Below are 283846 nucleotides of genomic sequence, written 5' to 3'. Positions count from 1 at the left end.
TGAGGTAAAAGCTGAACCTCTGTCTGTTATTATTCTCGTCGGATTTCCAAAAGTAGATTGTTGAAGCTTAAGTTTAGTTATTGCATCTTGAGTAGATGTTGATTTAACCGGATACAACCAGACAAATTTTGTAAAAGCGTCGACTATTGAAAAAATATGCTGATAGTTCTTATTTGTAGAAGGCACAGGGCCAATGAAATCTATGTGATATGTACTTAAAGGCAAATTTTCTTTTGTGATGGGGTTAAGGAAACCTTCACCTTTCCCACGTTTCTTATTACAAAGAATACACTCCACGCAATTGGCAATCACACTTTCTATTTTTGACCTCAACTTTGGTATGGCTGTATTGTTTATGGGTTCTGCACGCAAATTTGTCTTACGGAAACTTGACACGGTTCATCATTCAGCTTTAAGAATATGCTCTGGAGCTTTCAGGACATCCCCCATTGAGAGCCTTTATGCTGAATGTAACCAAATGCCACTAATTTTGAGGCGTCAGAAATTGTCACTTATTTATTATTTTAAAGTAATGTCGAACTCGAACCATCCTTTGAGACAACCGCTTTCCCATTGTTCAATCAGCAGGCTTTATAATGCTCGACCATCATGTATCCGTCCTTTCTTTGACCGCACGAAACTTTTGATTAAAGATATGAAACTGGAGGAATTGCAAGTCCTGTCGACAGGTGTTTTTCATCAAGCCCCTTGGGAAATGCTGTCAGTGGAACATATAAACCCCTTCATAAATTTTAATAAAACTGAAACCTCTCCGGTCATTTTTCAAAGTATTTTCCACTCCCATCGAAGTCAGTATTCTGATTATATTGCCGTCTTTACAGATGGTTCTAAAACTGAAGGGCACACAGGTTTTGGTGTTATATTTGATAATACCTCATACAGCCATAGTCTTTCTTCTTCATTTTCCGTCTATAGTGCCGAAGCAATGGCAATATTTTATGCCTTGCAACGAATTTCTAGAAGTCAGTTTCGAAAATTCTGTATTTATAGTGATAGCAGGAGTGTTCTAACACAACTGGGACATCTTTCTTTCCACTACCACCCAATTGTTTTGGATATTTTATACAGCTACCATTCCCTCGAAAAGAACGGGTTTGACATAATCTTTTGCTGGATCCCAAGTCACGTTGGAATTGATGGCAACGAGAAGGCAGATAGCATAGCTCGACTGGCCTCAACTCCTTTAAATTATGAAACACCATATGATGATATCCGCCGATGTGTGCAAAGACATATTTATACTCAGTGGCAGGAATCCTGGAGCTGCCAAATAGGCAACAAACTTTACAGCATCAAACCCATTATTAATACATGGCCGACTATACCTTTTCGTCAGGCTGATGTGAGGCTGACTCGCCTTCGAATCGGTCATACTCGTTACACTCATAAGCATTTGTTATTTAGAGACCCGGCACCGTTATGTTCCTCATGCAGAATACCAGACTCGATAGATCATATTTTAACAAAATGTCCTGATTTCAATCCCTTTCGTTTATATTTTTTTGGCACTACTGAGGTAGACCTGAAAGATCTGTTGGGGGAAAGACCCCACCTACAGTTGTTTGCTTTCCTTAAACGTATTGGATTGTTATCAAAAATTTAGAAAATTTTCTTCATATTTTAGCCGTTTTTGTATTTTAGATGTTTATATGAACTTTAGATTTCATTTGAAATTTTAATATTTTGCTATTTTTTATTTCTTCTTCGCTGTTTAACATTTGTTTCATGTTTATCTTGTATCGTAGCGCGTATGTTTAAACATTTTACATACATAGTTTTACGTTTTTAATCAATGTTTGGCGCAGCTTAGCCAGATTTGGCTCTTGTGCCACTAAAATTCAAACTGAAAATTGGTATGTAAAATTCCTGTTTTAAAATTTCTTCCGTCTTAGCCACAGCGTAATGTCCTTTATTGTGAATTTCTCGAATAATTTCTCTTTGTAATACTTCTGGGACTATGAGCAATTCTCTACCATCATCGTATTTGTATAAAACTCCATTTCTCACAATGTGTTCACCGTCTTCTTGCTTATCTATCAAAGCTCTTAATTTCTTAAGGAATTCGTCCTGATTTTGAGCATTGGCTATTTTAGTGGTCACTTCACTATATGAACGAGTAACAACAAGTACTGCGTTTCGACTAAGAGAATCTACGTGTGCCATTTGTTTTCCTGATCTGTGAAGAATTTGGTAATCAAATTCCTCTAACTGTAAAGCCCATCTTACAACTTTTGGTGTAAGATCTCTTTTACTCATAGTTTGTTGAAAAGCGGAACAATCAGTCACAATTTTAAATTTAGAACCCAGTAAATAATGTCTAAATTTTTTTAACGCTTCGATTACAGCCAAAACTTCTAATTCATAGCAACTATATTTTTCTTGTTGTGGGACTGTTTTTCGACTAAAATAATGAATAGGATAAAACTTATTGTCGGTTCCCTGTTGCAGCAGCACTGCTCCGAATCCCTGACTGCTAGCATCTGTATGGAGTTCTAAAACTGATCCCTGTTGATAGAGATGCAAAATTGGCTCTTGAGTTAAAATATCTTTGAATTTTTGAAAAGCTTCCTTTTGTTCAGATTCAAACTTAAATGCAATGTCTTTTCTTAGTAGATCACTAAGCGGTTTTGCGATTTTTGAATAGTGGGGTATGAATTTCCGAAAATAACTAGTAAGGCCTAAAAAGATTTGTACTTGTTTAACAGTTTGTGGTTGTGGAAATTTTTGTACAGCTACCGTTTTAGATACAGAGGGCTGTATAGTTCCGTTTTGGATTCTATAGCCTAAAAATTCTATTTGTGGTTTTAAAAACTGACACTTCTTAAAATTAAACTCCAAACCGTACTCTGACGCAACCTGTAGAACACGTTGTAATTTTTCTAGCCCTTCTTCCTCGGTTTTGGATGGTATAATAATGTCGTCCATATAAATCAATACAGTTCCATCTAGCATCAAATTCCTGAATATCACATTAATGTAACGCTGAAATACACTCGGACTATTGGAAAGTCCAAATGGTACTTCCCACTGGCCATGATGTGTTACAAAAGACGTAAATTTTGTGCTATCTTTCTCTACGTCTACATGAAAAAATCCGTTTTTCAAGTCCAAAGTAGTAAATATTTTTGATTGCTCAAGTTTGTCTAGCAAATCTTCTATGAGGGGTAAAGGGTACCGATCTTTAATCATCTTTTTATTTAGCTTACGAAAATCAATGCATAACCTATAACTGTCATCCTTCTTCTTGCTTAAAACTACGGGGAAAGAGTAATTTGAACAAATGGGTTTTATTATCCCTTCCTGTAACCATTTATCAATCTGAATTTCAACGAATTTTTGTTCTTTAAAAGGCAGCCTTCGAGGGTTATGACTAATCGGAATATCATCGCTCAATATTATTTTCATTTGCAACTACGTACTTTTTGTTTTGTTTGGCGAATACTTATTTAAAAGACGATTTATTTCCTGTCTCAAGGGTTTTTTTACATGACTCATGTCGATCTCATCATAGTTTATCGAACCGCTAAATGAATGAAGTATGGGAGAGGATGTGTATTTATTTTATTGCAAGTCTCAGCAAAAATAGGTGCCTGACTGTCTCTTTTCAGCTCCGAGGAACGTAGTGATGCGACCTTGACCTCGCTTCTCACCAACCGGGTGTAATTTATTTGGGCTCTTTTTTCATGAATGATAATTTGATTTTCTTGGAATGAAAAGCTTAGATTATTTAATACGTCCATGCCAATGATTATTTCGTTCGGCATTATTTCTAACACATACACATTAGTTGATATTACATATTCATCAATTAATATATCACAATAAAAAAAACCTAGAGGAGTAATGCTATTTCCACTTATACCAGCTAATTTCACATTATCAGTCGTTAAATTAGGTTTACCAATTTTCAAATAAAATTCATAATTAATCATAGTAATATCACTTCCAGTATCAATTAATGCATCACAATTTACACCATTTATTTCAACATTTTTACTAAGCTTATTTACAGTTTTTGGAGAATTACGAATATACACTTTATTAGAGAGAGACACTTTAAAATCTCTTTGAGGGCAGTTACTGGCTTTGTGGCCAAAGTTACCACATTGGAAACATTTCAATCCTTTGTTTTTAAACTTGCAATTAATTGATTTATGGCCAGTCTCCTTACAATTAAAACATTTATTATTACTCATGTTATAGTAATTATCATCAGCATAATTCTTTTGAGCACGAACGAACGGCAATGGTGAATTTTTAGCTTCTTTCGCGATATCAAATTTACTTCTGTTTTCGGAAACACGCCAATTTCTGTTTGTTTCCTTTTTAAGGTGACTTCGTGCAACTTCATATTCGTCCAGTTTATTAAAAAAATCTTCTACTTTCTTTATTTTGGGCAAATCATCGAGAAAATGATCGCGTACTTCATTTGGTATTTTACTCTTTAACTGGTCAACGACCATTAGCTGCTTTAAATCTTCAAAATCGGTTATTTATAAACAATTTATCCATTCCTCAAAAAAGTTATTCAGTTCAAAACCGAAATCCCGCCATGATGAAGAAGAATCTCGTTTGTGAGTAAAGAACTTCTGTCTGAGTTGTTCGGAAGTTAATTTAAATCTTTTAAGCAAGAGTTTTTTTATGTAATCATAGTCATTAGCTGATGGATCAGGTTCGCGAGCAATTAAATTGACTATATCCAATGGTAATAACCCGAGTAAATAAGAAATCCAGTTTTCTTTTGCAATGTTAGCCCTACTTATTTGTTTCTCAAATAACGAAAGGTAAACACTTATGTCTCCGCTATTATCATAATTCTTTAGCAATTTTAATATATCAGTCTTAGGCATATCTGATACATTTAAAGTATTTTCTCTACTTTTTAACTCAAGTTCTAACTTTTTCAAAGTATATTCGCGCTCATTCTTTTCGGCTTCGGCCTTGGCCTTTTCGGCTTCGGCTTTGGCCTTTTCGGCTTCGGCTTTTTCAGCATCTAACCTTTCGCGCTCCTGAGTGATAGTTAAAAGTAAGTTTTTAACGAACTCTTCGTCATAGTCTTTCGACTCTGTTATCATTGTAACTAACTGTCGCACTTTGGCATCCTGTGGTGCCGTTAGTTCTAGTTCGTCTACTAAAGTTAGTAAGTCGCTCTTTCGTGCTCGCGTAAGAAATGCCATACTTGAGAATAAATCAAAATTGTACTCACAATTTCTTCAACGTCGATCCACACTGCGTCAGTCCACAAGGAGTTGGTATCCAAAAGGTTTATTGTAGCACGTCAAATTGCTCTACTTCAAATTTCACTCCTGTTTGGCTCTTCTTTCGTCTATGTGCCGGTCTTCATTAATATCTCGGCCGAACACCCATATTTGTAGGACTCAGAAATCACTACTATTTTAGAACGCACATTTAATTACATTTAGGACATTTAGGATATATATACATTAACATAAAAGAATTGAACATTCAGTAGATTTCGTCGAATACGTCGCGTCTCGTCTCGTCTTTACTTTCGTCCAGATCCGTCTGATCTGACACGTCTTTACTCTCGTCCAGATCCGTCTGATCTCACACGTCTTTACTTTCTTCCAGATCCGTCTGATCTGCCCTTCGTCTAACCAGCGTCAACTCCGTCTAACAACCAGCAGATGGCGCTCGTCACTACATATATATATATATATATATATATATATATATATATATATGTGTGTGTGTGTGTGTGTGTGTGTGTGTGTGTGCAAAACACATATTTTTGATACACAGTTAGGGCAGAAGAGGGAGAAAGCACTTTTGTATTTTTAAAACTTTCAATTTTTATTCCATCCCGAGTGGCATAATTTATGTACAACCAAGAAGCGATGTGGCAGGTCAAACTACAGCGCTACACAAGAGCGAATGAGGAATGAGAGTGATATATTTTTCGACGGTGATTATATACTATGATTCTGATTGGGATTTCTTTACACGTGCCGATTTGGGCAAGGGAAATTTAGACATCTTTTAAAAGATTTTTCTTAGCTTGACGGACTTTTCTCCCTTTAGTTGGAGTGTGTGAAAGTGCAGTTTTTCAGAGCTCATGTAGAATTAATTACATTAAAAAGATGGAATTGGGTCTAGGAATATGAGAACATTTTAGAATAAAGTTAATTCCTGCTAAATTAAGTAAAAGTTAGGAAATTAATTAGCATTTAATTTAGATTTAGAGATATCATTACTCACAAATACACACACACACTGAGGCATAATTTTTTTTTTTCTTTTTTGGGAATGTGTAACTGGATAATATAAATAGATTGAAGTGAAATAAATTTTAATACATTTAAGAAGATGATATCTTAACTATTAATACTATAATAAGCATTTAGAGAGAAATTTTAAATCTCAATGAAGTGCAGTCAATTTTCAATATTTTTTTCGACATTTATGTTTTAATCAGAAGTTTGTATTTTTTATTGTTTCACAAGGTATCTGCGGTACCCAGACATTAAAACTTTCTTCCATTTTTATTGGGCATCTTAATATATATAATGTTTGTCATTAGCGTTCAATCATTAGAGACATAATTCTTGTATAGCCACAAGAGAAAAAACTGGATTGATCATCAATGGGATCGACTTAAGGCGAATGGGTATGAACGAGGATCTTGTGGTTCGCAGTCCAGTAACATGACCACAATACAAAAGCAATTGCTCGGGTAACGTAGCTGTTAACTGTCTTATAAGCTTTCACCACAGACTGCTGTTTACAGAAGAGAGCCAGTTTTCTCTGCTCACTGTTTCTGGATGTATTGTCGGAGGAGAGTGTGTGTGAGTGTGTGTATGTGTGTGTGTTGGGGGGGGGGTTCATACAATGATTGAAAAGGGTCAGCCTGGAGGTGCTGGAGTTCTCGTTTCGGGAAGTATACTATTTGGGATACTATTGCCTTCAGTAATTTCAAGACATTTCAGTGACGTCATTTATCGTTTGCCAAACTTATGCTTCATCGCATACTGTATGACGTAGAACTATTTGAAGAAAAAAAATATTCCACTCATGGATTTGTCTTCAAAGTACCTAGAAATAAAATCCACGATATACATGTGGAACATTCTCCAAATCTTTTGACAGTACACCTAGCAGCTTCCAACAATGATTCAGCATTGTGATCCGCGGTAGAAAAGGAATGATTCATGACGCGGCAGAAACTTATTGAAGACTTCATTCACAAGAAAGATAGATTGGGAAAATTAATAAATTTTTCAACCTGTGTACCATTTCGTGTAACAAAACTTTACAAAAAAAAAAAAAAAATTACGGAATGATGAGGACAAAAAAATTTGATCAATATCGACTCAAAATTATGAAAACAAAATGGCATCCCTATCAAAATGATTTTGCCAGATTTACCAAAGAATTCTCAATAATTTATTTGTAATGTTGTTAGTTAAAGCCTAAAGGTGCGCTATTTTAACTGAAATCTTTCATTTTCTAAAATATAAAATTGTCTTTCTCAAAACTTCTTTTCATTACGTGGATTGGAGGAATAACTAAATAAACAGAAGATGGCTGTCAAAATCTAGAATATGATATATGTCGCCAATACGGCATATTATAATGTTAAAAATTATTCTTTTTCCAAAGAGATTTAACGTTTTAGTACGACAGCATATGATATGTAAAAAATATCGCTTTATTTTCGCGTAAAGTCGGATCTTTCATTTTAATGCATGACTAACGGAATACGAATAAAAGTTGATAGTTGTGTTTTAAAATGTACCACTTTCTTTGGAAAAAGGTTTTCCTTAAAAAAATAACATTCGCGCTAACCAGTATAGGCTGTGTTGCTCACTCATCTGTTTTTTTTAGAAGGCACTGCTGGTTCAGCAAGTGTTTGTATGTTAATGTGTATGTTATTTTACTAATCATTGCAGTATTTTAACCTTTCACGTGTGACGCCTGCCATTAAAACTCCTTCATTGCTTTCTCGGCCGGCGTCCTGGACTAGAGGTAGCGCATCTTCCCCGTGGTCTAGGCGTTCCGGGTTCGAGTCCTGGTTCGGACATGGTTGGTCTCTTCCTTGTGTTCTTTCTGTGACGTGCGTGAATGAGTCCCCCCCCCCTGTAAAAAGGGGTTGTGCAAGCGAGTGTGCGTGTGCTATCTTCATTTGAGCTGGAAGTCAGACTTCTGCCCTCGGGTGATCAGGGGTCTTTATCCTCAGAAGCTACTGCGCAAAAATTTTGGTTTAAATTGTCACACGACAAAAAAAAAAATTGTTTTCTCGTGAACAACTAAAAATTTTTATAATGAACCAAAAAAAAAAAAAAACGAAATTGTCACCCTGAAACTTTTTCGTATACTTTGGAAGAAAGGTATTTTGTCCTATCCTCGCTGTAAGTGTGGACTTTGGATAAGGTGTTGCATTTATTACTTGACATTGGTGAACGATAGTTACGAAATAGAGATGTTTGGCTTGAATCTAGCATTTTTACTGAATCCGTCGCGAGAATATACATTTTGGACGTCTTTTTTGCCGGCCAATTGACACCAAAATGTGATACAAAACTGTAGTTGTAATTACAAGAAACCGAAATGCATTGATTTAAGTCATTGAATTTTGAGTTATTGCATTTAGAAGCATTCGAAAATGCACACCGACAAATGGTCGAGTTTTTGACAAAATAATAATAATAAAACATCACGATATGGAAATTTTCTACGTTTTAGATGCTAAACCTGCATTTAATCTACCTAGCTAGTTTTGTAGTCATTGAGTTCACTTGTACTCGTAAAGTCAGACAGTCAGAATTCATGTGAATGAAGGTCTTTCAAAATTGGATAAAAATTCATAGATTTAGTCGTAATATCATATATCAAATTTCAGCCGTATATTTCAAAGTTTTTTTTGAATGATCGTGTTCAGAGACATCGATACATTGCCAAAAAATTCTATTTTTTCGGACTCAAAGATGTCTGAAACATGGAGATTTATCAAAATCTCGAGTTCGGAATTTTTGACGATTATATATAATCGATTATATAAGAAAAAATTATATCGATTATATAAGAGATATATAATCGATTACATAAGATATAAGATTATATCGATTATATAAGATGATATATGATTGATTATATAAGATAAAAAATTATACCGATTATATAAGATTATATAGGATATATAATCGATTACATAAGATATAAGATTATATCGATTATATAAGATTATATAAGATATATAATCGATTATATAAGATAAAAAATTATACCGATTATATAAGATTATATAGGATATATAATCGATTACATAAGATATATAATCGATTATATAAGATAAAAAATTATATCGATTATATAAGATAAAAAATTATATCGATTATATAAGATTACATAAGATACAAGATTATATCGATTATATAAGATTACATAAGATATAAGATTATATCGATTATATAAGATTACATAAGATATAAGATTATATAAGATATAAGATTATATCGATTATATAAGATTACATAAGATATAAGATTATATAAGATATAAGATTACATAAGATATAAGATTATATAAGATATAAGATTATATAAGATATAAGATTATATAAGATATAAGATTACATAAGATATAAGATTATATAAGATATAAGATTATATAAGATATATGATTATATAAGATTATATCGATTATATAAGATATATAATCGATTATAAAAGATATAAGATTATATAAGATATAAGATTATATAAGATATAAGATTATATAAGATATAAGATTATATAAGAATAAGATTATATAAGATATATAATTGATAAGATTAGATAAGATAACGTGTAAATTATTCATTAGATTTTAAGGAAATTCCAATATTAGAAACCTAGCCTGAAAAAATAATCGTTTTTGAAATAATTATCTATCATGTGGGTTCTGGAACCAATCAATCAACAAATGCCTGAAACCGTACAGAAATTTAATATGCGGTTTTTATACAAAAACTTTAGATTTTTGTGAAGTTTTAGGCTCCCAGGATGCTTTTCTTCTCTGTTTTTGTGTACATGATAGCTCAAAAATGCTTTGAGGTAGAACGAATTTCATCTGTAGAATGGTTTCACTATTTGGCTTATTTTTCCCTCTTAAATTTTGAATCAAATTCCTGAAAGGGCCGGCTGGCATTCGTTTCCTCTGTCCGCTCATATGGAAAAACAACATTTCGCAAAAACAATGCGTCATTTAAACGACATTCTATATTAGACGATGAAAAATTTTAATGACAGAATTCTTAATAACAAAGAATTGTTAAACTTGAAAATTCTGACACTCACCTTATGTTTTCCTCATAATTTTTGTCCTCTAGTTATGGTAACATTTAAATGCCAGATTAGAAGAAGAAATGCTTTTTTTTATCGTCAGTTTAATACACTTCTTTTCCTTGTAAAAAACCCAGTGGAAGTCATCCTTTGTAAACATTTCGATATGCAAAATATAGATAGAAGATGGAGGCGGTAGAAAGCCAAAGAAATCATCATTTACCCTTCTTCTTTTTGTGTACAGCCGACCACTTCGTCACCACTGAACGAAACAGTATCGATAGGATTTGTTGTGGGTGTTTGCTTATCATAATACATCCATATTACTGACAAATTTTCCGAACTGGCATTCTCTTCGAAGCGATTGGCCCTTAGCCACAGGTAATCAATCTCTAGCCTACCTCGTCATCTTCACCTACCCTTGTCATCCTGTCTTACTAGCAACGTGTCAATACATTGTGAAAAACTTCTCAAAATTCTCTGTATTCCTCCAAATGTGCGTCCCACAACAGTAGAAAAGCAAACATTTCAAAACTTTTAAATAGTTGGCGGTCTGGTGGCAAGGTTTCGACTTCGGAACCAGATTATTTCATTTTCATGACCCGACTCCCCCGTCGCGTAAGAGGGGCTGGTGCACGTTAAATGCGTAGGAGCCAAACATCCGCTGGTGTGGTGTGAAAGATTGGAGAGAGGGTGGCAATTCAGGTATCTTCCTCATCATCTGCCTGCAGTACAAAATTACGAGGTCCGTGCCAAAATAGCCCTAGTGTTGCTTTAAAACGAGATGTTAATATTGTTATAATTCTGTAATGTTGCTTTCCAGCACAGTTAGTTCAATCACTGGAAAGACCGTTTTATGATCAGCTCTATTGAAAGCTGATCGGATGCCGAATCAGTAATCTCAGGGATTAACGACAAACTTGGCGACGAATTTGGCTACTTTGGCCACAAAATAGATAATACTGGAAACTTCTAGAATTTTAGTGATTGAGCCAAGATATGCCCGATTGTTCCAGAACCTTCTCCGTCCACCTCCCGGGAACTATAAAAGGCCAGCAGTTTCATGCTGAAGTCAATCGTGTATAGAGTCGTCAAAAGGATAGCGAAACACCGGCGAATAGTTGAATCAGTCTAGCGAAGAGCAAGTGTTGTGTGGAGCTCTTGCTGAATTGAACTGTGTGCCGAGTCCTAGTGTTTATTGTAGAAACAGCATCGAGTCGTGTGAGGTTACCCAGTCGTGTAATAGTGAATAGGCAGTTGGATATAGCTAAAGCGAGGAGACAGTGGAGAATTGCAGGCGTTTGGAGAGACCGTAGAGTGAAGCTACGAAGATTCTCTCCTCAAATTCAAAAATCATTTTTTTTTTTTTTTTGTATTATGTCACTCTGCACATCTACCTGAAAACATGATAGCACAAAAACGCTTCAAGGTAGACGGATGAAATTTGGTATATGGATATAATACCAAATTTGTACATGTTTGTCAAATTTTGAGAAAGTCATGTCTGGTTGGTCGAGTATAAGTAGACTCGATGACTGCGAAACATAAAGCTAGATTTGTAAAATTTAACACATGTTTAGCATTTAAAGTGTAGATTCTTATCCAGTTTTGAACTAAATGTTTCAAAGAAATTATCATATGTCCGTCTATACCTTCAGATTCATATAACACTAAACACCAATAATGAAAATGCTGCACATCAATGAAATTAGGCTTATAATCTTGTTACTCCATCTATAGTTAGTTCCATGACGAATTTTGGTTTCAATCAGACGGAAAGAAAGGCTCCCCAAATATATATTAGCTCTATGGATTCAATAAAACTGCTATTTTCGTGCCGATCGAAAAATATTTTACCGACGGCTTTTGTTAAATCATCTTTTTATCAAAGCGTAATTCTTAAGTTATAAGAAAAGCATTTGGAATTATGTAGTTTTGCCATGAAGTAATTAGCAGAAGAAAAAAAAATCATCATTCCGATTTCATTCTTATAATACTGGATATAGAATCTGAATAATTTAGATACGCATTTGTTTGAATTTAGGCAGAAGAAAAAATAAAATCTAAATTCCGATTTCCTTCTTATGATACTGATTACGGAAGATAAATAATTTAGACAAGTGAAGTAATTGGCTGAAGAAAATAAATCTACATTCCGATTTCATTCTTATGATACTGAATATGGAATTCGAATAATTTACGTGAAGTAATTGGCTGAAGAAAATAAATCTACATTCCGATTTCATTCTTATGATACTGAATATGGAATCAAAATAATTTAGGCACGGATTTATTCAACGAGTACATTTGTAGATAAATTTTTGAACTATGATTAAGAATCTACTATATATATATATATATATATATATATATATATATATATATATATATATATATATATATATATATATATATATATATATATATATAATGATATTTTAAACTTTTAATTTCAATTTAATTAATTTCCAAGATTTTATCTTAATTTAACCCATAGTAACTTCATTCTAAAATATTCTCTTATTTCGTGATCCAATTCCACTTTCTCTATTTAATTAATTCAAGATAAGCTTTATAAAATTGCTTAATCAGCTAAACGCCAATACTTTCACACGCTCGGCGTGAAGGGGTAAAAATGTCCAGTAAGCACATTCTTTCTTAAAAGATCCCTGTGTTTCCCTTACATGTGATTGACATACGTCAGAAATCCCTATCAGAATCTTATTAATATAGCACTGTGAAGAAATATTTTCCCTATCAAAATCTAAGGTTATATAAGGCGAGGGATAATTCATTTCGCCCTTATTCCCCACTTCCGCTTTTCTGCTGCGCTGTGGCGGACGTGAATTGTCCGCGTCTTTGCTTGTAAATAATTATGCTTTCCCGATGGATTAAAAAGAATTTAAAAAAATGAAAGGTCTCTTCACTGTCATCAAACTGCATCATGCTTCACAACAAATAATGATATATATATATATATATTTCATTTATGCATTCTATTTATACCATTCATGCCATTAAAGTGAACGCAATATTTTTCCCATTACGGTACAGTCCGTGCACTTTTCACGAAGGAGATGTGATCCGCTATCGGTATGGAGGCAATTTAGAACCACATCATTTCTATGCCCACCAGAAAAGAGACAATCTGCTTACTTATATGGCAACTGCTCGTTCCCGCATTTGAGATGCCTCCCAGTGTGATATGCGTAACATAAAGAAAAATAGCCGATTTTATTAACTTAATTCACTGTTCCACTGCGCAACATCACAGTTCTATTACCAATGAAGTCCGGTTGAAATATCGTTTTTATTCACGTTTAATTAATTATTTTTTTGGCGAGTTTAAAGATTTTTATTGCAGGTTCAAGTCACCAAACGTGCGAAATTTGCTTTCTTTGTTGATTCTTAGACACACTGTATATCATATATCTTTTCAATCTGGATTTGGCTAGGAGCCAAATAAGAGTTAATGCTCCAAAAATAATATATTTTTTTAAAATTTATATTTTTTTTTCGCAAAGTTTGAATTATGATAACATTTACAGAAAATTTCCGAATTTCTCTTTCTTCTTCTTTTTTAAGACGTATTATTTATATTTTTAATTATTTTTTCCGATTTTTATTATTTGCAGTTCAGTGCACAATATCATTACCATGATAAAAAATAAACAAGCAAAAGGTTTTTTTTTTTATTTCGGTTTTTCTTTTATTATTTTATTTTAATTCAACCTGTCGTGATATTCATTCCTTCGTCATTTTTCATGTCATGGTGCTAGTATTGCTATATTTTTATATTTTAATATTTATTTCAATGTCGTTTCAATACTTTTATTTATTTCCTGGTGCCTTCAAAAAAATTTCAAAATTTCTATAAAGACGCACGTGGGAATACACGAATTTCAATAGTATTTTTAGATTATTTTAACGATTAACCTTCGGGAAATCCATCATAATTAGAATTTTAATTACTGTTTGTTATCAAAGCACCATTTGATAGAATGCAATCTCACGATGACAGGCTTGTCTTGATTCGTTAAAATCAAAAATTATCTTCGAAAAGTTTCAACTATTTATTTTAATTACTGTCATATTTTCTTTGTAGATGCGATTGTCCCATTTGAAATTCTTCTTTTTTTCTCATTTACGTAGTATTTAAATCGTAAAGTACGTGTATAAAAAGTCATCGTTTTCCGACTCGCATCGTTCTTTTCAAGGTCGGAACAAAATGGGGAAAAAGCATGTCTGTGTATTTAATTATTGCCCCCACGATAAATCGCCGAAATGTGCAAACCATCGCTTACTTAGCGATTGAAAATTTGGTAATGGTGCTCTTGGCTTAAGTTGAAAATGGGCAAGTAAACCCATTGTCTTGGCATTATCAGAAAATCATCCAGTGAACCAGTAAAACAATTATCTTGACAAAATTTAGCGTCTTATGTATAATGGTGTTTGGTGATCTTGGCGTAATGTAAAAATTGTCAAATAAAACGACAGCCGTATAACTAAACAACTATTATCATTATTGTCAATTCTCAATACTGTAACCGGCTGTGAATTTACACATGCGTCAAATGATGTTTTTTTCACCAAAATAGGATGAGATGGAAGAGATTTATACATTTAGCAATAAGTTTAATTTAAAATGATGGTGATCTCGTGTCGGCATTACCACGGAAAGGGGGTGCAGTTGTTTCTGAGGTTAAGTGCCTGAACACCCGAGGGCAGAAGTCTGACTTCTAGCTCATATGAAGATGAAACTCACACATTCGCTTGCACAACCCCTTTTTACAGGGGTTGCACATTCACACATCTCACAGATAGAATACAGATGAAGAACAACCATGCCCGAACCGAGATTCGAACGTCGTTAATTTAAAATTATTTTTAATATAGAAGTTTCAAATAGTGAAAACCCACACACACACACAATGCGGAAATGTGCCCATTTTACAGCGCCTCATCTGTTTGCGAAGTAAAAACGTCCAAATGTGCCAACACTGATACGAACAGTATTCATTATTTTCCTTTCATTTTGAGTGCCTTTGGATAATTATACAGTACACTCCCGATTATCCGCGGAATTGGGTGGCGCGGCAGCTGCGGATAATCCGAAAAAAGCTAAAAACGGGTATAGCAAAAAAGAAAACAGTCATTCCAACTTTGAAAAATCGTTTTATGTACAATGAAACGTAAAATAAACAGCAGGATGTTTAACTAACGCTTAATATTTTAGTATATCACTCAAAACTAACCTAAAATGCATTTTGTTAATGAAAACAGAAAAGTGCTTTGTATTTACGAGAGGCGTCAAGGATACACAGAAAAATGAATACATATGTACTGTTTTAATACTGTAATGTATTATGTAATTACAAAAGCAAAATTGTAAAACTGCACCTTTTTAAAAAAATCAGTCAAAAAAAAAAAAAAAAAAAAAAAAAAAACTTTGTGCGGCAGGCGCGGATAACCCGCCCGCGGATAATCAGGAGTCTACTGTATTTGTAATATATGCGATTTAAAAAGCGCTACGCACTATAAAGAACGTTGGACTGAATCTGTCAAAATTATGTTTCTCCCCCTTCCATAGCATACGAGGGAGAAAATATTCAACCCCGACAAATTTAGTTCACATGGCTGTTCTTTAAAGAAATCGGGTTTCAAATCAGAAACACTCCAGCCTCGAAGCTAAGACATTACAAACAGGCCACCGCATCTTGCAATTACGTTGAAAGAGAATGGTAACAATGCTTGGTTTGCAAAACGTAGTTATGCAAATGTGTGCGATAGGAACATTATCATTTTCTTGTGTTAAATGCAATTTTGGTCCAGAATGACTTTTATGTTGATCGATTAAGTAATTTTACCTCTATTTTACTGTATATCATTCGATAACATTTACTATGATTATATTAAGTGAAGATAATTGCCAAATGTATTTTAGTTGATAAAAAAAAATGGTAACAGAATATAATTTTTTTTTTTTTTTTTTTTTACTTTTATTGTTACAACTTGCTTTATGTCTGAGGCAAGTTGCAACAGCTAAATAGTGAAAAAGTATTTCTGGTGCTAAAATTAACAAAATTGTTGAATGTTTTTTTATGCATGTAATGATTGAATAGCTCAGCTATAAAATATACAGTCAGGATCAGTGAATCGCAAGTGTGTTTGAAAATATAAATATTTTTCCAAAAATTGTTACAACTTACACCGGTCACATACTAAACTGAATTAGAATATTTTAATAGAAAACAACTATGCAAATAATTTATTTCAACATATACTGAAAATAATGTATTGTTTTTTTTCATCATTTTTACCAGCTAGAAAGGTTTTGTCACGTTGATAATCGTTCTTTAAAACCAAATAAAATATTGCGGTATCATATTTAAAAGTGCCTTACAAAGTTTTAGAATAATTTGAAACATCTAAATGATTCATGCAATGTTTCAGCGCATTATAAAAACGTAAAAAAAAAACAATAAAATATTGTTACAAATCTGAAATTTTGCTACCCGGCATGAATAGTGTCATCGGGGGAAAAAAGTTGTAAGATCTGTCCTGTGCATGCTGAGCGGGTGCTGCGCCAATGACCTCAGAGCTTGGCGACAAATTTGGCGAGCGTTTGGCGATTTTGGCGACAAAATGGATCATACTGGAAAGTTCGAGAAGTTTCACGATCTATCCAGTAGGAACCAAGATACACTCTGCTACGCTCTGATTGGTCTGAATATTCTAGCCCCGCCTCCCGGAACTATAAAAGACGGGCACTCTGAAGTCGTGTGTATCGTCAGAAGTTATGTGGATCGTCAGAAGTTGTGTGTGTGTGTGTGTGTGTGTGAGAGTGGTCGAAGTCGCCGACGAGTAAAAAGACTAGAGGATTAGACAGCAAGCAAGCTGCTGAACTATAGCGATTAAATGCGTTACGTTATTATAATTGATCGACGGTATTTTGTTGTAGAAAAAATTTTGTAACAATATTTATAATAACATTTGAACAATACGATAATGGAAACAATAAGTAAAATGGAATGATTTAAAATGCATAAATACTTCATGCAAACATAATTCGAGTTCGATGGAAAATAAACTAAAATTAATTAAACTAACTTTGATATTCAAAGAAAAGCTGAGGATGGATTCATTTTATTGTTTCATATAGACAGTGCAAATAAAATAGTTTTTACTGTGCCAAATAATGCAAATGCATTCTAAATTTAACAACATTTGAATGTACAATGAACAGACTTTATCATCGTTCAAAAGCACCTAAAACCATTATTACATTGTGCCGTATATAGTGGTTCCTAAAATTGAGTATACACTATACTCTTTCTTCTTTAATTTTATTCTTTTTGATCTTAACATTCCTATTTATGGCTAATATTTATAAGGACGACAAAATATACATTAACAAAAGTATTAGGTTAAAAAACAAAAAGGAGGAATCAATAATATTTTTATTGCAGTAATTTTTATGTCAAAGTTACAAATTCCAAAGTTACAAAATTGAGTATACACCTTATAAAATATGCGACTTGACTACCACTATTTATTTTCAAATGAATAAGCAAAATAGTTTTATTACTTTAATTAGCAATCATTGATTTCCAAGCGAAAACAAACGTTTTGATTATCATAATAATCCCCAGAAATGAAACAAATGTTGAAATTCGGAAACTTGTAATTGGATTGTTTGAAGATGGTAAATCTCTACCAGAAATTGCAAGGGAAATTCAACGCAGTTACGGATGCGTTAAAAATATTACCTAGAAGTATAAAATGTATGGACAAATTGCTAATAAACTGAAAGAGGAAGAAAAGAAATCCTCAGTGCCACGACCGAGATAAGAGTTATTCGAGAGGTAGCAAACATTTCTAAAGTGAGTGCTACAAAAATTGCTACATCTACTTCAAGAACAATTGGGAAGTGTGTTTCTGCAGAAACAATTCGAAGAGTAATCCGAAAAGCAAATTATAATGGTCGCGTAGCCAGAACAAAATCATTCATTTCCAAAGTAAATCGAGAGAAAAGAATTTCATTTGCTAAAAGTCATATTTCAAAGCCTCCTGACTTCTGGAATAAGTAATAGTCAGTGACGAAAGTAAGTTCAATGTTTTTTCTAGTGACTTTGTTGAGTTTTCAAGTTGTTCGATGTTATGTTTGGAGAAAGCCAAATTCTTAACTTCTTCTTAAAAACACCAATCCTTCTGTCAAGCATGGAGGTGGTTCACTTCTTATATGGGGCTGTATGTCTACAAAAGGAGTGGGGAATTTAGTTTTCCTTGATGGAATCATGAACAAAATCAAATATTTGGATATATTGATAAGTGCCCAGAATTTGGGTTTCGAGTCAAGTTTTCTGTTTCAACAAGATAATGACCCGAAACATAAAGCTAAAATAGTTAAGTTATGGTTGTTGTATAATTGTAAAATGCAATTGCACACCCCTCCTCAATCTCCAGATCTCAATGTGATTGAAAATTTGTGGGCACAATTAGGAAAATCAGTTCAGAACACGATATTAGGGGCAAGGAACACTTAAAAAAAGTATAAAAAGAAGAATGGTCGAAAATATCCGGCGAAACAACACAAACTCTTGTCAACTCAATGCCACACCGCTTACAAGCTGTTCTAAGTGCAAAAGGATATGCAACAAAATATTAATTTATCCTTTTCTCTTTTTGTTTGATTTTGCTAGATGTATACTCAATTTTGCGACTTTGAAATTTGTAACATTGGCATAAAAATTACTGTAATAAAAATATTATTGATTCCTCCGTTTTGTTTTTTAGCCTAATACTTTTGTTAATGCATATTTTGTCGTTCTTATAAATATTAGCCATAAATAAGAATGTTAAGATCAAAAAGAATAAAATTAAAGAAGAGGATAGTGTATACTCAATTTTGAGAGCCACTGTAAGTAAATATGAATAACATCTAACTAATCGCTACATTTTCATCAAAAGAATTTCTTCATTGTTTATACTATTTATATTATAATATGAAAAGAGCCTGTTTTTCATTTGTAATATTAAGGGCACATAAGTCACTACAGCAACATAATTCATGTAACAATCAATTATGAAATACAAAATGAACTATTTACGAATCATCACAAAATTACAATGTTGATTCTGAGAATGCTTGTTGTATAGATAAGACTACATCAAGACAACAAAAAGCCTTGTTAAGTATTTTCTCTTAAAACTAAACTTTGAATTCTTACCGGGGAGGTTTCGTACGAAAATGCATGTTTGGTTTCTAAGAATGAAATTCCTTTTTAATTATATTTTTATTTTATTTTGTTGTGGTCCACTGTTCGAAATGAAGCTAACACCCTACAAGAACATCAGTACTGTGATTTTCTATATAATTATTTGTTTGTTTAATGTTTTAATAATATCATCTCAGATTTTAATAGCACCATCTGTATGGGTTCAAATGAAGACATTTATATTTTTGACACTACCTGTAATATTAATGAATATTCTGTCAGTAGCCTATCGGTGCGTTCTTATAGTCAAACTAGGCTTAATGAAAAGAATAATTCAAAATCTCAATCAGTTTCATCACAAGCCAGAAAAAAATCAGTAGGGGATGGTTGAACATTTTTCTGATAATCGCTGTTTTTTCTCAAATTCTTCTCTTGTTTTACAAATTATTTATTAGAAAAGAGTTTTATGAAATGTCACTTTTCCTGTTCGGTTACAAATTTGATTATAAGTTGTATAATAATTTCGCTTCAATGGTTTATGAATTCTCTTTAGTATTCGGCACCAATTTACCAATTATGAATTTTTCATTTTTGTACATAGCTGTATGATGCGATTTATGTTCGATCATACAGAATTTTATTATATATCTCTCAAGAGGAGGTGAATACGATTACGAATCTCTTCTCTACAACTATTCGACCATCAAATCAACTGCAAATAGAATCAATGACAAACTTGGAGATCTGGTTTTCATAATTACTTTATACAACACTCTAGGCATATCTGGTTCTCTGTTTCTTATATTCAATCCAGAACTGATTGAAAATTCTTTTACACAACTGATTGTGTATTGTCTTTTCTTTACCACTTTCTGCATATTTTTGACTCTGACAACAGTAGCGAGTATGGTCGCAGACTCGTCTTCGGCAGTCGGTGCTAAGACTTTGGTCATGCGAGAAAACAGAAAAGTGTCGACCATTATGCAGCAAAAATTCCTGATGTGGGCCAAAAAAGAAATCACGATGACAGTATGGAAAATTATTCCTATAAAAAGAAATTTTTCATTCAGCATCATGGGTATAATTTTAACCTATGCTATGATATTTTATTCACTTTCTGGTACGCAATGTTAAATTGCTTGCTTCGTAAAAAAAGAAAATGACTATAGCTATAAAGTAATTCGCAGATTTTTTGCAAACTTAACACTTTTAGATGTATTAGGATGTCCCATAAAATTCTTTCCTATTTTTAATATGAAAAGAATACACAATATTTGCTGTTCAATATATTATTTATTTTGTTATAATCCTTTTGCTTTACTATCTTCTTCCATCTCTCATGAAGCCTCATTATGCCTTTTTTCCAAAATTGTTGTGTTTTGGACAAGAAATAATCCGAGAGGTGCGCTTTTATTTCACAGAGGGATTTAAAGCGCTTATCGCGAAGATAATTTTTTAAGGACAGAAAGAAGTAATAATAGATGCAGCGAGATCTGGAGAGTATGCAGGATGCGGTAAAACATCCCAATCAAACTGTAAGAGCTTCTCTCTTACGACTAATGTAACATGTGGTCTCGCGTTGTCATGATGAGAAGCAACGCCTCGTCGGTTCATTAATTTTGGTAGTTTTTTTGCTATGACAGTTTTCAATTGATCCAGTTGGTGACAGTATTTCATAGAATTTATTGTTTCAACTTTAGGAAGGCCCACGCCTTTCTAATCCCACCAAATGGACGAAAGAATTTTTGGAGATGTAGTCCCGTCTTTGCGATAGTTGGTCTATTGTCCTTACACCAAGTGCGTTTTCTATACACATTTTCATGTGAAATCCAAGTTTCGTCTCCAGTGACAAACCTCTTTAAAAACGGATCCTTTTTAGCGATGAGAAAGAAACTTTTGGGACACCTTAATACTTGGATATTTGCTTTTATATTATAAAGAAGAAATTATTGCAACACTTCTGTTCTAAATATGTACAAGAATCTCTCAAAAAGTTATCTTTACAATGTAACAAAAATTAGTAATCTCTTTCACATTCAGCGAGAATATATTTGCTGTTTGATTGCACATAGAAGAAAAAAGTGCTGCGATCACTGAAGGACCAGCCGTTAATAAAGCAAATGAAGCCATTTCTGAATGAACCAAACGAAGATTTAACAGATAGTAGTATCCTGGATTTTTGTGATCTTCTAAAAACCTAGCACTCCAAAAATGGAAGAATAGTATACAATTAATATAGCATGCAAAACCTTTCCATGTTCAACTTTCTCTTTCCAACCCATGGAAGAAACGATTCTGTTTTTTATTAGGCTATTGAACTTAAATATTCGGCATAGCGTTTAAAAAAAATAGCAAAGACAACTTATTGATATAATTGGACTTGTGATTTTATACCTCTTTGTATACAATAATAAGAAATAATGCAAGGTGATTCGTAAAGAAGTATACACGTTCAGACGCTGTAAAACAATAACAGTCAAAGACACGCACCACCTTAGTGAATCGTAAGGTAAATGTACACTAAAAGCTTCTGTTCCGCCTTGACAGAAGCCACATAGGTAGTAAGTAGCATGAATACGTTACTAGTCAGTGTAATGTGACTAGTCAGTCGAAATGGCGCCGTCTGCAGTGTAGAAGGCCTTTTGTGTTCTTCAATTTAGTAAGATGGAATCCGCAACAGTTGTGCAATGGCATTTTTGATCACAATTCGGAAAAGAAGTACTAATTTGAAAATCTATCTATCAGTGGCACAAAAAATTTAAAACTACAGGATGTTTGCGGAAAGGTTTAAGGACTGACTCTATCGCAAGAAGTCATGCAAAGAAGTCCGGAAAAAACAACGTAAAGGGTCAGACGTGAAATGCAGATTTCACAGCCCACTGTGAGAGAATTTATAAGAAAGAAGCTGAAAATGATTCCATATGAAGTGCAGGCGTTGAAAAATCCGAATGACTTTCTTTGACAAACAAAAGTATATCCAGTTTCGTTTTGAAAATGAAGATTTTGCTGATCACTTGTTTCTCACTGATGAAGCAACATTTCAAGTCAGTAGGATGGTACACAAGCACAATGTTCCTTTTTGGGAAAGAGAGAATCACAAATCCATAATGCAACACATGCGAAATTCTCCTAAGGTAAATGTGTTCTATGCAGTGTCCGGTCTCTACCAAGGGGTTACACATAGAACATCGACAATTGTCTCTAACCAAACTTAAAATGATCCCATGCAATTCTGTTACAGGTGACATATAATATCTTACATTGTTCTTGATTTATAGTGCATTGGAACTGTATACTTCTTTATAAATCTCCCTATGTATTTGTATATCGCACCATTTATAAGATAGATGAACCGGATATATAAGTGTTTGATAGAGCTATGATGTCATGTAATGGTCTTCATTAGAAAGATTCATTCACACGATGAACGATGCATATGTGAGGCAATTATAGTAACATAAGTTTTATATCTGGGAAATTTATGGTATCAAGGATATAAAAGTTATATCTAAACGATTGAAATAAAACAAAATATAACCAATATTCCCGGGGAATCAGCTGGTCGACAAAGACGATTGGTATACTAATAATAAAGATGAATGTATGAATGTTTGTGTGTATGTTGGTGCTTTACAGACCAGACTGTTTCACCTTAAAGTTATTAAACTAGCAATACGAAAAAATACCATACTATTCCCAGTTAGTCAATACCATTGACCTTAACGTAAGCCGAATATCCATGGTTCATAGGTCCTGCTGTGTATTTGGTGGGACCAAAAGGGTGTTTTGTATTACGAACTGCTACAATTCGTTTATTTTATTACGGGTAATTGGTATAGGCTACAACTGATTCGTTTGAGCCGTGTATTATAAGAAAAATGGTCAAAATACAAGCAAAGACATTTATTTATCTATGTATACTTCGTATTCGACTAAAGGCAAGGGGAAAAAAAGAACAGAAACATAAGCCAATGAGCAATTATATTACCTTTTTTCTACGTGATATGGAAGACATGAGATTTACTCCCAAAGCTATTTTATACCTAAAAAATAAATAAATAAAATTCGAATCTCTAGTCCGAAACATCGCAGCATGAAGAGGTTTTAGGTTTGATTTGTCTGCGCTTGTATTTATTTTGCTCGTGAGCCACGGTGTCAAGATCGGAGTTAAAGGTCTGGAGGTGTTTTAGCTTCGAGATTCTATTCCACTATAGATTCGTTACATGTGGATCTCGAAATCTGACGTCATGGGTCAAACATTCCACTGGTATGAAGATGAAATTTGGAGAGAAATTGCCATTTCAGGTATCTTTCTCGTCATCTGTCTTGGGTGAAAATTACATTTCAGTGGTGAGGAGCGAATGTTTGAGGAACAGAGCACAGGTTTTCAGGTGTCGTTCACATCATCTGACCTAGTTCAAAAGGATAAGTTCCGTTTTTAAAAACAACTTCGTGGTACGTAAAAATGGAATGTGAATATAACTTTATTAATCTTCAGTTTCAATTGCCTTAGGTACTGAGTTTTGTGCGTAACGACTATTACATCGTGTAACTCACACAGAAAAAAAATGTCAGATAACATTATCATGTTTTTGAAAGGGAGCGTGAAAATTCCGTCACGAAATTAATGTTCAAAGAAAGCAATTTCGAATATGAACATATATTTTTTTATATGAAATATTTGACAAAATAACATTGGTTTTGTATTTCTCTAAAATACAAATAAAAACGATGTTACAAATTGTGTTGGAAATCAGTTATGTAAAAGTTGTTTAACCCTTTCTAGGACCGTGGGAAGTATGCTTCCCACCAAATTTATCAATCTTTGTATGAAATTATGTAGGTTGGCATAAGTTCTGACAAATTTTTTTAGTAAGTCAGAAACTTAGATGCTTCAGTTTTTTATGTCAGACAAAATGATGTGCCTTGATTTGTTACTTAATTATTAATTAACCAAATTAATTAATCAATCAAATTAAATTTATCTAATGAGCTAAATAAATCCCTTTCCTTATTCTAATTTCAAACCTAATAATATTTTAACATACTATACTAGAAAAAAATGGCCCTTTAAAGGGTTAAAACTAGAGGGAAAAAAATTGTACAGAAATAGCACTGGTATAATTAAAACTAACTTTTTAAAATAGGTTAAAACATTTTATTTGCGATAATACTCACCACAGTTGTCGAGAAAAATGTACAAATTTCTTTTAATTAATTTAATTTAAAAAAACACTACAAATTGTGTTGCAAATCAATTATGGAAAAGTTGTTAAAACTGGAGGGAAAAAAATGCATAGAAATAAAACAGATATAATTATAAGTAATTTTTTAAAATAGGTGAATAAATTTTCTTTGCAATAATACGCACCAAAATTATCAAGAAAAATGTACAAATTTCTTTTAATCAATTTAATTGTTTAAAAAAATATTAATTAAAGCATTGTTACAAATTGTGTTGCAAATCAGTTATGGAAAAGTTGTTAAAACTAGAGGAAAAAATGGCATAGAAATAAAACAGATATAATTATAAGTAATTTTTAAAAATAGGTGAATAAATTTTCTTTGCAATAATACGCACCAAAATTATCAAGAAAAATGTACAAATTTCGTTAATTTTTAATTAAGTGAAAAATAAATTAATTAGCCTGAAAACAAAATTTTGAAGAGATTCTTCTTAATAAGGATCTATTAACCAAGAAATAACTACATGCTTTGTACGCTGCAATATTCGAAATACAACGTTTTTCACTCGACACAATTTACGAAAAGAGAGCCAATCTTAAAATATTATTTTGTTGAAATTTGTCCTTGAAAACATTTGCTACCTTTATCATAATGGCCTTCGATTATTTTTTTTCTTTTACACAAAATACCAGGTTTCAAGTATCTTTCGTATGAAAACGGATATCTTAGTCACAAGGCTGAAACTCTGCACTTAATGCATAATGAATTAACTGCACTGCAGAGCCGTTTTCTGTTGATCGTTTACTTCATTTTACAGGAAATCCGTTCCACGAAATTCATCGAAAGGAATTCATCACGGAAATGGAAGGGGAATCTTTTGCGTAAGCATATGTCATGCCTTATTGAGGTCTATCGGTGTTTACTTAAAAACAAGAAGGAATGCAAAGTCAGAGGAATTTCGTTGCACAGTTCATTCAGGGTTACTTTGCATCGATTTTCATGACTTCAAAATGAGATTCGAAATTTATTGCAAACGATTGCGGATTTAGGCAGTGCATATTATGAGACTCCTCTTTAAATAAAGATGACAGTTTTGTTTTACATTTCAGCAATAATTTATTTCAGATATAGTTTTTTAATTAATTCTGTGAATATGTAAATAAACATATTTTAACAGTTGCGTGGCCGAAGAAAAGAAACTTTTGATATTTTAAACTTCGATATATTTCATTCCGGAGGCAGAATTTATACAGATAAAAAGCGGTAAGAGATATGTCAATCTACATCGCGACACAAGAGCAAAATTCTTCCCTTCAGTGGTTTTAATATTAATTTTTGATAGGGATTTCTCTGCCACGTGTCGTCTTAGGAAAGGGAAATTTAGGTATCTTTAAAAAAAATGTTGTAAGCATTAGGAATTTTTATCCCTTCACTCGTAGTGAGAGAAAATGTTGATGTAAGCGTTTTTACAGAGAACACGTGGAGAATTAATTAAATAAAAAATGGGAACTGGATCAGGAAGAACATTTCAGATGGAAGTTAATAAGGGTTAAATTAAGATAAAAATTAGGAGATCAATTAGAATTTAAATTAAATTAAGATATATCATTACATGTATATGTGTTTATTTATCTACTATGACTCGAAATGGTTCGGGCGTCCGAGTTTGAATATTATTGGACGTATGCATAATACATTGGATATTGTTCGGTAAATATCATAATCTAAATCTGTTAATAGACATTTAGCAGACGATTCCTTTCCAGACATTTTATAACTGCTACTATTTTTATTTTGTAAAAATATTAATAAAAAGTAAAAAAAAAACGATTTTTTCTTTGATAAACATATTTTTTCAAATATTATTTCGTTTATTTTTTGTATAATAGCTGACGATCCATTGTCAACCTTCTGGAATCTGGCAATGTTTGTAAGATACGCTGTTAAGTTGAAAGAATAAACAAGCCGATGGAATTCTAAATTGCTTGGAGTATTATTTTAGTTTTAAGAATTTAAGATGCTCTGCAAGCTATATTTTGAAGCTTAAGAAAACGGGTAGTTTTCTAGAAAGCACGCAAAAGATATGTTGTAAATATCTTGAATATACAATATATCGAGTTTGAATATTATTAAAAAAAATATATCATTTTATAAATATTCTAATAATTAAGTGATTGTTATGAAACATAAAATAAGAGAGTGACCGGGGCTAATAATAACAATACTTGGAAATATACTTCTATTTTTAAATAAATTTGAAATTCCTTGGTTATAACTCCAACTTTTTATACATTAACTATTCATTAATTAATCAAATATATAAATCTTAAGTAATTTTGTTGATTTTAGCATCAGAAATATTTTTTTCAAAACTAGTCGGCTATTGCAACTTGCCTGGATTTAGAACAACTTATAATAAAACAAACATATTTAAAATATTTAAACAAAAATATTAATAATTTAATAATATAGTTAAATTATATATTATTTAATTATTAATTAAATTATATAATTTAATTAAAATTATCCCCCTTACTATTCTTTGATTAAATTACATAAGCATCTGGCAATTATTATCACTTGGTATATTGATAAAAAATTATGTCAAGCGATTTACAGTAAAGTAAAGACAAAATTATTTAACCAATAAACATAAAAGTAAGTTTGATATTAAAATAGCAGTTAACTTATGCAAATGATAAACTGCTTTCTATTGCACATGTACATATTTTGTACTTATATTTTCCAGATAGGTACTGAACCCATTCTTTTTTTATGAGAATTGGGAGGGGGGTGGGGCGGTATTGTTAAATTTGTTATAATGTCATCGTTTCTGAGCTGGAGTTTTGTTTCGAACCTTATTTCGCTAAGGGATGTCAAGTAAGCTAATTTTTTTTTTTGATTCTCCCCCCCCCCCCCGGTGTTGCGCAGAAGGGGGGTGGTGTCAACTCTGGGGTTATCCTTATCACCTGACATCAATTCAAAATTATATGAACTGTCCCAAAGTAACCTTAACCCTCTGGCTGCGCCATTCTTTAAAATCACTATTTAGAGGCGATGTTTGCAAATAAGTCCAAATATTTTTCAACGAAAGTGAATTTATACTAAATGTACACGATAATAATATAATATAATAAAAATCTGTAATCGTAAAAATAAACACTCTAAACTGCGAAAACGCGGGATGCAACAGAAAATGGACTGATTGCCAACCCGCGGAAATAGCGGGATACGCAGCTGGAGGGTTAACGTTGCTTCATAAAGGGATGTTAATGTAATATGTTATAATATATTGCCGGAGCTGCTTCCGCAGAGTAGAGGAAAACCATTCTTCTTTTTTAAAATCGTATGTTAGTTCAAAATAATTCTTTTTTCCTTCCTTTCCTCTTTTGGATTTCTTTTTAATTATTTCCTCACATTCTTTTACCTTCATTGATTAATGGGTGAGTTAAGATTAAAAAAAACTTTTAATTACTATGTGAATTACTGTTCAACTCTTTCAGAAATAAATCCTTAAAAAGAGATCTGATCTTTAGAGCACAGGTTATTATTTAAAGCAATTTCTATGAATCAAATACAACTGATGATAAATTTTTCTAGTTGTTACATGTCCCGATTGCATAGTTTCGGAATTTTCTTATTATAAAAAATATATTGCGATTACGAAAAAAATTAAATCATCTCTTTAATACATACATCTCTTTAATACATAGAGGAAGTAAATAACAGAAAAGATTCTTAATATTAAATCAATTAATTTAATGTAAATTAAAATTTAAGAAATATTTTTCTCTCCATTCATTAGCTAAAATATACTATCTACTAATAAGTATTTGGACACCCATGCAGATGAGGATATATGCGGTTCTGGTGTACGTCACGCCTTCTGTACTTAAATATCGCGTAGAAAACAATATTGGCATTAGTTGCATGTAAAATCCTACGAAATTCAGAACTGTCCGATTTCGAGAAAGGAGCAATTGTTGGATATCATAGAGATGGCCGATCCTTAAGGGACATATCTAGTGAGTTAAACAACCCAAAAATGGCAGTGGCTTTTGTGATTAAGAAGTGGATGGTGAGTGGTGATTTTCGGAATATGCTTTGATCTTGCAGACCCACGAAAGTAAGCCAACCGCAATGAAACACATGGTCGTGCTGCCTCCCTTAACCCTTTGATTACAAAATCCAACAGCACCACTCGGGTGGGGTGGTACAAGGCACGTCGAAATTGGACCATAGATGAGTTAAAACAGGTTCTCTGGAGTAATGAATCAAGACTCAAACTCTATCAGTTGGATGGCAGAGTTTGGGTTTGGCATTGAGAATGCTTTTTGCCAGAATGCATTGTGCCTACAATAAAGTTTGGCGGAGGTGAAATAATGATCTGGGAATATTTATCGTGGTATGGACTGGGACCCTTGATCCCACTTCATGGTAAGCTGAACGCCGACTCCTACTCTACAATTCTAAACAATAATATGCTGTCCTATGTTATGGCAATTTTATGGGTTGGATCATTGTTATTTCCAGGATGAGAAAGCCACGTCATTTTGCGAGGTCCACCATGGATTGGCAATGAGATGAATGTACTGGCCTGTCCAGAGTCCAGACATGAATCCTATGGAAAACCACTGGGGCGAGTGAGATTACCGAATCAAGAGAGGCAGGAAACATTCAAAATCGGCGAAAGAACTTGCATGTCTTCTCTAAGCCGAGTGAGAAAAAATACCACTGTCTATCATCCGAACACTTGTGGAAAGTATGCCTCAGAGGATTAAGCCTCCAATTGCTACAGTTGGAGACTGTACCAACTACTGAATATGAATAAATTGTGTTTATATCTTTTATCACAGGTGTCCAATTACTTATTAGTAGATAGTTTAGATGTGTTCACAAATTTTTACTACCTGTTTCGGCTAGCCTCTGATTATATTAACGTAATAGCGCTCGTCATAAGAATTATGTTTATCGAAAATTCTGATAAAATTTTTTTTAAACAACCGCATAACCTACGCGTTAAAACATGCTCCTGGTTTCTCTAACTGATCAAATATCCTAAAAAAAATGTTGCAACATTTATAGAATTTGTATTTTTTTACAACTATTTTATTTGATAACCAGAAAAATAAAGTTTTCTGATTGGTCAGCTTGCGATTTAGGCAGCTGCCTAGTTAAAAATGCGCCAACGATTGCAAGCATTTCGCTGAAAAAAAAATAATACAAAAATTTTTTTTGGGGGTAATTATTAGAGAAACGTTTTGCAACAAAATTTGAATCATGTAGCAGTCTCTACTAATAATAAAAATGAACGTATATGTTGACGCTCTAGAGGTCAGACCGTTTGCTCTAGTTACCAAATTTTTCACATATGTACCTTGGAGGATGGGAATGTGCACTTCGGAGTGATATCTTTGAAATTTTAATTAATTAAAAATTAAGCTGAATCTTGGCGTTTCCCGTAATAACTTTCAAAAATATAATAGCACAAAAATTTTTTACACCATTATTTAAAAACTTTTTTTTTTTTCCCGATTTCCACCAATAGATCACATTGTTTCTCAAAGCCCTTTATTCAAATTTTAAGATTTTTTTTAATGTAAAAAATTACTTTAGTGTAAAAATAATGTTTTCATGGAATACAACAAATTTTTAATTTGTATGCAAAAGGGAGTTATTTTAGAATAAATTCTTAAACCTAAAATAGTTACTTTTTATTATTTATTTACTTTGGCAGTTGACTGCTTAATTCACCAATCATTAGCTCTGACAAATTTAGTAATAAAGTTTGTAATAATAATTTCAAACATTTTGTTTAAGATTATTCTTAAATTTGATTTTTATACATGTGTTATAAAAAAGTGTGTTAAAATTTGTGCTTTTTATACATGTGTTATTGAAAGAGAATCAAAATCAAATGTTTTGTTACTTTAGTTTGTCACAACGTTTTTAATTAAAAGGTGATAAATAAGAATTAAATTAAAATCAACAACAAAAAATGTCTGATCACCCTGCATTAAATACTTTTAAGGCAGGTAAAGCAAGTGAAGATCCTGAAAGTTGTCATTGCTTAAAGACGCCTAAAAATTTTAATCGAACCCTTAACAATATATAAATATATTTGTTATTTCGAATCCTGTCGGCTAAATATGTAACATTATTTTGGTTGAAGAGGAGTGCAGTTTAAAGACATAGACGAGACGTTGTATTTTTAATTTTCTTTTATACCCATCTCGGGAAAGCAACTTATTTACAAGCAAACGCATAGCGGCGCAAAAGCAGAAGTAAGAAAGAAGGGGAAAAGGGGACGAAACAAATGATCACGAGTCTTATATAACATAGGATTTCCGGCCACGCGCCGATGGAATATATGTTTTGACCTCTGATAAGGGCAAAGAAAGTATCACTTTCATTTAATATGTAGTTAAAGATGGCGCATTAGTTTTACAGAGAAATTAATTATACCGAAAGTGGAATTGGATCACGAAATAAGAGAATATTTTTAGAATGAAGTTACTATGGGCTAAATTAAGATAAAATCTTGGAAATTAATTAAATTGAAATTAGAATTAAAATATCATTACATATATATATTATCAAAGTTGATATTTAATATTAATAATTTTAGCATTCATGATACGTTTGTTCTTAAATTAAATATAAAGTGAAAAAAAAAAGCTACTAGCAGCGGTATTTGATCTACAGACTTCGTACTTAATCACTAAGACATAGGCTACAAAAGAAAAAAAAAAGTAACATATCGTCAATTGGTTTCAAAACTTTGTAAATTGTGAAATAGGAAATTTTCCAGAAAGTATGTAAAAGTTCACCAGGAGCACTTATTCGGTGAATTCACTTACGAGTATATATAATCTCCCTCTCTCTCTTTTTTCCCGTTTAGAATCCAAATGAACAATATGCAATGCATACAAAAACTCTACCTTTTCAGCCTCTTTTTCTCGGGATTGTTTTGTAAATATGAGCTTCATAAATAAACTTGTTGCAATATCTGTCATAATTAATACGGACGGAAAAAAAAAAAAAAAAAGGGAGATCGAATCGGGGGAAAAAAAAACACGAAGAGATCTTTTTTTTTTTTTTTTTTTTAAAGTTAAATTTCTCATTCAAATGTTAATTTTCGTTTAGCCTAAGTTTTACAGAATAAAGAAACAAACTCTTAATTTATTTAAAAAATTTATAATAAAAAATAATTATTACATTTTCACAGCAGCACTTCCTTACTTGCTATTTTTGTTATCAAATAATTAAAAATGGCTTCTTCGTCTTCGATTTCATCAGATATCTTATATACTTTCTTAATTTTACTAATATTTCTTAAGGCCATTATGTTATCCATTTTTGCAAGGCAACCTTTGATACAATTTCTTAAACTGTCCGCAAGTTCACTATCTTCTTTGCCAAAAATAACAAATATCGCAGTTGTGCCATCATCCTGGGCGCCGAACATTGTCAAGGAATCCCTTATACTCCTGGTGGGCGATAAGTTGTACAAAAGCTCTGTGAATATTGTTTTCGTTTTCAAGTGACTGAATTTTAAGCTGTACAGAGATTTGTGAGAAGCAAACAGCAGTACATCTGTGCTGTACACGAGTTCGGGATTCACGACGGCAGCTTTCAATTCTCCTTTCATCAAAAGTTGCTTGATTTCTTTCATGTTTTGTATTTTTTCGTACAGAAAAAATGAGACATCAGCCTCTGTTTCCATTTTACCTGTTTCCTTCTTTCAAATCAACCTAAAAAAAAAAAAGTAAAATCCAAATGAGAAAAGGGGAAAAAAAAAAGTGAAATTATATATATTAACTGATTAACGATTTTAATCAATAAAAGCTACGGAAGTATTGCTACACACAGATAAGATTGTCTTGAATATAATTTCTTAGTTACAAAACTAAAAAAATGTGATTTTTTTTTAGGAAATACTGATTTTTTAAAAAATTAATACTTTTAATGTTTGAATAGATTTCTTCATAAAACCATTAGAATTTTGTTTCAAAGTCTACGTTTTGAGATTTTTCTATTTGCATTTATACGTTTTAATGCTATTTTACATCTTTAGATGTCATTTTCTCAGATATAGAATATAATAGAATTTTCTTACAAAGAAAAAAAAAAACTTCATAAATTAAAATCTAATGCATATTTTTTGTTCAAATTTAATATAATAATTTTTCAATATGCTCTGGAGAATAAGTAATCTATTCATTTAGAAATATTTTACCGTTGTTTTAGTGCTTCACAAAGTGAAAAAAATAATAATCGTGTTATTTATCAGTTGAACGCCAATATTTAAAGAAAGGATGGAAATACATCTTATTTTTTAGTTCAGGAACTAGATAATATATTCCTTAAGCTTCCTGCAAAATTTTAAGCAAATCATTTTATAAACCTCTAAATTATAACTTTATACTTCTTTTTAGCAAAAAAAAAAAAAAAAAAAAAAAAAAAAAACAGCACTTTTTCCCAATTTTTAAAAATTTTTGGCACTGATCTATGAAAGTTCTTTTTTCAAACTTTCTTAATACAAATATTAAAAAAATATTTTTTTAATACCTCCTGAACATAGTCACATTTCGTAAAAAGTCCAGTAGAAGAACTAATTTGATGAACAGATATTTATATGGATTTTAAAATAATACTTCATGAATTTTTCTATTAGAATCCAAATAAATCGCATTTTTATAAAGATCAGGACTTAGGTTTTTGAAACTAAGACACTGATACAATCCTGATGCATATAAAATTTTTGATACATTTGTCATAAGAAATCAGTTCTAATATTCTGTAGTATCCGTTTAAGATGTCAGTAATATTCTGTAAAATGAAGATTGAAGCGAGAAATTTTATTAATTAGAAGCAGAAGGACCATCAATAAATTAATAATACATGTAAAGAAAAAAAAAATCGCGTCTAAAAATAAGCATAACAAGAGAGAATGGAAATTTTGAAAACTAACAATAGGTACCCCGAAGCTTTCACAATTAATCATCAATAAAAGTCCTCCCCCCCAATAAATTTTAAACTTGAGTAAGATCGTGAATGCTGTGCAGGTATTGGCGAACAATCGTTACGAAATATTAATGCTTGTCGTGAATTTAGCATTTCCACTGAATCAATAGCATGAATACGCATTTTGATGCCTTTTTTTAAAACTAAAATTTGACGCGGTATTAAAATTGCAGCTTTTTTTTTTTTTAGTTATTGCATTTAATAGTACTTGAATGGCAGACAGACAGATTTCAAATGGATTTCGTTCAAAATTTGGTATCAATCCACAAAATTGGTTTGAAGCTCATATATCGAATTTCATCCATTGAATTCCAGGTACTTTTCCGTTAGTCGGGCGCAAATTGTGAACCAAACGCGAATTTGGCAGAATTCTACATTATTTGGCGATTTTTTGCTTGAGCCCGACTAACGAATTATGAACCAAACGCGAATTTGGCGAAATTCTACATTTTTTGGCGATTTTTTGCTTGCGCCCGGCTAACAGATTGTGAACCAAACGCGAATTTGGTGTAAGAAATTTGGCGGAATTCTACATTATTTCGCGATTTTTCGTCTGCGCCCAGCTAACGTGAAAGTACCGAATTCCAAAACGTTTTCGAGTTATTGCGTTCATACGGAGACATAATTTCAAAAATGTATTTTTCAAACTCAAGGAGGTCTGAAACGTGGAAATTTGTCATTTTTGTTGTTGATATTTTTGATGACTATAATATTTCTCATACGAGGATTAACAAATATTTCATAATTAACGTCAAGTAATTTTAATAAACAAAAAATTATTATTATTATTTTTAAAAAATCCATACTTTACTACTTAAATCCATTTCAATAAATAATCAAGCAAATTTCAATTAAGTGACTGTATATAGTATTTTGAACACAAATAAGGAAAATAACACACATACACACATACAAAGGGGGGGGAGGAGGGAGGGATTTTTTTTTTTTAATGTACGATCAAATCCTACAGTAATTAAGAATCCTAAAATATTATTAAGATAGGAATATTAAGGACACAATAAACGAGCGTATTTAACTACTGAAAAAAAAAATTCAAAATTTAAAAATTTTTGACTTAGAATTCATCGAAATAAATTTGAATGACAAATGATATTCGATCATGTTATAAGGAATTAAAAAGAAAAAAAAATTAAAATTTTTGGATGAGCCAAATTTCTCTGCATTTAAAAGTAGCTGACGAATTTACACAGAATTCAGGTTTCAATATAAATAAAAGATATTGTGATCATTGAGATTGTTACTATTAGCGATAGGCGAGGATCGAACTCGCAACCTTTGGGTTCGTAGCCGAGTAACAAGACCACTAGACAAAAGAAATTTCTCATGTCTCGTAGCTGTTATCTGGCTTATAAAGCGTCACCACATTACTCCCCCTTCAGTGCGTCGGAGGTGAGACGAACGATTTTTTTGTCCTGTTTTTTGCTGTTATTAGTGGTGATATATTGGCTGTTGCGCCTTATCCATTTTTTTTTTTTTTATTGGCTGATTATTTATCAGCTTTCTTTATTTATTGGCTGATTATTTATCAGCTGCATTTTTTTCCCCTCTTATTGGCCGATTATTTATCAGCTTCATTTTTTTTTTATTGGCCGATTGTTTATCAGCTTCATTTTTTTTTCATTTTTTATTGGCTGTTTTATATTTGCTATGATAAAAGGCCATTGGAATTCACGACGTAATCCCAAATCAAGGGTTAACACTTTCGTTCCATATGTTTCAATTTCAGTTCCATTTGCAGCATATAATTTATAGTCACTAGTTGAAACTTGTTTTGCGGTATTGGGAATAATGCTAACATCAGCTCCACTGTCCACAAGAAAACGCAAACCCGTTGTTTTGTCAAAGACAAATAGACGGTATTTACGGCAATCCTGATTTACTTCCGCAGCAGAACTCGCCGTTAAGTCTGCTGCTGATGCTAGTTTTCCGAATTTGCATTTTTCCATTCACAAGGTTGTTTACATTTATCAGGGTAGCATTTTGCTCCAAATTTATAATGAAAAAAACAGTACTTGCCAGCAGGATTAAATCGTTTACGAGACGCGCTGCGCCCCCTATTGTTTTGATTAGCAGCTCTGCTCCTTGAACGACTGCGTTCAAGTTGTAAGCGGTTGATTTTACGCTCTAAAGAAACAATCTGCGAACGTAAACTATTTATTTCACTATCCTGCTGTATATCATCTCTAGATGTAGCATATATTTCCCGATTCGGATGCATTTCTACAATACGGTCAGCCATTTCGGCAAGTTTCCGGATATCTTCATTGCTGACGATTAGGATATTTCGGATGGAATCCGGCATTTTTTGAAGAAATAGAGTTTTCAACACATCACGTCCGGGTCACCAATGTTACTATTAGCGATAGGCGAGGATCGAACTCGCAACCTTTGGGTTCGTAGCCGAGTAACAAGACCACTAGACAAAAGAAATTTCTCATGTCTCGTAGCTGTTATCTGGCTTATAAAGCGTCACCACAAGATTTATATTAAAAGTGAAATGTGTTTAATTTCATGGAATAAATATGCATATTCTCCTAGGTTTACAAAGACGAAAAACAAAATTTAATATGAAAATAATTTGAGATTATAGTTTTATATAATTTTTACACATTGTGGTATTGTTCATTTCAGAATCCCGAGATTCCTGGAGGATTTTACTCCTCAGATAAGTGGTACGAAGTAAGATGAGTGCATTTCCAGAATCCTCTTTTCCTTAACTTAGGTCTGTCAGATGCAATTCTTTTTTTTTTTTATCACCTCACCCCTATTTTGGAAAAATAAATGCGGGTATCCAAATAAGAAAAAAAAAAAAAAAAAAAAAAGGCAGATAATGAATTTCTCTTGTACCTGAACAAACTGGGGGAAAAAAAAAATAAATAAATAAAAAATAACAACTGACAGTTTGTTTCAGGATGCAACTTTGATGTTGACATAAGAACTGAAACAATAACACACTTTGAGATTTCAACTGAAATATATTTCACTTTCATATTTCAGGTTTGAAAAGAGACAATGAATTTAAAACATTTGATATATATGAATTGAAAATGGAAATAGATTTTTTTAAATATTTTTTTAGCAACACCAAAAAAAGCAATGTATACAAAAATTATTTCGTTAAAATCTAATTTAGAGTGTCCTTTATTTTGCTAATTAAAATGAATCATTAGATAAACAATATCTAATCTAAAAAAGTTATTGATAATTATTATGATGATTTCTGACTTTGGTAACCTGGCAAAGAGAAAGAGATTTCAACTGAATATTTAAAGATAAGTTTTCTTACAGTACATTGGTGATTTAATTTATTCTATAATCTGAGAGCATTCTTTGAATCCAACTGAAACCGATTCATTGCTTTAAAAAAAACTTTCCAATGCTTAATTAGTAGTTTAGTTTCAGCATATCTGCAAATAAGTAAATAAATTATTATTTTAAATCACAAGTTCAAGCATGCAAATTCAAGAAAATAAAAGCCTTTTTGATTTTGATATTAAGACTGGAAAATATTAACTCATTTCTAAACTGTTTCAGTTCAAATCAAAGAAACTTTTTTTCTCAATTACCATGCTATCTAACTCATGCTTAGTTTTAAAGTAAATTTTTGTTTAATTAAAATTTAAATACTTAAACTTAATACAATGCATTATTAATATGCAAATAATAATCCAGGAAATGAAAAAATATGTAGATGCCACCACAAAAAGGCTAAGTGATAAAAAACATCAGATTATACAGTTTTAAAAATGTAGCAAGCTCATTATAATATCCAATTAGACATCCCAATGACAGAAGAAAAAAAATACTTAGTTGAAATCCAGTTTAGGGCATCCCTACACTTTGTTAAGGATGCCAAGTCGTGAATCAAGATGGCTGTTTTATACAATATTGTGAAACAGCATTGTATAAAACAGTTACTGAGTAACAGTTAGCCATCTGTACTTTGGCGATTTGATATTGTTGGCATCCTTGGTGAGGTGAAGGGACACCCTAAACTAGATTTCAACCACATATTATAAACTTCCAAATTTTATTAATACTAGCATGAAAGCAATATATAATCAAAACAATAAAATACAACTAAAAGTGAGTAAGTCAATAAACAAAATATGCTCTTATTTTAAAAGCCCATTTACATAACAGAAAAAATTATACATATCAACAAATATGCAGTATATACTGCATACTGATGATATATTAATATATGATTTTTCCTGTAACAGAAATGGCACTAATTTTTATCTTGACTTTGTCACTATCAGATGTATATTGAAGATATGACAATTCTATACATTTTCCAAATGAAAATAGTATCCCATATTTCAGTATGTTTTTTAAATTTTTATATTCATAGAATGCCCATTTTTCACAGGAAGTTAACACAAAATATGATTAAATTATAAATGATAATTTTTATGAATTTCTATCAGAAATTATGTATATTTTCCCCTATAGAGTCATTTAACATATATATATTTAATGTAAAGGCATCAGTGTCAAACTAAAAATATAATAGAATGCATATCCTACGACATACTCAAATGTAATATCTGCAAATCCTTTTACAAACATTTTTAGCAAAACCTTGATCAAATAATTTGTTATGAAAAATGTTATTAACTTGTTAAAAACATAATCAGGCCATACTTTATCAAAACTTTAAAAACATTTAATGCTTTGAACAAGAAGAAAATTAGAAAGGTACAGGAGGACAACTATTGCAAAAAGTTGCACCTATCACTTTTTGAGAATGTCAGTTAATGGACTGATGTGTGGAAGACTAACTTTTTCAAAATTAAAAGAACTTATGGTATCTTTATCTCTATAAGTAATAAAGTAAGAAAAAAAAAAAAAAAACATCAATATATTAGCAATAAAATTAATAAATCAATTACTGTTTTAAAATATATTACATTTGAAATAAATAAAAGTTTTATGTTAATACTGTTTAAGATTGGAGAATGCAGCCTGCATTCAATGCCAAATCAAATAACAATTAATAGTTAATTTATTAAAATTATGAATAATTTCTAAAAATATTTTGTTGATCACAGAACCCATTCAGTGTATGGTAAAATCCAAATAATTTATAATGCATTTGCTAATGACAATAATACTAAACCATTTCTAAATCTAAAATGTCAATGTGAAAAAAAGAATTGAATACTGTCTGAATCTCTGAAATAGTTTCATTTGTCTCGTCATATTTTAATGGTTCCCAAAACAGAATTCTAGGATTTTACTGTTTATTAAACACTTCCAAAATAATATTAACACTTCTCAGATGCATGGTTTTAGAATTAAATTAAAAATATTTGATATTTTATGACAAAGTAGATTATGCTCCAAGAAAACATAAGAGAACACTTCATATGCCAGAGAGCTAATACCAGACACTAAAAATTTGAATTATAATTTTTTATATATTAAAATTACACAATTTCCTCTATTTTCCTTAAGGCAAATATTAACAAACCAATTTTTGAAAACAAAGGGATTATATAGCACCAAAACTTTATTAAAAATGGATTAAATTGAATACATGCATCATGACTTTTGACCTGCTTCAACAAATCAATAATTTTTTTTAAAAACTGCAAATAATTGATTGCCATATCTGGAAATAAATGAGTAGATATTAATTTCTGCACAAGATATTGATTATAATTAAAAACAAGTGACTGTTAAATATTTCTTTTTGTAAAGTAATTGAAAATTATGTTACATAATTCTATATATTTCTTCGAAAAAGAAAAAAAAAAACGCATTACCAATGATTTAATAGATAAAAACACAAAACAAGATAATTAGAAATATTCCATGACTGAATGCTCCAAAAATACATCAATGTTTTCAATCAAATAAGCAATAATTGTATAGAACCAAAGATTAATTTGCAATATTCAATAACAATTATTTCACTTATCTATCATAATTTAGTATTTATCCGTAAAAAGTAAGTTTTGTAAATTTTATTGCTATTAGTTCAAAAAACAAGTTCAAACAGGATTTGATCATATACATATTAAAAGCATTTAATATGATGCTCTGAGATTTTAAGTTTATATTTGACATAGAGTGCAACCATTCTTTTCAACTGTGAGTCCAAGTTAGAACAAGAAACCAATTAATTATGCAAACAAACATTGCCATTTTTTTTTACAATTTCAAATAAATGAAAATTTTCTATTTTATTTTGGAATATTTGTGTACAGTTAACTTCTTAATCCCATTTTCTACTTTCTCTATAATTTAAATATGATTATTTCCTTTTAACACAAGATATCGTATGATATCTCCATGATGCTGTTCGATATTCTGAATCCTAGCCAATATTATGAAGATAACGTAACAATATTATTGTTCATTTTGTGTTAAAAGAGTAAGCATTTAGTTCAAACTATTATCTATTCTGAAACAATCTCAGAATAAAACTAATCAATCATCAAAAAAAAAAAAAAAAAAAAAATTAAAAGAATCTTTGGAAAAGAATTTTATTTTTAAAATAACTGTTCGGATTATTAATTTTAAATTTTTTTTTCTGGAATCCTCCTTCACCTAAATATGTTTGAAAATACAAGACAAAGAAGCAGTCAAATTGTTTCATGCAGACTTAAAAGCAATAAAATGAGCCAAATTAGATTTATCACATTTTTTTAAATGAATTAAAATTAAATTAAAATGCATTCACATACCAGCAATAGCACATTGTAGCACCAGAACTGTAATGCATCACCGGATGGGACGACAGATCTCTGCCTTAAGCGAACATTTCGGCAACCTCGACACCAAAAACAGAGTATTTTCGGAGTTTTTCTTCAGTCTGTGTCCGGTTCCCTTGCTTGCATGTGAGAAACACATGTATACTTAAAGAATGTTATTTTTATAGAATTGGTTGGCCCAATGTGGGGGGCCAATTTAAAGGTATTAGTCAAGTAATAATTTAAAAGAAATTTTAATTAACCAATATAGAATAGTTTATAGAATTGGTTGGCCCAATGTGGCAGGGCCAATTTATAGGTGTTAGTCAAGTAATAATTTAAAAGAAATTTTAATTAGCCAATTCTATAAGAATTACATTCTTTAAGTAAACATGGGTTCCTCACATGCAAGCAAGGGAACCACACACAGACTGAAGAAAAACTCCGGAAATACTCTGTTTCCGGTATCAGGAGGTTGTCAGAATGTTCGCTTAAAGCAGAGATCTGTCATCCCATCCGGTGATGCATTACAGTTCTGATGCTACCACATATAATAAAAAGCCAGTTTATTTATCCAAAATGGAGAGTGACTTTTCTGGTTATTTAACTATTAAAATTGAGTACATATTTATTCAAATTTTATTCCTTATTGCATAAAGAAACTAACAAATATGAAAAACGAAATTCATATGAAAACAGTTTACTTATTATTAAGAATGCTTTCAAAACAATGTAGGTAATTGCAATAAAGTAAATATTTAGGATGGTAAATATATATATATACTATTATATAAAAAAATAGAGTAAATAGCAAAATTCTTTAAAAATAAAAATTTGCAAAGAAATATTTTGTTTCAGCACCTCTTGATTATAAAATTTTAAATATGTCAAAAAGAGAAAATATCTACTCACATTTTTTAAAATATTATTTTGAATATTTTAAAAATATTCAAATATATTTCGAAGTAAAAATATTTTTTTTTCTCGCAATTTTAATAAAACTTTTTTTATTGTTACAACAATGAAAGAAAAAAAAAATGAAGCTGTCCAAATTTTCTATTTTTTTAAACAAGTTTGCATAGTAATTAATTTAAGTTTACAACCACGTATTTCTATTAAAGGACACTTCAAAAATAAAATTTTATTTTAGTCAAACAATTCAAATATTCACTATTACAAACAATTCATAATTTAATAAATGTATTTAAAGAAACAAAATTATAATCTACATTTTACTAACAATACTTTAACAAATTGACAAATAATAATTTGTTAAGCAGTTTTCAACCATTTTTCATCAACAATTCAATTCTAAAAGAACAACATCGAACAATACAAATAAACTCACAATTTATAAGATTCAAATAATACTGCAGATGATAAGATTTCCTTTGACAAAATATTTCTCACTACACTAATAAATACAAGTAATATACTAAAATAAAATAAGTATTTGCAGAAAATTAATAATCTGGTTTGTTGAGACAAAAACAAAAGAAATCTTAGTACACAGAATATCTGGTATGTTTATAATACTAATGGTTTGTCTGAGATTCTAATTTTCATATTCTTTTTGGCTTTTCATATATTCAAATAAATTCCAAACTAAATATGTATAAGAAGTATAAATATGTTTAAGTAGAAAATACAAGAATATGTAGTTGGACATGTAAGAATCAACTTCTTGGAATACTTGGAAAATGAATTTGTTGACAATTATTCTTATTCACATAAACTTGAAGCTCAGATTTAAGCCTTCCATGTATGTGTGCTTACTTGGTTTTACTTATAACAATAATATATAGATACATTTTTTTTTTCAGAAATGTCAATATATTATTGTTATCTGCAACATGGTTTAATAATGTTTATAACAATTCTTAATATTATTAACTTTTTCTTGTTATTATCATACATCTGGAATTTTGATTTAATTGCAATAATGTTCTTAGCACCTAAAATGATTTCTGAAACCAGAAATATATAGATACTATATCTGAAAAGAGTTCTTCAAAATTCTATAATCAAGTAACTTTTAAACACATTATAATTAAAGCTGGAACATTGTAGAAAATAAATCATGTTAAATACTATAAAGAGGAAAATATTTATAATAAAGAACTGAAATATGAAATTTCTTTATCAGATTCCTTGAATAAAAGTCTACACGAGTTTCTGATGATGATAAATTACTCAAAAATGTAATTTATTTTGATTAAAAAAAATCAAGCACTTATTTAATACATAAACAATAAATAAAACAATACTGTAAAGTAATCAATATATTTAAACTAGAATAATATAGGTATCAGATCATAAGTAACATAGCTAACATCACTAATAAATAATAAAACCACAACATCATTGAATTATCAACCTGAACAAAATATACACATGTATGATTATTTGAGAATTTTTTTGAAATTAATATAATTTTAATTTAAAAAAAGCATGAAATTCCAGTAATTAGACAAAAAATTTCCTCTATAACTTTTAAAATCACCAATTCCATCATTTCCAAAGGATATATATATCTTTAGAAAATATCAATAAGGAAACTATTTATGTTATAAAGATTCAATAACAATTTATGCTGAATATATATGTATATAGAAGTAAGCTTAAAAGCCTGTCGATAAGAATTGAATATTGCCAGAAAATTAACTATTATTTGAAATACAAATTTCTACGTCTAATACATTTAACATAATTTCATTTTCAAAAAATTTTATTTTACTTTATATGGCTTGTAGTTAAAATATAAAATCTCAGTGACAAATATATCAAAACTAATTTGATCATTGTATAAAAATACGAGATGAATTTCATAATAATATTTGGCACAAGTGGAAAATTTATGAAGAAACAAAATACTACAGACCAACTACAAAGATTAATCCTCAATGTTTTGGTTGATTTGCATATAAAACAGTTCTGATTAATGAAATTTACTATACACTATGTTTCTGAAACCATATATGAAGTAATAAAAACTTTACCTAAAATAGGTTACATAATCAAAATACTGAAAATATATTTAAGATACTTAGAACACAATATCTTATAAATAACTATTTCTTGAATTATATTTCTAATCCAGGATATCACAATTTAATATTCATCAAGGGAAATTTGTAATGTCTCAAAAATAGATCAGACACAATATAATCCTTTTAAGAACTTTTTTACTACCAATCAGAAAATATTACCACATGAATACAAAAAAATATAAAAGTAATCAAACAAAGCATTTAAACAAATTACACATACAGGCAAGGAAAAAATAAACAAACAGTAAAAATAAAAAGGATTATACTGTATCTATACTATAGAATAATTGAGAAAAGAAAATACTGAATTCTAAAGATATTAAAATGCATTATAAAAGAAATAAAAAAAATTACAATAAAGAATTTCTAAATAAGTATTTTAAATATAAGCAGCCTGACTAGATCCAACTACCAAATAGAACATTTTCTTTCTGGATTCATTAGAGTATGACTGGAACAATTAAATACAAAGGGGAATGATTTAGAATTTGAAACTACTAGGTTGACTCTCAAAAAAGGAGCACTGTGTCTTGTGTCAAATTGATGCTGTTCATGTTCTGGATTCTCTTTAGTACACCAGACAGATCCAAAAGACAGAAAAAACATTTGTTCAGAAGTGTAATTTTTAAAGGTTGATTTTTCTGGACCATTATCTTTCTCCCACTGCTTATAAGCCAAATAAGCAATCTTTAATCCTTCATTATCTGCTATGTCTTCATCTATAGTATTAGCAACTTGCTTAAAATAATTGTTAAGCGAGTGCCGATGTGCAGCATATTGCACAGCAAAACAATTGGAACGTTGTTTATACTCCACAGATGTAGAATTTGACCACCAACTTCGCAAATTTCCTTTTGGTCCACGTTGACAACCTAAATTGTCAAATCCATGCATGATTTCGTGTCCTATAATAGCTCCAATTGCTCCAAAATTAAGACACCAAGGTCCATCATAATGATAGAATGGAGGATTGTATATTGACAAAGGAAGAGTAAAAACATTTCTCTGCATATCATAATAGGCACTGACATGAGTGATGGATCGTGCAGATATATAAAATTTTTTTCTCCGTTGTACTTTTAAATCTTTAACTAATTCTGAAGTATAATAGCTTGATATTTTAAAATATGATTCTAGAAGACTTGAAGTCAGTTTTGGAAAACCTTTATACATTTCACTATATTCTGCTTTATTTTGAAGATAAGAAGGAAAACCAATAATAGATTGCATTGAAGACAATTTATCAAGGGCAGCAGTTTTAGTTGATTCGTCCATCCAATCAGAATTCTCCAGTAAATCTTTGAAAGCCTTTTTTATATAATGCACAATAACTTCTCCATCAGATACTCCTGCGTGGGAAGAGTTTTTCACATATAAATAATCAATGCTGCATTCATACCATTTGTAAACAACATCAAAACATTTGCTCTTTTCAACCTCCTTGAAATCTTCTGCAGAATATTGAGATATAATAATATATTGCCATAACAATCCTGGTATAAAGTACCATATTTTTTGCATAACAAACCATCCAAACAAGTTAGCCAATTGTAAGTTCGAAAAAGTATCATTGTGAATTCCAGAGATTGACTTTTTCAACACTTCTAAATTTTCTACAACAACTTGATCTCCATCACTTACATGTTCGCCAATTTCATTTAATGTATCATTCATTATTAGCTGAATAAAACTCAGCCAATCAAAATCTGGAATATGTTCTTTCAGTTCTTTAATAGACATTGTAGTTCTATTTGTTTCATTTGGTGATGGAGTTGGTAAAAAATGTCCCACCCATTTCTTCTCAGTTTCCTGCATCCCAACAATTGTATCAGCAGCATTAGTCACATCAATACTCGAGTGCTTTACTGATAACATAGCAAACATCATATTGAAAGAAAATACTGAATCTAAAGTATAATATTCTGCATATGTTGGAGATTTTATGTAGATCATTTTACGACTTGAATCATTATCATCTATGCTAATTCCCACAGTGACAACAGTATCAATATGGAGAGTTTTAGCTAAAAATGCACTGACTTTAAACCAGTCAAAGTCTCTGTCATCCCACATTTTTAGATTCCAAACTGGCCAACCATTCATCAACTGGTCAAAGTAATTCAACAAAAATTCTATATCATTAACTGGATCAGTATCATTTATTGATAAGCACATTTTATAAAAGGTGATTGCATCGTTGACAACTCGAGGATGTTTTTTGTTTACTTTAGCATTTTCAAGAATAGATTTCTTTTTAGCATTAACATAATTCTGTAAAATAGTAAATGTTGAAATTCGTCCATCGTTATCTTTGGGCACCAATTCATTATTCGACCATCGTCCGCAAGTGAAATTATAAAAATTCGTACAAGGATCAACGGAAGTATTCAATGAATCCACTAGAGGTATATAAGGTGCAAATGATGTTTTTAGATTCTTGCTAGAATGTTTCCCATATTTGCTAAACATTAACGCACACACGAAAATTAAAATTAATATGAAAACAGTAAGAACAGCTATAATTACTCTTTTACGGACAGGTACACCTAATACATTTCGGTAATAAGTAGATAAATTGCACTGATTAGTATCAGGAACGTAATCTGCTAGAGGCATTATTAATTTGCACAGGCACAACAAACCGCTTATATGAGGTTATGAAGCAAATTTTGCATTGCATAAATATACATAAAATTCAAATACACCTCTTGCATGAGGTAGAGGACACAAGCAGCACGAATGGCACGTAAAGAGAAAACCATTGAGGAATTTAGCAATCATGAAACAATACTTACACAATAGAGTGTCGCTTGTTTATTTTGCTTTGACAAATTTAACCGCACCGCCGGAACTGCATGCTCTTGCATTTATTTTTGGGCTTGACTCAAACTACAGCTACAAGGACATATATTCTCGACAAATAAAAAAAAAAAAAGTCGTAAGAAACTCTGATTGTTACTAATATCTACTTACTTAACTATTATAATTCAGAAATAATAATTTCCATTTTCTAAACCTCTGATTACTGATTAATTATCATATTTATACAATTGATAGAATCGCCTAAATAGCAAAGTTGTCAATGCTTTATCATAATATCTTTACTGGGATCGATCCGACTCGATATTTAAGGGGCGGGAATTCTGCAAAGTTAGATTATTATTTTAAGTCAAATAAAACTCAGTTCTTAGTAAGTTTTTTTAAAAATTGAAATTTAGTTGGAAAGAAGAAATATTTTCTGACGAATAATGAAAAACGGGATAAGTTTTTAATTGGGATTTGCAATCCAATTCCCAATCCAAGAAATGTGCTTCTGATGAATTATCTAATTACATAATACCAATTGAAGAACTGAAATTCCCGTAAAATCCAATACAATCCAATTTTCTTGGATCTTTTTGAGCCAATTTTGTTATTTACTTTTAAAGAGCAAAATAATTTCTAACTGAGTTATATTATATCCTAACTTTCAATTATTCTTGACAATTCCACTGCATATTATGCAGGAAGGAAAAAATAGTAAAATTTTAAATGGTTTTCTAATTTCCATAATTGTGTTCGCATTTGTAATGCGAAGGGATTATATAATTTTTGGAGCGTTATTTTGATGTTATCTAATTTTCGAACCTCTATATTATTTCATTTCTACTACTAATAAAGGAAACTATACATATGTCTCTAGAATTTTGTATGTTCAGCCGGTCTACTTAAAAAAACCATTTGATGGTTTCTTAAAATGAGACAGATATGCTTGGAAAAGTGCTGAACCTGTGGAAGATATTTTTTAACATTTAAAAATCAAGCGAGATTTTAACGTCTTTCCGTGGTAACAACCGAAAATATTATTACACAAGACTGATTTTAATATCATTTTAAAATTTAAAAATTGTCTTTTGGTGTGGGAAGTCATATCACTGATTCTCCTTGCTGCCCGAAGGCACACGGAAAAAAAAAATAAAAAAAATAGAGGCTTCGGAATGACCGAAGCGCCGCAACAGCAACACTGGCGAGAACTGTCATCAGCCACGTGGCCACGTCCAACCCTTCCCTAAGGAAGTACGTCCCGTAATCGATGGGAGGAGTCAGACCCCACCTTTTCGTGCACCTTTGGTGTGAGAAGAAAAAGTAAGCTGTTCATAAAGATTTCATTGAAATTCAAGCGCAATCATTATTCCCAGATACCAACTGGTCGCAAAGATGGGCGGCAATAGTTATAAATGTTGGATTTCTGAGTTTTATTTGTTTTGTTGCTCTGTATTAGACGCATGTTTAGTTTTGGAGTTGGCAAAGTCTTAAACCAATCGAAAAGATTTTATCGATCAAAATAAAGAAACTGTTTCCCCTCCCCGGTTTATACTTCTTTATTTTCGAGAATAATTTATAAACTGTAAAACAATAGACACAATAATTCAACAAATATCGAACTAGAGGGCTGCAGCATTATTTAAAAAGTCCGAGTAAGAGAAGTCCTTTTAAAATATAGTATCTTAATAACAAAATCTTTGCTTATTATACAAACTAATACAAATAAACCGATTTATTCAGAAAATTCCATTATATGTGATAAATATTACAAAACTGGCCGTCTTTGAATATTAGTTGGTTTGCCAGGAATATCGGTTGCATTTGAATTCAATTAAATCTATTAAAGATTTCTTGATGATCCCTTTCCCCCTTAGATAAGCACTTTTAAGCTTTAGATTGGTATTGAATACTACACTTGTTAAATTTATGCGTTAAATAAGCTCTCTTATATGGAGTCAAGTCTCTTGACACCACAGTGCCATTAAAAATGCATCTGTTCGGGGACTTAATTTCCCTTTATTTTTTATTTAAACGTCTTAAAGTGGTATAAAAATTATATCTATGTAATAATATTTTCGGAATTTGCAGAGAAGAAACGCTAAAATCTCATTTATTTTCCGATGAATTAAATTATAATTGAAATTTCAAAAATGATTGCTCATAAGAGCCTCATTTTCATTCACTGTGCTTATTTTGGTAATTTATTCATAGAGATTCATCACATCTTAGTGATAATTTTATATAGGGAATTAGATACTTGAAAAATCAATTTTTCAACTGTGTTGGAGAAATTTGGTAATTTTTTTCTGGAACATGTGTGAAAAAAAATGAGGTGTTTGTATATTAACCGCATGCCGCCTATCAATCGCCAAATGTATCACGTTTATTGTTGGTAATCCAGGTGGGTTTACATTCAGCCAGCTATAAGATCCCAGTAAGTCACACATGCACAGAAGAAAGTATCTTGAATGCAGTAGCAAGCTTTTATTTCGATGGGACAAGTACTTGCTACTGTACAGTTTCTGTGCATGCGTGGATGGTTTGTAACTGGCTAAATGTAAGCCCTACTGCTGACATGTTGTTAAATTTAAGGTTCGACAGAGACATACAATTGAGCCAAAAATTGGCATCTAATACACAGAAATCGAAAATACACCGAATTTGCCGGTTTCTTCATAGTTTGGCATATAATTGCGACAGTACTCAAGTACCCGGAAATTACATTCACTAGCATATTTTCCTATGGCGAATACTGAATCTACTAATTTATAATGGGCCGCTGCAGTTCTCAATAACAGTTCTCAAATTATGTTAGCCTAAAAATGAAATGAATCAAAGTAGTATAAAATAAAAGTGAACATTTTTTATTTAGCAAGCAAAATTTGGAACCCAAATCAGTACCATAGAATGGATATTTAATTATAAAGGATAATGATGGAACTATGTACAGGTAAAAGTATTGAATTATCTTGCTTTGGGGATTGTGCGCTTGGAAACATCTCCTTTTTAGAGCTGTAATTGAGAACAGGGTACAGTTGGAAGATATTTGTCAGATGTAATTTTTTCTTCCCAGAAAATAACTCACAAATTCGTCCTTATATTTAACAGATCAAGAGTGTTAAAGTGGAAGGAAAAGAGTCACTAGTTTGCCTCTACAATACTGTATTTTAGGACCCCTTTACAATCCGAAATATAATTCGAACAGCTTCGTTTGCTAAGTTGTTGTGAATATAGATATCTATAGTATTTCCAAACTATCATGGAACAAACTCCGTACTTCTTCCTTTCTGTCCCATAACCCATAGAGAAATCTGAAAATTTTATTCAAGAATCTTTAAATGTATTCAAGTCCATTAAGTTCTTTTTCCTTAGGATCGGAATCCAGGTTTCTATTAACTCTGATTTATTGGATTTCTCAATAGGTTGTTCTAGATGTGGCTTGTGATCAAAAACGCACAGAGAAACAATTATCACAATCAGAATAATATCTAAGGTGGCGATACCGACGAGCAACTTCCATAGAGGGTAGCCCCAGATGTATCTGTCACATAGTGGTCGAACAGGTTGATCATCTTGTGATTGCCGGTTTTGTGAACCATGATCAATCACATTTTGAACAAAAGCTCCTTCAGTTCTGTGCATAATCATGTTGATTTTTTTTATTTGTATGCGACTGGTATTGCCTCAAGATCTTTAAAATATGCGCGCTTTTGCCAGAGTTACCAAATTAGCAATATGTGGAAAAACACATAATAATTTTTTTAAAAATTTTTTCGCGTGATATATTGTTTTGGTAAGAAAATATACTGTCGTAATATTTTACTATTAATACATCTATTGGATACCTCTACTGTTATTTAGCATGTTAATTTGTTTTTATCAAACTGTTGTTTAGTATTACTTTCTTGTATGCGTAGTATAGAGAAAGTACAATAATCTTCAAAAAATTCGTCCTCGAGATTTTGACGTATCCTCACATTTTAGATCTCTCTTAGTTAAAAAAACACATTTTTGGAAAATGTCTATCTGTCTGTCTGTGACAAAGATAATTCAAAAATGATTTGAGCTAGACGGTTGAAATTTGGTACACCGTCTTTATATTAAATTAGAAGTCTATCAGATTTTGAGTAAAATCTGTTCAAAGGAAGTTCGTCTGTCCGGTATTCGAATATAGCGTGATAGTTACAAAACGAAGAGAGCTAGATATATAAGATTAAGCAAAAGTTTTAACCTTTATAGTACAGACACCTGTCAAATTTTGAGCCAAATTCAAATATGGGTTGACTGTCTGTCGGTCTGAATTTTCAGAAACATGTGAAAATGATAATTCAAAAACGTCATGCCTTAAATATATCAAATTTGGTATTGGATTTTTTGACTACAAGTGTAGTTTTATGTCAAATCTTTGTTTCAATCGTTGAGAAAAGCATATCTAATACACACATTCGATTTAGGATACTATTGATGGTATGCCAGAGATTTATCACCAAATAATTCGCCAACGATGAAGTGACAGATTCAGTGTAAATGCTAAATTCACGCCAAAAAATATTTCGTAACTATTGCTCGCCAATGCCATGCGAGGCTGCTCAGGTATGACAAGTTTATTAGAGCGAGTTCGCAAATTGTACAGACTAAGTCTATGTCAAAGGATACCGACGTGCTCTGATTGGTTTAAGCCTTGGTAATGCTTTGCCAAAAAGATGCCAAGATGCTGTATATGTTTTGCCAAAAAAATGCCATACCGAAATATATTTTTATAAAAATAAATAAAATTTGTGAATTTATCCTCTTTCCTATTATTTACGGTTTACATGTAAAATTAATCTGGAACACATATACAGCAGAAAAGATCAAATCCTGAAACGTAAATTCAGGAAATATAAAAATTACAATTTATTAAAAATATTTTTTGTGTGTGTTTCTTCTTAATATTATTTTGATATAGTCTGTACAATTTGCGAACTTGCGTTTTTAAGCAATGGTTTTAATCAATCGAGTTCTAAAATTTTTTTTTTCGTGAAAGACTAGTTTAAACCGTTTTTACGAGACTATCAGATTACGCATGCGTCGATATATAAAAAAAAAACGCAATGTTTCTCTTTTCCATCACAAAATCGGTCGAGCTGAAAACTTTTTCAGGAATATTTTTAACGTAAATCCGGTTTAAACTGGTATGAAAGAATCACGTGACTATTGTATTGCATAATCGTTAATTTTTAGAAAGTGATTGTTTTCTTTCATCTCAAAATCTTCCGAGTACCAAAACTTTTTTGCCAGCTAAAAAAATTAAAAATTAAATTTTAAGAAAAATTATATATATACATATATAACTTTCGACACCTCCCCTCGCCTTGACCTGACATACGACCCTGCCCTTTATTGGCCAGACGGGAGGACATGGCAGAATTTCATACAAAGTTGTAACTTTTTTGTTGTCGATAAAGCGCCTTGCAACTATGACAACTTTATCATTTTCTAATAACGCTAAAAGCGGAAAATTGATACCTGAAAGGCAATAAATCGCCTACTTTCAGCCCTTGCATCTTGTGGCTTCAAAAACCTCAAAACAAAACAATACCATGTTGTTACATCATAAAAAAGTATGAAACTGAGAAGGAAAAAAAAAAGTTTCTTTAGCAGATATTGAATTTCAAAAATTTTTTAAACGTTGGTGTTCACAAGTGGTAATCGGAAAATGAATTCAGGCTTAATAATAATGACAAAATGTGAACTTCAAATTTAATTTGTACCGTTTTTCTTTTTTGAAAATCGGACATTTTGATATCACTTCAATTTAAACTATCGCTTGTAAAATGGGATTTTTTTTTTCCGGTTCTCGAATTTTGACTGATAGAAAAAAGCTTATAAGCTTTTTCGATGACGTATTCTTTTTCGACAAATCCAAATTCTTCTTAAAAATCCATACAACTATTTTTTGTACCCAGATTTTTTTTTTCATGTAACATTTACCTACAAGAAATTCAAAACATTTTTCTCCAATTAAAAAAAAAAAAGAAGAAAAGAAAAAAGGAAAATATTTTTGAATAAGTTACCATTACATTGAAATAAAGTATCCAAAATGTATATTCAGTTTTCTTCGGACGCCGACCTTGGTCACTTTACGAGAAAGTGGGAGAGACTACCCTTACCACTCTTTCATCTTGCCGAGATACCCTATTCTAAGGGTAATAAAAAAAAAAAAAAATGAATGTTATTGACTATCGTGGCCTTGCTCTGAATTCATAATTTTTATGTGGGAAGGGGAGGAATAATTCCTTTTTCGGGGAGCATATGAGAACATTTCAAGGATACTATTCCTTTCTGGTTTGAGAATAAAGCCATAACTTCATTATGCTGTATTGTCACCATCATCAAATATTTCCAATACTTTCATGCCTATTAGCACAGAATACCCAATAAAATTGTTATATCATTGCTTTACATTCAGAATTTTAGAAGTTATTATTTTCCTGAGCAATTAATTTTCATAGGTAAGGCAGAGTGTTTTATAAATACTTCTAATGGATATGTGGGAGTTTTGGTGATATTTCTAATAGGAGAAAAGATACGTAATCCTTCTAGATCTTTCGATGCTTTGCCACAGGAACTATAATAGCGGTAGTGGCTTCGATAGAAGTAGGAATCGAAGGAATTCTCTCTTTGGAGTGTTGATCTCAAACGAGCTCTCTGAGAGCCTTTTGTATTTCTTTGGCTGTTTAATAATGATTAGCTGCATGCGTGTGAAATCTAGATTTTTTTCAAGTGCTGCATTTATATTTTACTACTCGCATTTCTTTTTATTTAGGGAACAAAACTTTGTAATCCGTTATAGAACTTGTTGGATTTCTCACAGTACGGCCACCGGACAGACTTTCCTTTTTGATTATAGAAATATTGTACAATGTCTCGTGATTAACAGGAATATTTTCAAATGTTGTACATGGTTTTCTTTATAAAAAGTCATCATGTGAAGACGCGTCAGGAAGAAAAGTATTGCATTACGAAGTTTAAATCACATTAATCAGGTTTGTATTTGTTCTTTTTGTGTGAAAAAATGACATATAAAAAAAGCACACTTTTTTATTATTATCGAAAATTGCTTGACAGTTTTTAACATTTGCAGAGGTTGAAAGAAAAATAATTTGAGAAATTCCTACCTTATCGAACAGTGAAAATTCAGTTTTGTAATTATTTCATTATCACAGATCAGTTATTCATATTTAGAACAATAATGGCCGTTCATATTCATATCAAAGATTAAATAATATATTACATTCATTATATATATATCTATAAGATGTTGGATTTTAATCTAAAATATGTACGACTTGATGATAAAAGCAGTCAGAGAATCAAACATTTTTTTAAAGTGATCAAATATTAAATAATGCATATCAAAATTATTATTTCACTTTCATCTTTGTATGATTAAGAAATTCTTTATACATATCGAGAGAATTATTTAGAAAAATTATACTTCTCAATTCAGTTATCAACAATCTGAAAGTAACTACTCAATACCATAATGTAATAAACATAAACATATTATATGAATAATATTTGAATAAGATTAACATATGATTAAATTTTTCCACTTACATCCTGGTATTTTTCATTTGATTGGAATAAAAAGTATATTTTAGTAAATGGCAACATTCTCGAAAATTTAAAGGAATGTTTCTTCGCAGTGCCGTAAGATAAATCACAATGAATCTATGATATTATTATTTTAAAAATAACAGTTAATTTTCGGTAGAAAGAATAAGCTGATTCATAATTCAAAATCATTTTCTGGACTAATGCAGAATCATATTTTTATTATAAAAGTACTGTACGTGGTTAATTTTTGGGTTGAAGGTGCTCACTCCAAAGAAGTTTATCAATTTTTTAATAAGAATTTTCACAATAAATTATACAAAATATTAGCGTTTCTTTTCTCCTTTATTAACTTCTATGTGTATTATACAATTTTTTTCTATAATTTTGGTAAAATTGGAAAATATTCTTAACCAACCTTTGGCGACGAGTTGGCTGCGAATAATGGTTGTTAAAAATTTAGTTAAATACTTTTTGTTATTTACTTCCTAATGGTTTTTTCAGAAAAAAATATTTTTAAACTTCAAATATTTATAGACAAATAACTCATATTATATTAGAAGCCTTGAAACATTCCACCCATTGTGCTATACATTTCTCTAATTTCTCTATCAATATCTGTATACATCCTGTTATATCACAAGAAAAAGCAAAAGTTTTTAAAATTGGGTGCACTTTAAGGAAATTTTACGATTGCTTGATTTTAAAGTTTAAATATAAGAACAAAAAAAAAAAGTATTTAACGGAACAGCCTATTTGAAACATGAAAAAATAGGCTGAATTTTCGTACTTTGATCATCAACAATGGAAAAAAACCCCCGTCCAATATAAAATACTAAAAGCGGCAATGAAAACATAGTGAGATTAACTTAATAATGAAATATATTGTTTTAAGATATGCTTAAATTATCTTTAAAAATGAATTGAAAATAGGGACATACTATGCGGCAAAATAAGGGCACCATTGAAAATATTATTATTTTTTTAAATGATGTAAAAGTCGTTCGTTTTTATGCTGTTTCGGAAGTAATCATTGCGAAATTTGGCTGTTTTGGATCAAATTCCACTTCAATAATACGTCAATACACGCAAGCACGCACACACACACACACACACGCACGCACGCATGTACACACACTTATTATTAATAGAAATTGCAACCACAATCTTACCTCGAATATTTTAAATTGTATTTCAGAAATTTTTATGTAAGAATTAAGGTGAGAAAAAAAATTGATAGACTTTCCTTTACACTTTTTTTTTCAACCTGTTATATTAAAATATATCATGGATAATATCTATTGAAATAAAATGGCTCCTTTTAATTGCCGTTGGATAGAATGTCCTTTTATATTTTTCCCCATCAGAATGCTGTGAATGGTGATAGACACTTAACAGACTTTTATGTGAAATTTATGAAATATTCACGGACCACTGTAAATTTAGAAATGATTGAAATTAAATTCACTGACTCAAACAATCAATAAGCGAAGCCCATTTCCTCAATTTTAAGTTATGTCTTTCTTTAATTGAATATCTTTTAAATATAGAACCTCGATGATCCGACCTTACTGAGAGCATAATCACGTCGGATCATCGATAATTCTATTAAAAAAACAAATCTTGAGTCATATATTTTCTTCTTAAGGCAAAGTTTTCCAAAATTGTTTATTTGTAACTATAAAAACATGACTGCAAGTAACCATTCCTTAAAATTTAAAAAACTCTTTTTTTTTAATATTAAATTTCTTACATGCATATTTTGAAACATTAATCTGCTTTTATTAGAGGAACTGTGTGTGCATTGCTGATTTTTATATTTTCCTGATAAATATTTAAGGATGTTCTCAAAAGAACATTTTCCCCTTCTCAACGGCGTAAAAGTTTCCTTCACTTTTACAATGGTTTTTTTTTTTCATGAAAATATATTTGCCCAGATCATCACTATTGAAGTGCTTAAGATGGGAACTTTTTCCCCTTTCTCTAAATAACTTCCTGTTATAAAACATCACATCATAAATGATGGCGTTCGCTCTGAAAATCGATTGCGAAGTAAATTCTATTTTAAACATAGTTTTCTTTCCTTTTCTAGAATGCATTTTATGCATCATTTCCGACTTCTCTAAATAATATAACAGGCTCTTTGTTTCAGATATTTGATACTTTTTGTTTCTCGCCTGCTCCGGATGAAGTTTAAATTATATTTATTACATTTGTTTATAAATTTTATTAATTATTTTATCTATTACATCTGTTTATAAATTTTATTTGCTTACATTTAGGCTGATTTATTATTCCTTCATTATTAGTATTATTTAAATGTTGTTTCTTTTTTCTTTTTCATTTTCTATATTTTTACTCCTTTATAATTTGTTATTTAATTTTCTTCTACCTATGATGCGAGCATTGTGTATACACAGATACTGTTCTTCCCACCTATTCGTGTCAAGCATACACCCTTTAAATAATCTAGAATGGTATGGGAAATAAGAGAGAGAGAGAGAAAAAAAAAAAAGCACTGACTGGTCCTGCTCTCATCCAGCTAGGCTAAATCGGTTTGTGTTTTTCAAGTCCACCCATTGTGAAAACCGGTTTCAACGCCAATTTTGGTATCCTTTTTTGAAAAATTCGACGTTCTGATTTTTTGCTAGTGGCTTGGTTGATAAAAGTTGTTTAACAAAGATTATAGTTAATTGAAAATACAGATGTTCCATTGTAATTGAGGCCCAATAATCAGTAACGAAGTAAGTTTCTGAAAAAACATCTGCGTCTTTTCATTAACATTTGAAGCATGAACAGCGTAAGGTTTATGAATTAATAAAAATACATTTTTAGAACAAAAATTCGGAAAACATGCGAAGCAAAAGGACACCAAAAACAAAATAATTAAGATTTTTTTTTAAGTATAGGCGAAATGGAAATTCATTTAGTTATTTTAATTGCGCTTTGAGAGTTTCAGAAAATCGCTAAATTAGATTCCTTCCTGGAACCTCCATAATGAATTTTACTTAATAACTATCTAATAAATGCATTTGTATTTTAGCAAAAGCGTAGAAATAGAATCAGCATTTTCTGTCATGAAAATCGATGAAACTTATGCTATGAAGCTTAATGTATAGTACGAGAAATATGAAAATATACATTACATTACACACATTTTGCAATATGAAATATTATAAATATTGGAGGTTACACTAGAGAATACGTTCCATCGCCAAACTTGAAGTTTTTAAAGCGATTATTTGCCAAATTTGATGTTAGATGTATGAAGATTAAATCGCAATGATTGTGGGTATTATAGCAGTTGCCGAAAGAATTACCAGCTTGGCGATGATGAGTACCGTGTTCTCAAGTCTTATCACATCAAACCTTTTATCATCAAAAACAGAAAAATTTGCAAAAAGCAGCCTTTTCTGACTCCTTTCCTCTTATTCGCAAAAGCAGATTCGGAGAGAAAAGACGGAAAGCACATAAAATACATCGAGAAATAAATAAATTTAGACGCTGAATTCATTTGAGGAAAGCAGACATTGATTCTCGTAAGGTCCATTTTGTTGCACAGCTAATCTCGGGAAAGATGCTAACTGTTGAAGCATCGACCCATCATCTATAAAGAAAAGAAGCAAATTTTAATAAAGGGTGTATTTTTTCCCCCAGAATCATGAAAAACTAGAAAATTATTATAAACTATTTTCTAAAAGTTAAGGTATACCGTGTTTTCGAAAAAGTTCCCTTTTAGCAAAAAAAAAAAAAAAAAAGGTTTATTTGAAGGAATATGATTAAGAATAATATAATAATTTAATCTTAATAATTTTGAAGAACAAAATGCTCATATAAAGTTCAATGCCAAGCTATACCAAAAGTATTGAATTTCTGAAATATCTCTGATCATTCTATTAATTCTTCGATATTTCCAATTTTTAACATTAAAATAATAATCAAGTCGAATTGTTATAGAAAATATTAAAATGCCAAAAATAGCAAAGCGGAAGAGAGCAATTTTATTGGTTTAAGTTGTTGAATTGGCTATCTAAAACAGGCCTCCAAATTTGTTCCAAAATATAATACCTATAAAGGAGAGAGCGGGAGGGTGGTTGAAACATCGGATTTTCGCGATACATAGATTTCTAAATCAAAAGCATTAATCTGAGTAGAAAAATTTAAATAAAGAATTATAAATGTTTGTAAGAGCTATAAAATGAAATGTTGAAAGTTGTAATAGATTAATTAGGCTAGGAATAAATTAATGAAAAGGAAATTTGGAAAAGCATTTTTAAAAATTTGCGCAAAATATTTGGAATTCTTTTTAGGAACGCACTTTATATAAGAGAATAATAGGTAAAATATTTTTTGGATTCAGTATGGGACTGATATATATGTTTTTAAAATTCAATTTCTGAAAAGAACCAGTGTTATCGAAGAATACAGTAAGTACTTCTCTATCAAATAAAATTTAAAAAAAAAAAACTGTTCTAAATGTGTCGTTTTAATAGTGTTGCAGGCCTATTTTTCAGAAAAAAATAGTGAAAATTAATATTTTGTCTCAGTTATGAAGCTTAAACTCATTTTTCGATTAATGTTAACTTTTTGAAATCAACACTTGAATATTTTTAGAGAACTAACCATTGTTTTATTTTTAAAAATTAATTTTCACCACTCATTTTTTAAAATCAATCATTGTAATATCATTTGAAATTAAAAAAAGAACATTTTTAGAAGAGGATTTTTTTCCCACCGGTTTGCGAATTTTCGTTGGCTTTTTAAAAAAAGTCAAATTTTTCAAAAAAAAAAAAAAGTAATGTACATATTGGTTTGAAATGTTTACTATTTATTTCTTTTTACATAACACGGATATTAAAGAATATTTCAGAAACTTTTGCTTATTTAGGAAATATTTATGCAAAATTATACTTTAAAAAAAATTATCCTTAACCTCAATATGATATCATAATGTTTGATACCTCTTTTTATAGGTTGTTTAAGCACTTACTACCTAACTTGCTTCCCCCCCACTTTAATTAATAGGTTTTTTTTCTTCTTATTTTTAATTTTGGCACGAAAAGTCGATGTTTCAAATATCTTTTCTTTTCTCTTTTCTAGGTAACATAACTTGAAGCAAATTTAGAAGCACATTTTGGCTAGTCGATTCAACGATTCATGAAGTAATAAATTTACTATTATGTATTTTCTTCATGTCAAAGCATATTTCAACTGCTGGTCAAGTTTAGACGAAATCGTTTACTTGATTCGTTAAAATGGCGAGCATTTGGTGTATATATGTGGGGGGTTACAAATGACTTCATGAAATACTGATGTTATTGAAAGATTTACAGTTGTGTTCTATTCGTTGGGTTCAACCAAAATTCAAAATTCATTGTGAATTAAACCTCAATCAAGTAGGAAGAGTTTCCATCTAGAAATTACTTTCTGCGCGTGTAAACTCGATGAAAAAAGAAACTCTCTTGTATTCCAATTCATTGCAAAACATGTTTATTTCAACATACAAGAGAACTGCATCATCATTATCAAAATCTTTGTGCATTATTGGTAGAATGTGTTTTTGTTAGTCGTTTTCAGTTCAGTTATATTAATGTCCCGTTTTAAAGCAACACTATGAGTATTTTAGGACGGACCTTGAAATTTCGAACCGCGCTCAGATGATATCTGAGCTGGTAGCCCTTTTCCAAACTTCCATATCACACCCAGCGTGCAGTCGTTTTCAGAAAAGTGTTCCTATGTCTTGGTCGAGACAGAACGGCACCTGGGACGGGGTAATAATTCAGGCCTGTTCTTTACTCAAACGTGTCAAAATTTAGTTCTGGAAGTGATTCATGTTTAATTTTATTCCGAAATACTAGAAAACACAAATATGACGAATATGGAATCATAATTTAGGCTATTATCTAAATGGGGGATCATTCATTTTACTAGCACTTCAGTACTTATTGGTACAGTGAATATTTATTACTTATCATTTCGGTGCTAACTAATACTGAAGAGAAGAGATGAAAAGTTTCAGAATGAAATTTTTGACCTTTATCTTATACAATTTGGTTATGCAATGAGTGGCAACTTCGTTTTAATAAAGAATTTCCAATCTAGCTCGTCGACGGATATCTTGAAAAATGATACATGGAATGAAGAATAGGTATACTGTGAATAGTTTACACTTTCATATTAATCTCAATATACAACCTAAGATTACTATTGTCAATAGGTGATACAATTTGATCTAATATTTTTAATTATATCCGTATATGTACAGAATAGAAAAGGAAGAGTACATTAATTTTTAGAAATTAGAATGGATTAAGAAATTATTTGTATGACAAATTATGCAGAATTGTTTTCTTACCTCTACTTCTGAGCCTTTTACCGCGCTGCTGAATGTTTTCGTCACGTGATGCTTGTTGATGCTATAAATGAATAAAAGAATCATACTTCAATAAGTAACTGCATAAAAAATCAAAAACAACGGAATGTATTGGAAAAACTTCTAAGCACCGTCTTGGCTGTTCACTGCACAACACCCGATTGGTACTACTCTTACACTACCAAAACATTTGCAATATTAGGGTGTCGCATTTCTTTCTCATCGCGTTTTTAAAGAGGCTTGTCACTGGAAAAGAAACTTGGATTTTATATGAAAATGTGCATTAAAGACACACTTGGTGTAAGGACAATAGACCTTCAACTGTCGCAAAGCTTGGACAATTCTTCCAAAGAAGTTCTTTTGTCCATTTGGTGGGATCGTAAAGGCGTAATTTTCTATGAGCTCCTTCCTCAAGGTGAAACAATAAATTCTTTGAAATACTATCATCAACTGAATCAATTAAAAGCTGCCATAGCAATAAACAAACAAACAAACAAACAAAAAAACACTCGGTTAGAATTAATGAATTGATGAGGCGTTGTTTTTCATCATGACAACACGAGACCACATATTGCATTAATCGTAAGAGAGAAGTTCCTACAGTTTGATTGGGATGTTTTACCGCATTCTGCATGCTCTTCAGGTCTGGCTGCATCAGATTGTTACTTCTTTCTGTCCTTAAAAAATTCCCATCGCGGCAAGCGCTTTAAATCTATCAGCGAAATAAAAGCGCACCTCGGGGATTATTTCTTGTCCAAAATACAACAATTTTGGAAAGAAGGCAGAATGTGGCTTCCTGAAGGTAATAGAGCAAAAGGGTTATTATATAACAAAATAAATAATGTATTAAGCAGTAAATATAGCGTATTCATTTCATATTAGAAAGAAACTTATGGGACACCCTAATAGTTAATGATTGTCAACACGACAGAATGAAGGTTGAATCTTAACAGCCATCACCGACCGCGGTTCAACCCATACCATAGAAAATATCATTGGAGGGAAAGTAACTCGACTCCTCAAGATGTATTCACCAAAAAAAGCGAGAACCGACTACCGAACCGAAAATTTCTCTTCCTCTTGTATGTGTGCCTCTTCCCACAGTTGGAAATGACATACGTAAAATGTGTAAGTTAGGAATTAAAACTGATACAGTACTTTTAATATTATTAATCATAATCATTAAATATAGATATTTTATTAATTGCAATTCACATATGCCAGTAATTATTATCTCAGAATTCAAAGAAAATCAACAATTCGAGAATAGAAACGACGTTCAAAGGAAGTAGATTTTTATTTTGCTTAAGCGGGCGAAGTAGATTTTTAATGGATTTTTTTAAGCGGGTTTAATTGTACACTAATGAAATAACATAAATTTAATAGGACTTTATTTGGACACTATAAACTAAGCTCAATGTAATGAATAATTTGTTTTGATGAAACTCATATGTATCACCTCCAGTTTTACATTTTTGTTGTAAATTTAAATCAAGCATCCAATAATCGTGTCGGAAAACAAGATATCAATATTATCTCAACATTCGATATTAATTAAAATTAGAAAAATGATATTTTAAAGGCACAGTAGACTTTGAAACAACTAAAAACGGTTTATATTCAACTAAAACAGTTTTATAAATGTATTGATAATAATAAAATAAATAAAATAATATAATAAATAATAATAAATATTTCAATAAAATAAATATTTGAAGGCATAGTGAAAAAAAAAAAAAAAACTACATTTCAATAACTTTTTTCAAAACAATGTTCTAATTATATTGAAATATCTCCGAAATATTATAGATGCTTTCATTTTTACGAAAATTAGCAAAATTGATAATGAAGATTTGGGTTAAACATTAAAGGAAAACTATGCACCCATTTTATGTTTAGAGTTCTTTTAGATATCTAAAAGTCAATAGTAGTTCAGATAAACATAAAATTTTCATAAAAATTCAGCTCGCGTATTTTTTTTAAAAAATTACTTTTTATCGGAATTACAAAATGACACCCAGTTTTGTTCCAAATAAAATTATATAGAAGAATAATATAAAAATAATAGAAAAATCTAAACATTAAATCTTTTGAAATAATTTAAAAGCTTTAAAAATTATATATATATTTTTAATTTTTTAAAAATAATATATTTCATTTCAAAGATTTTTTAATAGATATTTGCCTTATTTATATTTTAGATATATGTTTAGCGATATGCGATGCTCGAGGATAGAACCTGGGACCTTGTGGTTCGCAGTCCAGTAACATAACCATTATGCAAAAGCGTACGCTCGTGTAGTGTAGTTGTTAACTGGTATATGCTATTCACCACAGACTCTCCCTTCAGTGAGTCGGAGGTGAGACAAACGACATGGTTGTTGAGTGGTGATGTATTTATTAGCTGTTGTCTAATGCGCCTGTACCCAGTTGAGTAGCGAGTGTGTGTGGGTGAGTGGTTGCTGCATCAAGTGAGTCTGGCGACTTTGCTTGCGAGTAGATGGCGGCACAACAGCTGTTACGAAGGTTGAAGGTTCATCGTCCGAGGTCACCAATTTGGCGAATTGTCGATGCGCGAGGATAGAAGCTGGGACCTTGTGGTTCGTTGTCCAGTAACATAACCATTATACAAAAGCAATTGCCCATACATCGTAGTTGTTAACTGGCTTATATGCTATTCACCACATATGCATAAAACATTTGTTCACCATGAATAATTCGCAAAGTGCCTAATAGAGTCCACCGTCGTCTTAAAAACATATGATTTATAATCAATAAAAGTGATTTGTATAAAATACAGATGTTCATGCTATGATTTATACTAAAAAATAATTCTGTTGTTCTTCTCCAACAATATATTCGAAACTGTTTTATTTCTTCTACAAAAGAATCCCATAGGGGAGCATCTCAGATATGAGGATGATTTCGGTATTGTGGTTGGTTCCGGTATTGTGGTATTGTGGATGAGGATTCAGGTATTGTGGTTGGTTCTCGCAGCCATGGTGGGTGCATATATGGTGGGGATCGGCTACTTCCTACTGGTGACGGAACGTACTTCCCACGGGAAGGGTTGTTCTTTGGTCGGTGATGGCTTTTAGGACTCAACCATAGTTCCCTCCAGTGTTGCTGTCTCGGCAGTCCGGTCATTCAGATTTTTCCGCGTGCCTTCGATTGGATCGGAGTAACCAGTAAAGGTTTTTTCTGCAAAAGAATTATACTTTCACTTACCGATATTTCTTCCAGAATAAATTCAATCTTCTGAACCAACTCTTTGAAGTGTGGCCTCTCATTAGGTTTTTCCAACCAGCAGATTTTCATTAGTTCGTACCTGAAAGAATTTGTTTCAGAAAGAGAAAAATACCTCTTGAAAACATTCTTTGTAACACAAACTTGACCGTATCAATGTTTTTCACAAATATTTCAACTTTTTATAAATGATTATAAACAAATTGAAAAAACTCTGCAGCAGTAAAAAAAAAGTTAAATTAAATTCATTAAATCGGTTATAAAAATTCATTTATTGAATTAAATTTAACTCATTAATGATTTTAAAAATACGCTGGGCGAAGTTTAAAAATATTCCCGTTAATGCAAAATCCTAACTTCTATTTTAGAGTTTAACAACTTAGATAGGTGTTTTTTTTTATGTGCGAGAATGGAGCAAAATATAAATAAAAAGTGGTAACGAGATCGTAAACTTCATGCTTTATTTGCATTTTTTTAAATACTGGACTGTAGCAAAGGTCAATGAGCTGATGTCTGCAATTTTTATAACGCTGATGCATTAAATTCTTACTTCACTAGTCAGCTAAAACTTAGTTCCTTTATTTCCTTTCAGAAATTTCTTTTATTTTGTATTTGGCAATGCATTTTTTTTTCTACTAATAGTTTTTTATTTGTTTCGAAAAGTTATTAATGATTAATTCTGATTTGAATACTCGTAACGTTTTTTTTTAATTCATAGAATTCCGGACCTTTATTGTTTATTCTTATGTTATTAAATATTAACGCTACGGTGCGTTACAAATTATACTTTGTTTTTTATTTCACATCTTCTAGTTCTATAAGATACTGAAAGAAAAAGGTTACTTATTAATTAACGGTGAAAACGTTTAACGCTTTTGTGTTACATTTGGCCAAAATTCGTCAAATGTAGCACAAAAACGTGCCAACATATGAGCGCGCTTCTAGCTTACAAGAAAACTAGCATCTGTTTACGCTGTTTATAAGAATAGAATTACTTATTCGAAACTCTGCGCAATTCATTTTCTAAATATTCATTTTCCAAGCATTCATCGTGACTATTCAACCCACTTTCGTTTCCGACAACGCTACAATTTCTTGTATTGGCGACTTTTATTTCTATATCTTTTCTTTTCCCTTTTTTTTAATGTCTTTTATAATATGTAAATGAAATTAGGTTTTATTCTATTCATTAATGCGATATGCAGATGCCTTCAAAGAGGAAAAGTTATTTTACGAAACATCTATATATGTAACTTTTTTTTTTGTGGAACGCCTTAGAAACGTTTAAAATAATCCATAAAAATATTTAAACATTAGCAAACAATACTAGAATATTCATGGCGTATAAAAGCTTTCCGTTCTATTATATTTCTATGCCATCTACTTGGGGATTCTACTCATTGTTTTGGGTAGGATTAATTGTCACGGTCTGAATATAATACGTACTAGAATTTTACTTTTCTGCTTTAATTAACCTTGGATTGCCTCTCATTATTTTGAGAAGATAAGATGTATTAGTAAAAGATCAGCTGCTTACTCTATATTTACATTAATAATTATTTTTGCTAACAGTTTTATTAGTTAAAATAGATGAATACAAAAATTAAAGAGTCCCATTCTTTTATTAAAAGCATTTAAAAGGAATGATATGTAAAGGCTGAAAAATTAGCCGAAAAGAGCATTTATTCTTTGTATACCTCCTGTATCGAAAAGTTAAAATTTTCTCAATATATCAATCAAAATGATGGTGTTTATTTAAATCTTCAAACTGAAATACACTACTATAGCTTTTTTCATGTATTAATAGCGATTCGTCTGTCTAATATTTTCTGTGTTACCGCTTTGAAAAATATGCAGAATTTTAAAGCACACAATTCAATGTATTCTTATTACAATTCATTAAAATGTCTGATTAAATCTGAGGTACAGACTTTAGGAAAAGAAAAGAACAACTTTGATAAGGATTTGTTAAACTAAGTTTTCAAAACAATTTTATGTCAAACAAAAATGATAAATTAATATATAATGCTATCAGATTAAAAATGTCTCAATAAATAATAATAATAACAAACCAATAGTGATAATAATAATTATAATAATAGCATTAATAATAATAAAAAATGCAGTAATCATATCAAGAACAACAACAATAATAATAATACTCGGCCAAAATTAATTCAATCCTGTATACATAATATTGACATCATTGGCCATTGATTTATTAAAAGAAAAAAAATCCTCATTTTCACCAATGAAGCCAAAAATGGTACATCTTGCTGGATTGAGCATTAAAATAAACACAAAAGCCGGGGGGGAAAACCCAGCGGGAATTCATGAAATTTTCTAAGGGAATTTTTAATGAAGGGGATGACGCAAATCCTTTCGCATGAAAATTGTGAACCTCGTGCAAGGACGTGAAAGCTATAAATATTCAATTTTTTATTTTCAGAGTCCGTAAATGGAAGTTTTGTGCTTCATAGCAAAATGAAGTATGGCATTTGAACGTCTTTTTTTCAACAGACTAAAAACAAAATTTGACACATAACTACACTTTTAGTATGTGATTAGTCTACAATTTTTGATATGTGATTTTGTGATCACATATCGAATTTTAAGAAACTCTTGTTTTATGCATTTTGATTTTTTTGAAATTATTGTTTTATACATTTTGATTATTAATTAAACTCTTTAATTAATTATCAAAATATATGAAACAGTAATATAACATATTACAAAAAAATAAAAAAAAATCATCTTGTTTCCTTAATATTATTCTCACTCAATATGTGAAATCTAATCAAAATCTATTTTTATTTTGTATGTAATGCTTCAAAGACACAAAGAAAAAAGCTAATTTTGTAAAACATCATTGATTTTAAAAATACGCTAGACGAAGTTTAAAAATATTACAGCAAATGCAAACTCAACTTCTGTTTTAGTGTTTAACAACTTAGATAGGCGTATTTTTTTTATGTGTGATAATGAAGCGAAAAGTGAATAAAATGTAGTAACGACATCATAAACTTCATGTTTTATTTGCATTTTTTAATGCTGGTTTGTAGCAAAGGTCAGTGAGCTGATATCTGCAATTTTTATAATACTGAAAAAAAAAATGAAAAAAAAAACCCAAAGCAATATTTATGAAACCATACTATAAATTAAGTCTTTTTAGAGACAAAAACTTCTAAAAGGAAGGAACATGGTGTTTAAAGCGCGCCAATGTTGCTACATCTAAAACGCCAATGAAATTAACCAAATTAGCGAAATATAAAGTTTAACTTGTAAAAACAATGAAGTAAAAATGAATCTGAGCTGAAGTCTTTATCAAGGTCACCTTCATTAATTCCTCAAAAAAAAAAAAAAAAAAAAAAAAAAACCTTTAATTGCGTGGAATTTTCAGGGCACGTGGGGTCAATACTCGGACAAAAGTCAGACCCCTCGCAGAAAAAAAAATCCTTGATTTGCATCCCTGTTCGAAGGTAACCTTTGATACAGTTTTCAGGCCTTTAATTCCTTCATTTTTTTTTGTTTACAATTTAAACCTACGTTTACATGAATACAAGTGTATAGATCGATAGGAAACTAACCCTTTAACGAATTTAGAAAAAAATTTGATACTGATCTACATTTTAGATGTTAAAATTGCCCACCATTTCATCCATCTAACACTTTATACTTTGTAGCAATTGCACCCGGACAAATAGACACATGGATGAATAGATTTTGTTCAAAACTTAATAGAAATCTACAAATTTGGGCTCAAGACCACATGCCAAATTTCATCCATCTAGATCATATTTTTTTTAGTTATTGCGTTCACAGAAAAACAGACAAAGGCACAGATATAATACCAAACGTGTTTTTTTTTGGACTAAAAGAAACATAAAATGTGGGATTTGTGAAAAATTTCGAGTTTAAATTATTTGAAAATTGCAATACTTTCTGTTTATATACTTCGTAAAAGAGAAATGTAAAAGCCAAAATATTTTATGTGATTAATTCATGTTTAATAAACATTTAACATATAGGTATAAATTTTGAAAGTAAGATTTTTTTAAACTGAACTTTTATAACTTGAAATTCATTTATTGAATTTACAATCTGAATCTTAATTTTTACATCTTTATTTTTTTTATTTTATAGCTAGCTTTTATAGTGATCTATTGATTTACCATAATATTGGTTGAATTTAATTTGAATTAAATCTCCAATGCATGAATTGGCATTCATGAATCCCATTGTTGAAGGATTCACGAGGGTTCAAATTATATGATATACGATTTGAAACGTATTTTTAAATATCTTATTAATTATCCTTCAATTAAGTATAAAAAAATTACAAGAATTAAGATTAGGAGAAATGAAATCTGCATAATTCATATTCACATAACATTTGAAAATATTTAAAAAACACATGTTGGTGTTAAAAGTATCTTTGTTTAGAATGTCTTTAAAGTATTAGTTAATTACATTAATTTGTAAAAAAAATATGCATAATTTTCTACCTGAATTCGGCCTGCAGTACTTTTTCAATCCTCGTTCCAAGAGTAAACAATAATATTTTTTTCTTTTTTCATAAATCTTTTCTTTATGGTCCAAATAGTATGCACATGAAATTGCTTTGCATTCAGCCTAGCATCTTCTTTGTTTAATTCTAAATCCCTAAACTTTAATTATGACACTGTGCACGTTTATTTAAATATTACTTGTGAAACTGTATGAAACTTTCGTACATTCAACTATTTGAGTGACTTTATTTTCTGTTCTGTTGCTGAAATTAAATTCTCAGAGAAGTGTATTAATCCCCCCCCCTTTATATCCAATTTTCGATCCATTGACATTTCATTTACGCTATAAATTTCATATTAATTGAGAAAAATGGACATGTGGCGCTATCTATTAGAAGTTTGAAGCAATATTTAATTCAATTTCAAAATCAAATTTTAAGCGAACTGTGTATGTATTTGACCGTAAATTGAGCATGCTATGTCAGAAAGTGGCAAAAAAATCCTATTCACTTAAGATTGTAGGTTTCATATGAGAAAAAAGGGCCTGACAACTGAAATAACATTTTGGAAAAAATATATATTGCTATAATATTAATATAAATTAGAAACAAAGCTGGAAAATGTACATGTTCGAAAACAAGAGTTTTCATATAACGCTTATAGTACTGAAGAATATATTTTTCACATGTTGAAACCATCAATTTCATTTCTAATAAATATTGAGGAAAAAGAAAAATAGTTAATAAAGTTTTATCTGATAAAATATTAAAATTATGAGCTTACATCCAAGTGGACCAACATATCGTGTGCTTCTTAAACAAGATTTTTTTAAAGATTGCGAATAATATTCATAATTGTGCTCCCTTTCCCCAGAAATAATGCACAAAATTTATTATATTAACATTCCCAGAAACTTATATGAAATGCATAAATTTAAACATGTAGTTCAGTTTTGTGGTTTATTTTTATTGGAAATGATGCATAAAATTTTGGATTAAGTATTTATACGTTTTATTTAAATTCCTATTGGCTGGAATCTATTTTGTGTTCTTTTATTTGCCGAAAGATGCCAAGTCGCCAATCTAATAAAGCAAATGACTATTAAAAAAAAAAAAGGTCATATTTTATTTTAGTGTGCTCCTTGTTTCGCCAAGAATGCCAACAGTAAAAAGTCGCCAATCAAGATGGCAGAACATATAAACAATAGTGTGAAACAGTTACAGTTACCCAATATTTATATTAAAATTATGAGACTTATTGATCACGACTGCTTTATCTAAGAACACTTCTTTTTGAATCTTTATGGGGTCACGATTTTTGAATTTATTTTGAATTCTGTAATAACGAACTTTTGCAAACCGGCTGCTCCGGTCTGTATTTTATACAATAAAATTCGCAGACGCGATGTCTTCGCATCTGAAAAAGGCACCGGACAAAATTTTTTACTTTAAAAAAACATCCTATGGCTTCGCTAGTAGCGGAAACGGGAACCTAGTAGCTTCGCTAGCTCATTAAAATTAAGGATTCTGAGAATAAGATGAACAGTACAAAGAAAAATAAAAGCATCTTAATAGTTTCGATACTAGAAACGGGTACTTTTCTTACGACGAAATTTGAAGGAATAAATACACTTACTCGGTTCAGTTAATTCTTCATTTCAGCAGGGAATGATTTCCATTAAAAAAAATTCAACAGAACTCGGTGATGCAAATGTATTTCTGTCAGGACTATATATATTTCGAAATGTAGACATCGAATTCACAAATACAATATACCTCATAATATTTGTGAACCTAATATTTCTAATTATAATAATCATCAGACATCGGATTATTGAACTTTCATAACTAACTTATGGAATAATTACGGGAAATCTACGAAAAGAACAACAAATCGCAAAGAATTCTATTAGAATATTGAGATGAAAATCTGTGAAATAAAGACAAAAGATTTAAAAAGCTTCTAGCAGATGTTTTTAGTTTCTGTTCTGATAAAATTCGTAAACAGACGATTTTAATTAGAATAAAATAATTTGATAAGAATTAAAAAAAAATTAAATATTATCTGTTCATAGTTCGCTTTAAAAATAGCATTGAATGTTTTATTAGCATTAATAATATTTTCATTTATGAAACGTAATTTAATTAAATTCTTTCATTGAGGTTTATTTGTCGATTACTTTTAATTTTATTTCTTACAAAATAACAGTAGAAGATGCACTACTCAACAAATGAAAAAATTGTAAACTAAGCAGCATTAGGGTTACTAAGAAAATTATCCTGCTTGCATTTTTGGGTTACCACATTGGCGATAAACTCGGGGGAGAGCTAAACTAGGATTAATCCAAAAATAGATTGAAGCAGATAAGAAGAGCATTTGTTGAAGAGTTACTAGAGAATGTATTTGGCCTTCTTTTTTGAATCACTGATGACAAACCCAAGAAACACATTAAAATAGATTTCGAGTCTTTTTAATAAAATTGATACTATATATAATATAATTTTAATTTATTTATGAAGTAAAAAAAGATAACAGTAATCAATTTATGCATTTAAAATTGTGGAGAGTAAATACTTACAACTGTAATGGACAATTGTCCGGTCTTGGCATCCGGTATCCTTCCTTCAAAAGTTGGAAAAGTCTTTCTGTAGGAATTCCAGGATACGGGCAACCCCCTAATAAAACAGAAACATATTGGACTAATAGACTGGAAGAAATCAAGCATTTTTATAATAAAAATATATTTTTCCAGAAAAGCTTTTTCTAAGAAGAACTGGTTTAGATTGCAAAAGTGATTTGTACTAAAAATCAAAAATAGAATAACACTTTTTCCACATACCTATAACATAAATACCAAATATATTTATCTCCTTATCTCTGAATTTGTTCAAAAGACCATTATTTATCAGAAATTATATAATTCAAATAAAATAAAAATTAAGAATGCGTGAATTCTAAGTTTTATTTTATTACCACAAAAGTATAACAAATTCTTTAAAAAAAAGCAGAATGCATAAATTTATTCAAATAGAAAAAATATATTAACCGCTAAAAAGATTATTAAGAAACATTTCTTAGATATGTATTTACGCATCTAGATAGTATTATTCCAAGTTGAAAATAAAGTTATTTAAATTCACTTAAATGCATGCATAAATTCTGTAAACTACAAAACATATTTTATTGTATATTTCTGAACACAGTTACAAATCTGCACATGATAAACGCAGAAAAATACGATCTAAGTCCTGCATTCATTTATTTGTTTTTTGTAAAGTACTTACAAAAATCAATAGACAGCATATTAATTTATTATTGATGACCTTTCTATATATTCAAACGCAAACTAAATAGAAAAATGAAACTCTATTGAAATCCGAACTACTGACTGTATTTTCTTCAAAATAGTCTTCAAATATTAAGATATTATTTGAAGAGGAGGAAAAAGGATTACCTTAATTTTGATGTTTCTCTTGCTGTTGAATAAAAACGTTATGGATATTTTAAAATAATTCATTTATTTACTTCCGAATGCCATCTCAGAATGCTTTGTTGAATTCTGTATTATTCTTTCAAAATTATTAGCAACATATGTAAAGAAATTAGCTTATGACAATTTTTTAAAAATCGTTTGGCATAGTTTCATTTTTTAAAGTATTGTGAGTTTTAAAAATCGTTTGAAGCAAGTGTTATTAATTTCTCACATATGATTTTAATCATATGCATATTCTCAACTGATTTGGTATGAGTGATATGAATCTATAATTTTTGGTTTAAATTTGTTATGTTACATTTTCTGTTTTTTTCTATGAGAAAATTACTTGCAATTAATCATTAATCATTAATTAATTACAATTAATCATAAGAAAATGACTAATAATGACTTTTTATAATGAAGTTTTGCAATAAATATTAATTGCTAATTTTTTTATGAACAAAAGACCTCAAAAGATTTCCATAGCTGTAATGGCAACTAGTAAAACATATTTATGCTTTTGTAAAAAAAAATATCCATCTGAAAAATGATAGTTTTAAACTTTTTAAAATATGATACTTTTATATTAACTGTATAAAAAGAAAGTAATTTAGTTGTTAATATAAATTCGCTTTGATTCCAAAAGAATAAATTGCAGATAATTTTTGGAACTCTCTATTCTTTCAAATGCAGCAATTAAAAAATATTTTGAAAGTAATAAATTTAACATTAGTAAAAAAAAAAAAAAAAAAAAAAAAAAAAAAAAAAAAAATCCAAAATATTTTTTACCTTCAGATGAAACATTTTTGTGATATATTTCACACACACACACACACACACACACACACACACACACACACACACACACACACACACACACACACACACACACACATAATGAATTTTGGTATTAAAAACACTCTGCTTAAATATTAAAATATCCATTAGATAATTATAATTTTTTTAATTTTTTTTGAAAATACAAATTTAATAACATTTAAATAAATGTTCTATCAAAAAAGAGTAAAACAATATGAAAAGCAATTTTTAAAACATGCTTTTAATAATGCAATAAAAGGTATAATTTCTTAAATTTTCTTTTCCAATATTTTAGGTTTTAATTATAATTTATTATTATAAATATTTTGGAATGTATTAGAATTATTTTTTTCTAAAATTGACTACCAGATGGAATCAAACATATGGAATCAAGATTTAATTTCAAAATTTACAATTATTTTAATTAAAGTTTTTAATTGCCTGATAATTAAGAAGTTCTGAAAATATTAAAATAGTGTATTGTCATTAAAAACCGAAGAGTGCACAAAATTTCACCACAGGAAGCGAGTGAAATTTAAATTAATAAATAATACTTTCAGAAACATGAAATAAGTTCAATAAACTTATTTAATTATCTTGTTTTAAAGAAAAACTTGATTAACAGAACATAGAATTTTACAAAACGTTTATTAAGCAGTATTAATCTTCAGAAATTCAATCAAAATTCATTTCATTAATTTTATTTTAAATTGTAAATTTTGTCCTAAATATTTCTTGATTTCTCTAAAATTTGAATATCTGTCTTAATCATAACAACTTTTAGCATGCTTTAATGTATTATGGGTATAATGATTTAATTTTACTCTAAAGTATATATTCTAATATTCCATTTGCAAAATATGATATACCAGTTTGTCAGTACAGCAATTTTTCAATGCTTTTACATTTATCAAGAAATTTTTTTTTTTTTTTTAGAAATGCATGAATATATTACCTATCGTAATGATTTCCCATAACAAGATGCCGAAAGACCATCTGAAAAAGAAATTTAAATTTGAATGAACATGTTATATAATAAAGCTTTACATTATTTTATTGCTTTAATTAAAAAAATATATATGGATAGTAGCAAGTTTAAATAAAATCAACTCTAAAGATTTAGGTCAATAAAATTTCTTTTAAAAATTCATACTATCTCTGTTTATTGTGAATGCTTAATTTAATAACTTTTATAATAGTTTATATTTATATAATTTTTTTTCTGATGAGATAGAATGCCTCTTCATATCCTTTGTAACCTGAATTAAAGCAGCAGGAATACCCTTCCTTTCAGTGACTTGTATACTTATACGATACAGATTGCTTTGAGTTTAGCTTCCTAGTATAATTATGAAAGTTTTAGAACACTCCTCACTGAGTGATTGTATCCAAAAGTTATTGCCAGATCAGCAATCACGTACTAAATTAAACATATCAATCCTTTTATTTTTCTGATTTATCGCATTCATACATATGATCTGACTAACAAACAGAAAATTCATCTAGGTTTAGTTATATTAGTTATATTAACGTCCCTTTTTAAAGCAACACTAGGGCTATTTTGGAACGGATTTCATAATTTTGAACCCCGGTCTGATGACGAGGACGACAACAGAGCTAGCAACCCCCTCTCCAAAATTCCACACCACACCAGCGGGAGGACGTTTGGCCCCGATGGATTTAACGTGCACCAAACCCGCTTACACGATGGTTCTTCGGTGGAATCAGGTCTCGAACCTGAAGTCCTCCGGCTCTGAAGCCGAGACCTTAATACCAGGCCTCTGCAAGCCTTGGTGTTAGAAAGTGGCGGAAGGAGGATACTAGGAAAGATCTTAGAGAAAGAGATTTATCGACATTTTGAATGGTAGTATTTAAACAGTATTTAATTATCTGTTTATTAAAAGTTCTACCTTCTTTTATTTTTCATATAAATGAAACATCTAATATTAGTAGAAAAAAACCATTAATGCAGCTGTTGCCTTACTCTATCTTATCTTTCTGATAATAGACGGCGATGACTTATTAGGTAAGCATTCCATAGTGTATTGCGATTGTAAATAATGGGATGAAAAGGTGTTCTGTTATAGTATGCGCACGTTAATGTCTTTTCGTCTTTTCGTATTTGTGTTTGTTTTGTGTGAAATGTGATCATTAAAGAAATGTCTCTGAAAACATAAGCCCTGTTGCTTCCACTGCACGGATCATAATGATTTTCATTCCACCACATTACTAAGCAGGTTGACATGGAAATATTAATTATGGAAACATTATTTAAAAATTAAAAAGTATCGTCTAATTTTACTAGCACGAGTAATAGAAATAAATTTAAGAGTGTTTTTTTTATTCCAGTAATTCATTTTATAAAAGATGCTAAAAGAGTACCAACTGTTTTGAGGAATGAATTTATTTTCACTCTTACACTAAAAACAATTGATGACTTTTAGTACCATTAAAATACGATAATATCTATTCTATTGTAACTAGTAAAACTATGCAGAGCATTCATACGCCCAACTTTCCCAATCCTTGCAATAAAAATGATTCCAATTTTTGATATATATCGAGCTAATTTTATTAATATCCAGCCAATAAAATTATTGATGTGAATATATTTATAATTTATCATACTTCTTTATATATATCAATTATTCTATCAGAAGGAAATCATCAATTTTTTTGTTTGTCATCGTGTCGCTGAAATATGGCGAGAAAGAAGTTTTCATACATTCGCGCGTTTTGCCAAAATTAAATTAAATTAGGCGACGTGAGATTAAATTACATGATATATATATGTAATGATATTTTAATTCTAATTTAAATTTAATTAATTTCCAAGATCTTATCTTAATTTAGCCCATAGTAACTTCATTCTAAAAATATTCTCTTATTTCGTGATCCAATTCCACTTTCGGTTTAATTAATTCCTATGTCAAAGTAATGCGCCATCAGTACTACGTATCAAATGAAAGTGATACTTCCATTGCCCTTGTCAGAGGTCAAAACATGTATTCCATCGGCGCGTGGCCAGAAATCCTATGTTATATAAGACGTGATCATTTGTTTCGCGCTTCTTTCTTACTTCTGCTTTTGTGTCGCGCTGCGTCTGCTTGTAAATAAATTGCTTTCCCGAAATGGATATTAAAGATAATTAAAAATACAACGTCTCGTCCATGTCTTCAAACCTGCACGCTGCTTCAACCAAAATAATGAATATATCCAATAAATATTTATGGAACCTTACATCTATTGACAAGAATTTTCCATTTTGAATGTTTAACGATAAAAATATCTGAAGAATTACTTACACATCACTCTTTGTCGTATACAATTGATTTTCAAGTGATTCAAGGGCCATCCATTTCACAGGTACTTTGCTCTAAAAAAAGGAAAGACCACTCAGAAGAATCTTTTGGTAAAATGAGTTACTGAATCATTCAATAAATACTTATAATATTTGTTTGGGTAAAATGTATTTCAAGTCTTTTTCATATCCGGGTTAGTTTCTCCTCCAAAACATGGGACGATCCTATTTTTGTAAAAGTATTTTCATGACTACAATTGAATCAGCATTTTGAAAAAGATAAAAGATTTAAAAATTGCCTTAATCGGTAAATAATAATCTACACATTTAAAATAATTGGTGAAAACAAAGAACCAGTTAATTAGCCAATAACACTACAATTTTAATTTTATATGAAAGCCAAAGACCTTTAAGTATGCTATCAATGTCTGCTTACATGCCACTCCTCTTCTATTTTCAACTGAAATATACATTTTCTCGAATAAAAATTATTCAATAAAAATTACTTCACTATATATTTTCCATGAAGAAAATCTTTGACACAATCCCATCAACTCTAATCATTGTACTAATTTCTCCAATTAATATTTCATACGGAAGTACATGATTCCCCAAATACGTCATCAAAGATCCCAATTTAAGAAGATCTTATACAATAATAATAATAAACATTAATAGCTAAGCTAATTTCGTCAGTTAATCTCACCATTTTGCAAATAAAGTTAACAAATCAGAATTCTCTATGCTTATTTATATGTTATATTTTAATATACTTATTTCTATGATAAGATGTGCTTTATTAAAGTTGTTTGACATAATAAAATTAATATTATTTATAAGTAGTAGAACAGCTGGCCGTTGAAAGCGATTAGAAATAATAAAAATTAAATCTACATATTTGTCTCATTTGTTGTTTTTTAAACTCATTTTTTATTTGGAATACCTAACAACTGAGATTTGGTGATTTTCATTTTTAACTTTTTTTTCTTTGAGATTTCATGTTTTGTGTGTTTACATTCATTGGTGCTTTTTCCCATCTTCAAATTGTAGATTCAATGCACCATTATGTAAAAAAAAAAATGATACAAATTAAGAATTAATACGTGGCTTAGTAAGAATTAAATCACTTACGATTAAAAGCAGATAGACAAATAGACAACATTAAATTTTTCTTTAAAAAATATAATACTCTATAAAATATAATAATATATAATTATTTGAAGAATAAATTTGATCTTATATACAAAAATATTTATTACATTACTTATACTTCAAATAATAAAAGGAAAAAACTAAGTACGTGTAATTAACTAAACACGTGTAATTAACTAAAACGTGTAATTAATGAAAATTAATTCAATCAGAGCAGGGAAATATATTACAATCGAAGGGAATTAGGTAGAAATAAACACACACACACACACACACACACACACACACACACACACACACACACACACACACACACACACACACACACACAAACACACACACACACACACAAACACACACACACATTTATGTTATGAAAATGCTTCAAGTAATTTAGAATTAAATCTATTTTAACTTTTATATAAAAATTAAGGAATTTTTTTTTCTTACGATGTTTAGCTTTGCTTGATTTTCTTATAGTAATGTTTGCAATGCTACTTTTTGAGATTTTGTTTCTATCTCTATAATTTTGATAAGAATTACTTTCAAGTAAATTATAAAAAATGCTGTTTTTATACACTATTAAACACTCACAGGAGGCTTCGCCTGCGTCTGTTTCTTTATTTAAGCTTGTAAAAAAAAGTAAAACACATATGATTGTAAAGCCTACATTTTGTAAGCGTATACTAAAATGGAATTGATAAAAGTTATGCTTTTCAATTACCTTTGAAAAATCAATTGAAAATCCAGAGAAATTGATACGGTAATAAAACTGATGTCATTATAAAGTTAATTTTTTGAATTTTGAGGTGGTCTAAAAGTAATTATTTGCAGAGTGATATGTTCAGAAAGTATTGCAAAAAAGCTTTAATTCTTTTAATTCCCTTCCTAGACGGGGGTAGAAAATTTTTAATTGGATTTTAAAAAAAACCTTTGCTAATTTTAATTTGAATCCATCAAGAGATGTGGAATTGTACAAGGTTCAAATAAACAAACTGACATTCAATTTATATATATATATATATATATTCTACTTTTTATTATTTTTTTATTTTCGATCTTTAATCCATTAATGCATGACTTTTCAAATTTCAAAATAAAAAAGTCCGCATATGACAACAGAAAAATACACAATAAAAGAAATCAAAATAAAATTTTGAAAAATTGTCTATTTAAAAAAATTATTCTAAATTTTATCCTAAAAATTACATATCCTAAAAGTTTTTCTTTCTATTCTAAAATATATTCTAAATTTCTATTTTAAAGATCCAAAAGTATCCTTTAGTCTAAAAACATTTCTATTCATAGCTAATACGAAAAGTAAATTATGTATCAAATTTGATCAGTAGGCTTTGAAGGGTTAATATATTTCATGATTAATTGTAATTAAAAAAAAAACTTGAATCTTGTAATAATTTTTTTATTAAATTCGCTACTATCTGATATCTTTCATATGAAATTCTAACTTCATTTAAAGTAATCTATTAATTAATAATCAAGTTCAGAAAATATTAAAATAATTTTTCTTTGTAGAGATAATTGAAAAATATTTCTCAAGATAGTCATGAAATAAATGAAGAATTTATTACAATATCCTTTCTTTACATGCATCACTCAAATTAAATCAAATATTACAGGAACTAAACAAGAAAATTAAATTTAGAATAAATAAGGCTCATACAGGAAGTTTAGAAAACATTAGCAACATTTTTCTTAACACTTTCTTCTAAAGATAAAAGAATTTGCAACAATTTTCTTTGAAATGCACTGAATTTGTCACTAGAATATTGGAAGAGTGCCACCGTTTTCTTTTACTTACCCTAGACATTTTGAGATAAGTGTCCCCTTCGTAGACATCTCGACTGAGACCAAAATCAGAAATTTTGAGAACTTTTCCAGACGCCACCAAAACATTTCTAGCAGCTAAGTCTCGATGTACGACCTGAAAATTTTTTTTGGAATAATTTAAATTTTAAATGTGAGACTTTTAGAACATTCTTAAATTTATTTTTAACTTAAAACGATAGTCTATGGATATCTTTATTTTAAGAAAAATCTTTCTGAAAAGGAATTTATCGTAAATGCAGTTATAATTTTCAAAACTGGGACGAAAGAAAATCCTTTTAAAATTTTAGCAGTTGGATTATGTTAACAATTTTTTTTTGACATTGACGCAATGATATGTTTTTAAAAGAGAAAATAATTCTAACTCGAAGAGTGTTGAAGTTTCTTTTTTCTCCTTGCGTTGTTTCACGATAAGGAATCCATCAAACTGCTTCTAAAATAGAATATGCTATTAAAGCATGTATAGAGTGTTTGTTTTCGACTCTGTGTCTACAAAACCACTTGATCAGCAATTTGTGTTTATTTTCAGATTTTTATAGCCTTCTTTTTAAGGTTTTCACTTCTGCATGCAGCAGATGTTTTCCAGCTTGTTTAATTTTATTTTTAATCGCTTGATTAAACTGATTTGGATCTTGTAATGATGATTCCAGTTCTTGTCCCAAGATTTTTTTTTTTTACAGATTACTTTTTTTGTTAAAAATAATTAGTTTGTCGCGTTGACCGATAAAAAAAAAAAAAAGAGGAAAAAGAAGAAGAAGGTGAACGTTACAGCAAGGATTATTAAGTATAGAAATATAAGACATCTTATTCTATTAAGCACTGGAATTCCATAAGAATAATGATTTTTGAAAAATCTGCTGTCACGTTGTTTCATTTTGATTAATTTTTCCTTGAATATTAAATTTTTTTAGTTATGTTGCACTAAAGACTTCCTATTTTTTATTTTCTCGTATGCAAAGAGATGCTCTTAGCATGCAAAGAGCATTGTAATTTTCAAAAAAATTAGAACACTGTACTTTAAAGAACTTCTACAATTTAGATTTCCATGAGTTCAAAAAACACATTTTAAAAAATTATGTTCGAGAATACAATAAATAAAATACGCATGGAAGTGAGAGATGAAATCTGGTACTAATTCTAACAAATAATTTGGAAAATTTTATCACATTTTTGATGTTTTCAGGAAGTTAGTGTATTAGTTTTAGTGTCAGTGTTAGTGTATTAGTGTTAGTGTTAGTGTCAGGAAGTTAGTGTGCATATGAGCTCTATAAATCAAAAACTCAAAAGGTTAATGGATGAAATTCGGTACATAATTTTATCATCAGAAATAAAATGTAAATGTGTACTGAATTTTGAACAAAATATGCGAACGAATTGACCATCTTTGGTTAGAATGCTCCTGTATATAGGAACTGGGTAATATGCAACAGCATATTTGAATGAAATTAGCAAGAGATTGACATTGATATATATTTTCATTATTCTACGAAAACACAAAAGCTATATATTGTGTTACTGCATGTGTTAGTCGGAGATGAAGCCCCTTTCCTTTATTTTGCTTTACGCCCCCATGCTTTGCGATATGCCCAGATATATATGTTCAAATAAAAAGAACAGAATAAACGATTTTGCTTGATGGGAGAAAATTCCCGCTGGCTTAACCCTTTAAAGGGCCATTTTTTTCTAGTCATATTATGTTAAAATATTTTTAGGCTTGAAATTCGAATAAGAAAAGGGATTCATTTAGCTTATTAGATAAATTTAATTTGATTCATTAATTAATTTGGTTAATTAATAATTAAGTAACAAATCAAGACACATCATTTTGTGTGAGATAAAGAACTGAAGCATCTAAGTTCCTGACTTACTAAAAAAATTTGTCAGAACTTATACCAAACCTACATAATTTCATGCAAAGATTGATAAATTTGGTGGGAAGCATACTTCCCAAGGCCCTAGAAAGGGTTAAATAAGAGAATGGAAAGTTATGATAATTTATTAACATAAAAGATTGTATAGTTCATGAAATTATTAATATAATTATTATTCGAAATGTTTATTTAGATGGTTTTATTCTTTTCAAGACAGGTGGAAGATTGCAATGTTTCTAGAAATGGATTAAGTATTTGATTTCTATAATGCGCATTGTGGTATCTTCTTTCTGTAAAGTTACCTATATTAAAATACTGTCGATAATTGGCAGTTTCACTTCTTTATTTAACTGATTAAAATAAATATTGAGATTTTGAATGCTTCTTGAATCTGAAATGATACGACAAACAAAAAAATGCAACACATGAAGAACCTCATATTTTGTACTGCAAAATATAGCCGTGCGTAATTTGTAAGTCATGAGATTTTTGAAATCATTATAGATTACAGAAAACATCTTTCATTCATTTAATCTGGTTAGTTAGCTCAACCTTTTGGTTTTAGAGAATCAACTGGCACACCGAGAGGAAATTATTCCAAGAAGGGGAAACGAGAAGGCATACAAAATTGGTGGAATTGGAATTTGATGAAGGAAATTTGGAATAATTTTGCAGCATATCATTTTTGTAAAGAAACTAGGGAAATAAAAAGTTTAGAACTCTTAAAATTGAACAGAATTTGATGAGTTTTGAAACATAAAAAATAACCACAGGAAGTGGTCTTTCCAAAAATTTTCTCGCTCACTCTCTAATAAAAGTATTATCTTTTCCCTCCGCATAAATTTGTGGACTTTGCAAATGCCTTGCATGGCATGGTGAACAGTAGCTATAAATACCGATTTTTGGAGCACATTTAATATTTTTATTACATCTATCCTATCATCCTTCCTACCGGGGGGGGGGCACCTTGAAATGAGAATGAGATGCTTCCGGCATGGTGGTTGGATCGCGCCAACCTGGAGGGTACACGAAAATATGGGGGGTCTGGCTCTTCCCATGAATGACTGGACGTACTGCCTTAGGAAAGGGTTGTACCGTGGCCGGTGATGGCTCTTAGGACACAATCACAATTCCCGACAGTGTTGCCGTTGCGGCTGTTCGGGCATTCAGTATTATTTATCTGTGTGCCTTTGCCCCCCACCCCGAAGTCAGTGATATGACTATCCTGTCATCCTTCGCGATTTTTTGGGCGATAAATCCCTGGCATGCGGTTAATAATATGCAAAAATTGAATTTGTGTTTTAGGCAAGCTTTTACCAACCCAAGTCACAATCTCACGTACTAAATTTCAGTCATTATGTTTTGGAATTATCGGGTTGACAAGTTTGTGAAAATAAGATCAACAGATGGAACAACCTGACCTATGTGGCTTTAAATATGGATGGATCTATATTTTAAACATTAAATATGCATACCAAATTAATTAAAATTCGAACAACTGGGCAGAGAGATTTCTTTAAATTGATTTCGTTTGATAGAATTTGATAAAAATTTACAAATTTGGTATAAAGACCATGTAAACCATATACCAAATTTCACGCCATAAATCTTAAAGTGTTATCGTGTATAGACAGAAGATAATTTTAAAAATGTGCTTTCTGAATTCGAAAAGTTCTGAAATGTGGGGATTCGTCAAAATTTTGATCTCAAGTCTTTTGACGATTACAGTATTTTTTCTATAACATGACAAAGTGATATTAACAGAGCGTATAATAAATGGTCGCAAACAATAGTAGCTACTGTAGAAAGAAAAGTGAAAAGTGATAGAAAAAAAGGGGAAAATAAATAAACTACGAAATTAAACAATATATCAGCAAAAAGAAAAGAAACCTATCTATTTTCAACATCAAATGTTGAAATAAAAACGTCCAAAAATGAAAACGAAATAAATGAACAAACCAAATAGTAAAACACAGAAAAGCAAAGCAAAACGTTCTTGCTTAGAACTGCTTATAAATAGAAAAATAAAAAGTATATAAAAATATAATTTATAAATAAGCAAAATGATAAGAATTGGAAGAAAAGTTCTTCGCCATTACATGGAGTAAAAAACGAATGAAATTAAAAAGAAAAAAAAAATAACTAGATGAGCCATTGGTAATAAAAATGTGAAAAATAAACAATTGCTGTTAACCATTTTGCTCGTAAATATTTAAAAATAAAATAAATAACAGAAAGCAGGAATTTTAAATTTCCTATGCCGACTTATCTAATTCAAAGAGCGCAAAGTTCGAAATACATTTTGTCTAACACGAAAAATTATTTTCCTAAACAAATAACGTTAAAACTTTCATTTTGCATTTTTTTTATAAAATCGTCTGCATGTGCCAAGCTAACTGAAATTTAAAATCAAGCGATTTTTACTGCCAACTGGAAAAAAACCCTTTAAATATTAAAATTAAATATTCCAGATGAAATAAAATTTTGCTATCTTCAATAAAGCTGCAAAAGATTTCACTAGCTATCTTTAATCGATGAATCGATGCGAAGCTGGATATTTTCTCTGGTATTGGAGTAAGCGAACAAAAAAGAATTGGATACCAGCTTTTGGGCGAGACAAATTATTTTGGGAGTACTTTAGAACGCTTGGCCGCAGATGTCTGGATGCCAGATATTTGGAACGATGCCATTTGGATTCTATGTAATGAACCGGATCAATAATCAGTATTTATTACTTCTTATTTTTATTCATATTTTATTTTTTAATTTATTATCTATTTATAATTTTTATTAGCTCAATATTACATACAATATTAAACTTTTTGAATTACAGCATAAGTGCATTAAGCACCTCATAACAATTTTATTATTTCTCGATTAATGAAATTGCTAGCGATACTGGGAATTTTGTCACCAGCCCTTTGATATAAACTTTTTTTGGGTCATTCAGCACTGTTCAGAAATTTTTCACACAGCCATCTATGAATTTACCGAAATCTAGATAGCTAAAACAGACTAAGTTGACTATAAGCTTCTTCTAAAGACTTTGCCATGTTAAGTAGGCGTGTAAAAAGATCTGACTGCTGGGTGAGATAGTAGCCGAAATAATACTTTTATCAATGCTTATTATGCATCGGCAATTTGTTTCCATTCATAAGTTTTCTGGAATTCAAGAATGCAAGGAGAATAATTTTCCTAATCCTGATACTGATTTGTTTACAATTTTTTTCTTGTTGAGTTGCACATCTGCTACAGCAATTTTGCAATAAATAAAAATCAAAAGTATTCGACAAATAACCATCCGTTAAAGAATTTAATTAAATTGCGTTTTATAATTGAAATAATTATTATTGATAATAAAACATCCAGTGGTTTTTTCCAAAGTAAACTTTAAACAGATAAGATTTATCCTTTTGCTATTCTTATTTATTTTGCTATTCTTAAGGTTATTCTAAATAAAATCGTCTGTTAATAAATTCTGTCAGAGCAGCAAATAAAAAAAATCTGTTCAAACTTTTTGAATCGTTTGTTTTTATTATTATTTTTTTTCCTTTTAATATTATCTTACCATTCCAACGTATTCTTTGCGACTTGTTTCTTTCGTGGATTTCCCGTGATTATTCGATAAGTTTGTGAGTTTTCAATAATCCGATGTCTGATAATTAGAATAATCAAGTATTATGATCACAAATATTATGAGGGATATTGTATTTGTTAATTCGATGTCTACATTTCGAAATTATATAGCGCTGACAGAAAGTTATTCTTTTTTTCTTTCTTTTTGGAAATCGTTCCTTGCTTAAATGCAAATTAGTTGAACCGAGTAAGTGTATATATTCCTTCAAATTTCTTCTTAATAAAGCATCAGTTTCTAATGGCAAAGCTATTAGGGAGATCTGCTTCATTTTTCCTTGTACTGTTCTTGTTATTCTTAGAATCCTTAAGTTCAATGTACTAATGAAGCTACATTGATGGGCTGGAAGATTCCACTCCCGTTGTTAGCGAAGCCGTAGATTTTTTTAAAAAAAGTTTAAAAGTTCTGCCTGGTGTCTTCTTCAGATGCTGAAGGCATCACGTGTTTGAATTTTATTGTATAAAGTGCAGACCGGTTTGCAAAAGTTCATTATTTCAGAATTCAAAGGAGATTCAGCAATTGTAACCCATAAAAATGCGAAAAGAAGAGTTCTTAGATAAAACAATCGTGATCAATAAATCTCATAATTTTAATAAAAATGATAGGTAACTGTAACTGCTTCACAGTATTGTTTATATGGTCAGCCATCTTGTTTGGCTACATTTTACTGTTGGCATCCTTGGCGAAAAAGGAGCACACTAAACTAGGATTTTACCAATAATGTTATAAATCAATACATTCTTTTTAAATGGTAAAATTTAAAAGGAAATAATTAAATTCATTTAAGATGAAGGCACTTACCTTCATGCTTGCTAAATATTCCATTCCTTTGGCTATTTGTAAAGCAAATGCAATCAGCTCAGGCAAATTCATTTCTGTGCAACTGCTTTTCATTTTCCTCAAGTATGTTATCAAAGAACCATGTTCAGCATACTCCATTATGATATACAACTGACCATCTACAAATCAAAAATATCCAGATATCTTTAAAACTTTCATTTTTCACGACTGGCATTCTAGATTAAGAATAGAATTTTAAAGAATCATTAATATAAATGTGAAGGTCAATTAAAATAATTAGAAATAAAAATACTGAAAGCAGAATTTCAGAAATAACATATATGATGAAATATTGTTTTCTGCAAGGAAGGTCGTTTTACATATATTGTTACAACTACATGAATAGATACTAATAACCAATAGCGATCATTAGGCCCAGAGAATGGCGACTTTGAAGGTCAAAATGGAAGATCCATTTTAACCTTCAAATATTCAAGAATCTTGGTGACAGTTTCATTAAGACTCGAGTTCCGAAGATAATTTTCGAACATTCTATACTTTTTCATGGGAGCTTTAGAAAAGTGGAAAGGACCTATGAAAAGCGGAGTCGGGAGACGTGAATATTTGAGCCGAGTTAAAGATAGTTATTGAAAGAAGTCTGTTTTCTACTGTATCTATTCCTCTGTTCAAGGTAGAAAGGCCAGACAACAAAGCTCACGATGATGCTTTAATAAATAAGATAAGAATTACTAATTATAAATAAGAATGTGTGCATGTGTATTTGCGCCCGTTTTTGTTGATACTCTACAGGACGGATCATTAGATGTAGTACCAACAGATCATTTTAAAATATCTGAAGTACATAAAAGAAATTAACAATCTTTGCTAATAATAAAGATAAATATGTGTCTGTGTGTCGATGCTCTACTATAGGCCAACTTTTTTCACTATAGCTACTAAATCTTACGCAGATATACTTTGGAGGGTGATAATGCGCAACTCTGAGTTTTTTATGAAGTTTTTTTTATTAGATTTCTATTTCATTAGAAATTAAATGGAATTTTGAAATTTTTGAGCCATATTTTCCGAAAATACAACAACAAAAAGAAATCTTACACTATTTTAAATTCGAAAAAAATGTCTTTACAATGATATGAATTTAGCTGTCGCAAATTTTTTTTTTGTCTAATTTTAATTAATTATTAAGAAGGCTTTTAAGATTATTTTATAACAATATTTTCATTTTTGAAATGAAATTGAAATAATTTCTTATCATTGTTACAAATATTTCATCCAGCGTTTTTCTTCCGTTATTGATGATCAAAGCTCTAAAGATTCGATTTTTTTTTCCTACGGTGAATAGATTTCTGTTTAAATTATGCATCAAATAAAATTTAAGAATATTTTAATTCTATAGGTTTTTACTGTTACATCTTAGTTTTAGAAGTTAACAGAGATGAAGAATTTTTCAATTTCACCTATTTTTAAATAGTATATTGATCTTTTTTTCTAACATGATTGTTGTATAAAAATATGTTATTATTCTTTTAATTTGAAGTTTTGCTTTTTTATTGTAGTAAACTTGTTTTTTATTGAATAAAAAGTGTTGTTAATTTTCAATAAATCTCAGCATGGTTCTTGAAGACAGCACATTTATTAGAAATAGAAACGAAACGAAAAAAAAGAACACAGGTATTGACGGTTACGCACACAACATCATGTTAAGCAGTAAGCGGGAGGAATGCGCCGGAACGGAGCCAGTAGTGCAATCACACAGATATTCTTATGCGAGGAAAAATAGTTCGCTCGCTTCATCCCAATAAAACGTTTTTTGAATAATCTTCTTGGATGTTACGTAAATTATGAATTGAATTCTTTAATGTAATGATTTGCACAAAATTTCAGTACTTATTGATTCTATTCTGTATCATATTTTTATGAACATAATTTTGTCCAACAAGGATGCTTTTGGATTAGTTAATAACTTTTCCGATTAAAATTAAAATTTCAGATGAAATGATAATAAATATGAAAGTTAAATAACGCAATGAACATAATTGTGTAAGGCTTCTAAAACAATGTGAGATTTGAAGTTTAATAATAATTTTTAGAAGAAGCCAATTTTTAGACAAAATTACTCATATAAGATTAAAGTAAAATTTTTCGAAAGCAGTCATCCCGGTAACCACCTGGTCACCGAAGGGGGCTACTTAAAAAATGTAATTAAACCAATCTGATATTAATTTGTCATTTTTTTATTACGATACATAATGTACATACTTACCATCGTCAGTAGAGGCTCCCAAGAGTCGAATGACATTCGGATGAGAAATCTCTTTCAGAAGATTCAGCTCTGATACCAGGTCTCTTCTCTCAGATGGCGAACTGCCGTCTGCGAATGAAAAAGAAAACTCTATAACACTTGAACATTCAAGTTATACTTTATATAAAATTATAAATAAATCTGTTACAAATTATCGTCCAGGAATATGGTTTCACTCAACCATGATTCTTAAAAAAATTCTCGATTATTGCAATAACGTAATAAATACAGTAAGAAAGAAAATAATGAATAAGTAAATTTGAAGAAAATGATATTTTGATATTAGCGGTAAAGAAGTAAAAAAATAATTTAATCTAAAAAGCAGAAAAAAATTTCTAAAATCAACGTTTCTCCTGAAAAGAAAATGATTAAGGGAAAATATTATCATATGATAAAAATTGTACAGAATTTTTAAAAATGAAATTATATGACATGAGATGAAAGATTTTCTTTACAAAAAATTGATTATAAAAGTTTAAAGAAATACAAAGAAATCTGAGATAGCAGTTTTTCGTAATCTTTCTCCTCCCTTCTGGAACGAAATATAGAAGACGAAGAAAACATTTTTTAATATTTACAGTGATCTCTTTATAATTCAATCATTTGCCAATCCAGCATTTTCAGATGCAATAATTCCGATTTATCCGTTTTCTAAGAAGGGTTATTTTTTCTAATAGCTGGAACTCAAACTTTTCTTTAAATAAAAATTTTAAGTTGAATAATCACAATTAAGCATTAAATAAAAGCATTATGAATTGAATCAAGCAAACCTTTCAACATCTTTACTGCCACGATAGTTGTCCCAGGCATGCCAGCAATATTCCTAGCCTTTCCTTTCACCACCTTTCCGAATTCACCTTCTCCCAGAGTCTCTTCCAACGTCAGTTGATCTCGAGGGAATTCCAGTTTCGCTTGTTGCTAAAATGAGAGATTTCATTACCTCAATGTATTTTCGAGCATTATAAGGAAATTCTAAACAAAACATATAAACTAGATGGAATAAATAAATGCGTAGATTGTTCATTTGACAGAATCAAAAGTTTTAACAATATTTCAACCAACTGTTGTGGAATAAAAAGTTAAATAAATATTAGCAAGAACTTTTGACTAAATCAAAATCCTTTAAACATAATAGTAGCATAAGCGTAAAATGTAATGAATAGTTGACGTATTTTTAATCTGCTCTTATATGAAGTATAGAACATAGAAATCATCAAAAACTTGAATTATAAATTTCCATGCTGTTTTATATCTTTTGAGTTCAAAAAGTGTGTTTTTAGAATTTGTCTTTTTCTGTTTGTCCAAAATATGATAACTCAATATATAATAAAACGAACTTAAATAAATAATTTGGTGTGCGGTGCACTCAAAACGTAGATTTCTGCGAGATTTTGAATGCAATCTATGAAAAAAAATTTGTCTATGTACATACGAATACATTATCTCAACATTAATCAAACTAAACAATTATACAAATTCCCATCAAGAATTAACATGTTTTCTTTATCTTCTCATAAAGGAAGTGCAAAAAGAAAAATTATAGTAATCATAAAAAAATAATTGACTTTCGGTCGTTATAACTTTCCATATTTTTTCATGGGTTTTGAGTTAAAAAAAAGTGTTCTATAGGAATTATTTCTCTCTTTCTGTATGTCTCAAATATGACGACTCAAAAACAAAATGACCGAGACAAATAAATTGGCTTACGGTCTTTACACCGAAAACGCAAGCCTTTACCGGATTTTGGATGAAATTCATAAAAAGGAAGTCTCCCTGCACGTCTGCACACGAATCAAACTAAATGAAAAATTGATAAATGACTTTTATCACTAGAATTGTAATTATTTATCAAGTGTCACACCGAATTCGTCAGTCGGTTAATTGACTATTGGTCTCTTTATTCATGTGTATGATGAATATATCAAAGATGTAATTAATTGGATTTCTAAAATTATGTTCTTGTCCCTGTAAATATAGATCTGTGCTAAATTCCAAAGAAAGAACCCCAAAATACATACACTAGTTATATGCACATTGAGATTGTGGTTAAAGCTTATAAGCCAGTTAACAGCTACGTACACGGGCAATTGCTTTTGTATTGTGGTCATGTTACTCGGCTGCGAACCACAAGGTCCCAGATTCTATCCTCGCTCATCACATCCCGCCACATTGGTGACCCCGGACGATCAACCTTCAACCTTCGTACAGCTGTTGTGGCGCCATCTACCCATAGCAAACTAAAGTAGTCAGACTCACTTGACGCAGCAACACAAAAAGGCCGCAGCAACACAAAGCCGTCAGACACACTTGACGCAGCAACAGCAACCACATAAGCTCGACATAACGCTTGGCGCTGCTCAAATGAGCACAGGCGCATTAGATTCAGCGGCTAATACATCACCACTCATCAGCCATATCGTTCATTTCATCTCTGACTCATTGGAGGGAGAGTCTGTGGTGAAAGCTTATAAGCCAGTTAACAGCTACGATACACGGGCAATTGCTTTTGTATTGTGGTCATGTTACTCGGCTGCGAATCATAAGGTCCCAGGTTCTATCCTCGCTCATTACTAACCGCCACAAGATAAAGTAAGTGTGGGGCACATTGTGAAAGCCCAGAGGAGAATATTCTCACTGACATTCTGCAATAACTTTTGCTTTTGTGTTATAGAATTAACCCCTTTCGTTGGAAAGACGTTCCATGTACTTATCGAAGCTTTTGTCCCAAAATATCCAATGACGCGCTAGACACGTCAGCAGGCAATTGTCGCAGAAGTAAAAATGATTTCCGTGGCCCGTCGATTGAGATTATTTGCCAGACCACAGTGTACAGGAGCACAATCTTAGGTCGAAAATTAATTCATTTAGAAGATGTAAATCTTTTCCGATTTCTATAAGGCATCGGATACTTTGTGTGGCCTCGCTGCGAGTTACAGTGAATTGTTTCAGCACACACACCTGTGGATGTTTTGCTACCCCAAGTTTAAGATTTCCACTGACACCAGTGACACGTAAATGCATTTTAGCAGAAGTTTCCTCTTTATAGATGGGAATTAGCTGACTTACAAGCACATTTTGTTGAAGCGGATAATCCACTGTTCCTCTTGCCACCAGGTACGTAGATGAATTCAAAGGAGTCCTGACGCTGGGCAGCTCATCGTCCTTGGGATGCAACATCCAGCGTCGGTAGGTGAGTATTCCAGCAACCACTATCAGGCCACTCACTATCAAGGATACGACTACAATCATTGTTACACATTGGGTGCCACATCCACCCCAACCTAGAAAAAAAGAAATGATTCGTAAAATCTAATAAAATTCATTAAATGTTATATGCTCTGTAGAATTTAAAATTTAAGTGCTCAGAAGATAAAGTAGTTTAAAGATCCGTATAATATTAAACTCCCCGAAAATATAAAAAGTTAAAATATATAAAGATGAAAATATGGTATATAAAAACATATTTTTCATGATAGGGAGAATTTTCTTTCGCAGTGTAACATTCCCCGTTTCTCAGTACTTATTAGACATTTACAGCCAGCTGTGTCGACGGTGTTAAATACTAAACTCCTCGAGACAGATGGTGGATCTTTTCACCTGGATGGTCTCGCATCTGTTCATTAGCGACTACAGTGAAAGACCACATGTGGAATTCCTTGTTCAAGAGGTATTGATCGTACCTTCAAAGAGAAAGGGGTGTCCAAACATTTGGATGCTAAATGTTTCTCATTGTGAAAGGTGCTTCCCTAAAAGGACCTTCCCACGACCGACCGGCGCCGCTGAGGGAGTATATTGCTGAACCCCGATTGGCCGAAAGAGAGCTCAAATGACCAATGTAAATTAAGAGGCGGAGATTGTCGCCGAAATAAAGTGCTGAGATTTTTTTTAGGAGAAGAGAAGAAACGAATTGCAGGCGGACTGTTGGACTATGCCCAGAGTTCGGAGTCCAAAAACCAACTAAGTTTCAAGAAATATATATATATATATATATATATATATATATAGGGCGGTAAAATAAAGAATTGTCTGGAAATTCTGCTTTTTATTTGATCAGTCTAGATCAAGACATTACAGAAGGCTCTGAACTTCCTGTCTGTGATTTTTCTGCAAGCCCCCTAAATTTTGACTGCATCTACCAAAATAAGTCTAAGTATTGCTGTTGTAGCAGAACTTTTTGTTTAAATATAAATTATTCCCTTAATCTTATGAGAAATTTATATATTAGAAATGATTCTGGTTTTGATTATAAAGTTTTTTGCTCAGTTTATGAACCATTGACGCTTTAAAAGCAATATTGATGCTAAATAATTTAATCTCACTCATATTCCTACGAAATTTTTGAATAACTAGGGATAACTTTTAAAATTAATTCTAAATGCAGTTTTCTTTAATTTTTATTCTTATTTAACAGCTGAAATTAGTTTTGATGATGCGTTAAAGTACAATCCAAAACTTATCGTCGAAATAAAGGATTTCTGTGCAATTGGCTTCGATCATAGTGTAGTTTGGTGGTTTATCACTAAATCAAGGACTTTTTTTAATTTTTATACATATAAAAAACAACCCAACTGTGAGTGCACAGTGAATGAAACACAAGAACTCGTTAACAGGAAATGACGCTTTATTCCACAAGAAAACTCGGAACACTTGTAGCAAAAAACAGCCCAAAAACTTCTCAGACAGTGCTTTCAGAAATAAACAACATATCGGCAACAGCAAATCACTAATGAAACGGAGCAGGGTACAAGAACACCGAAAGTAAAGCAATTGAAGAACTCGCTCTGCAATTGACACTCCAAAGGGAGAATTTACTACATCGACTCGCATTAGCTGTTTCCTATTTCATGCAATCTTCGTGATAGGATATATAATGTTTTCTAGATGGATCTACAGATTTCTGTACTCAATTGGGGCATCGCCATAATTCTTGTATTTCCTAGTACTTTTATTTTGGGTTGTAAATAGTCTCCAAGATTGTCGTGAAGGCAGTGGTCACTATCCTAGCAACTATTCAGCATCCATTAAAAATATCAGTAAATCTCTTTTCCTTGTTTGGATGCTAAGTATACAGTGAAACAATATTATAATTTGCAACAATATCATGAAGTTTACCTACATTTTTTTTATATTCCCCAAGTTTATGCCTATCTTTTCAGAACACATTTATTTTCTCTTCTCAAATGGAAATCGCTGAAAACGAAAAAAGATTTCCCAAAAATAAAATATATATATATATATATATATATATATATATATATATATATATATATATATATATATATATAACCAATCTTAAGTAAGAAAAAGTTTGAAAACGAAACTAAAATGAAAACGAACCAAAAACAGTTTCGAAATCGCAACTAAAATTTATAACCTATTTAAACTAAAACTAAAAAAGAACTTCATAGTATTTAGAGAGCACAATTGCAGCTACTTCTAAAACACAGATGAATTGATACAAAAGTATTAGAATCAAGTTAATAGGAAAAACAAAAAATCAAATAAAAATTAAACCAAAAACTGTACTGGCCTTTTCGTTTTTAATTTTTAATTTTAGTGCTATTTTTTGTTTTTATTGTTATTTTTGTTATTGTATTTTTACTTTGTTGTGGTTAATTTCTTCTAATTTGTTGTTTTATATTTCCTTTCTGTTAAAATGGTATATCTCTTGAGCATAATTTCAGGGGATTTTCGGGTCACGAGGAATCATTATTAGACAATGTCTGTATTTCCTCACAGAAAAAATCCCTTTCTTTGAATCCCTGCCTGAGGGTGACCCTTGAAAAAGTCTTCAGGCCGGATTCTTTTTTTATATTTTTTATAATTTTTTTGGTTTAATTTTTATTTGATTTTTTGTTTTTCCTATTAACTTGATTCTAATACTTTTGTATATATATATATATATATATATATATATATATATATATATATATATATATATATATATATATATATATATATATATATATATATAAACTTCGACAATACTAATATTATTACTAATTGCTATCCAAAAGATTTAATTCTAAAAGATACAAATATAAATCAACTTGAGGCTACATTTCTGGATTTAAAAATCGAAATTGCTAATGATAAAACAATAGTTGGTATATACGATAAAAGGGATGATTTCAACTTTAAAATAACAAAACTATGTAACTACCATTCCAATCTAAACTCTAAAATTTTCAAAAATCTAATTTTCTCACAAGTTAACAGGATCAAAAGGGTTTGCAATAATAAAAATTCTTATATTGAAGCATCAAATATCCTCCTTAAAAATTTAATTAAAAATGATTTTCCTAGAAATTACTGTAATGTCAATTTTTTAATTAAACAAGGTATGGTTTGGGATTAATCTTTTGGCTTAAATAAAAATAGAAATTTACTTGCATATTGGATCACTCAATAGATGGCGCTGGGTGCCTACCTCTGTTTACATAATTTACCGTTAACTTTCAAAAACAGGAAATCACAATCGATTGTTTAAAGTTTCATTCACTGTTGGATGGTATGCTCTGGCCTTTTCGTTTTTAATTTTAATTTTAATTTTAATGCTGTTTTTGTTTTTATTGTTATTGTTTTTATTGTATTTTTACTTTGTGGTTTTTTTCTAATTTGTTATTTTGTATTTCCTTTCTGTTAAAATGGTATATCTCTTGAGCATAATTTCGGGGGATTTTCGGGTCACGAGGAATCATTATTAGACTTAATGTCTGTATGTCCTCACAGAAAAAATCCCTTTATTTGAATCCCTGCCTGAGGGTGACCCTTGAAAAAGTCTTCAGGCCGGATTCTTTTTTAATATTTTTTAATAATTTTTTTGGTTTAATTTTTATTTGAATTTTGTTTTTCCTATTAACTTGATTCTAATACTTTTGTATCAATTCATCTGTGTTTTAGAAGTAGCTGCAATTGCGCTCTCTAAATACTATGAAGTTCCTTTTTGGTTTTAGTTTAAATAGGTTATAAATTTTAGTTGCGATTTCAAAACTGTTTTGTTTCGTTTTCATTTTAGTTTCGTTTTCAAACTTTTTCTTACTTTAGATTGGTTACTATATATATATATATATATATAGAGAGAGAGAGAGAGAGAGAGAATATAAAATAATTTTGTATTAAAAGTGTTTTATTCAGAAAGAGAGTTATTCTGAGAAATAGCAGAAATCTCGCATTATCTAATAAAAATCAATGTTAAAAAATAAATCTTATTTATTCTGTAATAAGTTAACATTCTTTCATATGAAGTGCGCAAAGATAAAGTATTTCTATCATTAAAGTATTGTAATTTGATCTCGAGAGTATTATGAATATCCATACTTCCGATCTCCAGAGTCAATAAGGAACATTTCTGGAATTATCTCTGCAGATGGCTCTATAAGCACAATAATTTAAAATCGCGAAAAGCTACAAGGATATACTTTGGTATATTTTTTTTTACCAAATTTTTAGATGTCTTTAGAATATTAAACGAAATTCATTCTTGTGAGGTTTTTCTCTTTTACATCTATATGCATGCAAACATGATAGGTCCAAAATACAAATAGATAAATGGACTATTAATCGAATAGATTTGCCATTAGAATTGTATTAGGTTTCAGATTTCATATTCAGTCCGTCAATGGGTTGATCATCCATTGATCTATATATCTGAAAGTAGTATGCGAATAAGGTTCTCAAAAAATACAACGATTTAAAAACAAAAAATTTAATATGTGGTTTTTTAAACAACATTCCATAGTTGGGTGAAATTTTAGATCTAACTGAAAAGAAAAATGTCTAAAAGTCCTTTTGTCTCCACCGATTTGTCTTTGAATACGAAAAGTGAAATAGAGAAGAGACCTTTCTACTTTTTTTATTTGTTATTTCTTTCTTTGTTGGTAAGATACGGAAGAAATCAGAGAAAGTGTGGGACATGATACCGAAATGTGTGCAATAACACATAATAATGATAATAGAAAGTTCTTTAATAATTAATTGGATCTAGAATCATTAACTTGAAAACCAGCCGGTGTGGTTTCCCATAAACTTTCTCGTATATTCCCTGATAAAGGTGTTACTTCTTTAAAGTGCCGGCGTCCTGGCATAGGTGTAGAACGTCATCCCCGTGATCTGGGCGTTCCTGGTTCGAGTGTGGTTGTTCTTATTCTGCGTTCTATCTGTGAGATGTGTGAATGCCCCCCCCCTCCCCCTGTAAAAAGGGGTTGTGCAAGCGAATGTGACGCATGAAGTAACTAAGTCATACTCTTGGCCCTAGTTAGCGCTACTGAAAAATAAGAGACGCTCATTCGGCTTAAATCGATGACAGATAACTGTCAGTGGGCTTGTAAATTGCCATAAGTAACAACACAACAACTTCTTTAAGGTTCTGTATAAAATTGTGGAGAGTATTTAGCTAGGCCTTGAACGCCATAAGTGAACAGATTTTTATATTTCTCACACGAGAGCTGTATGATTGATATTACAGTAAAGAGAAACCTGGTACTTTTGTATTAACTACATGCCATTGGCGAACAATAATTACGAACGATTTGTCTTTGGGGTGAATCTAACGTTTTTGTTGAATCTAATGTGCAACTCTGGTAATTTATCGCTGACATAGGTGCCAAAAAATCGACTATATATTTCCGATGACTTTTTTTCAGATCGATTGAAACCAACAGTTAACAAAGAACTACAATTGTAGTCGCAAAATATCATACCGAGTTTCATTTATATAAATCATTGCATTTTTGAGTTGTCGGATTTACAAATACCGGCCTACAGACGATAAATGCTTTCACGGATTTCATTCGAAATTTGATGAATATCTATACTTTAAATGATAACTATTAGTACTATATTGTATTTGTCTTGAAACTTTCGTTTTATAATTAACGTGTTAACTTGTACTTGGACAGCCGGTTAGACAGATACCTTTCCAATGTATTTCGTTCAACATTTGATAAAATCTGTACATGGTGTAAAATACTCATGACAAATTTTATCCATTTAGCTGAAGACGTTTCAGAGTTATTCATATTTGCAAACTTATATAATTCCAGAAATGTGTTTTTTCAGTTCCAGGGAGATCTGACACATGGAGATTCATCAAATTTTCGAATTCGATCATTCCAGTTCTATCTCAATAAATGCTTTGCCCATGGTTAAATCCATCTTTCTGTTTCCACCTTCTTGAAATGAAGGGCTTATACATAAAGATATTACAGAAAGTGAATGAAATATTTCAATTGGATGTGTAAGAAAGTCACTCACTTTCGGATACGTCTAAAGGTTGGTACTTAATGTTAGGCGTCTCTTTATATACTTTCGTCTGACTTCTCGACATGAGTTTTGAAGGCGGAAAAAACTGAGTGCAGATGCAGGTGTTAGGTCCGGCACAAGTGCAGGGGGCAGCAGATTTTCCAACACCCCTTCCGCTGGCACCAGGTACTGCTGCTCCTCGGACATTGCCTGCAGAATCAAAACTGAAATTGAGTTTCTGAAACATACTAAATAGATGAAGTTAAAATAATTAAAATTGAATCAGTATTAAAAATTATAATTATCTGCTATTTCATTTGATTGAAAATTATAATTCCAATAAAAAAATTCTTATAAAAAGTTATAATTCTCTCTATTTAATCAAATGCTGAAATTATAAGCATTTAAGCTTCAGAGAGAGAAAAATACTTCTGAAAATTTATTGAACTTTAAATAAAACCGTTGTTATGGCATTTTCACACAAAATATTTATACCTTATTTCCTTCATAAGTCTATTTTTTTTTCTTAAATACTTGTTTATGGTTATGATAATAATAAATGGCGAATAACATACGTTTTCATGAATTCGGCCCACAAACGTTTACGTACTGATTAATACAAAGTAAAATGTCAAGAAATCTAGTTAAGTTAATTGTAAAAGAGATTAGTTTCAGTTAGACAATTTTGAATGTATTAAGATAATAAATTTTTGTTAGAGCAGTAAATTGCCTAAGGAAATCAAGTTAAATATTAAAAGTATAAAACATTTAAATAGTAATTCGATTAACATCCCATTTTGAAGTAGCTGCCAAAAATGCATTTAATTAACCGCACTTAATGTAAATACATATTCATCTGCGGATTATTAAAACCGTTAGTTGATTTTATTTTTTACTTTCATCTCATCAAACCGAGCTAAAATAATAGGTGTTTAAAATATCCAACTTACTTCGTAGACGAACTTTAAAAAAATAACGCATAAATTTGTTTTTAATGTATCAAATAATTAAAACAGTGTTACAAGGTTATAATTAGAAGAAAGAGACATATATTACCATTAGTTTTTTTTTAAAAAAAAAAAACCCTAATGGTTACCTAAAAACCCTAATTAGTTAATGAAAACTTAACAGAATTTTCAATGTTTAGAAAAACAACATTTAAAAAATAATGGAAATATTTAACTTTTCTGTTCCATGCATACTTTTCAAACTATCTGAAATGTAATAGACTTCAAGATGAAAACGATTTTTATGAACAAATATATCATGAAAATTTGAAGTTATCTTTAAGGATTTTTTCCCAGCATTTCTCTATGTTTCGAATAGAAAGTATCCATAAAACATGACTAAATTAAGCAATCTTAAAAATCCGAAGTCTATCACACCCTCCAAGGTGCATTAGACAGCTGATTCCATTTTCCAGTTCTTCTTAACATAATTTCTTGAAGTAAACGTATTATGGAGGGGTAGGCAAAAAGTTAACTAAACATTTCAAATATTATTGTTGGAGAAGTTTAAGTTAAAAAATAAAATGAATAATTTATTTCTGATTGAAAATACATTTTCGGTTTTATCTTTTGCTCATTACTGAAAAACAAAGAGTTTTAGAATTTACAAAGTTAAAGCTTTTTTTTTTTTTTAAATTTTATATCATAAAAAAAATCGAATGTTTCAGCAAAAAGCAGTTGTACAATTTAGTCTGATAGCTTAAAGGAGAAAAAATTAATTAGGGTGTTTTATCTCAAAAGAATTTTTTAAATTTGCGCATAGTTTTTGAAATATCAGTATAATTTTAATCAGACACGTCTATAATATTTCAATACTACTTACATAAGAAGCAAGTTAGAAACAGATAAAATTAGCCCGGTTTTATTCCGCGCTTTCTGTATATATGATATTTTTCATTCGTTTGCGATTTATTGATTTTGAAAAAAAAGTCCTAATTGCTTCTGATTTCTGTATCGCATACCATTCTTATTGTGAATTACTTAAGAAATTGAAACAAATCATCAGCTGCGCAGTCCTGTGAACATAACAAGGATATGAATGCATGTTATCTCCACTTCCAAAAATAGGTCCAACTTGATGTGTTGCAAGGCTATATCTTAAAAAACTTTAAAAAGAATCTGTGCTTCAGTTGAATCATGAGAAAATAATTAGTGAAGAAAGAGTCCCAGTAAGTACCGTTGTTTATGAAAAAAAATTGTATTAAAATAAAATAATATATAAAAATTATAAATTATAGAAAGGCAAAAAAAAAAAAAAAAAAAAAAAAACCGTCCGGTTTTGTTTCTATGCTTTCTGTATATATATTTTTCATTCGTCTGAGATTTATTCATTTTGAAAAAAAAAAGATACATCCTAACTGCTCCTGATTTCTGTGTCACATACCATTTTTATTGTGGATTACTGAAGAAATTGAAACAAATCATCACCTGCGCAGTCCTGTGGACACAACAAAGGATCCATTTCTTCCAATTCATCGCATGTTCCATCCGGGCATGTCTGAAGATGCGGCGAACAAGTGGCGTATTCTTCAACGAGTGTGGGTGAAGACTGAGAACGCCAGTGGCAGAATCCCCCGTTCGCTCCACGCCCACAGCTTGTGGAGCAAGATTCGGCTGTTCCATGGATGGCACAAGAAGGGAACTTGTGACCAGGTTCGATACCTTTTATGAATTAATAAAAAGTTTATGCAATTAATATACCAGATGATTATAAAAAAACTATCCTGATACATGAGGCCGTAACTATCATAGCATTCCCAAGAACGGAATAAAATTTTGGCTCATGGTATTTTGAGTATGCGTTCAAGAATCATGTGGAAAACAATCATTAAACTCTAACCGTTACGGTTATAATGATAAAATTTCAAACTTTTCAAATAGCAACATCAACTTTGTTTTCATTGGAATATGTACTCCACAGCAAAAAACAATAAATAGCGTTAGAACGTTAGTTATTAGTCCGAAAATCACCAGCGTTAGACAGACTAAGTAGAAAAGTGGGAAAACAACTGTAATGTGCCAACCAAAGACGTGAAGTTCAAATGATTTCTTCGGCATGGGATATGCTTCGGTTCTAGGCACCATCTGCCGCATGTAAAGTGTCATTGTGGATAAAGTAGAAAATATGTGAAACACAATAAAATATTTTGCTTTTTGTTGTTTCTCTGCTGTTATTGGTTATTTTTTATTTTATTCGTAGTCTATCTACCGCTGTTGATTTTCGTGCTACAGGTACCGTTCCAACGCTATTTATTGATTTTGCTATAGAGAACACATTCCAATAAAAAAAAAATTCTGCTGCCGTTTGAAAATTTTGGAATTTTGCCGCTGTAACCGTAACTGTTGTTTTTCACATGATTCTTGAACTCATACTTCAAAATTCTTTGAACCAAAATTTTATTCCTTTCCTGTGAATTGTATGATAATTATGGTCACATATCGGAATAATTTTTTGTGATCACTGGTACATTTGAGAGATACATTCTAGAAGAAGAAAATTAATTTCAGAATTTCAATTGGACTTTTTTTCTTTCGAATTTGTTTAATATTGTTGTAGGTTTACCTTTTTCACTTAAGAAATTGAATAGAAAACGCATACAATTTTGATGTTAAATAAGATCCACAACTAAGCAAACTAGACAGCTGCCTAGAGTCGCTAAGCTGAGAAGAAACCGTAAGCAGGCCGTTTCAAAAACTTTAATTCTCTAGTTGGCAAATCAATAAATATGTAAAAAAAAATGTAAATTATATGAATTATAAAATATTAACAATTTATCAAGTATATTAAATCATTTGCCTGTGTGTTTCCCTTTAATCATTGCAATATTTATAAAAAGGAATATCTGTTTCAATAATATTGTAAACAACCATGTGCCCACGTATTGCAATGTCACAATAAATAAATAAAACCAAATATATATTAGCAAGATTAAGAAATAAAAAAAATTATTAGACAAAAATGTGATAAATCATTAAAATGTTAAAAATCTTCTGAAATATGGAATAAAATTTCTCTATTTCATTAAAAGTAGGGTCTCATAATAAAAGTGCATTCCTAGAGCCGCAGAATACCTAAATACGCCAAGACCGTTTATCTATCAACTATTTAGTTCTAAGCGTTTTTGAGTTAGCAACGTCATATGCAAACGGAGTGAAGAACAGATAAATACTTTATCCTTTGAAAGACTTAATATAAATTTTGAAACTATTTTTCGACATTTTTGGTTTAGAGATCATATATAAAACTCATCCATATAGTTTGTTGGATTTTGAGTTAATCCCATGAATATAGATAGACACGGACAGTTAAATCCAAAGAAAATCAACTGATTAATGGACTTTTAACGGAGCCCAAAATTACATTCAGATATAAATTTAGATTATAAGTCCGCATGATAAATTTACTCCATCTAAATCACTGTGTTTTGGAGAAATTATGTTCATATGAACAAGGACTTGCACACATATAGACAGACTGACGGATATTCTTTCCATTATAACTCAAATACGCAATAAGATAAGTGAATGAAATTTGGAATCCAATTTTGTCAACCGAATTGTAGATTGTTATCAAATTTTGAACTTAATTCATCAAAAAGAAGTCTCAGTTTGTCTGTCTGTTTAAAAGTTTATGAACACAATGATTCAAAATCCCGATACATAAAGAACATAAATCAGATACCTGGTATAAACTAACGCTTGACACTATTTGGTACAAAATTGTAGATCAGAGTGCAATTTTGTACCTTTCAGTTCAATTCAGATGTTAAATTCATAGTTTAAAACAACACTAGGGCTACTTTGGAAGACCTCGTAATTTTGAACCGCGGTCAGATGATAAGGACGACACCTGATATGGCATCTTCCCTCCTAACCTCCGCACCACAGAGCGAGATGGCGATTTGGCCCCTACGGATGTAACGTGTACCAAATCTTCTTACACGACGGTTCGGTCGATGGAATCGGGTCTCGAACCTGAAACCGAAACCTTTCTATTAGTCCGCCCCGGCCTGCCAGTTTCGTACCCAATCAATTATTGGTGTACATATGTACATTCAATTTTTCTAAGCCTTCTGCAAAGCTGATCTAAAGCTAAACAAAATGTGTAGTCTTAGGTAAATATACAAGGGCACTGCCCCTCCACTGGTTAAGTATATCTTCGAAATAAATTTTAAACAGCTGGAATGGTATGTAAGAATCTTTCTCGCAAAGTCTATAATAAAGATGTTATTTTCTCTACCAGAATAAAAATTTTGGATTTTGTGCAAGGAAATGACAACCACGAATGCTCAGATTTTTATGTTCAGGGTCTCGGACTTGCGTGTTAGCGCTTTATTGATAAAAACCTAATATGCATTTTGGTCTTTTATTACGTCCCATTTCAACTGAAATTGGGCTACAATTTTAGTCTTTACATTGTATCCTTATATTGTATAGTATAATTGTATTACAAACTCTTTACATTGTATAGTTATTGTGCTCACTTGCTCTAAAAGAAGATCAACGTATATTTTAAAAATGAATTTCGAGCGGAATCTGGTAGAAATATACATATTTGGCAGATTTCATCTATCTAGTTAAAGTGTTTTTGAGTTATTCTGAACTCAGGCAGACACATTGACAGATGGATTGGAAGACATAGTTCTAAAAATGTGTTTTTTTTCGGATTTAGGGAGGTCTGAAAAGTAAAAATTCATCAAAATCTCGTGCTCAAATTTTTTGACAATTGTAATACTTTCACTTTGAGTATTTCGTACACGAGAAAATGGAAGGTGGTAATTGTAATGCAAGAAACGTGATGAATACTTAAAATCAAGTGAAGTTTTTTTCAGTTCTTACTATTAGCTCACACTCTTTCCCTATATATATTTTGTTCCAATTTTCAATCGTTAATAAAATACTTTTTATTCATCCACTCAAATTCATTACATTTTTTTAAACTTTTAGTGGATGACACTTGGTGTTAATACAGTTTTTTTCAAATTTTAATTAATTAATTAAATTTGTCCAGTAATTTCTATTCGGTCGCCAAATGGCCGCCAAGTTCTATTTTACCACTTAATATTGTAATTCTATCTTATGTATATACATATTTATATTAATTGCAATTATTTAATAAAAAGTAATTAAAATTAAAAAAGAAAATTTTGACCTAAGTACGAATCGACTTAATTTTATATATATATATATATATATATATATATATATATATATATATATATATATATATATATATATATATATATATATAATACTTGTTTATTTATCGATCGAGTTTGAGATAGCTACAACAATATAATACATATAACTTTAAAACTTTTAATTAAAATTAAAGCATAGTTGTCAACAATCAGAACATACTGCGCATGCGTGAATTTTCAACGCCGGCGTAACGCAAATGTATGAATTTTCTTCGCAAGTTAGGGTAACGCAATGAAGATTAGAAATTTTATATTTCTTTTATTCTGTTTTATTTTGATTTAAAAGTACCTCAGAATGAATCCGAAAGATCGATTCATTAACAATTTTTAATTTTAAATGGATCAAACACGAAGAAAATGAACAGAATCATTTGAAATAATTGATCGAAAACATGTTAAGCCTAATCTCTTTAGCGTGGGAAAGAAAAACAACTGAAGCTCTACTCATTTGGCGGTCGGGAAATGAAGACTTTGGCGGGAAAGTTAGTTTTTAATTAATAAACAATTAACTACTCAATTAACCTGAACAAATGTCGTATTCCAGACTATAATTTATCCCTGTGCTAAATTTCATCCAATTCCGTTCAGCCGTTCTGGCGTGATTGATTAACAAACATCCATCCATCCATCCAAACTTTCACATTTATAATATTAGTATAGATTATCAAATGTTTTGTTGAATTTGTAGCGTTTTGAATTTTATTAAAGTGGGTCGTGTTTCTGATTTTTCAAACAAGATTTTTACAAAATTTAACCTTGTATATTTATGAAAAGCTTGCAAAATTAAGAAATACATTTCATATGTTTTGCTTCCACAGATATGCAGAATATACATAGTCAAAACATGTTTTTCTTCAACAGTTTCTCAGCAGTGAAGATTTTAGAAATAATTATCTCAGCTAATAAAACTCAAAAAGATGGTTTTATATTATCCTTCATATTTTTTTAAACTTCTCTGACATTTTAAATGCAAAATCCCCTCCCCCATTCCCGAATAATTTATTTATGCATTCTAGTTAAGTACAGTTTCGCGCTAAAATAATTTATTGTCCCAGAGTTAAGTGCTGTGCTTTAGGTTTAATTTATAGTCACCAAGTCTGCTTGCTCCAAAAGCAAGCTCACATAAAATGGATTTATTGTCATGAGTTGCGAGTTGTCTTGGAGTTGAAATATTTATGTATCTCATCCAAGATCAGCTATAAAAAATGTCCATGACATTCATTAAAGTTTTGCGATCAAAACATATTATAATATGTCTTATTTAAGTTAAACGTTAAATCTCTGGTTAAAGCGGTGATGTCTGAAGTTGTTTTTATGTGAAATAGTTGGATTTATTGGAAAATTTATTTGCAGTGTTAAGATAGCCCATCTGTTTTTGTCTTTTATTACTTTCTCGTATACGTAGTATAGAGAAAGTATGGTAATCATAAAAAAAAATTCGAACTCGAGATTTTGACGGAACTCCATGTTTTAAACCACCTTGAGTTCGAAAAATGAATGTTAAGCTAATGTCTATCTGTCTGCCTGTGACAACGATAACTCAAAAACTCTTTGATGATTGAGACTGATGTAATTTAGTATATGGTCTTTATACCAAATTTGTAGATTTCTATAAAAATTTGAGTAAAATCTGTTGAGAGGAAGTCCACATCATCGGTTATTCGAATATAAGTTATGATAATTACAAAACGAAGAGAGCTAGATGGATAAGATTCTGTACAGAGATTTAACATTTATAGTGTAGATACCTGCCAAATTTTGAGCCAAACTGTTTGACTGTTTGTCAGTCTGTATTTTCAGAAACATGTAAACTAGATAGTTCAAAAATGGTTGACTTAAATATATCAAATTTGCAGTTTTGTTTAAATTTTTGTTACAAGTGCAGTTTTGTTTTAAATTTTTCTTTCAATCAATTGAGGAAAACATGTCTAAAACAAAAAATTTTGGATACTATTAAAGCATGCCAGGGATTAATCCCCAAATAATTGGCAAAAAAAAATGACACGATAGATTCAGTAAAAAAATGCTAAATTCACGCCAAGAGTTAATATCTCGTAACTATTGCACGCCAATGCCCTGTAAGGCGTTCTCCAGTTTATTAGAGAGTATGAAAAACCATTTTTGGGAGATCAGTTCCGCTGGTTTTTACACTGAGCTTTATATTTTTTGTCTAGAAAAAAATGCAATTGCACTAATTATTATTTACTTTTGATGTCCAAGAAAGTCATTATTTACTATTCATTTCTGTTTTCAAATGAAACTTAGAATTTTGAAATTCAGTCATCAAATTGATGGTTAAGGCTTTAACTAGGCAAAATATATTTGACCAAGAAACAAGCTCTAAATTTCAAGTTTCTTCGATTTCTACTATGTAAAATAGTTAATTCATTTTCAGTATATTTGAAAATAGGATTACTTTTCATTAGTTTGCTTGAAAATACAAAAACAGATGATGATCTCTTTGTATGGGCGGTATTAGTTCTTTCTTTACCAAATGAGGGCTTCTCTCTGCGTACTGTATTACACACATATTGAAATATTAACGTATCTCAATTGCTCCGCATAGTGGAATGTATATGTTTTATCATTACAAAATAGATAGTTTACTTCTTGTCTTACTGTTTAGTTACAAGAATAAATAAATTGATAATGAAAGAAGATAGAAACTGTAACTCAACAGTAGGCAAAAAATTCATTCACGTAATATAAAAGTTGACAATCAAAATTTTAAATGATTATTTTTTAAATTTATACTCTTTCATTATAATATTTAAAACAGAAAAAAAATATTTTTTTTCGTATATGTAAAAATATAAAAGTAAATAAAGCGAAAGTGCAGTTATAAGTAGAAAATTCAACATCTAGATTTTGACGAATCTACACGTTTTAGATCTCTTTGAGTCCGAAAGATATCATTTTTAGTTATATCTATCTGTTTGTTCTAAATAAAGAAAAATTTGTTTGGCGTCTTTATACCAAAACTATGAATCTGAAATTTCATATCAGTATCATATCTACTCTAAAACTGTAAATCTGTATTAAAAATTTCATATGTTATTTCTATACCAAAACAGCAAATCTGTATTAAAAATTTTTCGCATGTACTCAGTACCGAAACCATAAATCTGTATAGAAAGTTTCGTATGGAAGCTCTCTATCAGAACTATAAATCGTTATTGAAAATTCCTTATGGAATCTCTACACAGAAACTACTGATCTGCATTAAATTTTGTATGCAATCCTTCAAATAATAGATTGTCTATTTGTGTATAATTGAATATGGTAACTCAAAGAAACAAAAAAAAAAAAATGATAAATAAATTTTGGATGGACAAAAGTTTAGACCTATATAAAATTTTTTATCATGTAGGTAAAAATGTATAATCGATTCGCTATTTGATTCTAAGAAACTACATACAAAACATAGCTTACTTCCAAGTATACGAGAAAAACTGATGGGCAAATACTCTAATTGGTTACTTTACCGAACAAAATGAATGCTTTTCTATAATGAAAATACTAGATTTTTTAAACCTCTATAAAATTATAGAAATCAATGATTCATTCACATTTCTGCAATCAAATTCAATTAAATATTTAACAATCAGTTGGATAGAATATTTGGATGGAAACATAAATTAAAACCATATTAATTAATGTTAAATAATTTGTTTTTTAAGGTTTGAGAAGCAAATACTTACCACATTCATTGCTCGGTTCAACTGTAAGAAAAAAAGGAAAGAAAAAAGAAATTAACAAACAGATATTTCAGGCAGACACAGGAAAATAAATGCTTTAAACAGTAAGAAAAAATAATGAAAAATAAATAAATAATAACTTGCAGTTATCGAATACATAAGTTCTATATTAGTCATAATATTTATTAAATTTCATTTTCTTCTAATCTGAATAATTTAATTTTTAACTCTTTATAATAAATGGCTACCTTATTACTCTATTATAAGACCACGAAATTATTATTTTTTAAATTATATAGTAAGCTACTCTATCTCCTCTGATTGGAACTGTTATCTCTTAATAACGTCAGAAACCACAAAAAACTAGCCAACTTCAGTGAGCGGCACATAATACTAATTTAGTCGTATCAACAAGTTTGAAAACTGCATTTTATTACAATACAAAGAAAATTTTATTTTAAACTATGCTTTTACAATAAAGATAAAGCCTCCTGATTACATGTTAAAATTAATTGGAGAAATCTGCTTAGTAACTGATATAGCCAGCTCTGTCAAAGTTTCAGCTTACGAAATTTCTCTGAAAATGGCACAGAGGGACAGGTGATCATTGATGACGTATCCGGGGTTTATGAGCTGCTTCCACAGACAATAAAATGTAACAATATTGGTACTATGGTTATGGGTGGGAGACTTTGTCGAAGGTTTTTAACCTTATAGAGAATGTATCTTGAAGTAGTATTTTTGAAATTTCTCTCACAAATGCATGATTTTGGAGCACTGGCGACCACTGATGTTTCATCAAGGCATTATGAGATTTCATATGAAATAAAAATCAGCGGAAACGGTGCATTGATTGTGGATATGAAATTCTCTAAATTATTATATCTTTACTTCTTTTAATACAGGAAAGTAGTAGTTCTGAGATTTCTTCCGCAACTAGAAAACGGAGGAACCTGCGACTATTGATGACAGATTAGGAGATCACGAGTTTTCATATGAAATAAAAATCAGCATAAACGGTGCAGATTGTGACTGGGGGAATCTTTAAAATTATTGTACCTTTGCTTCCTTTAATACAAGGAAGTAGTAGTTCTGAGATTTCCCCAAAAGTTGAAAACGGAGGGACCTGGTGACTATTGATGTCAGATTATGAGATCATGGGTTTTCATATGAAATAAAAATCAACATAAACGGTGCAGAGATTGTGGCTGGGGATCTTCAAAATTATTGTACCTTTACTCCCTTTAATACAGGGAAGTAGTAATTGGAGATTTTTCACGAAACTAGAAACAGGAGGGAGACAAGCGTCAATTGATGACGCATTATGATATCACAAGCTTTCATATGAAATAAAAATCGGCAAACTCGGACTAGTATATGTCGCTGGAGAAAACGATTTGGCAATTATTTTAACTTTATACATATTAATAAAATTCTTTAATCATATAATGCAGTCAGAATCTAACCAGAGTCTAGCACCCTAATGGTGATGACGCAGCGTCTATCTGTCGCATTCTTGTTCCTCCAGGTGAGCTCCAAACTGAAGAGCTTGGTCGTGGATCTTGTGAGTGCCACCTCATCCATGATGTATACGATGCCCGTCTTGGGGGTCACTCCGAAGATGCGGTTACCCAGGAGTGCTTTGTTCGAATCTCTCACGATGCGAAAGAAGTAACCTTCGTGGGGCAATACCTCCATAGGCTGGACGACCTAGAAAACATATAGGCTATATAAATTCCTTATCTTCGATTGCTGCATAGTTCAATACTGCATACAGAATAGTCATAACAGAATGGGAAATTTTAATGTGGAATATGATTTCCTGCCGAAATATTATTTAGATTATTTATCCAGAAAATTTATGTCATGCTGGTTCATTTTTTAAATTAATATTTTAAATCGTTAACATATTGCGTATGGGTTTCTCGTTTTCAGCAGGCCTAACGTTGTGGCCGTGTCATGAAATATCTCGTTTTCATATTATTTCGGCTAAATTGATGCATAGCGAACCATAGGCAAATATTTAGCATATTAAGGAGCACAAAGAAAGCTGTAAGACATGCGCCTGGGACCACACGTTCTTGGGCAAAATTGTACGTTCTAAAAGAAAGAAGCAATAACAGATGGGACAGACAACACGAGAGACCTCATGAGCGGTCCGTAACAGATGGAACGCAAAATACGAGAAAATTCGCGGGCTGTCTTTAATGCCTTAAATACTGCTGCAAATTGTGCCGAACATCATTGCACAAGGGAATATGCTTTACGAAATATCTCGCTCTAAAGCATTGGAAATAAATAATAGTTAAAATGTAAAAATAAAACTTATATAATAAATACATGTGTAAAATATATAGTGATAATTAATATTTTATGTAAATATAATACCAAATGCAAATTAAAAATGTGCATATATACATCCTATTACTTGTCAAGCATACTTCTAGATCTAGAGCGTCCAAGAATGTGCGGGGGCCCTGGGAGCACGCAGAGCGCCGTACGTAGGGATTGATATACCGGACCAAAATTCCAATACCGGTATTCGGTATTTTTTAAATCTTAATACCGGGATACCGGTTTTAATACCGGTATTAAAAATTTTGGAAAAAGAAAGAAAACACAGGTGTTTCTTTTTTTTATTTGCCAGTTTTGTTAGAGAGTGTAAATATCACAGAAAATAATTTGTAACTTATAAATTATAATAGTATATAATCACAAAAAAGAAAAGAAACATCTTATTTATTTAAATCACAAAAAAAGTGTAAATATCACTATTCAGTTTGTGGTACTATTACAAATTTTTGAAATGTGATCTAAAAAAACATAATGCATCAATTGTACTGTCATTTAGCCTGAGAAGCAATTTTGTGTGAAAATTACCAGCTGTCGAAAACGCTCTTTCGGCATCTACGCTAGTTGGTGGTACTGTTAGCAATGCGCGATATACTTTTTCCAAGTATTTACCTCTAAATCCCTCATCTTCAAATAAATCGATTTCTCGTCGGATGGTTTTGAATGTAGCTGATTTCTGTATTGTATTTTAGTTTGTTGAAATTTTTTTATTTATCGCTAATTCTAATTTTTGTTCGAGAGACAATTCCTTTTCACTATCGACAGTAGTGACATCATAATCTTCGATAACTGAACCGAATTCTGAATGTGGATAGGTTTGTGGGAAAAATTTTTTTAAGAAACTTTACTCTAACTTAATCAGATTTGAATTGGTTATTTTCTTTTCTTCTTTTCATTTTCTTTTTTAAAATCATTAGAATTATGTAAATACCATAAGACATTTACTATTTCGGTATGCCTTTCTTCTGTGCGATTTTTCAATGTAATATTTAATTCTTGAGATACTAATGTGTGCTGTTCTTTCAGTGACTGCAACATGAAATTTATTGTTGCATTATCTGTTAATAAATTAGAATCTCTCCGACATAATGCCTCAATAGTCAGTTTTATTGGAAATAGAGCTGATATAGTTCTGGATATTAAGTCGAATTCAGTATCTGAAAAATTAATTTACAGGTTTAAGTCGATTATTTCTTTTTGGATTGGATTTCTCAGTTTCAAAAATCGTTCCATCATTAGGAGTAAACTGTTCCAACGTGTTTTAGAATCTAATATTAACATATATTCTGTTTTATTTTCAGTTAGTATATATTTTAGTAATATATCCTTTTTATAGGGGAACGTTTAAATATTTTAACAATTTTTCGAACTTTATAAATTATAGGAAGCAATTCTTGATAGGTTAACATTTCATCCTCATTAGCAATATCTTCTTCAACGATTACATTGTCATTATCTTCATTGTCAATATCACTCTCACTCTTAGTCTTTTCAAAGTTGGAATCCGAAGTTTCTATATCCACAATATTTGGATTCTTCTGTTCTTTATATTTTTGGTATAATACATCTATTATTCCTAATTGAACTCCATGTGCATAGCACAACTGCTGATTTGCACCAATCAACTTTCCAACTTTTTTCATAATTGTTGCTCCATCAGTCGTTATGGATACAATATCTTTTTTCAGGGATAATCCATGTTTCGCTAATTTAGATTTAAGCAATTCATTAAGCCATTCATTAGTTAATTAATTTCGCCCGTTAGGGAGACATAAAAACAAAAACGTATACTATATTGCTATGTTCGCGATACCTGAACATATAGTGGAGACAATTTAAAAAATTTCTAGTAAATACCGAAAAACCGGTATTTAAACTTGTGAATACCGGTATTACAAAATTGTACAAATGGCTCAAAATACCGGTATTCGGTATCCCGGTATATCGGTATTGCAATCCATAGCCGTACGCAATGTGTTAAGCTAAGGGATTTAAAAACTGACTATCACGCATTAAATACTTTGATATAAACGTTTACAGAAATAAATCACCATACCTGGAAGAGTTAAAGTATAGATTTGTATTAAACGGAGTTCCTACACTGGTTCCTAATAATGACTTTGATAAATAGGAATACCTTAATAATTTTTATCATAAAATCTTTGTTTTGCGACTTCAAATACTTTTTCAATAATCAATAATTTTCGAAGTGGAACGTTACCCGTCGATGATATTTAATTCTAATAAACAAAGTTTATTAATAACATTTCTTAAAATTATTCACAAGTCTTCGGGGAAGAATTATTTTTTTTTTTAAATTCACCAGCCTACTTAATAATCCAACTTAAAATTGTCAATCCCTAATATTAAATGAAAATCCAGAAGTCTCAATTTAGATATGTTCGTTTAAATAATTTTAATATAATATGGTTTATGGTCTGGATATATGAAAGAATGTGATGCAGTTTGCGAGATGAACAAATGATATAAAATATTTTAATAAACAGATTGCTGACCTAAAGTTACTAAATCTGGAATAAAGTTACTTCTTGATTTAAAAATGCCCATTCAGAGGAATATTTACAAAATTTGTGTTAAACTTTTAATTCACAATTAATCAATATGTTAGCATTTTTCTTTATTAACTTCGTTGTTTATTACAGCTCAATTTTTTTTTCTATAATCTAGATAAATTTTTTGGGTTATTTTTAACTTTGCAGAATGGTCACAAAATAACCTTTCTTACTAGGAGGCATTTGCAGCTAAAACTAAATGAAGAAAATGAATCCAAATTTCATATACAGATGGAAGACTTACGGAGATGAAGTGATTCAGATTTGTTACAAAAAATGTTGATAGCAGACATTTTGGCTCTATTGGAGCGAAAACGAGTCGATAATTATATTGAACTCGCAAAAGTGTAAGTATGCAAAATTTCATTAAATTTTGAGTGAAAAGAATTCTTGTATAAGAATGAATGTTACAATGTAAAAGTCATAGAAATATTCTTTAATTAAATAACATTAAGAGGTCATGTGTCAAGTGCAGCATTTTTAATCTGCTGGCGTTTTCGGTGTATAAAATATTTTATCAGAACCGTTTTGTATAACTTCTTATGTGTTATGTGTGTGGAATTTACCCCCCCCCCATTCATCCTACAATAGTTATATGAATTTTTTTGTGTGCGTTTTCTTTTTCTTTTTATTATTTGCTAGTGCTCCCAAGCACTTAAAATTATTCTATGATTACATTGTATTTTACAATCATACTAATCATTGTTTTAATTATTGCATTTCCGCACATGCACGTTGATACAATATTCGATATGTTTTTATGTACAATTTAATAATGATGCATACTTAACAGTAAATTTTTTTAAATAATGTTATGAGAGAAAAATTAAACTGAATATTATTATAGTACAATATTGTGATTTGAATCTTTAATATTTTTTAAGCAGATTTCTATAGGAAGATTACCTATTGCAATGGTTCTCATGACAAGACATCCCTTAAAAATACATCCCTTCAAAAAAGATGCTTTCTCTCTCTTGCTTATATTTGCAAAATATAAAAGAATACCTAGATTTTATATTTTGCTTTTTATATTTAACTTTTACTAAGTTGTTTTCGTTGGTTTTCATTAGGTAGATTCCTATAGGAAGACTACCAATTGCAAAGGTTCTCATGACACGATTTCGTAAAAATTTCTTCAATTCTTCACCAATTATGTTCCTTAGAACACAAAAACACCCGTTCAAAAGTTTATATATATAAGTATAACCCTTTGCCCATATTATCTTGCGAACAGGTTAAACTAAAATAATTTTGTTTGGATTTTAACTGGCTTGGAATATGTTGCTAGAGATGTAAAAATCTCGGTCGAGTTCTTAAATGGTCAAAGGAGGTAGTGGAAATAGCTAGGTTACGTACTGGACATTTCAAAGGCATGAAGATCTCACGAACCAATATAAAATCCTATCCCATCTGCAAGTACTGTCCCCATTCGCAACTAACTCCAGATCATGCTTTTGACTGCCAGGCCATTATCGGTTCCCTCTTTCAATTTGGAGCACCCCCAATCGAAATCCTCCCTAGTCATCGGGCTCCAGAACTTGCAGATCTTGTCACCAAGGCTTTTGGAGAACTAATCTTTTGCACTAGCACTGTATGCATAGACACGACAACAACAACAACAGGTAGTGGAAATGGTGGGGATTGAAACTTTCAATTCGCTATAACTTTCTTAATACTGAAGATGGAAAAATATATCCATTTTTCCAAATAAACGCCTCATTAAGACGAACAACTTTTATATTTAAAGTGTTTCGATAACTATGATACCTTAGAAGTTAGAGGCTGAAAAGTGATTTTCTAGCTCTGATTTTGACTGTTTCTAACATCAACAATTTATGCTGCCAGATAGTAAGTTAGATGTAGAGGAATCTATCTTTGCCTTCTAGCTTGACGAGAGGAATTTTTTTAATTATACTTCATTCTTTGCCTGCATATGAACTAAATAACTCAAGGACAAAACCATTGATAGGAACAGGAATCGAGCCAGAGAAGGACATTTGTTAGATTTAATCTATTCTAATTCTTAAAGGACATAATATATTATATCAGAGACAGGTAACTTGATTTATTGTCCTGGTTGTAAAAAAATGATACAAGATGATAGGTTTAAACTTTCTAACTCTTGTATAGAATTTAAATTAATGATGGTACGATCCAGTTCCATCATTAATTTAAAGAATCCAGTTCCATCATTAATTTAAAGAATCCAGTTCCATCATAATAAAAAGAATACTTTAAAAATAACATTTATTACGACGAACACACTTTAAGAATATATTTACAGTTTCAGATTTAAGCCTTACAGTGTGGATGCTTGTCCTATAACACCTACAGTAAAAGTAATGTCCACACGCATAGCATTATACGCAATCCCAAGACAAATAGCAACAAAAAGCCTATATGCTCTGTTAACATTCGGCAGATCTGAAAGGTGCCCCAAAATTAACGCAAGATGCGAATTTGCTACCCATTGTACAGTAAAGTGTTGGCAATTCTTTTAAAAAAAGCATTTGATTGACAGCTGACAGCTGATAGTTTAAGGTTAGTAAAATTGGAGTGTTCCACGATACAACAACGTGTTAATACAAGATTTGAAATAAATAATAATAAAAAAAACCCAGATCCTTAAATTGATATATTTTTATTGAATCGTAAAGTACGCAGGATAGGGTTATGAATGGAATAACATAAAGGGCAATTGGCCTATACGGTTTTGCTGGCACATAACGCTCTTCTGCCGAAATTTTCCATGATCATTTTGTATACATGTGGCTGAATTTTGTTGATGTAGCGTTGAATTTTCTTCAATACTCGCTCGCTTATGGATTTGTTGGCATAGACCTTTGACTACAAATAAACCTTTGAAATAAAATAAAACCTTCAAATAAATAATAAAAAAGAAATACAATGGTGTTAAATCCCACGATATAGAGAGCCAATTCTCTAATTTTCGAACTATGGCCACCAGACTTTCATTATTTTTGAACTGTTGTTCAACAATGAAAATACATTGTGCTACAGTTAACGCTCCATTTTTTACTAACCCTAACTATTAGCTGTCAAATGATTTTTTTAAATAGGGTTGCGAACATTTTACTGCATGAATGGCGGCAAATTCAAATCTTGCATTAATTTTGGGACACCGCTTTACATATCAGCTATGGCTATCATATAGACAAAATCATATAATTTCGATTAGATAACTGTGAACTTATATGTCAAATGAAACGATAAACTGAAAGCAATGTCATAAAACTTTCAAGAAAGAGTGTTTTGAATCTTATAATAAAAATTACGAGAGGTAATATGAATTTAGAAAAGAATGCAAGATTTACAAACAGTTACGAGCAGAATGAATGAATTTCGTATACTTTTCTTAAATAAAATTTATTTATCTGGTTTGGTGTAATTATGATTGGGAAAAGGTCTTTAATCGAGAAATGGTATTTAATCTGAACTCATAGTGATCTCTTTTCGGCATTATTCAAAAAAGGACACTATTTTAAAGTTTATTAAAACTGAATATTACCATTTACTATCAATAAGGAAATAATATACATTTTAATTATTACATTTACTGACCTGTATATTGTATTTTATACATAAAATTAAATATCATACAAAATTTTTAATAATTATTTCTGTACAAATACTTAGCGTTATTCGTCACATGGAAATATTAATTGGTCGCGGCTTAAATATCATAAAATGAGATTACTTTATGTTTTTGCTTCAAATTAATTCCTTATTACTTGGAAACCAGTCTTAACTTTTGCCTTTATTTCGAATTAAACATTTTTATTTTTGTTCCAAATTCAGTATACCTAATATCAATTTATATCTCAAAAACTAATTTATTATTGTGAAAACCACTATCTTCTTTTAGAGAGAATTATTACATGTTTTTAGATGTAGTAATAATAACATTCGTCATCTAAAAACACTAAACTGCTCCAAGTTAATTTTGATTTTGATGTACAGGAGAAAGCAGAAGGTCAAACAATCCTGATTTTTTTTAATACAGGAATTGATTTTTCCCGCTTGTAATTTATGTAAAGAACTCTACTTGAATATCGTTTAGAAGTTTTGCTGTTCCCATGAGAAATAGAACAAACGCCCAAGGACAGGGGATATTACGAGAAACGATAAGGTATCATTACTTTGTGATGAATGGGAAAAACTAAAGGCAATTCTATCCTTCAACAAAATGATTCAAAATATTTAATATAAATGGGGCAGAACTGACTGTTAAATGATTGATTGTCTTTAGACTGAAGATCATTTTTGTAATTCTTTTTATAGTAAATTTTCGGGAGCACAGATAATCCATGTTAGTTTCACTCTGATGTTATTACTATTCATCAGTTTTGACTGAGAAATTCGAAATTATCATCGTTAAAATCGAAGAGTGTTGACTTTTAGGGTTTTTACAATTACGTATCAGGGATAATCACACATTGAATATTCACACCCCCCCACCGAAGAACATGGATAAAATCTGAATGACCGCTTCACATTGGTGGGTATTAATGTTGAATCCCAAGAGCTATCACCGGCGACGGTACAGCTCTTCCCATGGGAAGCATGTCCCGTTCTCGGTAAGAGGTAGTCGACCCCACATCATTTCTATATCCCCCCGTGTAGCGAAAACCAACCACCATGTCGGAAGCTTCTCATCCTCATCTGAGGTCCTTTCAGGGTGGGATATGTATCCGAGATAAATAAATTTAGTGCATATATATTGATTAGTTTAGAGACCTTATTTTTGATTATTCACACTGGTAATCAAAAGATGTTCCTGGATGTTATCAATTGAGTAAACTGATTATCCAGATAAGCTGGAAATTATTGTTATGTAAAAAAGAGCGTCGTTCTTTCATCCGAATAAGAGTTTGAATTGATTATCTAGATACTAAAGATTTTATTTTAAATTTTGATTACCCGAGCTCATTAACTTCCTCCAAATCAGTAACTTTTTCATATTATAAACCCAATTTGATATGAATTTTTTTAATTTACCACAAACGTATTTAACACTAATATTAATCTATAAATTTTAATTTCTCAAACATTTCAAAAGCATAAGATATCATGTTGAGTTTTGGCCTAAGAAAAAAAAATCACTATACATATTCAATACCAATTAGTGATGCCTATTTCTCTGGACTTATCAAAGAAACTGTATTTAAAATTGAAAGTGATTTTTGTGAAAATGTTCGCATAAAATATGAATACCTACTCTTGTGAGGTGAGCAGAATGTCGAAATATTTTTGCTTGAGCCTCGAACTGGTTAGGTGGCGTAGCGGGTCTCTTAACTCCCGAACTGCTGTTGCATATTAGTACATGGAATATAACTTGACTATTCTGTAAATGAAAAATAATATTTACAGGCATTAATACAATGAAAGAATATTCTTATTAAATACAATACAAATTCTTTTTAAATACAATCCAAATTCTTATTAAACACAATCCAAATTCTTATTAAACACAATCCAAATTCTTATTAAATACAATCCAAATTCTTATTAAATACAATCCAACAAATGTTAAAGGACTAGTTGTGTAGAGTGCTAACAATTTGTATTGACCTTGATTCAAATTTGCAATCTTGATGAGATGGTTTATGAAAGGATATCACTGTGGCGATATTGGGTGGTGCTAATTTAATGTTAATGAGATGCAGGTAATTAATTATCACTAGACATTAAATCCCCTTTGTAAAAGGCTTTTAAACATTTCTCAATGAGAGCTTTTAATGCTTGGTTGTGAGTAAGTATGTTGTTGAAAACTTGTCACATATGAGTCATTATGTGGATCTTGGGATTAGCATATGTGTTAACCTAATATTAAATGAATCAATTTCTTCAGTGAATACAATAATTCAAATAAGCAACAAAACACTGCTTGCCTTTGTTGGCCTCTACAAAATGATTATTACGACTCTTGATGTTAACACAATGATAATACGTCACTTACTGTATATCACAAAGAAAAAGATCTCCTTCTCTTCACTGTATATTATGATAGCAGGGCATTATCGACGAATCTAGTCATTTGCTGGTTACACAGGGCTTGTTGAATAATTTTTACTTTTTCGTAAACGTAGTATAGAGAAAGCATAACAATCGTCAAAATATTCAAACTCGGGATTTTGGCAAATATCCACATTCCAGAGTTCGAAAAACACATTTTTGAAAAATGTCCGTCTGGATAAAGATAACTCAAAAACGCTGTAAACTATATAGATGAAATTTGATATACAGTCTGTGGTGGTAACTTCATAAGCCAGATAACAACTTCCAGACACGAGTGTACACGGCTACGAACCCTAACGTTGCAAGTTCGAACCTCAAACCTGCACATTGGTGACCCGGGTTCTGAACAACCGCATCCTTCGTTCTACTGTCTTGGCTCCATCTACCGGCAGCCAGCACTCACACACGCTCGTCGTCGCTCGCCATAACGCTTGGCGCGATAATCACGTTCGTCACTCGCCATAACTGGCGCGATAAAATACACCGACTCACTGGTGGGGGAGTATTGTGGTGGTAACTTCATAAGCCAGATAACAACTTCCGGACACGAGTGTACACTTTTGTATAGTGGCTTTGTTACGCGGCTACAAACCTTAACGTTACAAGTTCGAACCTCAAACTTGCACATGTCTTTACACCAAATTTTAAAATTTCTATCAAATTTTGAGAGAAATTCGTTCAGAGGAATTCTATCTGTCCGGTTGTTTGATAACTACCAAACGCAGAGAGCTAGCTAGATAGAATTCAGTACACATTTTTAACATGTATAATTACTTAATATTTATTCTATCTAATTTAGAATCAAATCCAACTACGGGTTGCCTGTACTTTCAGAAATATGTAAACGCGATAGTTCAAAAATGCCGTGACTTAAACATATCAAATTTAGTATGGGATTTGGTGACTACAAGTGCAGTTTTGTGTCAAAATTTGTTTCAGAAATACGTGTGTAAAACATAAGTATGAGTTTTATATATTATTAAGGCATGCCAGGGAGTAACCGCCAAAAAACTCGCCAAGGACGACACGATAGATTCAGTACAAATGCTAAATTGAAGCCAAAAGATATTATTTCGTAACTATTGTACAACAATGCCATGTAAAGGCGTTCTCTGGCATGGCAAGTTTTTTTAGAGAGTTTGCTAGAAAGTTTTGGGTAGCCCACTTCCGCTAGTTTCCCATAGAGATTGTACAATAAAGTAGTGATATTTTGAAATTTTTCTAAAAGATGGAAATGATGAGGAGCAGACGACCATTGATATCATATTCAGAGTTCAGGAGCCTTCATGTGAAACGAAATTTGACCTTTGGTCTGAGCTTGAGAAGTGATTTCTTTGCTTCCCTTATTACTTTAAACAGTTGAGTAAGTATTCATAGAGAGCATTAAAAAATTAATTAATTTAATTGCCTTGACTGTAATATTTTCAAGAAATGCTCATGAACAGTGACTGTTGGAAATAAGACATTGTACCAAAAGATTAATTAACATTTGAAAACTTCCGCAATAGAAATGGCATGCTATGTACTAATAAGAAAAATTAAGAATGGGAGCTTTACCTCATGTGCTCCAACAAGGCTGGAGTCATTGAAAATGACGGTCACATTATACGTCGATTCCGGGAATTGAAAGTTAGACTTGGGAACAAGAGCTATAATACAGAAACAGAAACATTTTCAAAAAACAAATTATTGGAAACATTTCATAGGCATAATAAGGCGTGATCATTATACCTGTGTTCATAAGCATGTGAGCTCCGTTCACGCCGTGGAATATGACAGGATCTCTTAGCTGGAACAGGTTCAAGGGATCCGTTTTATCCACAGTTATTTTGTTCACTGATGGGGAATCCGGATCGAGTATCGTCAGTTGTATGGGCAGTTCTTTTCCCTGGAAAAACATAAAGTGAAAGAGAATTCATATCACTGACTCTCCGACCCGCCCGAAGGCACACGGTTAATAAATACTGAATGATCGGACAGCCACAACTGTGGTTGGGTCCTAAGGGCCGTCACAGGCCACAGTACAACCCTTCCTTAAGGAAGTACGTCCCGTCATTGATGGGAGGAGCCAGACTCCCACCTTTTCGTGTACCCTCCAAGGTAGCAAGAATCAACCACCATGCTGGAAGCTTCTTATCATCAATTACGATTTGTCCCCCCTCCCCCCGGGTGGGATCGAAGAGAAAGAGTAGTAAGAATTTTTTTAAATAATTAGCCGTTCAAAATAAAAAGAAGAAGAATATTGTTAATTTAAAAATTTGATAGTTCCAAGGCTTTTAATTAACAAATTAGAGGAGATGGGGACAAAAAATTAGATGAATTAGTGTAATCTGTCGCAAGCATTTGATGGCTTGATGGAAGGAAGGTTCCAAAGTAAGGGATCCGATCTAGCGTGTTAGCTGTGGTGGCCTGGTGATATGGTCTCAGCTTCGAGGCCAGAAGGATCCACACTCGAAACCCGACTCCATCGAAGCATTCTCGAGTAAGCGGTTCTAGGTAACGTTAAAACCGTCGAGGACAAAGGTCCTCTAGATGGTGTGGTGCAGAAGCTTGGAGAGGGGGGGGGTTCCAACTGAGGTGTCGTCCTCGTTATCTGACCGCGGTTCAAAATTTAAGAGATCCGTCCAAAAATAGCACTAGTGTTGCTTTAAAATAGGACGTTATTACTTTCAAAATAAATCAGGCTTCAAACTGACAATGTCTATTCGGAAATAGCATTTGCAGTGTTTCAAAACAAGGAGTTTATATAGGGAAATTCAACGAACTCTGGAACTGGAACTGGAGGAAAGCTTCATTATTTGCTGTATATTACTTACCCTTATATTTCCGGTTTTCATCCAATGCACATTTCATGCTTAAATCTTCCTGAAACACATTTGTATCGTTTCTTTAGCAAGAAGAGCTAGTTTAAATTTTTAAAAAATTGAAAATTTAATTTTTTTAAAAAATTTTACAGGCTTTTTTAGCCGATTTATTATTTTTTATTATTTAGCACATTTAAAAACGGAAAGAATGAAGAATTTGGAATATATTATTCTTCTGATTTTTATAAAAACTTCTTATTTTTTAACGATGGAAAACCCGTGTTTAAAATATTTACTAAGGAAACAATCTATCCTCAGTATTTGTGACAAAACCACTCCTTTATCAAATTTAACATTTTGATTACTTGTGCATGAAACCTTTATACGTATTATACTCAAATGATTTTTTTATTATATAGAGACTCTGAGTAATCGAAATACCTGCATTAGCCTTACCCATCTTATTTCCTGTCATTTTCTAGAAGGATGAATAAGGTATGTTAAACGTAAACAAGGCACTCTATGTGGACATTAGGGATCCTGTCTCCGGAAAAATAATAGGAATTTAAGTTATACTTACTTATACATGATTAGTTTAGTTTAGTTTAGTTATATTAACGTCCCGTTGTAAAGCAACACTAGGGCTATTTTGGGACGGACCTCGTAATTTTGAACCGCGGTCAGATGACGAGGACGACACCTGAGCTGGCACCCCCCTCTCCACGCCCCACCACACCAGCGGGAGGACGTTTGGCATGACGGATTTAACGTGCAACAGACCCCTTTACACGACGGTTCTTCGGTGGAATCGGGTCTCGAACCTGAAACCCTACGGCTCACAAGCCAAGTTAATTATACATGAATTTATTATACTTAGTTACATATATTATGGGATAATTTTCTTAATTTAATTTGTTAAATTTTGAAATATATTAAACAATAAACACGTGTTATTCCAACAAAATGCTTTCTTACTTTCGCGTATACGAAATATAGAGGGAGAATTGTAATCTCCAAAGAATTCGTGCTCGAGATTTTAAGAAATTTCCAGGTTACTGACTTCAATGAGTCCGAAAAAAAAACAATTTTGGTATATGTATGATTGTGAACATGGTAGCTTAAAAACGTTTTGAACTAGACAGACGAAAATTGGTATATGGAATTATGATTGAATTTGTGGAGTTCTTTTGAAATTTTGAATGAAATCCGTTTACAGGAAGCCTGGCTAGTGGTTCGTACACAAGTGAATTCGACAACAACAAAACGCCAAGAGCTAGGGAGATAAAATTTAGTATACAGATTTAGCGATAAAATAAAAATACTTATCAAATTTGGATCTAAATTCATCAAACATTTGACTATCTGTAGGCTTGTTCTTTAGCATGAATGTAAACTCAACAGATCATAAACTGAATATCTTAAATCAATGAAATTGATATGCTATCGTGTTGTTATAGTTTCTATTGATATGTTATCGTTTCTATTGATATGTTATCGTTATCGTTTCTATTGATATGTTATCGTTATCGTTTCTATTGATATGTTATCGTTGTTATCGTTTCTATTGATATGTTATCGTTTCTATTGATATGTTATCGTTTCTATTGATATGTTATCGTTGTTATCGTTTCTATTGATATGTTATCGTTGTTATCGTTTCTATTGATATGTTATCGTTGTTATCGTTTCTATTGATATGTTATCGTTTCTGTTGATATGTTATCGTTTCTGTTGATATATTATCGCACAGTTATAGTTTTGTGTTGAATTTTGGTGTCAAACGGCCAGCCAAAATGTGTCCAAATATATATTCTCGAAACAGATTCAGACCAAAGATCTATATTTCATAGCTATCATTCATTAATGCGATGCGAACTAATCATGGCCTTAATCACGAATTTATGCGGAGGAAGGGGGTTAAGACCTTTATTGGAGAGTATGCCAGAAAATTTCAGAGAGACTACTCCCCCTGGTTGAAATTAAATTCTAGTACCGCGGAATTGAATTTGTAGCCCTCAGCTTTTATATGTACCTATGGCTGAGAATCTAATGTGTGCATAAATTAGTGATTGGATAGCACTTAAAAAATCTTCTTACTTCTAATGCGTTTAAAATGATACAAAACTAGAAGAGGAAATAGAAACTTACGGGTGAGATTTGCGAAGCATCTACTTCTTGATAAGTATCAGTGCTGTTCTGGATGTAAGGGGAATTGTCATCGACATCCAGGACATAAACTCTGATTCTGGAGTAGAAGGTGCCATTTTCATTTTTACTTTGCACTTCACACGTTATATTCCATTCATGATACGCGGATTCCTCGAAGTCAAATAATTTTTTAACCTTCAGTATTTCATTCTCTATCGCTACCGGAAAGCTATCTGTAATACAAAAGAATTTCAAATAAAATTTTAATAAACTTCTAAAAACATGATTGACATTTTAAAATTCTGCTGTAAATTAGTAAAATAATAATAAATTTATAAGAATTACATAACCTTTGAATGGTTTGAAATAAATGAAATTATAATTTTTGTTATTTTAATCAATTTGCCGTCTTAATTAAAACTGGTTTTCTGTCACAATTAATGTTTTAATAAAACTAACCTAAATAAGGTGGAACAGATGTCTAGAAGCAAATTGAATTCCACCTTTAAAGATAAAATTGTCTATTAGGGTGTCCCATAAGTTTCTTTCCTATTTCTAATATGAAATGGATACACAACATTTACTGGTTAATATATTATTTATTTTGTTATATAAGAACCCTTTTGCTCTATTACCTTCTTCCATCTCTCAGGAAGCTACATTATGCCGTCTTTCCAAAATTGTTATGTTTTGGACAAGAAATAATCCTCGAGGTGCCATTTTATTTCGCTGGTGGATTCAAAGCGCTTATCGCGAAGAGAAATTTTTAAAGACAGAAAGAAATAATAATCAAATGGAGGGAGATCTGGAGAGTGTGCAGGATGTGATAAAACATCCCAATCAAACTGTAAGAGCTTCTCTCTTACGACTAATGCAATATGTGTCTTGCGATGTCATGATGAAAAACAACGCCTCGTCAGTTCCTTAATTCTGGCCGTTTTTTTTTCTATAACAGCTTTTAATTGATCCAGTTGATGACAGTATTTCTTAGAATTTATTGTTTCACCTTGAGGAAGGAGCTTGTAGAAAAGTACGCCTTTCCAGTCCCACCAAATGGACAAAAGGACTTTTTTGGGTGTAGTCTCGGCTTGGGGTATAGTAGAGCTCTGGTATGATTGAAACCGATGACATAGACGGCTAATAGATAAATCTGCATGTTTGCACAAGCAGATCCAGATAAGACCATTCATAGCGCAATGAGAAAGAAACATTTGGAACACCCTAATACAATTGGTTTCTAATATTCTAGGAGAAAGTATTCGAGTGCGTCTAACAAAACACAGCATTGCTAAAATTTATATGTAAAAAAATATGAGGTATTTTATCAAAAAACACTTTCATCTATATTTAGAAATGAAAGTATTTGTGTATCTGTTTGCGTTTTGACGATGTCTAGACAAATTAAGCGCACTTGCGGCCATAAATTTGGCACACAAATAATTGTAATGGGGACTCAATGCATCTCCAAGTTCGAAATTTGGAATTAAACGTAGACATTTTTTATTTAATGTCTTTTGTTGTTTTCGATAATTTTTCGTATGTATTTCCCGGAAGTATGGATCCTAATGTATGTCGGAAAAAAATCTTCGCCTCAAACAGAGCAAACAGTTTTTATTTTAAAGAAAGTTTTTTTTTTTTTTTTTGGATCTGTGACATAATTTATTGAATTTTAAGATTTTTTTTTTAAAAAAATAAGCCCGTTTTTATAAGAAATATTGAGAATTAAAATTTCACCAGCAACACATTCTATTTCCATTACCTTTTTCAAATTTTTTTGAGGTGATTATTCGAACATTTCTAACTAATTCAAAACAATAACGATTAAAATAAATTTGTAATTGACTTTTAATTAATTATTTTCCTGATGAGTCGAATGGCTCGTTATTACTTTAAAAATAATTAATTTGTATACGTACTGTAGAGAAAGTACAGTAATAGTCAAAAAATTCGAACTCGTGATTTTGACGATTCTTAACATTCTAGATCACACTGAGTTCCAAAAACACATTTTTGAAAAATGCCCACCCGTCTGCCTATCTGTATGTGGCAAATGTAAAAAATGCTTTAAGCCAGACCGGTGAAATCTGGTATACGGCCTGTACACTAAATTTGCAGATTTCTATCAAAATTTGAGTAAAATCTGTTCTGAGGAAATTCGACTGATTAATTACATTCGACTGTTCGAATATAATTAATACGGTAACTACAAAACGAAGAGAGCTGTCTTGATAAGATTTGGTACAAAGATTTAACATCTATAGTGCAAATACCTATCAAATTTTAAACGAAATCCAAGCAAGGGTTGATTGTCTGTCGGTCTGTACTTTCAGAAACATATAAATGCGATAATTCAAAAACACAATGATTTAACTATGTCAAATTCGGTAAGAGATTTTTGTGATTATAAGTGCTGTTTTGTGTTAAATCTAAGTTTCAGACGGTTGAGAAAAAAAAGTTTAAAGCACAAATTTGATTTTCGTATACTATTAACCGCATGTCAGGGATTAATCGCCAAATCATTCGCCAACGATCACACAATAGATTTTGTAAAAATGCTAAATTCACACCAAAAGTTAAAAATAAAAGTTATAAATATGCATATATAAAAGTTATACATGTAATAAAAGTTAATAAATATGTGCTCTCTGGCATGACAAATTTATTAGAGAATACGTGAGAAAGTTTAGGGAGACCTCTCCTATTGGTTTACTCACTGATCCAGTTAATAAAGGAAAAATAAATCTCTCTTTCTCTCTGAAATGATTTTGTATATTGCCACATTAAAACACAGAAAATCAAGAATCATAAAAATTTATTTAAGAAAAGGCATTTATGGGAAAACAGAATTTTACCAAATTTGTTAATCATCATGAGCAACAACTGAGAAATTTCGATTTTTTATGTATTTGAATTAGCTGGATTTATATTTGAAATAAAATTCTGTTCGTTTCAAATATAAATTGAATTTGAAACCAGGATGCATTGAAATATTATTGCGAAATTTAGCTCTAACGAAAGGTATGTTTGAAGAAAATCTCTTAATTTTTACCAAAATACAAAATAACATTAGATTAAAAAAATATGCTTCATGTAAATTGTGAAATATATTTTATATCACGGATTTATCTCATGAAAAAAGTGGTTGAACATTAACAACTTATTCGGAATTCAAGAGCATTGATGCGAAGTATGAATTTCTAAATTGGTACAATAATTGCGTGAAAATTTCAATTATTCTGCCTAGAAAATACAAAGTGCAGTAGAATTTTTAAATTTCACTCGAAAATGGAGAATGCTGATGAATAAATGACCACAAAGGACAAATAGAGTTTATGATGTTTTATATGATTGTAAAATTTTTGAAAGTTCAGTGGTCAGGGGTGGAGAACTCTGCCGCAGGTTTTTTCAGGTTTTTATTTCTCTAGAAGCTATTATTTTACAAGAAACGCCGTGCGAGTGCTGCTCATTTCTTAATGTGTCCATAACTGATTACTTATTTCGAAAAGAGGGAGAATTAATGAAATTTCTAAGACACAGTGTAATAAGAATCTAAGTAATAAGGAATGTGCGTATTCTAAAGAACTGAGGAGAAATGAACTATTCTAAATTTGATTACAAATAAAGCTATGATTATTGCTGATATTTTACACCCGTAGAGAAATTATATTGGTGTCTGTAAGACAGTATAAATAAAAGTTATCAAAGTAAGGAGGAATGGATGCATTTGAGAAAAAGATAGATAGTTTTGCATGCTTTCTAGAAAACTACCCGTTTTCTTAAGCTTCAAACTATAGCTTGCAGAGCATCTTAAATTCTTAAAACTAAAATAGTACTCCAAGCAATTGAGAATTCCATCGGCTTGTTTATTCATTCAACATAACAGCGTATATTACAAACATTTCCAGATTCCAGAAGGTTGACAATTGATCATCAGCTATTATACAAAAAATAAATAAATAAACGAAATAATATTAACAAAATATGTTTATCAAAGAAAAAATCGTTTGCTTTCACTTTTTAATAATATTTCAACAAAATAAAAATAGTAGCAGTTGTAAAATGTCTGAAAAGGAATCGTCTGCTAAATGTCTATTAACAGATTTAGATTATGATATTTACCGAACAGATAGATATCTATTAGTGAATATATTTACATTTAACTGTATTTACAATTGTTTTACAATTTATTTTGTAATATTTGCCGGAAAAAAAGAACAGCTTTTCCCCCTCCCTTTAGATCTGAATATTTTGCAAAACCGAGGATTACATTTTTTTTTCATTATCTAAAGCAAAGCTCATTCCAACGATATAATGATATTCTTTATAGGAACGAGAAATAATAATAATAAAACATATTGGACCTACCGTCAAAAGATAAGGTGTATTTTACATTAGATTCAGGGCACAGTTTGGCATAAGGGATGGGTCTTAAATTCACCAAATCTGAACCTTTCCGTATCGTCTCCGGAATCTGATAGTGCATTTCTGGGGCTGAAAAACAGAGGTCCTCTCTGGGGCTGCAATCAGGTAGTGTGAAGTTGTCCTCGGTGATTGTGATAACAACAGTGGCATGCGCTGTTTCCACTGAAGCCTTTTTTGCTGGAACAGCAATAATGTCCAGAGCAAAAGTGGAGCCTCTGAATTCTGAAATATGCACAAAAATGCTATGCAGTACTTTTGTGTTATAAGCATACAAGAGAAATGGATGACAAAGTGCAATAAAATTAATCGGAATTCTTTCTTATGGTATTATGAGATTCTATGTGTATGGTATTAGGATATTCTATGTGTATGGTATTAGAAGATTCTATGTGTATGGTATTAGGAGATTCTATGGTATTATGGTATTCTATGTGTCTTGTATGAAAAAAGGGTCAAAGTTTTTATCTATTAGCTACCAAAACAAGTGCACAAATCAACATTTTTGGTGCATATCCTATTTTGTACCTACAGTGCAGTGGATACTATGGAGTTTCTATAAAGAAATGTTTTAAAAATTTGTTCAAAAGATGTAAAAAATATTTCATAAAAACGAGCACAGAAGTGAAATTTTATTTATCATAAAAAAAGCATGTCTGTAAATTTTATATAGATGTTGTAGAGATTAAATAAAGATTAGAAGTAAAATAGCCAAACTATCAAATTTATGTTTTCAGACTGTTGTTTCTTAATATTTAATAATGTATTGCAATTAAAATTTGTATGCAAATGACACCATTCAAATCTTTTACACAAATACATAATTGAAAAGTACAATTAGAAATTTATAATTTTCAAAATTAATTCGTAGATAGAAATAAAAATCACGAAATCATTTTTTTCTGTCTGAAAATCATAATTTATTCCTAAAATAATTTAAAATCTAAGCCACAAGAAGTCTCTTCAGAATTCAGATGTCGGATAAAATTCTAAACATTAATAATTCTCAAAAGAGAAAGAAGACAATTTGCACAAAAAGGATGAACTGCCAGAATATAAATTCCCCATTTTCACACCCTTAAGTAATATTTCAATTTGGCTTGGCAAAATGCAAGTCCACGATGAATGGGTACACCGAACATTCGTAAACTATTTTTCCGAAAACGAAAATGGAAGGATTCTGGGTAAACGTGTCTTCCCCTAGTGTGATGAAAGACTTCATCTCAAGTCTAATGAGGTCTCAAGGAACATCTTTCTAAGGAGGTCTCAAATATTAACTGTGGACATGTGTTTTGCCACTCCAAACCGAAATAGTATGTAAGGCTGGGGAAATGTACGGCTTCTTTCCTGGCAATTCATCCTTTTTGTGCAAATAGATATTTTTTTTTATCTTTTCTCTTTCGAGAATTATTAGTTCAGTGGTGGCGAAGTGGTCAACAATAGCAAGAAGTGAATGTACCCTAATCTCCAGTGATTAAATATGGCACTGATTCTTTAGACACAAACAAATTAGCCTCTCTCGTTCCTCATCTCATCTTCTCAGGTACATGTCTTAATGGCAGAAGATTTTACCAAATGACCTGTGCTCATTACCTGCTATTGAATGTCGCCGGTGTGGTGACAGCATGAGGGATCCTGTGTGCTCATCGATGACAAAGAGACCACGACCAAACTTGGATTCGCTGGGAAAAGCGACACTCCTCACAATGTGATAATCCAAAGTGTCTGGAGGAGGGATGCCTAATTTCTCGTCTACGGCTTGAAGGCGGTAGAATGTCACAGCAACAGGGTAATCGTAAGGAAGCTGCAGCGATGCCGTTTTCTGAAGTAGGACTAAACTGTTACCTAAAATAGAAAAAAAGGGTGTTAAAACAGTGCATTTTAGCATTAAGATATGTTTGTTTTCCGTCTGTTCTTAGAAGGAACGATAGTTTATGGAAAATTAAATGCTCTGTACATTAAAAGATTGGAAATCTAATTGGTTTTTTTTTTTTGTGAACAAAAAAATTGGTTTGAAAATCTAATTGGTTTTTTTTTGTTTTCTTCTCTTATTTATTGTTCTCTTCCCTTTTTATTTCTTTTTTTCACTTCACTTAATTGTTTTTGCCACTTGTATTTGTATAGTTTTGCGTCATCAGCGTTCTTTTTTATCAGCATATCTCAATTAAATTTTATTACACGGAACTACATGTACTCGATACTGATCAATATTCCTTAATTTTTTTTTTCATTTTAAACACTTACATAATGAAAGTTGGTATACTGGTGTGAATTTAGAAAAAGCATTCATTCAGGGGTTGTGATTTGATTTCATGTCCACTTCACTACTTAAATAACCTGAAGGTATAGTGCAGGGGCTTGTTGTTGTTTCTTATGGCATGTGCCATTGACAAGTCCACTGTTACGAAGGCAGCGATTTAAAGCCCGTGGAGAGGCGTCTCATGTTTCTGTAGTAGCGCCATCTATGGCCAAGAAAACGACTGGGCTACACATACGTCACAACCCTTTTTACTGGGCGGACTTCATTCACGCATTTCATTCACTCATCCACAGATCGTAATTTAGACCTGAATCAGAGAACGATCACCCCTGATCCAGTACCCCCAGTGGTATTACTCTCGACATGGAGGACTTTGTGGCCACGGCAGATTTATAAGCGCGTCAGCCACCAAGCACAGGGGGAATCTTCGGCCGGCTGGGTTCGAACTCGCAACCTAAGTGATGCGAATCCAAAGCTCTACCAACCAGGCCATCCTGGCCGTGCAGGGGTTTGGAGTAGTGTTATGCTATGTTCATACAGGCATCTTTTATTTATCCGTTATTTGTTTTTATTTTGTGATTGTTTTGATCTTGTGAGTGTGCATTTGATTTTGTGTAAGATGAAACTGCTACTTTTTTTCATGAGGGATTTAATGGCGTAAAAAATGTACATGACTATATTGTGCCAGGAAACTGCTGCTGATCAATCTTTAAATTTTGTTACAGTAAACAATTGAATTGCTGGTACGTTTGCGAGAACCAAGAAAAATTTTTGGTAATTACGTATTAACGCCACCGCAGCTACAGATTTGGCGGTTTTTGCGCTAATGCGCCAATAAAGAGCAGTCCTGTTGTTCGCACGCAGTTATCTTTTGGATTCCTTGTTGCCTTGTTGTTTGCTGATTTTTGACTCCATTTTTGGCGGGCGGCACTTAAAAACCGCCAAATCTGTAGCTGCGGTGGCGTTAATACGTAATCACCATATTTTTATCCCCAGAATGTATGATTTATCCCCCTTTCATGTTCACAATACCATTTAAATAACCTTAAGGTTATAATTACAGGGACATGGTGGAGTGTTATGTCATGCGCATAGAGGCAGAAACATTTATTATTAAACGAAGAACAGAAAACAGCACCTAGAATGACACCTTTTTCATGTGCAAATGAAGTGAAATTTTTTTTAAACATCCTGCCTCTAGAGGTCCACGTTCAGCACACGGAAAAGTGTTATTTAAAACACTATTTTTTCAAAATGATGAATTTTGGATCAATTTAGTTCTTTTTCATTTTCAATCAGCCACATTTTCGATAAAGGTTCGATTCATTGCATGATCTAATTAAATTATTCAACAAGATTTTAGATTTTAACAATATTAATTAAAGAATTCTTAACATTCAGCTATGAAAATGAAAGATAAATGAAAGATGCAGAAATAAAGAATACGAAATACGCTTTTGTCTTAAATCAGCAGCAGTGGTCACCCCTCAAATTTTTCGCATGCAGTCCCATTAAGGTCTTATCCAAAGCATAAAATTATGGAGTGGCATTAGTGAACAATATTTATGAAATACAGGTCTTTGGCATCATTCTAATATTTTTTAATAATAATTTCTATTTCATGAATATATATTTTGAAAGCCTTTTTGTCGATCGATTGATGCCAAAATTTAACACGGTTCTGCAGTTTTACCCCAAGATTTCATAGTGAATTTCATTGATTTGAGTCATTACAATGTAATTTATTGTATTTATATGCATGTAAAAGTATTGACGGATAGATGGTCAGCCGTTTGGGGATATTGGCTCAAAATTTGACATGTATTTCGATTTCAAACCTGTGCCCTAAATTTTATCTACGCCTAACTCTTTGCTTTCTGTAGTTACAGAGTTCACTTATACTAGAAAAGCTAGCCATTCAGACTTATCTTTTAATGAATTCAGTCCAAAATTTGACAGAGAACTAAAAACTTGGTGTAAAGACCACACATTAAATGCCATTTGTCTATCTCAAAGCGATTGTGTGATCACGTTCATAGACAGACAAATATAATGCCATTTGTCTATCTCAAAGCGATTGTGTGATCACGTTCATAGACAGACAAATATAATGCCATTTGTCTATCTCAAAGCGATTGTGTGATCACGTTCATAGACAGACAAATATAATGCCATTTGCCTATCTCAAAGCGATTGTGTGATCACGTTCACAGACAGACAAATGTAATGCCAAAAATGTACTTCTGGGCTTCGTATACAAGAAAGTAAAATGAAAAGAAAAAAAAACTGTTTTTATGCTTGTTGTTCGGGAGGAAAGCTTCGACAGAATGTTAAATCACCATACTATCGATTCCTTGCTCCTCGAAATTCTCAGTTATATCCAACACAAAGTGCGGAGAAATCATATCGAATCTTGTGATTTAAGAAATAAACAGCTGTGAGCGCAGAAAGTTTTATTGATATACTTGATTCTGAAATTAGATTGAACATTTTTTTTTAACTCGGCAAGGTTTTATACAAGTTATTACCTTTGTCTTATTTTAAAATACTCAATACCACATATATATGATGCAAAAATCATTTAAACCAGCAGGATTGTCTTCACAAAACATTTTCTCATACTCTCCAATAAAAATGTTATTTCAAAAAACGCCTTCATGTAAATTGGCGTACAACAGTTACGAAATATTAACCTTTAGCGTAAATGTAGCATTTTTACTGAATCTATAGTGTCATCCTTGCCATTTGATAAGTAGTAACCGAAAGTCGAATTTGGATTTCAGATGCGTTTTTTACAACCAATTGAAATAAAATATAGACAGAAAACTACACTTGTAGTCACAAAAACCTATTCCAAATCTGATAAATAAAGTCACCGTGTTTTTGCATTATTGCGTTTACACGTTTCTGAAAGTACAGAACAACAGACGATCAACCGCTCTCTGGATTTGATTCACAATTTGATAGGTGTTCTAGACTATTGAGTTTAAATTTGTGAGCAGAATTTTATTCATCTAACTCTGTTCGTTTTATAGCTATAGTGTTAATTTATATTCGAACAGCCGGACATACAGACTTCCTCTGAACAGATTTAGCTCAAAATTAGATAGAAATCTGCAAATTTCGTATAAAAACCACATACCAAATGCCACCAATCTACTCAAAGCGTTTTTCAGTTATTTTTGTCATAGACAGACAGACTGATTTCCAGACATATAACATTTTAGCAAAGGAAACCATGGATAAAATATTTTTAAAAAAATGCTTAGAGAGATAGAGAGACATAATTCCAAAAATCTGTTTTTTATACTCAAGGAACCATGAAAGAGGGAGATTTGTCAAAATTTTAAGTTCGAATTTTTTGACGATTGCTATACTTTCTCTATACCACGCATATGAGAAAGTAAAAACTCTACAAGGCAGAACGTTGATTCTAGAGCTTAAACATGTGGCTACTAATTGTAGAGACTCACCGAGGAAGAATTTTCAAAATTTTAATTCAGTATTAACTGGGTATTACAACGTTTTTCCGAGTAATTTTAGAAACAAATTATCGGCCAAATTTTTTTTAAAACACAAAGTTGAAATTGAAAAAGTTGGCTTTCCAATGTTAGTTATGTTTTTTCTTTAATTCTAAAAAATTTCTCAGCAAAGTTTTACAATAAAGTTTTTTGGAATAAATTTTTACAATATTTGGAATTGTTTAGGCTACTGCGTTTATATTCAAGCGCTTCGCAATTATATTCAATATATTTTCTTTTGTTTTATGTGTATGTGTATGTGTGTGTGTATGTGTATGTGTGTGTGTATGTGTATGTGTGTGTGTATGTGTATGTGTGTGTGTATGTGTGTGTGTGTGTGTGTATGTGTGTGTGTATGTGTATGTGTGTGTGTATGTCTGTGTGTATGTGTGTTTATGTGTATGTGTGTTTATGTGTATGTGTGTGTGTATGTGTATGTGTGTGTGTATGTGTATGTGTGTGTGTATGTGTATGTGTGTTTATGTGTATGTGTATGTGTGTTTATGTGTATGTGTGTGTATGTGTGTGTGTGTGTGTGTGTGTGTGTGTGTGTGTATGTGTATGTGTATGTGTGTGTGTGTATGTGTGTGTACGTTATCATTGTAATTCAGAGCAAAAAATTAATAAGAATGAATCTAGCATAAATTGGCATTACAGAATATTTCGGACTAGATATTTTAACCTCTTTTAAATTTGATTTATTTACGCATTAGCATGTGACTTGTATATTTACGAACCTACTATGTTATTTGATTCTGGTTAGTCCCTTTAAAAACATAAACGCACTGAATATTTCCTGCATATTCCCAAAATTATGCCCCAAAAACGTATAATTTTGGAATAACATAATTGTAGCAAAAAATGAAAATAATTTTTTATAGAGCAAAAATGTATTCAAATATAAAATCTCGTTTCTAACTAACGTTTATTCGTATCTGAATTAGAAAAGAATTTACTAAAATATCAGTTCTTTATAATTTATCTTTAATTTGTTCGTCTTAAAATGATTATCACAGCAGATAGAATCTCCGATTGGTTATCACAGAAGCATGGTTCCGAAATTCTATTCCACTATAAGTTAAAACTACATCACCTTATTCTTATATATTTGAATACCTTATTATATTTGATAAATGGCGTATACGCCATTTAAGGCGAAGTGCACACTAAATTTTGAGAGGTGAAATGTCTTCCCATGGATGTGATGTGGAACTTTTGTTCATGAATCTTTCAAGCGATTCCTCGTACTCTGACGCCGGTTTAAGATTTCTAAATTTATCTTCTAGTAACTCTGTCATGGTTTTAACTCCTGCACTTCCGATCCGGCTCAACCGGCCGAGCAAATTCTATCCTGAAGAGCCGCTTTCTGCTCCAAACGAAAGGCACAGGATGTAAAACCAGAGCATCCTTGGTGATAACTCGTTTTGCATCCTGCATCTCTCGTTCTGAAATAGAGACTGGTCAGCTAGAATAGAATTTGCTCGGCCACTTGGGCCGGATCAGTAGTGAAAGGGTTAAAATAGGTTATTAATGTAACTAAAATGCACTTAAATGAATTTGTTGTAATGAACATTCTTGCAAATTAAGTAAAATAAATAAAATTTAAAAGTAAATTTGCTTAATGGTCAGCAAAGAAAAATTCGATAAATCAAATAATTTCTTAATTGTATTTTCAGAAAGCTTGGGTTTGCAATAATTTAAATGAAAGTTAACTGTCTTTGAATGATGTTGGCGTTGTTTCTTATAGCATTTGTCATAGAGAAACCCACTGACTTTAGAAATCATTGATTTTAAGGCAAGGGTGCGTCTCTTGTTTTTTCAGTAGCGCCATCTAGGGCCAAGAGTACGACTTAGCTACACCTTTTTACGGAGTGGTTCATTCATTCCTTTCATTCACAGAAAGAAATGTAGACAGAGAATTGAATCAGAAAACGATTGTCCCTGAGCCAATACCCCAGTGGTATTACTCTGGACATGGAGAACTTTGTGACCACGACAGGTTTATACGCGCGCCAGCCACCACACACACGGGCAGTCTTCGCCGGCGGCATTCGAACTCGCCACCTCAGGGACGCGCATTCAACGTCCTACCAATGAGACTATACCGGCCTGCTCTTTAGATGATAAATATCATATACCAAACCGCATCAATCATAAAAAAGAATGAGGGAAAGTAAACATACAATAAGAACAAAAATATCTTAAATCAGAAATATATTATAGATTCATTTAATTAGTTAAAAATCATAATATTACAATTTTTAAAATCAAATCATTTGCTTAAATACAAATATATTTATGTTATTATTGAGAAAAAGTAATTTCAAAAAATACTTTTTTTTTAAAGACGAAAGATATTCATTATAACTTCATGACTCAACAGCCAGAATAGCCCATAAAACAAACTGCCCCAGACTCGGAAGACGTGACTTGGACATAGGGGGAATCAATGATCAAAATAGCAAAAATACTTAGTTCTGCAGCATATACGACAGCAGGCATTCTGCCAAGAAATTTCGGCTCTAAATTCTTGAAATGTACATCAACTTATAGAAATATTATTAGTTTTTCATTCGGATCTTCTTTTTATAGCTATTTCTTTTACAGAAATGTTTTTTAAAATTTAATGCACTAATACTACTGATCCTCCAGTAATTTAAAATGAATTAAAATTTCATCATATTTTAATTTCCATCAAACTTTAAAATATTATTGTATTTATATTAAATGTAGTATATATTTTTATGAAAAATATATATCATACAATAAATAAAACTCATTTAATATCTAAACTTTTTTTTCTTAATACGAAAATAAAAGCAAATATTAAACCAGACAATTTTTAAAAACTGTCAGTAAATTTTCTTATTTCAAAATCGTCTGCATGTACGCAATAATTATTTATCAAATTTGAAAAAATAATTGATTACAAATGGAAACAGCAATTTTCCTGAAAGTAGCATCATTGACAAGATAAAATTTGAATTTTACTTTGATATAAAAATATTTCTTATGAAATAATATGTTCCAAAGAGGCAAAAGAAAGTGACAAATTGAAGAAAGAGGCAAAATTTCAATTTGTTTCTATTTAATGAACGTTTGATTAAATTTTGTATTTTAGAAAGTTGACAATATTCCTTCTCTAGTCTTAATAAGTGTACACGTCAAATTTGAATTAAAAGTTTTCCAATAGGCTTAGTTCTATTACATTAATTAATTCCTAATAATTCCTCTTTTAAGCTGGAAGGTTATACTGGATAGTATAAAAGTAAAATTTAATTTTCTATTGCAGCATGCATAGATATTGAAAGAACTCTATAAAAATTCAGAATAAGATTTTTATTTAAAATATGTAAATAAATAATAAAATTTTGATCAAGGGCATATTGAATCACTCTATACGAGTATTTTGTTTGGAAGACAAAATAACATAAAATTACCTGAAGGTGTTTTTTTAAATAAATTTAAATTATTCTAAATATCAGAGGCATAATGACAGAAGGAGTTCAAAGATGTTATAGATCTTAGGGTGCATTCTTAAGGGGTGTGTTAGAGGCAAAATATGGGGAATCCATATCACTTTTCAAAACGAAACCTGACGATGATATGACAATATTTCGGATGTTTCTTATTCTTTCTAAGCCACTGATGACAACTGGGGTGAAAACATAAATTACAACCTAGAGCGCCTCTTATCCCGGCTAGACCGCCTTTGAAGATAAAATATTTTACTGTCTATTTCATTAAAAAAAAAAAGCCTTTTCTTATGAATTTTTGAATGAGTTCTCAAAAGAATTTTATGTAAAGGGAAAAAGAATACTATTTCTTGTGCACTAAGTGATAAAGATCATGGTAATCATCAAGAAACTGGATGAGATTTTAAAACTTTCTACATATTAGATTCGAGGATAAAAAATATTTGCAGAATTATGTTCGTCTATAACTACAATAACAGCGCAAAAATACAACAAGCTAATAGTCATAATTTGACATATTACTTTTCATCAAAAGTGTAAATCTGAATCAAATTTTGAACCACAACCATCAACTGGTAGATTGCTTTTAAGTTTTTAAAATATATTCACATTTTTGAATTTTGTGAGAATGCATAGCTCAAAAATGCAGGAAATAAGAATCTTCTATATGTTCTTTAAACAAAAACTGCATAAATGAAATTTAGAATATAATCTTTACACAAAATAATTTTGGAATATGATCTTTATACAAAAATAGAGGACGTGTGCTTTTTTTTACTAATACCTCCTGGAGTAGATTGCCTTTCTTTTTTTATTTGCTTGTGTGTTTGAGAGCATAATATTAAAAAAAGTACCAATCTAAATGAATTAAATTTTGTATGTATTCTTAACTCAAAAATTTTAAATACTTACCGAACTTTCAGCCCAATGTATGAAATATTAGTAGATATAAGGTGAATTTCTAAAATTACTAATCTAAACTATAAATTTCTATGAGTCACCACTAAACTTATTGGTAATTATAAATAATCAGTGATAATTATACATAATAACAATTTATCACATTTATCGTAACATATATAACAGAAAATCGAGGTAAAAAATTCCTGTTGTCTTATCTATTGTTAAACCATTAAAACTTTAAAGATTTGAATTAAATTTTTAGATTGTAATTAAAAATATTTAAATACAAAATTTTAAATGCTTAATAGAAAAAAAGTTACTTTTTTATCTAAAAAAATTTATTAAAAAATAAAATCTGATGAATGATTTAATCACAATGCTTATTAGAATACAATTCAATTAGTACAATAAAATTGTGATTCTAAGATTTTGTATCAATAAAAATTAATATAATTTGCGTTTTAATGAAAGAACTCGTTTTGAATTATTAAAAAGTAATAAGTGTTTACAATTTTAAAAGTGGGATAACATTATAAAGGTTAAGCTTCGTCAGAAAAAAAGTAATATTCTGATTTGTTTTATTATAGTAGTTTTGATTATAGCAGTACATTAAACAACATAATTTATTGACTGAAATTCTTCGATGGAGTTTAAACTAATTATTAAATACTAAGAGTTTGGATTCTAATTTCTGTTATTTATTTTGCATCAAGCGAATTCCGAAATTCTTTAAAAATGTGTTTAAATGTAACAAAAATATAGGCAGATGAAAACAATCACATTTAAACAATTAGATTTACATTATAAAAATTTTGTCAGATATAAACATTGTAAAATCAAGAAACAAAATTAAATTAAATTTTCTGTTTACCTCTGCTAAGACAGGCGGAAATGAGAAACACTCCGATTAAGATCTCCATATCTTCGGCCTCGGAATGACCGATGGTCAGCCAGAAAGCGAGGACTCAGTGGCACCGGCGCTTCTGGCGAAGTCTGTCAACAAAAAGCAACTGCTTTCGAGATTAAGGGTTCCGAGGAAACGTCGCCAAACGAACTCTTAATGAAAATGTTTCATTCATATTCTGCGCATCGCGCTTTGCTTGAGCTCACGAAGAATAACAATAAAGACAACATTTCGAACACGAATCTTTTTTTAGAATTAGCAGAGTTCAAAATTCTGAGATTTTTATTCACTTTCCGTTTTGTTTTGTCTGTCTCTGTGGAGGTCACGTATAAAAACTCTAATTTTTTGAATTGAGTTGTATTTAAGAAACATTCTCTCTAAAAAATAAATAAAACTGTTTTATTTATTCATTTTGTAACAAAAAAAATCGTTTGCTTTATGATTTTTTAGAATTTTTATTTTAAACGATTCTGAACGATAAAAACAAATTATAAATTTTTTTTGTCTATTCTTTAAAGAAATATTAAGATTTTATCTTCTCAATTATTCGCCTGCTTCTTATTTTCTAACATATTTTTTCAAAATTATAATAAACAATAATCTTTTCTAAAGAATAAAATGTTCATATAATAAAATGTGTATATAATCAATAAAATATTCGTGTTTTTAGTAATTAAAAATCATGATAATTTACAGCTGCTTCAAGTTCAGAAAATTTGTAAACAGGAGTTACATCTTCTACTGATTCTCCAATAAATATTTAATTGGAAAATGCATAAAAAGAAAAATGAATTTTCTGTTTTACTTCATAAATAATTAATAATAAACCTAATAGATAAAAATAAAACTAATAAATAGATAAAACTAATTGTTTTAGTTATTCATTTTGTTAAAAAAATCGTCTGCTTTGTAATTTTTTTTATATTTTTATGTTTAAAAGTTCTGAGCCATAAAAATAAATTTTTTATCTATTCTTCTAAGAAATATTAAAATTCTCTTTTCAGTTATTTATTTGCTTTGTATTTTCTTTATTCAAAATTATAATAAAAAATAAAAACTGTATATTTTTTCTAAACAATAAAACGTTTTTCTCGTGTTGTTTTTAATTAAAAATCATGATCATTTACTTCTGTTTAAAGTTTGAAAAAAATTGAAAATATACATCTTTGATTGACTTTCAAATAAATATTTTATTGAAGAATGCATTAAAGGAATAACGAATTTTTCTGTTTTACTACATAACTAAGTAATAATAAACTAAAATGAGTTTAACTTAGAAATTCCGGAAGCAATTTTTTTAGACCTCTAAAGGAAATTTATCTTACTGTTTATTAGTTAATATTATTTTTGCTTTTCTTATTAGAAACAGTTTAATAATTATAAAGAATTGTATTTGAAATTTTGAGGAATCTCCTTACTTTAAACCTCCGAATTTTTTCTTCGGAACAACAACAACAAAAACTTAATTTAGAATTCTATCTGTTTGCTTGCGAATAAGATAACTCGAGCGTGCAACAAGCTAGACAGATGAAATATACTGTGTGATCTTCGCTCCATTCTCAAAGATTTCTATCAGATTATGGATGACATCAATCAATGGGTTGTCTGTCTTTCCATCAAGTTCTAAAAGTTGAGATATGTAACAAGAAAGTTATATGAAGTTTGGCGTGCAATTTTCTTGCTAGAATTGCACTCGAGTCAAATATATTTTCAGTTAACAATGAAGTCAGCCGATTTATCTATATGTGAGATCCCCCCAGGGGCACCTCATAATTGTGGATGAGAAGCTTCCGGCATGGTGGTTGGTTCTCGCCACCCTGGAAAAGGTGAAGGTCTTCCTCTTCCCCTCGATGACTTCCTTAAGGAAGTGTTGTATTGTGGCCGGTGATGGCCCTTAAGACTCACCCTTAAGGCCCTTAAGACTTGTTGCTGTAGCGACGGTCCGGTCATTCAGATTTTTATAAGTGTGCCTTCGTGGTGGATCGGAGAGGCAGTGATATGACTTATCTAAATGTGAGTATGCAAGCGCTGTAACTCAGTCAATTCAAGTGTCCATTCTGTCAGGTTCATGATTACTAGGTTCCTCGTAGTATTGTTTCAAAAAGTCTAAGCGACTAAGTCTATTACGACTAAATTAAATATAAGAATTTCAGCAAAGTTTCTTTTTCCTAGTAAATTTTCTGCCAAATATAAAAAAAAGCTATTTATTATCAAAATCTTTGAAAATAAACTTAAAAATCAAAATTTTCTGTAGTGATTTTTTTAAGAGTTAATGCAATACCATTTTGGTATAAAATTTTAGAATGCTCTCTCTGCAATCTTTGCATATAATTCAACATATTTACATTTCCTGTTCAAATATGGTTGTTCTTTATTGCTGTGCAATCAGCCATTTTCTCTAATTAAATGTCTTAATCCATTAAAGAAAATCTAAAATTGCCTTTTCCACTGACTAGTTGAAATTATTACTTTCAGATTTGCAATTTTCAAGTACTCCCACGATTTATATTGGAATGTATCGAATATATTTGGAAACTGATATTCCACAGTTAATAAATAAGCACTTAAACTGTGTTAAATAGAACAGTTTTAAAAGTTTATAAAACAGCACTATATATTAATATACTTGCATAAATACCCCAAACAGTAAGAATTTTTCCATTTTATTTCTATTATTTTCTACATTTTAATCTTGTGATTTATTGCTTCTTAAATTTATCACCAGATGGCGTCAATAGTATAGAAATATTTTTTATTGATTGATTGGTAATTAATTTCTGAAAAAAATGAACTAAAGTATTGTGTTGATAATTAAACCGGTGTACAACAGTTTTAAAATAAATATTCCTCTCAGTGATGTCAGTTGCAACCAATTCTTTGTGTGTGTGCGTTTTCTGGATTTCCAGAATTTTACTAAAATAACTTATCTCAATTATCCCGCTAATGTTCACCACTTAAGTTTTAAGACTGTTACATTTCACGGCACCTTGCTGCAACCGAATGCAATTAATTATTATTATTATTGTTGCTTGTCAGAAGTGATATTTATTTTTTCAAAATTTCTAAACAATTTTCAACTATCGTATCATATTCATTGGCCTGATTGCGATGTCAAAATATCGTTATTTTTAAATATTATTTTTTTTTTTCATTTTGATTCAAGTTCGTAGAAAAGTAAATAATTCGAAAGCAATCTTTATTTCTGATATTTTATTACGTTTTTGCAAATATCTTTATTATTTATATATAAAAATTTTTTAAAAAGCTTTTTTATTGATTAGCCGATACTTTTTGTAAACTTCCCTGCTTATAAGGCTTAATTCTATGGTAACGGAATGACTGGCTGTAATTTTTTAAAAAAATTGGAAACTAATATTTTCTGAAAGAATTAAAATAAAATTTTTCTTTCGAAATTTAATTTTATTTCACAGTTAATTTTGAAGTTTCCAACAGAATTAAAAAAAATTATTGTAACTATCGATGATTTAAATTTAATTACGTATTAACAGGTTATCGCTATAATAAATTGAATAATGCATTAAATAAAAATAAATGAATTTATTAGATGGAATGGTAACGAGCACATACATAAAAGCAATTATTAAAATTATGTTCATATTTTCTTATGTATAACAAAAGCAATACAAATGTTAAAAGCTTTCCTGAAAATAAAATATGGTACTATTTTGTGTAGCTTTATAATACATTAAATAAAATCAATTGTTTAGAAAAAGTGTATCTTCATATTGAATTGCCTTCTTCCAAAATTTGATACAGATTTATAGTTTTGGAATTGTTTTTGAAGATTCACATAGAGGATTTTTTTTCTGCAGTACGCACCGATTGTATGAGGTAAACACGCATCAAAGTTAATTAGAAAACAGCCTACACATATTGCTATATATATATTGAGTAAGGTCAAACAAATTCAGATTGATAAATGGATTTTCTGTATAATTGTCTTCTTTCTTTTAGAAAAGATGAATGACATTTTATACTGAAATGAGAGATTTTTTCACGTTAGACTAATTAATGTTTTTTGCTTAAAGCATTTTCGGAGCCATTTTTTCGCTAACATTTTCTAAATACTAAAAAATACCCCTCATTATTTGATTTTTTTAAAATCAATCTTAGAAACATCCATAAAACCAGATGAAAAGTTTGTTTATATTCGGAGGTCTTTAAGTAATAAAAGTTTTCATATAAACTTAAAAAAAATTCGCTGTCTGTGATTTATAATAATTTGGCGACCAGCCGGTTCGCCAATCTTAATATTCGTTAAAATTTTAATAATTAAATATTTTATGCAATTCCAACTTTAAAAGATTCTTCAGCAAAATCTTTTAAAACTTCAAATTTTGATAGTCATATAATTCACTCATAATATTATAAAGGCCTTCAGTCATAACGTGATATGTATATCTCTAATTTTCTGTTACCCCTCGTAGAATTTATGCTTTAAATTAAAGTGTAAATGATTAATCTGCAATTAATATAATAATATTTTTTACTGAAACAAAGAAATTTTTTTAATAATATGATTACTGAAAATAGAGTCACTGAGCGTTTAAACTTTATGGGCACTAAAGAATATCTTTCTTAATTTATGTAATATCTCAAGAATTTGTCAACAAAATTTTCTCAGATTCATCATGAACAGATCGATTCATTAACAATGTTTCATTTTAAATGCATCAAACACTAAGAAAATAAAATGAATCGTTTAAAATAATCGGTCTAAAACAGGTTTAAAAAAACTACTTAAAAATCGATGTACTTAAAACTATAAGCATATAAAAAAAATATATAACTAACATAAATACAATTTAATTACAAAAGCATGCAACTAACCTAAAAATAATTTCAATCATTGAAAACAGGTTAAAAAAAACTACTTCAAAAACGATGTACTTAAAACTATAAGCATATACAAAAAATATATAACATAAATACAATTTACTTACAAAAGCATGCAACTAACCTAAAAATAATTTAAATCATCCGTTGATAATGATTGTCATGACAACAATCAGAACAATGTGCATGCGTGAATTTCCTTCGCCAGTTAGGTAACGCAAATGCGTGAATTTTTCTACGCCAGTTGGGCTAATGCTATGCAGATTATAACTTTTTAATTTCCTTTATTCTGTGTTATTTTAATTCAAAAGTACTTCAGAATGAATCTGAAACATGGATTAATTAACAATGTTTGATTTTAAATGCATAAAACATTAAGAAAATAAACAGAATCGTTTAAAATAATCCGCCGAAAAATATTAACTCAGCCTGTTGGGAGAAAAAAGAAACTTACTCATTTGGCGGTGGGGAAAATGGAAAATTTTTTTTGGCGGGAAAGTTGGCAGTGGGGAAAATGGAAGATTTTTTTGGCGGGAAAGTTAGTTTTTAATTAATAATTAAAATTCTAATTAAAATTTCAAAAAAAGGGACCCCAGGTGCACATTCCCGACCTCTAAGGTATACATGTACCAAATTTGATAGCTGTATGTCAAATCACCTGGCCTGTAGAGCGCCAACACACACACACACACACACACACACACACACACACACACACACACACACACACACACACACACACACACATTGAGCTTTATTATAAGTATAGATGATCTGATGCTTTCTTTGGATTGGGCATTTCTTCCAGCTTTGAAAATACACACTCTTATTTTTATTTTTATTTATTTTTATTTTTTTAAATACTTTTATTCAACTTGGATGGTTCCTTGTTCGCAAAAAAGAAATTTTGTAATTGATTTTTATCCCAATATTGCTATTGGAGTTTTGAAATTAAAATTAAAATAAAAACTACGATTCGAAACTATTCTTGATTTAGAAATATTAACATTTTATTAATTTATTTATAAAATAATTTATTCATTTCATTAAATTTGCTTTCATGCTAGTGGCAACAGCTGTTGGTGAATTGGAGAGAAAATTAATTTCAAGATTCCGTGACGTGAATGATTTATAAATTAAAGAATAAAATTAGAAAATAAACAAAATAAAAAAGATCATAATCATTTTTTATTGTGCCTCTAAAAGTATAATCGAGCTTTAAAAACTATTTTTATAGCAATTTTTTATTTAAATGTAAATGGATCGTTACTTTAAAAAATAAGCTGGATCTAACACACACACACACACACACACACACACACACACACACACACACACACACACACACACACACACACACACACACACACACACACACACACACACACATATATATATATATATATATAATTTCGAAATTAGATTATTGTTTTTCAATAAAATAAGTTAACCATATGCTATAAATTGATAAAAAGAAGAAAATTTCTCAAAATATATACATATATATTCTAAAAACCTTATATATATATATATATATATATATATATATATATATACACACACACACACACAAATATATATATATATATATGCAAAAAAAAATTATATATATATACACACAAAAAAAAAAAACGAAATATATATATATTTAAAAAAAATGTTTTTAGAATATATATGTATATATTTTGAGAAATTTTCTTCTTTTTATCAATTTATAACATATGGTTAACTTATTTTACTGAAAAACAATAATCTAATTTCGAAATTTCCTTGAATACATAATATAATTAATTTCCATAATGCTTAGGTCAAATTTTCCTTATCAAAGTTTTCCAGCCATTTTTGATTAAGAGAGATGGCTACAATTTTTTACTCATTATTTAGTTTGTACTCTTTTTCTGCTGTCTACAGATTATATTATACAGGGTTATCGGTAAAATCCTTTTAAGCCTTTTAAATGTCAAACGACATCTCGTATAACTAGATAAACAACGTGCACCTACTACGTGTAAAGTGACTATGCTGAACTTATTGAGACAGGTCACAGCGCCTCTAGCGGTGAAATAAAAAAGTTACAAAAGTACCTTAAAAAATGAAGGGTTTGGCCAAAACGTCCAAACAGAAAAAATGTACGTTATATCATAATAAAAGCATAAGTAAAAAGCTTCATGGAGATACCTATAAAATTTGTAGAAGTATTTGCGATTAAAATTATGAGCCTTCGACTCGAAAAAGGCTCATAATTCTCCCAAAACTGAAATATATATTCTCCGGTATTATTAAAACAATTAATCTGAAGTAAGACACTACGTATTGAAATTTAAGAAACGGAGAGAAATAATAATAATAATAAAAAAATCTTAAAAACGTACTTACGGGGAATGGGGGGGGGGATCTGAGGATACATTTTTTCCAATCTTAGGGCAAACTGTTTTTGAAGTCAGGGATAGCTCATCATTTTAATCGCACAGCCAATTTTGCAGACAATCCCGGCCTGTGAATGTATGTCCAACAAACTCAGTGAGATATAATGATGCTTTATTCGGCAAGGAAGCATGATATCATAAGTAACAGAATACAACCAAAGTGCACACAAAGATAATACTCGCGAAAATTCAATACACGCAAACAGCAAATCGTTATTAAACCGCAGTGGCACAAAGTACTCAGAAAGAACTCGCTGGTGATTACACTCGTACATACTGACTCGTTTGTGCGCCTTTATTTTTTATAGTTACCATGATAGAATATCGAATATTCTAAAATGTCAGAAGTCGAGTCGTAATGGCGATATCAGTAAGATTCTCAAATATACATGATCCTGCTTTTTAACGAAAAAGTCAGCAAATCACCACATAGTCGCCATGTTTGTCACCAGGCAGGAGATCATTAACATGCCATCCGATCAGCAGTCATTTAATCCTCTGTCAAACTCTTTCCTACTTTGAAATTAACAATTCAGAGAAGAAATATTACAACTCGTACCTATATATATCAAATTTTGAATAATTTTGATTTGTGTAGAAAAAAAAAAGTCAAAAATTCATATGCGATTTTTTTTGCTAAAGCTCTAAGTTAAATACAAGGCACATTGCATTGTGTAAGTATATGGGAAAGATAAGGAGAGAACAACAATCACAATGATTTTTGATGCTAATCAGAAGATAAAGACAAGAAAAATTCGAACTCTTAGCATTGAACAAAATGTATAACATTTCTATAATACAATTACTCATTGTTTCATATTTTTGTATTTTATGAATATGAAATATGAATTAATTTATATTCAAAGAGCCGGAAATACAACCTTCCTTTGAATAGATTTTGTTCAAAATTTAATAGAAATCAATCGACACATTTGTTGTAAAGAACCATATAGCAAATTTCATTCGTGTAGCTCAAAGCGTTTTTAAGATATCTTTGTCGCAGACAAAAAGATATACCGTATCACTACACCATGCCTTTGCAACTATAATCATTACAATTATTCTACAGTTTGATGGACACAAAGTGGAGAGACACACGATATCTATCATTGGGCCTTTCGACCTCCCCCACCGAGTGATGCGCCCCGAACAACTTTTTTAGATTCTCTAAAAATTTACAGTGCATTAATTTAACAATTTAAAGAAGAATGAAAAAAAGGTACATGCAACAAAATTTACAAATATTTGCATTATTGTTGAAAAGGTTGAGGTTCCAACAACATATTTCGGAACCTATTTCTGTTGTACTGGATTCGCAGATTGGCTTAGTGTCTAGAATTAAAAATGGGTATAGTTTACATGATGTGTACATTGATGGATACAGTTGCAGAGCCCAGACATAAAAGACGTTTCTCGAGTATGAATCCTACAGATAGGCATTTTCCAGAAAAATGTGTTTTTCTGAACTGCAAACATAAAAATCATAAAAACTCGTCAAAATTTCAAGTTCGATTTTTTTTTTTTTGACGATTCTTCTTTGCTTTCTCTATATTTCGCGTACAAGAGAGTAAAAATGAGTCCATTTCGAAGCATAATTTTTGAAAAAGACTCAGAAAACTTCACTCTTATGATGCGCCATTTTTTAATTTTTAATTTTATTTTATTTTACTTTTTTATAAATTTTGACTTCATAGAATAAATATTTTATATTTCTATGAGTATTTCAACAGATCATTATCTAATTTACCTATGAGAGATTAAAAAATGACATTGATAAACATTTCAAATAACTGTTAAATATTGGTAACTCTTATACATCATAGGCATTCAACTAATAATCATTAAATTCACAATTAAATTTTTGAAGAACATGTGCCATTGATTAAATTATACATTTTATGTGATATATTTTCCATCTAAGCCAAGCAAAAAAAGATAGAAATTTTTAAAATCATATTTACCCTTTATTATGACGACATAAAATTAAGTCTAAATTACTTTTATCACAAAATTATAATTTGATTTTCATGACTTTTTAAGGGACTTTTTTCTTTCTTTCCTTTCTTTTATTTCTGAAGTCAACATTCTTTTTCCCCCAACTAATAAAATCTACATAAATAAGGGCCGAGATAGTATGGTTGTTAGGCTTTGAATCCGCACCACTTGGGTTGAGAGTTCAAAACCCGGGAGACGAAGACTCTCCGTGTATATGGTGGCTGGTGCACGTATAAATTTGTCGTAGACAAAAAATCCAAGTCCAGACAATACCATAGGGGATACTGTATCAGAGGTGATCGTTCTCTGATTCAAGTCTAAATTACGATCTGTGGATGAGTGAATGAAGTTAGCCCCGTGAAAAAGGCATGAGTAGCTAAGATGTACTCTTGCCCCTAAATGGCGAACTGAAACAAGCGATGCTAAAACTCGGCTTAAATCCGATGACTTCATCAGCATGCTTGTTTATGAAAAGGCCATAAGCAACCACATCTACAATGATAAATTCAACATCAGGTGAAAGAGAGTTTTCAGTTGACTTAATGAACAATATATTCAGTTTAGATTAAAACGAGTGTTATTAAAAATCAAGCTAAAACTAAATATCATTTTGGCCTGTTAAGCATAATTCTATGTGATTACATTTAAAAATCGATTTTTGGTGAAGGTGCCGAATATATTTTATTCAATATTCTAAATTTTTGAACAATTTTTTTATATAAAATTGTTAGCATTTTATTTCTTTGTTCATTATTTGAGAAGTTATATTCATTTATTTATTAACATTATACATGCCTTAATTTTACTTTATTTATTTAAATGCTATTTTCCCAAATTTAATTTTGGTAAAATTTTCTTACAAGAAATCTCACATATTAAAATCTAATTCATATTTTTGTTTAAATTTGGTGTAATAATTTCTCAGCATTTTCTGAACTTTCTGAACTACAGAGTGAACGTTTGTTCATTTCAAAAGATTTTATAGTTGTTAAATGCTTCATAGAGAAAAAAAATTGAAAATCGAATGAGCTCCAGTATTTAAAGAATGTATAAATATGCAATTAGGATTAAATTAATCCTTTAATTAATGCAATTAATCGGTCAATTAATGGATGGAATACCAAATATATTCCATCCATTAATTTAGTAATATATAGTAATATATTTCATAAATTATTATAATAAATAAACATTTGAACAAATAATTTAATAAATTCTCATCAATTAGAAGAAATTTGTTTTTGTTTCATTCCTATTTTTAGCAAACATATTTCTTCCAATTTTTAAAACACATTTAGATTTTATTTGTAAATATTTTTGCTTTACATAAGATTTTTTTATTTTATTTACAAAAGTTTAAAGATATAAGCATTTTTTAAATAAAGCAATAAGCGATATTTTGGTGTTTTTATTAGATGGCTTCCAAATACATTATTGCATTAAAATATTTTTAATGCCATTTTAAAAATCAAAAAATATTTTTTAATGATTTCAGTTAATAGTCAGTAATTTACTCCACAATTTTTAATTTTCAGAAATCCTTTTTTTGCAGACTTTTTAACAATACATTTCCTCTTTCCAATTAAATTCAAAATGCTTTAATTGTTTTTCTTAAATATTCAATCACTTTATTTTCCTCTGTTGTTGAAATTAAATCATGCATTCACGATTCTCTGCATTATTTGCACACTTTACATGAGAAGTAACTAAATAATTTCAGTATCACGAAAAGTGAGTGCAATCAAGAGATAGATTTGCCGGTAAATTTTGTTTTTAAAGGCAATTACTATAATGTGAAGAAATCTGGCATCGTTCAGTAGGTTTATTTATTTAATAGAGAAAGTAAATATAATATTATTAAAATACCTGTCAAAATTTAATGTTTAACAATATATTTTTGGAAACCATAAACATCAAGTTATGCATGAGATGTAATTGCAATTCAATACAATTAATATTCTGGTTAATAAGTCAGCGGTTCACCAAAAGTGGCTATTGGTAATTATTTCCACTTTAATTAATCATCTTTTTTTATTTATTTTAGTGAACTTTTAATCCAATGAAAGACTGTTTTTGGTAGAATTAAGGTATCTGTCTACCTACGGAGAAAAATTTTTGAAAATTCCCTCTAACGAGCTATTTCAGTTCATTTTCTGATGATTGCAAATAATTCAGGGTGATTGCAAATAATAAAAAATATTTATCAACAAATTCTGTGGCAATTGAGATTCTGTGAAATGTGTGAATTTTGGTCAAAAATTTGGTTTGATAGCGAAAATTGCAGCAAAAAGTAAAACACTCTACAAAAAAAAAATCTATTGCACATATTCCAATTATTTTTATACACAATATACTTACATCTATTTTGAAGGGAATGATCTAGAATCTAAGAAAAATGTGCATTTTGAAAACAGTTGTAGCTAATCGATTATTTCTGCATCGAAAATTTCACTAAATCGTTGTTGAAAATTATATTAGACAGCTCTAAAACAAAAACTACTCAGCTCAAAGTTGTATCTCTAATTCATAGTCTTTGGAACACTTAAGGCAACATATATACAAAATTTCAAGATAATAAATTAATAAGTTTTTAAGATATCATGTTTTGAGTATAAAAATTTTCATAATATCCAAGTTTTTCAAAAAAATTATTTAAAGTTTTCATTTGTCTTGTACTAAAAATGCTTTGTAAACATAAACAAGGTTCAAAAGCAGATCTAATTGAGAGTCTTTTGGCATAAAAAGTACACAAAATGAGTATTCTAATACGAGTGGCTTCCTGATAGAGCATATTATAATATAAATTAAAATAAAATTCCAAGAGGTGTGCATTTGATAAAATGTTGGAAAACATTCAACTTTCGGTTTGTACTTCCATTTTCGTTTTCAGCCACAGTGGTTTATAAGAAATCACATATTTCGGTTTTTATTTATCGTAGAGTTAAAGTAAACACAGATTTGGAAGCCCAAATAAATGGGTTTTAAAATAAAATAATAAACAAACGTGAATTTTGACCAGAAACTGCTTTTTAAACGTAGACAAATACCTTAAAGAAAAGGAAAGGGGTGGGTTGAATGTGGGTACGTTTGCACCTTTTTTTTTGGCAAACAATTAAGTATAGCGGATAATGTTTATAATTGGAAATATACAAAAGTTTCAGAGTTTGTTTATCAGAGGCATGTATATTTTGTTGTCAGTTTTCCAGCTTTTAGAAATCTCTTTGGCGTCATTTCCACTACTTTTTTTTCGCCAAGCATCTGCCCTCACCGCCGAACCGATCAATGGATGCAGATGTTGGGAGTTTTCCAAGGATCTCCGAATTTCTAGAAACTGAAGTCCAAGGTTGCTCCTGCGCATCCATATCCACGAGTCAATAACAAAGATAAGGGAGACATCATTCCAAGAAATGGAATGGATGTTTTGGTTCCGATTCCACGCAAAAGTTGATAAATGAGTTTTTTTCGGTGGAATTCATTTCGACCAAGTTTATGAATCGGGAAAAAGATAAAAGCGGTATATAACACCGCGTCAGATGACAACTAGAGAGATTTCGAACCAATATTTTTTAGTAATTGCTTTGCTTTCTTTTAATCTTGTTTTTTAGCATTGATTTAGACCGAAATAGCGGGATTCCAAAATGGTTTTTCTCGATATCTGGTGGAACGAAAACATCCCATTCGATTTCTATATTTAAAGATCTATTTAATTCCACGTTGCCTTAGTTATTCTATAATATCACTTTTCCTCTTACGTTTAAATTTCAACAATCGTAAGCAAACTCTTAGTTATTTTTGCTGTCAAAAATAAGAAATGTCATGCTTAAATAGTTAAGAATAAATTTCATTTCAATAATGAACTAATTTATTGATAGTTATGAAAAAATAATTTTAAATTTTTTTTTTAAAAAATCAGGAAAACATTCTATGGCAAAAAAAAAAAAAAAAAAAAAAAAAAAAAAATGAGTATCATTACCAAGTTAGTATTTTGAGTCTTAGAACAATGTATAATTTATTAAAATTTACTAATATTTTTAAAAGTTTTGAAAAGTACAATGCCAAAATCTCTCTTAATTTTTAATTAATCAAAATTTTAAATCAAATAACGTATGAAACGTATGAAAATCGTACTTAGTTGCATATTTCTATCTTTCAATGAGTACTTCTATGAAATTTGGAAGCTTTATCTCTATCGGCTGTTTCTGTAATATATATATCAACACCCATACATACATTCTATTTTACTATTAGTAGAGATATTGATAAAATGTCATTCAAAACTATAATATTAGACGTCTTTGCTGACCAGTTGGTTCGGCGGGAATATTGGTTATTACTTTTTTGTATACGTAGCATAGACAAACTATAACAGTCATCAAAAAATTCAAACACAAGATTTTAACAATTCTTTATGCTTTTGATCTCCCTCAGTTCAAAAAACATATTTTAGGGAAATGTATGTTTATCTGCTTGTCTGCGACAAAGATAACTTAAAAACGCTTGGAGCTAGATGGATAAAATTTGGTATAAGGCCTTTATATTAAATTTGTAGATTTCTTTCAAATTGTGTGCAAGATCCCTTCCGAGGAAGTCTATCTGTTCGGCTGTCCGAATATAAGTTAGCATAACTACAAAACGAAGAGAGCTAGATGGATGAAATTCGGTATACACATTTAACATTTATGCGTAGAAGCGCATTTAAATTTTTAACTAAAGGTTCACCATCTGTCATTCTGTACTTGCAAACACATATAAATGAGATAACTAAAATCGCAATGAGTTAGATATATTAAATTTGATATGGGATTTTGTGATTACTAGTATTTTAACAATTTTTGTTTCAATCGAATGGGAAAAACGCATCTAAAATACAAATTCGATTTTCGGATGTTATTGGCATCATGCTAGGGATTAATCGCCAAATAACTCGCCAAGGGTGACACGGTAGATTCAGTAAAGTGCTAAATTCACTAAAGGATAAAATTTCGTAACTATTGCACGCCAATGCCATGCAAGGCGATCTCTAGCATGACAAATGAATTTGAGAGTATGCGAGAAAGTTTTAGTGAGACCACTCTCGTTGGTTCTAATTTCAGTAATCACTTATACGTAATTTCATGTATATGAATCCGTCAAATTGCCACAAAAACTTGATACTTTTACTTAGTTTTACATACGTTTTGTTCATTGTGCTTATGAACTTTATAGAAGAAAATCAGTCATAAAGCATTATTACAAACACAAGTGTCCATTTGATTAATCTTCTGAATTTGTTTAAATTGCAAAAGCACTTTTTATTTCGTCTCGTAAACTATACAAATCTATATTACTATTACAAATGTGAAAGTTTGGATGGATAGATGAATGTTTGTTAGTCAATCACGCCAGAATGGCTGAACGGAATTGGATGAATTAGTTAATTTTTTATTTATTAAAAACTAACTTTCCCGCCAAAAAATCTTCATTTCCCCGCCGCCAAATGAGTAAGGCTTCGTACTTTCTCCCATGCTAATGAGGCTAGGCTTAACATTTTTCAACCGATCATTTCAAATGATTCTGTTTATTTTCTTAGTGTTTGATGCATTTAAAATTGAAAATTGTTAATGAATCGATCTTTCGGATTCATTCTGAAGTACTTTTAAATTAAAATAAAACAGAATAAAGGAAATAAAAAATTTCAAATCTGCATTGCGTTACCCTAACTGGTGTGGAAATTCACGCATTTGCGTTACGCCAATTGGCGTTGAAAATTCACGCAGTGGCAGTTTTTTCTGATTGTGTGCAGTATGTTCTTGACAACTATATTTTCATTTTAATTAAAAGTTTAAAAATTATGAGTATTATACTGTTGTAGCTATCTCAAACTCGATCGATAAATAAAATAGACTTGACTTGATTTTAAAGAAATACGGACTTGATTTTCTATTTTGTTTTATTATATACAGTACACTCCCGATTATCCGCGGAATTGGGTGGCGCGGCTGCCGCGGATAACAAAAATCGCGGATAATCCGAAAAAAGCTAAAAACGGGTATAGCAAAAAAGAAAACAGTCATTCCAACTTTGAAAAATCGTTTTATGTACAATAAAACGTAAAATAAACAGCAGGAAATGTCTAACTAACGCTTACTATTTTAGTATATCACTCAAAACTAACTTAAAATGCATTTTGTTAATGAAAACAGAAAAGTGCTTTCTATTTACGAGAGGCGTCAAGAATACACAGAAAAATGAATACATATGTACTGTTTTAATACTGTAATGTATTATGTAATTACAAAAGCATAACTGTAAAACTGCGCCTTTTTGAAAAAATCAGTCAAAAAAAAAAAAAAAAAAAAAAAAAAAACTTTGTGCGGCAGGCGCGGATAATCCGTACCGCGGATAACCCGCCCGCGGATAATCGGGAGTCTACTGTACTTTTAATAAATTTATTTATAGTTAATACATCGTTTTTTTAGGTTAGTTTTAATTTTTTTAAATTTGTTATTATCTGATACTTTTCGAAATGCCCAGAAAACGCAAATCTAATCTTTCGAAGAGGAGTAATAAAGATCGGGCTACGAAAGTAGCCAGACGACCTGTTTGCAATTTTAGTGAGCACTTGCGGACTGCCAACCCCCCTGCAGCTGTGGGATAAATACAAGAAGGATGATACGGTTTGATAAAATTTTACATTTTGATCAGACCGTCAGTTCTCATACATACACGTCCAAATTTCCATGCGAACGAAGTCGCGGGTAATAGCTAGTATTATAAAAATCCCTCTTTCTTGGTTTTCAACACTGGAAGAAAATTCCGCGCTTGAAATATTCAATGAAACAATAAAAACGGTTTGAATTTCAGATCATCAATGTAATCTATTGATGAAAGATAAAGCAAAAGAATTTTTTTTTAAAAAAAATTATGATCAGAAAAAACATTGCATGACTATTGAATTGGCATCACTAAAAAGATAATTTTTTTAAATTTATAAAAGACGTAAAATTTATTTTCTGAAATCATCTCGGAAAAAATACCAAAATTGAGCATAATTTTCTTTTAATTAAAATTCTAATTAAGAGTTAAAAAATGGCCCTATGTGCACATTTTAACCGCCCAAGACATATATATGTAATGATATTTTAACTCTAATTTCAATTTAGTTAATTTTCATAGTAACTTCATCTTAATTTAGCCCATAGTAACTTCATTCTAAAATATTCTCTTATTTCGTGATCCAATTCCACTGTCTCTACTTAATTAATTCAAGAGAAGCTTTGTTAAATTGTTGAATCAGCTAAAATCTAACTTTCCCACACTACGCGTGAAGAGATAACATACCGCTGATCAAGCAGATTCTTTTTTAAAATCTCCCTGTGTTTCCCCTACCTCCTCCGCGCCTGTAATGAAAATCCCTATCGAAATCTCATAATACATTAGCACTGTGAAGAAGTATTTTCCCTATCAAAATCATAGGTTATATAAGACCAGGGATAAAATGTCCAAGAGCTCTTCCCTCATTCCTTTCTGTGTCGTTTTGTGTGCTCGTCGCTTGTACATATGCTTGCTTCTTCAAAATGAATAAAACGACGTCACGAAATTAAAGGTATCTTCATTGTCTTCAAACTGCATCATGCTTCACAACAAATAATATTACATATATATAAATGCCAAATTTGGCAGCTGTTGCGCAAGCTATCTCGTTAGAGTTACAGCGGCCTAGTGGTAAAGCATCGTCTTTGTGACTGGAAGGTTCCAGGTTCGAGAAGCAATTCCGACGAACAATCGTATCGTAAGTCTGGATGATACACTTTAAATTCTTTTGGGGTCAAATGTTCGTCCTCTAATATTGCTTGGACTTTTGATAAGCAAAAACCTGCTCAGGTATCAGCCTCGTCATCTGTTCCCAAATATAAAGTCAGTCCTGAAGTAGCCCTTGTGTTACATTAAAATGGGAAGATAAAGTAACTAAACTGGTCTGATGAGAGACAAGGCAGACTTTCATCTTTATTATTTGAAGAAAAGCCGTGCGAAAAAAAATTAAGTCAGAAAGCAAAAATTTCTTTTCGAATTCAAATCAGTTTTGTATATAATCGTATGAGAAAATCGGGGAAAGCCGCGGTGGCGTGGTGGTAAGGTTTCAGCATTGGGACCGGAGGGTTTCGCGTTCAAGACCCAATTCCGCTGAAGGACCACCGGGTAAACGAGTCAAGTCCATGCTAAATCCTACGGGTCCAAACATTCTCCCACTGGTGCGGTGTGGAAGTTTGGAGAGGGGGATGCCAGCTCAGATGTCGGCCTCGTCATCTGACCATGACTCAAAGCTACGAGATCCATCCCAAAGTAGTGCTAGTGTTGTTTTTAAATTGTAATTTATGTAACTAAGCTAAACTAAATTGAACTGAGAAAAGGGATGAAAATGAAATGATTCAAATTAACATTATTTGCAAGTTATGTCGCAAAAAATCTCTTATGCTCTTAAAGAAATAACTAAATTTTTAAAAAATCCTCTGGATTTAAAACTGCTGTTCTATCAACATCCGCATTTCTTCTCGCCGTATTTATTTAGAAACAAAGATGACATCCATTAACGGTATTAATAAAGAAATACGTCTGCATATCTTGCTTGGGTGTTGTATTGTCGCACACAAGGAATTTTCATATTTAATTCACGTATTCCTCGTTACCTGAATTGAAAGGAAGACCCATTTGGTCCCACGCATTCTGTGAAAGGCACCACACCCTTACGCAGAAATTTGCTGTTCGCCGCCGCCCACTCAGAGTGTTTTTAAAAGCCTCGTGTTTGCGACAGCCCATTTAAGGTACACTAGAATCTATTGATTTCTTTCTCAAACAATACGCTTTGTCAGAAGAAAAGTTTCTGTTCTAAACTTTCGACATGCGTTTTTGATGTTACAAAGAATATTTTCCATCCCAAATCCATTGTAGGGGATATATATGGTAAGAAGGACAGAAAATATGGCATGTTACATGCATTTAGACCCAGGAATAAACAAACAAAGAAATAAAAATTTCGTCAATTATGATTTTTTTTATCAGTTAGAATAGGGCAAAGTCAAGCTATCACGTATATTGATCCCAGATTCGCTGCTGAAAATTGTACCTAAGTGCGTGCAGTTTGTCATGCAAAATCGAGTAAAGTCCAATCCTTAACATAATATGGTATTTACCTTTTTACTCAAAAGTAATGGACAGTGAAAATGCGCGATTTACTATTTTGCTAGCTGAAATATCCAGTTTTGCTAACGAAAATGCGATGGTTTAATTCATTTTCTCCGTTAAAAGTTTACTTAAATTTCTGCATATATTAGCAAATTTTAATTATATAGTGTATAGAATAAGTAATAATCTATTTAACATTAGCATTCCACGGAACACCGCTCGTACATAGCACCCTTCTTTTTAAATAATTCATTTTTAATTCGAAAGTTAGTTTTATTAAAAAATATTATAGCATGTAAATTTTTTACTATCGTCTGCAACTACACTTTTAATAAATAAGCTTTAGAATTATTTTTAAATCAATAAAAAACTACCAGAAATATTTGAAAAATGAAACAAATATCAAAATATAAAGGCAGATCAGTTCAAAATCAGAAACAGTTAACAGAATAAATATAAATTACTTATTTATTTAATTATTAAATTTTGAAAAATGGAAGGAAACATAACACGGATATGAAACTGAAAGCACTGAAAAGTTAAAAATCTAAATTTTCGGATGGTATAAAAATATTTCTTGTGGGATAATTTGTAAAGAAATTATTGTAGAAAATTAGAAAATTTTGGGCTCATTTCCAATTAAATGAATATTTAAGTAACTTTTGCATTTTGAAAATTTGACAGTATTCTTTCTATAGAGTTAAATAAAAAGTATGCGGCGAAACTTTTTGTTGAATTTCGTCCAGTGTTTTTAGATATTGAGAATATTCACATATATATTCACAACGACTGTTATTTATATTCAGGTAATTATACATTTAAATTCAACAATAATACAGTTGAAAAGAATATAATTTTGATCACTTACAGAATGTATGCAACAGAATTTACAAATGAATTATAACTTTTGCTATTGCATTTTATTTTAAATGATTACATCTACATTGTGTGTTAGGGTGTTTCAAGAAAATCTGTTTGAGAATTCCGTTCGAATGCAGGTGAACAGCTGAAAACTGGAATATAATCTCAATACCATTGTAAATAATTTCAGATAAAGAAACATAAACCGGTTGATTATCTGCCCATTACTTAATTCATTCTTGCATGGCATGAACATCTGTTTTCATGAATGATTTAATAGTTCGATAGCTGGTATATCAAGTGTTGATCGCAATGAAATATTTCTTTTTCTTTTTAACTAGTTAAAATCATAAAAATCATTAAGTTAGACATTTAATTTTATTAGTTATTACTAAAACGCCTTCATTAAAACATTTCATAAATATTTACATTCAACAGCAAAGTTTAAAATGTTTTAACTCTCTGAATCTGTATAAAAATTACTGAATATACTGTTTGCTTGCTTTAATTAACTTTTAGATTTTGTTATGTCTTTTTATACAAATGTATATTTTTCTCCAATTTTATAAAATCTGGCTCATATGTCCTTGAATGCAGGATGAAGGTCACTGCCAGCTTTGCAAAGTCTAAAAGTTAATTATAGTTTTGTAAATTTTTGATGATTTTCATCTATGTCTCCTAAAAATATTATCATGTATGAATAATATTTACACTTTTATAAAACTCAAAACCTTTTTAACGAGGTCAGTTTCATTTCCTTACAAATTTGTTTTTGTTTCAGTTTTTTAAAATTTTATTTAATACATAATACACATATGTATTTATTATTATGATAGAATTTTTTTCTTTGGGCACTAACTCCACTGAAGGAATATATATATATATATCTATAGATTTCCCTAATTTTGACAGTTTCTAAAATCAATAATTTATTTTGCCAGTATTGAAAAAAATTAAATAAAACTTCTTCTTTTCCTTCATTCCCATAGTTTGAAACTGTTTAAATGTACGTGGAGTGAATATTAAAAACCGGAATAAAATTAATTAAATAAAAAAATGAGAAACATTTAATGGCAGCATTATAAGAAACGATCAGTTTAAAAAATTGCCTTTTTTTAGTTATTTTAAATAAATTTATCGTTTAAAAAATTTACATGTTGACACTATAAGCCTCCAAGTACCCGATTTTCTTCTATAGCCATCTTTTCTTTTAAAATAAATTAAACAATTTTTTAAAATTTTGCTTCATTTGTGATAATTCACAAAAACGAAAAATCACTCATACACTCACTGAACATGGGATCTCATTAACCATTAAGGATTTATCTAAAATTTGTCAGGTATTTATTTCAAGAGTAATAGACTTCAACTTTAAATGTGAATATATACTTAAATTTAATTTACTTTATGGTATCCAAAGAAACTATATACCATGAAATTGATTATTGTGATCAATCAATTCACTAACTAAACATCAATAATCTTGAAAAAATGTAAAATAGGCTGCTGTTCAAATTTTCAATTGTATTTTGCAATATTCATTACACGAAGAATAATTTTTTCATAAAATTCTTCATATTTCGCCCAATAAACATGAGTTTTGATATTTAAATACTTTCAGGATTTGGGAACTCTTGCTAATTTGGTGGTCCCTTAGTTCGATAGCTGCATTACTGAGAGTATACCGTATTTTTTAAAAAAAGACGACCATTATAGTTTTTTACTCAAGTATGGTATTTGTAATAAATGTTAACAGAAATTAATCGCCAAAGATATCATATTAAATTATTAACTATGTTATCCAACTTCATGCAGTTAAATCTAAAGTTCGCCAATTTAATGTAATTAAGACACAATTACCGAACTACATGCTTTTTTAAAAATAGATGATTTTCTTTAAAAATTCCTTCTAAAAAATCCAATTAATAGATGTAATTGAAATATTCAATAAATAAGATCTTATTTCCAACATAAATTACGAAAAGCAGGTAATTTCCCACTACATTATAATTGGGGAAAAATCAAACTATAAATTCATATTTTTTACCATAAAATGTTATTGTTTACATTTAATTGAAAGAAAAATAATTGTAAACGATAATAAATTTCTTCAAATATGTTTAAAAATCAGAGATACATTTTTAGTTCTTGTAGACTGATAAAAATCTTTGAATTTACTTCAAAGCTTTTCTATAATATAAATATTGTAACAAACCCTATATAGTATTTTTTACAGCATTTTTTTACAGTGTTTGTTACCGTAATATTATTTATTTCTCAATAAATATTGAACTATGAGATAGCAATGAATTCATTATCTATGGTGGATTTCGAATTTAATATTTCATTATTTCTGTATACGAACTGAAAGGAATTTGAAAACAATAACTTAGATGAAAAGGAATCTACCTTTACCTTCCAACTTGCCGAGTGGAATATATATATTTTTTTAAATTAGCACATGCAATAATTTATAGTAGATTGATTCCATTAAATTGATATTTCTCATTTTTATAAAGTAACTATATAATAATTGCATTCCGTATTAAAAGTCAAGAATGTCAATATTACAGACATACAAAGTAGTAGTTAATAGTTGCTAGTAACAAATATATATAACTAATGTTTAATAGTAACATATACAGTGGCTCAAAAAAATTCAGAGTACACCTCACTTTTACTTGATAAATACGACTTTTAATATAAATAACACGTTACCGGGAAGTGCAAACAGTTTTTATTTTTACACATAACAAATGGTTTAATTTAGAGTATAAATAAAGAAAAATCAACGAAAAACTTCTAATTTGAAAAGTTATAGAAGCATTTTAAATAAACATACGCAGAATTGTGCCTCAAAAAATTGAGAATACACCAAAGAAATTTTTGAGATATCACCCATAGAAACAAAGTGCCACTGTTAAATTGCATGTCTTTGGCTCTTATAATGGTCTCTATATGTCATGGTATACCGATTTGATCCATTTTTGGTGGTATCTGAAGATATTTTACCCCATTCTTCTTGCAACAGTTGTTTCAAATGGATTTTGTTTCTAATTTTGTGTTTTTGGGCCACTTTTTCGAGTACGACCCACGAACTTTCAATGGCATTGATGTCGGGGTAAGGTAACTGCTATTGGCATTGATGTCTGGGTGAGTGTAACTGCAATTTACAATGAAAAAGACACCATATTTTGTTACGGGCTTTCTGTTACTTTACGGGCTTTCTGTTTTGGGTTGTTGTCCAGCTTGAAAATGGAATTTCCATCTAAACCCAAATTTTTAACACTTCCCTTTGGATTACTGTGACCATATGGTTCATCCAACTTGTTGCAGAAACTTTACAAATCATAGACAGAAGTGTAAGTGCTGAAAATGCGCGAAATGCCATTAGACGAGCTGGATATAAAAGTCGCATTGTTAGAGAGAAACCGTTCATCAGCTTGCAAATTCAGAAAAAGCATTTGAAGTTCTCAAAAATTCATCAATTGAAGACCAATACCCTTTGGAAGAAAGCAATATTTAGTAATGAAAGAAAACTCAACATTTTTGGCAATAATAGCCATCGTACTGTATGGAGAAAGTCTAATATTGCTTTGGATCCAAAAAATTTACGTCCTACAGTTAAACATGATGGTGACTCCGTCATGATTTGAGGTTGCATGGCTTCATCAGGGGAAGGAAATTTAATTTTTGTAGATGACATTATAAACGATATGGTTTACTTGTATATACTTCGCAGCAATCTAAAGGAAAGTGCTACACATTTGTGTTTAGATGGAAATTTCCTTTTCCAGTAGGACAACGACTCAAACAGAATGCACGTAACATCAAAATATCGTGTATTTTTCATTATAAACAGCAATTACACACACCACCACAGTACCTTGACATCAATACCATTGAATATCTATGGGCCACAATCGAAGCAGTGGTCCAAACACACAAAATTAGAAACAAAACCCATTTAAAACAAGTGGTGCAAGAAGAATGTCGAATCAGTGCCACGACGTTTAGAGGCCATTATAAAAGCCAAAAGACATGCAACTTAATAGTGACACTTTGTTTCTATGCGTGATATTGCAAAAATTTCATTGGTGTATTCTCATTTTTTGAGGCACAATTCTGCGTATGTTTATTCAAAATGCTTATATAAGTTTTCAAATTATAAGCTTTTCGTTGATTTTTCTTTATTCTTACTCTAAATTAAACCATTTGTTATGTGTAAAAATAAAAACCTGTTTGTACTTCCCAGTAATAGTTATTTTTATTTCAGTCTTTTTTTAAGCAAATATTAAAAAATAGGATTATTTCCGAACGTTTTTCAAAAATTCATCTCGAAATGAGTCGCATATCTTAAAATTGGTATAAAGTGTGAAATTAAATTAACCATTTTTTCAAAAGAAGACACTAAAATGCACTTCTAAGATCACCAAATGCTTAAACCCGTCAATGTACAGACATCCTCCTATTTCTATGAAAAATTTCATTTTTATTTTGCATCAAACACCTTTTACATAATTCAGCGGATGCATGTCTCTATTTCATGACACGTTGATTGCAAGACTGAATAGTAACGATAAAATTAGGTAAATCAAGTAAAATACAACGAACATGTTTCGCACGTGTTCGTGAGTTGGTGGTCTCTTCATCTCAAATGAACCACCTTTCGTGTATATATCGTGCTATTTTATAGGATTTCCTTCTTGCGCAATTTTCCTTTTTTCTTTAAATTTGAATTTAGGATATTTCGTTGATTCATTTCAATAGAAGGCAGATGTTTCCAGTGACGCAGCAGTTTCCCTTATTAACGTCCAATTCCCTGTATTTAAGAATAGTAGCAGCATACTCAAGAAAAAACTTTTATAGTTTAAAGCACACATGCCAACCTTATTATTGCGAAAATTGTTATGTGAATACACTATAATCTTCAGTTATTAGGCATCAATTAAAAGATTACCGGATTTACAAAAGTGCAGGATAGTAGAACTTCCATAAAAAAATGAATTTTAATATCATTGTCTATGCTTATCTCACAGAATGGAAACATATGTGCCAAATTATACAAAGCCTGCGGTCCGCGGTGGCTTGGTGGTAAAGTCTCGGCTTCAGAACCGGAAAGCCTTAGGCTCGAGTCCTGATTCCACCAAGCTGTCAAGCAAGCGGGTCTGGTGCACGCCCAATTCCGCCGAGGCTAAATGTCCTCCCGATGGTATGGTGTGGAAGTTTGGAGAGAATGGGTGCTAGCTCAGGTGTTGTCCTCGTCATATTATCAATATATCGTGGTTCAAAATTACTAAGTTTCTCCCAAAATATCCCTGGTGATGCTTTTAAACGGGACGTTAATATTATCAAACCAAGCTACACATAAACTACATTTCTCGGCTACAGAAAATTAAGCAAGTTCCTGTGGTTAAATTCTGAACCACTAGAAATAAGCATATAACTCCAATTGGAATAATACTTCAAGTTAAGCATTATTAATAAGAATTTAATCATAGAATTATATTATATGTTGTTACCTGGAAGAACTATATTTTTTCCTGCTTCCATCAATAAATGTACCAAGGATACGGATTTTTACAGCCTTCCGGTCCTATCACTCACTTTTAGTTTAAAAAATGTTTAAATCTTAAAGATATGATTAATAAAAACGATGGTTTTATGGCTAAAAATACAGTTGTTTAATTTAAACAAATCAGTTTATGTTTTATTATACAAACTGATTTTAGCGATTAATTTTCAAAAGTCAAATGTGTTAATAAAATTAAAAATGTCATTGTAATTTTTATTTATTTATATATTAAATGAAAAGATATTAAATAATATATGTTGTTCATACAGAAATAATAATAAAAATGTAATACAGCATGTTCGATCAAGAACAATGTAATAACAAAATCATCACATATTATACAAAGCAGCTGATAATTTACAAAGTTGAAGGATTTTAAATTTTCGTTTGCCCGTTTGATACCTGATGTGTATTCTATAACACATAATTGTCATAGTAATTAGAAATATATATATTTTTTTCTTTTTTCTTTCATGAAAAGTTAATTTCCCTACTGTACTGTAAAAGTCCTTTATAAATATTTTGACAATTTACACAAAGTGAAATAATTTTTTTTTTGAAGATTGAGATTGGTTTTGTGAAATTCTCAATTATGTCTGTTTTTTTTCAATATAGTAGCTTGAAAACACTTCGATCTGCCGACGTCCTAGCATAAGGGTAGAGCGTCTTCCATGTCATCTGGGCATATCGAGTTCGAGTCCTGGTTCGGGCATGTTTGTTCTTCTGCTGTGTTCTATCTGTGAGGTGTGTGAATGACCCCCCCCCCATCTGTAAAAAGAGGTTGTGTAACCAAATGTGACGCATAAAGTAGCTAAATCGTACTCTTGGCTCTAGTTGGCGCTGCTGAAAAAACACGAGACGCTCACTTGGTTTAAATCGCTAGCCGATACTGTCAGTGGACTTGTACAGAGCCATATGTCACAGTAACAACGCTTTGAACTATATGAATGAACTTTGGTATATGAGAGTTTCACCAGATTTGTACACTTATAATTAATTTTGAGCAAAATGTTTTCGAAGGAATTCTGTCTATCCTGTCGAAAACAAGAGGACACAATAATTACAAAATACTGAAGAGCAGATGAGTAAAATTTGGTGTATAGATTTAACATTTAAAGTGTTTATTCGAATTAAACATTGAATTAAATATGTTAACAGATTCATCATTTGTTTATTTATTAATAGCATGTAAACGCGATAATTCAGAACAGCATCAATTTAGATCATTGTTGTCTTTTAATTTTAACATTCGAGTTGCATCTTATTCCAACTTCGAGTATGACAATCAGTTGTTGGATTAAGTAGAATTATTTGCCGGCGACCTGGCCTAGGGATAGCGCATACTAAATAATAATTATAATGAATTATTTCTAAATGTATTAATTGTGTTAAAACTTTTCTTTTCGATTCCAGTTACTACAACAAGTATGTAATCTAAAAAGCATTGCAGTTGTTGCTACCATAAATACACGTTCTGCATGTTCTGAATTTGATGCTTGTAAGGAAATTTTGTGGCATTAAAACGCAAAATCAAAAATTAGGTGTGTAGTTTTGTCAAACTAAATAAAAAGCTCATTATTTGTTTCATATTTGAGTAGCCTCTTAGCCGATGCAATTCCAGAGAACTGCACCGTTGCCCAGGGAACACCACGTGGAGGTGGGCTACTTTCGTTCCCCTCCCACCCACCCTCCATCGCTGCATCCGAAGACAGTTCTGATCTGAAAACTGCATCGGGCAGCCGACGACAGTTTTGATGTTAAACTGCGTCCTTCTGCGACCGGTATCTCACTGGAATATCCAAGGCTAAGCAGAACTGGTAGATCTCGAAAGATTCTACCACTGGCACTCCGACAGGAGCCATCCGTGCAGGCAAACCCAAAGCAGAGCACAGCTTGTAGACCATATAGGATTCTACAACAGTGATATCTGACTTCTGGGTAGCAGATGGAGCCAGTTTCGCTGGAAGTTCTAAAGCCTGGCAAATCCTAAATACCATGTATGAGCGAACCACTGGGACGGATTCTACTCTAGTCGCAGGTGGATCAGATGGTGTATCAACATCTTGATCCAAATCGGGATCGAAAAACAGATCTCCGATTGAGGGTAAGTGGGGGAACATGTAATATTTCAACAGTTCCAAGATCGTCCATAGGACGATCCATCCAATGATGGCCGTAGCCTCATTGAAAGGTTCACAAAAAGCACCAAGCATAGCTCAGCAAAAAAAAGTCACACAACGATCAGTTGCAAAAAGAGAAATGATTCTTAACAGAGCAGCAGAAGATGGATTCATTGTTTCATCTATTATATTGTTTGTATTTTGTATCTTTGTTTAACTTTAAACAGTAATATTTCTGCGAACGACAATAATAAGAGTGATTGTTGAAACCTTTCTGCATCCAATAACAATATAACCAAAGATTATTACTAAGTTAACAATGGAATAAATCTAATAATCATGCATAGAATACTAGAGGGAGGCAAAGAGGGGATTTAATATTCAATTAAATTATGTGCGTTTTAATTTATATATTTTTTCGAATATTAACTAGATTTTTCATGAGGGATTTAAAGCGAATACTATCGATAAAGATTGAAATGGATTAAAATTTGTAAAAAATGTTGTGAGTAAAATTTGAGAACAAATTTCTTTTTTACTTAATATGATAAGAAATAAGCTTCTGCCCTATGCTGTATTTGAGGTAATTGCCCTCTCATATTAGTGTAGTAATTAGTTAAACAAAGGAAGTGGAAGATAAAAGAAAAGTGAAAGAAAAAGAGAAGAAACGCGCAAAAATATGCTGAAAGATAAAATTGACGTGAAACTAAGTCAGAAAAAATAGCATCAATTCAAGAAGCACCAATTCTCAAAATCCCTTACATGAGCGTTTAGTGCTTCGTAGAATAATGAAGAAAACCGAATATGCATTTTGGACGCTCATTTGTCAACCAAATGAAACTCAAAATTCCACACCAAAAACTATTTTAATGATAAGATCAATTAAGTCGCTGTTACTATGTTTACGCGCTTGTGAACGAGCAAATCGACAGACGGTCAGTTCAAATTTGAAATATTTTAGATATTAAATCGCCGGCATTCCTGGTCTAGACGTAGCGCCTCTTCCTCGTGATCTAGGCATCCCCGGCTTGAGTACTGGTTCGGGCATGGTTATTCTTTATCCTGTGTTCTATTTGTGAGGTGTGTGACAGAGCCGCCCTTTAAAAGGGGGTTGTGCAGACGAATGTGTGATCTTCATATGAGTTAGAAGTCAGACTTCTGCCCTGGGCTGATCATGACTTTGACCTCAGAAGCCATTGCATACTCGGCTTAAATCGCTGACAGTTCGCCAGCGATCTTGTAAAGTACTATAAGTAACAACAATAAGTATAATTATAAAGGAAATATTACAATAGATATTCACTTTTTTGATGTATGGATCATTTGATCGATTTCAGTCTATTTCATCTATAAATACTCTAATTAATTTCTACCATTCATATGTAAATAGCCTCAAACTCTATGTCCTGTAATGTGCACAATAAATTGATTTTCAAATGAAAATAGAGTTCCGAGTCATAACAATCATCAAAATTTAGTATACAGTTCCAGCAATGAATATTTTTTCAAATTTTCAATAAAATCTCTTAAAGGATTGGCCGTCTACCTATCTGTTGAGTGCATGCATGTAAAACAATAATTCGAAAATGCGTCGGCTGTAATAAATTAAATTTAGAGTGTCGTGATTTTTAAAATATACTTTGTGGGAGAAAGTAATAATGTACATCAATAAACTGTCGATTATTTTTGGTTAGTTGAATTAGTAGTCCTAGTATGTCGTTAAAATTTTTAATATGTTATCCTTATTGATATTATCCTTATGTTATCCTTATTGATACGGGAGTAAAGACTCCGCGTTGTTCATTGGCTCCGATTATCACGTGCTTTATCATCCTTGAATACCATCATGTCCTCAATACCTTCAAGTAGTTCTTTCAACAATATCTTGACAGAAGTAGAAGTTTGAACACATGCATATAACCGTGTTATTCTTTTTCAAAATTTTCGTTGCACCATTTCTCTCAAACTATGATTGAAATATATATATATATAACACACCAGTTAATTTCTATGTTACCATGAAAGACCAAAATCTGGAGAATGTTGACACTCACCGGTGAATGTCAACATATACCTCTGTGAAAGACCTAATATTTTATTATATTCTTATATATTCGGACTATCACCGGTGTATGTCGACAGTCACCGATATGCTCTGGTGAAGGTCGAAACGAGACGCCGATGTCCACGGTGAGGCGACACCACTGTGCGAATACAAGTCCGCGATGTCGACCATGATGCCCGAAATGTGTTGGCGATTGTTGTTGGAGTAGAAGACTTCGACTTTTATAAATCAGCAAACAAAAATGATACCCTCAAGCAACTTTAAACCCGCAATCAGTTTGTAATTCGTAAAGAAAAGTTACTTTCCATAGGTGAGATTTCTTCTCAAGAAATATCGCCGAGAGAAGCCGCTTCAGCTAATTCGAGAAATGGAGAGCAAGGCTATACACGCTGTCATTGCAAAAAGAAATGCTTCACTACTAAATGCAATTGCAAAAGCAAGGAACTCTTGTACAATTCAAAGTGCCATAACTGTTTAAATTGTTGTAATAAATAAGATAGTGTAACATCAACCACATAATTAAGTTTAATACTATAGGTTTAACTAATAATATTAATATTAATAACTTAAGTTAATTACTATAGTTTTTTAAGTTTAATTACTATAGCTTTCTCCTATTTTGACATATATCATTCATAATATGTTTTAATAATAAAATATGATTTAAAAACGTAACAAAAGTATTTTTTTTAAACATTCACCATCAGTGATCTCAACATATATCGGTGGTAGTTCGAATATATCAGAATATAATAAAATAGTCGGTTTTTCACCGAGATATTTAGTATATGTTGACATTCACCAGTGAGTGTCAACATTCTCCAGATTTCGGTCATTCACGATAATATTTACATATTTCACATTGCAATTTGCTTCCTTTGTCTAGAATAACATATTGTTGTTTAAAAAATATGAATAATACTCAAACAGGACTTTCCAGGATAAATTATTCGGCCGTGTGATCCAGATTTTGATAAAACTGTAATGAAATGGTTTGAAGTGTCGGAAAATGATTCTGATATTAGGGATGCAGAAACGATTATAAGTAATCATGAAGAAGAAAGTGAAAAAAATTCGAACGTAGATTCAGAAGAAAAGAAAGACAACATGGTAGAAATGGAAAATTATTTCTATGGAAAGGAAAAAAATAGATTCAAGGGGTCCAAGAAGCTGTCAATGAGTTCATATTCTGGACCTCATGGAGATAGGTCCAGAATTGGCATTGATCAACATCCCTTTTCTGCCACTTTTCGGATTAACAGCGGTATTCGTTTATCCGCAACTGCTACTTTACCTTATTCCTCGGATAACTGGAAATATTTTACATTTGCATCGATTAAATTGGTTAAACAATAATTTTCATTTACGAATTTAACATAACGCTTTCATTTATTGAATTGAATATTTTTTTTAAAAATTGCCTTTGAAAGTTGAAAAAAGCAGTTTTGTTGACCTAGAAATGGAAGCCAGAATAGACGAAAAATTTCAGCTTACTATTCTTCCTCATATAGTTGGAGTTCTTCAGACAAATGAAAGGAAATTTACAGACTATTAAATAATTACCAATACGAAAAGCCACAGATTAAGAAAAGGGCACTTACTTCATGGAATTAAATTACGGTCACACGTTATGTGTCAAATGCTTCTTCCAAACCTAGCGTTGAAATTCATTGAGCTTCTTGTTCGTAAAACAACTTCACGCGTTGCCAGATTATTCACCTTTATTTTTAATTCTATACTGTGATGTCAATTTATTGACTTCCATTTTAATGAATGACCATTAATGAAAATTGAACCGTTGACATATAATCTTGTCAAAATGAAATAAAAATTGATTATTCTCTAATTAAAATGCAAAATGTGTCCTTTTTATGGTAATAGAATGCTTTTAAATATTCTTTTATATTGTTATTACTGAAAGGAAGTTTGTCTTCTCCCACTTTATTTCTTATTTCTTTAATTTGGCATTAAATATATTATAATTATTATTATTTATTGCATTTCTAATCATTTATTTAATCTTCAAATAATTATCAAAACATTTAAATAAGGCTTCATCTGAGTAGCATTGAAGTATTAGTAAACAAGAAGTTGTATATTTGAAATGCAGACGACTTTTTGGATCGTGTCAAAATCTTCCTGATTTAGTAATTAAAAACAATCCACGGTGAAATAAAATTGCCAGTTTGGAATATCCAAATTCATATTGGTTGCATATTTATGTCAAATGCAATATAATGCTTTTATTCAAAAAATTAAAATTTTTGACTTCAAAATTTGTTCTTGATAATCATAACAAAGAACATTGAGATTTTTAAAAGAAGAAAAAGTGATAATATTTTTTGTCTTCAAGTTGAAAGAAAAATGGCTTATTACATATGTAAGATTGTGTCAAAGTTTTGGTATTTTGAAGAATTGGTCAGTCCTTTCGAAACTTTTAAATTTATTAATTTAATAATTAAATTTTTTTTAAAATTTATTTTTGAATATTCTTATTATGAACGAAAGATTGATTAAAATCTTTAGAAGATATTTTAAACATTTTTATTAAATGGCGTAGAAATATATTGCGAAAAAATAGGAGATTTTGACAACGACAGTAATTTACTACTTCGCAAATTTTTTTATGTATAAATTTCTTTGATTTTTAGTTCTTTAGTTTTTTTAGTTTTTTTTTTAACGTTTGATCAGAACAATGAATTTTCATTGGTTCTTATTTTATCGGTTCTTGGATTTATTGCTCCAAATGTTTTTATACGTGTACTATAAACTTACTTTCGTACCCAGATATTTGCCATGTGATCAAAACAAATTAATTAATAAATTCATAATCAATCATTCATAAATAATCATAAATAATCAATTCATTCATAAATAATCATAAATAATCAATTCATTCATAAATAATCATAAATAATCAATTCATTCATAAATAATCATAAATAATCAATTCATAAATAATCAATCAATTATTTAATTTTAAAACTTACAAAGAACATGTAAACATATTATACATATCACAATTAGTAATTGTATCAAAAAAAATTTTACTATAACTTTTATCCTTTTGTATATTAAAGGTTTGTTTTTGTAAACTTTAAAAAAAGAAAACATGTATAATTGCTTTAATAGGCAAATGATAAAACAATACCATATGTATTGTATTTATTAAAATTTCTATACATCGAATTTTGCTGTGCAAAGTTTCAATTGTATTACATATTTTTAACTGTGAAAGTATTTGTTCCAGAATTATGAGTTTTAGCTGTAAAAATGGATAGAACATATTTGTAGCTTTCCATGGATAAAATATTATCCTCTAATATATCAGTTTTAACTATTGACATCTATTTAATATAAAGGATGTCCAATCCATTTCCAAAATCATACTAGAAGAAGAATTCAAAATAAAATCAAATGATCAGTTCCTGGTTCATAAAAGAAGCTATAATTTGGATTATAAAAAAAGGAGATTCACATCCTTGAAATTACAGGAATTGCAAACATCTGATGAAAGCTAAATCATATGGAACATTATAACCCTACTGTATAATACATGTTTAATGGCACATAATAATAATAATAATAATAAAAAATCATAACGATTTTCGAACGAGATTTGATCGTATTGAAAATTAATGATGCTTGAAATAAATCTAAACCTTAAATCCAAGAAAATAAGATACTGTGACTTTTTCTCCTTTAATTTGCTCTTTCGTATTGAAGATGCTAGTATTACTTTAAAATTATTTGTTGTAAAGCTCAATAATTTTATCCGGATAAACTTCCAATCATGTAAATTTTTTATGGACCTGTATATATATTTTTAATAATATCTACTCCGTTTTTCTAGACATAAAACAATAACAATCGGATAAATTTTTATTCTCATCTTTTCTGGTATATATATAGAGAGAGAGAGAATTGGAAGCTAGAAAAAGAAAGATAATTTTGTTCTATATAGTTTTTAAATCCCTACTTTTTACTTCTTTGTATGACTTCATATTTAAACCTCTATGGGTCCGAAAAAGACAGTTTTGGAATTCTGTTCATTTATCTACGAATACGAAAATTCAAAAACCCATACAGCTAGATTGATGAAATTCGGTATGTGAATTTAACATCATGTTTGTAGATTTTGGATGCAATCTGGTAAAAGAAGTAAATTTGATTATTTACTCATTTGCATTTAAACGCAAAAAAATAAACAAAAAAGCAAAGAACCCGATAACACATGTTTCAAAATTTTAACATCAGAAATGTTTATATCTGTTAAAATTTGGGCCAAATCTGTCAGTGTGGTTGCTTTCTGTCTGTCTGTCTGTGAAATGTGAAGGCTGTAATTCAAAAAATGCAACGACTTTATTAAATAAAATTTGGTATTCTGTTTTGTGATCAAAATTGTAGATATTTATTAAAATTTGGACTTAATCGATTAAGCGGAAGATGTCCAAAATTATATTCGATTTTTTTATTATATAACAAAACAAAAACTTTATATGCTGAATCATAACACGGAAGAGTTTAAGAAGGTGGGAAAAGATTGGCACTTGCGGATTTGCCTTGACCTTGTAGTGTTTGATAGAAGCATATGCTAATATCATGTATGAAAATGCATGAATCCAGATGACTAAACTACGATTTATTGTCACGATTAAAAAAAATCGATTTTAGAAAATAATCTAATTTATTTTAAATTTAGGGGAAAAAACTAACCAATTTTGACATCAAAGATAAAAATTATAATGAAATATATGCAAATGGACAAAAGCGCGAAATTAAATATATAAATATCGAAACAATTTTTAGAATTTTCTAAAACGGATAATTTTGCACAATGTTGCCCATAAAATTTTAATAGTTTAAAGAAAATAAATTAAATAAAGCAGCAGAAAATTTTAGGTCCACGTACATTTAATTTCGGAATTTTATGTAAAAGATAGAAAGCAGTGAAGAATTTTTTTTTTTGGATGTGGTAATTTTATTGCATCAAAATTAAAGATCTATATCAATCAATCTATGAATGCATATAGAAATCAATCAATCTACAGAAGATTTCTAGAATGTCTATTCAATTATTTACTATGAAAAATGGAAGGGCACCATATAGTTTAACATAAAACTTTAGGTCCACGTGCATTTAATTTCGGAATTTTATGTAAAAGATAGAAAGCAGTGAAGAATTTTTTTTTGGGATGTGGTAACTTTATTGCATCAAAATTAAAGATCTATATCAATCAATCTACAGAAGATTTCTAGAATGTCTATTCAATTATCTACTATGAAAAATGGAAGGGCACCATATAGTTTAACATAAAACTTTAGGTCCACGTGCATTTAATTTCGGAATTTTATGTAAAAGATAGAAAGCAGTGAAGAATTTTTTTTTTTTTTTTTTTTTTTGGATGTGGTAATTTTATTGCATCAAAATTAAAGATCTATATCAATCAGTCTATGAATGCATATAGAAATCAATCAATCTACAGAAGATTTCTAGAATGTCTATTCAATTATTTACTATGAAAAATGGAAGGGCACCATATAGTTTAACATAAAACTTTAGGTCCACGTGCATTTAATTTCGGAATTTTATGTAAAAGATAGAAAGCAGTGAAGAATTTTTTTTTGATGAGGTAATTTTATTGCATCAAAATTAAAGATCTATATCAATCAATCTTTGAATGCATATTGAAATCAATCAATCTACAGAAGATGTCTAGAATGTCTATTCAATTATCTACTACGAAAAATGGAAGGGCACCATATAGTTTAACATATATGAAAATGACATATTTAATATATGGCAAGTAAAAGATACCAGAAGTGTACAAAAGAAGAAAAAAGAAATAAAATGATCTTCGGCAATAAACGTTAAGATATGCTAATAAATTCGAGCATAAAACACACATTTTAGCTTTTTAAAAAAATTTTAATTTCTGTCAGAAAAAAAAGTCTTTTAAGATCATATTTCTAGTATATATATATATATATATATAGAAAAATATCATTATGCAAAATACAGAACTACAATTTGAAGTCGCAACTACCAATTTATGAGATCTCTTTATATTTTACATAACAGTGTAAATGTGGTCTGAAATGGGATTTTGAAAATATGACCTCATATTTTAAAAGAACTGGTAATTGCAAGAATGCCGTTATGGTTTATTTATGTATTAGCTATCTTTCTCTTTGACGTTCATTAGTCCACAAATGTTGCGTTTACCCTGTTTTTGTCGTCAGATTTATGCGTTTCACTTTGGTGATGCTTCTTGAAAGCAATTTTTCCATAGATTCTTCCATGAGGTTTTTCTTATACCAGGAATTTATTCAGTAGAGATTCTGGAAAATTAAAAGAAAATTAGAATGTTTGTTCTAACATATTAGATAGAAACAGAGAAAATTCGAAATTTCTGTTTGGAACATTGCGGAATATAATATTGTCATGTAAAAAAGATAGAATTATTTATTTCATCGTCTGCATTTTTTAAATCACTATTTCTTTATCGTTTCTAAATCAAATTTACAAATTCATAAAATTACATCGAAATAATCCAAAACGCGAAATATTTTCTTTAAATTTATTATAAAAATACTCAAAAAGTCGAAATAAAATAAATATCTTTGAAATAACAGTTTCTTCATTCTTTTAAATTGAAGATTATACTGCAAAAATAAATTTCATAATTAAACAGATTATTGTGCATTTCTACAATTAATGAACTATAAAAATCTGTTGCATTAAACATTTTATAAAAATTTTTGAAGAATTCAAAGAAATTCACTCAATGCAAGCAATTTTTTTTTTATTTAAAAAATTAATTATTTATTTAAAAAATAATAATTAATTATTTATTATTATTAATTTAATAAAAAAATTATTTTTTTTGCGATAATATGCTTTGTAATTTTAGAGAAAGAATCCTGAAAATTCCGATTTCCTTTGATTAATTAATAATTTGATTAATTTAATAAATTGATATAATTTGATTAATTTAATAAAGAATTTTTATGGTGCAAAATAGTTTTAGAATAATAGAAACGACCTTTATATTATGTGAGTCTAAACAAAAAAATTAAAAATGATTCAAAGACAAAGAGTAAGAGGGGATATCTAGAAGGAAAAATAAGAGACAATTTTCCATTGATCTTTAGACACTGCGAAACCAAATGCAACTCAGCTGAAATGTGATTAATTTCTATATATTTTTTTCATTTGTGAAAATATTGTTATCTTAAAAAAGGGTATCTACCTAGAGTTCATAATGAATATTCGCAAAGTAAAGTTATGTCAGCCTGGCTTTGAATAGGATAATTCATACTAGAACAAGATAAAACAATGTAATACGATATGTTGTTTGTACCCCAAAACTGAATTTTGGGAGGAATCAATTTATTGTAATATTATCGGTCAGTTAGTGTACATGTAAACACAATAGCTCAAAAATGGGAAGAATTACATGAATAAAGTTTGACATATTTGTATTTTCACAAGAATAGTAGATTGGTATAGATTATAAATCTAGTTATAATCGAAGGAGATACTGTTCGGCGTTTCTATGAAGTGACGTCACCTTCAAATGGTTCTAATTTATCGTTTGGTTACTTGATTTTAATTAATTAAACTCGCTGCACAAAGTCGCTACAAAATGTCTTTTGGTATTTTCGAACTCTTTTTCAGTTTTAATTATCCTATTTTTATGATATCCAACTTATGTTTATTTTTTATCTATTTTCTTTGTATAAATTACTGCTCTTTTCCGACTTCAACCGCACTCTTACGAATTCTAAGTGCTTCTCAAAAAATATGTAAATATTAGAATATCATTTTAAAATAGAGCTGCGATATATACATTGAATTTTACCACACATGCAATGGCTTCTAGAATAATTCATTAATAGCAAACTTGTGATAGAATTATTTACTACTGTTTATTTCTTACTTTCAACTACCGTAGTGTAAACACACATCAGGTAATTGTTATACAACGAGATTTAGTAGAAATTATTGTGGACTTATTTGAGTATATAGGGAGAAGAATATTCATACTGATTTCGTAACATTTTAAAACAATTGTAAACAAAATTCTATCTTCCTCAAATTCTATTTTAATAACAGTTCTAAACGGCAAACATTATAAATATCTTTGCAACAATTCGTTTCAAGAAAAATTTTAAAAAAATTCCCAGTACTGCATTTTATTCATTTATTGCTACTAAAGCATCTGTAGCTATGTAATACATGGCAACTGGCTTTTGAAATTTTTACTTTTTCATATACGCAGTATAGAGAAAGTATAGAAATCGTCAGAAAATTCGAACTCGCGATTTTACACCACATTTTAAATTTCCCTGAGTTCAAAAAACTTATTTGTGGGAAATGAGGGTTTAAACATTATGATAGCTTAATTAGATCACGAGTAAATTTTAAAAGTGGGAATTTAGAGTTATCATTATTCATTTTTTTTAAATTTGAGCGAAATTTTCAGAATTTTACTCAAGTACATTTTATATAGAAAGAAATAAGTGATAAAAATTTCTTATCAATATCTGTATTATTTTTTAAAAATACCAAAAATACTTTTCTATCAGTCAGACTCTCAAGAAAACTATTAAATAAAGTTTTTCCAGAAATAATCGCTACAATTTAAGACTTTATAAAATTCAATTGCTGTTTTTAATTATATTTCAATTACTTTTTTTACTGTTATAATGCTATTTCAAATCGTTGAATAACGCTATTAGGAAACGATTTTTTTTTTCCATCCTTAGATTTTGACTGAATGGAAAATCCTTAGAGACACTTTACGAATTTTACAAAAAATTATACAAATATTCATTTGAGATTTTTATCAAATATTTACTTCTATATAACACAATTCCAAAATTTCAAAATTTTCAACTGAATTCCAAAATTTTTAAAATTAAAATATTTCTCCAAATTATTTTTTTTTAGTTTTTTTCCTGATTTAATTAAGCTATTAAAACGTTCAACATGGTATTTTAAGTAATTATTAATAACCTAAAACTTTTTAATTTAAAGTTATCCTTTTAGATTAATAGCTTTTTATTTCAGCGTCAAAAACTGTTTCAACTTTCAGCCCCTCCCCCTAATCCTCTTATCCAATAATAAATCAGGATACAAAATTAATGTTTGACATTGAATATCTACTTAACAATAGCTTCAACCAATAAAATTGTTGTTATGTATTTTTCCATGACAAAATATAATCCAACTTGACTAATAAAATACATTCTACATTAGAGACTTAAATACGAATTCATTATAGTTAGAAAATTATTTAACCGGAAAGTATAAGAGCACACTCACACATAATCAGAAAAATAAAATCATTCTCATTAAATTTACTGTTTCCGTTTAAGCTACATTAAACTCCAAAGTAGATTCTTACAATCTTAACTATTTCATTTTCGTTGCAGTCCATTAAAGTCCGAGTGAATGACCCGTTCCGCCGTACAGAGTAACTCCTTTCGGACCCATAAACTTTTATAGCGTCACGCAAATGTCATTACCTAGAATTAATTACTCGCAAAACACAAAGAAATTCATCCACAAACAGCGAAAAGTAATTACTTCGAGCAACATCAACATTGTTCGCCCTCGTTGCTTTTAACTAGGATAGTTGCTCATTCAGTATGCCAGTAGTTTTTAGGTGATTGTTCTTTGCAGTTTGCTATGTCAGAAGTATACTACAAAATGTATTTAGAACTTATTACAGATTAAATTTAATTTTAGTACTTTCATGATTTTCAGAGCGAAATTTTGAAATCGAATTTTTACCCATTCTTTGACGTAGGAATTTTAAAATTTAGTTCATTTTTCTTTACCTTCATTAGTATTATAATCTCTATATATTTTAATAATGAACGTTTGATCTCAAGTTAGACACATATATACTTTGGACAAAAAGAATGTGCACCTTGAAGCGATGCTTTTTTTTTAAAGCTTTAGTTAGAATTTTATTTAATTAAAAGTTAAATAAGATTTTATCATTTTCCACAGTAATTTCCGAAAATATTATTGAACAAAAATGAGTTTCGCACCATTTTAAAAGTAAAGATTTAGTTTTGAATTTTACAGAAGAACTTTTTAATGATATAATTTTAGTAATCATATAAATCGGGGTTTTTTTTGCATAATTTTTAGTAATAATTTTTATTGTTGCAATAAATTTCAAGTTGTTTCATCCTTTCGTCAACAACTTCATTGTGTGCTTTACTTTCATTAATTTTATGAAGAAAGGTTTTCTTTTATTATTATTATTTGCTTCGAAAGTAAAGATACAACATCATAAAAAGATGAAATATTATTAAAAGATGAATAACCGAAAAGTTATTACACTTTTAATGCCATTATTAAATATTAAAACTCAACTTCATGACGAAGGTTCATCTGCGCAATAGGCAGAAAATGTGCAAGACTATTAAAATAACTGCTGTAGTAGCTAATACAAATCAATTCTTAAATATATTTTGTTAAAGGAATCATGAGCTTTAATATTCTAACTTATTTTAGAACATAATTATCAGTTAATCGATTAATCTTGATTACAGTTTAAATTCATTTGGAAGGCGCCATCTAGTGGTGAGTATGAAAAAAAATTGATAATGGATATATTGATTCGAAACTTAAGCTTTAGTATTCAAAAATTCGAATTCATGATTACATCGCTAGACACACAGAGCTTAATGAGGCCACTTTCAAATACGATTTGATACACAAAATTTTCAAATAATCCATACATAACAAAAGTGAATTCTATTTAATTATAACCAATTATCATTTAAAAGTAATGTAATTTAGCTTAATGATATTTTCTCTAATCTTAGAATGCCAATCATAATTTTATTTGGTTGCTAGTTTTAAGGATCAGAAAAAATTCGATATGAAATTTTCTATAGCGAAAAAAAATTAGTGTGCGTGTTAGTGAACATTGCTTTCTACAAGACAGACCTAGAGCTAAAACATTTCGCACAAGCATAATTAAGAATGTAAGAATGTGCATCTCTGACTTTTTGTTTAGAAATTTTAATTACAATTTTATTCAATTAAAATCAACTGAAATTCCAGAGTTATTCTTTGATATTTAGAGAATATTTCAGCTTAAAAATAATTTTCACGGCATTTAAAAATGTAAAAAAAAAAATTAAATACGAATTTAATTATAATTCAGTTTTTTAATTAATAATTTTATATATATTTTACAGCAAAGCTTTTCATTGTTGAAAAAAATTACTAACCATTTTTTTTTTATCATTGAATTATTTTTACCGCGTTTTACATCTCTTATTATGAGTCAATGTATAAAAATTTGGCTTTTTTTTTTTTTTTTTTTTATTGAATTTGTATTTCCCCCTAAAATTTTTATTTTTCATTTGCAATTATTAGAAACATAATTTAACCTCAGATGCTAACAATGGATAAAATATTTATATTTCTATATTTCTGAACCATTTTACTCTTTCCTTTGATATAATTACATATAATAGCATATGTATTATCGTTCTTTAAGCTTTCATTTTGACTTTTAAAAAAAAAAATTCTAGAATAGAAGTGTTATCGAATCAATAAACAAGCATTCACTTAGAGAGTACAAAAATTTTGAAATATTTTCAGAACTATGCTAAAAAATTCTTGGACTTCATTTATAATCCCTGTGCATTTTATGACCATGTTTCGATTCAATAAGCAAGTTATTGAATTAATTTAATTTTAAATGTCTGCTTTTTCAGATTCGGATTTAAACTTTAAGTGAAATAACGCAAAACGAGAATTGGCAAGTTCATAAGACAGTCAAAAAAACAAGTTTAAGATTTCTAAACTAACACATTCAATCGCACCATTAAGACCAAATTATGCATAAAAGTTTTCAAAAATTCGGAATTTTTCACATACAATGATTTTAACAAATTACCTACCTTTAAAGAAAACCGACAGAAAACGATAATATGTGGAGAAACAATATGATTCGATAATGATTGTAAAAATAAATTGTAAAATGTATTAAAGATAAAAAAAATTATAAGATAATGCAAATTAAGATTTTTTAAAACATAGGCTTTTATTAGTTCTTTTAATTTTTTTTTTTTTTTTTTTTTTTTTTTTATGAAAAGTGAAAGCCGTAAAAACACGAAACAAAAAATCATGCTACGATACATAAGAAGAAAAAAAAATCTTGAATATTCCCTAAAAATTAAAAATTCACCAATGCTTATAAAATTTTGTAATAAAAAAATGTTTAAAATTCAGATCTGTTGAAAATTTTTCTATCAGTATCTCACAATTTTATTATTTTGTTTCGTCATCTGAATTTTTGATTAGAAAATTTTTCTAATTTTTAATACAATAATAAAAGTAAATAAAAAAATTTTTATTCTTATTATTTTAAAAGAATATTTAATTTTTGTAACAATTATTTCTATAATGGAACTCACATAATAAATTATTTAAATTCGTTTCATTAAACTGTTTAAATAACATCGTTATTTTATAAAAGATTTGCTAGATCAAAATATTTCTAATATAATTCACCAGATGGCAGCAGAATAGTAATTATCTCCAATGGTTTTAAATTGCACATATCTTGTAGGTTATTCTAATTCTCTAATTTTTCCAACTAAGTTTACGTATGTCGCTTATAATATTTTGCATTATCTATGATGGATTAGTTTTTATCTAACAAATTTTGATTTTGCAGATAGTTCTATAGATTTAAATATTAATAGGATTGTTTGTAAAAAGCTTTCTAATTTCATTATTTTATCTGGATTTTTTTTCAGCCTCTCATTTCATTTTTCGTTGTCCGTAATTCAACATATGATATCATTATCATCTTAATATACGAAGTGTAAAAATAGAAAATATTGTAATCATTAAATAATTAGAACTCGAGATTTAGCAGAATTCCGTAAAGATTTAATTTGATAAAATACACCTGTAAGCATCTTTATCAAAGATTTGCATCAGATTTAGAATCGAATCTATAAAGGGTTTGACCATCTGACTGCCTGTACTTTTTTATGCATGTGAAGCGGTAGCTCCAAAACGTAATGATTTAAATGATCAGAAAATCCGACTTAAGTTTCAGAATGATCATCCTTAAAAGAAATTTGGAAAGAGATCTTGTGATTACAAGATTTCTTATCAAGTTTATAAGTTAAATACTTACCCAGTTTCTGAGTTAAATTTCGATTTTAATAAGTCATAAAATGTATCAAAAATACATATTTGACTTTTTGGTACTTATTTATCAATTACATGTGAATCGTATAGAGTAAGTAATCGTCAAAAAATTCGAACTCGACATTTTGAAGAATTTCCACATTTTTGACTTCTCTCTGTTTGAAAAATATATTTTTAGAAAATATTTGTCTTTCTGTCTGTGACAAAGATAAGTAAAAAACGATTTAAGTTAGACGTTTGAAATTTGGTATACCTCTTTACTCCAAATTTGTAGATTTCTGCCAAATTTTGAATAAAATTTGCTCTGAAGAAATCAGCCAATTCAGTTGTTCGAATATGATTTAACACTTTAACTACAAAAGGAAGACAACTAGATAGGTAAAATTCGGTATGCAAATTTAGTATCTGTAATGAAGACCTATCAAATTTTGAACTAAATCCAATTACGGGTTGACTGTTTGTCGGTCTGTACTTTTAGAAATAAATAAACGTGATCATTAAAAAAAAGCAGTGACTTAAATATATCAAATATGGTGTGAGAATTTGTGACTACAACTGGAGTTTTTGTGTCAAATTTTTAGCTGAGTCGGTTGAGAATAGCATGTCTAAAACTCAAATTCGTTTTTCGGATGCTATTTACCGCATGCCAGGGATTAATCGCCAAAAAACTCGCCAAGGACTCATCCTTGCTGAGTTGATTCAGTAAAAGTGGTAAATCTATGCTAAATGTTAATTTTCGAATTATTGTACGCCAATACTATGAAGGCGTTCTTAGAGATGATACCTTCATTATAGAAAATGCTAGAGAATTTTGGAGGGACTATTCCCCATTTTATTTCGATTTTGATTTCTATAATATTGATCGTGTCACGGGTAGCACTATGCTACTTCTACAATTGTGAATTAACGACAAGGGAGAGAAAAGAATACCCCAAATGGTTCTGTTTAGTATTCCTCAACTGATCCTTGCGTTTTTAACAATTGAAATGAAGGGTAATAGAAGCTATTACACGATACCTACATATAATATTATGGTAAAAAAAACTCTAACAAGCACGTAATACAGCACTAAATCTTGACATTCCAACGCCTAGTTCAATCCTATTACAATTTTGTTCCTACAACTTCATAATCATCGGTTCGAAGACGTAACCCAGGCGCCAGTTCGTAATTCAAAGCACGTTCGGAAACAAAGGATCGACGAACCGTGACATAAGCTCCAAACACCTCCAAGCGCCAATAATTGACATCACTCAACATCACATACTGGTGCATCCGACAATCGATTTTATAACATCGTTTAGGATTATCAGAAGGATCTTGAAATAGACCGATTAACCACGCAGAATGCGGCGGTGGAGTTCGGCCTAGGAAGTTGGCGGTAAACAAAAGGTTAAACAATGGTGGCCTTTGTCCACCATTGAGGCGTGTGGCAGCGATTGTTTTGCAAGATATGTCAGAAGGAGGTATGGAACAATTAGATTCCCCTTCGCCATTCGGAGAAAAGGGAGAGTTGATATTTGAAACAAGGTTTTATATCTAGATCATCAACAATTAGCAAAAATGTTGGGTTCGTTCGAAAACAGTGGTATGTGCTGCTAGCAATAAACTGCATAGATAAAGGAAATTTAGAACGTTTAAATAAAAATGATAATCAAATGGGTAACTTTTTTCTAATAAGTTTTACAGACATATCAAGACGTTTAAAACGAAAAACGGGACTCGTTGAGTGAACAATGTTATATAATAGTAATGGAACATGTCCTTTAAAACTGGTTCTCTGTTAAATAGAATTTACAGGAACTGAGTCATTTTGTACCATCAAGAAATGGTCTTACTAAATAAATTAGAAGATATTTCACCTGTTGCGAAATGTATGCTGTGCATAGGTTTGAAAAGCCGAAAACTCCTGAAATAGTTTGTAAAAATGTAAAGAAAAGCTTGTATGATAAAGATCTATAGTTTTTATTTTCTCGTATACGAAATAGGAAGAGAGTATTGTAAGTATCAAAGAATTCCAATTCCCGATTTTAAAAAATATGGTTTGTTTAGTTTAGTTTAGTTATATTAACGTCCCATTATAAAGCAACACTAGGGCTATTTTGGGACGGACCTCGTCATTTTGAACCGCGATCAGATGACGAGGACGACACTTGATCTGTCACCCCCTCTCCACACCACACCACCGGGAGGACGTTTGGCATGACGGATTTAACGTGCAACAGACCCCCTTACACGACGGTTCTTCAGTGGAATCGGGTCTCGAACCTGAAATCCTATGGCTCACACGCCGAGACCTTACCACCAGGCCTCCGCGGCCTTTGAAAAATATGGATTTCCATTATTTGTTTTACTTTTTAGACTCCCTGAATAATAATAATAAAAAAAAAAAATCTTTTTGGTATTATGCCTGTTTGTAAACACGATAACAAAAAAAAAAAAAGCCTTGAGCTAGACTGCTTGAATTTGGTGAATGGAATTACGACCCAGTTGGCAGATTTCTGTCGAATTTTGAATAAAATCCATTAACAAAATGTCTGTCTGGTTGGCTGTTCGAGTACAAATGAATATGATAGCAAAAAAATTCAAAGAACAGGAAGAAAAATTTTGGCATACAAATTTAGCATCTACAGTGTAGATAATTTCCAAATTTTGAAGCAAATCTGTTAAACAGGTCACCATCAATCATTCTATTCTTTCGAAAGCATGTGAACACAATAACTGATAAATGCGGCGACTTATAACTATGAAATTAGGTATGTGGTCTTCTAACTACAACTATAGCCCGGTGTCAAATTTTGGTGGGAATCGGCAAGTAAAAAGGCATCCAAAATTCCCGCGATAGATTAACTAAAAATCCTAGATTCATTTCAAAGATCTATATTTCATAAGTATCGTTCACCAAAGGTATTCTCGGTCTTATCCAAGATCCACAATTTTATGTGGAAGAAGACGTAAAAGACCTTTATTGGAGAATAAGGGAAGAAAATTCGGGGAAACCACTACCGCTGGTTTAATAAGATTTACAAACATATCAAAAGGTTGTTTAAAAAAAAAAAAAAAACGAAATTCGTCGCTTAAATAATGTTAAACAGTGGCAGTGGGAAACATTATTCTTTAAAATCAGATTTTTGTGAAATAAAATTTAAAAGAACTGATGCATTTTGTGCCACCGAAAAATGATTCTTCCAAATGAATCAGGAGATATTTCACTTATTGCGGAAATGTATGGTATGTATGTGTATGCTTGAAAAGACGATAACTCATGAAATAATTTTTAAAAATGTAAACAAGAGCTCGCATGATTAAAAAAGAATCGATAGTTTTTTTAAATAGTTTTCTCAAAATTCTTTTGTTTTAGTTTAGGGTAGTATGTACAAAAATATTTTCATTATAACCGTATGGAATTTTATATTATAATGTTTACACGCGTTATCCATCTACTAATTTATTTTTAATTATTTCTAGCGCTCACAGAAATCTTCAAATTGAGTTGGAATTTCATACACAGAATTCCATCTGCCTATTTCAAAGTTTTTTTTATTTATCGTGTTTAAGAAAGATATTTTTAAATGCCATATATGACGGAAAATATCATATAATTTACAAGCTTTCAGGTTATATGACATTCGGGTTTTTTTTTGTTGAAATATTTATTTTAAATGAATTCAAATGAAAATCTCCCTATAATTATTGGACATACTCAATTATGTTAATTTTCGGATGATTGTTTTCATAATTATTTTATTTTAACCTGAGTGTATCGGCATGTAGATATGAACTTATAGGTTAAAAAGCAGATAATTTGAGAATGATTGTATGTTATTTCAGAAATAACATACAATCAGCATACAATTCAGCAACATACAAAATACATACCAAAAATAAATTTTACTTCGAAAAAGAATCGCTGTATTCACAATTCAAATCTCTTTAGTTTTTTTTTTTCTCTTGAGAAAGTCCCAGTTTCTGTAATAAAATTACAAGATAGATTAATTGAAATAATTTTTTTATGTTCACGTATCTATACTTATAATAAAGCTCAATGTGTGTGTGTGTTGGTGCTCTACAGGTCAGACCGTACAGGTCAGCTACCAAATTTGGTACATGTATACCTTGGAGGTAGGGAATGTGCACCTGAAGTTCCTTTTTTGAACTTTTAATTAGAATTTAATTAATTTATTTGAAATTAAATTAAAATTTAATTAATTTATTTAGAATTTAATTGATCTAGAATTTATTTAGAATTTAATTAATTTATTTAGAATTTAATTAATTTATTTGGAATTTAATTAGAATTTTCAATTATTAATTAAAAACTAACTTTTCCGCCAAAAAAATCTTCATTTCCCACCGCCAAATGAGTAAGGCTTTAGTTTTTTCCCCACGCTTATGAGGTTACGCTTAACAATTTTCGACCGATTATTTAAAACGATTCTGTTTATTTTCTTATTCTGCATTTAAAATTAAACATTGTTAATGAATCTATCTTTCAAATTCATTCTGAAGTACTTTTGAATTAAAATAAAGCAGAATAAAGGAAATTAAAAATTTCTAATCTGCGTAGCGTTACCCAACTGGCGTAGAAAATTCACGCATTTGCATTACCATAAAATTAACGCATACGCATAGTGTTTTGATTGTTGACAACTATTTTCAACGGATGCGGACTTGATTTAAATTAATTTTAGGTCAGTTGTATGCTTTTGTAATTAAGTTGTATTTATGTTAGTTATATATTTTTTTATATGCTTATAGTTTTAAGTACATCTTTTTTTAAGTAGTTTTATTTTTAAACCTGTTTTCGTCCGATTATTTTAAACGATTCTGTTTATTTTCTTAATGTTTGATGCATTTAAAATTAAATATTGTTAATGAATCGATCTGCTCATGATGAATCTGAGAAAATTTTGTTGAAAAAATTTTTGAGATATTACATAAATTAAGAAAGATATTCTTTAGTGCCCATAAGGTTTAAATGCTCAGTGACTCTGTTTTCAGTAATCATATTACAAAAAAAATGCTTTGTTTCAGTAAAAAATATTATTATATTAATTGCAGATTAATCATTTCCCCTTTAATTTAAAGCATAAATTCTACGGGAGCTAACAGAAAATTAGTGAGATACATATTCTTTTATGACTGAAGGCCTTTATAATATTATGAGTGAATTATATGACTATCAAAATTTGAAGTTTTAAAATATGTTGATGAAGAAACTATTAAAGTAGGAATTACATAAAATATTTAATTATTAAAATTTTAACGGACATTAAGATTAGCGAACCGGCTGGTCGCCAAAGGCTGCTAGTATAAAATAAATAAACTTCCATTCTGGAATTTTGATGCATTTTCACATTTCATACCTTTTTGTGTTCGAAAAAACATGTTCATTCAAATATTTCCATTTTTCATGTCCATTCTAACAGATTTTTATTGACTTTTTGCTGTGCTACTAGACCTCCCATTTCTGTACATTCCAAATGATAACGCACTACTTCGTCATCTTTCACTCTGAATTGTTAAATAACTTCTTAATTTTATATAATTTCAATTCATTTCGAGTAGTATAAAGTGGCGGAGAATTTGAAAAAAAAAAACAACTTGCTGCACCATTCCATAATTTTATAACTAGGGACTAAGTTTAGTTTAGTTATATTAACACCCCGTTTTAAAGCAACTCTAGGACTATTTTGGGACGGTACTCGCAATTTTAAACTGCGGTCAGATGACGAATTTGAAACTAAGAAAAACATTACAGATAAGGATAGTAGAAAACATTAAAAATAAAATAAGTTTGAAAACTTGCGTTTTTAATAGTGCATTAAGATTTAGAATATAAATTTTTTAAATCAAGAACTTGGAGGTTTGTACCTATATAAACCTAAAAGCGCGATAAAAAGCTAAGCAAAATGCATTGCGGTATAAACCCGAGAAAATAATATCGCAATAAAAATCTAAGAAAGAATATTAAAAACGAGAAGTGCACAATACTTTAAAAACTAAATGCTCATTGTTTATCAAACGAATAAAATCCAAAATTATACATGAAAAATTTAAATTTATGATTAATACGATTCAAATGCCAGTTTATTTAGATTTATATAGTGTAACCAGGTTACTTATTTATATCTAACAGTTTTATGGTTTCTACTTCGCCCTCCAAATTTTTTATAAATATATTTTTTTCGTGCTTCTTTCTGAAAAACCCCTATTTTCAATAATTTTTTTTTTATTTCGGAAGTTCTACTTCTCTGTACACGAAAACGATAATTCAGAAAACATGGAATTAAGCAGATGTGATATGCTTGGTTTACCCATGCAACATTCCTATTTCAGTTGATTGTTTTTGTCAATTTGCGAACAAAAATGGGGCATTAGGAATATAGTATCTAGTGAATAAATGGAAAATTCCCTTGTCGAGTTTTAGTATTCTTGAAGCTAAGTTTTTGGATTAACCTTAGAAAAGAAGTTAAATTTACGCCTTGGTTCCATCAAAGGATCTCAGTTGTGACGTTTCCATTTTTCGGCAGTACTATGAGTTAAAATATTACAGTGCCCTAATTCTATTTATAAATCTATGACTTTGGAATTGGAAAAAATCAAATTGAGTCTGTATTTCCACTGAAGAGCCTTATTTTTAACTCTTTCGTTTCATGGCATAGCTGTGATTAAAAATATTACAATACTCCTATTCTCTTCACAAATCTTGGCTTTGAAATTAAACTAATATGATAGAAGGAATCAATTTAAATCCAAGTTTCCATTGAAAATTCTCAGTGATATCTTCCCTCATCAAGGTAAAACTATCAATTATAGCACCGTAACTCTATTCATAAAGTTATAACTTCGGTATTCGAGTAATTCTAAAGAGGTCAAATTTCGTTTCTTACTGAAAGATCTCAGAAGTAAACTTTCCATTCTAATCGAAACTATTTGAAGCATTATATCACTTTAAATCTAATCATAAAACTATGACTTTAAAATTGGATTATTATTGAAGAAGGAGTCAAACTGACTCCCGCTTCCATTGTAGCAACATTTACAGCATTTGATAAAACTATGAACTGAAGTATTCTAGCACTCCAATTCTATTCCTAAAGCTATGTCTTTGAAATTAGACTATTATTGAATAAGAATTCAAACTGGCTCCACGTTTCCACTGTAGAACCTCAATAGTAACATTTCCACCTCGTGATAAAACTGAGAGTTGAAGTTTCATAGCTCTCCAATTCTAGTCATAAAGCTATGACTTTGAAACTGGACTATTATTGAAGAAAGAGTCAAACTGACTCCACTTTAGGGTATCAATGGTAACATTTCCACTTCATAACAAAACTATGAAATGAAGTATTATATTTCCTTAACTCCATTCATTGTCTTCTTAAAAATGTCTTCTAATAAACGGGTTTGGAATTTAATTAAAAGAACTGATTATTGGGTTATGGAAACATCATTTTCTATTAGTCCACACATCCCGATACGACATCATTATCTTTCTTTTCTATTTTGGGGTCGTTGAGGTATAGTTCCTGGATCATCTTTTTATGTTCTCCAAGCAATATTTCTGTCCTAGTAATGTTGACGGTACAGAATATATCAATTAACCTATCTTGTACCCCATCTGTCAACACTCCTTTCACCTACATTATCGTCTGCCGATTTAATCAGAAAAACACAAGAACCCTCACCTCTAGAGCCATGTTATTAAATGGCCCCAGAAAGAACTGGTGTGTTTCCTGGCATCACCCACGCACGTGCTATTAGGAATTCCCCAAGGTGCATTTAGTGCGGCTGTTCAACAGGTTGTTTTGTTTCTGACCCATTTCCTGCAGACGGCGCGTTCATTTTAGGAAGGTCTTCCCTAGATGATTGGCAGCGATGAAAACGCGAAATATGGGGGAATGAATAGTTGAAAAGGTCAGATGGAGTTAAAGAGTCGTTGTGTTAAGTTGGCATAAAGTTGGATTCGAGTTTCATTTCTTTCGGTTGTTATTAGGTGACGATGAAAATTGGAATAGTGAAGTCCAAATAAAAATGAAGAACAATAGGCTGTTGTTCGTTGGGAATCCAGGTTATTAACTGATGTACTATTAGGAAATATCTAGTGGCTGAAAATTACATCCCCTAAAAAGGATGTACTCTCTCTCTCTATCTTTCGTAAGAGCACCAAAAACGTATGTTGATTCGTAGCAACATGAATTCTTTCCCGATCTCTCTCTCTCTCTCTCATTTTTTGTTGATATAGCTAAAAGTCAAAACGCGGTGAGCATATAAATGTTAAACCTCGATTTTAGTTTCTATTTACTCAAAAAAGAGACTTCTTACTTTCTCCTATACGTTGTATAGAGAAAGTATGGCAGTTGTCAAAAAAAATCGAACTCCAGAACTGTCTGTATGGGACAATGATAATTCAAAAACACTTTGAGATAAACGGATAAAATTTGGTATACGGTCTTTGCACCGAATTTGAATATTTCTACAATATTTTGAAAAATACCTGTTCTGAGGTATCTGTCCGGCTATTCTAATATAAATTAACTACAAAATGAAGAGAGTTAGAACGGTAAAATTCGACACACAGAATTGACATCTATACTCTAAAAACATATCAAATTTTCAGCCAAATCCAAAAAGGGATTGGCCATCTCTTGGTATGTACTTTTAGAAGCAAGTAAACGCGATAGTTCAAAAACCCAATGACTGAAATATATCAAATTTGGTGCATGATTTTGCGACTCCAAGTGCAGTTTTGTGTTAAATATTTGTTCCATTTGATTGGAAAAAAATGTGTCTAAAGCACAAATTCGATTTTTGGATACTATTAATCACATGTCAGAGATTAATCGCTAAAAACTTCGCAAAGGACGAAACGGTAATTCTGTAAAAATACTAAATCCACGCCAATAATTATTTTTTCTTAATTATTGTATACCAATGGAAGGCGTTCTCTAGAACAATGTCTTCGGAAGACAACATGCGAGAGAAAACATGTAAGTCACTCTCTGACATAACAAGTTTATAGAAATTATGCGAGAAAGTCTCGGGATAGCGCTCCCGCTAATTATGTTTAGCATTTATTGAATTTTTTTTGGTATAAGTGTCATTTTTGGCCATATTGAGCCAAGCATATGGTTTTAGCTTTTACTGAAGGGCAGAAAATAGAGTGTATAATTTGACTCTTTTGGCATTTGGATACGGAATTTGTTATAGATGAACAATTTTGGTGTTAGATCACATGTTTCATTTATTCTGCTTTTTGTGATTTTGAGTTATCATTTTCATATACACGCATATGAACTCACAAACAGAATAGAAAATTAATTTTTCGACGAATTTAATCCGAAATGATCCGCATGTCTGCAATTTAGATGTAAAGATCACAGAAATCCCATCCATCTCGATTATCATATATTTTCTGACATTTTTGTTTATTTGCTCAAGCTTGCAAGATTTGAAGTTCACAGCTTTAAGGTTAAATAAATATCATGATAATTATTTTAAAAAAACCGTACTAACTTTTGAAATGTTGTACGATAGGTCAGTCGATAAGTTTTGAATCCGCATTTAATGACAAGCCAAATTCTTGGGATTCTAAACATCAAACTTGGCAAAAAGTTTACAATTGGGTGCCCTTGATTTTTTTGGCGATTTTTGTGAGGCCAAGATCGGTGCCAAGACCTCCACAATTTCAAAAAGAACCAATAAAATGTCACTTGAGAAATTAATAGTAAAAATTTTCAGTCGGTAACCCAACAGCAACATCAATGAAAACAAAACATTATGGAAACCAGAATTAGTGCTTCATCGCTAAAATTTGGTGCCAATCGAAGGGACACCCAAATCTACAATAGAACCGAAAAGTTTTTTCATTAAACTTGTTGACATTTGGGATGTTTATTTGATCATCAAGAAAATGGCCCATTTTTGAAGTATATGATAACAAGGTTTGAAAAGGCCTTGAAGCAAGGATGATAAAGCTGTTCGAGGCATTTCAAAATCAAATATTCATCAACAAAAAGTTCCACTGTTCATGTTATGCAATTTCGGAGATATTCCGTATTTTAAATTGCTCTTCATTGAATCAATGTATAAAAGTGTTAAGTGCATTATTGTTTTTGTTTTCCTCGCGCCCATATAAATTGCACTAACCATGGAAAAGGAATGCCAGAGCCTAAAGAGATTGGACTTTTGCTTGTTGGTCCACATAAGGTATTTTTTCCTCTTTTACTACCCAAAAGAAAATTTAATGGAGACATTCCTCATTCCGCCACCTGTGGATGCGCTCTCTAGGTGTTAGACTCCCTCGAGAGGTTAAGTGCATTAAAAATTAAATTAAATGTAAAGCTTCTTTAGAACGACCTCCAGCTGATCCAAATACAAGTGAGCATTAAGAGGTGTTGGCATTTTTGAGTAATTTTCATTTTTGGAAGACCTTTTTAAAATAAGTCCTAAATAGTTACTTCTCAGTTAATAATTATAATTCGAATTAAGACTTAACTAATGAAATTATTCTTGAAAATTTCAAAAAATCTTAAAAACTTTAATAAAAGTTTCTAAATCTTTTCAAAGAGATACAATTTATGTTTGTCTGAGTTTTTCAAATTTTAAGGAGGCAACTTTTACATGTTTATTTTTTATTAAAAAAATGAATATCTCATTTGTCGGTCCTTATATGGCAATCGAAAACTGGTGAGCAATGAAAATGAACAGGGCTAACTCACCTCGCCTGCGATCGTTCTTTTCGCGCTGAAATGTGAATTCGTTTTCAGGAATTCCAGGAGTTGAGTGGTCTCAGAAGAAGTGAAAGTGCTTTTCGTGACACCTTGTAAAGTAATGAGCAATAATATTATCTTCCTGAAGTCCATTGAGCTAATTTTATTTGTAGTCTGCTTGTTATATTTTTCATTTACTTTTTAGAAAAATTATATTTTATATTTATTTCATTTGCAATAATATTATTAATATTAATATTATTAATATAATTAATATTTTGTAATAATATAATAACTTATTTTTTAATTTGAGCTTTTGTCAATGTGATGGCAATTCGTTGATAAAAGCTAATTTTTCCTCATGCACGCGTAATGTTCTTGTGCAGGTTCAATTTTATTTTTATTTCGTGCGAGCTAAATTGATGAAAAATATGGTTAAACTATTTTTTAAAAAATTCATTAAAAAATTGAAATTTAATTTGTTGGTTAAAATATTAGTATCATTAAAAAGATAATTTTTTGATTTTCAATATTGTTATATTTACATTTGTAATTCAACATTTTAAGTAAATGGTATATATATTTTTTTTTTTTTTAGTTTAGCGAAAGTGGCAACGCTGTTGTTATATTCCATAAAGAAAAAGAAGTCGAATAAAAAAAAAAGCTTGTTAGATTCTTGCTTTTATTAAGAATATCTACTTTATTGCTTATAATCTTGGATTCAAATAAAGTGTGTGACATTAGCGATCAGATAATACAAAACATAAACTTTATTTTGAGATAGATAACGCAGGAGATTTTTTTTTATTGTTTAGTAAACGACGTTTTTGATTGCACATTAAAAGCCTCAACCAACTTAACGATTTTCATTTCAAAGCAATATTTCTGTGCACCGATCAAGAATAACTTTCTTAATTTTTTTAGCTTGCATAGAATTATATGGCAGAGATAACATACAAAAAAATGCAGTAAATATCACAATAAGGCTTGTGTATATAAACATAATAATTAAAAGAATGAAAAGTATTTTTGTAAAGTATATAAATTTAAATAAATATGCTATTTTTAAAAATAAAAATATAATAAAATATTAAAAGAAAAGTAGAATTGAATAGAAATAACATTATTGAAAAACTAATTTCTTGAATCTTTAAGTGATGTACTAATGGCTTTTGTGTAATTATTTTGTAATGTGCATTTTTACAGAATATATCGTGTTATCTTTGGCAAAGTTTTTGGCGATCAATCCCTGGAATGCCATTAAAACTTTCCTAAAATCGAATTTTTGTTTTAGACGTGTTTTACCCAACTGATTGAAACAAAAATTTAACATAGAGATACGATTGTAGTCACAAAATCATTCATCAGAATTTTATATATTTAAATCAAACCGATTTTAATTTATCATGCTTCCATACTTAGATTGACAAGCAATCAATCCGTCCTTAGATTTGGTTCAAACTTTGATAGGTGACTCAATTAGAGATGTTAAATACATATACCAAATCTTATCTATTCGACTCTATTCATTTGGAAGTTACCATATTAACTTATATCATAATTATATTTTAACTTATATTATTATTACTTATAACTTACATACCGTATTAACTCCGGAGATATGGAGTTCCTCTGAACATATTTTACTCAAAATTTGACAGAAATCTGCAAATTTGGTGTAAAGGTTGTATACCAAATTTCTTTTGTCTATCTCAAATTGTTTTTGAGTTATCTTTGTCACAGAAAGACAGATAGATTGACATTTTAGAAAAATATGTTTTTCGAATTCTGAGAGGTCTAAAACGTGGAGATTCTTTAAAATCTCGAGTTTGAATTTTTTTAACGATTACTTTATTTCTCTATACTACGTGAACGAAAAAGTAAAAAAAAACCGTCATAAATTTAATTAATTTTTAGTTAAAAATGTGATTAAAATTTTAGAGTCTTTTCTTCAGAGCATATATAAGTCGGTGAAGTTACTATTATTAGATATTTCGATGTCCAACAATTTGCCTTATAGATCATTTTGCGCGATTTTTTTTTCATGGTTACACCATCACGGATGTTGCAATTAACGAATGGTATGCCAGCCTGTATATATTATCATATTAAAAATGGATTGAAACAAATCTTCCAAAATCAAAACGAGAGTTCTCTAATAATCCATAAGTTAATCACAAATGCATAAAGTGTATTATCTCTTTCCCTGAAATTTGAAAAGAATAAAACATGGTATTGTTTGTTTGTTTTTAATTCTACTCTTGTTGATAGTAAAACCACAAACAGGGATTTAAAAGTAAATTTTTTAGGATTGGATTAAACTCATCTCATTTCACCTGAAAGTAAAATAAATTTTACAATGCGAGATACAAAACTTTTTTTGATATCAAAATCAAATAGCACAATCCTATCTTACTCCAATTTTCTTCGAAACAAAAGAAATTTTTCTTCTGAAATCTCAAAAAATCATTCCAAGAAGAACTAACATTAATCTGAAATAAAGGTATTTCAAGATATCCTGAATTTATGACACAACTATCAACATTTCAAGGGGTTTTTTTTACCTTAATTCTTTTCTTCTTCTTTCTTTTTTTCTATCCCGAGCTAATCATGGATGACTCAAGTAAAAATTGCATAAAAGTTAAAAGAAAAAAGAAATTGATGGTAGATATTAGAAAAAGAACGACTTTGCTGTTCAAACTTTCTAAGATAATGATATGTAGTAATATGCTTATTGAATAAACTCAACAGCAATGTAAATTTTTCACGCCTCATCAGGCTGAGGAATGGATTGCTTGAAAGAAGCTCACTGGAGTACAAAAATGACTGAAAGTATGCATGTGTTCTGGCAGAGAAGTGTCATTAACTTTTGATGAAGATGGTATTCTTTAACGAGTTTCTTTTGTGACAAATTCAGAACGCTTATTCAAAACGTGCAGATGAATCTTTAGAGTGTTATGGAAATATAAAAATAAACCCACGCTTTACAAATTAAGATACAAATATAGAAATTTTAAAGTGTTTTTAAAGCGTTTGTTTAGGAGAAAATTGCTTTAGTCAAATGCAGCTGCAGAATAATATTTAATGGAAGGAAAGGGAAAATTAATTTATTTAAAGAATTGAATATGTTATTTTGAGAAATAAAAAAAAATATATGCATTTATATATTTAAAATCACTATATCGTATTAAGAAAATTAAGAAGAAAAAAACAGTCCTCCAACGAAACCCACAGTACAGATTTCGCTAAATCAAATGCAGCTGTAGAATAAAATTTAATGTAAGAAACGGAGAAAAATAATGTATTTGAAAGAATGAATACGTTGTTTTTAGAGTTAAAAATACGTATTTATATATTTAAAATTACCAAGAAAAATTAAAAAAAGCCTGTCTCTTAGCCAAACCCACAGTACACATTTCGCTGCTTTTTATCCCATATGAAAACTTATGACCTCTTAAAAATTTATGATATATCATTAGCAATTTTCTATTCATTCAATATCCGGCATTTCAAAAATCTAAAAAAGAAACACTTACAATGTTCATTCTCTATGAGAAAAAGCAACAACACAGAGCTCTTTAGTCCCAATTACTGTATCGATTTCGCCAATTTTTATTTCGTACTATGGCTTATGATCCATCGAAAATATTGGCTGTATTTAATTTCAGTTAGTTAATTTAGACGTAACTTAATAACCATGACACCTTCGAATTGCCAATTATTAAAGTTGTGTTATTTTAATAGTCTTACACGCTTTATGTTCATTATATACATGAACCTTGTTAATGGAGACTAATCTCATGACTTCATAGCGGAGGTATTAAAGCATAAATGTCTGGTCCAACTATAATCTAGTTTTCGTAATGGTATTTTTTCACCTTTTCTTCATCTTGTTGATTACACATATTTAACAGAAGCTTTTTTCTTTAACTTTTGACAATAGAAGAAAATCACGCGATTAAATATTTGATAAAGCGACTTGAATACCGTGTCAACAATGTGGCTTGTTGTTGAAAATTAGGCAAAAAAGACAAAAACACTTTAAAATATTGCAAGATTATTAAATTAATACTGTCAAAAAGATAACTGATTAAAATTTTAAATAGTGTATTTTTTTTTTTTTTTTTGCAATAATGTTTTTGGTATTTATCGCAAAAACACTTCAAAATGCTGCTTAATTTTTGATTAATTAATATTCTAACTACAGCATTCTAACTTTAACTACAACAAACTCACTCTAATAGATATGTATTCTCTCATTGAAGATATACATGAATCAAGTATGGTAGCTTTCAACACACATACATTCTTCTATATTACGCATATTTAATGTTTATTAGACACATACATTCTTCTTTATTACGCATATTTAAGGTTTAGTACACACATACATTCTTCTTTATTACGCATATTTAAGGTTTATTACACACATACATTCTTCTTTATTACGCATATTTAAGATTTATTACACACATACATTCTTCTTTATTACGCATATTTAAGGTTTATTACACGCATATATTCTTCTTTATTACGCATATTTAAGGTTTATTACACGCATACATACATTCTTCTTTATTACGCATATTTAAGGTTTATTACACGCATACATTCTTCTTTATTACGCATATTTAAGATTTATTACACACATACATCTTAGCAGAAATATATAATATTTCTTTTAAAAGAAAACTTTGTTTGGTTGTAATAAAGTGTATTTCGTTAAAGTTTATTTGACGTGACTAAATTAAAACTATTAATATGGTGGGCAAGCAGCTGTTCCTCGAAGGCGGATAGTTTAATTTGTAACCTGAGAGAGAGAATTTGACCAAATATCTCCACTTTAATGTGCTGCATATCATGATCCTAATTATTTTAATTCCACTCAGTTTAGCATATCTAGCTAAGTTTACGAATCAAATATTCATGATAAATAAAAGTATGTATGATAAAAGTAAGGCTACGTATCCAGAGGCTGCCTTTTAGGAGATATTCAGAGGAAAGTAACCTACATTTTTGTTTCACTTGATGAGAAATATCCAGAAGTTTGTTCACTTATTCTATGTTAGAATAAGAATAGAACATAGAAGTTTAGTTCTATGTTCATAGATAAGAACATAGAACTAAATAAGAATAGATAAGAACATAGAAGTTTGTTCTATGTTCACTGCAATTGGGAAGCAACTCTTTGTTAAAGTGTGCAACGATTTACCATGTTTAAAAATGGCGATTAAAAGTAAGCCAGAGGACTGAGTCCATAATATTTACTTTTCGATTTAGATTCTTCTGGCATGCCTTATTTTATGAAGGCCCTGATGGGCAGTTATTATTTTTTTATATAATATTGTTTCTCAGCGATACTCAATACCATCAATCTATAAATTTTCGTCATGTCTGACGATATCTCTACTAATAATAGAGAAAAATGTGTGCATGTATGTATGTTTACATATATTTCTATGTGAGAGCTTTAGTATTCTGTAAGTTAGACCATTCGATCTAGAGCTACCGAATTTTGCTCATACAATATTGGAAATTGGGATTGTATGTAATGAATGATACGTTTGATTTAAATTTGAATACAAATTTTAATTGATTAAAAATCAATATCACTGAAAATATTAGTATATTATATATATTAGTATCACTGAAATAAGGATTTTTTTGAATTTTTGATATGCAAGTTTTTTTATGTGATGTAATATATTAGAGATATCACCGTAAAACACAAAAATTTCGCTTAATTTTTGATTAATTAAAATAAAATTAATTAAAATTTGTAAAATTCTTTCCGAGGCTCACTTTCCTACCCTCCAAAGTATATATATGCCTATTTCATTAGCTCTAACTTATACAGTCCAATGCACAGGTAAACACATTTATCTTTTTTACCAATAGAGATAATGACTCATGACTGCCAAACATCCGAATATTTACGCACTGCACAAACAAATAACAATGACAAAGTGAATGTAATGAAACGTTCAAGGACTTGATCCTTACACTTGGTAAATGTTAACATTGTTGTTAGGTTTTTCACATCTTTATTTGTGTTTTTGCAAATTTATTTATTTGGCAAGTAGACCATCAACATTTTTTATAACCTTGTCTGCGGCCATAGTCATATACCAAGCCGGAAATTGGTTACTTTGAACTTCGATATTTGTTGTTGTTGTTCCTTATGGCACTTGCCATGGACAAGCCCGCTGCTACGAAGACAACGAATTTAAGCCAGAGGGGGAGCGTCTCTTGTTTTTATAGTAGCGCCAACTAGGGCCAAGAGTACGACTTAGCTACTCACGGATCACTCATTCGCTTGCACAAACCCTTTTAACAGGAGGGCACATTCAAAAATCTCACAGTTAGAACAACGAAAGAACAACCATGCCCAAACCGGGACTCGAACCCGGGACGCCCAGATCACGAGGAAGACACACTACCTCTATGCCAGGACGCTGGCTCGACATTTGTAAATTAGTATGCCAAGCTTTATCGAACTGTGTGCATCTGTAGATTTAAAACTTGTGCCGTTATAACCACGCATGTTTCCACTTTAACGACTCCAGTGTGAACAAACAGCGAACTTGAAATTTTTACCGAAACGTGACAAATCTGTCACAGAAATGTTGCCCATGCTACAACAAGATTTCAGCGATGCTGCATTGAGTGGTGCAAGGTATTTTGCGTGGTTGGTACATGGAAGGCGCACATCTGTTTGCAGCTCCTGTCGCTATAACCATGCAAATGTTTAATGTTTGATTTTAAATGTTTCGAAAAATGAACTTCCGGAAAACGTTTCAAAAGTGTCAGGAATGTTTTATTGTGGCAACACCTCCTAAAGTACAAAGCCTCAACTTTGGCTGAAATGCGAGCAGATGAGTCACAGGAAGAAATGTGAAGAATAGTAGCTGACTGCAAGTTAGCAGATGTGTAGATTGTCTTGAAACCGTTGTTGGTAGCTTTCCATCTTCTGTATTTCTTTCAGAAAACTATACATTAGGCAGATATTACATTTGTATTTTTCATTAATAGATACTTTTTTCTATAAGATAGTTCCTTTCCAATGTTCAGTCTTCAACTGCAAAGGAAAGTGACAGGAATGTTGTTTTGTGGCAACACCTCCTAAAGTACAAAGCCCCAGCTTTGACTGAAATGCGAGCAGATGAGTAACAGGAAGAAGTGTGAAGAATAGTAGCTGACTGCGAGTTAGCAGCAGCGTAGATTGCCTTGAAACCGTTGTTGGTAGCTTTCCATCTTCTGTATTTCTTTCAGAAAACTATACATTAGGCAGATATTACATTTGTATTTTTCATTAATAGATACTTTTTTCTATAAGATAGTTCCTTTCCAATGTTCAGTCTTCAACTGCAAAGGAAAGTGACAGGAATGTTGTTTTGTGGCAACACCTCCTAAAGTACAAAGCCCCAGCTTTGACTGAAATGCGAGCAGATGAGTAACAGGAAGAAGTGTGAAGAATAGTAGCTGACTGCGAGTTAGCAGCAGCGTAGATTGCCTTGAAACCGTTGTTGGTAGCTTTCCATCTTCTGTATTTCTTTCAGAAAACTATACATTAGGCAAATATTACATTTGTATTTTTCATTAATAGATACTTTTTTCTATAAGATAATTCCTTTTCAATGTTCAGTCTTCAACTGCAAAGGAAAGTGTCAGGAATGTTGTATTGTGGCAACACTTCCTAAAGTACAAAGCCCCAGCTTTGGCTGAAATGCGAGCAGATGAGTCACAGGAAGAAGTGTGAAGAATAGTAGCTGACTGCGAGTTAGCAGCAGCGTAGATAGCCTTGAAACCGTTGTTGGTAGCTTTCCATCTTCTGTATTTCTTTCAGAAAACTATACATTAGGCAGATATTACATTTGTATTTTTCATAAATAGATACTTTTGTCCATAAGATAGTTCCTTTCCAATGTTCAGTCTTCACTTGCAAAGGAAGTTACGATAATGGTGTAAAAGTGTCCATTTTTTAAAATTTCTGGAGGATGAGAAATTAAAAGCACAGTGGACTCGCAGGCTCCTTCGTGAAGATTTCAAGCAAAAGCTCAAGAGTAAATACAGCTATTCAATAATTTTCTTTAAAGATAATATTTATATAATTTTCAATTTGAATTGATATTTAAATGTTGTAGCACCTCTGTTTCCCCTTGAGCAGAGAGCGCCCACTTGTGGCGTTTACAGACAAGCAGTTGAAGGGAGACCTGCATCCTGAGATCGACTTTTTCCTGTGCGCAACCCTTGCTCTAACACCGAATGCTTTCGGTTGGAAACTGTGGAATCCCTCCACCATACTGTTTACTTTAACTTACTTGTCTATATGTGTTTAAATTTTGTAATGTAGCTGTGTTTGTGTAGATTAAAAATATTATATTTAAAACCGGGCGGTTCAGTAGAAAATTGCAACACACTCACTATAATGTATAAATTCGCTCTATTTATAGCTTTCAACAGCGAATGATGCTATTAGTAAAGAGTTTGAATTGTTTCTGTCATTTTCTATTTGTTCCTGCTTAAATTTCTAGAATTTGTTTTTAATTTATTAATAATTTGAAAGATTGGTTCAATAATAATTTTGAATATAACTATAGACAAATAAGTTTGGCACCAACAGAATGCATTCCTAAAGTATAATTTTAATTATGTTTTAATATTTTTCTTGTTACAAGTTAATTTTATATGTTTCACAATGAAAATTTCAATTTGTTTTAATAAGAATTTAAATTTTAATTAATCTTTAACTGAATATCCTATAATTTTAACTGCAGTTATTAAATCAACCGTATAACCAAAAAGTAAATATATGTACAAACAAAATAAATGCAACATCTTAATTCATAATGTTTGAAAATATACATTAAAGAAAACGAAATTATAATGCTGTAATTTTTTTAATTTAATTGCCAAAAAATAATTATATATATTATTCCATCATTAATTTATTCTAATTTATCTTCTACACTTTCCCAGGTCCGTGAACTGCATTTTAGAGAGGAAGATGTTATAAGAAATATGGAATATTTTCATGAAGAAAATGGCTGTAATCTGATAATGTATTTTTATGAAGGTTGTTGAAAAGTACATATAATATAATTAATTAGAGATGTTGTTTGCATCTTGTAATATAACATGTATGTTTGATGTCCTTTCTGTATGCACTAACCTCTGCCTGAAATATTGACACAGTTGAAGTTCATTCAAAAATTTAGAAAACCTTTACTTGTTTTTATCATGTAAAAATCTATTTTTTAATAACTTGACTTAAATTGTCTTATTCGTGATCTTTTCTATAAAGAGTATGGCTTCTGAACCGGAGATTTTCAGGTTCGTGTCCCGATTCCACCGAAGAACCGTCGTGTAAGGGGGTCTGTTGCACGTTAAATTCAGCATGACCAAACGTCCTCCCGCTGGTGTGGCATGGTGTGGAGAAGGGGGTGCCAGCTCAGGTGTCGTCCTCGTCATCTGACAGCGATTCAAAATTACAAGGTCCGTCCCAAAGTAGCCCTAGTGTTGCTTTAAACGGGACGTTAATATAACTAAACAAAATTAAACTCTATAAAGTGTATGAGAAATTGCAATAATTGCATTCCAGAATAGCTTTCAATTAGTTTTGCATCTTGTCAGAGCTTGCATACTTCACGTAAAAATGTTTCTAAATAAAAAGATTTAAACTTTCCTATTCATAACCATTTTTTAAAGATTTATGAGAGAAGTTATATCATGACAATTATGCAAATATGATTTATCAAGATTATATAAATATTGCCCTACAGAATATCCTTTAATTTTGAATTTTTCTTCTTGTGAGAGCTTACATATCTCATGCAAATATATTTTTAATAAAACTGTTAAATTTTCTCATGCATACTCATTTTTTTTTAAAAAAAAGAGAGAAATAATATATAAATTCCCTAGAATATTCTTAAATTAGAGTCTTATAGCTACTTTCAAATGGTACACTTAACAGATATTTCGTAGATAATTGCTAGAATAAAATTTTTAAAATCTGATTTGAATTTTAAGAAATACTGTAATGATAAAAATGCTTTATGTTTAATTGAACCAATATTTTATAACAGCCAAACGATGTGTTTTCTATAGAGAAAGCATGAAATTACATCGCTTTCTCAGTTAGACTGTAGATCGGCAGACTTCTTTGGAAGAAATCATTCCCGCCGTCTGGAGGCTTTGTACTTTAGAAGGTGTTGATTGTGGGGGGGCGGAGTACTTTGATGATGTCAGAGCGCTCAAGCAATTAAATAAAGTAATTTCTTGACTATAAAGATGGTCTCGAAAATGTTTGATTCGTTTCGTCGCATGCGTATTCGAAAGAGAAAAAAAAACACCTCTGTGTAAATATGGCAATTACAATGTAGTTTCTTAATAGTAAAGAGAGAACTGAGAACATATTTTGAGAAAGATTATTCCTTTTTTATTGATAAATGAATCAAAATTTGATAAAAGTTTCTCTGCAGTAAAACAGAAACAGAAATTATCACACAGATCAGTAAATCATGTTAGATAAAAGAATTGACAAATATTTAGTGTAAGATTGAAGTGTCTTGGCTTTCTCGTACACGAAGTTTTACAAAAAGGGTGTTGTGATCGTCAAAAAATATGCACTCGAGATTTTGACGGATCTGCGCGTTTAAGACAACCCCAAGTCCGAAAAACACATTTCTGAAATTATATCTGTCTGTCTATGAACATAATAACTTATAAATTCTTTCAGTTAGGTGGGTGAAATTTGGTATGTGGTTTGTACCCAAATTCGTAGATTTATATCAAGGTTTGAACGAAATACTTTCAGAGGAAACTGTTCGTACAGCTAGCTTTGCATTAAATGAATACAACAACTACAAAATGTAAAGAGCTAGTTTGATAGAATTTGGCATACAAATTTATGCACATATATTGGAATTATGTATCAAATTTGAAATCGAATCCTTCAAGGGTTTGACTGTCAGTCGGTCTGCCTTTTTGGATGCGAAAGTGCGTACCAACAAACGCTCAAATTTTCGACAGAGAAATGTCTATACATTTTAAAAACACAGTGAAAAATTTCCTTTATTATCTAGTTGTGTTTTTGAATTATCACATTTTCATGCACGCTGAAGTACAAATTGGCAGATAGCCAATTTCTTATTTTTTAAAAAATTTCATTTAGAACTACATTTTAAGTGCCAAAACCTATGTGATAAAGTTTATATAGCACTTCAGGTTTTATAGTTATTTTGATATCACCCGTATTCGAATAGACAGTCAGACAAATTTCCTATGGATCGATCATGCTCAAAATTTAATATAAATTTACAAAAACAGTGTAAGAACTGCATACCAAATTTCATTCGTCTAGTAAAAAATTATTTTAAATCATGGTGTTCGCAGACTGATAGACAGAACAACAGGTAGATATAATTTGGTAAATGTGTGTTTCAAATTCAGGGAAGTCTGTACGTGAAAATTCGTAACAATCTCGTGTTCAGATGTTTCGACATTTGCAATATTTTCTCGTTATATATATATCGCATAATAAAAAGTAAGAAACGCAAGGATTAAACATGAGTAGCAACAACGAAAACGATTTGAGTTTTTCGTTATAATATGTACATCTAAAATAAATTTTTAAATTAATTATATATATATATATATATATATATATATATATATATATATATATATATATATATATATATATATATATATATATATATATATATATATATATATATAATTAAAAATAAGTAAAAAATCTAAAGTAAGAAACATTTTGAAAACGAAACAAAATAGTTTCGGAATCGCAACTAAAAATTATTTCTTATTCAAACTAAAACCAAAAAAGGAACAGGAAAAACTTCATAGTATTTAGAGAGCGCAAATGCAGCTACTTCTAAAACACAGATGAATTGAGACAAAAGTTATTAAAATCAATTTAATAGGAAAATCAAATAAACCAAATAAAAAAAGAATCCGGCCTGAAGACTTTTTCAAGGGTCACCCTCAGTCAGGGATTTAAAAAAAAAGGATTTTTCTGTGAAGGAATGTAGACAAGAAAGTCTAATAATGATTCCTCGTGACCCCAAAATCCCCTGAAATTAGGCCCAAGAGATATACCATTTTAACAGAAAGGAAAATACAAAACAACAAATTAGAAGAAAATAACCACTAATAAGTAAAAATAAAATAACAAAATTAACAATAAAAACATAAATACCACAAAATAACACTTAAACCATTAAAGGAAAATAAAAGGGAAAGTACATACCAGCAGCAGGCAAGGAAATTTTAAGCTAACGATTGTGATTCCCACTTTTTAAAAACACAAAGCTAACGCATTTAGGGCAAAAAATAATTGTATTGAGTGAGTATAATTAAAAATATATTTTCATAATTTTAAAATGATGTAAACAATAATTTTTGCTATAAAATCTTTGGAAGTTATTGTGAAAAAATGTTAAAAATTAGCTTAATTTTTAATTAATTTAATTATAAAAATTATATCCGAGGTAACATTCCTACCATCCAAAGTATGATTGTTCCAAATTTTGTAAATTTACACCAATTGGTATTGTCTATAAAGCGTCAACATATACACACACGAAAGGGGAAATACACATACATTCATCACTATTATTAGTAGAGATATACGCTTAAGACAAGTTTCTTATAAAATATTTTTTTACTCTTTTTTACCCAAAAGGCTTTCAATATCTTATAGCATTCATTTTTCGCAAAAGAATTTGGGGAAAAATTGATAACTTAACATTTAATTTTAATCCTTTATGTTTTCCGCCTTCCGTCATTATCAATTTTACTTTCTTCTAGTCTTAACAGGTGACCCTCGTACACTCAAGGGTGCACGAACTATCGGTTGAGAACCTCTACTTTAATGCATTATTATGCCTGCTAGAAATACGAAACCATAGTTATCTATTCAAAAAAAGATATCAAAAATTATTTGTCAATCTTCCAGAATTTAATAAACTGATTGTATCAAAAGTTTAGTTTCCCATTACGATTAGTTTTAAATTATCATCGTAATCTCTTATACATCAGTGCTCCGTCAGTTTAATTTTTCATGCAAATTAACTTTTTCATTACTTAATTGCAGTGCTGAAGTTTATTTAAGCATTAAATCTTTCACGCCTATGATGAAAGAAGCCACGCCTTTACGACAGCGGAAGAGCGACATTCTTTCAAGTTCATGCATTTTGCATACAAAACGTGATCGTTTCACTTGCAAAGTCATTTTATTTTTATTTATTTATTTTTGTTTCAGTATTTTTTCTTTCTCGTATACGAAGTATAGAAAAAAGATCGTAATCGTCAAAAAATTCGAACTCGAGGTTTCGACGAATCTCTACGTTTTTTCGTTTTTTCAAACCTCCTTGAGTTTGAAAAACGCATTTTTGGAAATTGTCCGTTTATCCTTTCGCCTTCTGTCTGTCTGTGATAAGTTAACTCAAAAAACGTTTTGAGCTAGGCAGTTGAAATTTGGTATACTGTCTTTACGACAAAATTTGCAGATTTCTATCAAATTTTGTTTAAAAAATTATCAAACTATAAATATAAAAAATATCAAATTTTGTTTAAAAAATCCATTAAACTATAAGTATAAAATCTATCAAATTTTGTAAAAAAAAAACTGATCAAACTATAAATATAAAATCTATCAAATTAAAAAAAAAAAAAAAAAAAAAAAAAAAAAAAACATCAAACTATATATATAAAATCTGTCCTGTCAAATTTTGTAAAGAAAAACCTCAAACTATAAATATAAAAACTATCAAATTTTGTTTAAAAAAAAAAAGAAAAACCATCAAACTATATATATAAAATCTGTCCTGTCAAATTTTGTAAAGAAAAACCTCAAACTATAAATATAAAAAATATCAAATTTTGTAAAAAAAAAAAATCAAACTATATATATAAAATCTGTCCTGTCAAATTTTGTAAAGAAAAACTTCAAACTATAAATATAAAAACTATCAAATTTTGTAAAAAAAAAAAAAATCAAACTATATATATAAAATCTGTCAAATTTAGTAAGGAAAAACCTCTAACTATAAATATAAAAACTATCAAATTTTGTTAAAAAAACACATCAAGCTATAAATATAAAATCTATCAAATTTTTTAAAAAAAAAAACCCATTAAACTATAAATATAAAATCTATCAAATTTTGTACAAAAAACCCATCAAACTATAAATATAAAATCTATCAAATTTTGAAAAAGAAAACCATCAAACTATAAATATAAAATCTATCAAATTTTGAAGAAGAAAAAAACCCATCAAACTATAAATATAAAATCTATCAAATTTTGTAAAAAAAAACTGATCAAACTATAAATATAAAATCTATCAAATTTTGTAAAAAAACGCATCAAACTATAAATATAAAATCTATCAAATTAAAAAAAAAAACAAAAAAAAACATCAAACTATATATATAAAATCTGTCCTGTCAAATTTTGTAAAGAAAAACCTCAAACTATAAATATAAAAACTATCAAATTTTGTTAAAAAAAAAAAAAAAAAAAAAAAAAAAAAAAAACATCAAACTATATATATAAAATTTGTCCTGTCAAATTTTGTAAAGAAAAACCTCAAACTATAAATATAAAAACTATCAAATTTTGTAAAAAAAAAAAAAAAAAAAAAAAATCAAACTATATATATAAAATCTGTCCTGTCAAATTTTGTAAAGAAAAACTTCAAACTATAAATATAAAAACTATCAAATTTTGTAAAAAAAAAAATCAAACTATATATATAAAATCTGTCAAATTTAGTAAGGAAAAACCTCTAACTATAAATATAAAAACTATTAAATTTTGTTAAAAAAAACACATCAAGCTATAAATATAAAATCTATCAAATTTTGTAAAAAAAAAAACCCATTAAACTATAAATATAAAATCTATCAAATTTTGTACAAAAAACCCATCAAACTATAAATATAAAATCTATCAAATTTTGAAAAAGAAAACCATCAAACTATAAATATAAAATCTATCAAATTTTGAAGAAGAAAAAAACCCATCAAACTATAAATATAAAATCTATCAAATTTTGTAAAAAAATAAAAATTAATAAATTCTGCTCAGAGGAAGCCCCTCTGTCCAGCTATTCTAGGATTTAACACGATAATTACAAAACTAAGTGAGCTAGACAGATAAAATTCCGTACACGTATTTAACGTCTATAGTATAGACATCAGTCAAAGTTTGAGCCAAATAGAAATAAGGATTGACTGTCGGTGGTCTGTACATTCAGACACTTGTAAGAGCGATAGTTCAAAAACGCAATGATTTAAATAGATCAAATTTGGTATGGAATTTTGTGACTACAAGTGAGTTTGTATCCAATTTTTGTATCAATCGGTTGAGAAAAATGGGTCTAAAACGCAAATTTGATTTTCGGATGCTATGACCAGCTGTCAAGGATTAATCGCCAAACAACTCGCCAAGGATGACATTTTTCGGGAAAACTCTCGAAAGCACTAAATAGAATGTTTATGTCACCATAAAATTCCAAAAAATTTTCTTTTCTATCTTAGAGTTAAGTTGACGTGATTTTTTTCTTTCTCGTATATTTAATATAGAGAAAGTATAGTAATCGACAAAAAATTCGAACTCGAGATTTCGACGAATCTCAAATGTGTTAGAACTTATAAGTGTGTGAAGTTGTGGTGAAAGCTTATAAGCCAGTTAACAACTACACTATACGAGCAATTGCTTTTGTATCGTGGTCATGTTGCTGGGCTGCGAACCACAAGGTCCCAGGTTCTATCCTGGAGCGAAACAATCCGCTACATACTCTTTGAGGTCGAAACGCACGTTTTTCGAAAATGTCCGTCTGTCTGTGACAAAGATAATTCAAAAACTCTTTGAGCTGAAAGCATGAAATTAGGTATATGGACTTTGCACCAAATTTGCAAATTTCTATCAAAATTTCAACAAAATCCGTTCATACGAAGTCTGTCCGTCCAGCTGTTTGAATATAAATTAACAATAAATGAAATTCGGTATACAGTATTTAACGTCTATATCATAGACACGTATCAAAGTTTGAGCCAAATCCGACAAAGGGTAGAACATCTATCCGTCTATATTTTCAGAAATATGTAAACGCAAAGTCAAAACCGGTATGGCTTAAATATATAAAATTTGGTATGACATTTTGTGACGACAAATGTAGTTTCGTGTCAAAATTTTGTTTCAATCGATTGGGAAGAACGCCTCTAAAAACTGAATTCCAGTGTCGATATTTCTAACCACATGCCAGGGATTATTCGACAAGAAAATTTTCAAGGATTACATTATGGATTCGATAAAAATACTAAATTCAGGCTAAAGGATTATGTTTGGTAACTAGTATACGCCATAGCAGTCAAGGCATTCTCTGGGAAAACAACTCTATTAAAGAGTATGCAAGAAAGTTTTTGGTAGACCACTCCGGTTAGTTTCCTATTTTTAATTTATTAAAAAAAATTTGTGTATTTTACAGCAATACGTTCCATTGTTGAAATAAAACTCAAATCGTTTTCAATGTTGGAGCTAATATCTCACACTGGCATCCCGAAATATCTGCCCAATCATCAGTTATATGTCTATCTATAATTTGAAGTATAAAAATATTTTACCGAGGAAAACCTTAAAAAAATAATTATGCAAATTATTATAATTGAAATTCTTAACAGCCATTAACCCCACGAACCAACTGGTCACCAAACCCACCCAAACTCTATGTAAAATGACCATAAAGTTTTCGAGTAAGAAATGTGTCTTACAAACCTTGAGAATATAAAATTTAATTATATTCAACAAATGAAAAAAAAACATTTAAAAAAATTTAGCTTTTACACCAAATTAACTAAAATAAATTATAATTATATTTGATATTTTACGCTATATAAACAAAAAATTCCAGATATAAAAGAAAAATTCCTATTATTTACGAATTCAAAGTAAAAACACTCGAATTATTCAAATTCCGCTGTATAGATATCACGACATTCTTTTCAAAAACTTTTTAATGGTTTTGTTCGGTAAATATCATAATCTAAATCTGTTAATAGGCATTTAGCAGACGATTCCTTTTCAGACATTTTATAACTGCTACTATTTTTATTTTGTTAAAATATTATTAAAAAGTAAAAGCAAACGATTTTTTCTTCGATAAACTTATTTTGTTAATATTATTTCGTTTATTTTTTGTATAATAACTGATGATCAATTGTAAACCTTCTGGAATCTGGCAATGTTTGTAAGATACGCTGTTATGTTGAAATAATAAACAAGCCGATGGAATTCTAAATTGCTTGGAGTATTATTTTAGTTTTAAGAATTTAAGATGCTCTGCAAGCTATAGTTTGAAGCTTAAGAAAACGGGTAGTATTCTAAAAAGCATGCAAAAGGTTTGTTGATACATATAGCATTTTCATTTTCATTATTCGTACTCTTAAAAAAAAAGCGATTTAATTTGAAAATTATTGTGTTCTTTTTTCTTTTTTTTCGAATATGTAAATTAATCGAAATAGTCGAGTTAGTATTCTAAATAGAATAAAATAAATAAATAACAGAAGTCATCTCAAGCACTTAAACAAATTGGTAATTCGAATGCAAAATTTTTTAAATTACTTTCACTGTTAAATAACAAGAATTTGGATACAAAAAAGTTAATAAGGTCTTCCAAAACAGCTAGCCAATACTGATGTCCACTGTCAGTTATAGCACTAGGAAACTACAAAGGTAGTAATTTTCTATGACATGACTTTTTGATGGGATTTACAGTTCCACAATAGAAATCCAATTATGAGAAGCACCTTCTAGGAAAAACTACCCGATGATTACTTTTTTATAGAAACATTTCACTCTCTAAGTAGGTTATGTCTGCACGCTATTGTGACTTACATGTAGTGAAACAGAAATTCACATTATATTCCAAATAGGCTTAATACACAAGAACACGATACGAACAAAAGCGAAAGGAACTTGTCATAATTATAGTAATAATTTCCTGTCGATTCTTTTTCAATTTTAACAAAACCCCTTGTTCCAATAAGCATCTTCAGTTTCGAGTTCCTTTTCTACTAAACCGGTTTACTTTTTTTTCGATCAACCGTTCGTAAGAAGTTCTCACATGGCTTTTTTCTGATCGACTCGTCGGCGCTGCTCAAGTAACCAGAGGCACAGCGAACTTCGAGCCGAGCCGGTATTAGTTCGAAATGAGGTGGTAAAAAACAGAGAGAAAAAGTCACCCACTCCTCACTTCACTTGACACGAATTTGGAGTTTCGTTTTGCAGCTCGCATTTCACAGTATTGTCCTCGTCGAGAACAATGTGATGGCACTCGTCTGAATTTCATTTCGACCAATAGCTTTGAATTCTTTTTTTTTATTTGTTAGAAAGTTACTGTTCTTTTTTCTTTTATTGTCATTTTTTTCGTCACGTGTGTCTGTTGCTCGACATGTGAGTTCATTTCATTTCTTTCCCACCGAACGAAGTGGATAAATTAACAAAATATCGTCTGCAACAAATTCCATTGCAAAGTGTTGTTTCTCTGGAACTGCGATGAAGCTGAATATAATATTTATAAAGAATCACTGAAAACTGTGAGTACGAATTCTTCAGTTGTATCTTTTTAAATTTCAATTCATTGAAATTCGTGTTTTCTACAATAACGTTCAAGATATCGTTACAGAATTACTATGATTAGAACAATTCAAAAAGAACAATTTATAGAACAAAGTTTTCGTTTAGTACAAGATACGAAAACCTGAAGAATTTTTAAGAATTTTTTTTTAATATATTAGAATTATATTTATTAGCTTTTCTTATTTCATTTCCGAACTGATTTATTAAACAATTTTATAACTTGTGTCTGCTTGAAACTAATTAGCTGGAATTAAGAACGTTTCTGGATATGTCAAATTTTTCTAAATTCTAAAACGAATTTTAAAAATAAAAATCAACCATGTTTCCTTCATATTTTCCAATGGACACAACCAAGCGCTGTCTTGTGTGCGTGGTGTTTATAATTAACTGTGTTACATTTGCTTTAATATGTACTGCCATGCTGACACAAGAATGGGTGATTGTCAAGCCAGTGAGAACTGGACTGAACATTAGTATAAGAAATACAGAACTAACTGATGTGGAATCCAGCAGATTTCAAGGAGTAATATATTTCGGACTTTTTAATGGCAAGAAGATTCTCAACTATGGTTTTGGAGATCGGTCATTTGAATTAAAAAGTAAGTAATATCTCTTACATTTCTTTATAAAGTCTGTTTTTTTTTTTTCTTTACTGATATGTCACATTATTCAGTTTCTCAAATTACAACAAATCCTGGTCTTTACAAGAATGTTTTATATAAAAGAGGAATTATAGTTTTCAAAAAGTTTTGTTTAGATTTTTAGTTTAATGATCTAGATATTAGATTAATGTTTTATAATGATTATCTAAACTTATTTAAATGTTATTTAAGTATAAATAGATATATTTAATGGTCTATAAATCATTGAATTTTTTTCTAACGATCGCATGTTTTGATTTTTCTTATGCCTTGCCATTGGAAAAATTCGAAAGATTCTTTTTTTTTTTTATTTTAAAAATGTAGAAACAAAAACAGCATTTACATTTCAAAAATTTATTTTTCTTAAAACCTCTTAATTTTATATTTTATTTATTTTATATATAAATGTGAGATAATAATGTGTTAAAATGTATCATCTTACTTATTTTTGCTCAATTTGTTCCATAGTGATTCTATTTATTTTTTTAGATACATGTATTTTTGCTTAATCTTTTTCTTTAAAACTGATTCCAAATCAATGAATAATCTTTCCATGAAGTCTTTATATAACAGTTTATAATAACTATTTGCGTGGTTCAGTGAATTATGCTAGTTCTCATTTTAAAATGCTTTTGAAAAAAGAGGTGGAATCAATCAATAATAATGCAAGAAAAATGCATAAAATAAAAAGAATAATCATGAAATCAATATAAAATGATTACTAATATTAAATAAGGTAATATTTAATTAAAACTACATTAGTTTTTCAGAAAAAAATTATTTTAATTTAATCTTTTTCACTTTTTAAAATACAATTTTCGTCATGATATTAATCAATGTTCGCCATATTTGATTCCATCGCTCTTTATAAAACAATGTTTTGTTGAATAAAAATATTTTCATTATAATTCTTAATGTAACTTACAGTACGGTTACATTTTATAACTTTTCTCATAATATCAGATTAGGTAGACATTTCTTTTTCATAGAATTTTTCTTACTTTAAAACCATTTTTGCGACTGCACAAATAAAGATATCTCATCACAGTTGTTTTTATTTCAAAGTTTATTCTTTACTATCTTGTTTTAAATAAACTACCATTCTCAATAAGATAAATCCTCTTCATAAAAAAATGAGTTCTTTTATAAGCTGACGACAATAATTTTAAATTCAAAACGTTTTGATTTTATGACTCTAGGTATCTATTAATTTACTATAGAATCAATTTATTATAAAGATATACTCTAAAACTTGAATAATAATCATTAAAAAATGCTTTAAATGCTGTATCGAGGTGAAAATTTGTTATAATATTCTCTCGAGACAAAAGTAAAATGTATATCACAGCTTGAATTAAATTTAATTTTATTTCAAATACATGAATGGATGATTTTAAACACAATCTTCATTTTATAAAGTAATTTACGTTTTAATCACCAAATCTTCTACATGCATCTTACATCTTCGCCAAATTTTTATTAAAATAAAAATAAAAGCGATACGTGGATAATATATTTTTAGCATAAAATACTTGATTTTAAGATTATGAAAATGAAGACGCAATTTGATTACATGTTAAAATCTTGTCTGGTAAATTAGATAATATGATTCAAAATACTTAAAATATTTTTTGGCTAACTTTTCTTTTTTTTCTCTCTCTTTTTCCTATTTAGTTTAGAATTTTCTTAAATTTTTTTATTATTATACGATTTACATAACTTCTTACAGAAACTTTGCGATAAAATCTGATATTCATGTTTTAGTTTTTATACATTTGAATTACAGCCATATTTCAATATTTTTTCTTCACTAGAGCGTTTCATTACAAGTTTTTTCTGGATTAGTAGATAAAAATTCTTCGGTCTGCATGACACAGAACTCTAAAGAATTTCTACTGCTTTAAGTGAAACTTAAATCACCAGGTTAAGGTATTTTGTATGAGATTAAGATACAGCGATTTAAGATAAAAAAATTTTAATATAGATAATATAAAATGCAAAATTTCTGTTAAAAACAGAATTTTTTTTAAAAAAAAGCCGATAAAATTTGTTTTATCTTATCTGCCATTACAAATTCTACAACCTTAATTGCTTATTTCAAGGTGCATTACATTTCAAGTTAAACTACTAGACATTCATTTTAAAACCGATCCTGACCTGGAGTTTCGATCCGATCCAAACTCGAAATATTTTCAACAGAATTATTGTAATTTTTATTTTTGAGATGAGTTTTTATTTTTCTTGTACCCTCACTTTTTAAACTAGTAAAATATACCATAATCCGTGAGAATATGATATGACAGCTTTTATTATTTTATTAATAAAGAACCTGCGAAGAAGAAAACACAATATGCTTAACTAGTTGAGTTTTATTCCCTGAAGAAAATTCATGTTTCAGAATTCCTACTGAGGACAGCATTTAAAAAAAGGGCAAATGGAATTTGTTTAATCTGGTTTAACTTTCATATTAAACTATCAAAATACTTTTTCCATTCGTATCACGCTTCAAGTTAGAATAGTAAAAATACGTCATTTCAAGTAGTATGTACTAAGCTAGCATGGTATAAACTGCAATTGCAAAATACTAAACGTGTTACATTATGGGAATATTTACAACTGAAATATAAAATTTATTATTATTTTCTGATAAAATACAGTCTCATTTGATATAATTATGTATTAGCAAAAATATTCTTTTAATTCCTAACCAATTTCAAGAAAATAGCTTACAAAAATTAGCAATCTAACTGAAATTGTCATATTTCCGAAAAATAAGGTAATATGTAAGTTTGATATTTAAAATGTAAAAACATAATCATCGCTTAGATATAAATTTATAAAAAATATTTTGTTAAATATCTTTGATTTTTACAGCATTTAATAAAAGTTCATTTTTTCAAATAAAATCAACCATTGTTATTGTTTCTTATGGCACTTGTCATATATAAGCCGGCTGATGAAGTCAGCGATTTTAAGCCGATAGAGCGTCTCTTGTTTTCAATATCGCCATCTAGGGCCAAGAGTACGTCTTAGCTACTCATGCGTCATATTCGCTTGCACAACCCCTTTTTACAGGGAGAAACATTCACACACCTCATAGATAGAACACAGATGAAGAACAACCATGCCCGAACCAGGACTCGAACCCGGGACGGCCAGGTCGCGGGGAAGACATGCTATCCTATACCAGGATGCCGTCAATTTATCAATCGTAATTAAAGCTATAAAAATTAAAATTAAAAAAGTTATATATTATTCGTGCCTTTGCGTAGTAAATCATTAAATTGGATATAAAAATGTAGCAATGATGCACCGATTTGAAGGTTCTCGAACGTCACTGATGGATCGCTTAGAATACTAAAAATGTCTTTTTGTCGCTATTTACACGAAGGAACATCAAAATTTGTGCTCTACTTTAATTGTTTGGATTAATTTAATATCTGTTTTGTCTTTAGATATTTCTAAATATTTTCCCAATATTGATTAAGTAAAGTTTTAGAACTTTTGACAGATAGATGAAAGTAGATTTTAAATCTTAAGCAATTCATAATTATCATTATGACTTTTTTCATTGTGTCTCCTATTTTATTGTGTTTTTATTTTATTATGTTTCTTTTTTTTACCGTGTATATTTTTTATTTATTTGTTCGTTGTTTGCATACGGTTATAATAATGCAAATGATATTTGGGAAAATGTTCTGTCATTCCTTAAATTCAGCATCATGAATTCGAATTCTGGAATATCATTTGGAACATCAATTTCAGTTATTTTAATTAGCCATGTAATTCTGCAAAATCAGCCTTAATTCCGCTTTTCGTCTTCAGCTCAAATGTAATTTGTTCTTAACCAGCTGCTTTTGGAGACCGACTGATTCTCTGGGATACTGGTTTTATTTAATTTCAATAAAATCGCTTAGACATAACTTCATGTCCAGGATTCCATCAAATTGTTAGATATTAAAACCGTGTCATTTTAATAGCCTTATATCTATTCTGTTCATTGTACATGTGAATTATCTTAATAGAGTCAAAAAAAAAAAATATTTTCAGAAGTTATTGCAAAAAAAACATCATAACATCGCTTAACTTTTCATAAACATCATAACATCGCTTAATTAAAATTCTAATTTAAGCGTAAAATATTTTTAAAAATAAAAGCCGATCCGAGGTGCATATTCCCTTTCAAAGTATATCTGTACGAAATTTTGTAGCTTTATATCAAACGATCTATCCTTTACAGCGCCAACAGGCACAAACACACATACATTTTCTTTATTATTAATAGAGATTTATTTTGTATATTGATTTTTAGACTTCATTTTAATTCTAAAAGTCAGAAGCGTAATAGTTTTTTTAATTATTCTATAATTGAAATAGAGTATTTTAATGGAAATTGAGTATTGAGTATTTGATTTAAAAGAGGGTGAGAATTCAGGATTATATTATCTATTTTGATTAAAATTAGGTAAACTCATTGCAGCACGATTTAAGAGTATCTCTATGTCACAATTTACTACAATCATTAGCTTGTTGTCCAACTTGAAAAGAATGCATCGCAGAAACATGAGAAAAATAGCACAATGTGTCTGAGAATTTAATTTTCGACTCAGGAACCCATTCTGAATTAGGAATCTTCATAGTATCAATGCAGTTCTTTTCTTGTATAATTTCTTAAAATTTCACTGAAGTATTTTCTTGGCATTTCAAAATTTCAAACATATATTTAAAAGTATGTTTTATCGGCTCTAAGTGCTGATTTCTTTGAGTTTAAAGTTGTTCGACCAGTATAATTGGCTGATGGGAAGGTTAAGAAAAAGTGCGTATTTAATTGAAAATAATCGCACCTTCATCCCACTCACCGGCCTGATTTGACCCATATATGCTATAGCACCCTCCCAAGGCTGGATCCATTTGGGATTCATATTCCAGACAACACAAATGCAACTCTGTCCTTGATTTCTTTTATTTTAGGAAATCCAGTCCGACGCCCGTATAACATCAAAACAGCCTAGTCAGCTGATAATGCATAATTCTGCTATACAAATTACAATAATTTTCGACTTTTGTTTCGTATCAGAAATTCTAAAAAAAGGAACTCACTCCTTATCGCATTTTGATATCTTCTGCCATTTGTTGTGATTCGACCCAAACCGTGCGTGTGGGTGAATCAAAAGTGTGCCATCCGAATTCGTAACAAAAAAAAGAAAAAGAGAGAGAGAGAAACATAACTGTCATCTAGATCTGCCGGGGTGCGTGACATGCGCTGCCTCAGACAAAAGGATGGAACGGCGAAACTAAAAATTGCTGACAAATAGGAATGTCCTTGGAAGGAGATGGCGGAAGGAGAGTTTCGGATCACGGAGTAATTCGGAACAGAGGGCAGAAAATGTTTTGTTTCGGTTTTGCTATATTTATTACTTGTTCCAGAAGGATGAGTGGAAAGCGCGCGTTCCACCCCTGTGAGCAGAAACGGCTCGAGCTAAGCTGCATGACGAGTCTGCCTTGTATACAGTAACCAGCGGGGTGGTCTCACCAAAACTTTCTCGCATATTTTAATAAATTTGTCATGCCAGAGAATGCCCCACATGGCACTGGCATGATATAGTTACGAAATATTAATCACTGGCATGAATTTGGCATCTTTGCTGAATCTATCGCGTCATTCTTGGCGAGTTATTTGGCGATTAATCCCTGGCATGCGTTAATAGTATCAAATCAAAAATCAAATTTGTGTTTTAGATATGTTTTTCACAACCGATTGGATCAAAAATTTGATATAAAACTGCATGTAGTCATAAATTCTCATGCACAATTTGATATATTTAAATCATTGCATTTTTTAATTACCGTGTTCACTTATTTTGAAAGTACAGACCGGTAGACAGTCAACTCGAAGTTGGATTTAGTTCAAAATCTGACAAAGTTTCTACACTATAATGTTAAATCTGTGTACCAAATCTTATGAATCTAGCTCTCTTTATTTTGTAGTTATCGTGTATTTTCAAATAGCCGGACAGACGGACTTCCTTCGAACAAAGTTTACTCAAAATTTGATAAAAATCAGCAAGTTTTGTGTAAAGACAGTATACCAAATTTCAACTGTCCAGCTGGAATCGTTTTTGAGTTAACTTCGTCACAGACAGACAGACATTTTCCAAAAATGTGTTTTTCGACCACAGGGAGGTAGGTCTAAAAAGTGAAGATTCGTCAAAATCTCATGTTCGAATTTTTTGACGATTACTATACTTTCTCTATACTAAGTATACGAGAAAATAAAAAAGCATGGCGCTGCCATAAACCACCTCCGTGCTGTCAATAAACAGATTATTCGATGACATTTGATATCAAGACATGGTCTTCGTGCATATTTTATTCATTGAAGTCAAGGTATCTGAAAAAATAAGGAACTCTCTATAAAACGGTGCTTTTAAAATATGGCTTCACCTTAACATACTCAAGGAATTTTTTTAAAAAAATCTGAAATACTTATAGTGACTAAGTTAAGCATTTTATTGTCTTAGTGCATATTACGAATATTTTTAACATAATTTTGATCAAAAATTAACGGTCAATTAAGTTTCATATTTCATCAAATGTTTAACTTAACAGCATATTAATTATTTAATACTCTCTGATATACGAAGTATCGAGAAAGTATTATAACCGTCAAAAAAGAGCTCATATTCCTGATTTTAACTAATCCTTACGTTTTAAACCTCCTCGGTTCAAAAAACTCATTTCTGGCATAATATCTGTCCGTTTGTGAAAAAGATAATTAAAAAACTGCTTTGAACTAGATTGATGAAATCTTCAACAAATTTGTAGATTTCTATCAAATTTTGAACGAAAACCGATTACACTTTCATACTATCCTTATATATTGGACGATATAATTACTACAAAACAAAGAGAGCTAGATGAATAAAATTTGGTATACAGATTTGTCTGTCAGTCTGTACTTTCGAAGGCATATAAACATAACTCAATAACTTAAATATAAGGAATTTGATATATGATTTTGTAACTTACAATTGTAGTCTTGTGTTAAATTTTAGTTTTATTCAGTCAGAAACAGCTCTTCTAAATCTGATTTTTGGGTGTCTATTACTAAATACCAGGGATTCACTTCCAAATAAAATCACAAAGGTTCACACAAGAGATTCAATAGCAATGCTAAATTCACGCCAAGATCTATATTTCGTATCGATTATTCGCCAATGCCATGTAAGAAATTCTTTCCAAAATCTATGTTTCGTATCTATTGTTCGCCAATGGCATGCAAGAAATTTGCGCCACAACAAATATTCAGCCAGGAACATCTCTTCTAAAATACAAATCTGATTTTTGAGTACCTATTACTAAATACCAGGAATTCACTTCCAAATAAAATCACAAAAATTCACACAAGAGATTCAATAGCAATGCTAAATTCACGCCAAGATCTATATTTCGTATCTATTATTCGCCAATGAAATGTAAGAAATTCTCGCCAAGATCTATGTTTCGTAACTATCGTTCGCCAATGGCATGCAAGAAATTTGCGCCAAGAAGTATGCTTCGTAACTATTGTTCGCCAATGCTATGTAAGAAATTCACGCCAAAATCTATGTTTCGTAACTATTTTTTGCCAATGCCATATAAGATATTCGCGGCCTTAATTCAATATCCACAATTTTATGTGGGGGTAGGTGAATAAAATATTTATTGGTGAGTATGTGAGGAAATTTCGAAGAGACCTTTCCTGCTGGTTTTAGATTAATTTTTATCGTGTATGAACATAATGTGGTTTGGAATTGGGGCTTATGATGTCGAAAAACATTGATAAAATATAAATATGAAGACCCCCCCCCTAGGTGATCGAAAATAATTGACTACAGGAATTAACTTTAAACTGAGATCATAGAAAACGCAAAATGTCAGAAAAGATTTCCGAAGTCAAAATTCTGAATTATTATCGTCTGCTTTTAAAACATTTATACAGAAAGCTTATAGCAAAAATCTCAATCTCATTTTTAAAAATATTCGGGGTATTTCAATTCGTCAATGCATTTCTTGTGACCAACTCTCACGAGTTTTGAAATATTCTGCATTTAAAATAAAAATGAATTTTAAATTAGAGAAAAAAAATTCGTTTAACTCAATAATTTATTTTTTTTATTCCTTGAATATGATATTTACTGAATTAAATATATTCTGTTCTTGACGGAAACTGACCATTTATTTTTTTTTTCCTCTCAAATTTTCAAAAGGCATTAACAGTCGTTAAAAAAAAAGGCACTTCAAATGACATTTTATTTTTGACTCTAACAGCTTTTTTTCTTTGACAGTCTGACCTAGTTTCTAGTGAAATATCTCGATAGTCGCAAAAACATTTCATCAAAAACTATCCGAATTTAAAATTTAACGTAAAAGGAAACAAACGCGGATGCTTGATTTACATAGGAGCACTTAACCTGCATTAGCATCCAAGAAGTCATTAACATTTCATATAAATTTTTTGTCGAAATTTTTTATGTGTATAAAGTGCGGTTTTTAAGTTGAAAATCTGATTTTCCTTTAATACTGAACATATCACCACTTAATCTATACCTATTTCTACCACAGCCGGTCAAATGACAGGATTTTATATTTCCTGAATGTATGAAATATGAATGTTAGAAAGGAAATAAACAAATTAACTTCATTATGATTAAATAAAATTGTATATTCTCGATTTCTATGTATTACAAATACAAAGAATACGAATTTTTAATTCATTGCTTATCACATTTTTTGCATATAGAGTGTGTTTCCATTGTATATTTTCCGCAAACATATTTTTCACATTTAGAACAAATTTTGATGGTTTTATTTTCGTTACAATATCCTATTTGATATGTCTTACTCTGATAAGACTAATAAGACTGCCAGCTAAATCAATGTGTAACTAATTGAATACGCATAACATCATAATTTCTGATCCGATAACCTTATAAAGCAATAAATAGTTCTCCCGGTCAAATGACCGGTTGTGGTAGATAACGGTATACAATAAGTATTACTCAAAATAAACAAAATACAAATTAAAAAAATACAGAATATTAGCTGTATATAATAATTAGAAAAAGTCATGAAGTCAAATGTGCAAAAGCGATAAGAAGATATGCGCATTTTCGATGCAATAGTTCATAATCGGCCATTTGATCGGTTATAGTATGTTTAGTGTTAATCCCTTACAGCGGAAAGACGGGCCATGCACATTGAGATGCTTTTGTCACAGAATCCAACGACGTGCTACACACGTCAGCAGGCGATTGCTACAGAAGTGAAAATGATGTTCGCAACCCACTGATTGAAATTGTTTGCCGGAGCATAGTTTCAGGTCGAAAATTAATTCATTTAGGAGATATAAATCTTTTGCAGATTTCTATAAGATATCGGATACTTTATGCGGCCTCGCTGCGGGTTACAGTAGACTGTTTCAGCACACGTACCTGTGAATTTCCTGCGACTTCAAGTGGTTAATTAATAACAATTTTGAATCTGTCAAGAGTTATGAATTTCTAATTGTTCTTCCATAATTTTCCATTTTCCTTTCCATAATTTCAATAATTATGAATTTCTAATTGTTCTTCCATAATTTCAATAATTTCTTCCATAATCTTCCATTTTCACTTCCATAATTTCCATAATTATGAATTTCTAATTAAGTTAGTTCTTCCATAATTTTAATAATTTTTCTGCTTTAACGGATAGAGGATGACATGAGAGGTCATATTTTGATATGTGAGACCTTAACACTTCTTTTATTTAAAAGAGAATATAATGAAGCGTTTAAAGAAAAACTTACCCAGTTTTATCTGTATACACTCAAATTATGAGATGGAAAACTTATTTCTACAAAATTCTGTTTCTTAATTTATTTAAATTATTGTCAATAATATCCAAAATTGTACTTTGTTTCATCCGTAATAGTTATAAACATTTATTATTTTAGAAACTTCCTGAAATTTCTATGATTTATGTATAAACAAAAGTGCGTGAATTTAATTTTCCTTAATTTATTATACTTCCTTGCAAAGTGAGCACTGGTTAATTTGCTCAGTTTTATTAAAATTGGTTTTACACGTGATCGTATAAAAGGAAATATTTGGATTTTGGTTTGCGCTTACGTGGACGCAAAATCAGGCCGAATTTGTTAATCACCGTTTGGTAACACTTCGATCTCGCCCGGGAATATCAACACGTGGTTTGATAAGATTTCAAGTCAACGCTATTCTTGCATCGGTTTGAAAATTTTTAAAACAAAACAATTAACGGTCAAAAAACGGACAACATTTTTTACTATGAGTTTAAGTCGCATCGTATCGCTGTTAAAACGAAGTCGCCGAAAAAGAGAAGTCAGGGCGAATGAAAATGCTCACGAATCGTTCATAAGAAGATCCAGTCGTAATGAACGAGATAGCGTTAAACGTTTAGGTGTACGGAGCTAAGTTTCCGAACTACAAATTTAAACAAATGTGAGGAAAGCATAATTTATTTTAAAATTTGCCTTTTTGTAAATATCAATTTTTTATTCTGTTTCTATGGTATAGTTCCCAAATTCTAAAAACTGTGGGAAAAGCACATTTTTTAAAAATTTGTTCTTTGGTGGATGTATTTAAATGAATAGTTAGTGAATGAATATTTAAATGAAAGGTTATTTGCGTTTACAAAGAACTTTGATGCAGGTGATTTTTGCGAGTGTACTTTTTGCTTTACATTTTTTTATTTCTTTCATTGTTCCATCATATTTTGGAATAAATTGATTCTGAATATATCTGTTGCTAGACTGGAGTGGTATAGTAGATTTCGAGAGAGTGGAGCAAGCTTGGATCGCGAAGCGATCTGAGAGGGGATTTGGGGTTGGCGAGCATAAGCTAGCAGGTGGCGGTTTTATTAGTTTTATTTATTTGGATAGAAACAACTTTCATCTATTCAAACATTTGTATCCCATTTTGAAACAATTGTCTACACTATATATGACATTTATTAATTATAAGCCCTGCAGTTCGCCTATAGAAATTCTTATGTACTAACCCTAAAGATTACAGCTGGTTTTTTTAATAATCCAACAACTATAAGATCAGAGGGCAGCTGGATTACAGAAAGCACCGGATAAATAGAAATTCATTTTAAAAACTCATATTAGTAGTAAAACATGATTTTTTTTACAAAATATTATATATTGTCGCACATCATACACAAAATCGTGTTATATGTAATTAATATTGCAAAATATAATTTAAAAAAAAAATTTCTATTAGTTTATCACGCCAGTGTCACTTATATTCACATATAAGGGTGTATTGTTCTTTTAATCCGTACTCGCTCTTTTTAAAGAGCCGAATTCAAGCAGTTCTATATTACTAAGAATTTATTTCATTAAGAATAAAAATTTGCATTTCTTTTTTTTTAACACAAAATCATGAATACATACTAAATACATTAATATGAATTTTAATTAATATATAGAATTCACTAAAGCTGACATTAGAATCCTACTATGTTAAATTAAAAGCTTAATAACCTTGCATCCAAGCCCTCTGCACACTCTCCCACATATCGAATTTTGTCTCAAATTGAAGTTTCAAAGCTTAAAATATTTTTTCAAAGGATGCAAGAGTTCTGATTGAATTTCTCACGAATAAAAAAAAATTAGAGGTACTGATGTCTTTACGCCTTTAAAATATGGTTTGAGACGTTGCAAAATATTTCTGGCTGCCTTAGAATTAAGATTCGAAATGTAAAAACTTTTTAATAATAATGAATAAACAAATTTAAGTCATTCCACCCACCTAAGGTTAAATGATCGGAACCCTTCTACAGCAATAGGCGGGAACTATAGTTCAATCTTAATGGCCCTTCACCAGCTACGATACAACAATTTCCTTTGGCGGTATGTCGCGTCATTGACAAGAGGTGACTTGACCCCACACCGTTATTATACCCACTAAAATCAATCTTCGTACCGGAAGTTTTTCATCCCTATTTTTATGGTTCCCTTTCTCGGTGAGAATAACAATGGATTAATAATACATTCTGTGCAAACATAAGATAACTTTTACAAGAAGTTTTTTTTTTTTTTTTCAATATTATGAAGTATTAATTTTTATTAAAGCAAAATGGAATCAAGGGGAAATTTAAAATTGAATGCATTTAAATGAAAATGCTTTTTTATGGCTGATTTCTCTTTTCAACCATTTTAGCTAAATATCGTGTAATCAAAAACCATGTTACAGAAACTTATTTTTTATTTTTAGCTTTAAAAAACTATTTTTAGAGAATAATATTTAATAGTAATTCTATTTCAAAATGCTTTAATTAAAACATTACATATAAAGCCATTATTAGCAATTAACAAAATTTGAAATTGAATATTTTTACCGAAAATGTCTTTTTTATGATTGGTTCCTCTATTCAACCATTTTAGTTAAATTTCGTGTAAACAAAAAAGTGTTTAATTTTGTACATATGTAACATTTTAATAAAAGCATTTTTAAATAGAAATATTATTAAAAAATTATTTTGTAAAAAATAGGTTTTATTTAAAGTTAAAAATCATAAAAAAATATGTTCTTCCACATAGCCCGTTTCGACAGCATCTTTCTAAACGAACCGTTCTGGTCATTGAATTGAAAAGAATACAATTGAATTAAAATTGTATTCAAATTCATTGAATTAAACTTAAATACAAATTCATTCAACAGTTCACTCAATAATAATTAAGGATAGGAATAAATAAAGTTTAGAATGGCACGCATATAAAAACTTCCGAATCGTTCAAATTCCGTAATTTAATCATTATGGAGATTATTATCATTTCTGATTTACCGCACGACTACCATAATCCTAACATCACGGAACTTCCTGACTCTGATGTCCGTCGTCATTTTATGACGATCAGTAATATCGACATTGTAACGAAATAAATCTTTGCTGCTGAATGAATGTATTACCGATTCCGTGACTACAAATGATGGCGACCCGAACACAATGTATCGGAATGATATCTGGATATCCAGCGTGACCGATAAAGTGAGCTAAGCACTTCTGTTTTGTTTCCAATAATCATGATAAATTGCTTGTTGAAGGTTTTGAAGCTAATGACGCCGTTATTTTGAAACTGTATTTTAAAAAGGAAAAAGAAAACAGAAGCATCTTGCATTGTTTTGTCTCGTACATGCAGCATTAGATGATAAATGCCTTTTATATTAGAAAATTATTCTTTTTTTATAAAAAAAAAAAGTGGTCGTTAAAATGATATGTACGCGTATTTGTATTTGTGTGTGAATATAAATGCTCTAAGCAAACTCAACTTTTATTCATATACTAGCCGCCTTTGGCGACCAGCCGGTTCGCCAATCTTACTGTTCGTTAAAATTTTATTAATTAAATATATTTTGCAAATCCTACTTTAATAACTTATTCATCAAAATATTTTAAAACTTCAAATTTTGACAGTCATATAATTCACTCATAATATTATTAAGGCCTTCAGTCATAACGTAATATGTGTCTCTCTCATTTTCTGTTAGCTGCCGTAGAATTTATGCTTTAGATTAAAGTGGAAAAGATTAATCTGCATTTAATATAATAATATTTTTTACTGAAGCAAATCATTTTTTATAATATGATTACTGAAAACAGAGTCACTGAGCGTTTGGGGCACTTTGTGGGCACTAAAGAATATCTTTTTTAATTTATGTAATATCTCAAGAATTTGACAACAAAATTTTCTCAGATTCATCATGGGCAAATCGATTCATTAACAATGTTTTATTTTAAATGCATCAAACACTAAGAAAATAAAATGAATCGTTTAAAATAATCGGTCAAAAATAAATAAAAAAAACTACTTAAAAAACGATGTACTTAAAACTATTAGCATATACAAAAAATATGTAACTAACATAAATACAATTTAATTACAAAAGCATAGAACAAACCTAAAAATAATTTAAACCAAGTCCGCATCCGCTGATAACTGTTGCCAACAATCAGAACACAATGCGCATGCGTGAATTTTCAACACGTTATGGTAACGCAAATGCGTGAATTTTTCTACGCCAGTTGGGGTAACGCTATGCAGATTAGAAATTTTTAATATCCTTTGTTCTGTTTTATTTTAATTCAAAAGTACTTCAGAATGAATCTGAGAGATCGATTCATTAACAATGTTTAATTTTAAATGCATCAAACATTAAGAAAATAAACAGAATCGTTTGAAATAATCGGTCGAAAATATGTTAAGCCTATCCTCTTTAGCGTGTAAAAAAAACTGAAGCCTTACTCATTTGGCGGTGCGGAAATGAAAAGATTTTTTGGTGGGAAAGTTAATTTTTAATTAATAATTAAAATTCTAATTAAAAATTCAAAAAAAAGTGACCCCAGGTGCACATTCCCGACCTATTAAGTATGCATGTGCCAAATTTGGTAGCTGTAGGTCGAACGATTTGGCCTGTAGAGCGCTAACATACACACACACATGGAGCTATACATGAGTATATATATATATATATATATATATATATATATATATATATATATATATATATATATATATATATATATATATATATATATATATATATATATATATATATATATATATATATATATATATATATATATATATATATATATATATATTTTAAAAATTATGAACTATTAAGAATTTTCTTTCATGTGATATTCATATGGCGTCATGTTCTTAACGAATTGTTTACAGCGTTCTAGAACTTTTACGAATTTTTTGTTCGTCTCCAGAGTTTCGAATAATAAAAATATTTCCTACTTTTTAGTGCACGAATAAAATATTTCATTCTTTCGCATTTTTTAATTCTTAATATATTCTATAATTCTAAATAAGTAAATTGAAATTTTATCACGTTTATATATATATATATATATATATATATATATATATATATATATATATATATATATATATATATATTATGAGTTTTTAAGAATTCTCTTTCTTATGATATTCATTTTGCGGCTTAATGTTGTTCATATATTGTTTTCAGTGCACTAGACTTTTAAGAATTTTGTATTGATCTCCAGATGTTTGATTAATAAAAATATTTTCTACTTTTTAGTGCTCTAATTTATTTCTATTTTTAGTGCAATAATTTACTACTACTACTTTTAGTGCTAGTAATTTCTACTTTTTATTGCACTAATTTACTGCATTTCATTTTTATTGACAATTATTTGACACATTTTTACACTTAATACATTTTATAATTCTTACTCTAAATAAGTAGATTGAGCTTTCATTCACATTTATATATTTAATTGTTATAAATTCTCTTATGAATTATGTAAAGAATTCCTTTTCTTATGATATTTATTGTGGCTTAATGTTCTTCCCGAATTGTTTTCAGCGCTCTAGACTTATAAGAATTTTGTATTGATCTCCGGAGTTTTGACTAATGAAAATATTTTCTACTTTTTAATGCACGAATAAAATTTATCATTTTTATTGATATTTTTTTCACACGTTTTAATCCTTAATATTTTCTATAATTTTAAATCTCGATCAATAAATTGATATTTTATTCATATTTATAATTTTTAACTTTTATGAATTCTTAAGAATTTCCTTTCTTATGATATTTATTGTGGCTTAATATTGTTCCCGTATTGTTTTCAGCGCCCTAGACTTTTCACTAATTTTGTATTGATCTTTAAAATTTTGATTAGTGAAAATCTACTAAATTTGTATTGATTTCTAGAGTTTTGATTAGTGAAAATATACTAATTTTGTATTGATCTCTAAAGTTTTGATTAATGAAAATAGTTTCTACTTTTTAGTACACTAATAAAATACTTCATTTTGATTGATAACTCTTTCACACGTTTTAATCCTAAATATATATTATAATTCTAAGTCTAAATAAGTTAAATAAAATTTTATACACATTTATATTTTTATACTTTTATGAATTCTTAAGAATTTTTTCTCTTATGATGTTATTATGATTTAATGTCTTTCCCGTATTGTTTTCAGCGGCCTAGACTTTTACGAATTTTGAACTCATTTCCAAAATTCTGATTCAAAAAAATAATTTCTACTTTTTTAGTGCACTAATAAAGCCTTTCATTTTTATTGATAATTAATTCACTTATTTTAATTCTTAATATATTTTATAATTATAATTCTAAATAAATGAATAAATCTGAATTTTTATTCAGATTTATATATACATATATTTTATAAATGTTTAGGAATTTTCCTTCGTATACTATTAACTCGCAAGGTCATTAGAGGTCGCAAGTCTATACCAATAGATTCTTGTCAATATTTCCAATGGTTATTTTATAATTTTGATGATAAAAATTAATTCGAAGTTATGGATTCTTTTTTCTTTCTTTTCTTTTCTTTTTTGTTATTTAGAGCGTCAAACTTTTCCGTAATTTTCTTGAAAATATGTGATTAAGATAGGTAGTAGGGAAGAAAGAAATTCGAAGCGAAAAAGGAATTTTTTTGTTTACATATATAATCAAAAAGAGATAGAGAGAGAAGAAAGATATAAAAAAAGAAAAGGAAAAAAGAAAGGAAAAGTGTTTAAAATGTATTTAGCAACTATTTTGAGTGTTAGATTTTTAGTGAAGGAAAAGGCTCTTAAACAATGCAGTAACTTTGAAATTCGAAAAAAATGTAAATAAAAATGAGACTGTCTTTGAACTCATTAGCGCGCATATGAACATTTTTCTCTCTAATTTGTTTTCCCTGAACGATAAAAGCCAAACGATTCTTGCAACTAAAAATCGATGCGACAATTTAGGTGAAAGCAGTAATTATCAGTTGTTAAGCTATTTTTAAAATGAATCTAAAATTTTCCTGTTGTATGTTTTGCATCTATAATCACAATTGTTTTATTCTATTAAGCTTAAATACACAATTCTGCTTTATTCAAATCCAGGAAAATCCTTGAAGGAGACAATACCGAAAGTATGAAATATAAAAACATTGGAACAAATCCTCTTTCATTCACGCTATACCTTTGTTACATAAAATAAAACTTTCAACACTTTCATGCCATAAACGTATTATTATTGATAATTTATTTTTCCTTCTTAACAATTACGTTCATATTCATTTTAACATTCCTTTATTAAAAAAAAACACATAATGAAACATTTAAATAAATTCAAAAGTGTCGGATCAGGGTATGAATCAAAACTGGCTGGAGTAATCTCCGCAAAATCTTCTCGCATATTCTCTGATAAAGGTATTATTCTAGAGAACGCCTTGCACAACATTGGCTTAAGATAATAATGAAATATTAAACTTGGCGTGATTTTAGCATTTTTACTGAATCTATCATGTAATGACTGGTCAGGTTTTTTAGTGATTAAGTCCTGGTATACGGATAATAGCATTTAAAATCCAATTTCTCTTTTAGGTGTGTTTTTCCCAATCGATTAAAACAAAAATTTGGCACAAAACTACATTTGTGGTCTCAAAATCTCATACCAAATTTGATATATCTAAATCGCTGCGTGTTTAAGTTATGGCGTTTAAATGTTTCTGAAAAAACTGACCGGCAAATGGATAACTCCTGGTTGGATTTGGATCAACATTGGATACACTCTCAATGTTAAATATGTGAAACGAGTTTTATCCATTTAGCTCTTTTTTTTATCATTTTGTTGTTATCGTGTTACCTTATATTCGAACAGCCGAACAGACAGACTTTCTTTGAACTGAGTTTACTCAAAATTTGATAAAAATTTATACATTTGGTGTAAATATTGTATACCATGTTTCATTAATCTAGTACAAAGTGTTTTTGAGTGATTCTTCGTCAGATATCTTTTTTTAAATGTGTTTTTTGAATTCAGACAGCTCCAAAAGGTGAAGATTCAACACAATCTCGAATTCGAATTTTTTAACAATTGCAATACTTTATCTGTGCTTCGTATATATTTGTTGATGAATGGAGGAATTCACGATTTGAATGGGTCTCCCATAAGACGTAGGAACTTCAAAAAATGCAATAGAAATTACAAACCTGTCGAAAAGTTTATCATTTTTGGATATAATTTTTATACCAATTTACTGAACATCTCAGAGCAGATCAGGGATGCGTAACTGAGCCTTAATTTTAATGTAACTAAAAGGCATTGTAGTTAACTATATGTACGTGTACATGTGTGTCTGTATAAATACTCTAAGTAAATTGAAATGTTATACACATTTATATTTTTAAATTTTGCTGCATTCCTAAGAATCTCTTTTCCTATTAACAAAATCTCCTCATCTTCTATTTCATTGTATTGTTTTCTTCCACAGTTGACAGCTAAACAAACAAACAAGCAAAAAATTCTGTTTTTTATCTAATTAGTTTAAATACACAATAAGAAACGATGCGGAAGATGATAAAGTTACTGTACCGTAAAAGACAACATGCAATTAGAAGATGAATTACCAGGGTAGTTACGTTTCAAGGCACTAGGATGTTTCGGGATTTCATTCTTTTGAAAATGTTCTTGTAGACAAGCAACAAAACAAGTATAAAGCTACGTTTACGATGGCATTAATGTCTCTTACGATTTAATATCTAAAAACTCTCTTTCGAGAAAATTATAAGCATGAAGTTTAATTGAAGAGAGTCAATATTTCTGATGAATAGGCTGGTTGTCAGAGACGATTTAATATGCCAATAAAATGAAAAGTAACAACAGCACAAGATATTTTATTTGTTTTATGTTTACACCCTAACCTGTTTATCCGGCAGAAGTTCGTTGGTGCCAAATCTTTTTTATGCCGATGCTCGAAGTTACATTGACACACAGACCTCCCTAATAAAAGGGCCCTCTGAGGCATCTTAATGGTCCAATTCTAGCTAAAAGAACAAACCAGCATGTCTATTAAACACAAATGCTTGCATAGCTCCGAGGAGAAAGTTGGAAGTCATCAAGAGAGAAAGCCGTGGAGAAATAGCGATGTCTTTTGTGATTGCGGTTCCAAGACCGATCATAAAAACTAGCCCAACAACTCCATCATCGTAACCGCGGAATAATACAAAGTCGTGATGAATTTACACGGCGGCGTTAACCTTGAATATTGTGTTTCGGGGTTAGAGGGCTATGACCCATCGAGAGACCTTTATTAATTAGCACGAGGAGAGTCTTGCTTTCGATGTGTTCGTGGTCGGTTTTTGCTTTCGTTTCTTGAAGGTTGTTGCACCGCAGTTTGATCTCATATTAATAATCAGATCAAATTGATTACGCTCGGAATATTGATTAAATTATTTTGCTGAAAGATTGCGCACATTCTCCGCTTGTAGTATCTTCTATTTATTAACTTGTTCAGCAAGTTTTGCTTCTGGATAGTTGAGAATGCCTGGAAGGCAGTACAAAGAACTACAAAAAAAAGGGGGGGGGGTAGATTCCGAAATGAATGACTCATTAAAGTGTTGATTCTTAATGAATTGGTCAGATTTTTTTGAAGTTCATTTCGGGACTCTGGTTAGAACAAGTGGAAAGAGGTCTTGGGTAAATCCAAAAAAGAAATTTCAAAATCGGCTGAAGTTGTCACTCAAAATTTTCACTTACACTCTCTAATAAGTGTTGTGTATTATTATCCGTACGCCAATGGAAAACAGTAGTTACGAAAGAACTTCTTAGAATGTGATCTTAGGTTAATTTGTTTGGTACAAGTATAGTTTGGCGTATGGAATTTCACTTAAATGTTTGTTATTAGAATGAAAGATCTGGATTTTGGCTTTTCACCAAATTTGCTTATTTCTATCAAATTTTGACAGACATCCATGTAATAGAGGTCTTCTTATGTACAATTTAACATAATAATTCAAAATCCAGAATAGCTTGGTTTATGAAATTTAGAATATTGATTTTTTTATTAGAATCTGTACCAGATGTTAGATCCGTCAGAGTTGATCCACTGCAGGTCTTTTACGAGTCTGTGATCGCAAAAGCTCGAAAATGCAAACAACGCAACTTGTAAAATGCAAATGAGGTTTGTAACTTTGTGACCAACATGCTAAATTTGCATGAGAGTTTTGGACTCGGTTAATAGGAGGAAAGATACTTACAATCCATAATTTTCTTGACTATATGATGAAGAATAAAACGCAGCAGATTGTATTAATATATAATATATTAGTATGTATTAGTATAATGTCAAAATCAGAACATTTTCTTTGATTTAATTTAAATCTAATTAATCTTCACATGAGCAATATAAACTATACTTATATTCACTTATAAACAAAGCACAAATTGAAATACATGGAAATATCACCTCCCCACACAGATTTTATTTTAAATTGATTGTGATGGGTACTATTCTATTCTCGAATGAATAGAATTGCTTATTTTGTATATTTATCTTTCGTTCTATTTTTTAATGCTCGATTAGTGGGAGTGTCTCTCCCCCCCCCCCGAAAATTTCTCACATACCCTTCAATATAGGTCTTATCCCCCTTCCCCCACATACATTTATGGTCCTTGGATAAAGCCATGAATATCTTGCATGGCATTTGTGAACGATAGATATGAAATATAGATCTTTAAAAACTAGAATTGTTACTAACTCTATCGGGAGAATTCGTATTCGTATTCTTGCCGGTCGGTTTACACCAAAATTTGATACATGAGAACATTGTTGTAGTCACAAGATAATATAGCGAATTTCATTCGTTTAAGTAATTGCATTTTATGAATAATTGCGTTTACACGCAAGCCAAAGTACATACCGATAGATAATCAACCTTTTGAAAAATTTGGCTCAAAATTTGATTAGAATATATTTTTGATGATAAATCTGCATACCAAATTTTATCTATCTAGCTCTTTACATTTTGTTGTTATCGAGTTCACTTGTATCCAACGAACAGCCAGACCGGCAGACTTTATGTAAATGGATTGGATTTCGTTCAAAATTTGATAAGAATTGAATTGATCGTAAATCCGTGTACCAAATTTCAGCCATCTAGCTGAAGAAGAGTTGTCATGCTCACAAAAGTTAGAGAGACATAATACCAAAAATGTGTTTTTCTTTCTGAAACGAGAATATTCGTCAAAATTTCAAATTCGCATTTTTTGATGATTAAAATATTTTCGTCATATTTCGTTTACTAGAAAATAAAAAAGCTACAAAGTAAATAAGTGTAGTCCTCTATTTTAGGAAAAAAAATGAAAAACGGATATGTAAAACTTTTTTTTTATGTAAAAAGATATTAAAGTAGATAAAGCAAGAAGTATAACGAGCTTGTTTCCCTTGTAAACAATTTTAGTGCTAAATATAACTGAAAATCTATCCTTCCTATAGGGCTCGCCTTAAAATCTTGCCTCCATGTAAGAGCCGAATACTTATCTGATGCCCTACATTTAGCGATTGTAGACATGATATAGTCACTTCGCGATTCTGGAAGATAGGTATTATGTTCTGCTTACACTTGAGGCAAGTTTCCATTCTTTTCTTAGGTAAAAACTTTATCGGTAAACCAAAAAGGTTGTAGAAAACTTATCATTTAAGAGAAGAAAATTATAACAGATAATAACAGAACCATTTGTAGTGAAAGTTTATTTGTAAAATCTGAGGGAAAAACTAATGCTTGTCTGAAAACATTCGATTGCATGGAATGGAGGATCTGTGCAAAGTCTTTTCTAAAACAAATGTTAACTGCTTTTTTTTTTTTTTTTTTTTGGAAAAAAATTGTTTACATGCTATCTTATGGTTTCTATTTCGTTAGATAATTTTGAAAAAGAAATGCTTGATGAAGCTTTTCTACATGTCCATTTATTTTCGGCCTTGATTGTACCGATCAAAATCCAAATATAACCTTGTCAAAATCCAAATATAGTACAACCCTGGCTAACTGAACTAACATATGGAGATGGCATTTCAAATAACGATGTTTTCGGTTAAGGCATGAGCATTCATTGCTGTGCCATATCTATTTAAAACGTTAGCTGTGTGAAATGAATTCAAAATTTCCTTTTTAGGCTACACTTATGCTCTTCAATAAAATTAAAATTACATCTTTTAGAATTACAGGAAGTGTATTAGTAGGTCATATACTTAATGATAGTTTAAAGTATATAATTTATTAATTCAAAAAAAATTCAGTAATTTCAAGATTTTATGGAAAAATCCCAACTATTTCCGTGCAGTGTGGTACGATTTTTTTTTTTTTTTTTTTTTGGATTTGCGATTTTAAAGGCATTTCTGTTCTCAAGGTTTAAATTAACCAGAATTCGGTTAATCGGGGTTGTATGGTTATGACAAAAATTATATGCTTAGTATTAGTTTAGAGCATATAATTTACTCGTCCAAATAATTCAGTAATTTCAAGATTTTATGGAAAAAAAATCCTAATTATTTCCGTGCAGTGAGGTACGTCTTTTTAGGATATGTGATTTCAGAGGTGTTTCTATCACCGTGGTTTCGAATAACCAGAATTCAGTAAATCGGGATTTTATGGTTATTTCAGAAACTATATTCTAATAATAGTTTATTGTGTACAATTTATTCTATTAAAAAATTCAGTAATTTCGAGATTTTATGGAAAAATATCCAACTATTTCCGTGCTGTGAGTTAAGCGTTTTTTTGGATTTGTAATTTCAAAGGCATTTCTATTACCAAGGTTTGGATTAACCAGAATTCGGTTAATAGGGGTTTTATGGTTATGTCAAAAATTACATACTTAATAATAGTTTATGGTTATTACTTAATAATAGTTATTCCAAAAAAATTCAGTAATTTTAAGTTTTTATAGAAAAAATCCCAACTATTTCCGTGCCATAAATATTTTTTTTTATTTGCAATTTTAAAGGCATTTTTGTTAAGGAGGTTCCAATTAACCTCGGTCTCGGTTAATAAAACGCTGTTTTATAGTTACGTCAAAAGCCGATAATCAAACTTGTCTAAATTAAAAAAAACATATATATATATATTCTTATGCGAGGCAGTTAAAATCTATATAAAAAAAACGACAGATCGGAATTTTAAAAGCATTCTTTCATGAGATTCGTTTATATATATGATAATAGTTTAATGCACCTCATAAATTGACAGTTGAAAAGAAGATTTCTTTAAAAATTATCTCGAAACAGATAAAATTTTGTATGAAAAACAAAATTAAATTCCCAGTTTCATTATATATTCTAAGCAATTTTAGTATCTAAATAAAGAACACAAATTAAATCTGACCAGTTTACTTATTAAATTCACCCATCAACATATGGCTTTCAATTTCATCTTCATCCATCTTCAATTATGTTATTAATTTACAAATAACTCTTTGAAATTTGCTTTGATTAAAAGTCCAAACAGCAAACATCAAACGAAAGCATCAATAATGATCATCATTATAAAAAGCATATTTCTGACCAAGTTGGCTATGCATCTTTATGTAAATACACATCCGAATAAAAATTCACCCCATTTTGAACTCTTTCAGTTGAATGCTGTGTCGCATTTTCATTTGATAAAAAATGACATCGTTTTCTAACTCATAAGTTAAAAAAATAACCTAAATGACATGCGCAGTCTATTGTTATTGCGAATCAGAATATATTTAGCAATCTCAGTATTTTTTTTTTCTGTTTGTACTAGAAAACTCTACAATGACATATATATATAAAAAAAATCTGCCTATTGAAATTCTGCTCCTGCTTTTTCAGGACTGCATGATAAATTGACAAACTTCAGGCTTGCCCTGAAGTTTGTCAATTTATCATTTATATTTTGTAACTGCTGGATAATCTTTTAATAAATCATTTTTGATTTTATCAACAGAAGCAAGAAATTTAACTATGTGACGTTAGATTCATCTTCTGTCCTTTTTAATATAGAGCTGACCATTTTCTCTAAACATAATAATAGCATTCATCTAGACATATGAACTATATCTTATAACCAAAAGAAAATTTTGCTTTAAATTATGATTGTAAATATCGCTTTTTTCCCGAACTCAACTATTGAACCGATTTCACCAATTTTTGTCACCAATTAATTTGAAATCTTTGTAAGCAATGCTAATCATCTAAATGCTTTATCATTTTGTACACATATATTTATTAAATACTTTTTTACTTTCTCGTTTACGAAGTACAGAGGAAATAGTTTAATCGCGGAAAAATGCAATAAAAACTCGAGATTTTAACGAAACCCCACATTTAGGCCTCCCTAATACTGAAAAACGCATTTTTGGCAATATGTCCAACTCGATAAATCAATGACACTTTGAGTTAGACAGCTGAAATTCGGTATATGGAATCACAACTGATTTGTTTTAGATTCAGATCGAATTTTGAACGAAATTCATTCACAGAAAGTTTCACAGTCTGGCGGTTTGAGTACAAGTAAACTCGATACTTACAAAACGCAAAAATTTAGGGAGATAAAAATTTGGTACATAGGTTTAGCATTTAAAATTTAAATTTTTATCAAATTGTGAACCAAATTATAAAAGGGCTAATCGTCTATCATTCTCATGATCAATCATGTGAATGTAATAATTCATAAACGGAATGACTTACATCAATGAAATTCATGCGACTACAACAGCGCTTCAGTGTCAAATTTTGGTTTCATTCGATGATAAAAAGATGCTAAAAATACGTATTCGCCCAATAGATTAATTAAAAATGTTAAATTTATGACAAAGATCTGCATTTTGCAACTAAAGTCCATCAATACCATGGAAGACATTTGCTGCTTTACCCAAAGTCCGTAATTTTATGCTGGACGGGGGGAAAGGGGGGGGGGAAGATCTTAATTGGAAAGTATGCGAGAAAGTTTTGGGGAAAGATTTGGGAGACCTGCTGTTTTTATTGTTATAAAATATAGTTCGTCGAATTTGATTAATATGGCTTAGTCTTATTAATGCTTACCACCTTCTCAACCAATTTTCCTTCCACTGTATTAATAATTTTATTATCTACTAGCCGCCTTTGGCGACCAGCCGGTTCGCCAATCTTAATGTTCATTAAAATTTTAATAATTAAATATTTTATGTTACTCCTATTTTAATAGCTTCTTCATCAAAATATTTAAGCTTCAAATTTTGATAGTCATATAATTCACTCCTAATATTATAAAGCCCTTCAGCCATGATGTAATAGTATCTCTCTCATTTTCTGTTAGATCCGTAGAATTTATGTTTTAAATTAAAGTGGAAAGGATTAATCTGCCTTTTTTACTGAAGCGAAGCATTTTTTTTTTTTTAATATGAGTAAAAAAAACAGAGTCGCTGAGTATTTAAATCTTATGGGCACTAAAAATATCTTTCTTAATTTATGTAATATCTCAAGAAGTTTTCAAAAAAATTTTCTCAGATTCATCAAGAACAGATCGATTGATTAGCAATGTTAATTTTCAATGCATCAAACACTAAGAAAATAAACAGAATCGTTTGAAACAATCGGTCGAAAACATATTAAACCTTCAATATTCATTGAAAATAGTTGTCAACAATCAGAACACAATGCGCATGCGTGAATTTTCAGCGCCAATTATAGTAACGCAAATGCGTGAATTTTCTACGCCAGTTGGAGTAAAGCTATGCAGATTAGAAATTTTTAATTTCTTTTATTCTGTTTTATTTTAATTCAAAAGTACTTCAGAATGAAATGAAAGTTCGATTCATTAACAATGTTTAATTTTCAATGCATCAAAAACTAAGAAAATAAACTGAATCGTTTGAAATAATCGGCCGAAAATATGTTAAGTGTAACCACGTTAGCGTGGGAAAAAAAACTGAACCCTTACTCATTTGGCGGTGGGGAAATAAAAAGATTTTTTTGGCGGGAAAGTTAGTTTTTAATTAATAATTAAAGTTATAATTAAAAATTCAAAAAAGGGTTCCCAGGTGCACATTCCCGACCTCCAAGGTATGCATGTGCCAAATTTTGTAGCTGTAGGTCGAACGGTCTCGCCTGTAGATCGCCAACACACACACACACACACACACACACAAGCAATGAGCTTTATTATATGTATAGATATAGATATAGATAAACAAAATTAATATGATTATTTTAATAATATTAATATAATAGTGATAATTAATATTATCTTATGAGCAAAAAAGAAATTCTATTTTAATTTATATTTGCTCATTAATTATTAGAAAATTCTAATTGGATAGTTATTTTTGAAAAGTAGCGAAATTATTTGGAGATGAACAGTGTTTTTGAGATTGCTCTCGAAAACGGAAGGTGGTGAAATGCAAGTGATTATTGATGACGAATATAAGTGCCATAAACTTTTGTGGGAAATAAAAATTGGCGAAATCGTATTCCACTTTTGTATACACCAATATTTAATTAGAACTGAATTTTTATAAACATTGTAATAAATAGCTAAATAAAAATAATGAAACATATAAGATAATAACTGTCGAGCGTAACTGACCTGTCTCCCAATATTTTATAAGCACTATATTTTGTATTTTTTATAAATCTATTTATTTCGCAGTGAGACTAATTATATATTCTTAATCGACCTGTTTGGGGCTGCTTTCAGCCTAGTGGCCCTAAGCAGCTGCCTAATCTTCCTAGTCAGGAATCAATTACTGATCTGTAATGAATAATGAAAATTATGAAGCCTTTATAGGAAGGATGCATGATATGATCATTAACTAAAAAGGATTTTCAATGTTTTCATTAGACACTAAGACATTCATCTTAAACTTTTCAATGCACGTTAACTGTTAAATACTTTTTCTTAATTCCCCCCACCCCCGATTATTTCCTATATTCCTTCTTTTAAGTCGAAGAAATACTTTTTAACCTCAAACCTTATCAGGTTACAGCCAACTTTATTATAAAAATAACACGATTTGATACTGAAATTCTTTGTATAAGTTAAGCCATTTTGTACCTTTAAAATGAAAAATTTTTTAATTCAAAATCAGCCACTGGAACCTTATTTCATTGTTATTATTTATGATAAGAATTTTACATCAATTGTGCTAGAAGCGAAACAATCTACTGTTTCGAACGAGAGGAAAGGAAAAAAAGTCACTCATGGAACTATGAAAATAAAATTCTAGTGAACGCTTCTTAGTTCGTTTTATTTCATGCAGTTTGTAATTTTGAATTTAAATTTAACTTCCGTATTACGGGTGAATAGAAACAAAACATTTTTTGAAACAAATACATGCAGTTGAATAAAATTACAAACGTAAAAATTTACTCAATTTATGATTTTCTTATATGCTGGCAATGTAGCAATCTAACCCGGAAATTATGTTTTGATAAACTGGCAACACAACTAGCCGTTTTATCTTTCTTTCTTCTTATTTACGGTAAGCATTTTATTGTTTCCAGTTTAATCTGAAATTTATTTATAAGCTTTATCTACAAATAATCATTTTATGCAGTCATTTGTAAATAAACATAGAGTATAACTTTATCAGCTGAAAAATTAATTTCCAAATTTAATTTTCAATTTAAAACTTTATTCACGAATGGCAATCTTTAGTTTTATGTTTTTGGAAAATCTTATGTAAAAAAGTTATTTATAAACTGGCAACGATCCATTCTAACGAGAAAATTATGACTTGTTTAGTTGGCAGCACATTTAATTGCTGGTTTCATCTCTTCAAGAATACAGTTAATTTCAAAATATACAACTTCATTCTTGTATAACTATACTATGTATGTTAATTTTATGTTAACAGCTGTAGAATAAACCTCAAAATTTTGAATCACATCCATCAAACGGTTAACCATCCGTTATGCTGGGTTTATACTCGGCCATTTATAAGACTGCCAGTAGGCGGCGCATGCGTAGAAAGGCTGAAAAATACTGTTCAGTCCATGGTAAGTAATTGCCCCAACGGGACAACAACATGCCGCTGTATTGTATTTTTTTTTTTTTTTTTTCCCTTACTGCGCATGCGCTTGTAGAATTTGGCGATTATATGGCATGAAAAAAATTGATTACTTATCATAGATTAATTCCGACGTTTTATGCTCTTTGTTCTTTCTGATGCAAGTTTTTTTTTTTTTTTTTTTTTTTTTCATTTTTTCCCCCTGCGATTTTACAAATTTTGGTATGTTGATCTTTTTTTTACCATACTTTTTTGTGTAAATATCCATCATTTTAATACCATGCCCAGTGAAAAAGAAAATTTCAGAGACGCCGAAATGGCGATTTATAGTCGGGAATGGAATGCTTGAATCTGCTTCATGAAACTATGACAAACATAAATCAATCCCTATCTACGCATGCGCTGCCTACTTGCTGTCTTATAATTGGCGGAGTGTAAACCCGGCATTAGTCTGTACTTTGGTATACATGCAAACGCAATAATTCATAAACTGAATGACTTCAGTCAATGAAATTCCATTTGTTTATTGATAACCACAACTGTTGATTCTGTCAAATTTTGGTGTCAGTCGACCGCCAAAAATGGCGCCCAAGATGCATATTCGAACCAATGATCCAGTAAAAATACTTAAATCATGCCAAAGATCTATATTTCGTAACCATCATTCATCAATATACTACGGAGAAATAATGAAATCTATATTGATGAGTATGTAAAAAAGTTTTGGGAGACCACTTTGCTGATTTTATTTCCTTATTACTTCATGATATTGTACGGTATTTTCCCGGCGTTGCCCGATTTTCGAATATGGTACAATATCTTGCATTGTAACAATATTGTACAGCAACATTTTGTGGTGTCAAGGTTACCACAATGGCGAAGAATTCAGGAATTGTGAGGCTCTAAACAACGCTCATTATATGGCCTTTCTTTTTATAAGATTATCAATTTAAGATAAAGATTTTTTTAGGTTAATAATTTTTTAATTTATTAAATTTGAGAAGTGTATTTGTTTTTATTGATCTGTTATAAATCAAGACTGCTCATGATCTTCGTTTGTACTCAATATTTCTGAAGTAAACGTTTGGTGTTTTTAAATATATTAATAAGTGAAAGAAATAAATTAGAATATAGTAATCTGATCTAATTTATTTGATAAAGTGCTATTATTATCCGAATATTTTATAATTCATGCTCTATTAGCACAAGACATTGCACGATATCTTCACGATGTTGTCTGGTATTCTGAATACCTGCCAATATCGTGTGGATATCGTAACAATGTAATTGGACATTTTGTGTCAATAGTGTAGAATTTGCATTTTTGAAAATTTATTTGGCAACCGGAAAAAAATAAGTTTTTTAATTGATCCGCTTGCAGCCCTCTCTCAATCTTGAGATCCTAGGCAGCTGCCTATTCTACCTAGTCGGGAATCACCCAATGGATCCCGGGCAAGCAGCGGTCCGCTTAAGAGTTCTGTATGAACCAACGCAGATTTTAAAATAGTGATATAAAATTTTAATACATATTTGAAACGCAATGTTTATAGATGAAATTATATTTATATTGGAATATAACTTTTAGAGACAAGGTTACAGTTTCACACATTGCATTGATTTTAATAAATTGAAAATTATTTTTTCTCTGTTTATATTGAATTATGTTATATAAAATATATTTATCATCTTCTATAAAAGACTTCCTTAGACGATTTACTAAAAATAATAATAAAATATTTGTAATAAATATACAGAATTGCAATTCGCATATAGAATTCGTAATAACTTAAAGGCATATTTGAAACAAATTACACGTTGTAAATAATTGTTTTTAAAACGGTTGACACAATTACATCTCTCATCCAATAATAAGTTTTCCACGTTTATTTGAATCACAAAAGCTCAAAACCTGAACTTTGGCCTCAAAATGGATCGTCATAATTTTCTCGTGTTCTTTTACTCGACAACATCGTGATCTCACAGTCAAATGCAAATGGAACTGACATTTTTCTGCCTCACGTAGCAGTGGAAACTAAAACCACAATCCAGGAAAGTTCTCTGACCTGAAGATTACTTTGAAATTCTGCTGGATGTCGAAAAAATTTTCTTTTCTTTTGTGAAAAGATGCTACCGCTGAACAATAATGACCCGATTGTTAATTTTCTTGTATTCCTTCAAGTTTCATTTATTACCTAATATCAGTAATGTCTGTTATTAAGAAAAACGTGTCTCTGTTCTTGGAAAAAGAAAATTGAATTTTCGTTTCTTTTCAACGAAAGAAACGCATTGATTTATTGGCAGTATTGATTTATAGTAAAGTAATTCTTGTCAGATCCCTGACGTACATTGTTGATTTAATTTAGGTCATTCAATCATTTTATTAGTTGCAATTCGATCACGTGTTGTTATATATATATATATATATATATATATATATATATATATATATATATATATATATATATATATATATATATATATATATATATATATATATATATATATATATATATATATATATATATTTGAAAATTCAATTACTTTTTTTTAAAACATCGAAGTTTGAGTGAAAGTTATTGGTCATAAATATCAGATTTTTTTTAACTATTATACCTACAAATTAATTTCTTTCCCATTCTTTAAGGCCGCGATGGCCTGGTTTTAAGATGTCGGCTGGTGAACCGTAGGGTTTCAGGTGTCGTCCTCATCATCTGGCTGTAGTTCAAAATTACGAGGTCCGTTCCAAAATAGTCTTAGTGTTGCTTTACAACTGGATGTTAATATAACTAAACTAAATTCTCATTCTTTATTGATTATTATTCTTTAATTGAGTAATTATTTTTTTTAATAATTCAATTGTTTGTTTGTTTCTTATGGCACTTGCCACTGACAAGCCCACTGTTACGAAGACAGCGATTTAAGCTTGAGGGGGACGTCTCTTATTTTTTATAGCAGCGCCAACTAGGGCCAAGAGTACGACTTTGCCACTCACGCATCACTCATTCGCTTGCACAACCCCTTTTTACAAGAGGGCACATTCACACATCTCACAGATAGAACAACAGAAGAACAACCATGCCCAAACCGGGACTCGAACCCGGGACGCCCAGACCACGGGGAAGACGCGCTACCCCTATGCCAGGACGCCGGCAATAATTCAATTAATTTTACCATACAAAAACAGTAATGTAGACAAACGAGAATTTTCAATAGTATTGCTGAGAAACAAAAATTTTGAAAATAGAACATAATGCAGAAGAGAGAGGAGGTGGTTACTGTATATTTCTGGGGAAAACTATCTTGATGCCTTAACATTTTATAAGGAACAACCTTAAAAAGGGAAATCTCGCTTAAAGAACACCTCCGATAGCGAGTGATTTACATGACGACCAAAGCAAAATATAAAAGAGCGACTCGCTTAATGAGAAATGTTTCACAGAACGAGTGGCAATAAGATACAGTGACGTCACATGTTGAATTAGCCTATATCAGTCTGTAATGCGCCTTTTTTTTAAGATAACCATTATATCTACATGGAAAAAGTTTTCACCACATAGCATTGCCGAGTTTCTATTTTCATAAAATAATTGCTATGACTGACCTAGAAACTGTTGTTGTAATTATAATCTGTTGTAAGAATGTAATTGAAATAGTTTTTGTTACTATTTCAAACATTGAATTGATTATTGTTTAGTTTCTATCTTCTTAAAACGCCCCAACACGCTTAAAATATAGTATCCTTAGAGTATACTGCAATGAAGTTTCCATTCCAAGCATTTTAGTTAAAATTTCAATTACTCATTTATTTAAACATTTCCAGATACTTCTTCGTGCTTTCATAAAAGATAAGTATCCTTTACAAAAATCACATCCCCCGGGTGGCACCTCGTAATTGAGGATGAGAAACTTCTGGCATGGTGGTTGGTTCTCGCTACCCTGGTGGGTACAGAAAAAGATGCGGGTTTAGCTCCTCCAATCTATGATGGGACGTACTTCCCAAGGGAAGGTTTGTACTGTGACCGGTGATGGACCTTAGGACTCAATCACAGTTCCAGCCAGTGTTACTGTTGTGACGGTACGGTCATTCAGATATTTCCATGTGCTTTCCAGCGGGTCAGAGCAGCTAGTATAAGATTAAAGTTTATAAAAATAAAGATACATTTTTTGAACAGAAGGTACCAAGAAAAAGCAGTGGACGCTTTGAGACGAAATTGGACACATTTTTTTAAAGTAACTGTGGACCGAAATTCGATAATTTATTCTTCATTTTGTTGGACTTAACTGACCTAAAATATTTTTTATTGATTTCGAAACTTAAATTTCCTCCCTTAAACCGCAAATTCAAGCCCTTAACCATTACTATCGATTATTTAGGAGAGGGTTTAACTCTTTCCCTGCAGATACGACCTCAGGTGAAGTTTGTATTGGAAGGACTTCAAGTTCTCATTTAAGAAGGGATGAGCTAGCAGTCATGTCTCCCCATCTCATAATGGCTAACTCCATATCCGTTATGGAACAGTGGCGTATCGAAATCCAAATCCTAAAGCATTACTACAAATTATTAGGAGAGGCTTTTACTCCTTTCCTTCAGATATGATTTTGGTGCCGGTGCCCTGGCCTGGGGGTAGAGCGTTTACCCTGTGATCTGGGCTCCTGCGTTTGAGTTCTGGTTTGGGCATGGTTGTGTTCTATATGTGAGGGGTCTGAAAGAGCCCCCCGGTAAAAAGGGGTTGTGCAAGCGAATGTGTGAGTGTCATTTTCTAATGAGCTAAAGTCAGACTTCTACCATCGAGTGCTCAGGAGTCTTTACCCTCAGACTTTTCCCCGATCTCTTAGACTTGGTTTGAATTAGTGTTCAATCCAAGGGGTATAAGCAGCAACAACAGCATGATTTCGATTGTAGCGGGGGTTGTAGACACAATAACTTCATATTCCCATTCAAGGATTGTGCAAAAGAAGGGTTTAGTAGTCATGTCCCCCATCTCATACCGGTGAGTTCCATATCGGTCATGGGACGCTGGCTTATCGAAATTCCTATCAGCGGTAACAGGTGGCTAAGTCAGTAGGTTACAACACCATGCACCACATTACCTTTTGCTTTTTAAAATGCAAGACCTACGGCTAAACCAAACAGCTACTTAACTCGTAACTCAAACGTCAACAAACAACATCGATCAGGTAGCTATCGTCGTAATGCCCGTCTCGCTCTGTTTGACATAATGGCTGTCGATCCTAAGTACGCCCAAACTAGATCCGTAGGGTATCAGGCATTTTTTTTTCTGCAGTCCAAAATGATCTGCTCTATCTAGGCATCTGTAATAATCCTCCCTCTGCCATACCATTTGAATTTCCGTTTGAACTTAGAGGGTCATCTTCGGTGGAACAATAGCTGCGGCATTCATTTCGATGTGAGGAACAATGGGATGAGGGGACGAGCGAAATAATAACAATAAAAAAAAAGAATGCACAAATTCTCTCTCTCTCTCGGATTCTTTTTCGAAACGCCTTTGACCGGTGTCTTAACCTCTTAATGAGATGACATTCTTGAAATCTTCCAGTAGATATTTCGAAATGGGAACCCGATGTGGTTTTCGCAAGAACGGTAGCATTTCAGTCATTCGGCTGTGCAGACAATGGTTTCGCTTTTTATCAAGATGCAAATGTGGGCATATTTTGGATGCGTTTCAGGTGCTTGCATTTTTTAAATTTGAATTTAGGTGCTCTAAAAAATGCAGATATTAGATTCAGGGACAGAGTTTTATCTTTCTTTCCTGATGTCCTACATGCCATGAGAGAAATCGGGTTGTACATATCAAAGTCTATTTATGGTATAGAACAGAATAATTCTAAAAATAAAATTAGCTACCAACTTTAACCCTTTATTTACTGATGGTAATTAAAAGCACTATCAAAATCTGTCTGATATCTCCCCAATACGACTGTTTTTTTCTCACGGTATTCAAAAGAACACGAAGAATACGGCTTAGATAGTAAGCAGTAGATATCAGCTAAAGAAAGAAATGTAAAATATTTAATTATTGCTAAAATTAATTGTTATTTCAATTACTTAAAGTTTCTTTGCCTTTAATTTTTTGCCTAATTTTACGTCAAAACTTAACTAAATCTGAAAAAAAAAAAGTTGAACGATTTATGGTATGCTAATTCATTGAAGGGTTAAATAATAAACTTCTAAAAATTTCTAGTTTTATCCAGTAATTTTTCATGTTATATCAATGACATTCCTAGTATCATTATATGTCTTTAAATGCCAGCGTCCTGGCATAGGGGTAGCCTATCTTCACAGTGATCTGGACGTCCCGGGTTCGAGTCCCGGTTTGGGCATGGTTGTTCTTCCTGTGCGATGAGTGAATGTGCCCTCCTGTAAAAAGGGGTTGTGTAAGCGAACGAGTGATGTGTGAGTAGTCAAGGCGTACTCTTAGCCCAAGTTGGCTTTACGGTAAAAACAAGAGGTGCTTCCCCTTAGGCTTAAATCGGCTGTCTTTGAACAGCGGGCTTGTGCGTGGCAAGTGTCATATCAGCACGAAGAAAAAGGATAGCATATCCAAAATGCTGGCACATTCGGATGCATTTCAGGTGTTTGCTTTAAATTTGAATTTAAGTGCTCGAAAAAATGCAGATATTAGATTCAGGGTAAGTAATGTCACACAAATGCAAGAATTCTTTTTTATGTCCTGATGAGTATGAGATTAAAGAAATCGAGTTGTTGGTAGCAAAGAAATCTATTTATGGTATAGAACAAGTAATTCTAAAAATATTGTCTTCCAACGTCCAAAAATCATGTTGTCTTCCAACGTTAAAGCATAATCTTCTAAAAATTTCTAAATTGTTTAATAGTTAAATGTAATAAAGTATTTCCAATGCTGTATCTTTGATATTCCTAGCGTTTATATTTAAATAACTAAACAAAGAAGAGAAATAGAATTATCTAATCATATTAAAATAATTTAATTTTTAAATATCCAACAGTACATTAAAATATTGGCTTAGCAACCGCAATTAAAAAGACAATGCCAAGGTCACCTTGGAAACAAAACGTTATTACTTTATATCACTTTTCCCTTTCTCTTGTAGTACACAAAAAGAAAGTATTGAATTGTCAAAGAAAATCAAACTCGGGATATGACCTTTTCTGACCTTTCTGAGTCCAAAGAACACAATATTGGAATTACGTTTGTTTGTGAACAAGATGACTCAAAAATACTTTGACCCAAACAATTGAAATTTATAATATGGTCCTTACACTATATTTGTAGATTTCTATCAACTTTAGAAAACGAAAATTTGATAGACATAGCTGGATAGGCAGACTTCAATTTAAAGAAAGTCTATCTATAGCTAGGTGAATAAAAGTGAACACAATACAAAACTTAAAGAGCTAAATAGATTAAATCTATTACACAAGTTTCGCTGAGTTAATGTTTTGTGCATATTATATCTCGATTCTAGTTACTTTTGCTACACTACCGCGTTGAAAATTAATATTGTATTTTTTATTAAACATTCCACTAGCAAGTAATACAGCAGAAAAAAATCAATGTATTCCAAAAATTTCAAAAATATAAAATGCTCCTTCCATTGATTAAAGGAAATGAAAAAATAAATTAAAAATCTAAATTCTGTTTCGATTAAGGAAATGTGTTAGTTTAATTTCCAGGTAATAGAGTAAAAATAACATGGAGATAGTTCAAAAAACAAGTTCGGTGTAAAGAAACTGTGTAAATTAAGGTATAAAAGAAGTTGATTGAAAATGATTATTCTGTTTGCACCAAATCATAATTTTTCCTGTTACTATTCCTCCCTCATTGCTACTTTATAAAATAAAAAAATTTCATAAACTTTTTATTCACTTCTTAATACTAATACTCAAAACATTTTTCTGTTTGTTATAATTTTTTTTTTCATTTCCCTTTAATGTAAATTTAATCTAAATATAAAAATAATTAATCATGCAAATAACTGTAGTATTTTTCGATGTATGTTTATATGAGTTCGATTCCAAATGCCCAAATACGAGTTTAAACTTTATGTGAAGCGACGAATAGAAAATAAAAAGTGATAAAATATAAAAGTTGTTGTTATCCTTCATGAAAACAAAGATAAATATTTATAAAAACTGACGAAAAGTACAGTTTCATGATTTTTTGTAAAATATACTTTTAAATTATTTTATATAATTTCTCACTATTAAAACTAATCTTATTTCTCAGCTTAATCCAGTTCTGAAATTATTAGAAGTTAATATCTCTATTCCAAATATTGGGCACTTAATATTTTCCCGCGCTTGAATTTCGGACCTAGTTCGAGTTTCTATGCTGATCAAATTTGGAAGTTTTTTTTTTTTTTTTTTTTTTTTTTTTTTTTTTTTTTTTAATTCGGAATAAGTCGTTTTACATATTTTTTAGACCACATGTACAAACTGCCTGTAATGCCTCTTGGCAAAACTTCTTCATTGTGAGATGCAATCATTTCAGCCATTGAAGCTTTCAGTATATGAATATATTTGTTTCACTTCCATCCAATTCACTGCCCCAGTAAGTAGTTCATATTAACACACACTGTCCATATGATCCTTTTCAAACAACGCAAATATTCGTAAAAACAAAAAGAAATAAAATCTACTCATCCTATTTAAGGTAGAAATGTTTGCATTTGGATTGAATAATATTTGGTATATATTTTTTTGTTTAATTGCAGTTTTGTGTTAAATTTTCGGTCTTATTTAGTTCCAAACGATAACAATTTTCCTCATCTTTTTTTAAGTTCTAATTTTTTTTCTTTCTTTGCTATGAAACCTATTGTCGGTAAAAAGTAATTCGATTAAAAGTAGACATTAAAACTTCAAATTGTCATCTTCCTATAACATAGCCACTTTAAAATAAATCAACCAGTAAATAAATAAAACATTGAGTGAAAAGAGGGAATGAAGAAAATAGGGTATGCTCTTTGGAATATTTTTCTTTCATCAATTAGATTCAAAATATCCTGTAGATGTACAATCTGACGAAAACAAAACTTCATACTAAATTTTTTTTATTTATCTTATTCTGTTTTTGTATAATTATGTCATATGCTCATAAACGGAATTCATTCCTTCTGAAATGATAAAATTTACAAAATTTCTCTTTGGTAATCATCAGATGTTTAGAACAATTTTTCCCGCTGCAGAGTAAAAATAAATAAATCAATATAATTAGAATGTCTTCAGCAAGTAAATATCATTTTATTTCAAATAATCGATTTCTGTCGTTAGTATTAGTTATTTTTTCCTATTGCCACTGAAATTACAGTCAAAATTATCTTTTTTAATCGAAAAGATTCAAAATTCACCACAGAATTAATTCCAAAGAAATTTGTTTAATCTGGTTGTACTTTTATCCTTTCTTTAAATAAGTGAACTCGTCTAGTGACAATACAATAAAAAATATATTTAACGTTTATAAAAAAATTTAATAATAGTCGTTTGGCAGAATTAATTAGGCAGAATGTTTATCGAAAATTCTGATGAAAAACTGGTAAATAACCTGTAATCTGCTGAGTAATAAACATTCCTTAATATTGTTTTGAATTCTTTAGGAAATGTTATTGTTATGATTTTATTTGAACTTAACATTAAAAGGTTAAATCGATATATTCTTTTTTCAGTAATTAATACACAGTTCTTCCATGGCATTCTAATGATATTCACGTAAAATAATCAAAATGTTTTTATTCAGCTGGAACGAATCATAAATAGCAGGAACGAACACCTGGCTTCTTTTTATGTTGTTTTCATATATTATCGTCTGCAATTATATGTTTTTGCCACTAATTTCGAAAAAAATTTCTGAATCAACGTTAGAGAATAATAGGAAAAAAATTCTTTTTTACTCGTTGTTGTTGCTGCCTGCTTTTATTCGAAGTACTTAAAGGCTCCAAAACGTTTGTTGACACGAAGCGATCATAAAATTTGCTAGGGAAAAAAAATAAGAAAAGCGAACTACTTGTCATAAACGGAGTTTCCTTTCGGAAATTGAACTAGGGAAAAAAACTTTTTTTTCTTTCCATCAAATTGTTTTAGGATCTAAATTTGAACCTTCAACTTCCCAAATGCGAATTTAAACGCAGCAATTGACTTCTCGAATACAATTTGTTCAGGATAAGTTGTTCCGATTGCTTTCGATAGAATTGTTCTTTAACCTGTAACCGTGAGAAAAAAACTATCGAATTGTACGAACTTCACTGAGAATTTTCGTCGATTTCATTCGCAAGGAAAAGTATTATTTAAATTTAGTAGGAACATTAACTTCGTCATTATTATTTAGTAGGAACATTAAGTCAATAATCGTTGGATTTTTATATTTAAATGCACTTAAGAATCATCAATATGTCATAATCTAATATTAATTATGTGTTGTAAGATTCGGTATTTCATTTTTCAATTTATTTGCACTTAAAAGTTAATGAGACTTCGATGTTAACAAATTTTGATTGTACGATCTATATGTATTTGGAAGCTGATTTTATGCTTTTTGCATTCCGCAAACTTTTTTAACATTAATATTTTTAACGCATTTTTTATTTGTTTTGACAGTTACTCGATCATTAATTTTGAATAGAAAAAAATTTGATAATGAATGTTTATATCAGTTAAAAAGTTTATTTCGTTCTTTCTACATTCTCTTTCACCCTCTTTTCTTTCCTTTTTTTTTAAGTTTCCAATTTAACTCTTTTTCGTTTGAAAATTCATAAAAAATATATTCAAAATTTTAAAAGTTTAGACTTTGTTTATCAGTTTATGGTAAGAATTTATTCTTCTAAAAATATATCTTTCTTATTCATTTTTCACATTCTTTATTGTAAGATGTTTCTTTAAATATATAATAATTAAATGCAAAAAAATAATTAAAATATAATTTCCATAATAATTTACATGATTTACACATATATAAATCTATAGCATCATTTCGTATAGATTATTTTATACAAAAAGTACTATTTATTGTTTTATTTATGGTAAAATAGAAAGCATTTTAATCATTTAAAAGTGTCACACATTCTATTGAAAATCATTTCTCTGAGACAGTACTTAAAACTTAATCTTTGAAATAAGGTTAAGATCTAAACATTCTAGTTTTACGAAATCCAGGTGATCTCGTTACCTTTATTAGCAAGCTGCAAGAAATAAGAGTGCTCCCTTTACTTTTGAATTTGGCTTGTTTTAGTGTTTTTTCTTTCTTTCTAGTCTTTTCCTTAAAAAAAAAAAAGAACTAGTTTTTCTTTTAGTTTCCATTATAATTGCTTTGACTATAGAGTTTACTTTATTCCATTGAAACTTAGAATATTTAAACAATTACTAAAAAAAGGTATCTTGAATTAAATACATTGCTTTTTTTAGCTTTTGCATTCTTAATTTTAAGGGAATATATATATATATATATTAGAAATCTTTTTTTAATACCTATATTGAAGTTTAAAATATTATCTTTTGGATAATTAAGTTTATTTTTAATTACAGATGTGTTCGAACTTTATAAGTACGAACACATCTATCAAACACTGACGACAGATCTATCAAATACTGATTATATGTATTTAAGTATTCTATATGCTACATTTTAGTTTATATACACATTTATCTCAAATCGAGATAGCTAAAAATCATTTTACATTACTAAGCAGTCAGTCCAAAATAAGTATCACTTAGATTTATGTAAGATATAGTTATTTAGATAAGTAATGATATACAGTTAAAGATATGTAATACCAATTACATGATATGTAATGGCACACTACAGCATTGAATTTGAATTCAGAAAGAAACATGAGACAAGAAGCAGCATTATTTCATTAAATTTTAATCGTAGATTTCAGCATATTAGTGTTAATTTTCTTTATTAGTATAATTTTTAGAATTGTAAATTAGAACACTTTCTTGCACATAAATACAAAACTAAATATTCAATAATAAATTATTAAAAAATTTATTCACTTTTTATGAATGCTGCATGCATTGTTAATTCATATTTATGACTTTGATAATTTAATGTATTTATTTTTATGATAGTATTATTTATTAGATTGATATTTATACAATATTTATTATTATAGAATTTTATGAATGAAACATAAATTTGATATCTGTCTTACTTCACATATAAATGCATTCTTTTACTCTAAAAAGAACAGTTTACAATTCAGGAACATGTATCCTCTCAAATCTACCATCCATCCAAACATGCTTGTTCTTTTTCGGCAGTGAACATTATTCTTGTTCGACACTGGTATTAGAAAAAAAGCAAGATGTATTCTTGTAAATTGTTCTTTTTGAAATTATAGATTTCTTTTACATGTTTGATCCCAGAATGATATAAAATTTTCATAACAACCCTAAATACTAGGTTGTTATTAGATGAATATATAAATATTCATCTAATCTTAATCTTCAAATAAATTAAATATATAATTTCAGCAACTCTTGAATTGTGGACCATTTTAATGAAGGCTCATTGTCCCATATGAGGTTTCTGCCGTTTCAAAAACAAGAATTTCTTCAACTTATTGTTTGTTTACAAAAACTTCTAAATAACATTATTATTATTTTTTTGACCGAGAAAAATGAAAGCCCTTTTACAGAGAATGTAAGAGAAGCAATTTCTTTTTTAGAAAATTACGTGTTCCAAACGCATGATCCCATAACTAGGTCCTCAACTACATCCTCCTACCTGAAATTAGTAAAAAGGTTCTCACTTTTCGAAAGTAACGAACCAGTTATTGAATACTCCCACTTCTCCATGGTTAACTGACCGACTTTCTTCAGAACAATTTAATAGAATCGATGGGCAGTCGTTATTTATCGATTATCGCCGATCCCGCGGGAAGAAAATGCCAGCAAGTTCACTTTTCAACCCTATTAGATCATACCAAGGTCATTTCTGACAGCTGATAATGTGAGGAAGACTTTTAAATTGCAGCACCGAGAAAGCACAACATCAGTGGTCTAAACAACCCTTTCCCGTCAGTCATTACCGGGTTTTTCCCGCCCATCTCCATCGCCTTTTTTTTTATTTATTTATAGGGGGAAAAACAACTACAACTTCCACTTAGAACGACAAGAGAAGAAAAAGTAGCAGTTTGGGTTGACGACCTGCAGAACGGCACACCATGGTCATGGCTATACTAGATGTGGCTCAGTGGTTGCATTTTTCTTTTTGTTTGACAGTATCTGGAAGAATGGAATAACCATGAATAAAAAAATAAATGTCAATCTTTCTTTACACTTTTAACCTAGTTTAATGGGTTATCGCGACAGATGTAAAACGGTATATTTATCAGTTTCTAAGCCTTTTTCTGGCGGCCAGGAAATCTGACCAAATGGAATGAAAAGAGATGAGTTTTATCTTTCCGTATGATTCAAAATCAGCTCTCAACCGTAACCTGCATATCCGGCTGCGGGGGTGAAATTATGTCAGTGTTAAACTCGGCTTTACTGTTTTCCCACAGAAAATGGATCTAAAGCGTCACTGTACAATTCTTCCCCTCCCCTATTTATTTGCGTTGACAGTTGTTCTACTAAATTAATTAAAAAGACCAAATAATGAACTCAATAAGTAAATATCCTTATTTTATTGTTTTTCCAAAATGAACAAATTATTTCTCTTATTTATGATGAAAAAAATTCATTTTACAAATTTTGGAAAACCTAACTTTATTGCTTTTTATTGTTTATGTGAAAGATATATTCTTAATTTACAGCACCGATTCATTAAAAACCAATTACGATAGTTTAAATATCTCTTCAATTCATTCAGAGAAATAAAAATTCAAAGATACTTTCAAAAACTGTAAATCCTATAAATTACTTCAATTTATGTAAGAAAACAGTTATTGTTGTAAAGACTGCACATAAATGAATGAATATTTAAAACACACTTTTATCTATACTTATAATAAAGCTCAATGTGTGTGTGTGTGTGTGTGTGTGTGTGTTGGCGCTCTACAGGCCAGGTCATTTGACATACAGCTATCAAATTTGGTACATGTATACCTAAGAGGTCGGGAATGTGCACCTGGGGTCCCTTTTTTTGAAATTTTAATTAGAATTTTAATTATTAATTAAAAACTAACTTTCCCGCCAAAAAAATCTTCCATTTTTCCCAACGCCAAATTTTTCGCCAAAAAAATCTTCCATTTTCCCCATTGCCAAATAAGTAAGGCATCAGTTGTTTTTTTCTCCCAACAGTAATTAGGCTAGGGTTAACATTTTTCGACGGATTATTTCAAACGATTCTGTTTATTTTCTTAATGTTTTATGCATTTAAAATTAAACATTGTTAATTAATCCATGTTTCAGATTCATTCTGAAGTACTTTTGAATTAAAATAACACAGAATAAAGGAAATTAAAAATGTATAATCTGCATAGCGTTACCCCAACTGGCGTAGAAAAATTTACGCATTTGCGTTGACGTAACTGGCGAAGAAAATCCACGCATGCGCATTGTTCTGATTGTTGGCATGACAACCAACGGAGGATTTAAATTATTTTTAGGTTAGTTGCATGCTTTTGTAAGTAAAATGTATTTATGTTAGTTATATATTTTTTGTATATGCTTATAGTTTTAAGTACATCGTTTTTTAAGTAGATTTTTTTTAAACCTGTTTTCGACCGATTATTTTAAACGATTCATTTTATTTTCTTAGTGTTTGATGCATTTAAAATTAAACATTGTTAATGAATCGATCTATTCATGATGAATCTGAGAAATTTTTGTTGACAAATTCTTGAGATATTACATAAATTAAGAAAGATATTCTTTAGTGACCATAAAGTTTAAACGCTCAGTGACTCTATTATCAGTAATCATATTATTTAAAAAAATGCTTTGTTTCAGTAAAAAATATTATTATATTAATTGCAGATTAATCATTTACACTGTAATTTAAAGCATAATTTTTACGAGGGGTAACAGAAAATTAGAGAGATATATATCACGCTATAACTGAAGGCCTTTATAATATTATGAGTGAATTATATGACTATCAAAATTTGAAGTTTTAAAATATTTTGCTGAAGAATCTATTAAAGTTGGAATTGCGTAAAATGTTTAATGGTACGACAAGAGTTTTATCCTCTGCTTGGCGAAATTTTTAAAAATCGCAAACAACGGCCTTGCGAAATCTTCAAAAGCAAAGAAGCAGATGTTCAATTATAGTGCATAATAAAGCTTTGCCAGCTTTGGTGCGTTATCGCAACTTGGCGAAGAAGGGGGTTAAACTCCGGTTGAACCTATTTAATTATTAAAATTTAAACAAACATTAAGATTGGCGAACCGGCTGGTCGCCAAAGGCGGCTAGTATAAAATAAAGAAGATAAAAATAATTGAAAACAAAATTTACCGGGAATCGACAAACAAACGGGAAAATAAATAAATTGTAATAATCGTTTTCAATAAAAAAATCTTTTTGTGAGTTTCTTATAGGACAGGATTTCTTAAAATTTTTAATTATACTTTTTTTGTAAACTAAAGTTAAATTCATTAACGCTAAGAATTTTTTTAAGTAAGCATTACAATTTCTTTTTTATTTGAAAGATAGAATCTCATTCGCAATATTATCCAATTAAAAGGAAATTAAAAACGATTTTCAATTCTGTGATCTTTTCTAAATTATTCTTTTACCAATCTTTTAAATATAGAAACGAATGCTGGCATATAATTCTTATGTTTCAGTTTCTTAAATCTGAATACTTTGTAAATTTTTTAACCTTGCAATATTTGCTTAACAATGTTTTAATTATTAAGAAGGAACGTATCTTATTTTGTATACTTTACACAGAGTACTCTTATTTGCATTACAAAGCTGAACTTAGTAAAGTAAATTAATTCTTCAATTGTACAATCTTTTGCTTAAAACATACGTCTTAGTATTTTTCTATCGGCAGGTATTACTTGCTAATATTTTTCTCATTCATTTGTCTTATCTTTTAATATTTATTTTTAAATCCTCGAAAATAATCAATTACATTAGTATTACACTCTCACAGATATCTAATTTTTTAGAAGTGAAACATGAAGAACTTTGGAAATTTTATGTCACGTTAGCGAAAATGTAGAATTTATAAAGAAAAAAAAAACTTGTCAGCAAATCAAATTTGTTCAATCAAATTTGCCACATATATATCTTAGAAGATGAGAATATGAAACTCAGAGAGAATATTAAGAAAAAATTTAATCAGAATTTTAATTAATAAAATTTAAGTTGAATTTTGATACTTCCCGCGTACCAAAGATATAGTTAGTTTATCAAATTTCCTAGACCTATAAAATTTGGTGTGTGATCTTTAGGCGCAATTTCTGGATTCTTATCAATTTTTTTTTTTTGATGAAATGCATTCTGAAGACGTCTGTCCGTCCTGTTGTCCCTATATAGGTCAACATGATAACAACAAAATAAAAAGAGCTAAATTGATAAAATTTGGTTCAAAGATTTAACATCTAAAATGTAGATATATCAAATTTAGAATCAAATCCGTCAAAGAGTTGGCCATTTGTTGGTCTATACTTTCTCAAGCAATTAAAATTGATAATTCAAAAATGCTTAATGCTTAAAAATGCAAAGAATTTAACTATATGAAATTTGGCATATGATTTTGTTATTGCACTTGTAATCTTGTATCAAATTTCGGTTTCAATCGAATGGCGCAAAGACGCCCAAAATACACATTCATTTTTCGAATACCTGTATATTAACCAAACTAAAGCGATTAATTGCCAAAGATAGCATGCAAATAAGCACTTTTGTAAGCATTGTTCGCTAATGGTATGCAGTTAGTAAACAAGTGTTTATTTGATTTGAGAGTATGCGATAAAGTTTCGGAAAAACCACTCCCAGTATTTTTAGATCGGCAAGTAGATAAATACTGAAAATGTTTTATTTATTTATTTATTCGGATAGGTTTAAAATAAGTAGGTTTAAAATAAGTTATCAAAACCTCTATGTTCAAGTTATCAACCTCATGTTCAAGTATGTGCTAAATATGTAGATATGTTCAAACATAACTACAATACCTTTCCTTGGTGTGTTTCATATAGAAAATAAAAATAACAGAAAAAAATTTGTTCTTAGTCATCATGTTTGCAGAAAAGAATTATCGGATTATTACGTTGTAAAGTAAATAAAAAAAATCAGGTATCTTTGTATCTCGTTTCATAAATCATGTTATATTCCTATATATCAGATACGTAGATACCAGATTTACGTTGTATCAAGAACATCAATTTCCTGCTTAAACAATTAATTTATCTTTATAATTACTAATACAGTACACTCCCGATTATCCGCGGAATTGGGTGGCGCGGCCGCCGCGGATAACAAAAATCGCGGATAATCCGAAAAAAAGCTAAAAACGGGTATAGCAAAAAAGAAAACAGTCATTCCAACTTTAAAAAATCGTTTTATGTACAATAAAACGTAAAATAAACAGCAGGAAATGTTTAACTAACGCTTAATATTTTAGTATATCACTCAAAACTAACCTAAAATGCATTTTGTGAATGAAAACAGAAAAGTGCTTTGTATTTACGAGAGGCGTCAAGGATACACAGAAAAATGAATACATATGTACTGTTTTAATAATGTAATGTATTATGCAATTACAAAAGCATAACTGTAAAACTGCACCTTTTTGAAAAAATCAGTCAAAAAAAAAAAAAAAAAAGAAAAAAAGAAACTTAGTGCGGCAGGCGCGGATAATCCGCACCGCGGATAACCCGCCCGCGGATAATCGGGAGTCTACTGTATTCAGAATAAGAGCAGTCATTTAAAATTCCTGACAGTGCAAAAGCTTAGCAAATGGAGCTAGTAAATATGACAAATGCATAAATCTAGACTGATTATATCGCATTTCTTCGCAAAAGCAACATGTTATACAGGATGTGAAACGACCGAAGCAAAAAAAAAAAAAAAGAATATTAAACAATTATGATAATTCTCAAGGATGAAGTTCCGATTCTTCGAAAACAGGTGTTTTCCAGTATTTTTCCACGAACAATTGTGAAAAGCGACCTCAAACTATATTTAATGAATATGCATAGACACATCCGTCTTTATTCATTAAATGAAACTAAAATCCAACGCCTTGAGTTAAATGTGGGTTACTCGAGTTCAAATATTTTTAGCTTATTATTTTTTTTTTCAAAAATTAAATTAGGTTTCTAGAAAGAAAAAAAAAGATTTGGAATTAATAACAATTTAAAATTTAGTTTAGTAAATATCGAAACATTTCGAACGAGGTAAAAGAATAAGAGAAAAAACATTTAGAAGATAACATTCTAACACCAATTCAAATCTTTGTAATGTGTATTTTTATATGTAATTTTATTTTGTGTTTGCTTTCAACCAAATAAAGAAATGCTTATCGATGCATTTAATCTACTTTAAATTCAAAACATGTCTAAAACTTTTTGAAAAAATATATAAAAAAGAATCTTTATTCGTTTTAGGAAAGAAATCAAAAACATTTTTAAATTTTAAATGCAGACGATTCCCAATTTTTTATATAATTAATTCACTGGTATTGTTTTGGTATGTGTTTATGTTTGATCCTGTATATTTTTATTAGAAAAGATAAATTTTTTGGATGAATCATACATTTCTCATTTTATGTCTATCTAGTAAATATTTATTTTTACAATGATAAAAAAAATGCGATAAAAGTCTGAAAATATATTTTTTTTTGCATAAATGATGTGGTCTCTGTAATTAATAGATTATTTTTAACAATAATAATAATTAGTATTAGTAATTAATTGTTATTATTAATATTAAGCAAACTTTAAAATTAATCATTAATTGCCATGGTCAGTATTAATAATAACTAATTAATTTCGTTGATCATAACATATACCCTAACAAATATCTATATTTATATTTTTTTTTAAATTTACAAACGATTATTCGACATTTAAACTTTATGTATTATTTTAAAGAAAACTTAAAGCTCTATTTGTTTGAAAAATAGAAATTAAATATTTTTCTTATAAAAAAAATAACGATGATTTTTATCGTTGACAATGAAGGAGTATTAACAAAAACTAATTAATTTCGTTGATCATAACATATATATTAAGAAATATCCATATTTACATTTTTTTAAATTTACAAATGATTGTACGACATTTAAACTTTAAAGCTCGGTTTATTTGAAAAATAGAAATTAAATATTTCTCTTATAAAAAAATAATGATAATTTTGAATTTCAAGTTCAAAGCACGTTATATGATAGTTTTTAGGCTTGATTTGTCAATCTTGTCGTCATCTAGCTTAATTATATCAGCAGTTGCATTCAGTTCATAAGGAATTTGAATCATGCAATTTACAGAAAAAATATTGATTTACCTTATACCATCTCTTAAAATCTAGAAGACGTACTAGTCTAGATGGGCTATGGCTTTACTAATTATATCTCGGATATGAATGTTATTGGTTAACGAGCGGAAGTTGTATTAAAAAATCTCATTCACATTGATTGAGTGTTTTAAAAAAATATTATTATTACTAAACTTTATATGTAAATATTTAGACATTAAAATTTTGTTTCGTTGCAATGAGATTTTCTCTGTCTGTAAAATTACCAAACATTCCAGTCTATATTAATTACTAACATTTATTTGAAACCAATTCATATCCACTAACAGAAAATAACTAGAGGCCAAATATTCTTAAAATAATATAAATAAAATGTGAAGTTTACATTCTATAGCTAATTTTTATTCGTTCTTAATTTTATTCGCACACTGATAAATCAATCTAATATATAAAATTCTCGTGTCACAGTTTTCGTTGCCATACTCCTCCGAAACGGCTTGACCGATTTTGATGAAATTTTTTGTGCATATCCGGTATCTATGAGAATCGGCCAACATCTATTTTTCATCCCCCTAAATGTTAGGGGTAGTCAATTATTAATTAAAAACTAACTTTCCCGCCAAAAAAATCTTCCATTTTTCCCAACGCCAACTTTTCCGCCAAAAAAATCTTCCATTTTCCCCATCGCCAAATAAGTAAGGCATCAGTTGTTTTTTTCTCCCAACAGTAATTAGGCTAGGGTTAACATTTTTCGACGGATTATTTCAAACGATTCTGTTTATTTTCTTAATGTTTTATGCATTTAAAATTAAACATTGTTAATTAATCCATGTTTCACATTCATTCTGAAGTACTTTTGAATTAAAATAACACAGAATAAAGGAAATTAAAAATGTCTAATCTGCATAGCGTTACCCCAACTGGCGTAGAAAAATTTACGCATTTGCGTTGACGTAACTGGCGAAGAAAATCCACGCATGCGCATTGTTCTGATTGTTGGCATGACAACCAACGGACGATTTAAATTATTTTTAGGTTAGTTGCATGCTTTTGTAAGTAAAATGCATTTATGTTAGTTATATATTTTTTGTATATGCTTATAGTTTTAAGTACATCGTTTTTTAAGTAGATTTTTTTAAACCTGTTTTCGACCGATTATTTTAAACGATTCATTTTATTTTCTTAGTGTTTGATGCATTTAAAATTAAACATTGTTAATGAATCGATCTGTTCATGATGAATCTGAGAAATTTTTGTTGACAAATTCTTGAGATATTACATAAATTAAGAAAGATATTCTTTAGTGACCATAAAGTTTAAACGCTCAGTGACTCTATTATCAGTAATCATATTATTAAAAAAAAATGCTTTGTTTCAGTAAAAAATATTATATTAATTGCAGATTAATCATTTACACTGTAATTTAAAGCATAATTTCTACGAGGGGTAACAGAAAATTAGAGAGATATATATCACGCTATAACTGAAGGCCTTTATAATATTATGAGTGAATTATATGACTATCAAAATTTGAAGTTTTAAAATATTTTGCTGAAGAATCTATTAAAGTTGGAATTGCGTAAAATGTTTAATGGTACGACCGGAGTTTTATCCCCTGCTTGGCGAAATTTTTAAAAATCGCAAACAACGGCCTTGCGAAATGTTCAAAAGCAAAGAAGCAGATGTTCAATTATAGTGCATAATAAAGATTGCCAGCTTTGGTGCGTTATCGCAACTTGGCGAAGAAGGGGGTTAAACTCCGGTTAAACCTATTTAATTATTAAAATTTAAACGAACATTAAGATTGGCGAACCGGCTGGTCGCCAAAGGCGGCTAGTTTTAACATAAAAATCTCAGTTGATATTCCCCAAAACAGAAAGTGAAATTTCGAATCCGTTATTGAAAGGGACAAAAAGGGCGGCGATATTTTAATCCTGCTCAGCGTTACAGACAACGATGGGCAACTATATCTACTGTTATGGACAATTATTATATGTTATTTTTTATATGTTACTGTGTCAAAATTATAAACATCTTTTAAAAACAGTTTTTCTGAAATTTTGTATTCAAAAAATGGCTTTTGTCTTATCATTCTTAGATGTCCTTAGTCTCATTTTAAATCGTGACGCTTCCTGTGCTTATGCCAATGAAGACAAACAATACAATATTAATGAATTATGAATTTTATGACTATTCTAAACAATATCAGGAATGTTATAAAATTCATAATCATATGAATAGATTATTTGGGTAATATCAGCCATATGAATATGACTGATATTAATCAAGTATTCGACATTTAATCCAAAGTCAATTTTAATCTGGAATAAAAGAAAAAAAATGAAGACATTTTAAATATTTATTCATAAAAACGTATTATCATTGAAATTTTAAACAAACGCTTTTTTCTCTCTTAGAATTAATTATTTGGAATTTTCTTTCTACATTGAGTTTGATATATGTTATTTTTTAAATATTAATTTGATTTATTTAAGAATATTTATTCAGAAATTTTTTTTAATAAATAGTATAGTTATTATTTAGATAATGAAATATAAACAAATCTAAATTTTGTACTCTGCCAATTCTGAAATTTCGTATTTTTGGACACTGTATACAGATTATTATAAACCTAGCTTAGGAATTAAATTATTTAATAATTAGTTATTTTAAACTTGAAATTTGTGTGTTGTGAAGATAAAATTCTTATAAAAGTCTTTAGAATAACCTATACACACAACCTTTCTTGTTCAGTTTTGTCATTTTATATATTGAGATAAAATTTTATCATATTTATTCCGCAACTGAACGTAGTTGTATAATATAAAAAATGGCTTAAATGCACTGGAAATATCTGCGCATAATGTATTCCAATAAAAAAAAATTAATTTTAAATGATATTGGAATGCATGAAATAAATTATTTATAATATTAATTCGACAATTAAAAATTATATTTATTATAATTGAAATAAATAATGAATTGTAAAATTATTAAAATTTTTAATTTACTTTAATTACAATAAATACAATTCTTAAAAAAATATATTTAATATATTAATATATTAAATATAATTTAATATATTAAATTATATATTTATTCATTAATATAATACATTATATGTTAATTAATATATTAAATTATACATTAATTAATTTAATTATTTTTAATATATAAAAATTTATATTCATTTTATTATATAAACATAATTTTTTCATAATAATTATTTATATGAATTTATTTTTTTATTTTTATTTTATATTTCATTTTTTTTTATTATTAATTTATTTTGCTTTCATAAAATGTCATTTCGATGTGTCATTCAATTGGACTCTTTTAGTGAAAAAAGGTAGATAATTAGCAATTTTTAATCTAATTTAACCTTTAATCCAAGCTAGGGTAATTTCCGTAAAGGTTTGTTTTTTACTGTGAAATATAATGGCTATATTTTAATATGGAATACAATGTTTTATATTGAAAAAAAAAATGGTTATATCTAATTTTATCAAAAATACATTTAAAAGACAAATTTCCGAATCCGTTTTCATCTACATATTTGGGATATACTCGGAAGAGGTAATGCAAATATTGAAAAACTCCATAGCCACCTTAGATGTATGCGGCTATGGATTAGACCCTTAGATTAGCTCCAATGGACAACAAAAAAACTATTTATGAATGTTTAACTTGATGTTATAAACTCAATGGGAACTCAAAAAGGCAATAAGATTTAGGTTAGTAAAATTTTTCATGCAATCTTTGCTTGCACTCAGGTAAATCTTAGAAGTAATTTATCGGTAGGGGGGGGGTGTCTGACCGCCCGTGTACTTTGAACAGAATAACTTAACACAGTAAACTAGGTCAGGGATGGCGAGCCAGTGGCACGCGTGCCATCGATCAACGCGAAACAATATTTCGGGCACTCCGCCGATCAAAACGGTTTGCATTTTACTGTTTGCAAAACGACTTGCATGTGACTTCATTTGATAAACTGAACTTATCCCAATTCTATTGGTCGGAAATCGAAGAATTTGAAATACAACTGATTAATTTCCAGTCTAGTTCAACGTGGATTCAAAAATTTATTGAAACAAGCAAAAAGTTGAAATTGATTGAAACAGAAAGGTTAACAAGTAACATAAGTAAAAATGCCAGTAATGAAATTTTAGAAACATGGAATTCGATTGAAACATTTAACTGTTTGAAGAAGCTGACTCATTCTATTTTAAGCATATTTTCATCTGTGTCTGCGAGTCGTTTTCAGAGAGGAATAACATTCAAGACTCGCTTAGAAATCGTTTGGCAGATGACTCCAATTCAGCGTGCATTCTGAACATCTTACAATCCCAATATAGATTATTTGTCATCTAATCTGCAACAACAGAAGTCACACTAATGTTACTTTAGTTTGAATTACACGTATAACTAAAACCTTTACTACTATACAGTGCAAAATGTATTTTTTCATAGTAAATAAAAAAATTTGAGTTGTTAGTATTTAGTTTTATTATCTTCCCGAAAATCACAGGCCAAAATTATTTCACGACGGCACGTCTGTACCTCATTAATCATTTCTTTAGAAAAAAATGGCACGTTGATCCATAAAGGTTCGCCATCCCTGAACTAGATAAAGAAAATTTATAAGTGGTTTCATTAATAAGATTAATATTTACATCAAATATTTTGAATCTAAAAAATTAAAAAAAAAGATTTAAATTCATACTGTAGGGAAAAGGCAGCATTGTGTTAATATACGCGATAGTCGAAAAGAAAATACTCATAATAGTTTTTAAGAATCATTAAATTAATTTAGCCATATTTTAAATTAAAACTATTAATTATTTTGCATTTATTTATATTTCAGCTTTACTCTTCAGAATTTCAGATAATATATTCCATTTATGTTGAGTATAAATATAAAATGATGAAAAGTTAGATAATTCGATAAAAACTGCATTAACTCATACATATTCAAATATATGTTGTTTCCAGCATCTTAAATTATATAAAACGGGCCTGGAATTTTCATTTTTCCATAATTAGGTTTCGAGGTTCTGGGAAATGTCACGGCTTAGTCGTTGACAGATAAACAACCACTGTTCATTGTTCCATTTGTTTGTAACCTCTCGTAAATTTCCATTTCTCTCTGGAAAAGAAACAAAGTAAAGGATGTTAGTATGCACCGAAGTATCACTCTAATCAAATACTTTTGATTCATTGTCTGAATTTGACCCATTAAATGAAAAAGAATTTACAAACAATTAAAAATTATTTACAGTTGTTTTGAAAGATAATCCGGTTTTGGATCATATTCCTTGCACTTAATAACAACTGGTTTGAGGGGTTTGAGAAACTTATTCCTAAGGCTAAATTTTGAAATGAATTTTATCCTGATAAAGTTAGAAGAAAGGGTGAGTCTTTGCTGACCTCGATCAAATACTTTATATAAGATAATGACACCCTACCAATCAAAAGAGGATATACGGGTAGTTTACAAACAATCTGATGTACAGACAGAAATAATCAGAGAGACACAGCAGAACAAAATTATGAACTTAATATAAAATATTAAAAAAGTTATAAAATAATATGTTAATAAATAAACTATATAATAATAATGTTAATAAATAAGATATACTATAATTAGTTATAATATAATTATCAGGAAATAATAAGTTATTAATAATAAATGTATCTTTTATGTGAGTCAATTTTTTAAATTAAAACTTCATTCATTTTGCTACTAGCTAGAGTTCTGGAAATTCTCACATACGCATAATTTCATTAACAATAAAATAATCGAAAAGAACGCGAAATAACAAACATAATATAAAATAATGTGTCAATAAATAAGGTATATAATAATTAGTTCTAATATTATTATCAGTAAATAATAATTTATCAATAACAAGTGGATCAAATTTTTTAGTTAAAACTTCGACTATTTTCTGACAAGCTAGAGTTTGGGATTTCTCACACATGCATGATTTTGATAACAATCAAATAATCGAAAAGAATTTTACAGTTAGCCTGTCTATTAAGTGTAACGAATTAGTTACATTTTCTTTTAAAACATGTGCTAATACACACGAAGCATTTATTAGTGTATGCTTTTTTTTTTTGTCATGGTGTTCTTAGATTAGTATTGTTCCACTGTAAACTACATTGCATCCACAATAAACTAGGTTCGAATCCCGGTTATTGTAGTAATTCCTTTTTTAACAACTTACAAATGTAATCAAACTGATGCATCATATGTACTAATATGGCTCTGCTGGATCTCGCATTAAAGTTAAGGTTAACAATACACAGGATCGAATGCCTGACTAGGCAGATTAGGCAGTTGCCTAGGACCGCTGGACAGAGATAGACTGAATGCAGGTTAAATAAAAAGATGTTATTAGCCCAGAAGTCAAATGTCCGGAATGATAACAAACACCTTTTACATTTGCAATAAAAACTGTTACGATCATATCTGACGAGAAATTGTCCCAAAACATTTCAACTTTGGCGACAGTATATTGGTTTTAAGTCTAGCCCAATTTCTTTTACCAGAGTAATAATTTGCTGTAGGCTGACTTTATTTAACTCATATGTTTCATTAAATAATATGGTGAAATTCTAATAAATGTATTCTGTATTAACATTTAAACAAGAAAAATTAGTATTCTAACCGAACAAGCTGTCATTAACTAACTGTTATTAACTTAATAATGACTTTATTAACACTTTAATTGGTGTTTTTGGCTTGGTTACTATCTTTTTTCATTTTCATTTAGATATTATAATATTCATGAATATTATAATATTCATTATATAAGATATTATAATATTCATTATATAAGATATTATAATATTCATTGTTAGAATAATATTATGTACAAATGTGGATGTTCAAGTAATCATAGTAAATTAATTAAAAAAATACATTTTCTTTTTGAAATTGGTAAAATAAAAAATTAAATATATTTCAAGTATTTAAGTATTTTTGAAAAGTATATTATACTTGCATTTTGTAAAATCAAAAATGTGTTGAAATATGAACTAAATTTGCCATTAGTTTTTGACTAAAATTATTAAAATGGAGGTCTTAATGAGTTTTGAATCGCTGTTTAGAATCAGATGTAAACAAAGAAATGCGTCGCATATTTACATCACAGTTCTTGCTATTTGCGCATGCGCAGTTTGAGGTTTTCGCACATGTGCGGATAAGGGCAAAGTACTGTTTTACGCATGCGCAAATCATATTAGGAAAATAATTAAAATCGCAATTATAAAACTCCTTTTTTTATTTTGATAAGACTTCAATATACTAAAACCTTTCCCATCAAATGCCCGACAAAATGGTACAAATATCTCCAATATCAGTTAAATATTTCTCGAGTTTTTCTCTTTCAAACATACAGACTCTTTTAGGAGACTTCATTTTATAATATGTATAGATATATTCTTTTTATCATCAATTTGCAAAACCTTGTTACTGAAACTTTCATTGTTTGATATTGATCTTCAGTATCAATAAGTTTCTTACAAATATCGATTAAACACTTTTACCAAGGATTACTCTTTTCAAAAGTATAAAAGCCAACTTCGCATTTTTAGTTTTCTTTTTCTGCAATATAAGATTTATTGTTGTTCCGCGCCATTTATTGGCTTCATTATTGTGCAATGATAGTATAATAATTACTAGCCGCATCTGGCGACCAACTGGTTTGTCAAGAATATATTGGTTGTGTTTACTTTTAATTAAATTTTATGCATAACATGGTTTTCATTATTGTCCTAAGAAAATATTTTGAGTATTAAATTGTGTCAGGCACAATCTGTGTTATTTTAATATCTTACACTTTTAATGCCCGTTTGTTATATGTATGAGCTATCCTAAGTTCCAGGACATCATTAAGAAATTAAAAACGATATTTTTCGGATAATTTATATTCTAAATTCCAGATAACTGTAACCATTTTCTTATTTCTCATGTAAACTACACAATTATCAAACAGATTCTTTCTTCCTTACTTTTCAACAATGGGAGAAAATCACCTTAAATATTTGATGGAATAATGAAAACGATTTAAATTTCTGTTGCACAACGAAATTTATTGTTGAACATTATAAAGGGTGCGCCAAAATTAATGCAAAATTTGAATTTGCCACCATTTGTGCCGTAAAGCGTTGGCAACCCTATTAAACAAACATTTGACAGTTGATAGTTTAGGGTTAGTATAAATTGAGAGCTACACGATAGAACAACGTGTTTTCATTGTTGAACAATATTTCAAAAATATTGAAAGTCTGGAGGCTACAGTTCGAAAATGTGAGAATCGGCCCCCATAGATCATTTAATTTAACACGATTGTACTTCTTTTTATGGGATTATTTGAAGTCAATGCCAGCAAGCCCACAAGTACAAGTGCATTGAAGGGTGGAAATTCAACGCTGCATCAACGAAATTCAGCCACATTTATACAAAATGGTCATGGAAAATTTCGACAAAATATTCCGTTTGTGCCAGAGAAGTCGTGGAGGCCTTTTTCCCTATGTGTTATTCCATGCATAGCCCTATCAGGTGTACTTTAAGCTTCAATAAAAATGTAACAATTTAATGAAAAAAAAATTGTGTCATAAATTTTATTCAAATCTTACTTTAACACGTTTGTTCTATCATCTAACGCTCCATTTTTACTAATCCCAAACTATTAGCTGTCAAACGGTTTTTTAATACGGTTGCCAACTCTTTACTGTATGAATGGTGACAAATTCAAATCTTGCGTTCCTTTTTCGCCACCCTTTACAAAAATATTTTGAAAAAATTAAACAAAAATTTGCATGACAATTAAATTGATACATTTAAAAAGAGGGTTTCAAAAATGTTAAAGCGATGTAAAAATTATTTTTACTCAATTGTATTTTCAGAAATTATCGCGGTAAAACGCCAAAATCTTGCTTAATGTTTGATTAATTAAAAATCTATTTGAAATTCGCTTCGAAGTACATATTTTCACCATCCGAAGTGTGTATATTCCAAGATTGGTAGCTTTAAGTCAAACTTCCTGGTTTTAAAGCTCCAACTTCACATTCTCCCCTATTAGTACCAGAGACAATCTAAGCATAAGTCGTTATCATTTCTTATCAATAACTTTCAATAAAATGGAATTACAACATTTCCTTATAACAGCTAACTATTTCAAGTAATCTGTATGCTAGAACTAAATCTTTGTATCCTTATTCAAATCTCAAATTGTCGGATATGAAAAGTTCCATTTGGCTGAATTTGGTTCCATTTGATTGGGTTTGATTGTAATCCATTTATTGGTGTATCTCCTATTCACCATCGGCGTCCAAATCGCCTATGCAGAAAGCAAAATGACTCTTAAATAAACAACGCAATGATGCGGCATTAAAAGTGCTATGGCTACTATAATTTATATGCATTGGCAACTTGGCATTCGTTGGCGATCTTAAAAGGCGGCATATACTAAATTTCAAACAAGTGGAATTTTTGATATATGGTTTTGGGTGACAAAATAAAAATTATCGTGTTTAGATGTTCTATGTACAGTGGTTGTACAATTTAATTTAGCTATTCTGGTAAAAGATATTCAAGGTAAAAAAGAATGTCATAAGAACTACAATTACAGCACAAAATGACATTTTAAAGACGTCCTTTCTTTTTAATACTGAGTCCTGGTGTAAACCAGTAAGAGTGAGCTTTCCAAAGCTTTCTCGCATACTCTCTAATAAATGCGTATCCCACAGAACGCCTTTCATGAAATTTCCATGCAATAGTTAAGAAATATTACCCTTCGATGCGAATATAGAATTTTTACTGAATCTATCCTCTCACCCTTGGCGAGTTTTTTCGGGGTTAATTCCTGGCATGCAGTAAATTGTACCAGAAAATCGAATTTGTGCTTTAGAACGCTTTTCCCAACCGAATGAAACAGAAATTTGACACAAAACAGCACTTTTAGCCATAAAATCCCATACCAAATTTGATATATTTAAGTCACTTCATTTTTGGGTTATCACGCATACAGGTTTCTAATAATACAGACCGACAGACCCATTGTTGAATTTGTCTCAAAATTTGATAGGTGTCTAGACTGTAGATGTTAAATCTGTGTACAAAATTTTATATGTCTTGTTCTCTTCGTTTTGTAATTATCATGTTAATTAATATTCTAGTAACTGGACGGACGGACTTTCTCTGATCAGATTTTAATCAAAATTTGATAAGAATCTGCACATTTGGTATAAAGACGGTTGCCAAATTTGGATGTTTGCTCAAAGAATTTTGAGTTATATTTGTCACAGATAGAGATAGACATTACAGATAGAGATAGTCACAGATAGACATTTTCCAAAATGTGCTTTTCGAACTTAGAGAGGTTTAAAACATGGAGATTTGTCAAAATCTCGAGTTCGAATTTTTTGACGATTACTATATTTTCTCTATACTACGTATACAAGAAAGTAAAAAAGGCATTTGGCTCAAATTTTTATGTTTGTCACCAAACAAATAATCAGCAGAGCGCCTCATTTCAGTTTGGCGGTTTTGATTGCATCACTTGATTCGGGACTTAACATTATGGAGGAGTTTTAAAACCGTCCTCTGTTGATGCTTTATAACTTGAAATTTTTCAAATTTCACTTCACGGTCCATCAATCTTTTTTTTTTCTTATTTTAATTTGTATGTTATAAATTAATATAAGAAAATAAGAAATAAAAATTATTTATTTGTTATATTATAAATATTCAGTTTGAGATTTATAAGTTATTTGGCATTGATTATTTTATTAATAAACCTCGCATCTATGGAATTCAAAGCTGAGATCAATCTATCCGCATCCATTACGGATGGTGCAGTAATTACGTTTCGAACCAAAACATATTTCCAGAACACCTTTTGGCCTTTATCTTTAGTGGTATTTAAAAGATAAGATTCCAACCCTGACCTACCTGCTGATATAAATGATCTTTGCAAACTCACGATATCTATCATATTTAATATAACGGATGTGGTTTGCTGAGAAATTCAAGGCCTGATTTGAAACCGACTGAGATGATTAAGTGTAACCACTCACCCAATTTTCTCGCCCCGCTCTTTCCTGTTTATTTTTATTTATTTATTTATTTTTTCTTTAACTTTCACATATACAAAGAGAAAATACTGCAACCATCAAAATATTTGACTTCAGGTATTTTGATGAATCTCCATGCATTAGATCTTCAATACATAAACAAACAAAATAAAAAAATAATTAAACGAAAGAATATCTTTGGAATTATGTTTGCCGTGCTATCTGTTAACAGAATAATTCAAAAATACAAACCCAGAAGGTTGAAATTTGGTATACGATCTGTACACATAAACACAAAGCATCTTTTTTATGTATTAAAATCAATGTCGGATTTGCGTATAAGCGTTCCTGGACTGTTTGAGACTTTCATGAGGGGACATATACTCCACCCCACTTCTGGTCCTCGACTTTCTCCTGGTCAACGGTCTAATGGACCTTGTCTGACTTCGTCAAAAAGCTGGAGGCGAAGCCACAACAACAAAAACACATATAAGCCTCAGGGCCCTATCTTTTTTCGAGAGGGGGGAAAAGGCAATAAATAAATGCTTATAAAGGGCCCCATATGTCAAATATCTTATGAGGCCGGCGTCCTGGCCTAGGGGTAGCGCGTCTTCCCTGTAGTTTGAGCGTCCCGGGTTCGAGTCCTGGATTGAGCAGGGTTGTTCTTTACTCTATGACATGTGCGTGCCTATAAAAAGGGGTTGTGCAAGCGAGCGTTTGAATGTCATTTTCATATGAACTAAAGTCAGACTTCTGCCCTCGGGTGCTCAGGGGTCTTTACCCTGAGAAGCTACTGCACCCTCTTTCCCCGATCTCTTAGGCTTGGTTTGAATTGGTATTTAATCCAAGGGGGATAAGCAGCAGCAACAACAACATAGCTTATGACTCATTTTAATCCAACTCTGGTTGAAACATTGGGTTATTCCTAAAAGTAATATAATAAGCCAACGGGACTGTTCATCCCAAACCTTTTTCGTACCACTCTCTAATATAACAGAGAATGTCTCGCGTGACATTCGGGTACAATAGTCACGAAATATTAATCTTTGGCATGAATTTATCATTTTTACTGAATTCGTCATGTCAACCTTGGCGAATATTTTGGCGATTAATTTCTGGCATGTGGTTAACAATATCCAAAACTCGAATTTGAATTTAAGAAGCACTTTTTGAAACAAAAATTTGACACAGAACTAAAATTGTAGTCATGAAATTCCATATCTAATTTGATATATTTAAATCACTGCCTTTTTTTTTTTTTTAATTATTGTGTTTACATGTTTTTGAAAGAACAGACCTACAGACAATAGACAATCAACTCGTTGTTGGATTTAGCTCATAATTTGTTAGATATCTACACTGTAGATATTAAATATGTCTACTGAAAGTTATACATCTAGCTATCTTCGTTTTGTAGTTATATGTTTATAATGTTTTGTTTGAACAAAACATTAGTTCCTTTATATCATTTTTTTAAATGAAATATCATGAAAGAGCAAAAAAAAATATTATTCCCAAGGCGAAAAAATTATATTATTACCCTCTTTGTATCACTTTGTGCATTTAGAAATATATATATTAAAAATATGCCTCTGAATTAAATGAAACATATCATAAGCCCATGAACATCTTAAAATTAAATAGGAAATTAATAAATTGACATAGAAAAGTACGGTTTGCACTAAAACTCTTTTCTTTGTGCGTGTCATTTTTTCTCTACAAACAAAAAAAGATCATTCGAATTTTTCACTTTGATGAGTACCTTAAAAGGGACATGAAAACTCAATCAGAGTATTTATTTCATTACAAGGAATTACCAAACATTTATCTTGTACAATCTACCATTATATTTATGTATGTGTGCCTTCTGAAGCATGAACCATATCCAACCTGTTCTCCAATTCAATCCACATATCCAATTCTGTTTAATCTGCAAATCTCAAAAATCGTATACATAAACATTGTGCATTTATATCAGCTATTGAGATACAGCCCCATCTATGAACAAAACTAAAAGATAACTGCCTTGTTTCTGCATGGGGCTTTATCCCTTTTCTGTTGCGATTCTTGAGAATAATGGATTTGCAATTGAGAATTGAAATTTTTTGAATTGATATCGAATTTTATTAAGAACATGTCGTTTTACGAATCTAAGTAAACACTAATGGTAGAAAATATAGAATAATTTTGCCCAAATGGACTAAAAGTAAAATGATAGTAAAAAAAGACAATAATGTAATTTAAAAATAGTGAATTGTTTTGAAATACACATATTTACTATTCTGCTAGCATCTACGATAATACAAGTAAGTTATTTGCAAGATATTGAGAATTCGAAATTCCATTTTTATTTCCTTAGTTTTATAAAGCTTGGTTTTTTTCCCTGTTTAAAAAGATGGAATTTTGATTTTTCTCTTCCATCCTGGAGTAGTAATCCCCCGAGGGGGGGTGGTACCTCGAAATGAGGATGAGAAGTTAGTGGTTGGATCTCGCCACCCTAGAGAGTACACAAAAAGATGGGGGATCTGGCTCCTCCCAATGATGACAGAACGTACTTCCTTCGGGAAGGGTTGTACCGTGGCCGGTGATAGCCCTTAGGATTCAACCACAGTTCCCGTCAGTGTTGCTGTTACGGCGGTCCGGTCATTCAGTTTTCATTATCCGTCTGGCTTCGGGGGTCAGAGAGTCAGTGACATGACTTGGAGTATTAAAGTTCAGAAATTCTGTTTCAAAGTTTGTTCAACTTTTAGCAGAATTGTTTTGTTTAAGTAAATATGATGTCATATAAATTTTCGATTATCAAGCTGTGTTATCAAAAGGCATTCTATGGAATAATTATGTCGTGTATGTATGTAAACATATTCTAGCTGTTGTGTAATCGAATAGAAGAAACTTTTGAAATTTTAACTTCTACTGATTTCCCGACGGGAGTCATAATTTACTTATAATGAATAAATGGTAAAAAATACGTCAGTCTACATCGTGACACAAGAACAAAATAGACCAAAATTTTTATCTTCAGTTGATTTTACAATGATATTTTGATAGGGATTTTTTTTTTTTTTTTTTTTTTTTTTTGAAACGCGTAATCTTAGGAAAAGGAAATTATGTATCTTTAAAAGAATGTTACAAGCATTAGGGATTGTTTCCCTTCGTTCAGAGTGTGAGAACATGCTGAATTCAGCACTTTTACAGAACGCGTGCAAAATTAATTAAATAAAAAAGTGGGAATTGGATCAGCAAATAAGAGAACATTTTAGAATGAAGTTAATACCAACTAAATTAAGATAAAAAAAATTAGGAAATTAATTAAAATCTAAATGAGATTAAGAGATTTTATTATTTATATATACATATACACACACACATACAAGATCACATAACAAAATCTATTTATCCAAATTACTATGTTTATGAATTATCACTTTTATATGCTTGAGCCATTTGAAAAATATTGTCAAAATTTAGCAAAAACTTGTCTGAATATTGAATCGGTATCATTGAAAAGACTATTTATTTTGAATATATATACGATTATATTTTGAAACGGTGTAAGATTTATTTTTGTGAAAAGATGTTTTGAGAAACTGTATCTTTGGTAAGCGGGAAGTACCAAAATTCAACTTAAATATTATTACTTAAAATCCTGATTAAATTTTTCTTAAGATTCGCTCTGAGTTGCATAATCTTATTTTCTAAGATACGTATGTGACATATTTGGCCTATAGAGCACTAATACACACAAACACACACATTCATTTTTATTGTTAATAGAAATGGCTCATTAAATGTGTAAGATTTTAATAGTATTTTATGGCACTTTCAGATTTTTATTGCAACTGTATCTAAAGTAAAAATTAAGATAATTTTTCATTTTATGATTATTTCATTTTGTGATTTTTCATTTAAAAATATAGATTTTTAAATAAATTATATAGATCAAATTTCATTTGTTATAGTCTTGGTCTTTTTTTCCCCTTATTGTTTTTTCAATATCTTCACTTTTATTGATCTTAAAATAGGTAACAGCAACTTCCTGAAAAATACCTTAAAATCATGCTTACTTGATAAAACATAAAATCATCACAGAAACAGAAACTTTCTGAAAAGTATCTTAGAATCATGCTTGATTGATAAAATACAAAATTATCACAAAAACAGAAACTTCGAGTAAAATATCTTAGAATCATGCTTAATTAATAGAATACAAAATTATCACAGAAACAGAAACTTCCTGAAAAATACCTTAAAATCATGCTTACTTGATAAAATACAAAATCATCACAGAAACAGAAACTTCCTGAAAAATACCTTAGAATCATGCTTAATTAATAAAATATAAAATCATCACAAAAACAGAAACTTTCTGAAAAGTATCTTAGAATCATGCTTGATTAATAAAATATAAAATTATCACAGAAACAGAAACTTACAGAAAAATATCTTAAAATCATGCTTAATTAATAAAATACAAAATTATTATAGAAACTTCATGAAAGAACGTCACAGTACTTCATTCATCTTAGAATCATAATTAATAAAATATAAAATTATCACAGAAACAGAAACTTCCTGAAAAATATCTTAAAATCATGCTTAATTAGAAAAAAAATACAAAATACAAAATTACCCCTGGAAATAGTTTTCAGATTGAGAAAAGTATAGAAAAAGCTTTTCTATATTTTCCTCTTCTTTCATTTATCGAAAATTTTTTCATTTATTCTTTTTTTTTTTTTTTGTATTTTATTAATATCAAATACTTTGACCGCACTTCACCTAACTGAAACAATTTAACCAAAGTGTCATGTTGCCACCTTTCAAATTCCAATCATAATAGCATCCCGCCATGGGTAATGATTTCAGCCACTTGACAAATATTTCAGGCACAGGTAAATGACGAGATTTTTTTTTTTTTTTTTAATTTTCTACCATGAAAATAATTGCAACCAAACAAACAAACAAAAAATCTGCTACATGTTGACGGATTTTGGAATGGGAATGTAATTTAAAAGTTTACCAAAATAACCACAAAATGGTTTTTCAGTTTGAAAGTTTTTTTATTGCAGTTTGGGTATTTGGGAAAGTTAAAAACACTCGGGAAGTGGTAATTATTCTTCATTTAACTTGGAAAAAAGTCGGAAAAGGAAGTAATCTGGGATTTCATCTCTTTCCAAGCTTTTAAAACTGCAATCAAGTTCGTTTTTCTGGCGGGGAAGTGAACCGAATCGAAACCTCACGACTGATTATTATACATTCAGTTTTTCTTTCAATACATATTCCGTTAGTTTAATTATCAGAAATAAATATCGGAAGTAAAATTTCAGTGCGTGGAAAGATTTTTTTTAAAACTAGAATTATACTACAGTGTGAACATAACGGTAAACAGATTTTAGTAGTAGATTAGTTTCTCCAGTTGATGATTTCTGAGAGAACCAAACAACGAAAATAATAAATAAACTTTTTTTTTCTAATAATTTAGCCTTCTTTTTTTTTCAAACATTTTAGTGCATATAATGTATTTAATGTAATGTAGTACATGTAATGTAATGTATTTTGTAATGTATTCCTAAAATTCGTAAATAGTTACTTCTTAAAATTCGATAATGAATGTTAGTTCTATTGGAAACTGGAATTGAAAAACTTTTTTTCATTTTATTTAACATTTATATTTAATTTTTCTTGTTTCATGTTTTATAAAAATCCATCACTAATTTTTCATTTACTAAAGAGTCCAAGAAATTTTAAAGTTGCCTATACAATAAAGCATTTCAAATAAACATTTTCAAGGCTTCATTCACAATTAATCGATTAATTTATTTAAATACTAGTCGGCTTTGGCAACCAGCCGGTTCGCCAATCTTAATGCTCTTTAAAATTTTAATAATTAAATATTTTATGTAATCCCTACTTTAATAGCTTCTTCAACAAAATATTTTTAAACTTCAAATTTTGATAGTCATATAATTCACTCATAATACTATAAAGACCTTCAGCCATAACGTAATATGTATCTCTCTAATTTTCTGTTAGCTCCCGTAGAATTTATGCTTTAAATTAAAGTGGAAACGATTAATTTGCAATTAATATAATAATATTTGTTACTGAAACCAAGCATTTTTTTACAATATGATTACTGAAACCAGAGTCACTGAGTATTTAAACCTTATGGACACTAAATAATATCTTTCTTAATGTATGTAATATCTCAAGAATTTGTCAACAAAGTTTTCTCAGATTCATCATGAGCAGATCGATTAATTAACAATGTTTAATTTTAAATGAATCAAACACTAAGAAAATAAATAGAATCGTTTAAAATAATCGATCGAAAGCAGATTAAAAAATTATTTAAAAAACGATGTACTTAAAACTATAAACATATATATATATATATATATATATATATATATATATATATATATATATATATATATATATATATATATATATATATAACATAAATACAATTTAATTTCAAAAGTATGCAACTAACCTAAAAATAATTTAAATCAAGTCCGCATTCGTTGAAAATAGTTGTCAACAATCAGAACACAATGCGCATGCGTGAATTTCCAACGCCAGTTATGGTAACGCAAATGCGTGGATTTTCTACTCCTGTTGGGGTAACGCTATGCAGATTAGAAATTTTTAATTTCCTATATTCTGTTTTATTTTAATTCAAAAGTACTTCATAATGAATCTGACAGATCGATTAATTAACAATGTTATGTAATAATGCATCAAACATTCAGAAAATAAACAGAATTGTTTGAAATAATCGGTCAAAAATCGCTAAGCCTAACCGTAATAGCGTGGGGGAAAAAAACTGAAGCCTTACTCATTTGGCGGTGGGGAAATGAAGATTTTTTGGCGGGAAAGTTAGTTTTTAATTAATATTTAAAATTCTAATTAAAAATTCAAAAAAAGGAACACCAGGTGCACATTCCCGACATCCAAGATATACATGTACAAAATTTGGTAGCTGTAGGTCAAACAGTCTGGCCTGTAGAGCGCCAACACACACACATTGAGTTTTATATAAGTAAAGATTTATTCCATACTAGCACCATCTGGTGTTGAATTTGAGTAAAATCGATTCCCAGATTTCCTAATATTTATAACATTGGATTATAATCAAAAGAATAAAAAGTTAGATTTGTTAATATATATTGATAAAAGTTAGTTTTTAAAATGCGTTTTTATTAAATTTATTTCTGTTTTAAGCATCGATATAGTATAATAAAGTATAATATAGTATAACAAGTATAGTTATAGTATAATAAAAATCTTACAAATTATCTGTTTAAAATACTTTTTGCACTTATATTAAGCTTTATATTCCTTCATAAATAATTTCCCCAAAAGATTAAAGTAATAATCTGGATAAACAATCGTCATTGTTACAATAGTTTGGAATTTTAAACAGATGGTACCGCTATTTTCTATATAAGTTATTATTTTTAAATTTTCTTTTAATAATAATTATGAAATTCATGAAATTTTAAGCGATAGTGTCATATTATTATAAAAAATCAGTTTGTAAATAATATTTGAAAGAAATCCACAGACATTCATCAGATAGAGAAAATAAATATATTTCATAAAAAATAATGTCTAAAAAAGTTTTATCAAAATCTATAACAATTTTTATTTCGGTTCATACTTTTTAATTATTGTTTGTATTTCATTTTATTTGTTGCTGCTATTATAATTTAATTGGTTGTACTGTAAATTTGGGTGCCTTTTCGATTGGCGACAAATTTCAGCGATGAAGCACTACTTCTGGTTTCCATAATGTTTTGTTTTCTTTGATGTTACTGTTGGGTTACTGACCGAAAATCCCCTTGGCGCCGATCTTGGCGTCAAAAAAATCGCCAAAAAATCAAGGGGCACCCAATTGTAAATTTTTACCCTTTAATTATATTTCTATTCTTATTTGTTTCAGTTGTGTGCGTATCGAAATTAAAAACCTGCATGTACAGCTCCAAAGAAAATTCCACCGAAAGAGTTCGTGATCTGCACGAAAATTTTTATCTAGAAAATGGTGACAAAAACATTACAGGTAAAAACTTCTGTATTATTTTAAATTAAGTTATTAAAAAACTTCTGAAAAATTTAAACTTCTGTATTATTTTAAATTTATATGATTCCTATAAATTCTGATTAAACAACAGAATAAATAGTCGTCATCGGTGATATAAACTATATGTATAAAATAATTGACAAAATTGACAATAATTGACCATTCCATTCCAATATTTGATCAATTTCGCCAGTTTTTATTTCATATGAAATCATTCAATAGTTACATGAAGTTCAAATGCAGGAGCCACCTTAGCCTAATTGGAGCTCGGAGTAAAAACATCTTTGCCCCCCCCCTGAGAAAATTTAGCAGAATTCTGCTCTAGAAAGCCATGGATTTACGAAATATAGATTTTTTGTGTTCATACGATAGATTAATGAAGAATTTAACATAAAACTGATGGATTTTACACTGTACTGATATTTTGTTTAAAAAAAGTTCATTAAAAAAGGAAACGTAAAATAAACTTTATATTCGATTTGCTTCCCCCTCCCTGATGTGGGGGGGGGGGCTGGGCAACTGCCCTTTATGCCCTGCCTTAGTCAGGCTCTTTTCAAATGAAATTCATACTTGATGAATGATGTCCTCCTCTAAACACCGTCCATTTCTAAGATATATTTCAAAATATTACTTATTTGTGTATTCTATGTGAACGAAAACCCTGGCAGAGTTTAACTTTAGGTATTGGGTATTTGGTAACTTGGGTATTTTATAAAGAAAATACCCAATTTTCCCAATTATCAATTTCTACTTATTTAGGGATTCATATGAAACCAAAATTATAGAAATCGGTTCAGTGGTCTTGGTTGGAGAATTCTGTCGCAAGATTTCTTCATAAAAAAATACATTACGCAGTTTTATTTCTTCTGTTTATGCCAAAAAATGCAAGAGAACTGGACAAGCGACCCTTTACGACATATCTAGGGGTCATGTGAAATAAAAATGATCGAAATCAGACCAATAGTTGGAAGTGGATTACTGAAACATTGGCTTTCTCATTATTAAGATATATAGATTCTTCGTTTCTACTTTTATTTTCTCAGATACGTGATATACAGAGAAAAGCTACAGTAATCGTCGAAAAATTCAACCTCGATGTTGTGAACAATATCCATATTTCAGACTTCACTGAGTTCGAAAATATTATTTTCGTAATTATGTCTGTCTTTAGCTTTGTTTTCAAGCTCTTTTTCATAACTTGACTTCTCATGGTTCTGTTGGTAATGAGTAAATGATTTTAGGTAATGAGTAAAAGGAGAGGGCCGCCAAATCGGACTCTGCTCCAATAAATATTTCGGTACCGGCGAGCGATTTAAAAAAGCAGAACTAAAATGGTTTTTTACTCGAAATGGCAAATGTAGTGGGATCTTGAGGTAGAGAACAAACCCCACGCTATCAAACCACATTTACCGACTAGGCCTTCACTAAAACATAGAAAAGCAATTAATTCGCTCCAACAGATTTCTTTAATTCGCTTCCACATTGGTCATATTAGTTTCATTTTTTATTGGATGAAAAACCATAAATGTATTCAGTATGCAAGAGATGAATACTGTCATGAAGATGCAAAGAATAACAGGTCGCAAAGTAACACTATATCAAGTTTATTAGCTTTAAGCAGCTCGTAACATGCAGGCGAAGAACTCATTCCACTGCTTGTGGAACTCAGAATTTATACCTTTACAGAATAATCCAAAATTATAATGAAGGTTACAGAAAGTTCTAGAACATTAACAAATGAATATTAAGAAATTCAAATTAAAGTACAACTTTTAAATTAATGCGACTTGGTTGGGATTCGAACCCTTGACCTTGTGCCATGCAAGAGTGTACTTTACCTCCGAGCCACGCTGACTATATGCGACAATATCTCATATTTTGTCAGACTACTCATCTTTCAGTGCTCAGCTCTTACGATTTTTTTAAACGCTTTTCAAATTTCTTTGTCAACTTTACTTGACACAGAACCTCATATTTATATTTTAAAATTCATAAAGTTTTATTCTCTTATTTAAATTATGTTGATTTTTGAGAAATTTAATTTATAAACAACCTTACTAAAGTTTTTTTACTCTTACATTGCTGTGATTTTATCTCTTTGTTTGACATCGCATGGTCAACACCTTGGCTTTTGCACCATTAAAAAAAAAATCAAACTAAAATTCAAACACAGTTTTAGATTTTTGTGTGTGTGTTTTGGAATCATTATGCCCGATTTGATTTGATTTGAATATTTTCTAATGTCTGATATGGAGGTATATTCTTTCCGCGCCAATCAGATATAATTTACATGGATCCCGTGATTGTTCACTTAATATATTTCCACTGCATCGTGCCAATCCAATTTTGGAATCGTTTGCATATTTTATAAGTGGGAAATGGAGATGACATAACAGCATGAGTTAAATGGTTAATAATGTGTCCATCAAATGAATTTTGCCCCTCAAAACTCCTTTGATTGTATGTCTTCAGAAGTAGAGAGAACTCAAAACCGCTAATTCAATCTTTTTCATCTTACCATCCTTATAGTCTATAACTAGATCAAAATGAATTGTTCTAATCTTCTATCATATTTACATATTTTTTTTCCAATTCATAAATTAAATGAGCTGGGCCAAAAGAATTCTAGATAATATTATGATGAGTAAAATTAATATGCTACAGGACTCAGCACGGGTATGCAATTCATGTATAGAGGATGTGAGCGATTCATTTGTGCTTTATCTCATGAAAATAGAATTCGTTATCTGCTTGGTGTCCACACAGATTATTCTGAAATGTGATTTTGTGCCAAATATTGTTTACCTCATGCTTACCGATGTGATTCTGTGCCCCTGGTAGAGTTGTCAAAGCTGCACACTCATTAGAAGCTGCCTTTTTGTATATTTAATCTATTTTCTATAACTCTTCCCACCATGTCCTATATTTCTGTAGAATTTTCGTTTTTCCTACGGTCAAAAACATCCTGGAAAACTACGTTCTGGTCTTTCTTATGCATATTTAGAAAATTTTATGATTTGTAAATATGGCTAATGAAAATAATACTTTAATGAACTATGTTGAAGAAAAACATTGCATTCAACAAATTAAATATATCAGTGCAGTAACTAAATTATAAATTGTACTTGTTTTTTAAATATTTCTGATTTGACCGTACTTTCTTAAGACAAAGATTTGTTCTTGAATTTTTGTTTTCTTAATAGTAGATCATACTAATCTAACACTTAATAATTTTAATAGTTATTCTAGCGATCTTCCACCACCAACCATAACTCCGCCTCTACAGGATTTTCGGTTTTCTAAAATTTCGAAGTAAATTAGTGGAATCAAAATAATGTATCATGCTTCCATTCTAGTGTGAAAACCTGCTTGAATGATCTGACCAACCTTTCTAGCATATCTCTAATAAAGATATGCGAAAAAGGTTGAAATCTCGAGCGGTTGAAAGCGAGAAAGGAAAACATCTCTAATAAAGATGCTATCCCAGAAATCGCCTTGCACAGCATTGGCGTACAATAGCTACGAAATATTAATCTTTGGCGTGAATTTGGCATTTTTACCGAATCTATCGTGTCATCCTTGAAGAATTATTTGGCGATTAATATCTAGCATGCGTTTAGTAGTGCGAGTTCGCAAATTGTACAGACTAAGTCTATGGCAAAGGACACCGACGTGATCTGATTGGTTTAAGCCTTGGCATCCTTTTGGCAATGTTTTGCCAAAAAGATGCCATACCGAAATATATTTTTACAAAAATAAATAAAATTTGTGGATTTACCCCCCCCCCTATTTTTTACTGTTTACATATAATATTAACAGCGGAAAAGATCAAATCCTGAAACCTAAATTCAGGAAATATAAAAATTACAATTTATTAAAAATAATTTTTGTATGTGTTTCTTCTTAATATTATTTTTATATAACTAAAAAAAATTAGCTACGAAATCACATATTCCGTTAAAGCTTACATATTTATCCGTTTTGGGCATTAAGTAATCATCTCCCCATATGTAGTTGATGGGAAAGTAACAAATGTTCAGCAACAAGTTTCAATGACTGCATATATTATCTAATAAAGGCACGAAAATCATAGAAAAATAAGAATTATTTAATTGCTGCATCATATGTTTAGTAATTACTTTCATATAGTTTTTATACTTCTGTGCATAAACAACATTAGTTACTTGTATTACTAGTATTATTAGTAACATTTATTATTATTAATTAGTATTAGTAGTATTACTACTAATATTTAAAGAAAATAATTATATTAATAAAAATTAGATCGTGTTGATATTCACTCGTATCTTCCATAAAACTAATGAAAGGTACAAGGTTTGAGCTAAATAAGCGAAAACTACACTATTATGAATGCAAAACATTGCCAAAAGGATGCCAAGGCTTAAACCAATCAGAGCACGTCGGTATCCTTTGCTATAGACTTAGTCTGTACAATTTGCGAACTCGCTTTAGTAGTATCCGAAAATTGAATTTCTGTTTTAGACACATTGTTGCCAACCGAATGAAACAAAAATTTGACTCAGAACTGCAATTGTATTCACAAAACTCCATACAAAATTTGATAAATTTGTCATTGCGTCTTTGAGCTATAGTATTTACATGTTTCTGAAAGTACAGACTGACAGACGGCCAATCCCTTGTTGGATTTGGCTCACAATTTAATTGGTACCGAGACTACAGATGTTAATTCTGTAAATCGAATTCTATCTATCTACCTCTTTTCGTTTTCTAGTTATCATGTTAAATTATATTCGAACAGCCGGACAGACAGACTTCATCTGTGCGGATTTTGCTCAAAATTGATAGAAATTTACAAATTTAGTATAAAGATAGAATACCAAATGTCCTCCTCCAAGATCAAAGTCTTTTTGAGTTATCTTTGTCACAATCAAACACAGACAGACATTTTCCAAAAATGTGTTTTTCGAACTCAGGGTCTAAAACGTGGGGATTCATTTAAAATCTCGAGTACGAATTTTTCGACGATTTCTATACTTTCTCTATACTAGGTATATGAGAACGTAAAAATATCAATTGAATAACATAAGTCTAAGATCATCTCTTTTTTAGTAGAAGAAGACAGCTTTAACGACAGCTTGCCCGACTTCAACTCTTGGATCGTCACCGTTTCCAGCCTGTCTCTGGCTGCCATGTTTGCCATCACGGGTGGAGCCTTCGCCATCGTCAATGCCATTCGGAATTCAGCGGAAATGGTCTTTGGATTCCTTGGCATCCTCATATGGAACAGTTTTGGATGTAAGAATTATTATTTCATTCTTTTAGCCAATCTTGTAATAAATAAGCCATGTTTAACTTTATTAATCAACATGTTCAATGCTTGTTCCTTTTTGCAATCCTCAAGATTTATTTGGCGAATTTTAGATTATAACGAATTTACTTGGCAATTTTTTAATAACGCCAAGCTCCTTTATTCATAAGCTGATGTGATTTCGTCAAGATATTGTATTTCCAAAAGCATTTGATTCTAAATTTACGCCAAACTCGCCAAGATCCATTGTACGTAAGATGCCAAATTTTCACCAAGATGGTTGGCGATTGTTTACACTTTTGGAAATTGGGCTGGAAAAATAAGCCGGATAATAAGCCCTGGCCGGAAAAATAAGAATGTACTGTGTATTCCTTAAAAAAGAGCTTACAGAAAATCCGGAGCTGTTTATTTTACTAATTTGCAACTATTCTTCTTGAACTCTACTGGATGTTAACTTGACACTCCAGAAAAGAAAAAAATACTTTAAGGTGAAGCTTGCTTAAATTTATTTTCACAAGTTGGTTGGCGAAATATTTCCTTACGTTAGCCAGAGCCATTTTTAAACGTAAAAAATATGAATATAACATAAATTAAAGTATAGAAATTCAAAAAGTCTTAAATTTCAATTAGAAAAATTGATAAGAAGCATCATTTATTTGATGGTTTAATATTATTCCATTTTCCTTGGAAACAAAATGTTATAAGTTATGTCAAAGTTTGATGGTTAGTTTAATTGCTATTTTTAAATAGCGATTCAAAAAATATCAAACCAAGCTCTTAAACAATGCATAAAAAAGGAAGGAAATATTACATGCCGATCATGTGAAAACATTAAAAAAAATGCTTTTATTAGATAAAGATTTTTTATTTTAAATTTACTTTTTAAAATTTCGTAATAAAAAAACAAAGATTTCATACCATATATTTGAAGCATATAGCATTCTCTATGCATATTTTTAGCATAATAAATAAACTAATAGTTTATATTGTGAAATTTTTTAAGTCTGTTTCTGTAATCTATATTAAATATGCAATCAATTGTTATATACTGTATGAGCATTTTTCACATATAAGTAATTATCTATAAATATGAACAGCTTAAACTAAGAACAGAAATTTCTAAAATTGCATCACTATTTTGGACCAAAACTATTTCCAAATGCGCGTTAAATTTTTAAAAAACTATGATACGTCTTCTTTCCAGTTGTGTCCGGTGCAGTGTCCATCTTCAGCTGGATCCTCTTGTACTTCTTCAAATTCCGTAGGAATGTCATGACCAGAGAAGAACTCGAACAGCACTGGGTCTCTGAGTTCCGATCTTGTGTCGGTTTCAGCTTCTACCTGGTGGTGCTGTCCACTGCCCTCTTCGTGGTCAACGTGGGCATCATTTCCACCATCATTAAACAACCCTGGGTGGACAGGAGATTGAGGGCAGAGCTCAGGAAGAAGCTATCCTCCGGCAAATATGCGTCCCACTCTCCAGCGTCCAGCATCGCTAAAAAACCGAAGAGTGACATCATATCTGTCTGAACATTCATTAAGACTGCAACACAACATGATGTGACTTACCTTCTTCATGTTATGTGACATACATGTTTTTTATGGCATGTGACTTCCGGATTCAGTGCAATGTGGGTTTCGAATCGAGAAGCTGGGGCACAGGTGGTCATTCTTTCCTCTGTTTATTACGATATATGAATCATTGCTCTGTTGTTGTTTTTATATATTGAAGCTAGTGGTGGTATGAGATATCACTTTTAGGTAGAGATATTTGTCTCCTGGAATAGAAGGGCAATGTGTGTATTTTTAAATAAATTTTTTTATAACGATATTGTTTAGTCAAAAAATATTTTGTTTTCCTTCCTTTTATAAATATTATGTGAAAGTTGGAAAATAAATAAAAGAAATTCTCTTTTATTTATTTTCTAAATATATTGATGGAGAGAGGAGGCAAAGGAAAGGTGGGACGTTGTATTAACCGTCTGTGATTTTCGAACTGAAAATAACCGGCTTATTAGAAAAAAATCCTGATAAAAGGATTGTCAGATATAAGATTGTGAAAGTGTCACTTTTTCCCTAAAACCGTCACTTATATGTGTAA

At 30.2% G+C, this 283846-nt stretch overlaps 4 protein-coding genes across 7 annotated transcripts; 1 reads left to right on the top strand and 3 right to left on the bottom strand.

The window, feature by feature from the left end:
* Window positions 1–31893: 31893 nt before the first annotated feature.
* On the bottom strand, window positions 31894–46437 carry LOC129975918 (EKC/KEOPS complex subunit TPRKB-like). The gene is made up of 2 exons (XM_056089204.1): window positions 46301–46437; window positions 31894–32460 (listed from the first exon to the last, which is right to left on the bottom strand). Exon 2 carries the CDS (start codon window positions 32430–32432, stop codon window positions 31929–31931), a length of 504 nt encoding a protein of 167 aa, XP_055945179.1. The 5' UTR covers window positions 32433–32460; window positions 46301–46437; the 3' UTR covers window positions 31894–31928.
* Window positions 43656–46294, bottom strand: LOC129975917 (neprilysin-1-like). The gene has a single exon (XM_056089203.1). The coding sequence runs from the start codon at window positions 46119–46121 to the stop codon at window positions 43914–43916; it is 2208 nt and encodes a 735-aa protein (XP_055945178.1). The 5' UTR covers window positions 46122–46294; the 3' UTR covers window positions 43656–43913.
* Window positions 46438–53379: 6942 nt separating the features above from the next.
* Window positions 53380–137875, bottom strand: LOC129975046 (proto-oncogene tyrosine-protein kinase receptor Ret-like). Of its 2 annotated transcripts, XM_056087918.1 has the most exons (22): window positions 137755–137875; window positions 128317–128568; window positions 126670–126948; window positions 122305–122537; window positions 119084–119240; window positions 118910–119001; window positions 116553–116678; window positions 107852–108095; window positions 106389–106409; window positions 98915–99148; window positions 96492–96689; window positions 90303–90517; window positions 88007–88154; window positions 87198–87305; window positions 84935–85092; window positions 78603–78725; window positions 75636–75706; window positions 73286–73326; window positions 70615–70711; window positions 63511–63610; window positions 60265–60325; window positions 53380–57516 (listed from the first exon to the last, which is right to left on the bottom strand). In XM_056087918.1, exons 1-22 carry the CDS (start codon window positions 137801–137803, stop codon window positions 57407–57409), a joined length of 3117 nt encoding a protein of 1038 aa, XP_055943893.1. In that variant the 5' UTR covers window positions 137804–137875; the 3' UTR covers window positions 53380–57406. The 2 variants fall into 2 exon arrangements, with proteins under 2 accessions (XP_055943893.1, XP_055943894.1); XM_056087919.1 differs by lacking the exon at window positions 126670–126948.
* Window positions 137876–154690: 16815 nt separating this feature from the next.
* LOC129975050 (uncharacterized) lies at window positions 154691–283576 on the top strand. 3 transcript variants are annotated; one of them, XM_056087925.1, is made up of 4 exons: window positions 154691–154836; window positions 276318–276434; window positions 281547–281732; window positions 282950–283576. In XM_056087925.1, exons 2-4 carry the CDS (start codon window positions 276347–276349, stop codon window positions 283273–283275), a joined length of 600 nt encoding a protein of 199 aa, XP_055943900.1. In that variant the 5' UTR covers window positions 154691–154836; window positions 276318–276346; the 3' UTR covers window positions 283276–283576. The 3 variants fall into 3 exon arrangements, with proteins under 3 accessions (XP_055943900.1, XP_055943899.1, XP_055943898.1); XM_056087924.1 differs by lacking the exon at window positions 154691–154836 and adding an exon at window positions 208753–210038 and having other exon boundaries at window positions 281550–281732; XM_056087923.1 differs by lacking the exon at window positions 154691–154836 and adding an exon at window positions 208754–210038.
* The last annotated feature ends 270 nt before the right edge of the window (window positions 283577–283846 follow it).

This window comes from Argiope bruennichi, chromosome 7 (genome assembly GCF_947563725.1).
Source record: "Argiope bruennichi chromosome 7, qqArgBrue1.1, whole genome shotgun sequence".
Taxonomy (NCBI): Eukaryota; Metazoa; Arthropoda; class Arachnida; order Araneae; family Araneidae; genus Argiope; species Argiope bruennichi.
This window is presented reverse-complemented; position numbering and strand designations above follow the sequence as displayed.

What these genes read in the sequence shown, in the direction of transcription:
- LOC129975918 (XM_056089204.1), bottom strand. Translation starts at nt 32,432, where the DNA reads ATGGAAACAGAGGCTGATGTCTCATTTTTTCTGTACGAAAAAATACAA.
- LOC129975917 (XM_056089203.1), bottom strand. Translation starts at nt 46,121, where the DNA reads ATGCCTCTAGCAGATTACGTTCCTGATACTAATCAGTGCAATTTATCT.
- LOC129975046 (XM_056087918.1), bottom strand. Translation starts at nt 137,803, where the DNA reads ATGGAGATCTTAATCGGAGTGTTTCTCATTTCCGCCTGTCTTAGCAGA. An exon ending in CCGGCGACATTCAATAGCAG is followed by an intron (nt 126,949 to 128,316) that starts GTAATGAGCACA and finishes TGCATATTTCAG; the next exon opens with AATTCAGAGGCTCCACTTTT. An exon ending in ACCTTTAGACGTATCCGAAA is followed by an intron (nt 90,518 to 96,491) that starts GTGAGTGACTTT and finishes CTTTTTTTCTAG; the next exon opens with GTTGGGGTGGATGTGGCACC.
- LOC129975050 (XM_056087923.1), top strand. Translation starts at nt 209,759, where the DNA reads ATGTTTCCTTCATATTTTCCAATGGACACAACCAAGCGCTGTCTTGTG. An exon ending in TCGGTCATTTGAATTAAAAA is followed by an intron (nt 210,039 to 276,317) that starts GTAAGTAATATC and finishes TATTTGTTTCAG; the next exon opens with TTGTGTGCGTATCGAAATTA. An exon ending in TGGTGACAAAAACATTACAG is followed by an intron (nt 276,435 to 281,546) that starts GTAAAAACTTCT and finishes TCTCTTTTTTAG; the next exon opens with TAGAAGAAGACAGCTTTAAC.